We start from the raw sequence: 234,436 nt of genomic DNA, 5'->3' as shown, positions 1-234,436 counted from the left end.
GCAAAATGGCAAGGTATTAGGCTCTATAGCGGTCTTGATTTTACTTCATTGACACATTACTGTAGCCACCATCTAAAACAGTTTCAGGCTCCAGGTGCTGTTGGGATCAGGTAATCAAGGAACATCCCTACAGTTACTCCTTTTACTGTGTCAGGAGAGGAGGGCAAGCAGAGAAAACTGTAAGCTTCAGTGGCAAGGGGAGGAGACACATCCCAGTTCCCAGGCCCTGCCAGTGCTCCCTGATGAGTGCCATTTCTGACAGACTCGGCTGCTTCTACATCTTCCAGCCCAGTTGTTCCCCAGATGCCTGCATTCATCTACATACTCAGGAGCTGCTAGACAGACAACCCCATGAATATTTCTCAAGTCAGATGTTTCTATCTTCAAGACCTTTAATACTTTGTTTACCGTCTTTTTAGCCAGCTTTCACAAAACCAGAAATCCAGCCTCCTCCAGCCACCTGCGTGCCCCAGGTGTCCTATATCCCACCACATAGCCTCACATCCCTACGAACACGCATACCCTGGGTTTGTAACTGCCACCTAACTATTGTCTCATCCTGGCCCACATGCCAAAACTGCCACTATCTGCAACTCCACATCCTTCCTGGTCACAGCCGGAGGTGGAGTGTGTTAAACATAAGCCGAAGTTTGTGTTCATATACAAATTGTATGCAAATGTGCAGATTGTTTTCTTAAGTTATTTGCATATTTCTAATTTGTACAGAACAGCATATGTAGCTGCACAAACTTAGGATCTATATAATATTTTTTCATATAGTGCTAAGATTAAAATAGAATTGGAAACAAAGATTTCTAATTAATGCTGGTGTCCTGTGGACCTTTAGTGACCCAAATGTTCTCTACAGCAGAGGTTTGACAGAAGTTGTCAATCTCTTGATAAAGGTCGAAGACACACAAGTGAAGAATTGCTGTCATACTTTATGATTTAATATTATATGGCCAGGATGACAAAATTCTGAATTAAAAACCTGATTCCAGCACGTGCTATCTGAGCATTTAGTGAAGTAACTTAAGACACTGTAGCACTAGAACCCACACAGCATCCTGCCAGTCTTTACTTTGGAAGCCAATGGCTTTGCTTTGGAAATGGCACTTTTTCCAGCCTCCAAAATTACTTAGATCCCATTTTTCAAATGTTAAAAGCTCCAGTAAATCTTAATCATGTAAATTTAGCTTTTTTTTTTCTTTCAAATAGTGACATTTCTCATTTCACACCTAATCATCCTATTGCAAAAATGCTTCTTTTATCCTTCTTATTCATGCTTTTTACACAAATCAACAGCTGTTTGCCAAATAATAATTTCATGCTTAGTTTTACGTTCACCTCTGTTACGTTATTGCTCTTGATTTTCAGTGACCGTGACCTCCACAGATATGACCCACATTTTGTTTCTTGATAGTAAAATGTAAGATTGTTTTCAAGATTTCAAATTAGTGTTTAAAAAAAGAAAATAAATAATAGTTGTAAGAATGTAAAGATGATCTAAACCCAGTGGAAGAGATAATACACTATGTAGTCTTTCTGTGGCATTAACAGTGAACTCGGAAGGCTGCTGGTTTTCTTCATTTTAAGTGTAGTAGGTTATATCATGTGAAGACCTGAGGAAAAAATAACAACACAAGAACAACAATTTCTTACAGACTCACCATTACTTCATATTACAACAGTATTTTCAAACAGTCATAAATACACTGTGGTCATTCCTTGCCTTTCCTTAAGCCTGAGACCTGTGTCAATGTCTTCGGTAAAGGTGTTCAAGAAATAATAAGCTTTAGTCCTCAAGCCCTGACTATACCTCAGTGCTGTTTGTAAGTGAATGCAAGGTTCACGAAAGGTATTCATCTGATAGCAAAAAAGTCTATAACTAAACATTATTCCTTCAGCAGTAATTAAAGCACCATCAGAGAACCTCGTCAGTCTGGCTCCAGCAGCCCTGACAGAGGAATGACTAACCAGGTCACTTCTGGTAAACACTACAAGCATTCATTTCCTTCCTGTGCACTGGGATTATATATTACTTTAAGGCATGTGCATTAAGAAGTGAACTAAAACCACCAGTCTCAATCCAGGTGGCAGCATTACTGGTAATCCTGTTTTTTTCAGCAGTTTCCTGGGCACTTCCAGCCCCAGCACTACTAATTTTTTTTTGTAACAGTCCAAATAAATTAATAAAATATTTAATCATTACTTTTAGCTAAGCAAAAAGTCTTTCGAGTTATGTTACTACTTCTGAAAGTGAAGCTACCCAGCTTTTTAGTAGTTTTAAAGTTCTTAGTTAAAAAAATATTTAGTGTGTTTCAATATTCTTAAGCAAGACCTGATCCAGGGGAAAACCCAGCATAATTCCAGATCTTATTCCACACTATGTGATGCGGGTGCTAAGTTTTGGAATAGATATATTATCAATGTCACTAAGCACTTTTCCATATGTTAAATTATCTGACAAGATGAAAAGAACTGCAGCCAATAAATGCCTGTCTGTTTCAGGGGGGAGGCGGGGAGGGAGGGGGGGGTGGTAGTTGTTGGGGTTTTTTTAAGATGACACCATCTAGACTAGAAGCTGATTTAGGAGCCAGAAAGCGAAGAGTATTAATAAATGATAATTTTGTACATATGGTAAATAGAAAGTGTCTCAAATTTTTCACAGTATGAATGGACTTGTTAAATATATTATTATTTCTTTCAGGATGGATTAGTAAGCAGAACAACAAGTTTTGCATGTGAGTTCTTGATTTATGTTAGTCAAGACCTTATACAATTTCAACAGGATCTAGCTAAGTTATATGGCAAGTGATGTCAGATGGTAATGTAATGGCAATTTAATCTGGATACATTGCCTATCTGGATGGTTGAATATAGAATCATAGAATCATTTATGTTGGAAAAGACCTTTAAGATTATTGAGTCCAACCATACACCTAACACTGCCAAGTCCATCACATTTGTGTTCCTCACAGGTATATAAACTTACAATAAGGAATAAAATATTTCAGTGACATTAGTTATGTCTATACTGCCTGAAACACTTTAGGCTCAATCCCAAATTCCCCTGTCATCCTGCTGCCTCCCTGCTGGCTTTCAGACTGTTTCTCATCTGCAGTGACCCAAACGTCAGCCCAGAAGGGGAAGCTCAGTGTCTGCAAGGAGGGGAACTGCCTTGAACCTTGTGGATTCGAGAGCAGGAGTTCAAATTCAAGCATGGTTGCCAAGAGCATGGTAGCTACAGCCACTGTGAAGCACTCCCCGAAAACCCCGGATCAATTGTTTTTACTGCTGAATGCAAATAAAAAAATAAGATATGATTACAACAGAGAGTGGCATTCACTTCTAGTTGATCTATGAAGTGTATTGTTGATATAGAGTGAGATAAGTGATGAGAATCATCAGGGGCATGGGAAATTTCTTACATGAAGAAAGATTAAAAGGCTTAAGAATTTGTCTTGCAGAGGAGATGTATAAAATGGGACATGACCAAAGTCTATGCTAGGGAATGGCTTAGAAAAAGCCACTATTTTTTTCCCTCATAGTGAAAGAGGAAATTCCTTGAGATTGAAAAAAGGCAAATTTTAAACTGATCAAAGTAAACAATTTTCATTCAGCACAGAATTAGACTGTAAAATTCACTGCCAGAAGAAATGATCACAGCCAAAAGCTTAGCAGGATTCAAACGGCTTAGATACTTGTGTAGGTGGCAAGAATACTTAAACATGATCACAGTAAATATTTAAAATCTGTATAAAAGTTCTGCAAGGTATGAAAATCTTCATGTTAGTGATTCAGTCTTCTTTTAATTGCTGCAGGTGACTGACAGGATAAATTAATGGGAGCTACAGACATAAGGAAGAGAAAACAGAAGGCTGTAATTATGAATTGGTGGAATATGATGCACGTGTCTGTGCTAAAGCATGTTATAATGACTCACATATATATGTAGTGACAGCATTCTGTTGTATGTGATTGTACACATCAATTTAGCAAGCACTTTAAAAAGTTTGTCATGGATCCTGGCTACTACCATAAGCTCTGTCTTCACCAGTATGTCTGTTGCAAGGTATGTTTATTGAACACAGGGATGCAGACAAGCTTCCAGTAACACTAGTGGGATAATTTTCTGTTGCCTCAGTAGTAAAAAAGATCTTAGAGTCTGGAAAATATCTTTTAAAAAACATTACACAAGTACCCAGACGTGCAAATCAAAGCAGGGCGAATACAGTTTGAAAAGTCTCACTTTTCTGGTGAGATGTTCATGATATAAATCTGATGGGGACATTCCCCTACTGATCTCTTCATATAGACCTTAAATGAAAAACAAATGCTGACAGATGTATGCCTGTGGGAGGCATAATTATAGTTGGTTTGCTGGGAAGGTAGCTTGCTAAACTCTAAGTGTATCTTAGAATTATTCTGATTTTGTTTTCTGTGTTCTGCCCTTTTAAATTTTTGGGACCTGCCTTTGGCAAACCCAGCTATATATGCTGGGCAGAACAGACTGAATATGTTGTCAAGAAAACTCCAAATGCTAGGTTCTCAGAGACTTTTTTTTTTCCCCTTTCTGATTACTGACCTAAAAAAAAAAAAAAAAAAAAAAGCTGTCCTAGTGGGGAGTGGGGAGGAATTGCCTAAAACATGGGAAACCAACAAAGACTTGCAGCAGAAGAATAAATTCAGGCTTCCAGAAGACAACTAGAGGAATTGCTATTTGATATTCATGTATCAATTGAGGCTGTAACAGACTCACTGAGTATCTGTCCATTTTATTTGAAGTGCAAACTCAGATGTGGGATCTGGGCAAGTTGTGGGGTATCCTGAAAAAGAAATCTCAGCCACGTGGCGTTCATTAGGCTCATTTTGAGTACAGACATACCAGTGGTGTGCACAGTCTGCTGCCCTCTGAACCATGGAGTGTGGAGCATTGCCATGCATCCACATTGCAAGATTGTACAGCTGTCTGTGGTCTGTAGGCAGCCTGAGATTCGGTTACCTTTATGCGATGCAGAAGGGGCAAACTGTATGGCATGGCCACTGTGTCAGGGACACCCCTATACTCACCTCTCTTGTCAATCCGCTACCTTCAGGGGTTTCCTGAATCACATTCCTTTGCACATGAGACTCAGAACTTGTCCTGTAAAATTGGGATATGTCAAGCTGAAAGCAGATATACGGTATTATTGTGACAGCGAACATCATGAGATGAATAAGAAATGTGGCTTCATTCAGACTGATACTATACTTCAGTTTTTGGTTAAAGCCTTTGTTTTCTTCCCCCCAGAATTTTCATTTTAAAGGGGTAATTCTTCATGAAATTATCAAGTCCCTATTTATCTCTCAATCAATTCTCATGTACTGCAGACTGAAGAATCCCACAGCAGGTATTGCTAATTCATCCTGCAATCACAGGAAATAATGCACTTCAGTTGTTCTTTTCTTTTGCTTTTCTTGCTTTGTCATCTGCTTATATTTTGTGTATCATAGCATCAAATGTAGTCCTGGAGAATAAAGCAGTGACGCCAGCAGGGAGGGAATGGAAACTTGGCCTAATCTTGCACAATAATATCCTTTTAGTTCAGTTTTGTTTACTTTATCTGATAACCAGGAACTACTTAACAAGATGCTCATTTACTATCTACTTTGCTTCACATTTTTAAAGTATAAAATTCTATCACTCGCTATTAGCACAAATGTCCTATCTTCCATGAGCTAATCTTGTACAGCAGATGCACTGTCTTAAATGTATAAATCTATTAGAAAACCAATCTGATAAAATTTTATGCCTGCAAAATGATGATTCACTTATATCAATGTACTTGTCACTCAGACCTTCAAAAAATACATATAATACCACAGAGCTGGGTGGGTGCTGAAAATATGCAAGACCTTGATAATAGGAAAATATTAGCCACAAAGCATAAAGAAGAAACACCAATTAAAAAAAACAGTATCAGTCCTAAGTTCCCTAGTCTGTACATCATACATTATGAAAAGGAACATGGAAGCTTTCAGTCTTAGGGTGCTGCAGCAGCTGCCTCATGGGTGATGGCAAGATTTCAGTTTAACTGGAGATATCTTACTCATCTCCTCAGTTTTCATATCCACACTGTTTATAAAAACAAACATAACTTAGGCCTTATGAAACAATATTATAATACTGGTATCAAAAGCTTAACAGATTTAGCTATTCTATTTAAACATAATGCTACCTCCAAAGCATCCCCTTGTGAAAAGTTTATAGTCTCACTTTCTAAGCTTTCTCTGAGGACAGGTTAACTATATAAAATTTTGCTTAATATGCTTAAAATGATAATTGCTTTATGTGATTTTGTTGCTGATTGGTGGTGTGGTGAACTTTCATCTTTGCATTAAATTCATGTATTTCTTATTTTTATATCTATGCAATGAATTCCTTGAAAGATGTAACAATGGTGCAGTGTAAGCCAAATTCAGTTAGCATTAAAGTAATTTTTCCCAAATCATGCATGGACACAATGGCAAGAAATGGTTCTTTCTGTTCCTCTGCTATGGATAAAATAATTTCCCACAAGGCTTCATAGTGAATCAGGTGTAACTTGTACCAGTCATTCCTGCAGACAACCTCTGAAAAGGCTAACACATCTGACTTACATTAACAACTACATCATCTTTGGATGGAATGGATCCTTGCAGCAATGAAGTCTCTCTTTGCTCTGTGCTCATAGAGATCAAGAATTAAGTTCATTTTCCTTCTACATCAGTAACCTGGATGGGTTTTTTTTGAAAAATTCTATAGAAGCAAAGCTTATGGAAAAACAGTTTTCATATATTCCTTCAATCTTCATAAAATTCAGTGGTAAGAAACAGGGGGGCTCAAATTAGTGCTCCCTCAGATGGAAAAACATCTAAAATTGAACGGTTACATGTTCTGCATGTATGCAGTTTCACATTAGCCACGGTGTGGCCCTGATTATGGTCTCACAGAGATACAGAGACAGCTCTGGTTACTGCTGTAAAGGGTAGTTGGAGAACAACAGGTACAGTGCAGAAGAATCAGGGTTTCATCCCTTCACTGTTTGTGGAACAGCTTGTTTTCTTTGGCAGAAACTATTCCTGGAGTCTGAAGTATTTAATAGATATAGTCATAGTCTATCTACATTACTTAAGTTGCTGGTAGGATGTTCAGATTACTTCTGTTAGGTGTTTAATAATTGATACTGAAGAGTGGATTAATTAAGTCAGTATAATTTATTTGGCAAGGCACGTAAAAGTGACTTCAATGAAATTTAATGAGGAATTAATTTAACCCTATAGCAATAAATTTTAGTATCTACTTAGCATTCAGAAACCTTAGGCAAAACATTAGATAGATGCATCAGTGCTTTGCTGGATTTCATCCATTTGAGATCATAATTTACATCTATGATGCAATGCCAGCAGTGTGCATTGGTCTCTCAACTTTGTTAAAAGAAAGTTTAGAATGATTGGAAGTGTTACAAGCAGGATCAGTAAGAGCATTATTCACAGTAGAAACAAAAAATATTTCATTTTAATTCAGCTGTGCTTATGTGGAAATCCACATTTCATTCTCAATAAATGTTACAGCAGATTTCTACTAATACTCTCCAACTAAAAGATTCTGGTCATCTTGTAGAAATTAATTTGGGTCTGGTCCAAACCTCAAGTCAATAGACGTAACTGGATTTGCTTACATAAATCAATTTGACACTAACCAGACCAACAAAACATATAAAGGAGAAGATTTTGGTAGAACAAAACTGCAAAATTGTACATCGAGTTCCAGTGGAACAAATTGTTTTAGAGAGACACACTATTACTGCTAAGAGGAACCATGAACCGAGCAACAAAAGATAATAATAGGTATAGAAAATTTCTTATCTATGTTCTCAGGCAGTCATATCAATGGATGTTATCTATGAAAGCACAAGATTGAATTAAAAAAAAAAAAAAAAGTGAAACATATCAAAGAGCAGGTGAATAACCAAGGCTGCCCCTTTGAGCCTCAAGAAGTAACAGAGGAGCACTGGAACTAGCTGGTCCTGAGCCATTTTTTGACCAAAAGGGAAAGTATCAAGTGAGTCCTGCTAAGGATGAAGAAACTTAGCTGCATCCATCGACTCCTGGTTGGAGGGGCCCTTGGAGGCAGCTTTAGTCTGGGGAAATAACCTTGTGTTGTGCTGCTTGGTAAAGTTTGCATTTCAGGTCATAAACTGTGCCTGAGGGAAGGGCCTTAAAGAGGCTTGGGTGCGGTACTGGATTTTTTTCCCTGGCTGGGGAGGGAGCCTGCCAGTTTACAAAATCATAGGGGTTTAGCAAATACTGTGTGCTTGTATGAGACTTCCTTCACCTCGCAATAAAGATGTGACGCTTTCCAGTTTTTTAAAAGAGATTTTACATGCTATCTTTGAATGCACATCAAGAAAAATGATTGCCCTCAAAAAGAAGAGGAAAAAGAAATTGTGATCCATTGATTTGAATTTTTTAAGAAAACTTCTTGTATGTTGAAAAATTCCTTAGCCAGAAAAAAATGCTTGTCTCAGGTTATAAACTCTTTGTAAAAAGGATTGTCTTTATTTTTTCAGTATTTTTACCTTACTGAGTACAGCATGATTCTTCTCCAGGACTGGCACACAAAAGTAATAGCAGTAAAACATTGGCATCTCAAAGATGGATATAAACATATATATATATATTTATGACCAACCAAAAGACTGTCAATGTATTGCAAGTCCAGTTGTAATCTTACAGCAGTTATACGTTTGTATGAGTTATACGACTTCTGTAGGCTCCTGAAATATATTAACATTGTTCAAATGAGAATAATTTCTTAAATCTGCAGACGCCTTTAATGTGGCTGCAGATTTAATTTGCAGGATTTAAAACTTTCACTTCACAGCCTGGATGCAACTAACATATCTTTTTAAAGAAAAGTCTATTCAGGTATAGACCAAGAAGAACTGATTTTCCTGTCTTTCACTTCATGCGCTCATTCTGAGAAGAATTCCAAGTTATGTATGAAACAGTAGAAAACTTTATTACTTACCAATGCAAGTTAAAGATGCCTTAATTAGTCACACTGGTTCCCAGCTTCCAAGGCACAGAATGAGCTCTTGAAATCTTTTGCAGATGTTTTTTGTATTGTAAATAACCAGGGGAAAAACAAACAAATGAGAATGGAGGGCAAAATGTAGCCATGAGAAAGATCTATACATGAAGAAATGAAAATAATAATTGAGGAAAGTCAAAATGGTTACATATATTTCCTTCAGTAAGGGTAAAATCAGTAGGACTAGTTCTACATTCAGTTTTACCTAAGCAGATTGCTAGTCTTTACACTGTCCTGTCTCTCTGACTGGAAGCTAAAGATGTCTCTTACAGTGCTTTGTATCAGTAGCGAAAAGTAAAACAGACTTTCAATATAGTTTATATGTGATCTCTTTGCATCAGCAACATTGAGAAGGTTACACTGTTTTAGGTGGTGAATGGATGAACATATTGCTTTGATGTAACATGTTTTATTCCATGAGAATGTTCAAACAATCTGTTCAAGTTATAAGCAATGTGATTACTTAGTCTGAGCCTAATACAGACCTAACACACTTCACTGTGTGAACAGTAAATCCTTCGCAAAGGTGAGAAAGTGAAAAAAGTGCTGTTTGCAAGCAATGCCACATGGTGTACAGCATTTGCTGAGACTAATAATGCAACATCTCCTCCAGATCCTCACAGGATGTGTATTCTTGTTGTTTCAGGGTCTCTTCCAAATTTATTTGACATTATTGTAAGATTCACATTAAATTCAATGGATTTCGGTCCTTAGTTTGTCATGTAAAATACTGGCTCAATGCAGAGTTTATATTCAGAGAGGTGAAATAAAACCTGCCTATTCCCACACCCTGAATAAGCACTTTCACCTTGTTTAAGATCATTCCAAAAATAACAGGAAGCAGGCAGGTAATAGGTACTATCTGGCCTAACATTATAATTGCAGCCCCAGGGAAGGAGGGAATAATGGATTCTTCTATACCCATTTTCCCCATGACTGGGTCTTCAAGAAAAAAGGGACATTTGTAATAATAAAGATTCCAAATCTTTAAATAATCTCCTTTTAAAAGCCAACTGATTAAATCATTACTTAAAAATTAATCATTTCTACCAGTATTATGTAGTGCATATACAGCTGTTTACTATTTGCTCTGTTTCCCTTCTTATACTTGAGGAATAAATGTCTAATGCAGAACAAAGCATGGAGGGACTTGTATGACCACAGCTCAGCAGATGAGTAAAGAAAAGTAAGCACGTGCTTCAAAATGTAGATCTCAGTTAGAGCGTGCAAATATTAGCTTATAATTACTCTTTATTAGGCTTTCTGCTTGGTAGGAGTTAGGGGTCCTCCACAGGGGCTGGGAAAGCATGACCAGCAAGGGAAGCTGGATTGCTGTGCTTCTTCTGGGGAATGCATTGTACATCTGTCCATCCATCCATCCACCCATCCTGTGTGAGTATAACCAGCTACAGGTACATTCCCAAATGTTGCAGAGCTCTTACATTAATGGAGTTTGTACTGTGAGCCGGTGATTTCCTGCCATTTGTCAGTGACCTTGGCTTCACCCTTAACAACTGCAGTGAGCCCCAGCTCCATGTTACCTGTTTGTAGCTCAGCAGCCTCTCATGAACTAAACTTAACCCAGAAAACCAGGAAGTGCAGCCAGCACCCAGCCTTTCAAGTGGCGAGGTGGTTGGAGGTAGAATGACAATGTTGCCCTGACTCACTGGCAGGAGAGTCAGACGGGATCGCAGGAAGAAGCAAGGGTCAAACGCTGGCCTTCAATCATCTTGTCTGTCAGGGAGGGGGACAGCCGTGGGTGATCTGCAGGCACCTGCGTAAGACTGTCATCTTAATGGTGCAATGATGACTTATGACAGTCCCTTCTGATACAGGATTATAGCTAAGCCACCATCAATAAAAAAAAAAATAATTAGCTACATGCAAGAAACCTTTTCTTGGTAGTTTGATTCATGGACATGAGAATTCACGCAACAGTATTTCTGTCCCCATTCATTAGTGTAAGTTTGTTCTACTGAGTACCGATTGGTTGGTTATGCAATTTCAGTGTGACGATTCCTGGGGGATTTGTACACCATCAACAATAAGGGCTCTGTGCTCATCAAATACATGGCCTGCAGATGATCAGAAAATATGTTTCAGCCCTCACCTCACACTGTCTTGCTAAACTTGTCTGGGCTGAGGAAACTCTCTTTTGCTCTTCCCTGTGGGCCTCCCACTAGGAAACAAAAGTGAGATGTTTTCAGTATTCCCATCTTGGCTCTCACAACCCACCTGATTCTGAAAAATCAAAATATTTCCCCTCAAAAAATCGCAAAATGAAACAGCGATCTCTGCAAAAGCAAGAAAACAACTACAAAAAGACGAATGAAACCTCTGATCTGTGTGCAAAAGAGAAAAAAAAATCTGTCAAGAATAGTACATATGATTTGTTTAACTAGAAATATTGCACTTCATTATGCTTCATTCAACAGCCAGTGAAGACTGTGAGGCTTTTCCTGGTAACACCAAGTGAGAGCTGGAAGACAATACTTTATCTCCATTTATGACACACACAGGTTCCTGCTGACTTTCTGCTTAGCTCCCACATTCAGTAATAATGGAACTACCTTTAACCTTGAGGCAGCTATCATCTTCACATGAATCAAACTTACCTGCACATGGTTTCCCTGCAAGTTTATTGTTCCTTTCTGACAAACTTTCTTTTCTGTCTTGTCAGGAATACTGATCATTTTCCAGATTAAGAAGACACTAACGTTATCACATCATCTGGCCTTCTACATAAACTATCTGGGTCATTTCTTACTTGAATTGGTGCATGGCTTGTACATCTATTGTTTTATCCAAATCTCATGAGTAAATGCTTCAAAGCCAGAAAGAAAAAGATCAAAGCTTGCATCCAAAACACCCTCACCACTCTGTTCTGCCTCCCTTTCTGCGACAGGTTCCTTGGGCTACATTTATACTTTTAAGTAAAACAGACTGGAGAGTGTGCTTTGGCCCAGAATATGCATGACATGGCTTGAATCCAGGACTGAAAATCCCCACCATCCCATCCCAAACAGATTAATTTAATCCAGGCCTCCTAATGGGCAAGGTTCATGTAACATGCTGTCCACCTAGTGACACCCACACATTTTTCAGGGTAGCAGTGCTAGCTGATGAGGGCCAAAGTGTGCTAAAACCATGAAAGTATCAGCAACTGCAGAAGGGTGCACAAGTATGAGCTGTGACCCTGGTTTATTTGCAAGTGTAAGAAAAGCTCAGTGACCTTTATCTAAGCTTGCAGTCATTCTCTTAGGTTTCTCCATCTGCAATTTGCTGTCATGTATGCAACACTCCCTTTGTACATATTCCCTTCACTCCTCCCTTCCATTTGTCTCAACTACTGTGTATCTAATAAACTTATCTAGTACACCCTGCCAGAGTCTGGGGGCCTCAGGATCTCTGAGATGTGCGCTTTTACAGTTTCAACCTGCATCACAGTTCTTGTGTATTTTGTTTCCTATTTATTCCCCCAAGTAAACATATGTGATGTGGTAGCTATCCTTACAAGCAGGCTGACAGCTGAGTTCTTAGCTTAGTATATACTGAAGAAACAGACAGGTGTCCATCCTGACTGATGGTAGGTTGGTTTTACTCCAAATGAAAACCATGTGTGAGGACAGTCAGAGCTTTGGTGCATACGGTTGAGAGATCATGGTAAGTGTAACATGACAAAGTAGCATTTTGAGAATTGAAAATCCCGAGTATTTACAGGAAGATGAATGATTCTGAAGAAAACAAAGTGGTCACAACTCTATACAGTTGTTTTTGAAGTTGTGTTAAAATCGGCCTTATTTCTGGACTGTGAAGGGGGCACACCATGATTTACTATGTAGGTGACCTTTCAGTATGAAATTGAGTATAGTGTTAATTTTTGTGGCATTGAATTTTCTCCACAGGTTCAGGTGGACAGAGGGGACCATCCATTGTTCCCATTTATGTGAGGAGGATAATAGAAAGTATTTGAAATGTGTATTTAGTCATCCAAGCATCCTTTGGGTAATGTCAGTATTTGTCATGGTTTGGGGGGACTTTTTGGCACTACCTTTCAAAAAGCATCATAACCTCTAGCAAAAAGTAATGACATAAGAAGACTCAACCCTTCAAGCCAAGGTACCTGAACATCGCAAAACACCTACTGATACCATCCTGGTTTTATCTGGCTTTTGGGGGAGGAAGGAGGGAGTATTTGACTGTTGCTGCCCAATCATAATTCTGTCATGATGGTGGTGAGTTTTCTCAGGTAGTCAGGAGATGTCACTTCCTTCTCCGCTCAGTATGTCTGAAGGCAGGGAACGAAGTCTTAGGAACTAAGTTATTCACAGTACTGGAATGAGGGGCAGAGCCAAACAAAAAGACCTTCTGTGGCTACAGCTGCTAACTGGGATGCCAAAGTAGGATGGGAATGTTGTACAGAGTTGGGGGCTATAGTCTCTGGCAAAGAGCTAAGGAGTCACATTCATGGCATGTGAGAATATGGCTAGGGACTCAAATGACCTTAATGGAGGTAATTTACTTCAGTGCATAAAATGTGTTCCTTTTTGCTAGCTAGTAACTAACTTCCTTAAAGCCAGCTAATTTTCTTTTCAAGGTCCTAGTGGACCTCTGACACTCATATAAAGTCAGACATGATTCATGTTACTTTTCAGACTACTTCAAACATAGATGCAGGTGGCATCACGATAGTGTTGGATGTCACCCTCTGCAAATGTACCTTTCTCAAAACCACAGTCTGCCTTTGTGGTTGTTGTTTTAGAAGAAGCCCTTCAGCTGGTGTTATCACATGATGACACAAAGTGTGGGAAATGAGACAGTCAACAGGTGCTAAGAGACCTTGAATACTAGAAGCAAGAAAAAAAAAAAAAAAAAGAAAGAAAAGAAAGACTAAAGTTAGGTCAAGGAGATACAAAAGCAGTGAAAGTTTTGAAAAATATTTTCAAGGTAAAAAGAACCCAAGCCAAGAGAATTACAGGTCATTCTGGCTAGACCAGAAGAAACACTATGCAAGAACAATGTATTTATAGCGCATATCTTCATGTGGTTATGGGATTACCCTACTCTATTACATCAGACTTTCTCTAGAACTAAGTAGAAAAAAACTTTATTTACTGCTCTTTGTTTGGATGGTTTTGATTGCAACAGAAAAGCCATGCAACACTGTTGTTTTAGTTGTTTTTAGTGAAAACTTAGTTTCAAGGCATGGGTTCCAGGGCAATCGTAGGGTCTGAGGCAAACTCAGTCCTAGAGTCATTGAAAAGTTAGGGTAGGTACTGTAAGTCAAATGTCATAAAATTTGTCTTTATTTTAGCTTGATTTCCTAAGGAAATGAGGATTTGATTGTGTTATTTGTCCAGAGGTCTGTCTATCTCTTCCTTTGTATGTCTCCTGTCCCCTTTGTATGTCTTCTGATTTCACTGGCCATTTTCTAGAAGTTTCAAGTATAGCAAGTATCTCAGTGGTAATTATGATCCTAAGAGTTTCTTGGATTTCAGCTCCTAGGTGGAATACCATCCCACATTAATATTGCAGTAAAGCAAAGGGAAGGAGAACTCAACAGTTACAAAAAATATTTGCCCCATTGGCCAATGAACCTGCGTGTCGTGGCTGGCCACTGAGCACAGTAATACCTCCAGGTCAGCCACCATATCAGCATCTCCTTCGCACTGGAGCTGTTGAAGGGATTATTGTTGAACAGGGGCTATTGTGGTGGAAATGGTTAAGGAGCAAAGGATTGAAATCTGTAAGAAGCCAGCAATTCCTTTGCTTATGGAACTACCTATTAATTACGCATACAAAACTACTCTGCAATCAGAAATATTCAGTATGCAGTAGGCTATTTGATAAGCATATGCATGAAGAAGTACCCTAAATGCATCTTTAAATACAATTAAGTATGTGTACAGAATAGCTAAGGAATATGTTGATATGTTTATACATCAATTCTAAACATTCAAATGCTTACTTGCATATACAAATACAATGTACAATTACAGCACTTGTAATATAGGCACCCAGAAAATTTGATTATCATTTAATTTTGATTAGCATTACCAATTTTCTCCAGGCTACTGACAGATCTCAAGTCCAATTAAAAAAGAATAACAGTCCCAGAAGTATTTTAATATATTGTGTATATATATATACACCAAAGTAAAACTTTCAAAATAAGTACAAGACGAAAACTGAATGAAATTAATTGTAAGAATATATGTTTCAAAGCGAAGACTGATAATGAAAGGTATCTTCTGAAACAAACTTTCAGTCCAAGACACTGTTTTTTTCATTGCTATCACCAGTGGGGCACATGGTCCATCGTGGCTTCTCTGCCAACTCTTTTTTTTATGAGTCAGCTTGTCAAACAACAGAAAAGAGATAACACATCCATATACCACACTGTTTCATATGTGCCTCCACACTCTTATTCTAATGTGCCAGAAGAGGAGAATCAAAATGACTGCTTACTCAAGCCCAGCCACGTGCCACTCTGTGCAAGCCTTGGTGAGTCAGACAAAAGGGCAAAACTGTCTGTAAATGAGATTATCATTAACAAGGGCAGTAGAGAGTCATCTTGGTCACTGCTGCAGATTAGCCCATGTTCCTGACTGCTTTACCCAGCAGAGACTCCTGTGGTGCCCCAGGAGCCCTTCCCCAACATGTGCTTATTCCACCTACAGCAAAACCTTGGATTTCACTCCAAGAATGCCAGGAGGGAGAAGTGTGGGGGCAACCACTGGCAAAACTGCATGACAGCTTTAATCTTACTGATTTTAAATCAAATCTGTATAAAGGAACAGGCCCTCTATGTAAAAAACTGTATTGTACTGGTGAAGAATATTTCTACCCAGATCAACAAGCCAGCAATGAATTACTCTAAAATGAAGTCATTACTTTAAAATTCAACAATGATGAATTGCTTTAAAAATATCTACAGCAGCTTTTAAAAATGCTTTTAAAAATATTTTAATTCCTAAATAAATACTCAGAGAAACTATCTGGCCCTTTTGTTATGTATGTTCACATCTTCCAGCTGTGACTGCAGATACAAGGAATAACACTGACAGATCACATTTATTAGGTACAATTCTGCACAAATAGTTAAAATAATGAAAAATTCCAAAGATAAGCATGTCGCGTACAATACAGAAAAGAAGATTAAAACCCAAACCAAATGGAAAATGATCTTTCAAATCAGCAGCAAGACTCTTCCCCAGAGACTGAGTACAGTCAAAATAAAAAATTCTACCGAATAATTAACAGGTGTTATTGAAAGTGGGGTGGAGTGGTTTTAGGCTTATATCCTGAAGGAAGTAGCATGGTACCACACTAAATCATGCATTACAGGAAAATGAAAAGCTACCCACCTAGCTGCTGTTGAACCTCTAAGAACCGCCATTGCACAGGTGGTTAATAAGACAGGAGGTCTGGAGCACAACTGCATCCTTCTACTTAAGAGTTTTAGTATTGCTCCCGCAGAGAGATAAAATCATCCTGGCAATGTTATAGGCAGTAATGTCAACAAACAACAGTGCTGCTACATTCTGCCTAAAAATCCAAAGCTTAGTGAAGTCAAACATGAGTGGGCTTCAGTGGGCACTGGATTAGGTCTGGGTTGCATGAGGCAAAGAAGCTGCACTCAGGGCCTGGGAAGGGAAGAAGCCCACACAACCCATCCTATAGCAATCAGCAAGAGAGCGCTTCATGGGTACCTACACACAGATTTCTCTCTCAAAACACTGTAATCCAAAGGTGAGTTCAGCTCTTGTTGTTTTGAGTGTTCAAGGCTTGTAATAGCTAAACTGAAAGGGGTACAGAACATAATGTTGCACATGATTAGCCAGTCTGACAGACTGAACCTTATGTGCTCGTAGTATGAAATGCTATAGAAGATTAAACACAAAGTAATATCCTGAATAGCTGAAAGAAAAAAAAGAAACACCAGAAGGTATTCTTCGAGAAAAATACCTGTTTGACATATGAAAACTCTGACCACAGTATGAGTCACTAGAAGTGACTTCTGATGAATCACTGCCATTTTTGAAAACTCTGATAACAATCTCTAGATGTTTCCAAAAACTTTTTTTTTTTTTTTTTTTTTTTTTAAATGGCTTGGACAGCTTTTCATATGAAAAGCCTGCAATTTAGTTTTCTTCTTTTTAAGCCTCTAAACAGCTATATTAGTGGACTGTAGTTGTAGTAAATTAAGATTGCCTACATTTCTTGCTCCTTGTATCCTGGAAGGCCATTTCTAGTGCAGAGCATCAAGATCTGGACTGCTTCATCTCAGACTGTAAATTACCTGTAATTCTGGTGGTGATGATGGTCATCTCCCAGGAAGTGGACCAGAGGAAAAGAGCTTCTGCTAGTAGAGCACTGGAATGCCACCAGTTTACATCTCTTGGTTCCTACCTTTGAGTAGTGACTTGTGCCTTACTTACACAGGAATGTTTAGTCGCTTGGTTACACTGGTATCATTGCTCAGATAAAAATAGCTCAGTGGATGTTATGTCAGGTATGAGAACGTTTCTCCCAGTCAAGCATGAATCCCTTTCCAATTGACATAACATAAACTGAAAAAAAACCACGTTTTTCCGTATCAGAAAGAGACAGTTGTGGGTTGTTTGAGTCTAGCTAAATCAAAGTAATTTGACAGTGCCCATGTGGACAGAGTTTAGCAGTGAAAGACTGGGCACTATAGTTACTAGTTCTCTTGGCAGTTCCTACAGTCTTCTGTCCTCAACCTTTTCTTTCCTCCCTCAGTCTGAATTTAGGCATGGTAAAAAAATGCCCTGGCAGTCTCAAGGTATCCAGACAAATTTTGCAGGCAACACTTTTCAAAATTGACATTACACAGTTTGGGAATAACTTTGAATAGCTTTGGAAAGTCATTCAAGTTTAATCTACTTTGCAGATAAATTATTTGAATAAAATAAAGGATACACTTCCTACTTTAGACCACAGGAAGAATTCCTTCAGTCTGTTCATTCTGCATCTCATTACACATCAGTAATATGAAAATTTTGGATGGGGAACACCAATAGTCAGATAATTCTTCCAGTAATTCTGCTCTGAATTTTTATTCTACTCCAAGGCATACATCAGTGACTGCATCCACATGAAAGAAAAAAAATGGTCTTTGGTTATTTGTTGCTTGTATCGTTGCCATGATACTATGTGAACACTCCTAGTCCATTTCAGTGCAATATAGAAGAGGCTAACTACTAGCTAAACCACTCTGAGCCTGGTTTGAGCTAATCTGTTTGGCTTTTTAAAGGAATGCTTATATATTTAGCTACCAAGTCTTAGATGGGAATCACAGGTAAGAGTAAATTTTTCCTAAATTGTTAGAAAAATATGGCAGAAATTCAATCAGGTCATAGGAATGCAAGAGTAGACTGTAAAAACATTCATACTGTGTCAGACCTAAGACCGGTCTAGCTCAGTATTCAACATCTGCATTGGCCACTAGCAAAAATGTTAAGGGGAGGATTTAAGGAACAGGGCCAAGTACTAAGTGATGCTGGCAGTTTAGGGGTCTCTCAATCTGAAACCACCTGATGGACCCACCCTATGCTGATTTGACTGATCTCTTTTAATTAATCTGTATTTTGGCCTTCTTGCTATCCTATGGCACTGGTTTTGCCACAATACACTTGGGCATCACATGGAAAAAATATCCTCCTTCTCTTAAGTCTGCCATCGGTTATTTAATGGGGTGGCTCAAGCCCTGATGTAAGAAATCAATTAGAAGACAAGAAAAGCTTTTACTAAATGTAAAACCAGTTGACTGGGTCATATTTAATGTATTAGCCATTATTGCTTACTTATAAATCAATTTAATTGTGCAAGTGCTTACTGAATTTTCCATTTGTTTTTAATGCATGTAGACCTGGCAGTTTATGCCATTTCGGTTACGGTACAGAGATCAACGCTTTTCTGATTCCTATGGGGACATCTGTTCATTAGCACGCAGGGTGGCCAATATCACTTTAGGTAAAGATCAGCTAGTTCCGCTGTTCTACACACTTGGGAAGAATAGCGTTGCTTATAAAATGTAACAAATGTTTCCTGGACTATAGCCAATATATTTTTGATCCTTTCTTGATCTTCATTTTCACTAATCCTTTTCTTTTTGTATTCTTGCCTTTTGTTGACATGCCAAAATTCTGTCAGTCTTGTTTCCTCTTTCAAAAAATGTATTTTTGTTAAGTTGAATTAAGCATTCTGCCCTGATGCCAAGAGCAAATTAAGTTCCCCACACACTGAAATCAAATTTCGTAAAGTGTCCGGGCAATTAGCTCTAATATGTGGTTGCTGTAACTCTTAATTTTCCCCTTTCAAGGGTTTTCTTTTTTCTCTGTCTTTGTTTCTGAACAGAAGACGTGAGATTCCTTCTCTTCCCTTTGGTGTGGCCTTTTAGTTCCCCAGCATCCAGCAACCATCCACTGATATCTAGCCAAACCTCACTTTTAATCTATAACCCAAAGCTGTTTGAAGTAACAAATTGTTCATTCTTCAACCAGAAAGCTGAGCTGGTGGACCATCCTGCTGAAACTGGAACAAAACTTGAAGAACAAACTTCTGAAGAGCTCTCCAAAGCACCACATTTTAGCACATCATATGCACACTGAGAGATTTCCCATGACGACTGAAAACTGGCACAGCTCACCCACATAACTCAACAGCAGAAGTCTTTTACATCAGAAGTTATCTTCTATGTAGTCAGGAGCTTGATGCCAACATGTTCAAGGAGGATAAAACATGAGCACATAATTATTGCAAGTAGACAGCAAGGAAGGGCCCCATTTCAAAAGATCATGACAAATTCCTGCCTGGTATTGTATGGTGGAAGAGCCCAGCTCTAGCTTAGCCTTCTAGCAACACTTTAGCATTCTCAAACCTACATCAGCCTGTGGTAGGCTTTCCTCTCCAGCCTGTCTTCAGCAAAGAGGTTTTCCTTATCCCCATCTCCAAACCCTTTGTATTGATGCACAAGGCAGGATGTGTAAGACAAGGAATAAGACTTCTCCCTGCTAGCCATACCAAGCGCTCTGTGATGAGGAAGGATGTAATCAGAGCCAAGGAAGAAGTTGTTTCAGTTCCAATAAAAAGTCATCTTCTATAAAAAAAGAAATCCTGGATGGTTTCCCAATGTCAACTAGATTATGATCAGCTAATTTGTTCATAAGGAATTTGACAGTTTGAACATTACTCAGTCAGTCACTGTCCCTCTCTTTCCTCTACATTCCCATTTGTTTTGGCATACTTAAATAGTGCACATGATAAAGCTGTGTTATAGTAACAGACATGGTGATATTTTAAATGTAACACTAGAAGCTGGAGAAAAGCTGCTTGGACTCAAAAGGATATATATATATATGTATGTGTGTGTGTGTGTATATATAGATATATATACACACACAGATTGACCAACCACACTGCAAGTGCTCCAATAGTGGTTTTAATGCAGAAAACCTGCAATTACATGAAATAATCTTCTGTTTAAAAATAAATACTTCTATCTACAGATGCATGCAGAAGTGTTTTCCTGCCTCACATACCTCCCATTGCTGATTGCCAATCCTTGACAATGTTCTACTCATTCAAGCCCAAGATGTGGGTATGTTTTGCTGTTCCTGTCCTCCCCCTTTTTATTCCTATTCACATCTGCAATAGCCCTTAGTCTACCTCTTCCCTAATTTAATTTTATGTCAACCCTGTAAGTGAATCAGAAGGGAGGCGCAGCTGAGAGTCAGGTGTATAGCCCTCACTGACGCTCACTGGGGATTAGGCATTAACTGCCCTTCAGTGTATTGGAAATTGCCCTATGCAAGTAACATGCTAATAACTTAGTCTGTATTTCAAGTTAATGGGGTCACAACAGCATCCAGAAATTCATAGCTAGTCTTCGACCTGGCTTGGATGATACGCATCTATTGCAGCCAATTCTCGTGCTCCTTCAGGCCACTTAAAATAATTTGCATGTGGCCAAGGTCAAGAAGCTCAGTATGTATCTCCAGAGAACAGGCAGAGGGATCCTGGGGGAGGATGTGGCGATAGGCGGGAGGTGAAACATCTTGCCTTAAGCTGTCACACCACTGCCCCATGGAATGGGTGGGACAGAGCCTGGAGCTAGGTCATGAGGCAGCCTGTGTCTGAACCTCCTCTCTTCTTACTCTAGGCATCCTGGAGTACTTAGCAATTCAAACCCCAGCACAGACTTATATTGAGAGATCTCACCATAGCAGCCGCATGTGACCTGCTCCCAGTAACGACGTTAGCTACCTTTCTCTATCGTAATCAATATCAGAAGTGCAGTGCCTATACTCAGTGCCTCTAAGAAAAGGCTGGGATGTTTGAAGACAAGTCTGATAGCTGGTGAATTCCCACAAAGCCTGAAGTTTCACAGTAACACTCTGCTCCCCAATCTCATCTTCCTCCTCTATTTCATGAGCCACCCCCTACTCCTCTCTTTTCATCTTTCAATTTTCCATCTGGCAGACCTGATTCATGCTCTATTCTATTCCACATGCTTTAGCTTCTTAATCCTCCTTGATCCTCACCCCTGATAAGACTGACTTCTTTATTATTAATGTTATCAAAAGGATGAATTAAAATTAATGCAAGACTTGTAATTCAGCTGCATTGTTGAAGTGAGAAGTCAAGCCAGTCAAAACAGCAAATGAAACATGCTCAAAGGCATATCATGGCAGCTTTTAAAAGAAAACACAGTCTCTTTAGAAAAGTGTAGGCTTCTAAACAGAAGAGAGAAAAGTGTATGATCATACAAGGGACAATAAGTATTCACAGAAGCTATTTGTGAAGTACATATGATACTTTTCAAGCATTTTACATCAGTTACATGATCAGCACAACCAATCTCGTGAAACAGCTATGGTATTCCTATGTCAAACTATCTTCTATCTTCCATAGAAAATTTTTTTTAATGTTGTGATATTAACACAATTTTCCTAATAACATCAGTCACTATTTTTTCTATCATCTCCTTATATTAAAAGACAAAGACTAAAACCAGAAGTATTTTATTCAATACCTTTGTGTTAGTTCATAATGCCATATAACATACAGCTACTGGTTTTCAGCTTTCAGTGAGATGAAGTAATAACTTCCTTTTTGAACAATGATTGCAGTCTGTTTCCCATTCGATTTAATCCTCCTTGCTTCTGAAACTTTATTTTGCAAGTTAAGTAGTACTGAAACTTGTATTTCCTGGCCTTTAGGTTAGGATTTCCACTGCTATGTCAAGGGATATTATTTTATAAGCATTATTTCCAAGCATGATCAAGTGGGGAAAAATCAGAAAACCTCAGATGGAAATCAGATTTGAATTATCATGAGGCATAAAAGGCAAGAAAAGAAGTAGCTATGAATGTATTAGAAGAGGAAAACGATGTATAGATCCATTGCATATTGTAGAAAGCAAGCAAGCACGAATACACACACAGGCAAACATGAAAGACCGCTGGGAAGAAAATATATTTTAACAGGAACAGAAGATACCAGACAGAACACAGAAGTAAAGAACATATTTAGATAAGTGAGTTATGTTCTAGCTGGCAGAGCTAGGTGAAAATTACTTGACAAAACTAGCAAAACCTGGAAGTTGCCAAACTAGATTTTGGAACTAACCAAGATACTTTCCCAAAACTTACTGATTGACTGTGGGAACCTGGGGAGGACAAAGGAGGCTCCAGGAAACAAGAAAGGGCAGAAGCCTTTTAAAAAGTGAGAAAGGAAGATGTGAAGATGCCAAGTGTCATAAACTAATCAGTCTATAAAAATCCTGGAATGAATTACTGAACAATCCATGTCAAGTGCCTTAAAGATAACAAAGTGATAAAAACAGGCAGCGAGGGTGTGTCAAGAACAGCTCACTTTAAACCAAACTGGTTTATTTCTTTGATAGGTAATAGATGTAGCACAGAAGAAAGAAGCAGAAGGTCAGCTGTACTTGCAGTAAAGTTTTTCTTTGTCTACACAGAGTTCTCTGAGGGGAGCAGAATCTTGGTATAGTCATCATCAGGTAGATAAGGTTGGCTGAAAAATCAGTTTTAAATCTACTTATCAGTGATTCTCACCAAACAAAGAAAGCATCCCAAGGGGGTGGGATTCTACCATGGGTCTTCTGAATCCAGTTATATTTAACGTTTCCATAATGACTTGCACAGTACAATAGAAATCATACATTAAAAACTTGTGGGCAGCCACAAATACTTTGGTGAAAAGGATCAGAGTTCACACTAATCTTTTTAAATGCAAAGAATGGTCAAAATTTAGTGCACTGAAAATCAGAGAAGAAACCTGCACAATGCTGCACAGGAGCAGAACACCACAAACACAAAAGGAGGAATGATCTGGGCAGCGCAGCAGACCTACAGCTGGAGTGCCTCACAAACTGGGTGACAGACAAAAATATCACATGGCTAGGGTACTGGTTTATTCTGTGCTGGAGAGATTCCTGATGGTGCCCTCCCCATCTGTGCTGATAGTATAGGCCCCTAAAAGTATCCTAGTCACATTCATATTGCATACTAGGTGTATTTTGCTTCTCAAGCCCCTTGCAAACCCTGGGAGCCATCCTGGTTCTCCTGTTAAGTAAGAGGTTGAAGGATGTTGTTTCTGCTGGGGAGGTTTGAGGAGGCATATTGTATTGTTGATGAATGGATCTGTGGATCTGACTCAATGACCACTTCAGTTAAAACAAGTGATAACAATATGCAGATGGATGATAAAGTCTTTTGGACAGACCCTGGAAGACTTTACTCACTTCCCTAGCAGAGTGACTGAAGTATTTCATGAACAGGTTGGACAATAATCTGGCAATTATACTTTTTTTTACTTTGGTTGAAATAGTCTTTTGGGGATGGCTCTGCAATTCCATCATTAATTTGTACTCATGATTTAAAAACAGTAGTCCAGATGCTCAGAGAAAATTTGCTGTAGGTCTGCTTGGAAAAAATAAGTTTTCCTGATTTATAAGAGGTCATGGATCTGGCCCCAACTGTTGAAATATTAGTATGTCAGTCTGTACTATGTGAATGAATTGTTGCTATTTTATTTGGGAGTATTTCTGAGTTTTATAGACGTTGCTTAAAAAAAAAGTATATACATTTCTGGTTTATATGACGTCTTTTATTGAAAAAAAAAATAATCTATTAATCAACAGAGTTGGGTTTGCTTTTGTTTTTACCAAAAATTGGTACATATCACATACTTAGGCCTTTATATCATAGGCCAACAACTACTGAAGTCAAGCTTTGGGGCAGAATTTCCTTTAGTCACTGAATCATACCTATTCTTTTTGTTAACTTCAGAATCAAATCACTTGTAGTTCTCCATCTCTTACTATCACAGAGTGCACAAAGAAAAAACTAGGGTTATTCACAGACACCAAGGCACAAGAAGGCTTGATCAAACATAGTGAACTAAAATGGCAAGCACAGTTTCTGTATCAAAGACTCAAAGGCCTGCTCAGGCAAAACACCACCCCTACATCTCAGCTGAGCACAGGAGTTTCCCAGACAGCAAGATACTGGCTTTAAGTGCAAGGGCAGATCAGCTGAATCTTAAAAACTAGTCTCACGCTATTTGGCTCAAAGCCTGGACAACTGAACAAAATAAGGGAACCTATATTAATTTCCAGGTTAGCTTGCTGAGTGTTGTGGGACCCTGTCTCTGTGGATATCGCTTCAGAAAATGTCATTTATTTTTCATAGCAACCACAGCCTGTAGGTGCAAGAACAGGGTAAAAGGGAGGAAAAAGCAAGCAGTATTTACAGTTGATCTTTTTTTCACCTAGCACTCACACACAGAAGTGATTCATTTTTACCAATAGGAAAAGTAAGGGCATCCCTTTAATGAGTCAGATTCTTTTTTTCTTGTGTATTTCTCTGTTTTCAGTGTTTTGTTTCTTGATTTTGCCTTTAATTCCTTGTGACAGAGATAAGCTGAGCATTAAAAAGGTGACCGCCAAATGTGCTTTCTCCTCAGCCTACATTCCTTAGTATTTTTTAACTAAGTCGCAAGTCAGGACTTCTTGTTGCTAGTAACAATCTGGTGCACAGTTCAGGTCAGTCTTAAACTTAAGTGCTTAAAGTTATGGAAGCTAACATACACATCTTTTTCATCGTTGGTCAAAAGATACAAAACCTCATCAAAGCAGGCTGTATTTCATAGACAGATAGATGAGTAGATTGAGGACTGACTTTTAGTCCTTACAGTTTAAACATCTTGATCAACTTTTCTGGAAAAAAAAAAAAAGTACCCAAAAACCTCAGAAAATCCACCTCAACAAATTTTATACGTACAAACTTAAATTTCACAATGTAGCCCTGATGTAACTCATTTGGGCCTCCCAAATTACACCAGAAATTAATCAGCCATACAGAGGTGAGGCTGAAAGGGCTCAAAAGTATTCACTGACTTTGCATGCCTCTGTTTACGGTTGTCTGGCTTTAAAACTCTTACCAGCAGGTGTCTAAATTAGGCTATCTAAAAAAAGAAGAACCCAAAATGTGGGGGACTTTTTAGAAAAGATTTCCCCAAGTGACTTGTTCAAGGATTCTGAGTGAGCCAGTGCTCAATTTGGAAAAGGCAACCAAGGGCCTGATCCAAAACTGAGTGAAGGACAGAGTCAGCTTTTATGACTCTCACATCTATGGAAGTGGCAATCACCATGTACACCAAGATTGTATAGTATAACGCTTATACTGTTACAGGGTTCTGAGGCAGAGAGGTGGTCATTTTCATATTGAAACTATGTATTGCTTTTCTATGCACCTGATTAGATACTTGGCATACAGACCTTGTCTTCTGTAAAAGGGAAAAAGAAAAAAGAAGTGAGGGCTGGTTTTCATCCAGTTTGTTCATGGTCTATGTTACAACCCTGAAACCAAGGAAATAACAGCCTTTAATCTTTCTCAGCTAGTCAAGGAGTGCCCAAGGAACCTACCATAATGATTTTGACTGGCATTTGGAAAGCATATCTAGCTTTTTTTGAGTTTTCTTGGACTTTCTGGAGCTAAAAGCAGATCTGAAAAATCACTGTCACTTGGATACCCACCACTGAAGAATTCTGATGCCAGACTTCTACCTCAGTTTTCATCTCCCTCAAAGACTTATTGCATAAGATTAAAAAACTCAAACCATCTTAACCTTTTTTCATATTTATAGCTCTATTAAAATATTTAGCTCCCCCTCACTGGCTAACAGGGTTTAAAAACACCATTTGTCTTGTCTTCCTCAAGATTTTGTCAAAGATTAAGTCACATGGCTTAAAATGCATCCCTTTTCTTAATAGAAGAAAGGCTGTATTTATTTTTTTAAAAGTTACCACCAGGAGAGTCACGATATAAAAATAAAAGATCTTAACAATACAGACAGAAAGACAGTTTTGGAGAAGTTAGACTAACCACCTGGCAGTGGCAGGGTGCAAACAGAGGTGAGAAAGGAGGTCAAATGTACATCAGTTAAATACACTTGTGGGAAAGTAGGTGTGAAGAAGAGTTCACTTAAGAAAAAGCAGGAAAAAGTAAAAGTGCATAAGACACTGAGAACGAGATTGTTGATCTCCCATTCTTCCCCAGCCACCTCATTGGGAAAAACAGGACAGTATTTGCCTGCCTTTTAGTAAAGCAAATCAGGGCAGATTGACAGGTTTTCTCACTCTTTTAACAAAGGTTTCAGTAGAGGAAGAAAATTCCAGGATCTCTGTTATTGCATTTATTTAACTAAGCACAGAATTTGGCCTAACATTTATCTTTGTAAGAGATTTTCTTTTTTCTTTTCATGAGACCTTCACTGAAGCAAGATAATACACGACTCACAACCACATGGTGAAATCCAGTAACTACACATAGGACGGGTAGAAGAGCACTGACATCCCCATTCCTGGGTGGGGACCTGAGCAACAGAGCAATTGAAGATTCGGAACAGAAGGGACACAGCTGAGCATCTCCGCACTCAATTCCCGCTCTGTGTCTGCATTACCAAGTAGAGCAGCTCAACAGGCACAGATTCGCTGCATGACATGGTTGATCTTGAGGACCCCATGTCCACCCACTGAGCACTTCAGGAGGTTTTAATTGGGAGTAGCTGTAGTCTGGCACTAGGTACTGAAAGCAAATTAGCACAGGAGCACACTAGGTGTGCTCCTACCATGCTTTCTCAGCTTTCTTCCACCTGAGAGAACATCCATCCCCAGCCAGTCTTCAATGCAGACTGCTGCAGAGCAAACGGGCCAGGACAGTGAGGGAGTCATTTCAAAGGTGCAACCGTAATCTACAGTGAAGACACTGACTGTCCCCGTGCCTGGGACTCAGCCGGGTGGGCTGGCAGACCGTGAGCCTGCCAGCCAGGCCCCATCCCCGGTGGGAGGTAAGTGGAGAAGCGCCAAGGCTTTTTGGCTAGGCAAGCTCAGGCACGAGCCAGGCACTGAGCTGTTCAGTCATGTCCACACTGAAGCATTTCTCACACAGGCAGGTAGGAACCAAAGCTTAGGGGCCTGATGAATTTCAGACCATGACCAGCAGTGGTTTCAGGACTGTGTTTATTAATTATTTTGCTGCCTAAATAACATTTTAGGGACCTGTACAGCACTTTAATCAATTTGCTTGAAGCCACCACAGCCATTTGTGGCAGAACAGGGAAATACACCTTCATCCCCAGAGGCTCTGGCTAACACCATAACCGCACCAGCATCCTTCCTCTTTTCTCCTTCCTTCTGGCTGGTCAGAATCAGCTTAAATTCACCTAACAGGAACATATTCAATTTGATCACAGAGAGATAAGGCCTTGAGAGGCATTGCAATAAGACAGCTCTTCCCAAAAGGAAGACTCTTTGATCACAAAAGAAAAATCTACATGGCAGTTAACAAGCTGCGCAGAGCCCATGGTGGTCAGGTATGAAATGGTCACAGTGGTATGAAATGAGAGGTGGCTTGGAGATGTGAAAGGAAAGGAGGTGAAGAGGTAAAAGGAAAAGCTAAGAAAGATACGGATTTATTCAGAAGGAAATAAAGTTCCTAGCTATCACACTATTTCACTCAATGGCAAAATTTCCACCAAGTTCAACAAGATAACTGGCTGACAAACCATGTGCATGACTAAAGTGGGGCCACTGATGCACAACTTAGAACTGTCACTCCCTGTGAGACTCTGAGATGGCAACATCTTGTTTCGTCCCAAATCAACAGGAAAATGTAAATATTAGATTTATTATATTTTTTTTCAAATTAAAATATGCTGTGGGTATTTGTTTTGATTATGCCACAACATTTATTTTAGGCCTTGAGGTGTCGGCTAAAGCTACGATAGAAAAAGCTACAATAGGAAGTATACAATGCTCTGCATATTTAGTACATCGATATGTAGAATGTGAAAACTGAAATGATAGACCATTTTTGGCAATTTCTTGCAAAGGTGTTACAAAAATCAGTACATTCACATGATTATTATTTTTTTTTAATTGAACAAGCACTTCAAGATTTCCACCCAGCTTTCTGTTCTTCACTTTTTACAGACTGTACTTGCATGAACAGGAGTTTTAATCTCAAAATGTAAAGCTTCAGTTTTCAAAACTCAAGCAAGTTACCATGCTCAAAATCTTGCTCCTCCTCATGGAAGAGCCTTGCCGATTAGTTTTAATGAAACTGTGATAGAACCTGTTATCTTTCACAAGTTTTGGATCAGGCCTTTAGTGAAAAACCTTTAATTATATCTTTCATCACAGTAAATATCTAAAGAGATGGAAATTAATATCAAATAATTAATAGATTTTTTTCCTCAAGGCTTGTTCTAATTCATTTTAGTCAAATGTTTCATTTGTAATACCTTATTTATTGGGTGTAAAACCCAACAATAATTACAAATAAATTTAAATTAATGGAACATTTCTCTCTGTAGTTATAATAAGCTCTTCAACAATTCACATTTTCTAATTACAGTGCCAGAGGAGCATGCTGTATGTTTTCATTGCACATGCAGAAGTAGCAATGTATATGTGAATTGCTACCAAATATTCTGATGTATACATTTTCTGGTGGTATGTTTGCAAAATTAATACAAGGTCTCATTAAATTATTCATCTCCCATTCTGTCATTTATACTAATAAATCATGGAAAAAGACAGTATCTCACAAAAATTATACGGAATAAGATGTGGCCCTATTTGTTTCCAGCTGCCTAGGTTTTTTAATCAGGCTCCCAGAGTCTGAACTCCTACAGGAGGGGGAAAAGGTCTCAGCTATAGTCCCAGGTAGTTGGGTGAGTGCACAGGGAAGAGGACTAGTGTTCGTTTTATGGCTGTACCATTAGGACGGGAATGTGTAGGGTAAGAGCAATGAAAAAAAAACAGACAAGAAGAATGTCTGATCTCATACGCACCCCATGAAACCTGAGAAGAAAATGGTACTGATTATCAGCTTAATGCCAGGTAAGAAGAAATTGCATTTCCAAATTTTGGGGCAAAGAATCAAAATATTAAGATTTGCTTTATAAAACAAATTCCAAAATGTTTCCAGGTAAATATCAAAGCAACTGTATCAGAACACTAAATATTGGAGTGGTTCTGCTACATGTCAGTTTAAGCAATACAGTGTGTTGTTATCCTTTCTAATGTTAAACAGAATACAGATATCACATAATGTGAAGCTTTTTAAAAAATAAAAATATGAATCAAATAAAAATTAAATAGCACAAGAAAACTGAAATCACATATAGAAACTGATATTGCCAGTAAGACTCAAACTATTTAAAAATTAAATAAAATCATGTCAAATATTTGTATTTTGACAGCAGGATAGAATTTTCTGATTGTTTTCCAATATTTTGAAGGAATCTGATAATGAAGATTGTAAAGAAATTAAAGATTTGGGTCGAGTCATGCTCGTCTTTTTTTTTTTTTTTTTGTCATTTTGGTTTTTGGACAATAAAATGTGCAACTGGAGATATTTGTATCTAGGGTTTTTTGTATAATGGAGACAGGATATGATAGGATACGGTTTTAAAGGTCTTTTTCTCTGTGAATCATCTTTGTTCTAGAAATAATATCAAACAAATGCCCATCTGACTGATGACACATTTTAATTGCAACACCATGTAACATGGTTCTCACTTTAAGAGTAAAGCAAGCTTTCTTGAGAAGTGTGGGAGAAAGTTTGTGGAGGAAGACCAAGCCACAGCAAACAGCTTAAGTTGGCCCCTGCTCTGCTAAACGTCTCCTCAAGCAGGGCTGCTGATGCCCCTCCAGAACCCCGCTGCCAGTGATGCCCTGCAAGCTGATATAGTTTCATCCATGTGTCGTAACCTGCACGGTCTTAATTCCTGTCGCCTTGCTGTAGCTTGAAAGGCAGAGGAAAAGGACACCAGGTAGGAAGTTGCTTACAATCATCCTGCTACGTTTTATGAGATTAAATGAGGGGATTTCCCATCAAGGTGAAGGAGAAAGCACACCTGTAAAGGCTGAACATCAGCAGTAATTTGGCATAGCCTCCTTCCTGCTCTGAAACCTGATGGAACGTTTTCACTTTTTTCAAACTCTCTTTTGTGTTACAGCTGAAAAACAATACACAGTTTTAAAGTTGTGAAGCTGTACTTTCCCATCTGCTCACGTCTTAACATGACTGGACTATTTTTGGTTTAGAAAAACTGAAGAAGTGCTTTTATACCTCTTTATGTGCTTACCTTCCAGTCTTACCCTATGATTTATTTTCCCTCACTCTGTCCACATTCTCTCTCATGTGTCATTGTGTTGAGGCTCTTTAGAAAACCGCCACACCCTCTGTACTTCACCATTGGGACAGCCTGGGCTTTTCTCGTGTTTGGATTGCTCACTTGGATGTCGCCCTGCTGATAGAAGCCTGGAGTGCGGAAGGGAGATAAAACCCTTTTCTCCTATATGAAATAACGGTTGGACAAGAGTTAACCAAAATACGGCCTGAAAGGGCCTGATCTAATATCCCCTCAATCAATGGAAGGCCTTTAACTGACTTCAGCAGGTCTCAGATAAGGACCCACATTAATATTATTACCATTATCGTTCGTAACGGAGGCTCTGAGCATCACTGTATGGTATGTTTTGTAAGAACAAGAAACAAATGTGGGATGGGATGTTTTGCTGTTTCAAAAGAACATTAATTTCATGCACATTTTTACTTGCTTTGTTTTCTTTGCTGCTTCTATGTATCAGAAGTTCCCTTGTTGGAGGTCCTCCATGTGTTTTGAAATCTCTCAAGCCTCAACAGAAAGATAAGAATATTGAAAATCAACAAGGATGTTTTTTCTCAGAAATAGTTTGGGCATTTGAGGTGATTAAGTTTCAAAAGGAAAAAGACTTTGGAATAATTCATGTGAAAGATAAAGTCCCACCTTATTTAATCAGATCTCACTTGTATGGGTGATACTGTTACCATTAGCCTTCATGTTGCATTATGTTCCAGGAAGACAGACCTAAGTGTCTGATACAAAAACCCAAGCTGAACTTTCTCAGGCCGGAAACATTGAAGGCTTAAAAAAAGTCATTAAAACTGCGCCCCTTGTAGAAAATTGCCTAAATACTCCATAATAAAAATCTGTAGAGACCAGAAAAATTAATAGGGCTGTCTCTGCCCCTGTTGACCTCCACTGTGTGGAAAGAAGGAAGAGAAGCAGGAGAAACTGTTCTAAAAGAAAGTGCTCTCTCAGAGAGTTTTTTGCTTCGGTAACTTTCCATCTGATTTATATCACAATTGTTTCAGTGACTGTCCTGAATTTTAATGGATTAACTTTTGCGGTGTCCTCTAAGGAACAGAAATGTTGCTACCCCTTATAACAGTCCTTAAGCTGGACCTGCTGAAGTTAGATGATATGCTATGGGTCATGCAACAGATCAATGGCAGCATGCAGTCCTCAGCTCTCAGTCTGACAAGTGAGCTCAGCAACTCCAAGACAACACTTGAGCACTCGTGGAAGCTGTACCTGTGTGATTTGCTGCTGGCCATTGCTCTTGAAGTCATCACATCTAGGACTGAGTTTCATGTGTTATGATTTGAGCTTTGTCCTGCTCTCATTTAGGCGGTTAGAAAAATCCTTTTTGATTCCACTATAAACAGCAGCAGGTATAGGACATCATGCAAGGAACCTGTTCAAGAACTAACAACTAAATTCGGGGTTGCATCTGAGTCTGAATTCTGACTAAACTGACATATGTACTTACATATACGTGTATGTACATGTCTTTTTTCTATGGGTATCTAACAACCTGTTTCTTATACCACTTCACTCTTTTACCTCGTCTCCCTGTTTTGTTACATACTCTCACCTACCATCTCTGCCACTCTAAAGTCTAAGACAGCTTTTAAAATTGTAATTTGTGTGCCCAGATCTCAATACAGGAATGAGGCAACTAATCAATAAACACTTAAGTCAGACACTTCTGATATCTAGGAAGTATCTAGTAACTTCTGAAGTACTTTGGCTTGTAGGTTTTACTAACTCGGTACATTGAGAAGTGTATGTAGCTAGGGAGTTTAAATGAACGTAAATGGTATTACTTATATATTACCAGGGAAGTTAGAATTAAAAGGTATATAGGTTTAAAATTACATTTTCAGTTAAACTGGTGCAGTAAAATTAATTCAAATGGGTGATTCATATAAATTTTATCCCAAATGGAGAGTTAAAGCTAAATTAATACAAGTCAGGCTGAACAAAAAGAGTATCATGTAATACCATGTTTTGTACTGTTTTTACTAACTTGCTTTCCAGTGTGATTTCAAGCTAAAGAACTTTAACTTTGGTAAAGATGAAAACCTAGGTCTGGCCTTAGTACTCTGAAGCACTAAAGTGCTGATGAAGTTACAGAATACCCAGAATAGGAGGAATTCTCACAGGTGGCTACCAAGTTTTAATGGTAGTTGAAGGTAGAGGAGAGACTCCTCAGTTTGCAATAGGGTCGGAAGGGGAGAATGTTGGTTTGCCAATCACAGCTTTCCTAATCAAGGAGGGGAAAGAAAAAAAAAAGCAAAAAAAAAAAAAGCCTTGAAAGCCTGAGAAAACTTAACTATAACTTGATGTCCAAATAAAGCTTTATGAGATGGTAATACAGTGGAAGGGAGACTGTGAAGTATTTGCCAAGATGTGACTCTGTGAGAACAATTAAATTTGAGACAACCTGGTAATTGTTATTTCTGAGAAGGATTGATGGGTGGTTTTCTAGTCATATACCATGGACACTCTAAAGACCGCCATTGAGATGACCCTAAAGAAACAAAAGTCAGCCATTTAACAAAGTATTTGAGACAGATTTTATGAATGTGTTTCCAACTAATGAAAGGGTACAGAAAAGCATAGCAAGCATATGTGATCAAAGCAGTAGGCAGTACTTAAAGACTGATCTTGATCACATCCATGCTAGAAATGCAAAATGTAAGAAATGCCAGAGGGAGGATCAATTTTCAGTCATGTGCTGGACAAAAGGCACCCAAGAGGAACACGCAGAGCCACTCTTCTTAGGCCCTATTACCTGGGTCAGTAAGTCTGATGTACCCTGGAAAGTGGAATTCCTGCTTCATGGTAAGCATATGAGCTTTAGAACAGTCCTGGTGTTTCTGTTGTCAGAGCTAGTGTACAATGATCTTCATTACCAAGCCAAACTAAAATAAACCAGTGTCACCCTCGGTAGCTTAGTGGGAGAGCTGAACTTGAAAAGCAGAAGAGACAACACACAGTGGCTGGCTGTTGAGACCCAGTGTATAGGAAGGGTACAGCTTAGCAGCCTGTTGAGCTGTAGTGTCATACCAGTGCAGCTGATACAGAAGTTCAGAGAGTGTGTCTGAAGAATGTGGGTCCCTTGAAATGTGAGCCAAGTAGGGTGAAATGCTGGAGAGGCAATTCCCTTGTAGCAGTGATGCAAAGCATCAAATGTCACTTCTCAACAAGGTCTGGAAGATCTAGCCAAGAGATCCAAGTACCACAGTAACAGATCCTGCAGGGTGAAACACAGCATATGTCTAGACCAAAACCAAACTGACAAAATCCTGCTAGACAGCAATGTGTTCATTGTTCTCCCAAAAGAGAATGTTCTCCCAAAGCCATCAGGCAGGCAGATATGTTTCCCCAAGATATGGTATTTCACGTGGACTTGGGCAGAGCTTCCTTCTTGTAAACAGTGGGTTGTTGCAGATTTCTCCATTTGGCCATATCTTTTAATTTTGAAATTATTCTTTTGGTACTGGCAATATTTCCTCACTTTCAACACAAGAGGGTAATTGAGGAAGGTCTGAGCCTTTCGTACTTCTGTGCTCAGTACATGTGCTTAATCAAAAGGAGGTCAAGAAGGTTTGAGTGTTTCCTTAAGGTTCATAAGTGCACAAGTATTTCCCTGAATCAGGGTCTACATCACCGTTACTAATTCAGAGAGCACAGAGGATAACTGCAAGTGGAGAACATCTTCCTCACGCAAAGGGAAGTAGCTGGTGTGTTTTGTGCCATTCTCATGTGAAATGACACCAGTGGAAGACACTTATTCTACAGATGAATCTTTTGTGAGTTTCACTGTTGTTGACAGTAACCCAAGGTCATTCTCTGCAGTCAGCTCATCTGTATCAGAAAGGAAAGGAATACAGAATTATGGGGCCTTTCCAACACCCATAAAAAAAAATATTATGTAGTATACCAAATTGCCTGAAAGAGTTCCTTGTAAAACAAACAATATTCTTGGTATTGCTGCTTTCCACGTAAAACAGTTCTCTTTTTTCTCTGATATGAAGCCATGTAAAGCTTTCATGCATTTTTCCCTACACAAGATTTCTGCTAATAGAGTATTGAGGTAAATTACAGCCAGGCATGACCCTGTCCTATGGAAAGTTCTGATAACAATGGATACCCCAACCTGTCATCCAGTTACAGAAAGAAAAATCTCAATATATATATCCTGTGGAAAAAAGCACAGACACCACAGAGTCAGGGAGATCTACAGGCCACTGCTATTAGGGAAAGTGAAAACCAACAAAACCACATTTGCCTGACCAGAACGTTATGGAGCAGAGGAATTAGTCACAAAATACCCTCTACCTTTTCAAACAGTAGTGGATCCCTAGCTACAAGCAAAAAAAAGCATATTCTTTTGTAGGTTTAGGGTAATCCCTAAAACCTGGAGAGGAAACTGAAAATAGAAGACAGGATGGCCCTGAGGCTTTTAGAAACTGTTGAAAAAGCCCACTATTTCTAGAGTAGCCTACAGCATGTAAAAAAGCCAGAGAATCTCTGAATTCTGACACTTCAGTAAGGCAGTAAAAAAAAGGGGGTGATTTTCTAATAATACCATCTTTGTCTGAGGAAGACTAGAAAAGTGGGTATCAATCTTTGTGCACTAGAGGGAGAGAAATAGCCAGCTGGGCTAGAATATTAGCCAAAACACTTATGAACTGTGTTGCTGCCAAGTACAACTAAAATGTCACTGGGAAGGTTAAGAGTATGTTTTCTTAAAGGGGAATTCCAGAAGAATATTATGAAGAAGAAAAAAAAAAAAAAAAAAAAGGACCACGGTTTATAAGGCAAGGTTTCAAAGCTTTTTTGGCAACGATGTAATTTCTACTGCATTATCACCAGCCCTCAATATCCTCAAGCAAAGGCAGAGACTGGAAGAAATGTGCAGACAAGATGATCCTTCCTTGGCACAGTTATGTACAGATCAGCTCTTGTTATGTCAGCTAAATAAAACAGACTTCACAGAGAAGCACTTGCCATCTCGGTGACTGACACTAGAAGAAGTTCTGTCTATCTATCTACCTATCTACCTATTTACAGAAGATAGGGGTTGTACAGACTATATTATGACAACCTCCAGCTGTCTCTGAAACATTAAGATTTAGATGGGCATTTAGGTGAGCAGCAAAGGTGAACACTGTCTGCAAAATCACAGGAAAATTTGTCTCAACAAAATTGTGTGAGTACTTTTCTACAAAAGATGCTGAAGTATTATCAGGGATACATCTAAACAGCAAGATTGCCTCTATTGCTTGTGAAGCTGAGAGGTATCTGAGGTTAAAAAGTCACATGATTTGCCACAGAAGAAACCTCTGGTAGTGTGAAAATAGGTTTAATGCATATCTGCTTCAGTTGAATGCTTTTATCCCCTACAGTTGCATACTTAAAGGAACTTGTGCAGTATGAACTGGTACAGGATTTACACCCATGTCTAAAGCAGCCTGAAGAAGCAGCTCCTGTAACCAGCTCATTGCATTCATTTGGTTAAGTGTGAAAACTAGAGATGGACCATTTAGATGTTGTCATTGACTACTTCATTATTTATAATGGAAGCATTAAAAATGTTTCTCAGTTCTGTCCAGACTCCTCCAGAAATACCTTTCTTCTACTCCAGAATAAATGCTTTCAGCTTCATTCTTGACCTCTAGAAGGCACTGGCACCTCAGAGGAGAGAATGTGTGTGTGTGTGTCTCTGTGTGTGTGTGTGTGTCCCTTAGCTTACTACATTGAGATTTAGGGCATCTGAAGTTAATTTTAATGCCCCTTCCACTGGAATCAGATAGCTCCTATATGTCTGTCAAGAAGTCATTTGTCACAGCTCCATAATGGCACTTCGCTGGTGTGTTGCCACTGTTGACTTCTAGTACCTCACCCTAAGAGCCGAGTCCTGCTCTCCAGTTACATTTGGGCAGAAAGTGGGGGTATAAGCAGATACTGGCCTCCTCATCAAATTAAAACAACATCTGACAAGTGATAGATCAGCAAGGATGGATGCTTTACTTATTCATATGCACCCCACAGCAATTTAGCTGGTTCCCTAATTGTCTTGTTTAAGAAAAGAGAGTTGCCTCTACTTGTTTTATATTTCTACCCACAAAGCACTAAGGATCCACCTTGCTTTATCATTCTCAGAGCTACAAAAGGTACTTTTACCTACTTTCTTTTTCCTTTCCTTTTGCACAGCAATCACACCCCGTGCAAGACTACTGCTCTGCTAGTGACCAATTTAAAGAGTCAGACACTCAAGAAGATGGAATTGTTCTGCAGTTTTGCTTATGTAAAGTAGGTGTATTTAAAAAAATCACTCCCCAGAGGAACTATGATCATACCTGTATTTCTAATTGAGACAAGGGAATATCCCTGAAAATTGCAATTAAACTAAAATGGGAATAAAAATTTTTAATGAAAGTTCCATGTGAAAACATATGGAGAGGCAAGGCAATAAGAAATAATATGTGATTGCAAGTGAACAAAAACCGAACCAAGCAGAATGAAATTGTGAAACTCATGCTTTACTCTTAATGAACCAAGTAGTAAGTATTTTATTACAGGCTTAAGACTAATAGGTGACTAAGTAAAGGAATTTTTTTCCAATAATAATGTTGCATGACAAGTCCCTCAGCCAGTTTTGACAGGAAGGAAAGAAAGAAATATCCAACTTTGACCTAAAAGTACAGACCAGAAAAGCTGTCTTTGGCTGCATCTGATTCTAATCTAGCAATAATATCCCCATCAAACTGAAGTCCAAATATTTGCCCCCACAGCAAGTTCACGTCCGACAAGAGCTTTAGCAGTCTTAATGATCAGTTTCTGTAGCATCTCCGAAAATAATGGAGGAATCAGAACCCAACTGCTGACCTGGTGGTACAACCAGCAGATGATGGGCTAGCTCCCTTTTCATGGCTCTTTGTGTTTTACGGTGCTGACAACACTAGAGCTTGTTTTCATCAGTATACTATCCAGATATGACTCAGAAGACATATGGAGAATAGATATGTGTACTACCAAGATTCAATTTTTAAAGTCACTTTTCTGTTCATAACCACACTGCAAAAAAACAAAAAAACCCAACAAAAAACCAACCAAAAAACCAAACCAACAACCACCATAGAACAAAAATGTGCTAAACTGACAAAAACTGTCACTAAGAGCTGTCTGAATCTTGTTAGCTGGTCATCTCCTGCTCTCTAACTTCAGTGAGGGTGGGATAAAGGGGAAGGGTGCTTGATGTGTAACTAAGAAAAATGTCCATTTGGGGAAAAATCTTAGGTTAACAAACCTGAACACTACCATCTTTTTTAGAAAATTAAAAACTAAGTTTATGGCAGCTGAACACATGACCAAAATATATCAGTTACTATTCAAAAGGAGGAAAAACAGAAATAAGATTTCAGTTTGCTGTGGAGGCTTTTCCATCACAATATGTCTGCAAAATAAGAAGTGCCTATAAACAGGAGAATAGGCACCTGTGAAGTCCACCTTTGAACCTATATGCATAATATGGCCATGTGCTGGGCCATCTGTAATCCATACTAGAAAGCAACAGTAGATGGCCTACTTTTCACAAAAAGTGAGAGCCAGAGAAAACCGCATTGTGCCATAGGGAGGGGAAGCACAGGCATAGCCTTCATTATTATTTGGCATACAGAGAAAGAGCAAGCAGAAACAAGACTAGTAAAAGAAAGAAGGGAATTCTCCCCGGAAACATATGGGAAGCACAAAACAGAAGTAATAAAACATTAAAGAATAGGGATACAAACACCAGCATGTCCAGAAAGCACAATTATTAGTAATGAACGTAATGAAAGCACTGGAAGTGTGAATGCAAAAGTTAATGTCTTCTTTCACACATGTGAGGGTGTGCATGGCAAAAGACCAGGGTGTCTAAATAAGAAATGTATGAAAGAGTCTTCCAAGTATCATTTTCTATATAACTCACCAGCCTTTAGTAAAGGGAGAAGTAAAGGAAAGCACAGAAAATTCCACTTTGACACCTGTCTTTTAGAGCTGTTTTCATTTTCACAATGTATCTTTGTAGCTCCTGCACAGCAGAGCTCCAGAAGCCCAGCCCCGTCAGCAAGTCACTGGCCACAGAGCTGGCTTTCCGTTCACCTAATGCCACCAGCCCACTAAACCAACTCCTTTCCATAATTGGCCACCAGGGCTAATTTTCAAGCTAACCTTGCCATGGAAACCCAATACAGGCTCAAGTCCCTAAAGAAAACAAAGGACTCGGCCACTGTCGAGGTGCCCTTTGCTCAGGAAGCTGAGCATAAGCATTTACGCTACTTTTGACTGTCCTTTTCCTATCTGGTTGAGCTCTCAAACCACAAGTTTCTAAATGTTGTCAATTGACATTTACAAGATACTTTGGGAAATATTTTTGCAGCTCCCTAATACATTTCCGACCCTGGAAAACCAAGGTGTGTAGATGAAAGCAGATGCAACGTTACACAGAATTTGATGAGTTACTGCTAAAAAACATCTGATGAATGCATTTTCAAACAGGATACCCAAAGTCTGTTGGACGCAGATACTCGGTAATAACATAGTACTTGCTTCAGAGTTGTCTAAGCGACAGCAATCACCTATTTAACCACTTAGTCTTGCTTCTAGTTAGGGCCCAGCAAACTTCTTTCAAAAACAGTGGTGTGATGTAGGAGTAGCTTAACTGGACGAAATGGCCACACTTACGGGCACAAGGAAGAAAGGAAGGAGCACAGCCTTATTTGTATACACAGCATTACTGCAAACATAATTTGACTAGCTCTTGAGCAGCAGTGGGTAACAAGGGTTGCAAGGTATAAAAACTGAGGTGATTAATTCCGTCTCAGCCTGAAAAAAATTACTTTTCTTGCCAATCTTTTGACACCTCCTACTGACTAATACAGAAAGGAGTGACATAGGGCCTGAGGATGTAAAACAAATATAGCGAGAAATGACAAGTTTTACCATCTAGCCTACATTAGGCTATCACAGTGATAGGGTAAATGCGAAGGAAAGTGAAAAAAGAAGGGAGGGACTGATTCCACTTCACAATATTCAGTTAGTCCAATGCTGGGAGAAGGTTTGAGAGGGGGAAGGATATAAACATATGAAATATTGGATTTTAGTAAGATGACAATGGACTACTCAGGAAACAGAGGTTTATGTGTGAAGTGTAAGCGTCTGTGACAAATCTACAAAATGGGATTAAAAACACATTAACATAGGAAACACGTAAGAAAAGATTGCAACCGGTGATTTGGGACCACAGAAGGAGACACATCTCCTTTACATATCTTCCCGTACAAGGAGAAATTAATGAATTTTATAGACAGTGGGCTCAACAAGATGAGAATCTGCCCTTTATTTAAACTGGCGTAAATCAAATATATTTCCTTCCAATTACCAAGTCAGTAGAACAAGAGGGAGGAAAGACTGCTCTTAGGGGGAACCAGGCCTCTCCAGTAGTGTGACAATGAAAAAAGGGTAAAGCAGTTGGTGTCCACGAGACGTTGCTATGTTCTGCATCACACAAGTAAGCCGCTAAACATTTACACGTGTTTATCCTCAGCTACACTACTATGGTTTATAGATTGAGCTCTGCTTTCAGGTACAGCCAGGTATAACTGTAGCACCTCAAGAAACATCACTGGAGTCGCTTTGTATTTATGGGAGCAAAACTGAGAGAAGCAGCAGGCTGAATTCCCTGTTAAACTGGTGCAAAGGTGCAACTCCCTCAGAGGACACTTCTAAAAGCAGTACAAAAGCCTCTCTGCTTGCCAGCCGGGCATACATTATAGTAACCACACCCTTCTAGGTAAACATGTACATAGAGCAAATCACTTCTTTTGTGAATAGGGTTTACTTTATCATTTTGAAAGGCATATTGCTATTTCTTGACATATTAGTATGCTTAAATGAATCACTTAAAAAAATAAACTTATTTGCCTATGTTTACATTTATTTGTCCTCTCCTCTGTTATTAATCAAACTTGTCTAATATTTTTATCACATTGTGTTTTAAATAAATAAATAAACACTGATTTCCTTTGAAATACTGGTTGCTAGCAATAAAATAAAGGCAAGAAATCACATAGTCTCCTATGTGATGAAAGCTGGCAGAAAGGATGTATTGCTCCAGGTATGCTGATAACATACAATGTCAATACCCCACCATATTGCTAATTTTCTATTTGGATGTCAGTGCCCTGCTACAGGTTAAGATGGAGCTGCATATGCAATGGATGCTTCTTATTGTTAGTACTATGCTTTAAAAAGGAAAAAAAATTAAATCATTCTGTGTGATGATGTAGGTTTTTACATGGGAAGGGGTTATTTTTCACAGGGGGCACTGAACTCTGCGGTGCTGAGCCTGCTGCACTTGGGCAGCTGACTCGACATGTGGTTCTGCTGGTGTCCAAGGATCTGGTGCCACTTGCCCCAAGCCTCACTTTGCACCTACTATACCGTGCCATTTCAGAACAAATGAAGTAACAGCTTTCGTAGAACATATGTTCTGTTCCTATAGAACGCTATTTTTGCAGTTGGAAGGCCTCAGGCATTACTCTTCTTCCAAGCCATGCACAAACAAAGAGGGTTTACCACAAAAAAGAGCCTCTGCTGAAGAGTGCAAGGTTTACCTTTGCTCCCTCGCTCAAGATCTTAATTTCACGAAGTTATGTCCCTTCCTTTCATTCTACATTGTATAGCTATAACCCGAAGTTTTCTCCCAGCAGCAGCGCAGGTCCCTCTTGAATTTCCCTTAGCTTTTAAACCAAGAGGAACATCCAAGACTGTCATCAGGAAAACCTAGATGTTACAACAGAAAAGAAACAGACCTCTTATTCTGTTAGTAATCCCTTTCATATAAAATTTCAATTGATTCAGTCTAACCTTATCACTGAATTCTTATTGTTACCTGACCTGGGCAAAAATAAATTAAACAAAAATGAATTATGCAGTCAACTGATAAGTCTGAACTATTACTGTATTACTCCAGTTCTATGCCAGAACATGCTGCGGATTTTCAGTGTAGGTGCTCTGGTATAATCACTGAGTAACAGTGGTCTAGTGGGCTCTAAAACTGCATGTGCTGAAACCAGATGTCCAGATCTGAAGGTCTAGGCTATGCCATCTACACAGCTGGAGTAGGAGCCAGCAGAGTACCTCCTTCTTTCTCTAAGCACATGGATGCATAGCCTAGGGGCGGATCTTCTTCCCAGGAGCTGCAACAGTTCCTTCTCAGCTCACTACCCTTTCTCCAGCTTTTCAGCCTGGCTGCAAGAAAATGTAGGTATGATGGTGTGGAGATAGCCCCATCTCCTGCTGGCCCACAGCTTGCCATCTATTTTGGCCCTGTTCAGGTCCACACAATGTCTGTTTTCAGTAGGGCAGATGGTTGCCACTCACATCTACGTGTTCACTGCTCTGGGAGTCCTGGCTCACATGCAAATCTGGGTGGCAACACAAGCAGGTACCTTTGAAGCAGGTAGCCCTCAGGCAGCCAGCCATGTGGCCATCAGGCTGGCCCTCATGCACTGCACAGTTTACTGGAAAAGAAGTGTTAATACATATTGCTGGACATAATTTATATCCACGGGTAGGGGAATGTGGCTCAATATGTGGCTGAAGTGACTTGGTATGTGACACCAGGAACATTAAACCTCAGTCTCCTGCCTCCCTCCCCAGAGCTTTTAATCAACCTTCTTCTTCCATGAGGAACTTAGGTTAGAAAGTTTACATTAAAGGAAAACATACATTTGTGTTTTGCTTCAAATGTGTTAACAATATATATTGAAAATATTTCTGGCTAAAATATAAAAAACCTCTGATTTTCAATGATAACAATACCACAACTGTATTTGAAACTTTACAGTAACTAGTCTAAAAGTGAAACTAAAAAAGTGAAAGTTGCTTTTTGTTTTTCACTGCACAAGCTGAGAGAAATGCAGAAAATAAACAAAAAAGCACATATCAACATGCATTTATAAAAATGTTTCTTGCATTCTAAGGTGCCTTCAGACCAGAGGGAAAGGTGGCTTTTTATAACACTTGTGATAGAAAAAAAACACCATACGTGTGTGTGATCATGTGAGTAGTTAGACACTGATTTCACAGCATTCCTTGCAAATTCTGTGACAAATTCAGGAAAAGCAGGAACAGCACATAGGTAAAGATTGCTGCTGGGATTTTCCAAAGTCAAATAAGAATTTATGCAACTACCTCCTATCCATCTGGAAAATCCCAGGGTTCAGGCTTACTGTTCCTCTTCTCCCAGCTACATTTCCTTCATGATTCCTTTTTGATTTGATTATGCCTAGCTAGCTAATATTGGCAGTACTCAGCCCAAGTCACGGCAGCTAAACAGCAGATTGCAACAGGAAAACATTAAGGATGAAGACAACATGTCTTGGATTTGATGTTTAACTGGGATTCTTGAAACTTTCTTCACATGCTTTGAACTCCATTTTGAGGTTTGTGTTTGTAGTGGAGGTGCAGGAAATCAAGGAATTCACTGTGTATTTACCATTTATGTAATTACTTCTCTTAAATTACTTATGTAATTTGTGTAAGTAAAAGATCATCAGAACATGCAGTTACACTGTTTACAATTACTCTGTCAGTTGATGCAATTACTATAAATAGGCTCAGAGACATCACTAATTAATGAAGTTGGAAGGGTAATGCAAGAAGAAGTCTGCTACTGCACATCTTAGGGCATATGATCTCTAAGTTCAGATGTAGAAGGGTGATTTCTTTTTCTTTAGGGCTTTGGCAAAGATATATTATAAAGAACCCTTACACCCCAAATTGCCTCAGGCTACAGGTGTTTGGGAAAGGAAAGAAAACAAAACAGTAGGCTCGTGGCTCATTTTTAGCTAAATTTTAAACAATAACAATGAAGCAACACCAGTGGAGTGCATGTGCACACCTTAGTGGTTTTATTGGGGTTTATATATGCAGGGTTGGAGAATACTGATCTTTAAGCCTGGAGCAGAGGTGTCATTTCCTTCTTTATTTTGAACACAGTAAAAATATGTTTTATTTTCAATTTTTAGTATTCTTATAAACCAAATGTGGTCTTTGTTTGGTTGGTTGGGTTTTTTTCAATATGGGAAGAAAAAAGGGTATTCATTCAGAGTCACTGGAGAAGAAATGTAGTCTTACACAAAACCTTCAGAAGGAAATTGTGAATATTAACAGTTCTCTTGAGAACAATAATAGACATTCTTTGCATTTATTCAGCAAATTTACATCCAAATCGGGAAGATGTTGGATTTGTCTCAGTAACACTGAAATATTTGCAAAAACCAACAAGGGAAAATGTTTCCCGCAGAAGCAGGAAGAGATAACCTAGCACAGTTTTGTTTGTACCTCTGTGGGAAACTATAGGCAGCATGACCACACTGTTTCAGTGAAACGTACCTTTTCAGTCACAAAGTTACTAGTACCTCCCCTTAAGAGCAAATCCTGTGAATCCTGTCATAGCCTTACAGCTGCTTCGACTACAGGCCCAGCTTCAGGCCTCCTACCTACAGAAGCAACACTCACTGGCGGAGCAGTACTCAGAAGTGTCTCTAATAACTTTCTGTAAAGGATTCAGCATTAGGTTCTGACAGAACTGGGTAAGCATCACTGTGTTAAGTAAGGAAAGCAACATTTTACACACACAAAAAATCCCGATACTTTTGTGGATTAATATCAGCTTTGGTTCTGCAACAGTAACATCCCCAACACCCAGCAACAGTGGCTCGCTACAGTGCGGACACCAAGATGCCTTTCCGGGTTTCCTCGGGCCACCTGATTTCCCACTTTCCCCAAACACATCTTTACCAGAAAAAAAGCCTCAAAAATCTGATGGATCTGAGTAGCCTTGTTCTCTGCTGATGCCAGCACGCACTTTCATATAAAGGTCACCGGGTGTAGAACAGAGCTGAACTAGTCTTTAGTTTTCCAGTTCTCCCACTGCCACTAGCACTGAAGTCCCCCCTTCACAGCAGGGAAACGCTTCGCAAAGCTGTGACGAGGTGACTGCGCAGAGCGCCTCCAGCCTGCACGAACGCCGCCCCCCGGTGCAGCAGGTCCATTTCACAGGTAGGCGAGCGGAGGCCGGGCGGTGGGGCAGCGGCCGTCGGAGGCGTGGGTAATGCACAGCCGGGGTGACGTGCGCCCGTCGGCTAATGTGGGCCCGCGTGTAACCCCACGCAGCGATGCACCGGCGGGGCTCGGGGAGACAGCCCCGCTGCCCGTCCGTCCCCGGGCTGCCTGCGCCGGTGAATCCCGTTACCTGGGAGTCTAGGGGACCTCAGGGACACGACGGGGCGGGGGCTTGCCGCAGGCCGCGCAGTACCCCATGCCCGGCCTGCGGCTCGGCGGGACGGTCCGCCCCGGGAGGCGGCGGGCTCCCAGCCCTCCCGGAGCGGCGCCGCGGGCTGGGGAGCGGCCCCGCGGCCCCGCCCCCCCCGTCGGCGGCTCATTGATGAGCCGCGGGCCTTTGAGGAAAGGGCAAGTGCGCCGAAACCGCTGCAAAGCCCCGATTTTTCAAGCAGCAGCGCAGCCTGGGAACTTTGCATGTTTCGCCATTTTTCACATCCTGACTCATTTCTGTATCACAAAACGTGTTCTCTGGAGCTCGTCGGACACCCACCGCCCCTCCCGCCGCGGCGGCGGCGGGGACCATCCACCCCTGGCAGCTGCAAGGGGAACTATTGCAAAAATCCCCCGCGGCGCGGCAGCCGCTGTCAGGCACCGGGCAGCCCCGGCCCTCGGCCCCCCCCCGGAGACCCCCGCATCCCCCAGCGTCCCTTTTAGCGTATGTTTCCAGCGGGAAGGGGGTGGGGGTGGGGGTGGGGTTACTCGCCCCCCGAGGGTCGCTGCAGCCCGCACGCCAAGCAGGGAGCGCAGCAGGTGCACCCGCCCAGGCCCACCCCCCGTCGACGGGAGGCACCTAGGTGGCCCGGGGGTGGTCGCCGAGACCCCTCGGGGGTGGCAGCGCCGACCCACGGCGGGACGCACCTTCCCCACCTGCCGTGCACGGGGGTGGCGGGTGGGGGGGTGGCGGCGTCTGCCCCCCGCCCCGACGGCTTCGTCAATGAAAGCCTGATGCCGCGGGGACTGGGGGCTGCGACCGCGCCGTCGAGGGGCGGTGGCGCGGGAGGGGGAAGGGGGGGTCCCGCCGGGGCGGGGCGGGGCGGGGCGGCGCGGGAGGGCCCCGTCTGGCGCGCGGCCCCGGTCCGCCCGCCCCGCGCCCCGCCGCCGCGGCACGGGCCCGCCGCACGGCGCCAGGCGCCTGCGCACTGCAGGGGCGCCAGATTTGGCGGGAGGGGGAGTGTCCAAGGGCCCTTTGTTTGATGGCATCTCTGTTTACAGAGTTTACTCTTTAATCTCAACCTGTTTCCTCCTCCTCCTCCCGCGGCTCCTCGGCACTCCCGTGCGCGGCGGCGGAGCGCCTGGGCGCAGCCCGGCAGCAGGGCGCGGCGGCGGGCGCGGGCTCCCCCGTCCTCCTCCCCCAGCGGCCGGTGCGAGGATGGCCCGGAGACCCCGGCACAGGTAACTCGCTGTCCGCGGGCGGGGGGCGGCCGGCCCCGCTCCGCCCGGCCCCGTGCCTGTCAGACGGGGCGCGGAGCGGGGGAGCAGGAAGGCAGCAGCGGGAGAAGAGCTCGCCCGGCGGACGGGGCGGGCGGGCAGCCCCCCGTCCTCCGCGCACCTGGGCTACCCCGCCCCCGAGGCGCGGCGCGGAGCGGCCCCCTCCTCGGCAGGCGCCGGGGCAGCGGGACGAGCCGCAGAGCTGCCGCTGACGGGGCGCCCGGGCCCGGCGCCGCACGCCTGCCGGACGCCACGGGGGGCCGGGCTCGCTGCCCGCAGGGGCCAGCGCGGAGCCCGGCGGGGCTGCGCGCCCGCAGCTGCAGGGCAGGACAATGTCGGGCTGGCTCGGCGGCGGCAGGTAGCGCGTCCCGTCTCATTCATTCATTCATTCCCGGCGGGGTGGGCGGCCGGCGGGGGGCTGGGCTCGCTCCCTCGTCTGTTTTTTTTATTTATTCTTGAAGTGGCGGCCCTTTTGCCCTCGGGAGCGCGGCTCTGCCCCGCGGGGGTAGTTGCGTCCAGCGGCGCTCGCCTGTTCCCCGCACACGTCGTTCGGCACATGCCGGAGCGTGGCAGCGCGAGCGGGCAGCTGCGGGGGGCTGCGGGTCCGACGGGGCGCTCGGCCGGAGCTGTCACCCGTGCCCGCCCGCCCGCCGCGCTCTCGGGCGAGGTCGATCGCCGCCGCGCCGCGCCAGGGGCCGGCGGCGGCAGCGCCCCGGGGGCGCCGGGCCGGGCCGGAGCGGGCCGGGGAGGCAGCGCCGCGTGGCCGTGGCCGTGCCGCCGCTGCGGGGCGGGCGCCCAGAGCGGGGTTGTTGCCTAATTAGCCGGGGACGGCGGGTCGGACACGTGGAGGCTTTTTTTCTTTCTCTTTGCAGCTCGGCATCCTCCCCTCTTCCCCTCCCCTGCGGCTGGGCTGTGACAGAGGAGAAAGTGGCAGCCCTGCCTCTCCCTGCCCGGCTGCCGGCGGGACTGGGCGCTCGGGGGGCTCGTCTTACGGAAGAGGGGCTTGCGGTGCGGGAGGAGGCAGCGGGCCGCTGGGCGAGCGCCGGGCTGTACTTTCAGTGTCAGAGCGGGGGTGTCGCTGGGGCTGGCGGTGAATCACCCGGCCCCTCTCTCCCGAAAGAGGGACCGCCGCCGCCTGCCTCGTGGGCGCCTCCCGCCGGGACGCGGCGCTCCGCCGCCCCGGGCTCGGCTGGCAGCCCCGCCACGGCGGCAAGGGCTGGCGGGGAGGCGCGGCGCGGCGCGGGGCCGCCCCGGCGGGAGCGGGAACGGGCGCGGGAACGGGCTCTGCCCCGCGGGGCCGGTGCCCGAATTCCTTCAATCACGGTGGCAGCGGCGAGCCACTTCCTCCCCACCGCCTGCGTGTTTTTTCCCTCTCTCCTGTTTTTCCCCTTTCCCCCCGTGTCCTTGCACGAGCCGGTTGCCGGGCGCAAAGCGCAGCGCTGCTGCCGCGGGAGCGCTGGAGCGGCGCGGGGGGGCTCCCGCCCTCTGCCCCGGCCGGCCGGGCGGAGCGCCGGGGGCCGGGGGGGCGCGGGCTGCGGCCGGCGCTGCGAAATAAGAAGTTTTGGAGCAGCGCTGAGGGCCCGGTTGGCTAAAGCAGCTACCGAGCGTCCCGAAATCCCAGGGGCCTTTTCTCCTGCTGGAGAACACAGGTAATACAGCGGGGGCTCGGCTCTGCGGTGCCAGCAAGGCCCCGGTTATTTAAATAAACCGGTTACGGTGCTGCCACCGCACTTCAGTCATTCCGATCCGTTCGCCGCTGATGTGCCGTTGCGGGGTGGCGTCTCTGTGCCGTGCCTGAGACACGCCGCGGCGCAGGAAGCGTCACCGATGGATGCGTACCTGGTGTTTACTGCCTGCGAAACTCATTTTCAAAATGATACTTGGAAATGGAGCCACAAAACTTCCTTTGGCATATGGGCAGTCGCACAGCTGTCTCTCTGTGTCGCTTACTTAGAAAAAAAAGTGAACCTAAGCTGAGCGGCGGCAGGGGCAGGAGCCGCGGTGGCAGCGGCCGGAGCGTGTGACTTGCCCCCTGCGCGCTGCCGCGCTGCGCTGCGCCGCGGGCCGGGGGTCCGCGCTGCCCGGGGGGCGAGCTGGGCGGGCTGCAGGGCTTCGGCACCGTGGGGACGAGCTGAGGGCTGGGGGGGTGGTGGGGGGTGGGGAGCGAGGAGCCACTCGGCAGGGGCTCGGCGAAGGCCACACGCATCACGGCGGGCTGTGGAAAACTTGCTGCGTGTCGCGCAGCTTTCGCGGCGCATGCCGCAGGGCGGGAAGCGGGGCTGGAGGTGTGCGGTGTGATTAGCCCAGTGGGCTTGAAAAGAACGTGTGTTCAACAGCTTGCGTTTTGGAGGCGTTTGCATCCATCCCCTGTGCTGGGACTGACCGGCTCCGGGCTTCACTGCAGCTTAATTTAAAAAGGAATCTCCTGAAAACAGGCTAAAGGCATAAACAATGCCTGATACTTTTCTTACAAAATAACTTTATTTTAATGGCTTAGTCATACTTCTGACATACCCCAGCATACCACACCATCGGATGCATCACGGGTTTTAGCCTCGTAGCCTGACGTCTCCTTTCTAGCACTTGTGGTTATCATCTCTTAGCTGAAGTGTCAGAACTGCTGCTCATACCTTTAAAATTGGAAATAAAATACTGCCCACCAGGAAGATGACTGGTGTTGCAAAACACTCTTCTGGGTTTAGTTAACTGGGTAGAGCAAGCACTGTTTGTGAAAAGAGTAATAGAGTCCTTTTTACCTGTAGATAGCCTGTGGGGAAATCCCTTAGTCGTTAATTAGGTGAGAAGCAGTGTATTTCAAAAACAGAATGAGGGATTTAGGAATGGAATAGAGGCAGATAAAGTCTTAAGTTAGAGACATGGAGAGCATAAAAGGGTTCGATCATTCATTTGTTGGTTGCATGGTATTAAATGTACTTGTCCTCAGCCCTTGTCCAGACCCATAAATGGCAGGCACATTTTATATTACAGCTTATTGCATGTTAATGCTACCACTTACTGGCTTTAATTAATTAGAGGAACTTTTGTCTTCACATATAGGGTCCATAACCATATTCTCAAACGAGCTTATTGTTGGTTAACTTTTTGTATAGACTTTTATTTGGGAGCGAGAACTATCTGCTCTGTTAAACGTACAGAAACACTAATGTTTTTCAGAACGTATGGCACGAGTTAAAGATTTTGAACATGTGCTTGTGTAATGGACACAGCCTCTAGTTCTCTTTATTGTCCCAAACATTGTATTTTAATTTGAAACTTTCATTGGTTGAAAGTTTGCCAAATGTGTAATTCACCACTGATCTAACATTAGGAGCAGGTCTAAACATGCACAGTAATACGAAGGTTGCCAGCCCTTTGCTTGTATCTGTGGATACCAAAAACAGAAGAACCAGTTCGGAATACTAGAACAACAGAATGCAGAACAAAATCTTGTTGTGCAAGTTTTAGAACTTTTATCTGTGTAACCTTTGTAAGGATTGTAGTGGGTTTTTTGTGCTTTGTAATTAAGTAGCTCAAGTCTTCATGTTCCACTCTGTGTCTCACTGTTTCCTTCTGCAGTATATATAGTAGTGATGATGATGAAGAAGATGTTGAGATGTATGATCATGATTATGATGGTCTACTTCCTAAGACTGGAAAACGTCACTTAGGAAAAACCAGGTGGACCCGCGAAGAGGTAAATCTGAGTTCATTCATCTCCAGCATGTAAACAGACTGAGAAAGCATGGATGATGATCTTCTCCCTGGTTGCTTGTCTATGAACTGATTTCAGTGACAGTGACACACGTATGAATGAGGACAACGTTTTTAACCCATTAGCTATCTTCAGTGTTTTATTTAACTTCAAGGATCATTCTCATCTTTTAAAAAAATGTATAAACACCATTTATTTATTAATTTTTTATGTCCACCCAAGTCTGCGTTACAGGTATGTGAGCCTCTGTGTAATCTCTGTTGGAGAAACAGATTCAGAGTCACCTGCAGCAGTGCTTGACTGTTACTGCTGCCTCTTTTTGTTTGAAAATGGTTGCTATGTGAGAACTGACGTGTGTTCACTGTCCCACAGCAGAAAACAACTGTGGCAGAAACTGCTGCAGTCCTTTTGTGCCATTTGAAATTTGCACTTTAATTACAGCATTATGATTCTGAGTGGAAATAAATTAAAAGCTGCAAGAAAGAAAGTCAGCGGTACCAAAACTGAGCATTCTTTGCTTTTGAAGGTCAGAATGTATTTTAATCACAATACCCTTGTGCTGATTTTCCGGGTAAATTGTGGTATCAAACTCCTTTGCCAGATGGATATCCTGTGGCCATTTAACTGGTTTGAGTTTATTGTGAAATACATTAATATGGTTCTTAAGTTATGTTTTGACTTTCTCCTCTCTAACAATGTATATTGATGTATAAACAGTTGCAGGTCACCTCTTGCAAGCATTTATTGGTTTTGTTTTTTTTTTTTTATATTCATAATCTGCTCTTTCAGAAGTGGATGTTGTTGTGATGTGGCCTGGAAGGAAAGGATGGCCGTGGAGCCCGATGGCCACTTTACTGTCATATGAACTGGGAGCATACTGGGAGGCCCTAATCAGGGAACCGGGGGGGGGAGGGGAGGGGGGAGGGTTGCTCCCCTCCTCTTATCTCTTGGGGCAGTTCTCACTAGTTTTGCATTATCTCAATCTTTCCCAGTACATGAGATACTGGTTTCTTTTGTCTTTAGGGTCAGTATTTCTGGCCTTATCATTAAAAATATTGGGCCAAATTTCTTGCTGTTGGGAGTATCAAAACTCCCTCACAGTGATCAGGAGCAAAAAGGAGCCATTAGTTTTATTGCACATTCATTGTACATGGATAGGCAACAAGCAAATTACTGGAACTCCCATTACTTGCAAGACATACAGACCTTAAGGCTGTGATTTTCAGAGGTCTCCAGGCAGCTGGGTGTCTGTGTATTACTGAATTTCATTGTTATTCTGATGCTTGGCATCTAAACAGCCATGCCCTCCTGTAAATCCAGTACAAGAGTAACAGTTACATTGCTTTGAGATGTATAATGCAAGTCAAAGAACAGCACAGAAGTCAGTCATTCTCCTGCAGCACAGTAAAGAACCTACAAAAATCCACAGGAGTAGAAAAATCTTCTGATTTAGGCAATTAAAAGTATGAGAAGACTACAGACCACCTTCCCTTACACTCAGGAAGCAAAAATAAATGCATAAAAAGCCGGAAGGACACAGTTTAAAAAAAATACATTTCATTTCACCTCTCCTGTGAAGACAGGCTGAGAGAGTTAGGTTGCTCAGCCTGGAGAAGAGAAGGCTCTGGGGGGACCTTATAGCAGCCTGCCAGTGCCTAAAGGGGGGCTACCGCAAAGCTAAAGGGATTTTTTACAACAGTATGTGGTGATGGGACAAGGGGGAATGGCTTTAAACTGAAAGAGGGTAGATTTAGATTAGATATTAGGAAGAAATTCTTTACTGTGATGGTGGCGAGACACTGGAACAGGTTGCTCAGAGGAGCTGTGGGTGCCCCATCCCTGGAGGTGACCAAGGCCAGGCTGGATGGGGCTTTGAGCAACCTGGTCTAGTGGAAGGTGTCCCTGCCCATGGCGGGGGGTTGGAACTAGATGATCGTTAAGGTCCCTTCCAACCCAAACTATTCTGTGATTCTGTTGTTATTTGCATTATAAGAGATTGTGATATTAATGATGTCTGGGTTTTTTAATGATCTAGGATGAGAAACTGAAGAAGCTTGTGGAGCAGAATGGCACAGAAGACTGGAAAGTCATTGCCAATTTCCTTCCTGTAAGTTGATCTTGGTTTCTCTTTCCAGTTCTAGTGACAACTCTTTATCAGAGGTTTCCAAGTAAGAGGAAGGGGAGCGGTTGCTTTGTAGGTACATTTTTGCAGGAGATATAAAACCTCCACAGTTGGAGACCTCAGAAATTTTAGAATATTGTGGAAACCTTTACCTCTAATTTTCCTTTCACTTCTTCAAAAGGGTTGGAAAGAATCAAACCAGCAAAAATGGGGGGTGGCAGGGTGTTGCACAGTAGATGGTCAATGTGACACTGAAACAAAATGTCTCAGCACAGAGGAAAAATAGCTTTGGTGAATTGTAAGTATGGTTTAGAAGATAATTGCTTTGCAAACACTTTGTCTGTTATAGAAATACAGCATGTGAAAGCGTGACTGCTATTGTGCAGATGGTGAAGATTCAGTTTCTGTAGTTTTGGTGATGTCCTCACTGCACAAATTACAGAAATCTTCCCTAGTTCAGTGAGCAAATTAATAGTTGAGCACCCTCTTCTCAGACCTCCTGTATCACACCATGTTGTTTGGTAGCTGTAGTTGGCAGTGAAATGCAGCAGGAACAAGTGTACCTAGATAAGAGCATTATCACTCTACATTCATCTTGTCTAAAGAATCTATTTTGCATATTTTACATTTCACTAGAATCGGACAGATGTTCAGTGCCAGCACCGATGGCAGAAGGTACTAAACCCAGAACTTATTAAAGGTCCGTGGACTAAAGAGGAGGATCAAAGGGTAATCAGTTTTCTTTTCCGTCTGATTAATGCCTTACTAGCAGATTTCATGTGTTGGGGCAAAACTCCTAGAGACTTCGGTGGTCTCAACACCAAGATGGTCAGAGACAGACTGATCCTGTCAGTATCAGTGCTTATTATTTGTGTAGTGCTTTCTAAGTTTTCTACGCAAATTAATTAATGTTGCTTTACAGTACTATAATGTAAAACTGCAGTCTAGAAATGCCTTAACTATTACAAGGTTTTTCCTTTTGGGTAAAAGTATAAATGGGAAGTGGGGAACCTTAATTGTGTGTTAGTTTTACCATGGCAATTGTGAGAAATGTTGCTGAAAATATTGCTCCACCACAGAAATTTTTCATTGATTCATTATGCATCATTAAATACAGGCAGTTTTTATGTCCTTCTTTGAAGGTAATAGAACTCGTGCAGAAATATGGTCCAAAGCGCTGGTCTGTCATTGCTAAGCATTTGAAGGGAAGGATTGGAAAACAGTGCAGGGAGAGGTGGCACAACCATTTGAATCCAGAAGTGAAGAAAACCTCCTGGACAGAAGAGGAAGATAGAATTATTTACCAGGCACACAAGAGGCTGGGAAACAGATGGGCAGAAATTGCAAAGTTGCTGCCTGGACGGTAATGACATATACCTTTAGCTCTTAAATAGGAAAAAAAGGAAAAAAACTGCAGGTCTGATCAGTCCGTTTCAGTTGCCTCAGGCTGCACTTTATAAATCAAAAATTTTTGGAATCAAACCCTGGAAAGCCAGTGACATCAATGTGCATTTTTCTCAGTGGGGAACTGTGCTGTTTGGTCAGTACATGGAACAGTACGCTATTTTTACATGCTTTTAATGTTTGCCATAGGTAAAAAACCTCAGTAACTAGAGCAAGACCGTAACAGTTTCCTAAATGTCCTGTGCAATCTTAATTGAGCTTGCAATAACTGTCAAAATTTAAATGGATCTAACAGGGAAGGATTAGACTCTACAAGTGGAACATAATTTACATTCAGCTAAGGGTATTCCTTCAACATGAAATTCAGTCTGTTTATTCAAAAAGGTTTAGAAGAGGGCTGCTTCAAATTTTGTAATTGCTCCTGAATCATCCAGTTGATTTTGATCTGTTAAAAATACATGTATGGAACAGGGTAAACTGACTTCCTCAAACTCTGGTCCTGGAAATACTTGTCTCATTGGAAGGTGATGCCCAGCTTGCATATAATTTCAGAGATTCAGTGTCTATGTTGAGTCACTTTTACTACAGAGCAAGTAAAAGTGTAGTCAAGCAAATAATGTAAGCAAGGGAAAGGTTTCCCTTCCTATTTTTATTCCTGCTGTTCGGTGAAACATCTTGAAGACCTAAATATAATGCCTAAGATCATGATAGCCTTTTAAATGGACATTCCCTAGGCTGCTTTTCAGCTTCCAGAAGAAAACAAGAAAGGAATTACCCCTTGGAAAGTTTTGTTTTTGGTTTTTTTTATAGTTTCCACACATCACAGATACCGCTTTCAATGATACCATGTGGTGGTGATGTTTTTCAAATAGAGGAGCTGTTTCTAAGCATACTCTTAAAACTCACAGACTTGAGAAGTTTGCTGTTTCTGACTTATGTATGTGAGAATTTGAATCTCAGTTTTTCTGCAGCTAAGAAAAATACTCACAGCTTTGTTTACTGAATTTGTGTGTATAGCATGATGCTGTCGTTGTCTGGGTGGCCAGTTGGAAATTTGTTGGAAGTTAGTCTTTTCACAGCTGTTCTCCACAGTCTGTCTTTTCTGGCAATGAGATACAATAAAACTCCACTTTAATATTAGACTTAGGAAGAGACGTTGTCAGCCCTTTAGGGTAGCCTCAAAGGGGTGTTACCCTTTGCTGTCACCTCACCTCATGGGAATGAGGTGAAGCTGAAGTTAATTTCTTAAAGTTTGAGGACCTAAGGCTTAGAGATTGCTTTAAAAATTACGTGAACAACCCTAGCCCATTTGTCTTTTCTCCTGTCTTTCATACTGAGCGTCTTTCCTGAGAAGTTGAGAGCAGCATTTATAAAGGTGGGGGTAGGAGGAAGGTCAGAGAACAGCTTGAAGTTTAAACCAGAAATGCCAACAGCAGTTTCCTGCCTATTAATCTGTCTGAATTGGAAATGCTCATTTTTAAAACTCCTCAAACGTATGTATTTCTGTTGCAGAACTGATAATGCTATCAAGAACCACTGGAATTCCACCATGCGCCGCAAGGTTGAGCAGGAGGGCTACCTGCAGGAGTCCTCCAAAGCCTGTCACTCCTCAGCAGCTGCTGGCTTTCAGAAGAGCAACCACTTGATGGCCTTTGCTCACAACCCACCTTCTGCACAGCTGCCAGTAGCCAGCCAGCCCCCACTGAGCAGTGACTACCCTTACTACCACATCTCTGAGTCACAAAATGTAAGCACCTGGAAATGCTGGGGGTTTGTGCTTTGCTTCGTTAAATAGCTGGGTGCCTTTTTGCCACACCTGATTTCAGGAAGCATGAATGGTTTTCTCCCAGTCTTGGTGGGCTTGTATGTGTTTGATGTCAGGCAACTTTAATTGTGACTTCATTCAGCGATGCAAATACGTACATTTCCGATTGCTTGCTGACATTCAGGTGGTGGAGTTGAGTTCAGTGGCTTTAACATCTTGTAAGCAGTGAACGTGTTCCCAGTACTGTTTCTTGCAGTGGTGAATATTACATTTCTTGAAGATCGGTTGAATCCGGTTTATTCCGCGGTCTGTGTTAAAATCTCCTACATTCCCTTCAGTACTATTCTGTTTGTGAGTTGCCTGTCAGAACCAAGTAAACAACTGTTGTTTTTAATCTGATTCCTTTTCTATTAATGATTAATAATGAAACAGGCTGCTGCTTCAAACAGCTGCATTGTAGAGTTTTAGATGATAATAAATTGCATCTTTTGCATTTTCACTTCAATTTTGAAAAATCTTACAAATGCATCTATAAATTATTCATCTTTTCTCATTCAGGAAGGGTGGATACTTTGTGTATGAATTTTCTTTCTTCCTCTGTAATGCTCACTGTCATATTCCTAAAAGACTGTTTAATTTTTGGTTAAATGTTGGGGGGTTTGCTACTTAGTCTCCATAATTATAAATATATATCTATTTATATAAATATTAAGATTAAACCTAACACCAGTGTATGTTTAACACAAATTCACAATGCAGGCAGACAATACGATAGAAATAATAACTTTTAGTGTCTTTTGCTTTTTGGCCTAGGTCCCTGGTCAGATCCCATATCCAGTAGCACTGCATGTAAATATTGTCAATGTTCCTCAGCCAGCTGCTGCAGCTATTCAGGTAGATAACTTGAACCTCATTTCAAGAGTCAATTTGTTAAACATTTTATAAGTCAAAATGCAGACATTGTACATTAAAGAAACATTTTAATGTAATGAGTGCGGTGAAGAGAGAAAATGGGGAAGGTGGGGGAGTTCTAACATGGTTAATTGTTGCTTCTTCTGAAGTGGATTTAAAACACAGTAGTTGACATCTGGTGTGATAGCTTTCACTTTCTCCATTTCAAATGTCTATAACGAAATTCAGCAAGGACTTTGGTAGTGGAAAACACAATTGACGTTTGTTTCATCTTAGAGTCTAATTTGGCTATTATAACCACAGGACGGCAAGCCATAAGCATTTTAGTTGCTACATCCTATCAGACCTTTATCTTTTCTTTTCCCTTAACTCTTAATTTCAGAGACACTATAATGATGAAGACCCTGAGAAAGAAAAACGAATAAAGGAATTAGAGTTGCTACTAATGTCGACTGAGAATGAACTGAAAGGGCAGCAGGCATTACCAGTAAGATTGTCACTGTGTGCTTGGATGGAGGGATAGCAGCATTACCCCAGTGCTTGTCTTTTTAACTTTTTACTCCCCCTCTACCTTTGAGACTAATCAAGGCTCTATATTTCCGTTTTAAAAGGATGAAACATAGCACATATATAATCTGTATTTGCTTCTTAAATTCTTTTATTAAAAAACCCCAACAAATAATTTGCAGCTATTTTACTTCGCAAAGTGGGAGCAGGGCTGGGCTCTGTGATAGGATATTGGAAGCTTGGTGACTGTACAAAACCGAAAAATCCCACACATCTTAAATCAATGGGATCTGCATTTCTGAAAGTGTGCAATGGTTCATGTGATGAAAATGTAGTGCCTGTACATTAGATTTTTCTTCTCTGTTGTATTCTTTCCTTCAGCTGTGTTTTATATACTGTAAGCTTCAGACTTGGTGCATGTTTGACAGTTTGTTTTACTTCTCTGAATAATGTTAGATTCTTCATAACTGCATGTATGGAGTAAATGCTGGCTATTACTGAATTCTCACACTTCGTTGTATATGCCATTGGATGTTAATGTGTGAAAACCCTTACATAATTACTTAACACCATCACCAAAGCCAAGAATCCTGGAATCGTTTTTGAAGACAGGTGATAGCCAGCAGATTCTTTTTTTGGGTAATATTTAAATTAATAGTAAAACAACTGTGTGCATGATACGTTAGTTTGGCCACTTTTTAACTTTAGTTAATGTTTTGCAATTTCTTCTGTTGCATGATCACACTGGAAAGAAACTTCTGTTAATTTGTTCTTCTGCTTTCCTAACCACGTTGATTTGACAGCCTCTTCATTGCATTGGTGTAAGCTGTAGCATTAGACAGGGATAGGAGAAGAAAAGGAGATAAGCAAACAAAAGCAACTCTAACTCTTAAACCCTTTAGCCTTCTACAGTGCTGAGTGCTCAGTAGGGAAGTCCTGCCGTTTCTTGCTTCTCACAGAAAATGACTTGCAGACACTTTTTGAGCTTTTGGAGTAACACAGAATGAATTGATTATGTGTTAGTAATCATATATGCTCATAGTCCTGGAAGTAAATTATGAGGTAACTTTGGGATAACAAATACAATGCCGATATTACTTAAAACAACATCTTGCACTGATGAAAGGAAACATCTTGACAATTGTTTCATAGGCATAAGCTTTTAGATGATGATGCAACTACTTTTATCTTTCCTCCAGTGGCATCTGACACCTTGTGCAATTTCATTGCTAAGTTCCTTCTGCCTTTCCTCCCCCCCCCCTTTTCTTTTTTTTTTTTTTCCTTCTTCCTTTAGACACAGAATCACACATCAAACTACCCCGGCTGGCACAGCACCACGATTGCTGACAGCACCAGGACCAGTGGTGACAATGCACCTGTTTCCTGTTTGGGGGAACATCACCACTGTACTCCATCTCCACCAGTGGATCACGGTTGCTTACCTGAGGAAAGTGCCTCCCCTGCGCGGTGCATGATTGTTCACCAGAGCAACATCCTGGATAATGTTAAGAATCTCTTAGAATTTGCAGAAACACTCCAGTTAATAGACTCCGTAAGTAGACTTGCTGCCACAGGTGGATTCGTGTGTGGTCAACAAGTAAGGGGAGAGGAACTGGGACCGTCCTAAATGTGTTTCTGTTTTTTTTCTGAGTAACTTCCAATTGCTACAAGATCTGAAGCTTAGCTTCTGATATAACAAAACGCAGCTGCTCGTAAATGAAGCCCTCAAGTATGGATGTATGCTTTTTGTGGGTATCTCCCTTTCATGCTGCATCTTAGTATGGAAGTGTGATTTTTAGGAAACTGCACAACAGTAGTTTGAAATGATCTCTCCATATTAAGTCTCCATAAAATAAACTCAGAGACATCATGAAAGATTTTAAACAAGAAAATTATACTTACTTATGTTTGAAGTGACACATGCTGTAGGTTTATGTGTGGCTGCTCATGTATCTGCATCATTTTCTAAAAGTTTTTGTTGTAGCTTCAATAGCTGCCTTTCAAAGTTTAAGGAGCTTGCCCTGGAATATATGAAGGACCGGAAACATGCATTTTAAAGGCCAGGTAGCTAACTGGCATTGACGTGGGCCTTTTGTCATTGTGGTCTCTGGGGTACTACATGTAACAGAAGCGGCACATTGAAATACATTTGTTGGTGGCACCCTCCTTCAGCAGCAGTCTGCTTCATGCAGCGTCACATCCCATTCAGCATGTCCAGAGGCGTGCAGGTTTGCAGGAGACCGGTCTTGGTTTAGAGACAGGGCACACATTTTTTGGTAGCAAAAGGCACTGTCTTTGTACTCAGCAGAAAACCCTGGGCAAGTAGATATTAGAGTCATTGTTTCCTTAGGGACTCAGTTGCCAGCCACACTACTAGGTCATTAGACAGTTTGATGTGATCGAGGTATATATTTCAAACACAAGTAAGTGTTCACGGTGTTACTACTCAAACAGGGTCAAGATGAACTGAACTGGGAAAGACTTTGTTGTTGTTGGTTACGGGCATATCCTAGCGCTGTATTTTCATGAGGTGGCACTATACACTGTCTTATAGCTCCGTGCCTCCCACGTTGTTTCAGGATCCTTCATCATGGGGTGATCTCAGCAGTTTTGAATTCTTTGAAGACACAGACACTTCGGCTAGCAAAGCTCCCTCAGGCAAAGTCGCGCAGCTTCAGCAAAGAGGGGCCAGTGCTTGTAGACCTCAAGGACACCCCATCACAAACTTGAGCAAAATCATGTTGAGTCAGGGCTCTCCTGGCTCACCAAAGCCCTTATCGTCTGCCTCACAGGGCAGTGCAGCTCCATGGGTCCTTCTTCGCAAAAAGAGAGGGCACTGCAGCCCCTCAGCCAGTGGCCACGGTAGCACCTTGGTCCTAGCTGACGTCAGCAGCTCAACTCCTCCTAAGCGCTCCCCTGTCAAAAGCCTACCCTTCTCTCCCTCGCAGGTAGATCAAGACTTCTGCACAGATGTTACTAATTCTCAAAAGTCACCCCAGCCTTAACAATTTAGAAACTAATCCTTTGGAACAAATGACTAATTACCGTTGCGCTTGTTGATTTCACTCCGTGTTTGAATCTCCTCACTGCTCTTAAGTCTTCACCACTGAATTTAGATCATCAGCAAGCTAACTGTTGATTCTCTTTTAAATTCATCTGTGGGGCTTGGGGTGTTTGGTTTGGGTTTTTTTTTATTTAGATCAATTTTTGTAGGGGAATAAGATTGCTTGCTTTGCTCTTGCTGTTAACTCCTTCAACTACTAGAGTTTAACATTTCTGAGCATTTGTAATACTTTCCATCTCTGTCCACTTACAGTATGATTCATTGACCTAGAAAACCTCAAACTGCATTTAAATAGCATTCAGGTTGTGAGACAAACTGACAACAACCAGAAAATTCAAATCATGGCTCGCCATCCTCAACCTGGGCCATGTGGGGTAGAGTGGAATAGGAATGAGGAGAAAAATGGCCTGTTAAAATGGCCTGGCATGCACTTCCAAATTCCTGTTGATGGTTGCTTTGTTTCACAGCTGTAGCACTATTTAAAAGTGTTTTGGTTTTTTTTGTTTGTTTGTGTTGGTTTTGCCTTGGTTTGGCTTTAGTTCTTGAAGTCAGAGAAATGCTATTTCATGAATGATAGTAAAAGATCACTTATAATGATCTCCCACTGTATCTCCCATTACTTATTAGGTATTTTAATCATGTATCATTCATCCAGTGCAGTCCATATTTTCTTACATGCCCTATTTTAATATCTTAATGTGATGCAATTTGAGTCTAGAAGGTAATAGGGTGAATCATTGTCAGAATAAAGGATACCACTAGGCTCACAGATATGTAGAAAAAAGAAATGGAAACAACATTTTAGGTTACTAGGTAAAGCTCATGCAAAAGCAGTTTTCTCCAAACTAATACTGCCACCTCCTTTTCAGTCAGCTGTTCCCATTCCAAAGCACTCCGTGCGCCCATCAGGGGTGGTGGTTTTCATTTTATGCTGTGAAAACACAGCACTTTGTTTTGAGAGAGATGATAGGAAATTTATTTTCCTGTCATAAACACTTTATTTACTGCCTTAAAAGCGCTTAGATTCCCCATATAAATCTTTGTGGAGTTTAACACCGTTTCCTATGGGGCTATACCTGAAACATCCCTTACTCATTTCACCCAGTTCTTATTTGGACACGCTGCTCTTAATATTAATGAAAATTTATTTGCAGAAAATCCAAACCAGGCTTTTAAGCTTTGGCTCTTACAGTGGTGGAGAGTGTTTCTCATTGTAATGGGGGTGTCATTTTCTTTGTAGCTTCTTTCTCCATTAATGCTCGTTTTGGCTTCCTGAGTGCTGCAGCCAAACCGTTGCATGTTGTTTTGCCATGTAGTCAGGTACCCCCCATACACCTACCCACATCGTAGGGTCAGGAGAATCACTTATGTCAATCAAAAGGAAGTAATTTCATACGCTTTTGTTCAATAACATCAAATTTAAGAGGTCAAGATTGTAATCTGGATGTTCTGGTTGATTCTTCCTTTCCCTGCCTGCAGTTCTTGAACACCTCATCCAGTCATGAAAACCTGAACCTGGACAACCCTGCATTAACTTCCACACCGGTGTGTGGCCATAAGATGGCTGTTACCGCACCATTCCACAGGGACCAGACTTTCAAAGCTCAGAAGGAAAATCACATGTAAGTCTGTTATCGTGTTGTCTTGTTGGATTCACGAGGGTTCATTTCTTCAGGTTTGCAGGCAAGTGCTGGGTCACTGTATGCTGTATGCAGAGTTGCTTGCTAACAAATACAGATTTTTCTTAATTTGGAGTAAAGCTTCCACTTTATAGCTCTGGTATAGGTTATTAATACAGAACAATCATGCATATGGACTCGATGAGTTTTTTAAATAAAGCCATTCTACCTTATCACCATTAAAGAGGTGTTCTGCCAGAAAAGCAAAATGGATTATAGGATTGCAGGAAGATATTTGTCCAAGTCTTACAGCAGCCACTGCCTGTATGCATGTATTTCTGTAAAGAGGTAATATTTCCAAGCATGTTCTTTTAAAGTTTTTCTCCCTCTTTTTCAAGTTTCAGAACTCCAGCAATCAAGAGGTCGATATTAGAGAGCTCTCCAAGAACACCCACTCCATTCAAAAACGCACTTGCAGCTCAGGAAATCAAATATGGTCCTTTGAAGATGCTGGTAAGAAGGAAACAATGATAAAAGTTGCTTTGATATTAGTGCAGAGGGATGTTCTGGGACTTGGATGTAACGTTTCTTCCTTTCAGCCTCAAACTCCGACTCATCTTGTAGAAGATCTGCAGGACGTTATCAAGCAGGAGTCGGAGGAATCTGCAATAGTGGCTGGGATACATGAAAGTGGACCCCCTTTACTGAAGAAAATCAAACAAGAGGTAAATCTCAAGCTTACCTGAGGCAATTTAATTCAGCACTCTTTGCTGAGAAACTTATACCAATACCTTTTCTGTTAAATAGCTGTGTCTGTTTTTCTTTCATGTGAGCCCCAAGATCTTAGTGTCGGTTCTATATAGTGTACTAGGCATGCCTAATTCATCTCCCATTGATTTCCATAGAAGCCTTTCTGCTGTTTTCAGCAGGGGTTTGCTTAGGCTGTTCTAATGCAGTTTTCGTTTGAAACTTAAAAAGAAAGAAAAAAATTAGACAGGAATTTGGATTGAATCTTTCTAATATTGGTGAAGACTATAGAAGAACCCCACAGGGACCAAGCTCCATGGAGTGACTTAGAAACCTGAACATTTGAGGACATTGCATTATATTACTTTGTCACTAAAGTTCTAAAAATACGTATATTCTCAGTCCTTTCTAGGGGATTAAACTCCTGAATACTTACAGAGCGCTGAGTGCAAGTATTCAAAGTTTTATTAGGTGGGGATTTCTTTGAGAACCTTGAACTTTTTTCTTCTGTAAAGAGCAAGGGTGCGGTAAAAGACAGTACTGTAAACATGCATTATGTGTGGCTGTGAAGAATATTTATTCAATGTATTAAGCAACTGACAGCCTCCTGGTCATTTTTTTATCATGGTGCCTCTCCTGTTTTCAGGTGGAGTCTCCAACAGATAAAGCTGGAAATTTTTTTTGCTCAAATCACTGGGAAGGAGAAAACCTGAACACTCAGCTCTTTACACATACGTCTGCTATGGAAGATGTACCAGTAAGTGCAAGTTTTCACACCACCAAATGATTTTTCTGTTTTATATCCCTGTTCTGTTCTTAAATGCAACACAGAAAATATTTTGTCTGACCTTCCTTATAAGTAGGCACTATTCATTATTTCTGTGTCGTTTTCCTGTATTAAGCATAAGAAGGAAAACCCTGCCTTTAAGTAGATCACTGTAATGCCTGTAGAAGGTAGCAGAAGTTGCAGTCATTGTGCAGCCCACAGTCTTTGTAAAGAGCCTGCACTTGGAAGACATCTGCACCTGCATATAGAAATGACTAGGTCACAGAGTTAAAGCTGGTAAAACAAAAAGTTTTGTTTTGCTTTGTTTTGTTTTGTGCAAAGGAGAGCTTGCATGAGTACAGTTTCCTTTGCTTTGCTGGGGCTATTCAACGTTACTGTTGTTCTTGCACTTGGGAGTTCCACTGGATGAAAAATCTTTGCACGTGACCAATGCTGCTGCAAAGCCAAGTCCCAGGGACCCCAGGCTGAGGTCTGCTCCAAGGCTGAGCACTCGTCTGTGACTGTGCCCAGTGTTGCATGTTCTGCAGTCAGGCTGAGCTTGCATTTAATGCATTCAAATTCAGGTTGTTCTTCTGGGTTACTGAAAACTGTTTGTTGTTTTGGTTTTTCCTGTTCAGAATCTTCTTACCAGCTCCATTTTAAAGATGCCTGTGTCTGAAGGGGATAGCAGTTTTCAGAAAACAGTTGCGGTACCTAGGAACAGGCCACTAGCTAGTCCTCTGCAGGTAACTATTCTTTGGTAAAAATACTTTTTGTATATAAAGATACATACATAAACTTATGTATATATATATATAGCTTTCTCATAGACTGGTTTTAAGTTTGGGGAATGGAAGAATAAAATGTTCAGAGGAATGTGGCTGACAATCTCACTTTACCTGTGGAGTGTAAGGATACAGTGGCTGCAGCTGTGCCAGGAAGCTGAACAGGGCAAAGCCCTGTGCGTGGGGCATTGTACCTCAGCTGCCTCCGGTGTGACATTGGTAGGACTGAGGATTAACGCGGGCCAGACGCTTTTTCCTGTAAGCCTTTTGTAGGTGGCTTTGCTGTTTTGAAGAGCAGGAGAGTTGAGTGGTATGCTGGTGGCCAGAACTTGTCACTGGATGTGGGGGAGAGGAGAGACTGGCACTGCCCATCTGCCCAGCATTGCCCATCCAGCTGAGCACCAGGATGGCCTTTCCCTGGGTGCGGGCTGAGGCCGCAACAGGAATGTGGTTGTAACTGGTGAGCTGAAGAGGCCTCATAACCCTTATGGCCAGTTGAATGTCTTGTGATCTCTGAAAGGAATTAAATGTGCAATTGTTGTAATGTAAGCCAGATGGGAAGCTGTTTTTTATGTATTTATGCCTTTTCCAAGTGTTAACAAGCATATACATTTGCTATACTTTAAAATGCAGCTGTTATGCAGGGCCTGATCCAAAGCCCACCAAAGTCTTTAGCAACCTCTTTGTCAACTCTTGTGGACTTTAGATCAGGTCCACAGCAAGCGATTCAGAGAACGAAATGCAGTGTACATAGTGATTAATTATCTTTCCACCACAACTCATATTTTTGATGTAGATGAATAAGTGATTTTATAGCTCTTCACATGGGAGAATGGAGGGAAAGTGTTTCATTCCCCAGGGTGAGTCACTGTCAGAAAGGAAATTATAACTCCATAGTTCCTGACTTGCAGACAGATAGTCCACATGGCTAATCTTTTTTTAACTCCCTCTTTCCAGAATTTACATTAGGGGTTGTTTACAGTAGGAAGGAATGAACAAAGCCTGGTTTTGATTAAGCATCTCTAACCAGGCATTATAAAGTGAGATACTAAAATTTCACACATGTCCCTGTTTGGCATAGTTTGCCATGGAGTATGTCTGTATTTTGCACTGCAGAATCAGCTGATGAAAAGCAGCTTTGAAGAACAGGGACTGTGTCCCCACTCTGCACGGGGGTGTCCGCAGGGGCCGGACTCGCACTCCCTGTTGCTTATTTGATTTTTTCTCACCAACTGTGTTTCTTAGCTGCACTGTGATAGATGGCTAAGAGGAGGGGGTTTGAAGATCCACTGCCTCTGGGTTAGGGCAGTTATTTAGAAGCTGAATTCAGACTGTCTCATGGCAAAGGAGCCCTGGGCTCCAGCTTTGCAGGGGTCACTGGAGCTCCCCAGCTGGCATGTGGGAGGAGGCTGCTGGTCCCCAGGTGCTCAGCCTCGCTGCCTTGCCAGCGTGCCAACACTTGGCCATGTCTCCTGGCCAAACTCTGGGCTTCTCTGTAGGTTTAGGGCAACGTTTTTGGGTAGCTAAACAGAGTATATTGTGGGTTGTCCCGTCAGTGGTAGTTGCCTTCATTCTGCCTGTAATAAAAGTGAAGTGTCTGAGGTGCCTGTAAAATAGGATCTTTTGATCTTTGGCATAACAGTGTTATGTTTCCTGCTATCTAAAAATAATTTCTTTACAAGCCGCTGTCAGTGAAAGGGCTTGTTTAACCTTCTCTCCTCAGTCATGCTGATTTTTGTTCAGGAAGTTTACACGAGTCAGTCTGTGGGCCGTTCTGGATCCCATTCTTCAGTCGTTGCTCAGGAAAAGCATGTTAGAAGTCAGGTATTCTCATTGTTTGGATAAAGAGGACTTTTCCTTAAGTAGGAACTGAGTTAAAAAGGACTCCCTAGCTCATCTCAGTGTTTAAAACATGTTGAACTGAAAGAAAAAGCAGTTGTAAAAAGCCCCAAAGTGAATACTTAGCATGCAGCTTCTTGGTGTACCACTATGAATGTAAAATTATTCTCTTGACCAATGAAAGAAACATTGAGTGTTTCAGCTGAAATGTAATCCTACATGAAGAATGAGCCATTCTGTTATGGTGGCACAGACAGTTTTTTCAGAATGAAATACAGGCGTTTTATAACAATGCGGTATTGTCTACCTATCCCTGCACACTCTGATTTGGACTTAGTGTCATGGCTAAAAAGGAGAATCTTCATCCCTGGCAAGGCTGCTTGGCTTCATGTCAGAGGGGACTGTGGCCCCGTACAGCTCAGAAGGGACACGCAGTGTAGCTCTGTTTCACACCAGAAGCTGCTGCTGCTCTGTCCTTACTGCTTCTCCCTCTCCATCCCAGTGGAAATGGATGTGTGTGATGAGGACACAGCATGTCTAAAGGTGCAAAGCAATTGGAAACATTAGTGTTTGTGCTTGACTTTGAGTGGTAGCATTTTGTACATGACCAGTTTTTAGCATGTTCTTGTTCTATGCTTTCTACACCTCCTAGTTTTGGTATATTGCCCTCATATATGTACACACACATGGATGCACATAGGAACACTGGACTAAATCTATTCATTCCGTGCAGGTAGGTGTTAAACACCAGGGAACCCATCAGGGTGAAATTTAATTGTGTCTGCATATGTTTACATTGCTGTTGTTAATATTTTGGGCCTGGTCCAACTGTTCTTACTTAGGCAAATTCTCATTGACTTCAGTCCAAGTAAGCATTATAGCGCACTCTGCACCTTGGGATGCATGCATGGAGAGGGAAGAGAGAAAGAGAGCACGAAAGTTACTTTTAATATGCTTGGTTCTTAAAATTCCATTTTCTCTTAAATTTGAACTTATGTAAGAGGGAAGTAGTATGTTTACCAGCCCACAGTATTTTTCATTGCTTTAATAGTTTGCACTGCATTTGCATAAAGAAAATTATATTTGGCTAGCAATAAACTCACCAAAATGCCTGGTTACTTACTGTTTTGCTGTAATTTCAAAGAAGGCAAGAGTAATGAATGTTCAAAACAATCTTTAAGGATATTTTTTACTGCATTTTGGGTATATGTCTGATCATATGCAACTTAGTAAATAATAGTTGATAGCCATATCAGATAGCACGATACGATTGTCATAGTGAATGAGGAGGAACAGCATGTTGCATCATTTGGCATGTGAGATCAGCTGTGTATAACTGTACTGGGAGTATGGTGGTATCAGTGTTGCACTAGAGCAATGTGGGGAGAAAAAGTTTTCTTAGACCCAAGAAGAGTTTGGGCTTCATCCTCATTTGATACCCTGTAAAACATGGGATGTAAAAGCAGCTGTGTGTAGGATTTTTCCAAAAAGGTGTGAAGGTTCAGCCAGCTTCTTTGTCGTGCATGACACATCTCATGGTAGGGCATTGAGCATTCCTTCACTGGCAGGAATAGGAGATGTCTCACCAAACCCACATTATGCCTTGGGGTGGAATTACTCCTACACTCCATTGCATGGATCCCAAATACTTACGCTTTATATTGGTGGAGTTAGTTACAACCTATATTTTTGCACCCTATGTTTTTGTCGCTCAAGCAATACTCAGTTGCATGGCAAGGAGGTTTTGGCCTCACTAGCAACTTTTCCAAGGGTTAAGATTTTGAAATAACATACTCCCTTATTGAGGTAAGCTGGTGGTCTGCACTGAGCATTTGCTTGAATAGTGCCTCGTAAGTGGTTACATAAAACCCTCTGTTTCTCACCCTTCCTATGTAAAAGTTATGTTTTATTTCACATTATGATCTTTAGCAGTAACAGTACATAATACAAACTATCCTAACACAGACATTTTAACAGATGGAAAAGTAGGCTAAATCATAGACCACCTAACCCTGCAGGCTATCAAAAGACACCGTGAAATGGAACCTTTTAAGAAAATAGCACTGCTTTGATATCTTCTTCTCCCAGTAACAAAGGAAACAACACAAGGTAGAAGCCCTGCAAGCTAAAGAGAATGTTCTTCAGCCCCTAGCTCCTGTCACTTTCCATTTTTTAACCACAGACTGACACGTTTCAGCTCGAATTTCCTGACTTTCAGCGGTTTATGTAACCATTTTCTTTAAAGAGTAAGTTTAAAGGATTTTAAAAGTTACTTGGTTAACCTTTTCAAGAGTGCGAGCTGTCATTAAGCTTAATTTTCTCCATTTAAAAAGTCAAAAGTGGAATTTTCATTTGCAGCTGGTTGTAAGACACAGTGTATAGGTGAGGCAGCATGCTCTCCTGCAGCAGCAGACTTTCTCTGGTTTTCCTCCATGGCTTTTTGGGAGCAAGATGATCCTGAAGTCTCATACTCTTCTTTGTTTAATCAAGGGAGAGGGGGAAGAACACTGTGCTCAAGCCCTAGGAATTTTTAAGATTTGCACAGCAAGGGAAGGTAGCCCTGCAGGTTTCCCTTACTTGTGTTGTCCCTTCTCTCGTCAGTGCCTGATGTGTGCAGGAGCTGTGCTTGGCACAGCTCAGGGAGCAAAAGGACATTTGAAGTTACGAGTCAGTCATCGTATGTTTTCCTCCCAGGGCAGCAGAATTTGGGTTGCAAACAGATCAGGAGTTACAGCTGCCCTGAGCAGGCAGTGGTCTCTCAGAAGGAAGAAAAGTGACAGACTATCAGCCATTTGCAGCAATGTGTTCTGATCCGTGAATAAAAAAAATTAGTTAAGGGCGAAACTAGAAAGGAACTGAATATCCTAACGTGGGTTGCAGGTGCTCAACCCATTTCCATATCTCTTACATTAATCTTACTTGGAAAGCTCATACATCTCAAACAGGAGTTTTGTCTTGAGTAAGGTCTTCAGGGTTAAGCTCTTAAAAGCACCACCAAATAGCTCTTTCTGGCTCTCGTAGCAGGGTTATAATAGAAGCTGAAAAGTTGGACCATCTTACTTTCTCACATTTAGCAAGCTGTATTTCTGAGCAACTGGGGAAGCCCCAGAGTTTAGAAAGCTGTCCCATGCCCCAGAGGAGAGCTAGCAACAAGAGCAGAAATAGCGCTCTGCCTTAGCAAATGAAGTAGAATTCATTTATGGTCACTTGAGTATTTTAGTTAGTCTTTACTGTCTGGTCTGGATAAGGAAAAGGGCTTCTCTTGGTTCTGCCTTCTTACAGAATAGAAAGCCATACTATTCTACACGGTGTGAATTGTATTCTGCTAGGAAATTGCCTTGTTTGGGGCATTGATTACTGTTTCAGGAGGAGTGCTGCAGTTCTGTTGCAAGCCTCCTTTTTAGCAGCATGTTCTTCAAAGTACCCATACTGTGTAATCTAAGGGAAAACTGGCAAGAAATCCAGCTTTTTGAGGTCGAGAAACATGGTAAGATACCTTCTAATAGTCTGAGCCTTCTAAATATTTTAAACATTTTGGCTTTTTTTTTGGTTTTAAATGGCAGCACAACTTGGCTAAACAAATGGGAATGTATGTAACACCAGTAACTTTGCTGAAGATACCAGCCAGTGTAGTGGAGCTTTAAAATCTGTCTTCTAACACAGTTCTTTGCCCAAAGATTTTTACTAGACTTCCATCAGCTTGGGAGCTTGATACTGCAGGACTGCAGCAGTGTTTGGATTTTGACATCCACTGCTAACACACAAGGTGGTGTAACACAGAAGCTCTCGTGAGCTGTGCAGACAGCACATGGAAAGGCGGTCGAGGCTCCGAGTGCAGAAGGACCAGTTCTGTTAGAAAGGCACCTTTCCACAGGGGTTTTATTTCCTTACTCTGGTCTGTTTTCTCTAGATGGTCCAAGTTTTTATTTAAAGTGCTTTAACTGGATATCCCAGTTACAGCTTTGACCGTTTGTTTACAGTTTGCATCTGCCTGAGGGCAGTTGAAGGCACATTACAGGATAAGTGAGGTAGTTTTACTGCCAGAAGAAGGATGTGCTGGTAGGATTACTGAGAGGAAAAAAAAAAAAAAAAAAAAAGAGCCAGGGAGAATGATATAGCTGGAATTGTACCATGGGTCTGTAATTTTATCCTATGGGAATTCATAGTAGTACACCACCTTCTCCCTGCCACTCCCTGTTTTAACTTTAAAAGAGAAAACTGCTGCGTGTGGAAGAGAAAAATACAGCTGGAAGTACTGGCTGAAAAGCTTAAATTCTTTTAATTGACAGCAAAACTAAGAGCAGTTTCCTGCTCTTTGAGTCAATTAAAAAAATACATACATAGAATGAATTGTACTGCAGAAATCCCTTTCTTTCCCCACTGGCTAGGAATTTAGGTGCCAAAACGAACACCTCACTCTTAAATGGCTGAATATAAGTAGAATGAATCCCCTGAATTAATGAAAACATGCCTGTCAATTTTGGCGGGTTTGGGGTCAGGCCTTTTGGCTTCTCGTTACAAAACTTTTGTGCGTCTGTCACTGATTTGCAGAGTTGGACCTTTAAATGTGGCAGGGGACATGCAGCAAGCATTCTGCGAAAGGAATGATCTGAGGGGTTTCTGTGCTGTTTTCCTGCATGTCTCTAGCTCTCTGCCTGGGTCTTGTCTCTTCTGATGGATTTGCTAAGCACTGCTTTTGTGGGGCGCTGCTGCCGTCCTGCAACAGAGCCCAGTCAATGCTTGCTGCGATGCTGGCATGGAAGGAGGCGTTGTGCTTTTCCCTTTTTACCGAGGGATCTTGTAGTTGTGTGTGCCCAGACCTGGCAAGGCGTTCTGCCTGGGTCGTGGGACCCAGCGCTCCCTGCCAAGGAGGGAAGTAAAACTTCTCGCGTCGGGATGACTTTCACATGTGCCTCCGGCGCTGCGGGGCTGGCAAGGCAAAGGCATTGTGCTTTGTTTTGTGTCGGCTGCCAAGAGCCAAGGCTTCAGACAGAAAATGTTTATTAAAAATACCCACTTTAAATGTTGTCATCTGAGTTCCCCAGGACAGAATTGAAAACTGTCTTAGTAAATATACTACTTCAGAAAATACACTCCTTTGGGTCAAATTCTGCTTGCTTACTAGAGAGAAGCTCTCACCACTGTCAGTGAGACTGCAAATTCATAAATTTGTCATAAGAGGAGAGAAAATAGTGTTGTGTATTTCTGGGAAAATAATACAAGGGTCAAAACTCTGTGGGGAGATTCTCCCCCGCTGTCTCTACGGCAGAACTTGACTCAGTTGTTTCGAGCAGGCTCAGGTCAGGGTCTGGCTGATCCCCCTGCGGCTTGCTGTGCCTGCTGCCCAGCGCTGCCCGGGGCAGCTGAGCACGGAGCCGGGGCAGGGGGTTACTGCCTGCCTGAGCAGCTTCTGCTGCACTGACATCGGGTTAAACGAAGACCAGGCTTTCACTGGAATGAGTGACATGTAGCAGCATGCTGAGATGTTGGAGATACCAGCATACAGATTTATTTTTTTTTTCTTCTCTAAGCACACGGCTGTTAATACAAAGAGCTCAGTGTAGATAGTAATGATTAAGCCTAATTTATGAAATAGGGACACTCCTTGCCTGAAGTTACTTCTGTTTTTTAAAAATGGACGTAATGTGACAGATGGACTTTTCCTTGCATGTTTTCAGTTATTTAAGGGACTGCTGATCTCTCATTCCTAGACCAGTGCATTGAAGCTTTGGGGGATCACAGGGAAATAATGGTGCGACGCATATTTTTGTCCTTTGAAACGATGGATATTCTGGAACTACCAACTGCTTTTGAGGTGTACAGACCAAATCTGACTTCTGAGTAAAACCAGTAGCATTGTACCTGGCATTAATTTGGTCCCTGATGCAAATACCTGTAAAACAATAGGGTAAAGTACTCACAGGTGCAAGTCCTGCTGTGGATCAATAGGAGGCTGTAGGTTCCCAGCTGATGTAGGTGCCTTTGAAAAAGTTACCCTGGAAGCTGTTTAACCAAAACATAAAAGAAGCAGTGGCGTGTCGCATGCATGTCTGCGGCATGCAGAAAGTATGTCACACCTGCTTTTTGGCTGTGGAGTGTGCCCTAGGGCTGAGCCACAGCACGAGGTGTACAGCCAGCCCAGGTAGAACCACTCTAGAAAAGAGGTGTGTGGCATGTTTGTTCACTTCACAGATGCAGCTTTCCTGCAAAAAGCTGCAGAAATGTAATGATTTGAGGCCTGACCTGGTTCTCCTTCACACGAGGAACTCCCACTGAAGCTTAGCAAGAGTTCTGCCTGCAAAAAGGCATCAGGAGCAGAGACCATATCCAGAACTCATCTACAGAGTGGAGAAAGCTGTCTCCAGAGAAGCCCAGCTAAAGTTTCCAGAGGATTAACGTGCTTGCCCTCATCTTGGCTGTGCTGCTTACTTAATCATTGGTTTCGTCCCTTTTAGACTGTAAGCACTCCAAGGCAGGGAACCTCGGTCCCTGTGTTTGTACCAGTGCCCTGATTAGGGCGTGTTATGAGAAATTATCTTTATTTCATATGTTGCCTAGCCTTTTACTATCCATATGTCTTCGATAACACTGTTTACAGTCAGAAGAGCATTCTCTAAACATTTAGGCCAGAGAATTAATTTAAGGATCCTCTTGTAAAGCTAGCAACTACAAGGAGCAACATGAGGAGCCACGGGCACATCAGGACAGTTCTCCTCCTGGCAGGTGGTTTGCAGTCCACTAATTTCGCTTCACACAGAGTCCCAGATGTTGGGAAGGTTTTGGCCATCTCGCTACACAATGTAGATCTTTGTCCTTGTTGAAAGCAGAGGAAAATAGAGAAGGATTTCTCCTGACTTGTCTTTGGTGGATCTTGGGCATAGACCTCCATATTCAGCAGTAGTGGGATCCCCTTGCTGGCAGGCAGCTTTCCGTTGAGCACAGCTGTGTGCATTTTTGTAATGCAGGGCATTAGTACAGCTAGCTCTATATGGTAATAGAGGTTTTATTCATGGCTTTGGGAATATCTCGTTGTGGAAAAGCAGACACACAGAGTAAGTGAAAAAGTTCAGTGGGGAAAAAAAAGGAAAGTGTGTTTAAATGTGTGTGTATACTGGTAAATTGCAGAAGCTTTGAAATTTCATTACTGTTTGTAGCTCAAGGCAATGAGAAACATCTCACATGTATAGTGAGTAAATAAATACAGTGCGCACAGCCCTCTGCAGATATGTTTATCTCATTTTAACATTATACTAAATGGTGTCTGTAACCTCCATAAATACCACAAGAAGTGAAATGGCTTTCATGATAATTAAAATGCTGTTTCTGCTGAGAGTAGCGGACCAGCCCCCCCCCCCCCCCCCCCCCCGCCCCTTTGCCGGAGGAGCTCTGCTAATGGGCATGTGCTAATCGCTGCGCACAGGTGAAAGCAGCTCTAAGCGCAGGAGGTTTTGTTAGCTGTGGTCAGGCTGTCAAGATTGTCGGGTTTGTTTAGGGAACACAGGGGCAGAGCAGCTGTATTTCTAGAACGGAGGTTCAACAGGAATTTGTGCGTGGTCATAGCACTGAACATTGCAACTCTGGGCTTTAGCCTGCCTGGGCCCTGTTGACTGTAAAGTCCACCTGCGAGTAAATTCTCTTTTTGGACCTTTCACGGAAAGGAGGGATTAAAGGCAAAGCTAAGGTATGGCCCTGTAGAGAAGGCACTTTGAGAGAGAAGTGGGGAGGTTTGGGTCCTGACTCTTGTGGCATGCCCCTCTGCAGGGCACCTGATCTGCCCACCCTGCTGCTGCTACCTGAGAAGTGGGGGTGATTTTTTTTTTTTGCCTGTTGTGTTGAGATTCCAGTTTCTCTGGAGATGGGACAACATCCTGCTGCCTGTTCATGTGACACTTAAGAGCACCGGGCCCAGCTACGGCAGGGTCTACGAACAGATCACATAACATTCACCCCAAATCTCTCTGCCTGCTTCTAATTTAGCATCTGAACAGCACGTGGGAGTCGGCATCCTGCGGGAAGATCGAGGATCAGATGGCCCTGACGGATCAGGCGCGCAAGTACATGGCCGCCTTCCCCACCCGGACTCTGGTTATGTGAAAGGGTCACAGACAGCGAAGCATTATGGTTTTGAGAACACTTCACCTCCACTGGGAAATTCCTGTTCCTCTGCGTGAAAACCTCATGAATGGGAGAAGAGCCTATCTTTGTTGTGGTACAACAGTTGGGAGCAGCACAAAGTGCATTTAGTCACTCAGCATATATATTCTTGTTGGATTTCACCCAACTTAAGAGGATTTTTTTTTTTAATGATACTTGCCTAAATTATTAGGTATTAAGTTTGAATCAGTAATTAATGATCTTAAGTGCAGGCTTATAATAAAATAATTTTTCTTGTACTTTTTGAGATCAGGCAGACCTAATACACCAGTATTGTTATTTCAGTGATGTGCTAGCCAGGGGTGGGGTTTTGTTTGTGTCTTTTTTAAAATTTTTTTATAATAAAAGAGCAGGTACTCAAACAGATATATTTTAAATCACTGAACAAAATGCATTGGTGTAAAATACTGAAGCAAAAAGCATTACTACAAACACCAGTCTGTGCAAAGGGGAAAAACTGATCAAGATTATGAATGCTCAAACATCCATGCCTGTTGAAATACTCTTTTTGTTATGGTTATAGACCATTATACATTGTGTGTTTCTGTTTGGGGGGGTAATTAGCTTGCTTTAAAAAATATTACTGTATGAAACATAGATTTATGAGAAAAATTATATTTTTATTCAGTAATTTAATTTTGTAAATGCCAAATGAATACTGTGTTTTGCTGCTACAGACCTTAGTGTGTAGACATGCTGCTAGTGTAAAAGGAGCAGTAGAGCTTTATATGGAAAGAAAAATGTTGATGTTAGCTAATTGACTATGCACTAGCATTTCAGACCTTTTTATTTTTTTTTACATCATTTATACTTTTTCCCCTTTTTTTATAAGCCATATTTTTGAACACTGTTCCTGGGAGATTTCTTTTTTGTCTGGATGTGTTGTTTTGTTTCTCATTGGTTTGTAACAGCATGCATTGCACCTTCATATGTTTGGGAGAACACTGTCTTGTTCATGTTGTCTGTTTTGTTCCACGTCTAGCTAATTGTTCCCTAACTTGGGTCTTGTACTAAATCAGGTTCTTAAAAATACATGGTTCTTCATACTGCCGTACCAAATCTTTATCGATATGGCAAAACACTGATTTTATTTTATTTTTTTATTGTTTGGGTTTTTTTATAACAGCCTCTGACTTTGCTGCCTTAATAGCATTCGGTGCAGCTTCATCTGCACTTAATTTTTTATACGACAATGTACTGCCTTGTAGATAAATAAAGTGTGTTCTTTTTTACTTAAACCCACACGGCCTCTTAATCTTGTTTTAGTGTTTTGACAGTGGTGTTACAGGCAACAGTCAAGCCAAGAAGGTTTTTTTCCAGCCCATTCAGATAAGTAAGGAATACTGTTTTGCACACCATAGGCAGCTTCAGCATCCTCGGTTCTCACTGATTGTTAAGGAAGTGGAAGGAGCACAGCACAGAACAGTAAGTACTGAGCATGTTGTAGACTCGAGGCACATCTCTGGTGACACCAAAGTCCAGGTCAGCGTCAGCCGGCAGGAGGCTTATTGCTCCTTTTGTGCAAAACTGCTGTTCTCCCATAATGCTGGCTAGTGCATTTTTCATCTGAGACCGTCAGATCAGGCGTCAATTGAATAAGAGCAAAATATTCTGGAGTCCCTACACTGTAGAACAGATTTTTTCATGCTTGTCTTAGGAAACCAGAGGTGAGAATGTACTTTGAAACCCTGGTGCGTTACACTGCACAGCAAATAATTGGGCAGAGCTGCAAAGCCTCATGCAGTGTAAATGTTGAGGATGTTCAGCCCTGGGTAGGCTAGACAGTAAAAGCAACTGCCAAAAAGAAAAAAAAGATGCAACCTGCCAGGAAAAAAATTGCATTTTATTTAATAGCTTGAAAATAAATTGTTTGCTAAAATTTAAGTTAATGCAAGCAGTTCAAAGTCAGACCTCTTGAAAGCAAAATTCCACTCCATGAAGGAAGGAATGCCTATTTCCAAGTGTATGTAGCCACATATGGGCTGAGAGCCCCGAAGGGTACCTGGGTACCTTTTACTCCTTTTTACCCCTTCCCCAGCAGCCTGCCTAGTCCTCCAAGCTGAAGGCACATGCTATCCCTTGCCCCATGCAGTGCACAGAAAAGGAGGAGCAAAAAGGCCTTTGTGCTTTTCTCTTTCAGCGTGAGAAGGGACAGGTGCTTGCAGCAGCCCCCTCCACGTTTGCCTGTTTCCCATCACCCCCACAGGCAGTTCAGGCTCTCACCAAATGCTGGGGGGCCGGGGGAGAGTCAGCCCGGAGGTGGTTTTGCAGCAGTTACCGCAGGCAGGACCCCAGCGCTGGGTATGGATTGCAGAGAAGGGGAAGTCTGCGGGAGCGCTTGCCTGTGCAAAAGCTGCGGGCTCACACCATGAAAACGCTTGTGCAAGATGCAAGAGAGGACTGCGGGATTCGGTGTGCAACTTGGGAAGAGGGAAATTGCTTAAGCAATGCCTTATGGCTTAGAAAGGAAAAAAAAAAAGGGGAAAAAGAAACACCAAGCTTACGACAGGTCTTCAAAGCAAAGCTCTTGCCTTGTAGGGCTCCAGCTGTAACTGCACCTAGCGTGGCTGAGTTTAAACAGATCGTTATCTAGCGCCTGGTGCGGATCAGTGCCGGGAACCGTGGAGGCTCACCCTGCAGGTGCCTAGCGTGAGGACTGGGGTTTTCTCTCCTATACCTTCAATTGCTTTAAAACCTATTTTTAACATACAAAACCATTGCAATAATTGTCTTGTGGATGGGCACACTTAGAGCTAATAGAGAGGAAAATGTTTCTTTTTCCTCTTTCTCATTCATTGAAAATGCAAAACACTCAGTAGATTAAGGCTGATTTGCATATGTTTCTGCATGCATGTGGTGCTCAGCGTGAGTGAAGGAAGAGGCTTTGTTTGAACACTGTAGCCCAGGAACCTGATTATTCTCCGCCCCCCCCCCCCCAATACTAAGTTTCCTTCGCAACAAAGTGCCACCTCCTGCATGTGTTTCTCATGCAAATATCGCCATGTGACCACGCTCTGCTTACTGTCTGAAATACACATCTTTCTTTCAGAGGTCCAGACCAAGTCCTATGCGTTGGTCAGGCAAGACCTATCCCAAGGCAGGTCCACGTAGTGGCCTATTTGGCCTTGCAGTGGCCCTTTGCACAGGTGTATAAGCCATCCCAGACCGGTTTAAAACTAGAGTAACCTACCAAAACGAAGGGAAAACAGGTTCAGTCAAGTTCTCATTTAATGGAGAGTAGATATTTGGCTCAAATTCCTATTAACTTTTTTCTTCACTGTAATTATAACTTAATAATGTTGTCAGTGGGAATTCTTTTGATTTCTGAAAAGAATTTAAATTATCATTTCAGCATGTGCCACTAATTAAAAATGAAGAGGCAAAGGAGCCAGGGCAAAAATAAAGGAAAATACCAGAATGTGAGGTATTTCCCAGCTAGACCCTGTAATTCTCCAGCTCTCTATGCCAGAAAGTCCCAGTGGTTCAACTCCCACAGGTCTGACCTATGTGACAGCTGTAAGCCTAAACTGAAAAAGTGCCAGAGCTTGTACTGGTTTGGGAAAAAACATTATAACTTGAATGAAAGAGATGGACTTTTGAGTTAGGAGCCAAAATAACAAGTCTGCTGAGGGTAAAGCACAGAGCACAGCATTAAATATCTTGTAGCACAGTGACCCTTCAAAAAAGCCAGAAGAAAAGTTTTTTTTCTTAGTATTTGCAATCTTGATCCTTATCCAGGTCAGCTAAGGCAACAGCAATCTGCCCTCCCTCAAGCCCACACAGTCAGGCACGTAAGCAAAGGGTGTTTCTGTAGGGTTGTGACTGGAGCATCATAATCATCACCTCCTGTTACTTCTGCCACATTTAATTGTATTTCTGTCTCAGCCCTGATTTGAAACAGGGGTGGTGGCAAAGGACAGAAACCCCCTTTGTTCCTAGAAATCTATTTAAAATGTTTTGGGTTGGTTTGGTGTTTTTTTTTTTGTTTGTTTTTTTTTTTTTTAAAAGAGCATGTTAAAAATATTTCTGTTCAGGAAAGAACGATTTTGAGGCACTGGTCTGCATGTTGCTTGTCTACTTCTTAGCGTGGGCAGAGTCCATCGATAGCCCAGACATTACTCAGAGGCAATAAAGGGGTTTTGCCTGGGTGGCAAAGGAAAGACACTGGCCACATCTTTCAATCACCAGGCTAATGTCTTAATTCAAAAAGAAGTCGTATTTCCTGACCAAATGCAGTTGTCCCCTTTGTTTGCCTCTTAGCTTTGAACTTGACTTCGATGTCTCAGCAGTCTTCACTGAAGACCCTGGTACCAGCATAAACTGGTTTGTAACTTTTTTTGCTCTCAGTGAAGGATGCAGGTGAGATAATGATGATAGACCATAAGGGTCCAAATTCTGCCTTCAGCCGTGTTAGCAAGCTGGCAGTGGTTAGACAGCTCATTGCTAAGGGCTGTAAAATGCTATTATTTTTCCACAGATTATTTGTGATCAGTTTATTGGGGTTTTCATAATCCTCTTGATACATGATATTTCTAAAAGGCATTTTTCCAATCCATTTGAGTATCAGAACAGTTGCTGATTTTTATTTTTTTTTGTTGTTAAAAAAGCCTCCGCTTCTCAGACTGCATAGATCCGCATTTACAGACTAGCTTGACTCACACCCGAGGAAATTTCATTTCATGGGGAAACAACTTTTACTACTTGATTAAATTACCACTCATCGCTACGGCTCCAAGATGCGCCCTGTACACACATCTGTCAGAGAAACCCTTGCAAACGGCGAAGAAGAAAGTTTCAGGAAGCTCTCCCCAGACAGGTTTCTACACTAACCATAGAGACCACCTCTGCATCTCCCGGTTCCTGCCGGGCCAGCTGCGAGCCTGCTGTCACCCTCCCGATAAAGTCAGCCCCAAGAGAGTCTTGAAAGGGTGCCTGCAGGTGTGCTTTCCTGCCCGCACTGCCTCTAATGCTTCATTAACTCTCTCATCAGCGTACATCAGCACAGGAGTTATCTGAAGGCGAAGGGAGGCCGTGACTATTTAAGTGATGGGGTTTTGGTATCTGTGTTTCCTATGAGCTCAAGGCGGAGACCTCAGAGGTGCCGTCTCAGCCTTCCTGTGTAGATAAAGGCGCTGCCAGCCTGTGCTGCCGGCAGGGAAATGGAAATCTGCAGGGGGTTACGGCTCCTACCTGCCCAGCCAAGCCCCGCTGCACCTCAGAATTAAACAGAGAAACAGCCATGGTTTGCTGCAGTCAAAGGTCTGAAATACCTTTCAGTGAAGTAATAAAGAGATGACACTTGGCTTTTCTTTCGCTCTCTGCTCACCCTTTTGGCCATCCCCTCTGCCCTTATAGCTGCTTCTGCAGGTTCAGCTCCATTTCACCAAAGCAAGCACCCCTGATGGGGTCTGGCCCAAACCCTGCTGAAAATTGATTGGAAAAAGCCACTGGTCTCAACGAGATCAGTGAACCCAAGCCCATGCTTCCTCAGGGCTCAGGACATGGACCATTTCCCTGCCCATGGCTGATGGGCCCCTGCCACTCAGGAGAGGCCCCCGCACACTCACAAGGGTGCTTGTTACCCCCCAGCTTCAGGATCACCTTCACTGAAAAGCAAGCTCTCATTGTGTCGCGAGTAACATCCTCCAGGCAAGCCCCATCCATGCACAAAAGCCTTCCACCGGAGGTGGTTTGCCCCAGGCTGGGAGGCCCACCAGGAACGGGCAGAATGGGCCATGTTACATTCCGCTTCAGCAGCCTCTTGGCAGCTGCCCGCCTGCCCAGCATGGGGACGAGTTCTGCTGCCCTGTGAAGGTCCCATGGTGCCGCCCCAGGAGCAGCAACTCAAGGGGACACCTCTTGTGCTAGCACCGACACACAGGCACACTTTTAACTTTCTCTAATCAAAGAGGTTAGAGTAATCCTTTCCTCACCAACCTCTGATTTATGGCCACATCCTCTAACAGAAAACCCATAACAAATACAAACGCGGTTCATACGGTGATAAGCTACAGAATCGATGTGATAGTCACCCCTCCATCACCACTCTGAAAACCATCACTTCCTAGTGCAGACTCATTGCATCCAGTTGGCAGAGGTGCTCTTTGGATCTCAGAAAAAGCCCCACTGCCACCAAAGAGGAGTGAACCTGCCCCACAACTTTGCCACAGGCATTGCTAAGCGGCCAACTCTCTTATATGAAGATTAAAATAAGCTCCTGGGCATCCCACCACACCTTGTTGTTACTTCTGAGGTTTGCTGTGCTGTCTGTCTGCCATCCAGAAAATTCCCGTTACCATCCATTGATCAATGGAGCAACTAGGGTTTTATGTGACAGCTTGAATGGATTGGATGTGAAATTTTAAATGATACCTTGGTTTGCCTTCCTGTCAGAGTGGTACAAGCTCTTCTTCCTTCCTCTTTAACACCCATAACTGACTTTTTTCAAAGGATTTCCAATAACAGAAATCCGCTTTTGTCTAGAGCCCAGGAAGCTGTCCAGAAGGCTCACTGTCCCAAACATGTTCCTGTACTCTCTTGAAGCTGATACTGAGTGTGCCACAGCTCCAGCATGCTATGCCAAAGCAGGTTTTCATATCCCAATCCAAACTTCCCCGTAGAACCAGGCTTTGTGTAAGAAAGAGAGCCCAGCTGCTACATGGGTAGGTTTGGACTCGACAGGTTTCTGTTGGCTGTGCACACAGGCTGGCAAAGGTCACCCGAGTTCTGCAGTAACATTCAGGTGCTACAGTGATGAGGAAGTTATGAGAAGTTGCATGTGGAATAACACAACCAAGCAACACAGTGTGTTGCCCTTGCAGTTTCCGAGTCCTTCAGCCTCCTGAAGAAGTTTGCGTTCATTAGAGAGCTGCTGCAAGTCAGCAAAGGAGAAGCATTGACTTCTCTGGGAGGTGATTTTCCTTTACGTTTACTCATGTTAAGTGCATACAAATATATCCATGTATCTCTATAAATATACACTTACTTATTCTATTAAAAATAAAGGAAGGATGTTTTACTGAGAGGGACCAAATCCCACAAGCAGTCTGAATCTGTCACAGGCTGTATGTCGTGCTTGGGTCATGGAGACTCTTGGCTACAAGAAAAAAATCATAAAGGACAGAATTCAGACAAACGTAGACTCTGTGCTCAGAAAAAAGATCCAAACAAGAGGTTGCTGTGAGAACATCTCTGTGATGAGAACTGAAACTGCAAGTCACTGGTTTTCATTGAAAGCAATGCAACCAAGAGTCTGAAATCAGTCATGTCCACCAACTGATGAGTCGTCTGAAATCTGCCACCTTCCAGAACACATGGATCCTGAGATCTCTCAGCTTCCTCATTTGTGATCGCAGATTTCTGTAAAAGGGTATTTAATGATTAAAATCAAATAAATAAATAAATAATGATGATGATGATGATAAAAACAACAACAACAATAATATAAACCAACACTATGGAGAAAAACATACTCTGAAGTTGTCCAAGGCATTTTCCTTTCCCCAATGAATAATGGATTTTTGAATTTGTGTTGCGAGTGATTTCACACACAGCCACTTATCTTAGAAGTTAGGTTGTCAGAAGTTTGTCCAGATACACTGCAGTTTAGAGTAGACTGGACTTTATTTCACAACCCTGTTTTAACCTAATTCTTCCATGCCTGATGAAAGGGTTTCCAGCCAAGTCAATGGGAGTAATCATGTGAATAACACACGCAGGTTTCGGCCTGAAAATCCCTACCACCCTCATTTGTGGGTCAAGGTTGGTCTGCCTGGGGAAAAGCACAATGCAGTGCCAACAGTGAATGGCCTTTACATGGTCCATTTCCAAGAGATACAATGATACCACCAAACCACCAGGACTGTATGCACATAATGAAAAGTGACAATGCAGTCATTTGTGAAGGATATAAGACAGCCACGGTAGTTAGGGCAACATTTGCATAATCACATTAACTTTAAGGACCTACTTTAAAATTGACCTAACAATGGCTGTCATTGTTTAAAGCCACAGCTGTCCTTGCTGATCGGACAACATGCTTGGTCAACTTGTGTCGCAGCCATCTTCTTCAGGAGGATTTAGAAAGTTTGGCTGAAAGAATCATGGGCTCCAGGACATCCTGTGAATGTTTGGCTTCCTATCATGGTTTGGGTATCTGGGAATCCATGGCTTTCAGAGCTGCACAATTGATACATTTTTGCTGGGGCTGATGTAATTTATTATACATCTTTATTTTTCACAATTTTTCATCAAGGTTGTGTGAAAAAGCACACACAGATTACTTACTAGCTGCTAAGAATATTACAAAACATGGATAGTCTGAGCCCTGGTTATTTTAGGCTTGTGTGAGTTACTGGTAAGATTTGAAAAAAATCAGAACTTGTACTCCAGGCATGATGTTTCAGCCACATGTTCCTTCTACACACAGGGAAAAGTGGACAATTTTCATCTTCATATGTGCCTTGCACAATCATTCTCCACAGCAAAACTGCTGACATTCAGCAAAAAATGTATGGCGAATGTTCTTCAGTAGAAAAATATTTACTTAAATTATCAACACACTTCAGGGTAGTTGGCCATATGCAAATTTCTGATGAAGAACTAGACTCTTAGGTAAGATTTCTTTTTCTTGTTCTCATTTGTTTTAGAAAGGCAGCCCTGTCCACCTTGAAAAACATGTTTATTTTAAGTATTTTCAGGATTCTCAGACAAGCGAGGTGGTACTGGATTAGTTGCAGGGAACTCAAAGTTTCAGTTAGAGTGTGTCTTCTTTGAATAACACTAACCACAGGTAGGAGAATGACTAGAGCACACACTCTAGACTGGAAAGCAAATAAAGAGAAACATCGAAGAAAAAAAAAAAAAAAAGTTGTAGCAAAAACGGTTCAGCCCTTTCTGAGAAGGCTGAGGAAAACCAGTTTCTCCTTGCCCTGGTAGGCCTAGTTGGCATAGCTGCCAGCATGATGCCGTGAACTTTAACTGACTTTTTGTTTTGCATTGCATATACCTGTGATTAAAAATCCATTTAGGCTCCCCACCGTCATTTGGTCTTAAGTCATGATACCCAGTTAAAAGATTTTCACATTGCTTTCAATTAAAAAACTGTCCTGCCTCCACACTGTGGATCACGGACTTGAAATGTGAAGTGGGAGCGTTGTTGTGACTCTCATCCCTATGAAGATCCACATTAATCTGACCAAGTCAAGCCCTCAGCCTTTAATTTGGCACAGGAGTACCAGAGGTGCACTCCAGCTTGGCAGCTCCACTCCTTCCAGACCCCCGGGCAGCACACAGCACCCATTTGAGGCACAGAGGCTGCAGCTGGCCATCTGTGACCCTGCTGCTCGCCATCAGGGCCAGCATGGTGTCAGTACATCGGCTCAGCTGCCTCTGCCTCAGAGGGGGGCTCTCCTGCCCCTTGCCGAGCCTACATGGGAGGAAGGTTACCCAACACAAACGCAGAGGGATATAGAGCAAGATGGGTGTAAAGGCAAGGTGGAAGCAATGGGAACTACTGGCTAGGAGCCAGATGTAAATGTGCGTATGAGTGTGCGCACACACATAAATGTGACTCTGTAATTAAGATTAGTATTATACTGCATATATAGAAAAGTGGGGAGTGAGGGGAGGGTGAGTTAATTGCATGGAGAACCTCAATTCTGACTCCTTTAACTTTGAAGTACTGCGCTCCCAAGCCTTAATGATCATTTAATTTATACTTTAAATGATAATTTACCTTTTGATTATTCAAAAGATGGGCAATATTTTACACCAACACTTTACATTCAAGCAGAGTAATTGAAAAGATGCAAATGCCCTTACTGAACAGATATGCAGAATGCCCTTCTGAGTTAAGCACAGGTAAAGTGAACAAGCATATTAATATAGGCAAAGCTTCACTAACCACACTGTTACTTATATTTTAGGCACTTAGTTCATCATGAGGATCAGCATTCTTTCCTCATACTCATATCTAAACATATTAAGGCTACTGGAATAGTTCAATAGCACTACAAGAGAACTACAGATAGAGCAAAGATAAGGATGAGATCTGTGAAACTTCTTCAGAAACCACCTATGCTCTTTCAGCCCTTCTATACTCTTTCAATACTGCAGAAACCCCTATACTTTGGGACTGAAAGAAAATACAGCTTCATGTCACTTAGACTCACATACATTTCCCACACCAAGGAAAGCCTCAGAGGTGAGTACTGCTGAAAGAAAAAAATGCAATAGTTGTTCAGTACTGTCTTCTGACAGTCAAAATCAACCTCTGGCAGGGAAAATAGTGCAACACCTTTGCTTGATCTCATTTTAGGTATTGCAAGAACTATGGCAGTCCCTTCATCTTAAGTCAATGTCAGGATTCATTACGTATTTTTTACTTTTGGAACTCAGCATTGTGCTAGTCATACGCTCCCATGGATTTGTTTATTACTGAACACTTTTTTATTTATTGCAATGAGTTAACTAGATAGTCCATTATACAAAATAGGTCTTGGAAAAGTTTGTGCAGGGATCCAGGACTGAATGGATATTTTTCATTTCTCAACATGGCAAGGATGACATTAGTAGCCCCGGGATTTTTGTCTAGAAAAAATCTTAATATTTCATAGGAGAGACCAAAATGTGCAGAGCACAAAGGGATGAACTAGGGAATCCATTAACGAGCTCAGTAAGTGGAGTACCAAACCCCTTATCACCATCAGACATGTCTGATACCACCTGTCTATCAAGAGTATTTCTGCATTTGCACTACAAAACACATGCCATTTGACGCCATTCCCAGCGCACCCTCATGTACAAGCCCTGCAAATTCAATGCAGGCTAAAACCAAAGGTTTAACAAGTGAAAGGCAAAACAGCAAAATAGCATGGCATTTAGCTCAGGCCTTCTCAACTAATTTGGCCCCTCCAAACTTTGTACATCTAAAAAGGACGTTTTCTCCAGAAAAATCACACTTACCTTTCAGGTTCAGCCCCTTGGAAGTAAAAACTTGTTCATTTGTACAAGCTATCAGCATTCACTTCCCTCAGTTACCACTGTTTTTCTGACAGATTAAAGTATTTCAGGTTTCAGCTCCACCATTTTACACAGACTATGCCACTTCCACTAAATGTATGTCTGCGCTGCAGAACAATTTGAAATTATGCCAAATAATGTGCTCACAACAACATAAAATTGCCTATTTACAAATAGCACCTACGGTAAAAAGCACAGACTGTAAACGTTACATTAAATTCAACCTGTCTGCAAGACAACAATTAGCTATTACTAATACATCTGGATGTAACGAGGCATACAAACAGCATTGTAACTGCTTCATGTAATTCTCCAAACCAAAGAGAAATAGTGAGTCATTTATCTTAATGATGTCAATATTCTGCCAAAGATAAAATTGCAGAGTGTGGACAGAAAGTTCAGAAACCTATTCAAGCACCATGCAACATGCAAGTTCTCATCAGCTATTCCACAAAGTGACTCATTTACAACAGAGAAGACAAGGTTTATAGGGAGAGCAATATTTTTATTAGACTACCTAATACGGCTTCTTAGACCAATAGGTGAACTAATGCAAAGAAATTACAGACTTTGATTATCTCCGTAGCAGAAAACAAAATCTCACTTGCACCCTTATGCAATCACAGCTACAAGTGCATTCATTAATTACACGACACACAGGACAAAATGATGTCTCATGACTCCATGTGAAACTAGCGGTGCAAAATGAGTATTGGCAAGACCTTTCTACACAAAGTTAAATGTGGCATTAACACTACACGTTAGAAAGTCTAAATGGCACAGACGCATAGGAGCACACCGTATGGATACTAAACCAGGCAACATCCTCAGTCCAACTATTACCATATTTTGCCTTACACAGCAGATCACGGTATCTGTTGCTGTAGAGACAGGTAAGATCTATCTGTGAAGCAGCTAAGTATTTTCTGCAGTGGTGATGAAGAGGGAAAGCCATCCTTTTTGGGCTACTGCATGCCTTTACACGTGAGATTTTGTTAATTCTCCTTAATACCAAATGTTGTGTTGCAGCCAGCTACCTGTGTTATGCACATATTTATGTGCAATATACACTGCTTAAAGACAGATTAGCATTAGAAGGTCATAGGCAGCTCAAAATAAAATTAAAAAACCAAACCAAAACAGCTACCTCCTCCAAAGCCCCCACATACTTCATTGCAATGTGCATGCAGGTTACTTTCAGCTGCTCCAGTTCACTAATCTCCATTTAGTAACGTCTGTATTTTTTCCTCTTTTTATGGCACTTTGAAGGCGTGGGTTTGTAGAGCAGTGATGTAAAACAACCACCTTAGAAAACAACCTAAATTAAGCATCTGTTCGTATCATTGAAAAAAGATGGAAAAAATCAGATGTCTTTTGCTTCTGACAGTATTTTCAAAGCCCACACAAACAGTGCACAGCTCTTTAACTTTGCTGTTGGATATTTTGGTTTTTTTCCCCTGCTAAAAGTCCTTTCATGGAGACTGTAATCCTACAAGTCTTATGTTCCACTAAAATAACTTAAATATCTCAGCTCTTAACACTGCCATTAAACTATTGTTTATTTCTATCACAACAGCAGTCAAAAATGTCAAGGAGAGCCTTATTGTATGACAGTGTAACACAAGCCCAGGAAGTTCCCATTGTGTCAGGCAGAATTTGCTGGTACGAGGTTTATTAATAGTATTATATTGTAGTGAGAATAGATCTTGCCCCTTCAAAGAGTCCGTGTTCTATCTGCTGCTCCGTGATGGGCAATGAAGGTACTGTCACGGGCAGGTGGGACTATTTATTTTCATCATACACTAGCACATTATGACATAAATCTATAGGGTCTCTGTGAGAACTTCTTTTGTGAGCATACATCAAGCTGTACCATTAGAGCTCCCGAGCAATCCTTTGCCTTGCATTGGATTATTGGAAGAGCTACAACTCCTCTGTCCGGGAACTACACTAATGATATTGGATGGTATGTGTTATACAGTGGTGGCTTGTCCCTTCTGCCTATGGTCACTCAGTTTGGGATTCCTTCCATGCATTCATTATCTCTTTCAAAAGAAAAAAAAAAAAAAAAAAAAGCCAGGGGGAATTAAAGCAAAGAAAGAAGGGAGGGAAAAATCTCAATCCATTTCTTTGGAGGCGAGCCCTCCATGCGGTGGCAAGGCACAGGCTGCCTGTTCCGTGCTCTGCCATGTTGTGTGGCAATGCAATAACTTCGATCCCCGGGGACGTGAGGCGGAAGTTGGTCTTCACCATTAAATTTTTTTATAGATAGCAAAGTCCATTCTTCCACCTGCATCCAAAGCACCGAGGCAGCTGGTAGAACAAAGTGCTAGAGGAAAATAGTTGACCAGGATCTATCTGAAATTGCCAGCATACAGGTGCAGTCTTGTTTTTCATCTCAGTCGAAGCTGTCCCTAGTGACTGTCAATGTTTTACTGAGACTAATTAACCCTTTTCTTGCCTAGAAGGGATCAGAGAAAAAAACACCAAAAACCTCACCACCCTGGCACCCAAGCATAAAATTACACCTGTACAGAGATGCAATAATCATGTCTAGTCCAGAACTGTGCCACAAATTTCAAACATAAAAAAGAAACAGCAGAGGTGTGGGGACACTTTGCATCCTAGGATTATTGAGACTGGTCCAAGGTTAGCATGTTACTTGTAACACCTGAATGAGCTGGTGAAGATAAACAAAGAAATCACCCACGGCTGAAGCACTGCCAACTTCTGAGTGTAAAGGAGCAGTTGTTAAACAAGGAATAGTAAAACTGAACAATAAACTTGGATAAGCACTGTAGACAGGAAGTCAGGAAATATAAACAACTGAAACTAAAGATAAGAATTTGAGGATAGATAAGAACTCCCAAAGCTGCAGCTCGGCTGAGCTGTCAACACTAAACATTCCTTCAGATCCTCAAGGAGAAGTGGTGGCCAAAGAGCCTTATGACTTTTAACTTTCATCCTCAAAGCAGCCAGGTGAAATCCAAATCGTCCGTGCAAAAGGCAGGACTGTTCTCTGCAACGTGGTGCCTCGTGCTCCTTCTCTGTCTGGTTGTTCAAGTCCTAGTCTATGGGCTTCCACTACTGCCCTGAGGAGATGATCCCACAATCCCAATGTTAGGGTTTTTCCATTTACATGTAGCCTAGTTTTGCTTCTCATTTTCATCTCATTCCTGCTATTTATACCTCTTCCATTAAAAAGAAAATTCTATTGTTATTATTTGTGCGTTCTGAATATTTAGCTCATTGTCATGTCCTTTCTAGCTAAACGGCTGTCATTAACCAAGGTATATTTAGTTCTCTGACAGCCTCCATGGCAGTCTCCCGTTGGCAGAGCTGTTCCAAATGCCTCCAGCCCTCCAGGGACAGGCTCACCGTGGCCGCAGAGGGGGAAAGGTCCTTGCCTCTTGCCCCAGTCACCTGATAGCTCAGCATGGCTCACACAAAATGCACCGGCCTTTTTTCCCCTCTCCAATCACATGATGAGCACATGTGTAACCTCACTAGCACAAAAGTTTCTTCCCTTGCAGAAAGTGTATTTGGTCCAAGTTACTTTCCCCCGCAGCATCAGTTTTTCCATAGCAACTTCAATTACTTAAGCAGGTCTCTGATTTGTCACGAACACAGACGGCTTCCTACCTACCAATCACTAAAAGCCATGTGATGGCAGGACAGAAGGATAAAGGTCAAACAGGCAACACCTGGGCTTGTTCTTACCCTCATTATTTGGCATGACTATGTTAGGAGGAGAGACAGGATTATAAAATAAAAATAAGGGAGATGCTCGCTGCCTTTCTCTGCTACTCTTCCAAGCTTTCCGCTTTCATTCTTTCTGTGCCTCAGTTTCCATGGTGGAGAGTTTGGAAGGATGCTGTGCAGCTGCTTTGCAGCTGTGACAAAACCTAAACTCAGAACCACCAAAGCCTCTGCAGCTGCAAATAAGGCAGTTTTGGTAAACAAAGAGTAATGAGTAAGTCTGGGACAAAAAGGACAGGGTAGGCTGCAAGGGGGGAAATGCTCAGTTGTGCTGGTACAGCAGGAGTTCAGCACTGATGTCAGAGCTGCTAAGCCCTACCTGATTCACTTCAAACAAGCCAGCTCAGAACACCTTGCCAGCCTGGAGTTGGGGATTCTTGAGCTGCAGTCACATTCCTGGCCTTCAGCGAAACCGCCCACTCTGCTTCTCAGGATCAGCATCAAGGAAAGCAATGCCTCCAGACCCGAGCGGTGGAAGCCTGCCCACAGGCTGGAACTGCTGGAAAGCTGGGCCATGATGCAATGCTTTGGCAATCCTCGGCTGTGCTGCAGTTCAGCTTGCATGGCTGCGCCAGTTGTGCCTTCCGTATCCTTTGCTTTGAAGGATGCCACGTGCAGACTCAGTGAAAGGGAAAGCATTTCCCTTGCCAAGACACTTCAACAGCAAGTCTTGGACATTTTGTTGCTATAAAAATAGAAAATACACTTGGAAGGCATCTCAAGAGGTCATTATGTTCATCCTCATGCTTTTAGGCAGCATCGAGCCTAGGAAGCATTCCTGCAATTGATTTGTTTAACCTCTTCTTGAACACCCACAGTGGTTGAGATGCCCAGTTTCTTCAGGCCTCTCTGTTCTTAATGTGATGCTTTCTCAAAGTCTTACCTGAATCTTCCTTATAAGTGGTTCAAGTTTGGTTTTTTTGATCAGCAAAATCATGGAGAGTAGTTTATTTCCCTCTTTTGCATGTTAAATGTTAATATTTAGTATTAACAAATAATCACCCTCTAACAAAATGGAATGAGATTTAAAAATATCAGTCATTAGGGGCCTTCAGCTGAAACGCAGTACAGCTTGGTGATGTAGTACGACAAAACCTGCTCTCTGGCTGTAAAGAGCTCTTAAGTTTACTATTTCAGGATTTAGCTGGATTCACACTGTTAAATTGAAATTCCACAGCAAATGGCATTCTAGGTTTGCAAAACAACTTCCTCCCATTCATCCATCATATCACTTTGCATATATTTGAATGGTCAAACATCTATTTAGTCCCTGGCATGATTTGTTCTTTCATTAATGGAGACTAGATGAAAGTCACAGATAACAGCTCAGAGTGATTGAACATAAAGTAAAACCCCATTATTGTACCGCCCGAGCTGTGCAGCCCGAGCACCATGGCAATAATCTAATGATGCCAAAACTTGGATGCCCTTCAATTGCTTCAGAACAATAGGCGCTGTCAACATGACCTTATGCGAGGTACCAGCAGCTGAGAAGCCAGAGCCTGGAGTTACTCCTTCCCCCTGCCACCCTGGGCAGCAGGTAAGGGCAGTGCCCCAGGGGCACCCAGGAAGCACCGTGCATGCACAAAGCTGGGCAAGCAGCCGGCAACACTCGGGGCCAGCCTGTTTGGCTCCTTTCTTATTTAGACCCTCTAAAATCTGGCTGCCGCTGCAGCCGCAGCTAAAACTCAGGCAGAGGTGAAGCAGAGTCCTTGTTAAGATATTCCAGAGCAGTCAGCCCAGCAGCTCCCACTGACTTCAGCGAGGCTTGCTTAGCAATGAAGCATGTAAATATTTATACTTGCAGAATTTCCACATTTTAAAGTTAATAGGGGCTCAGCCTGGGTAAGGAGTGTGGGATGGAAGTTGTCTCTAAAGCTGCTCCAGCACTTTGGGGCAGGCAGCAGAGGAGCCCTCTCAGGGCCGAGCCTGCAACACACTACGGACAACAAAAGACGCTGAATGCATCCAGCTGTACATCAGCAGCCCCTCTAGAAGGAATGCCCACCTTCTGTCATTTCAAACCAAACCCCAAACTATTTTAATGGCTAGCGGGATTATTCCACGTATATGCCACAAACCCCATATGTACTCTATGCAGCACAAAACTGAAATACAGCTGCAGCAAATACATTTTACTTGGAAGCAAAAAGTGATTTCTCAGACTGCTTGGAGTAGTTTTGGTGCTTTGAGAGGGTTTGCGGGAATGGGAAAGGTTGGGGAAAATAACCCAACCAAAACATGGTGTAGTTAATTTCCTGACTATTATTTCCCTCCCTTCCGCCAAATGGTTGCATTCACTGACTACATTATTTCCTGAACAGGAATAGTGTTAATTCTGAGTGGTGGAGAGAGATTCTCCCCTTGAGAAAAAATGTGAGATCATTACAAACCATTCACTGACTGAGGTCACAAAAGAAGAAAAATGGACAGGAAAAAAGGCCAAGTTCTCCAGCAATGAGACATCTCCAGTTGGACTGCGGTGTTTATTTCAGTTTAAACATATTGCTCACTGAATTAATGAACTGAAGGTGCGTAGGTCAGGACCCACCAGGAATACTCTTTTCTCCTATCATAGTATCAGGCCACACATTTTTTAAAAGCCGAAGTGGCTACAGCCTTTATTAATCCTATTTCAATCTAAAGATATTTCCACTCCTTAATGAGGATGTGTTTACAATTGAAATGTACTGAAATTGCAGCACGACCCCCTGATCTTTTGATACAGCATTATTATCTCACGTACTGTAACATAAGCACAGCCTCCTCAACTACTTCTTAATGCATTTCTGTTTTGTTATCAAATCAGCACACCATCCTATATGCTAGGCAGGCATTCCTGTTTGTGGGGGACAGCAACTTGGGTCCTTTCCTTGCCAGCTTATCCTGCATTTATCTTCTCTCTCTGTTTTGATGGTAATTATCACTTATGAATGCAGGAAACCTGAGGGGAAAAGTAACCTCTCTTTCCTTGCCATGGAACATACTTCAAGGCTTTGAGTTTTTCTGGCCAGACTCCCATCCCAGATTTTTGGAGCTCCAGTGGGGCTTGCTCTACAGTCTATTATAGCTGCCAGGGGAGAGTGTATTGTAATGAGTTATAGTCTCCAACTACGGCTAAATAATCCACCCTTACAAACAAAGGCCTTTTTCAGAGATTTTTCATCTCATGCCTGATATTGCCAGTCCCAAAATTAAGAAAATCAAAATCACCCATCCAAGCCATAAGACTGAAAAACCAAGTTTACAAAAGTACTTTAAAAAAAGCCCTCAAAACTTAGTCCCACCATAAATATGGACTATTTTCCAACTACTTACTGAGTCATATAGGTATGTGACAGCTAATTTTTTAAGATTCTGCTAGACAAGGACTTGAGGACTGTACATTGTCAAGCCAGTCTTACACTGATCAGGTCTCAGGCTGTCTGCAGGAGAAATATTAGTATCTCCAGCTAATGACAGGGAAATTGAGGTGGAGTTCAATTCACCCAAGGCTATGCTGTAAATCATTGGAACAGCATGTTTAAAACTGGATAGCCATGGGCTCATGAGTTCTGCAGAAAGATTCAGGGTCAGGATTTTTGCTCCAGTTAGAGATTTATGACAGAGGAGATAATGAATAAAACATTTTCACTGTCATTTTTTTCTCCAAGAACGGTTGTTAAGCACCAACACTGATCTAGTGGGTCTTGCAGATGCTATTTTAGAGGAAGAAAAAGGCAACTAATAATAGTACTCATAACACAGAGCAAGAAAGGAAATATATGACCATCTAATATAAATGGCCACAGAAATAATTATTTTTGCTCTGTCACACTGCTGTCAGATAAAACTAAGCCTGTCCACAAGAGAGAGGAAAAAATAGTAGACATTTTTTTGTAACAAAATCACGTGGACATAGATCATACCAAACAGGACTGCCTAAACTCTTGCTTTCTGTAAAAAACTATGCGTGGTTAAGCACTCCTACCGTGTCTCCCATTCCTTATCTCTTTCCTGCACTAGCAAATCCAATTCCTTGCACATTCCTCATAGGTTTTTAAATCTCTTGTTACCCCCACTGCTATTCCCTGGACCCTCTTCAGTTTGTTTACAGGTTTCAGTATGCAGTGCCCAAAACTAAAGCAAAGTATTCCTGCTGACGCTTCACCGGTGTAACTTGGAAAGAAATAATCATCTTCTGTTCATACACATTTCATCCCTGCTGACATCAACACTCATGACCTTTTTTTCAAACAGACATAGTGTGTTTGTGATTCACTTAGTTTGTGTTTGAACCTACCACCTTTAACATTTTTCTGCAACAAAACTTAAAAGGCATTTTATATTTTTGCCTTTGGTTCCTTGTTCACCTGCTTCACTGAAATCTTACTGGCTGCTGTTTTACTGATTTGCACCATTACTTCAATTTTCCTAAATGATTTTTAACTCTGATCACGTCCTGCAAAGAGCCTGCAAATTCCTGGTGTCACGCACAAGTTTTATAAATACTACTACATCGTCCAGCTCATTAATGGAAATAGTGAATAGAAGTGACAGAGAACTGACCTCAGGGACCTCACTTGCAATACCTCCCTAGTATGATAACTCAACTTGGGTAACCCTTTTCTGAATGCAGCTTTTCTTTTTTAATTAGTTATTCATCAACTCCCTTTTCATAGTTTCATCTAGACCATACTTCCCCCCTTTTCTTATAAAAAATAATATGAGACTATAAAAAATATCACTGAAATAAAAATTTATCACACTTATTATGCAGTCTTATTCACTTACAGCAGTTATACTGCCAAAGCAGCAAATTAATTCGAGTATTCAACATCAGTGTTTTACATACAAAATTTTTTTCTAAAAAATGGTCTTTAAATGAACACAGAAGTTCTCTGTGAAAAACTGTCAACATTGTCAACATTTCCTGTGACAATGTAATTACTATTTTTTTCAAAATTATTGTAAGATCACTGCTGGTATTTTCTAGTAAATACTGATAAAAAGTAACTTAGGCTCATGAATTAGGTCTTTGAGTATTTATACAGCACTTTCAGATTAAAGTTAAGTAATCTGATTTTACTTAAAAGTCACAAAACCAGCTGTAAATTAAACCCAACAAAACAAACAAATAATCATTTCAACATCTTTTGATAAGTTATTTTCTTGGTTTTCAGACAACACCAAGATTTCACATCACAACTGTAAATTTAACTTCCCAAAGCATTTTCAAACACTTTTCATCCTAGAGCAGATACTTCAGCACCTTAGGACAGAAGCAGCAAAACCCAGTTCTACTCACACCTTTCTGGCCAAAGGAAGTTAGAATGATAGTGGCAAATACCCAGCCAACCAACCTAAACAAAGCAGCCAACCTTCAAAAGGGCCGATACACAACAAGGCAGCTATATCAGTATTTGCACAAATTTGTCCAGCAGTGAGTAATTTTTTTGAGTTACACGAGGCATGAGCGCATGAAGAAGCGAGTCACGCCGGGGATGGATGGCAGGGTGTCCGTCAGCGAGATAAGTGGTGTTTGATGCCGGGCATCTGGCATGCTGCCACCCATCCCATTTCTCCATTTCAGCTGGAGTTTTACAGAGGAGGCGGGAGGCCAGCGGGGAACCAAGGGTGGCTGGGAGGGAGAATGGGAGCAGCACCACAAATTGCGTGTCCTTCCAGGAGCCCTTAATCCTGTGTGACATTTGCCACTGCTTACAAATCTGCATATAGCAGGGCCTGTTTTCCACACTGCTGCACCGTGCAGCGGAGAGACTACCGGTGCGCTGCTCGAGCCCTTCACTGGTTTTGCGCAGGTTCAAATGACAAGCAAATCCTCTTTTTCTTTTTCTTTTTTTTTTTTTTTCCTTTTCTTTCTTACTACACTAAACTCTTACTGAACTTGTAAGATTCAACCTGACCCTGCAAGATGTACTCCTGCCAAAAAACTCCAAGTCACAAAGGAACTCTGCAAGTGAGGTTAACCACTGTTCAGCTACAGTTTCAGGCACAAATACATGCATCTTCAAATCTGGAAGCTGTGTTGGTCCATTGTCAGGTCCTAAAAAAGCAGGTACCTAAACTTAGCTGATTCTAGCTCTAGGAAAAGATGGCAGTGTTCCAGAAAAAGATACTAACAGTTCAAACAAATTAGGAACAGGTTTCTTCAATGATACAGAGATAAGTTCCCAATACCACACATTCAAAAAAGGAACAAAACCAGAAAAAAAAAGAAAAAGATACCCTCAAACATTCACAGATGTTACAGTGCTGCTCTCAGTGTGGGAAACTGGTAGAGTTCAAATGACTCAGTGAAGCAACCTCAGCTTACAAGAAGGCCAAACCTTGAAGTGTTTGACCAGTGTGTCGACCTCAATGTGCTGAACCAGTCACTCTTTCCTCTCTGTACAAAACTTCTTCTTAGAATAAGCAACCTGAGCTAAACATTAGGTTTATCATCTTTGGTGGCAGGCCCAGTAAGTACCTTTAGGCTGAAAGGGATCCTTAGTTTTTCATGGCTCAGGAGACACCTTTGTCGGTGAACTGTGTGACCTGACCATCAGCATTACTAGCCCTGTATTGCCTCCTGTTTTGCTGGCATGAAAAAATTCCAGTGAATGCTAAGCATTGTCAAAAATATTAGTCCTCCTGATAAAGCAAACAGAATCAAACTGTTGCTAGATGATAGCACAAGCCCATCAGGAATTTGTACCTCAGACCATGTCTACATGGGTCACCGTCCTTCAACACAGAACCTGACCAACAACCAGAACCTGGGAACGTCTTTTTTCCCTATGAATTCAAGCTACTCAGGGACCTAATTGGAGGCAACCAAGTCTGTACCCTGGGCCTATGAACCTGTCAAAACCACGGCTTCAAGTGCGTCTCAGCAAGAGCCAGGCACCCAGGTTTCCAAGCGTGACTCGAACACCTATACTGTTGCCAAAAAGTATAAAGGGCAAAATACCAGAGATGCTGAACTGGTATACCTGCTATCAAGGGCTTTTTCTGCTTTCAGAAAAAAACCCACCTAATCCTGACTGAAAGAACGGCAAGAAAAAAGCAGCTGTAGCTATCACTCCAAGCAAGCATGTAGCACACAGGGCTGTCCAGAGCTTCCAGCCTCCTTGGCTGTGACTGCAGCACCCCTGGGAGCCCGAGCCCTGGCCCTGCTCAGCACCACCCTGCAGCACCCTCCCCCTCAGAAGCGAGTGTGTCCTGCTGCCCACCAGGCAGCCCACCTGGTTCTCATCCAAACCTTTGGATGCAGGCAACAAATTAGGAGCTTTGAGGTCTAACCTGGGAGTCCTGATTCCGGGATGTTTGCTTTGGCGAACAGGACCTGCCAGGCTGTGCCCTGTGCTGGGCAGCAAGCCAGCAGAGGGCCACGTGCTGCTGCACACCTCCTGTCTGCCTGCACATGTCCATGCTGCATCACCCAAGAAAGTTGCCCCAAGATATTTATCGCACTGTAGCATTCTGCCTCAGTTAACAGAAAAGCCATTTTCAGTTGTCCTCAGTTGTAACCCAGGCCCGATGGCTCCAGCCATGGCGTTGGTTAAGCAGGAGGGATGGCAGGAGCCCTCGGCCACACGGCACACTGCATTTACTGCCCTTTCTGCCCTTTCCCTGATGTCACTTTCTCGTGATGACATTATACCAAATCACATAAGCTTATTATGGGTTTACGTAGGCTGCTAGAGCTTGGCTTTAGATGGCGTTTATCTTAATGAGCCTGGGGCTGATGTCACTACTACACTCTTGACTGTATATCCCCATTAAGTGCCAACATCAATGTGGAACATAAAATTAAGTTGGTTTACACAGTGTCTGGTATACAAAGGTATCAAAATCCTGATGACATACACTGAAAAAAAATGGCTGATGATGCAATGGCAAAATAAAAATGTCGAAGTGGAACCAAGAGTAAAATTACAGTCCATAATAAAAAAGCACTGCCAAGTGAGTAACGCTTGGTAATAACAACTACTTACATTTACTCTGTACCGCTGACCTGCTGCAGTGGATATGCAAAGACTGAACTTGTGCACATTAAAACACGCAGTGCACACAAGGAAGCAAAACTATCTATCCTACTTATCAAAATCTGGGAGGATTTGTCTTCAGATTATACAGTTGTGCAGTGCTGAATTGGCTATATTTAGTTATGGATTATTCAAGATGAAAGGTATCCTCAGAAAAAGAAGAAATTAAGTATATCTTCATTTTAACTGACAGCTGAGGCAATGAATGTAGGATAAACAGCTGAATGCAGGGAGGACTTACTCTAGTTACCTTTGCAAGAACTAGAGCAGTAAGAAATATTAAAAAATGGATTTATCAGAAATTTATATTAATTTTCTTTTCAACTCACAATTTCATGGAACTCTCTCACTACAGTATTAAACAAAACCAAGTAACTTTAACACGGTCAAGAAGAAAGTTAAACCAGCACGGAGTGTCTCAGCTCCACTTAATTTCATCAACAAAACACATGGCTAGGGCCTGCACTGACTCACAGAATGTGTGAAAAAAGGGTCCTCAGTTGAACGTGCCCACAGAACTACATTAGCTCTCCTTCAGGCTCCCAGAAGAGTAGGATCTAAGCCAACATATTCTGCACAATTTCCTTTCCAGCTAGTATCTCTGCCTGCACTGACTTCGCCACGGCCACTCCATGATGTTGGTGAATGTAAGTCTGGGAAAAAGATTCAGAGAAATAATGTTAATATGGGGCTGTCTCCACCCCCACCCCCCTCCCAGCTATACCTGCATTTTACGTGACTGCAGAGTTTTCAAACAGCTATATCATAACAGTCTGTCGCAAGTGTATTGGGTGTTTCAGTTTGCCAGTCCTGTCATAATAAATTAATTACAGGATGTTGCAGAAATGGCTGAGTTCCAGCAGCATCTTGCACAGTTTAATATAGCCCTGTTTCCCCATTTCGATGTATTTGTGGTTAGATAAATCCTCAGAAAATTTACAGCTGCTACACACTAGTATATTATACTCCCTGCCTGTGCAGGCGATAGAAGTGCAACAAAAATTTGATGTCTGCTCACAGTATAGATTTTACTGATATTGCTTTACCGGTGTGGAAACATTTTTCCGCTAAAAGTGGCATCTGCAGTTTCTGCCAAGTATTTGCATTTGAGCATTAGATAGGACTTGCAAACTTGCTTGCCTCAGCCAAACACAGTGCAAATTCATTTGGCCCGACAAAGACTTCACGACTTCACAAAAGAATCAGATGGCTGGAGTTTTAGGTGAAACGCAGAGCTACCATTTCCATTTATGAGTGCAAGGTGAAGTATTTTTCCAGTCTTTAACGTTAGTGTACACTAACGTATAAACTACAGCCATGATGTTGCTGCTGGAAGCCTAATCCTTGCTGATTTTGCTGGAGCTTTGAATATAGGGGTCTATCTACTCCAAGCAGCTTGCAGGACCGGGACTGTACATATACATGCCACTGCTGGAAAACCCACCCTTCTGAAGGGGAAGGCAGCAAGCAACTGGCATACCACATACTGAACAAAGGACAAGACTCTTGCCAAAATCACCGTGAGTAGAACACATCTGTGCGTAAGAACAGGGACAGTTAATGTTCAAAATAGCGACTCGATGGTTGGTGTGAAATTCTCATCACGGCTCTAGCTGTTTTGCACTGTATGAAGAGGCTGGACCGGACTGAATCAAGGCAGAGGTGCATATTGCAACAGACAACTATAAAGGTGTCCTCTGAAGACCTGTGCCAGAAATCAGAGAACCAAAGCTTCATTTGTCCCAACAGTACTGCAAGCCATAGATGATATGGACCTTTTCTGGCTGTAGCTCAGTTAGGACAGTACCAAGTTACTGGAGAGAGACAGAAGAATATTCCTCATGGTTCTAAGAGCTGAGCCAAAAAGCTTCTTAAATGACACAAAAATGTCTTAAGAAGTGGTTAAATATCTTGATTTCTAAAGTCCAGAAAACATGACTGAAGCCACCAAAGCTCTGCTATAACAACACGCCTTCTCACTGTCTTCTGTTCCTTCTTCTTAAGTTCCAATTTCTAATTGCCACATTCTTGCAAGTCTCCCCCAGACAGCAGTTTTCTTCTCAAGTTGCTTATTTCCCTCTCTCAGACCTCCTCTCGTTTCTATTCCTTAGGTGCAGCAGTTTTGTTCCTAATGTACATATTTTATACTCCAAGCAATAAAACTCCTTCAACTAACACAATATGTTTTTACAAGTGCAGGTGCACATCCATAAATTAATTTCTCCAAAACATTCTGAATAGTCATTGGACTTCTAGAATGCTCAGGGAAAACCCCCACAGTACAAACCTGTACACGAATCTTTCTAACCTCCCTCCACTCTTCACAAAATTCTATCCCCTCCCAATTTCCATGAAATAGGCTGCATTGCATACATACTAATTTCATACGTGCTAGAAAAGGATCATTAAAAAAACCCATCACTCTTTGTGTTTACCAAACAAGTGTTTTTGCTTTAGTCTGTTCCCGCCTTAAATGAAGTATTTCCTATTCACCTTAGTAATTAGAGCAGAAGGATGTAGTGAATGAAGTGCCTCATTATCAAGTTTGTATCCACGGTCTCTGCAGAATGGCTACCATGCCGGCTATTTTTCATAGCTGTCTGCTTTTGCTTGTAATGGGCCATTGTTAACCCTAAATGATCCTGACATTCAATTCTCCATCAGACAATCGGGTCCAGCCGGCAGATTTAGTTCACTAGTCAACAGAGACTTTCAGTTGTCATGTTCCTCTGTGTTCTCATTAGCCCTTGTTTGACTGTGATCCATCCCCTACTGCCTTCTGAATTAAGTGATGCTACAAATACACTTATTGTGTTTTATGAAGTCTGTTCCTCAAATTATTTTAAGGAAAAAACCTAAATGCAGTCTGATGGCTATTGGGAAACACAGGAAAAATATGCCATCCATTCTTTTCTATTTTGTCGATTTATGCATGGTTCTTGATGTCTCTGCCATATCATAAAAATGTAATAGGAACTGTATGTTGTAACCACACTAACAAATCCTAAAAACACAGAACAATGAAAGACGTACTATGTTGTTATCACCGGGCAGTTATAAATATCTAATATTTACCTTTTTTTAAACAAGGTTTTATCTGCTTTGTTCCTGCAGTGAACTTGTATCACCCTCTAAAAACTCCTCAAATAGACTTTTATAACTCTTGTATTTTAATTCTTGGCTCAGGGAGCAATTTTGCAGGGCACTCATATTTTAGGATATTTAATGTGGTTCTCCAAGGAAAAAAAAAAGTAGTAAAATTTTCAGTAGGGAATCTGAATACTTCTGGAATTCTTTTGTTCCACTGAAATTTAAGTCCTTTAAATACTTGGACAATTTTTAGCAATGTTAATTTTAAAGTGATTTTAAGAGATACGCAGGCTGCATTAACACAGAAACAAAAAGCATTACATACAGTTTAAAACCTTATTTTTTTAAAACCATTACCCTAATCCCAACTGTTTAGAAGTTTTATCCTTTCTTGTAAATTTAAAATCCCAAAAGCAATGTCTGAAGAATAAAGAACCTACTAACACTGAAGAGAAAAGCTATTTTTCTTAAAATAAGTATCAGCCATATTTCTGAACAAAAGGTAAGAACTGTCTTTGCCATTATGCTACGTTTATAATTTACGAGATTTTTGGACTGAACGTTCCAATTTTAATACTGAAAAATCATGTAGACTTTTTTTTTTTAAATTTCAGATCTTTTTGTTCATTTTATGTTACATGAATGCAGAAAACTCTAGTACCACAGTGACACAGTATAAAGGAATACAAGTTTCCAACCAACCATGGTTATGGGTAGTGAGGGAAAAAAAATTATAAAACCAAAACAAAAGTTATTGCAATTACAAGAAAACATTATGAAAAGTTTATTTTCAACTCCCTGCATTTTCATGTTTGGCTCTTATCTGATTCCTTCTGCTTAATTGTTATTTGGAACTGTGCCTTGGAAGACACTACTGCTGCCGCTCCTCTCAATTTGGAAAGTGTGGCAAAGCAGCTCTATTCAGCTTCAGAGCAGTGAACATAATTGGAGCCCTAGTTCGCAAGCATGAAAAGAGGTGCTGTGCCTTTGATTAGAACTACCATCTCTCTGTGGTGTTTATCTGAAGTGTTATTTCTGTCTTCAGTGTCCACAATGCCAAATTAACATTTTACAATGCTTTCCAATGAGCTCCCACATCTTGGATACTACTCAGCTCTCCCTGACGTGGAGCCTGATGTCATGGTCTGCCCTTATTTTAAATGTGACCCAGGACACTTTAAGAAATGGAAGATTATAAGAAATTGAGATCTTTTTCTTATAAAAATCTTTAAATCCCACATGTCACACAGTGATGAGTTGGAATATATTGCAAAAGCAGAGAGATAAGAGGCTAGGAGCCTTGCTTAGAATCAGGCAGTCCCAGGACAAAGATAATTTTACACCACCTCTGACTGGGGAAAGAGACATTAATAAGTTTCCAGTATGCATATGCAAGCAACATTTGGGGGGAAGACCCCATACACACGCTCTATGCAAAGCAAAGCTAGGACTGTTAGCAAAGAACAATTACCAATGGGGCCAAGAAAGAGTATTTGCTGCTGTGTTTTACTCAAAAGAAACAAGTTCACAGATTTTTCTGGCTTTAAAACATGTGCAGGGAAGATATTACAATATATAGTAACCAGTCCTCTGCATCTGGGTGCATTTCACACATCAGTGCCCAACATTGTTATTCTCACTTCTTTTTTTAATGGAATCAAGTGCCCTGTCTACTAAATAAGGGCTTTCTAATTTTATGTTATTTATTGCTTCAGAGGGGGAGGAGGAAGAATTTCCTAGCAGAGTAAAAATAAACTGGGCATCATCAGCCAGAAAAAATACCAACACTAACTGATAGAAAGCACTGTAGATAATTAGTGAGGTCATTAGTAAAAGTTCACAACATAATACTAATTTTAAAAAAATAGGTTAATGACACTTAAAATGGATAAAGACTACAAGTAAAACAAACAACAGACTGATATGAAATATTTCATTCAGACAAAAGAAAGTATATTTGGCAAAACTGTTGCCAAAGGACGCAGAAACTCTGTCAAAATTGCGATGCATCTTTATTATGTGCAAACCCCCTCATTTGAAAAATATAACTGCCTGGAATTTGCAACACTTACTTACATTGGTAAGCATGAGTAGTCCCACTGAAGACAGTGTAGTTGCATAGCTGGTTACTCAACAATTTGCTTCAGAGCTGCAAAATGCAGTCCAAGTGAATATCTGATGCCAGGAAAATATTTTTTAAAAGCTTATGTTTTCAGCTACCCTGTAATGTCAGCATTCCTTTGGAATTTTACCATTCTGAACACTCCTCTATTTATGCTAATCTAGTAACTTAAGTAGTGGTTGAGCTTGTTTTGCTCTGGATCAGCCGTGGTCACTTGAGTCTCTGCTCCCAATGGATTGATCTACAGTCTACAGAAATGCCTGATACAGTGTAATCAGATATTAAATTGGTTAACATTGTATTTGATGGTTTCAGATGATACCAGTCCAGCGAGGAGCCGATCAGTCAAGTTCTATTGATTTCAAGCAACTCAGGGCAAAAGTCTCCCAAAACATGTTTACACCACTGGGGAGTCCACACTGGTGCCATTTTGCATATTTGAATATTTTAATTTCTCTTTTTCTTGTTACTCCTAGAAGTGAGATTGTAGCGCAGTCTTCAATGTGTATGCTGAATATCACACCGATATCTGGAATTAAATTATGATTATACATCATAACATTCAGGCTCAAAGGCAATATTTGTCTTTCCGTTTCTGCTTAAGTTTGAGCCTCTCACTGCCTTTTTCTTCTTCAGTTCCACCCCATGGGCTGTAGATTTTTTTTCAACACCATTAGCTGTAACTGATGATACAAGAGTATCGAGACCCATTAAGTTGTGCTGATTTTCTCTTTCATTCCTCTGTATCTTTTTCTTCTTTTTCTTTGCACCTCTAGAGAAAAGTAGATATAAAAAGAGTAAAAGAAACACAAAGTTAGCCCAAATTTAGAGCTTTTTCCACCCACAGCTGATCTGTTAGAGCAATTGTCTGCCTGTCCCTCTTGAGTACAATGCTGGAACAGCTACAAAAACTATGTTTCACAGCAGAACAAAGACAGAAAAACCATGAAGACAAAATATGAGACCACTCCACTTGTCTACTTTTTATCATAGCATTGCTTTGGAAAGAACTGCTCATGATCTTAAAAAAAAAAAAATCAGCCAGTCTTGATCAATAGTCAACAGATATAGTTAAAAAATACAAATTACCACTCTCCTCCTCTCATAAAAGTCATTGCAATTTTTTTCCCCCTTTCCTAAGCTCAGACACCTAGTTTATTTATTCAACAAGACTAAGATAGGCAGGCAAACTGTATGAGATTAAGTTTTCCATTTTAATTTACCTGAACTATGACAGATTTACAGAATCAGAAATCACTATAATGTCTATTTATGCTTATCCAGACTTCATACAATGCCAAAACCATCACTCAAGCTCCTGTATCTTTCCCAGTTAGTGCCTTTAACAAGAGAATTAGACTGGTCTTGCAGATGATGCCAGGGTTTATGCAGATGTTACACCACTTCAACCATGAATTCCCGTTCTTGGCAGAAGTGTAACTTTATTAAACTATAAATGCGTAATAATACTTCAGCTGTAACCTTTCAAGGGCAGGTACTGTCTTTGTTCAAAATTTTTATTGTGTGTAGCACAAAGAGGTCTTGGTTTGTGACCAGAACTGTTACACTGAATGCTGCTGAAACACATAAGCGAGTGGATGAATCAAGACTAAAGAATGTAATGAGATGTACGCAGTTCCCCCAAAAAGGGTGCTGCAAGAGCGCTACTGTTGATGATACTGTCATAATGTACTAATATTTTATAGATGGAAATGTTTACACACCAGCCTTACTAATGGACTGATAAGTATCTGCTTATAGTTTTGGGTGGGTTTTTTTAAGCTAAATTGTGTATTCATGAAAAATGAATTGCTGCAGCTCTAATACTGGAACATTCTAAGGAAAAGGCACTGGAGTTTAAGACCTTCTGCATTAGGATTCCTGAAACAATTTGAGAAGTACTGCTGCATGAGGAAACAGGAGTACAAAATCATAATTACTCAGCAGTATAAGTACCAATCTACCAAACTGAGTGTTCAGCTGGGTCTCATGTGTAAACATTTGTAAATTTACGCAGACAGCACTACCTAGTGTAGCTCAACAAAACCGTACAATAGGAATATATCTGAGGAGAAAATGTCTGTCCTGACAAATAGTTTCATTAATATTCAAAGGGTGAGGTTGCTATGCGGATTTTCAGTATAAAGCTACTCAGATTTTGAGAAGCTTTCATCTCTTTATTATTTGAACACCAGATGTGATGATGCATCAAACCTTTGAGATACCTAGATAAAAACCTTGGTTCACTTAGCATCTATTATGTGGCCGTTTCTCTGTTTCTTTTAAAGTCTGCAGAAGATAGGTTAACTGCTTGGCTAAGATAAAAATCTACTACCATCTTGGATAAAATTTATTTTCCTATTGCAAAACTGTACTTTCCATCCAGAAATTCTGAAAGATAGACATGCCATAAGGGCTTGCCATTCACTTTCTTTTACAGCAGGTATTGTGGCCCTAATGAATACTGTTCATAGGCCAAACAGCAATCATTCATCTGGAGGAGGCTCAAATAAAGGTATAGCGAGTTGTGCAGGTGCTGTCAGTTTCACTTCTCCATAGTGGAAGTGTGTACTTAGCAATTACATCTCACTTCATTCTTACAAAGTTTATTTACTGCATAATTCCTATAATATACTAGCATTTGACATGGATATTAAGTGTATTTTCACAGAAAACAGGAAAATAGCAGAATGTTCTAAGTGGAGCAACTATTTAAGAACAGATTGGACTGGATCACGAGTCATGTTGATAGTGCTTTTAGATGATAAAGTAGAAAACTTTTCCAGTTAAGATCACAACACTTGCATGAGTGTCATTTTTTAAGGATATTTTAAGACATATCAACTACAATGAACAAGAAACCTACAGATCTGTCACAGCCCCTGTGGGTCACTGTTTCAGGTACAAAGAAGTGAGAGTTTTCATTAAAAATACGCTACCATGTTTCTGAAACATTTTGTTATCTACTCTGTGCTATATAGACAGCCTATAAACACAAATATGGAACAGTCTTTCTAACTAGTGGCATCAGAAATGCCAGAAGATCCTTCTCTCTTATAGCTCTCAAAATAAGGCAAAACTCTGTAGTCTTCAAAAAAAACCAACCCTCAAACCAACGTGGTACGTGGAATCGCTGTTATAATTACAAAGACAAGTTAATCACATTCCATTATGTTGTAGTTCATGGAAGAGCCTGCAATGTACATACTTTCAGATTCAAGCTTTAGATCAGGAGTAGACATTACTCAGATTTGCATTCTTATCTTAAAACATGCAGTGAAAACTGCCCTCTCCACATCAGACAAAACACAAGCACTAGGAAAAAATACAGCAAAACCATAATAAAACCTAGAATGTCCTGTACATGGAAGGAAAATACTGCACTGTAGGACTGGCATGCTTATCTACCTCCCTTTCAAATTAGTTTAAAATATAGCATCAAACACTACCTCATGGCATCTTCCATTCACCCTCACCAGTGATCAGGTATAAATGGTTCAGTACCCTGAAAGCTTGTGAAAGAGGTTCTGCCATAGTGCTCTTTGCCCAGATGGGACAGCAATGACATGAAGCATAACTTCAGACTGGCATCTCCATGATGCTTCTGCTTCTTATAGTTCAGGAGGAGGGAGCACATTCAAGTGACTCAGGCATGTAGGTGTCTTCTCTCACCTTTCTGAAATGTAACTGAAGCAGTTTGGGGGCTCTGTGTCTTCAGCATCACACTGAAGTGTGACCTCTTCTCAGGACAGCCTTAATTTCCATTAAAATGAGTATTACATGTTTGACGTAACTAAAAATTCTTGAATTTGATTAAATCATTTGTGATTCTAAATTTTAAATCTGTGGTCCCACATTCTTCAGTGGATGACCTGGAAAGGTCACGCAAAGTGTTTCCTGAAGTTCTACTAATGGAGTTGAGTCATACCACGTTTTTGATACTCACTTCTAACAGACTGTATCAATTGTCACAGTAACTGTGCTTTTAAGGCATTTCCTTCCTTAATGTACATCCTATCAGAATAGTTATGCCCAAAATTCAACACTGAATTCTGTCAAAGCCCATTCCCCATCATACCTGAGGGTTAAACTTTCTACTCATAATTTTCTATTTTCAAATCTAGATACAGGTGGAGATAGAAAATTGAGATTTAAAGGTAAATTAAAATTAGATATGTATCTGCATCTACACCATATATGCACAGATTATTTACATGAGGAGGGGGCCAGTCTGGAAAACAATAGTGAAATAACTTTGCTTTAGATAACAGATACCTGTATTGGCAAACACGGGATGTATTTTCAGATGTATTTTTTCAAGTATAAATGGTTGCAATAGCTAAAGATACTGTGGAAGCTCTTGTTTAAAATGTTGAGATCTTATCTACCTACAGCTTTCACATGACAAATACATATAATTTCCTAAAAATGCAAGTGTCACAAAGATGTTAGCTTGCATCATCTCAGTATGTGACAACCTTTCACAATCTACACTAATTTTTAGAAGGTGCAAAAATAGTTGGCAGTTTGTAGCAATAAAGCCTAATACATAGCTAAGGGATGCCACAGGGCAGTCCCATATCCCTGAGTTTCGATTCTTACATACATTATAGTCCTTGCTCTTTTGGGCGAGGAAGGGTGTCTGTGTACACACATACAAACTGTTATTTCTTTCATGTTTCAATTGTGAAGCGCTTTTTGAATTGTTGCCCTAGTACTGTTTTTCTTGCTAAAACAAAATTACCCTTGCAACATTTCTCAGTTTTCTAACAACAGTTGTAGAAGTAACACTACAAATTGTTTTAAGTATTTCCTGCTTACCGTGTTGCAGGTGAGTCTCTATCTGTGTCAGATTCTGAGCTAAATTTTAGGTCCCCTGATTTACTGATGACTGGTGATGTCTGTAAAAGAAAAAAAAAGAAGCAGGAAGGTAAAATGACAGACAACGGGGCCAACACATGCACAAAAACCCACCAGCTTCCTGAATAAGGAGAGAATATACCTCGTTTGAAAAAGAATGTCTATCAGCCATAAAATGTTAACTCCTATGTGGTTACAAACAAGGAAACACTACCCTGCTTTAAAAGGAAAAAAAAAAAGTTACTTGCAAATAAAGAGTTTTCAGGTATGTGTAGAAACCAAAGTTTACGAATCTGCTTGAAGTCAGCTTAAAACATACATGGTCTGTAAAGAATTAAGAGTTATTTCTCCTACTACATAAGTAAAGACAGAATACTAAAAAGCCATCTTATTGCATAGTTTTAACAAGAGAAACCTGTCTATTTTTTAAGACTGCAAGTTTCAGTCAAAAGCAGTTCAAATCGTTCCAGGTTACTTTATAATTCAGAGCTAAAAAACCCCCAACAAAACCCAAATAAAAAAAAAAACAAACCCAAGCCTGGAAGAGTTGAAGGAAATTCTCTGATTTCTAATGAAATTAGTGGAGTATGCAACTCAGTCTCTCTATAAACAAACCTATTCTCATTCTAACAGGTCGTACCTACTGCAAGAATTCCCATAAAGAAATGTGACTGCCCTTCCTGAGTTTACTGTCTCCAGGGTCAGATTATTTTCTCTACCTTCTTCCACGCAGGCTGTTCACAAGTATCTGGTAATGACCCATGTACTTTCATTTTCACGGAGGGCAGAAGCCAACACAACTGATAGGCCTTATGTCTCTTTCAAAATTTGCCTTTCTGGAACCAAGCATAAACCACACATTCAACCATGAACTTCAGGCCTATGGAGCACCACGAAAGCAGTGCAGCACACTGTAGGTTCAGACCTAGTATCACAACGCTGTCAGTGAAAAACCATTGTGGACCTCTGCTTCAGGTTGACAGGACAGCTAGGCTCTGTCAGTGTCCGTTTGGTATGGCGTGCATGAAAGAACAAGTTATATCCAGGCAGGCATTGTAAGAGCAGGGACTGGTTCCTATGAAGACCTTGGAAAGCAGGTGAAAGTCTGGAGCCCTAGGCCAGAGAAGATAGGGAGAAATTAGATTCTAGTACTTCCCCCAAAATAAGATTTTTTTCAGGGAGTAAAGGAGAACAGGCTTGAAACTAAACCCTCAAACCTTGGCCCTTGTTTATGATTTTAAGACTGTTAGTTGAACTTCAGATTCATGGTCAGCCTAAAGCAAAACCTACTACATTGTTTCTGAATTTCTCAAATAGCCTTAGTGTTAAAAGCATCAGACTATCCAGTTCTGCCAAGCACAGAGGTACTCATCTGCTTGTAAGAAAGATGTTTAATGTTCTGCTATAAGCCTGAATTGGTTCAAAAAACAGCCAGTTAGTGACATTACTGTCTCTAAAACCCCAGTTAAAAATGAGCAGTATTAGGAAGCTCACACAGCATCATTCAGCAGCTCTGGAGAGTAACCACAAAGTCAACAAGGGCTTTCTACAAGCAACAGAGAAAAAAACTCATTACAGTTCTTGATGCTCTAGCTTGCCAATTGTTTGTTTCATTTTGTGTGAGCTCACAGGCAAAGCATACTGTGGTCCCTCCATATTTAATGCTTAAAGAGAGAAAACAGAGGGCTGCTTCACAGCAGTTCTTTTTATCACTTAAGCATTAGTTTCAGCATTTTAAAATGGAACAAAAATACTTTGTTTCCAGACACTAAACTAATCCATCACAGATTTCAAAGCCCTGATGAATAAAACTTAACATTTCCTCATCAAGTACTATTGTCCAATTTTAATTTGGAGTAAAGTGAGGCACAGAGTAAAATTTTCTTGGCACACACAAATGAAGACTGTATTGGAATCACGATCTATATCTCCCAAACCTTAGTTTTTATGCCTTGAACAGTTCAATTACTTTCTTAAACTAAACGGAATTAATTAAAAAAAATCTAGTCAATGTTAGTAGTTGAATTAGATTTGAACTTTTTTGTCTCTGTCCCATTCCCTAGTATTATTTTGTTAGTTTAATAGTATTGTTCTGTTGACTTAGAAGAAACAGGATCAAGCTCCCATTCACTTACTGAGTTTACTGAATTCATATAAGCACACTGCCCACAACCACCATGTTCAAGCATTAGTCATTAGAATTAGTCTGCTCAAAAAACACTTTGGATTTGAAAAATTGAAAAAACAATTTTTGGATTGCTGGATTATTTTAGACACACTCAAGACTACTTAGAATATAATGATGTAGCATTGGCGGGACTACGAAAAAAATCTACTTCACACACAAAATCCTTGTTAATAAACTTGAGACTAAGTCAATGGTAAAAGTAAACACAAAAGAAAGAAACATGGTCCCACTAATATGAAGTATAATACAGGAGAGTGCTGTAAAGGGAACGACTCTAAGCAGTTAACATTTCCTTCAGCATTTGTAAACTTGTGGTTCCTTGCCATATACAATCATGAATTTACTTCACTTGCAGTCAAAACGAAATCTTTTTGAAAATCCTCTGTGAATGATGTTGAAGTAGGCTTTTTACCTTCCCTTTTAAGTAAATATTACAGAATCTCTACATTTTACTAATACTATAATCAAATGTGGACCTTTCCAGAGAACAGTCTAGTAGAATTCTCTTAAGTGCCACTACAGAAGACTGACTTATCTTATAAAAAATGGACTAAGTTTTTTACACTTTCAGACACCAAAACACAGGAAATTATCCTTGTTTTACAGTTAGAAGATTAAAGTATCCACTATAATTAAGCTGTCTAACTGAAGGTTCTTATGATCTGTTTTAAAAACAACTCATCACATAGGCTTTCATATGCTCAAGCACAGCATTTCAGCATGAATACCAAAGGAAAAAAAGCACACAATTAGAGACATTCAAATAGCTGTGTTCACCTGACGTGGCAACTAATGAGAATTCCTAGGGTCTGTAGGGACAGACTCCCAATTCCCAAGAGTACTGTTCGAGCATGATAGCTTTCTTACCTTATTCTTACAAACTTTCAAGCATATAATGAGGTAGGAACTAGACACTAGATCTTTTTGAAGCAGATGTGTCTGCCACTATCCTCTCTTGTCCAGCCCACATACCTTTGCGACCTTCTTACCCCACTCCTTGAACTACTTTTCCCAGCCCAGTGATGGGAGGAACAAGCAGGGCCAGCAGCAGATGCAAGGTGGCAGTGCAAGAGCTGCTGCAACATGGAGATGAAGTAGCAGCAGGAGCACTGCGAATGAGTGAGTGGAGGCTGGGAAAACGGGCAGGAGCTATTTGGCTAAGGAGGTAGTGGTTACACTTAGACACTGAGAATGCATCAGGGACATGCTGATGTAAGGAGCAAGCCACGTTAAGTCTAGAGTATGGAGGGCTGAAGAGGCTGGCGATCTTTTCTTTCCCCATTTCCAAACCTGCTGACCACTTGTTATGCATGGGCAGATCTCCCAGGAAGCTCCGAAGAGCTCTGTGCTATTGTCACTGTGTCTGTACTAAGATTTAGCAAATCTAGTGTTGTAACAGATATGGTGTTAGTTATTAAATTCATCCAGATTGCAAGGCTTAAATATGAATACAGAATTATTAGGGCTCTGTTTAAAGAAATAATTAATGTTTCAGATACTATAATTATCTTGAGCTTTTCTGTTCACAAGAACAAATACTGAACCTTGTACAAAACACGAGCTCCTTTGTACAGTGTGCCACTAATGGTGTTCAATTTTGTTGCCGCATTCTAATTCTCCACCCTTTGAAAGATACAGCTCACCAGAAGGAGAGAACATAAGTTCATATCAACTGTAGAAGCTTAGATTTTCTGAAGTTTCTTTTGCTTTGTTTACAATCGTAAAAATAAAAAGAGTAATAAAATATATGCCTTCCTTTTCTAGAAGGCTTGGCTTGCTTTACAGCTCCTTTTTTGATACTTAATATTGTCTCAGTGTTGCCACGTGAGGAACAACCAAGGCAAAAAAAATTAAAGGCTAAATACACAAAAGCATATTAGTTCCTGACCCCTGCTGTAGAATCCACAGCAGTAAGTCAAGTACTAAACTCTCCCTGTGCAACTTCTGGAAACAATCATATGAATCAGAACACACTTCCTAGCAAAACCCGAAGCAGAGGGCATCTAAAAGAAGTATCTGGGACAAAGTCTCATCCCAAGTCTTCACCTTTGGTAGTGCTTTCTTCTAGGCTGTGCAGAGTTGACTCTAAGACTAATGGTCTGCAGAGGTTCTCTGACAGACTAAGAGACAGACTGACAGAACAAAGAGGTGCAGACAGTCTGTTTAGGTTTTAAAGCCATGAAAGTAAATGCACTTCCTCTACAGCCTGCTCACTCTGCACAGGGGAACCCTCCCACAGAAGCTGTTTCTACAGAACTTGATCTAATTAAAGACTCGTTAGATCACAGATGGCAAGAACAAATACGTGTCTGTGTCTTTTCAGACTAGGCTTTAGAATGTTAAACTCAGTATTAAGTTTGTATTTTGTTTTTATTACATTGTCCATGGGTAAAAGATTTATAGCAATTTACTTTACTCCCGAGAACCATGTTGATGCCACCTGCCAAAACTGTTCTGAGTCACGTTTGGGAGAAATGCTGTGACACCACACACAACTCATCATTTTCTTTGCTGCTATTCTGTACTCTTGCAAACATTTCCCCATTAAATGAACAACTGACAGGGAGCTCTGCTAGCAGAATTACATATTTTCCTTTTGCCATGACCTTCCTATTTAAAATGCAATTTATTTGTAATTGCTTTCCCCCCTTTCTAGTGTTGTTAAAGAACAAGCCTAGCTAATTCAGATTAACCATATTGTAACCCTTACGTCTAACAGTATTAACATAGTTGTATCTAGCAGAACCACATACAACAGAGACATTGGCATGAAATTCTGTCTTTCCCATAAAAAACAGCTAAACCACTGAAGTGTTTAGGATTAAGCCAACACATACTAGGTTCTCCATCTACGAATCCTAGAGCCACATGCAGAGAGGACTTTGCCTGGTTTTGGCTTTGAAACAACAAAATCCCAGACCTGTTCAGGGCTAGGAGAGACCAGCAGGATATATGGTGGGTGAAAACTGTAGTTGTAGCTCAACATTGACAAATACTGCACCTCAGAATTCAAACAACTATTTGAGGGACAACAAAAGAAAGAGGAGGAAGAGTGGAGACAAGATATTTCAGACTGAAGCACTACGGTTTAGAACAGCAGTTTTCCCTCTTGAAGTCTTGGCCTCTGGGAATTTATCTGTGGTTACAGCTTTGCATTAAAATTTACATTTTAAAAGTTCAGTCCTGTTCAGAAAGAGGCGATGAGGACCCAAGGAGAAAACCACAGGAAAGAGAGAAGCTACCTTGCTCCTGAAAGCTACCTTAATGTAAGTGTTCTCAATAGTATTTTTGGTTCTGCTTGACCAGTTCAGTGCCTCAGCCTGATTCTACCTATATTTAAACAGACGAGTCACAGTGAATGACGATGGATGTAATTTCATCTTTTCTTTTTTCCCCAACAGGTATTAATTTGATTATAAACCAGATACTTTTTCTTCCAATGACTTAATACTATAGACACAGATGTAAACAATTTTTGAGACAGAACTCATTAGGAACCACAGAGGTGGTTCTGGAGTTGGAAAAGAAGAGCTACCAGCTTACAAATAAAGTAGCCCCACATATGCTTAAGACAGTAATTAAACTTGAACAGTACAAACTACATTTTAAAGGGAAAACAGAATATCTAAAAATAGGAAACTACAGAACTAAAAAGATGAAATATGTTAACGTCGGGCAACATTTAAGGAAAATGGTCCATTCCTCATGGATGGTAGCATAGTAACATTTCCTTCAGAAGAAGGATTTCTTCAAGAACAATCAAAGTAATTACTACTTCAAAAGTAGGATTTGCAAAGATGCATCTATTTTATAATGTCTATTCAACAGTTTATGTGGAAGACCACAGAGCAGCTTTGCAGACTGATTCTAGAAAAGCATAGTTTCTTTCAGCCCTGATGTCAGTGCCTTTAGAAAGACAGATCTGTAATCATCTTAGGCACGAATGAAGCCCAGAATTATAAACTGTACTATAATACATTCTAATTCAATTCAATATCACATCTTTTTGGGCCTGCAACCTCTCTGAACCTTGAAAATGAGCACACTTCATGATGTGTTGTAAGTGTTCAGCTCTATTCTCTGTAAGAGTTCCATCACACCAATCCTTTACTGTTTCCGTCGTTAGCATTATCATATCTTCCTAGTCCCTCCTCTTCCTAAAAGATAACCAGTCACTGAAGTGTTCCCCAGTAATGTGAAGAAAGGTGCCACTAAAGGAGAAAACAGAAACTGCACAAACCATAAAATGAACATTTTTGATGAAACTAATAGAAAAAAATTCTAGCTAGTATTTTTGGAAATATTTTTGAGCATGTTTTCTATGCTTTTGTAATTTTTAGATCTAATAAATTTTCAGCCCACGAAAACACTCACATCGAATCAGCTCAAGCCCACGGGAAAAGTATCAATTACTTGGCAGGTTAGTTTCAGACACACTAAGCTAAGTATGCAGAAAGTTTGACAACAACCTGCTCTAGGGCAAGAAGAATGAGAACATGAATTATTTATGTGAAGAGTGATAACTCCAAACTTTGTTTAAACATACGTGGAATCAAGTTTTGATGATCTCTGTGTAGATTATCCAAATTGTGCAGTTGTGCAATGATGTAGTTCCTCAAGGTAACCCTTTTCTTATCATGCTTTTTATTTCACATTTGCATTATTTTACACCTTAACATAATTTTTCAAAGATAAATACATCAGAAAGAATATTTTCTTACACTTTAAATGGAAATTTTAAATTACTGTTTTGTTTTTGTCTATTACTACTTCCCAGTATTCTCACATAATGTAGAACTGAATACTTAACATTCATAATCTAATTAGATGCATTTTATGTAGAGAGTGGTAGGCCACCTTGAATTATAAAACGTATTTGTAAGATTTTATAGGCAGCAGAACATTTCTGACCGCCACCCCCCTCCCCCCCAAGACACTCCATCGCTTTTGAAACATTTCTGATTTACCAAAATTTTGCAAAACCTGAATTCTGGTTTCTGACACAACCCTATGTGAATCCCTGTCTTTTCTGCTTTCCTCTTAAGGAACCTGAAACCAGTACATTCACTGGAGCAGCCAGATGACAGGTCCATCTCTGTTTCCTGGGATTCTTCACCAGTGCAGTGAGAACTTCACTCCATGAAATTTCTATTGGCAGTTTAGATGTATGTAGTAATTAAAGATGATTATGACCTAATTTTGTGGCTCAGGAGTTAAGTAACTCATAAGGCAGGAAAACAAGGTTTGCATAAACTTATTATGTTATGAACGCAAAGCTGATGGCAGAAAGCATTTTGAAAGCAGGTTCTTTGAACTACAACTTTCTTTTATTATTTGCAAAGATTAATATTGGATCTTGAGTATTACACCTTCTTCTAATGTTAATGACTCCATTTCATTCACTCATAAAATTTTGACAATTAGCTAAATATGCATTTATACTATATGCAGTTGGAAAACTATTTTTAAATCGACATCTGGTATTCTCAGTAATTAAAATGTGGAATACTTCTATGGTTTTAAGTGCTCTATTTAGTCTTGTAGCAAATCTCACAAGTAACTGCTACAATGATTTTCACAGTAACTGTGTTTTGCAGTCTTAACAAAGCTAAGTATTTAACTACTCCTCAAAAAATACAGAAAGAACAATAGATATTGCAGACCTGGATATAAATAAATATTTTTGAAAACATGCTTGTGGCCAAAACCCAAACACAACCAAAAAAATCAATTATATTTTCTTCTGGTGGTAACAACTTAATTATTCAATAAATATTTTTTTGATTAAAAAAAAAGCTTCATTTTCTGCCAAATTAAGAAAAACACCATAGGGTATTACAAAATTATGATTTTTCTTCTTTCCCGTATAAAAGAAATTGGCATTTCCTTCCATCAGCTCTTATACTGAAAAAAAAATGAAAGGAATAGGAAGAAAAGTTGCTGTGTCACTGCTGCAACACAGGAACTGCCATAACTGATCAGCCCCTTCAGTAGTCGTCTTAGCAGTTTTGTCTTAGAAGTATCTGGTATTGCCCAAAGCCAAAGCAGTGTAGGACTTTCCTTCATTATTACAAACAGCAGAATGACAATTTGTTTCTTCTATGCAGCACTCTGCAGCTTTTGTAAAACCGCCACACTTCAAGGCATTGCAAGTATTACACAGAGATGATTCATCATTTGATTCAACCCAGTATCTTCTTGGTGATTTATTTGGTGGTTATGTAACTTGAAATAAAAAAAAATAAAAATCAGGCAGATTTGTGTTTCCCAGTCATTTAGATGCATTTGGAATCTCACCCTAAACTGTTATTAAAAAAATTAATCTCTGAGTGCATAGGTTTAGTAGTGTCTTGTAGTAGCTAGGTTCACCAGGTTAACTAAGCACAACATAAACAAAAATTTTCTTCTACCAATATTAGCGCTGTTCCATTCCAGCTTAATGTTCCCTGATCTTGTTAACAGCAGAAGGGAAAAAAAAAAAAGAAAAAAGGAGTGCATCCAATTTACCTCTCTACATCATGTACTATTTTATGCACTCTCTTTGCTGCTCATTCTTGGCTAGTTTAATCTTCTAAGTATATCCTCTAACATCACTTTTTCCAGGCCTTGTGAATGTTTCAATGCTTTTCTCTGAACTCCATGATTTTGTAGTGAACTTCGATGCCGTGCCAGATAAAAAGCAACATATTTGTTTAGTTTTGGACTGTTATTGTACACTTTTTTCATTATGTCTTTTGAATATCTGTATGTACTATACAGACTACACAATTCTAACTAATCATTAAATATGCATCCATTTTAATTCAAAGTGCTACTTCTCACAGAGTTGAATAATAAATACTTGTTATAAAAGTCAGTAACATTAGTTAGTATACATAAAACTATTATTTTGATATAATAATTTTAATATTTTAAACTATTATTTTGATCCAGTAAGTCAACTAGATTCCTATTAAAGCAGAAAAAAAGATGTGGATAAAAATGATCAAGTCTTTAATGACTAGAAGTATCTCAGCTCTTCTCCCTTTTTTAATCTAGGTATAAGCGAAACTGGGTGAGTACAACAACATATTCCCTCTGGGATACCTTCCTTGCCTCCAGCAATGCAGATAATATAAGAAAGAAATCTTCATGCTTTCCAGTAATTTGTATTTTTTCCCATAATTGTTCCAATCTGCCTTTACAGAAGTATCTGGAAGTAATGCACCCTTGTCTTTCTTGGACAGAGGTTTTGCTATGAGTTTCTCAGCTACAAAGAGGTAAAAGATACTTCAGATTAATTACTACTTATTGTAGTGATTAATTTCGTTTTTCAAATATAGTCAGAAAGAAAACACTTAGCATTTCGATTTATAGCAGTTGGCTTCAACAAGACCGCTGGCTTTAACAAGACCGCAATGTGAGTAATCCGTACTCAGTAATTTATTAAATGCTATGTCTCTCTAGTCACCTAAGAAAAACAAAAGTTACAGAAAAAACGTTAATAGAAGTAGCTTTGAGTGTTTCAACCTTGAACACTGCAATATATATTATGTAAAGATTAGATAAATCCTCTGAAAAAAAGAAAAAATTTACCTTAGAACACAGCATATGCTTTGAGTCTTGCAAATCAGATGCAAAATACAGATTAAATTTTAGAAAAGTACATGGTACATTGAAAAGTCAAGCCATTTGAAAGAAATCTGAATAAAAGTAACTTTTGAAGTAAGTTATGTTCCTGTTACTTTTTTTTTTTTTTGCTTACAAAGTATCCCATATTTTAAGACAATCATCAATCTTACTTCACAGAAGGGGAAAGTGAGCTATGCAAAGTTTCTAAACTCTGTCTGGAGATGTGACAGTCACTTGGCCTGCTTTGTACATAGCAGTATCTCTAAACATCTGAAAAAAATAAAATAAAACCCCAACCCCATCTTTTTCCTTGACTAAAAAATGACCATTTCTTCTTTGTTGTTCTGTACATACTGTATTCTGACTGCTAACTAAAAATCACAGAAACAGGAATGCTTCTGTGCACAGTATAGTATGTGATAATGTTAACAACAAAACGACATATGCAATTGCGATCCAATGTAAGAATCCGGTGGGAGTGGAGAGATATTTAATATAGTCAAGAAAAAGCATTCCTTTCCTTTGTTCCTCCAAACTATGAACTCTCTATATTCTACCCTCCTGAGCAACCTACAGGATGGGTGAAGTCATTCATGTCAGAGAACAATCAGAAACATCCATTGACAAATAAGTGCATTAAGATGCAGCATATCTCCTGGTCTGATAATAAGGCTTTCTTATAACACTGTATATCTTTAATTAGGATGTCATTACATGGATGAAAAACCCTTGAGAGAAAAACATCACAGCTGTCTCCTAAGCAACCTGATAGATAAGGAAACTGCAGGGCTGAAAATTTCAAGTCTGTGGGCAGTGCATATTCTAAAAATGACAGTCAAGTGCATGAAATTATGTCAGGTTTTGAAAAATCCACGTTCTTTCTTCAACCGTAATTTACATAAAGTATCCATGAGAGATACCGTGGTAAACCTTGGAGTCAATAGGTGGTTTGCCACTCACTACAATGGTGCAAAAGTAGGCAAAATATTTAATTGCTATGTGATGGAACATGTGGATTCACACAAGACAAAGTTAGACTTCTGCTGAAAATCTACGTGCTTACCTGGAACGAGGTCTACACAGGAGAAATTTTTCCAAAAAGGATCGAAAATTTAATACAGTCCACTTGGAACACAAAAGACATAGTCCACCACTAGTTAAAGAATCGTTCCTTCTCACATTATTACCTTATGTAGCACTGGAGAGCCTTCCTCTGCTTCTGTTGGTCCTTCAGGTAGGAGAGGAGCGGAATTTGGTACCAATCCTGAAGGTTGTTCTTCATATTCTTCTGAAAACAGGATCCATAATTCACCATTATGAGTCATGAAAGAATTATGAAAGTACATATTTCATATGAACAATTGTGACATTACAATCTAACCAAAAAAGGGGTGTCAGTTGGAACAGGTGAAACTAAAGCCAAACTTTGTATAAGAATTTATCAAAATTTGCCTATTAACTTTATATTAGTAAGCTTAGATTTAAATGTTATTTATATAAATGTAATTTATATAGATAATTATATAAAATAGAAACAATCAAACATTTACATGACTAAGAACAAAGTCCATACTGACAGCAATGCAGTTGATACTTGATAAATATATGACATGCATTTCTTTTGGTTCATTAATAAGATGGTCATCAACTGAAATAAAGAATTATATACCAGAGGTTTTTTGCACAGTTGGACCACTGCTTCAAAAATTTTCTTCTGTGTTTTTAAGAACAGGCCATCACTGAAGAATCTTCCTACAGACTGATCTCTTGTTTATTTTGCAAGAAAGTAAGGAAGAAGAAAATGCATAAGATGTGCAAGGGGAGGACAAAGGGGAAAGACAGTAGTTAAGCTAACTTTAATTACCATCATCAAGTCAGCAGTGTTATGCCTGAGTGTTTTTTAGGGAAGAGGCATAAATACTAGACTTCACTTGAAGGACAGAGGGAGGAACTAGAAAATGGAGGAAAAGATCTTGAGAAATGTTGAGTTAAGAGATTTCTAAACACCAGTATAACTGATAGTTTGATAGTTTAGGAAGGCAAATGAATTTTTCGTAGCATGCAACCACAGACTATGTCCGTAAGCTGAATACCAACAACAGTCAGGACACTAAGCATCTTTACATCAGTTGACTCAGTAGGATGATTCTTATATTATTTGTTCAGATTCATTTAGGTTTGTCTGTAGTAGTTTAATCAAAATGTTTTTAACAACAGGGACCTGGTAGCAAGTTCAGTGCTCAGATATGAGATTTAACCATTACTGTTTTTTAAAACTTCATACTGAAATTCAGTTATTTGGGAACTGAGCATTCTCCATTAGAGTAGGGGGAAAATCAAGAGTTTTTACAAATGTAACTGCTTAGATCTAACAGATTGCCTAAGAAAAATGTAAGATGTCTGTGAAATGCTTTGATGTATCCTAAAACATTGCCAAGGTAGGGCATGAACCAGGTGGCTATTTCCAAGAAAAGACAAGGAATCAATCCATTTGAGTGATAATTAAGCCAGCACTATATAAGATGGAATGTTTAACTAAGTGCCAATGCCTTCCTAAGTCAGGTATGTCAACTTGCTAAGTGGTTAGCTAACTTTATACAATTCCTGCATCACGCTAAGTCATCATTATGCCATCTGTGTGCTACATATATTCATATCTTCAGAACAATAAGCAGTACAGCATGGTAACATCTTGGACCATCAGTTAAACCCACACCGGTATACCAGGAAGATAGCAGTAAACTTACTTTCACCAGCCACATAATTAGCTGGAAAATAGCCTTGCTGTCCATTTGCTAGGCTGCCAAACCACCAGTTATCATTATCTTTGTATAACACTTGGATAATGTCACTGCGATGGATGGTTAGCTCATCTGATCGATGCGCTGTGTAGTCATAAAGAGCCACTACCTAAAAGAGAGATAAGAGCACCACAGCTTTATCACAACCATGCCACAGAGAAGAAAGCGTAACATTCACTTCCTCTTGCAGAAAAGCAGCTGAAACCAAAGCTGCACTTTGGTAAAAGCTGAGGCTGTCTCAAGTTTTGCTAATGGGATCAAGGGTGGTGGGAAAGCAGCAGGAGAGGCAAGATAAAGGACTGTGGGATTGTAGAAATGGTTAAGAACATTCAATTCACTAAGATTAGCTTCAAAACAGCAGCTGTTAGTTTTATAAGCAATTTACTTGTGAAGCAAAAAGAAAAAAAAAAACACTTCAGACATTCACTTTCTTAGAACTGTTACACCACCTTCAGATCCCATTCCGTGTGCTCATGAAGCATATGTGTTCGAATAAATACTTCCACAGTACGACAGTTTCACTGATGGAAAAATTTAGTACAAAATATCATTGCAAGTTTTGCTCTGATCGCCCCACTTTTTCTTTTTCTTTTTCCTTTACAAATAAGGGCTTGCATATACAACTTTATAAATATCTGCCAAAAATAAATTTATATTCCATTTCACATAATAAAATGATTTGCCAGTGAAATACTTCTATACTTTTCTGGGGAAGAGTACTAACAGTGGTCAACACCATGCATACTACATAGAATACATTACCAGAAGCCTGCTTTCTACCCCAAATATGAAAATATCAAGTATAATTCTTATTTATTTCCCATGCTCTGTGAACAAAAAATCTGTCCTGATGAATTCAGAGCAGAAAAGACTGAAAAGAAAACAAGTGAACTGAAAGAATAAGGGAATTGCTCACTTCCCTCATAAGTGAAGAGTAAAATTATGACCTATTTTATGCAAAGACCATTGCTTCCCTACATATAATCTTCACCTCTGATTCCTCTATGAAATTGTAAGAGATCATAAACGGGGATGGTTAGGAGTGATAGGAGGTTATAAGGGATAGAAGAAGACAGCAAAGTTATTATAAAGATAGGGATTTGGAGAAAAAACTTTCTTTTTTATTACTCAGGCATGCATTTAAATCCTAAGACTGATTAACTGCACAGTGCTTTTTATCACCTGTGAGGTCTAAGTGTAAATATATAGCCATTGTCACTTGTATTTTCATAATTCCATGTCACCCATTAAACAGATTAAATCAGTTACAAATGAGAAAAGATGGAAATGATTCTATCATTGTAAATTCTATGTGGTAATTTGTGAGGTGGACAGCATCAAAGAATTAGCATCAGCACAGTTCTCAGTAGATGGGAAGTTTATCTAAATATACATTCAGTAATCCTGCACTTACATAAAGAAGCTAAACAATGTAATATTTTTTATTATAACGCTCCCCTCTGCATTAGGAAAGCTAATATAGTAATTACAGCTGATATTGATGATATAGACATATGAGCCATAGAATAGAACAAACTAAAACACACTGATGAGCATCTTGGAGAAACAGTACAGAACTGGAAGCTTGCATGGTCATGTCCAGTAAGAGGTGCTCTAACAGTGCTCAATTCAGGTAAGTGACAACGGTTGCCTTAGTACGATGAAAATCATGAGGTCACTTAAGGTTTAAAAAAAAAAGAAAGGAATACAACCCTAATTACTTGGCAGCATGAAAAACAGTGAAAGGCAGAGCAACAAACATTTCTTTTTGCAGTATCTTTTGTAAGACAATTCTGGTGTAAATGTTCTGGGTTTTGGAAAAAATTACAAAAATTCAGTAACATGGAAACACTGCCAACAAATAGCTCAAACTAATCAAGCAAGTCCCATTGTGTGTGTCCCCCCAGAAATAAAAAAAAATAAAATACAAATATGTCCTGTAATACAACTGGTTTAGCAAGCCTGACAATTTAGACGAAATGTGGAAATTGCCATTATATTCTCTGGAGACATATGATCACAAAATGACCATAAAGGGATACGGGAAATGCACCTCAGGACTCAAGAAAAATGTAGAACACTCACAATTATGCCCAGAGCAATTGAATTTCTTCTGTTGTGACATTCAAACATTTGTTAAGTTCTGTCTGGGTCCAAGTTCAAGAGAACAACAACAAAAAAAGTATCTATATTAATTAAAATTTGACAAAATTATTTTTTAAGAGTGATACAAAAATGGCAATAATGTGGATATGCTGGTTATGAACACGTCTGTAAGAATTACAAAATCTAGGGTAGCAAAAGAAATCCTTGGGATCATTCTAAAAAAAACCAGTGTGCTTTGAAAAGCTCAGATACAATGTAACAGGTATAGAAGATACTGTAAAAATTACATAATACTTACTGTTTCTTGCTCCAGTGGACAACTCCTTCCTCCTCTCACCCCCAGTGCAGTCAGGCAGTCATCACTCTAGAAGAAGAAATTATTTTAAAACTTTAATATGAAGTACTTTGATAAACTACATTTATGCATATTTTCATGTCTACTGTAAATGAATAAGAATTATCTGTAATAAAATGCTTTTTTAAACATGAAAAAGCAGAAGTGATGTTAAGCTACACTGACTAATATCAGCTATGTAGATCTTTTGAAAAAGATGTTAAGTTTTTCACATATGTACACTATACTAAAGATCACATGGGGGAAGACAGAGGATTGATGACTATGCTGTTTAAGTCTGTTTGCATTGCAAACACTACAGGTAGATGTTTGAGAAGTTGTTGCAGTGAATTTTACCTCTGAACCAGTATGCCAAAGTTGTCACTTTCATATAATGGAGAATTTCAGGTTGGCCTGAATAACCAATACTTCCCATTTAATTCTAATCGTTCTATCTTTACCACTTACTCTTCAGACTTCCAATGAAGTCAAAGGAATAGCAGGTTTCTAATGCAACCATTAGGATGGCCTTACACCTACAAAACTTGATTTCTGTCAATCAGTAGAATTCTTCAGTTGGATAAAGATTTAAAAGAGAAAAATTATGGAAATAGCAGACAAACAGCACAACAGAACAAAGGAAGCGATGGAAGTCCTTTGCTGGTGTTACTCAATTATTTTTCAATGGCCTATTTTTACAAAGGGGAAACCAGTTTCCCCGAGATTTTGTATGTGTGAAAGGATGCAAACTACAATACAGAATACAAATATTACACAGCAATTAAAATATTTTAGAGGAGAACCACCAAATGTGAGCTTTGTGAAGTAAACATTTCCACCTGTAACAGATGGTACCACTTTATAAACTACATTTAAATTTGAGAATTTATATCCAACATACTTCACCATTTTCCTGTTTTACAGCCCTTCCTTTAACTGCCTTTCGCATGAACTTCCTTCTCATCTCTTGCTTTTTTAAAACATATATCTAAAATGTACTGCTCCTTTTATTTTCTGGGTTTTTACTTTATTAGGATGATCCAAGGAACATCATTGCTGCAACCCTCAGCAGAATAAATGGCATTCTCTAGAACAGAGATTCTTGTCCTCAAATTGTCTTCCTGACTGAGCTAGGCTTATCCCATATGGGAAAGAAACCGCTGACTATCTTGAACACAAAGATTCTATCCAAGTCTCAAGACTGTGTTGATATTGCCGCAGTAGTTACAGACACATGCAGGTACATAAAGATGAACACAGTACAAAAGCAAACAGTTGCACTCGGTTCTTATCATCTACCAGAACATCTAAGCCTACCACCTAAAGAGTTCTGAATAATTATGTATGTACACAGGGAGGGGGAAGTGTAACTGCCTGATTTGATAAACAAATTTTGAACAAAGACCGGTGAAGCTGCAGCTCAGAGTATGTGGCTTGTTCAATGGTCTACTGGTAGTTCATACTGCCTTACAGGTTTCAGCTAATTCTCATTTTCCATTCTCAAGGTTAAGAGAACTATGCAGGCAACGTGCTTAGCCTGTGGGATGGGAGTGCCTCCTGTTGCCCAAATATGATTCATCAGAATTATTAGCAGTATTATTTAGGTATCTAGTTCAGGTACTCATATTGCCCCATTATTGTGTCTCAATCTGTCTCTCTTTTTAATAAAGCATTTATGTGCTCTCAAACACTCAATGTAAGAAGAGCTTGGAGAGAAGGAACTGTTTGGAAATAACAAGCTAAATTCCATGAGTCATCATGAGACTATGTTGAATGTTCTCAGACACTGTGTTAAAACTTTTCAGGCAGCAACAATCCAAAGGAGTTTCATCTCAGAGATACTCCAAGCATGTCACAGGCTGCACACACACACACTACCTCCAGCAGGACAGGGGAATTGCCACCGCTGACTACCACAAACACAGCTACTGCGAAGCAGCAGAGCTGCCTCTGGCATGCCACACCATTTCTCAAATAGTACCAACTACCAATTAGACTGCAAGTAACTACTGGCCTTTCAGTTTAGAAACACCTTTTGTCTTTTTTTATGTTGTGTCCAAGATTAAGCCACATTTTCAGGATTCCAAAAAAAGCAACAGACATACTGAAGTGTATGAATACATCATTCTTAATGCAATATTAACGTCTCCTTTTTTGAAATGCAAAATGGAAACTAGTTAATCTTTTTCTTGCATCAGAATAGATGTGGGGCTATAGTTACGTTCTGAGGAGTTGGTCTTTTTGGGAGGCAGGCCATCTGCGAGAAACAGGAACAAAATGCTTGCTGAAAAAGGCCACTGTGTCACACTGATTTTGGCTGAAGAAAGCTGTTAGGAGCTTTCAGGGTAAGAAACATTCCCAGAAGATGATAAATAGATCTAGCAGCTGATGCAGAGTTCTAAACCATGGAGTATTATACTGGTTATCTATGACTAACCCACTTACATAGCCTTGACATTTCTAACACAAAAACAAAAATGGTTTTAAGACACTAATACAAAAGACAGCATTGCAGGTAAAAGTAAACTGCTAAGTTGCTGTATCAGGTAGCACTGATTTCTGGTAAAGCACTAATTAAAATGTTTACGGCATCTTTTTAATTGGACAGTTTCAGTGATTGTGGTAATGGAGTTTTGCTCTTTATTCATGCAGCCACACAGGATTTGGGCATTAGATAGCATTCATTCCCTTAGAAAAAGCTGCACTAAGTAAGAACAAGTGATACAGTATTACTGCCTTTTCTGTAAAAAATTCAGCATTGCATTTCAACTACTGAACAAATAGATTTTAAATACCACAAAATCAAAGTTTTAAAAAAATATGCAAAACCATAAAGCCTACTGGTGGTTTCATATGCTTCCTCCTTATATGTAAACACATTCTTCATTGTAACAGAATAAACATACAGATTAACTCCCACTACTAATCAGTCATTAACTTGGAAAAATTAACTAAACTTGGAAAATAAGCTTTTCCAAGATTAACCTTAGGCAGACACTACATACACTGGTGTGAACCCCAATGACTGTGCATACCAGGCCAAAGCCACCCTCCCTCTTCTTCCCATCAGTGTCGGATTCAGCGACAGGAAGAACAACAAACATCTAGTTCTTGGATGCTGCACAGTGCCACTGCTTCTCTCCACTCTACCTCCCTGTACCTGCTATCTGCCAAAATGGAAGAGAAGCACAAGTGTTACATGTGCAAATACTCCAGTAAAGACACAAGGAATGAGTGTTAAAGCTCCTCTTGTCTATTCAGTAAATCTGTGCCTCAGTCTGCTATAGCCTAGGTTTTCAGACTGTCACTTTCTAGGGTTTTTTTGTTGTCGTGTTGTTTATTGGTATTTAGTTGTTTGGATGGTTGGTTTTTTTAAGGAGACAAACTAAGAAATGAACTTACAGTGCTCAAAAAATACATGACAGGCTTAAACGTGAGATATTTAAAACTCTTAAAAATTTTGCAGAATCAATCTGAGCTTTTACAGTTGCTCCACTATTTTAATTTTTCTTTATGAACCCAAGGGTTAGAAATTTACTTAATCCTCTCTCTCCTCAAGCATATCATGCAACCTCTCTACCCAACAATTGAATTTTTAAATGAAATGCTGAATAAGCTCAGACTTAGCATAAAATAACTGAATATTGTTAGCACCGTCATATTTCTGTTCTTGTTGTCTGGTCCAATTAATTGTTAACACAGTCCTAGCTCAGGACACCTAACTGTACAAATTGAGTCTATGGGAAACAGAAGTACAAGGATAGTATTAATACCTAAATTAAAATGATTCTAAAAGTATTTATTACTAAGAATAATGTACTCTTCTTTGGTCTTAATTAATCTGTCTGTAGACACTGTAAAGTTACTTCCTTAGGCTTCAGATGACTACAATCCTTATTTGATTACAGCCGTTCAATATTTAATGAGCATGGGAATCTATAAGCTGCCTAGAGCAAAAAACCCAAAACTGTGCCAGGCTGCACTTTATTGAAACTTGTAATGTACAAACAGAAAACAGAAATGCAAACACAGCTGCTGCAGTAAAGCCTACAGGGATAAAAAAGGAAAGAAAGGAAAAAAAGGGAAAAAGATCAATTTAGAAGCATGTGAAATACTCCAGTTCCTGAAATTATTCAGAACCTCTTCAACTATTTCATAATTTCTAAATATGCCTCTTTTTTGATATGTTTACCTGCACTTATATATATTACTGCATTTATAACAAAAAAGTAACAAAAATCTTCAAAATCTTAATTTAACCTTCTCAGAACAAAATACTCTAAATTAGGTGCTATTTAGTGTTTTCCAAAACAGTTGATCCTGTAAATGTTTATTGAGCTTGCTGTGATGGAGAACACTAAAATGCTAACTGAAAAATTTATATTTTTCCCTGAAAATTTTACATTGATGGCTAAAAAAAATGAAGATGTGAAAACAAGAACCATTTAGCCACTAACAAAACAGCAATGTAAACCTGTACTTTCAAAATTTCTTGATGTATCTTATGAGCCTTCCAGAACTCTATTATCAGAATCTATTAAATAAGGTAGGTCAAAAAACCCCAAACCTAAACCAACCGAAAACTGCAAATCCAAACTCTAAAACAGCTATAAATGATCCAAGTTAATTTATGCCCAATTTAACATTTTTCTGAAAAATTACAATTAGCATACAATTAAGACAGATTATTATATCATGGCATTCTGTCCCTGGGTGCAGGAGGATTAATCTCCAGTACAACTGGCCCAGCTTTCTAGAGCCACGCATACGTTCAATATTCAGAAGCACTGCTCATTCTTCCATCACTAGTTTCCCCATAAACCTCTGTGCTTAATCCAGGTTTATCAAGTGCATAGTTGGAATGAACGGCATTTACAGATTCTGTTGGATTTTTATTACAGCGTTCAGAAAATAAAGAAATAAAGAAAGGAACAAATGTCATTACTAGGCATTTCCAATCAATATTTAACAGATAAGCAATTAAATAAAGGATAGCTGTGATTTCACTTGTTACAAAAAGGTGAGGTGTGAGTAAACAATGAAAACATGGTGCTGCAAATGGGATTCGATTGCAAATTACTGTTCCAGCTTTCTCTCCCTACTTATCAATGCCTGTATTCTTAGCAGTACTCAGAAAAACAGGACTGTGATTTTAGCTTATTTTTAAACAACAAAAAGTAAATCATGAAAAAATAAAAAGCTTTTAATTTGCAGATATCTGATCTTGCTACCAGCTGGCTGCAGCAAAAGCTTATTTGCCCATGTAGACAATTTGCTTGAAGATACCTCTTTTGTGAATAAAGACAGGATAAAAAAAACACAACCACCTTTCTCTACAGTGAGAACTTGTGAATAATGACATTTTATAGTTAAACATCAATTTAAAAAAAAATGCAAAGACAGAATTCCTTACCGTCTGTAGTCTACCCAATAGTGTTCGGCTAAGAGGATTTCCTACTGGGCTGAAACACCCTGTGAAAAGAAAAGGCTGTGAATTTTCTGCTTGTTATCCTTTTCCATCGAATAAACCATTTTATTTTAAAATCATTATGTTAGCAGGATATGTTTGACAAAATTCTAATGAAAAGCAGCAGCATCTTTCAGTCACAACTATGCATCCTTCAGTCAGGAACAGTTGGAGGGTTTATTTAACTAACAGACCTGACACAAGGTTAACTAATCCAATATTTCCATTCAAATGATTTGGAGAAATAGCTCAAGCTATGTCCACATGCCACCTCGTGCTCAAAGCTGACACTATTATCTAGGCTGTATTGCTTTTCTCTTCATTGAATTTCTGAGTAATGCATCCAAAGTTTTCCAACAGAAATGATCCTTCCTTATTTTATCTGAAAGAATAACTATGCCTATTCAGTAGTTCCCTTTGATCATCTAAGTTCCTATCACAACACATCTTGCTGTTTATTTTATTCACTCTCTACACAGTGCATTTGAACAAGTACTTGTAAATTCTTTTCTTTTTAAACTATTATGTTAACTACTAAGCTCAGGAAAATCCTTTCATCATCTATGGATTTATCTTTTTGTTATTGGTCTCCTCAGCTGTATACTTAAGAAAAAGTCCTAAAAAGAAAAGATACAAAAAAATCTGAAAATTGTTGAATATGACAGTGAAAAATGCTACTGCTTCATTGGAGAACAGTTTCTCAAGTATAGAGATGCCAGACAACACAGAGTTAAGCTCACTGGATTTTCTCTGTGAGATACTACATCTGAAACAAGTTTTGTTTTCAAAGAGTAAGTTCTGAAAACTCATTTTCATTTGCTACTCCAAATGCCTACTCTTGAGGAGTCCAGTATCTGACTAAAGAGGACTTTTCGGGTTCAGATTCCCATGTACTGGCACAGCTCCACAAGGAAGCTTGCAGAACTCCACCTACAGTATACTTTGTAAAGCCTAGTGGTTTTCACTTTCACAGGAGATTTATTAATAAATGTTTAATCATTAAGATATTTAGATATTTCTAAATATAATAAAAGCTGCAAGCTCAAATAATCATAGTTAAACAATGCTTCTGCAGATCTACATGTGAATAATTTTGTACTTGTGAGAAATCCTAAGAGCAATAATGGATTTTTCAATTTTGTGATTCTTAATTTCAAAGAAGCTTGTACAAATTCGGAAATACTTCATTTTCAAAGCTTTACTTCAATTTTTATTATTTTTCCATCTCTTCATCTCTTTTCAGAAAAGGAAAGAGACAAGAATAGAAACAGTTTCTGAATTCAACCCATAGTTAAACATGGTAGACTTACCTTTTTTCAAGTAAGCTATTTGCTAAAACATTTGTTAAGCACTGACACCAAAAGTCAGTGGGGATATTACTCCTATTAATACTGTTACGTACATAATCATACAAAACAAGTTACAAAACAAGCTGCTACAGAGATGATACTACATATGGATGTACTATTGCATACAGTATCATATAATTTCTTTGATAAAAATACCCCAAACTTAAAACCAATAAAATGTCTGCATGATAAAAAAATTTCTTTAGACAGCTCAATATTCTACCATAGGATTTTCAATTTGAGCCTTTTAGTGTTTTAGCCACTTCACACAAACCCATTCTAAGACAGAAATCATATAAAATATATGATAAAAACAATTGCTTTTTTGGAAAAATATTCAGACTTTAATTTTAATAAACAAAATCTGTATTTCTGTCAGTAATATCACTGACTTTTCTTGTTCTCCTATGGAAAAGACGTATTACCTCCAAGTACTTCTGGACTGTATGTTTATGTATGTGAGTATTCCTGTGCAGTCTATAATTTAGCTGCTTGTCAGATGATAACTTTATTGTTAGACTGATAGCACCAATTAAGCTTCAATACAAGGTAGTGTAGACCTGTTCTGCTGCAAGCATAGGAAAGACACAGATGTGTAACTCAAAGATACAAGGTGTAATGGACTGAATTCTAGCAACTGGCAATGGTTTTGAGAGAGGTTTCCATGACTCGAGCCTTCTTCCAAAACACGCAGGAAATTCCTGTTACCTCACTTGAGGGGTAAACACCAAATAGACCACAGCCCACGGGTCCAAATATTCTGTACTCCACAGAATCAATACCATTTGTTCATATTAATCATGCCTATTGGTTACCCTAAGCCAGTCTTTAGTTAACTGTTAGTTGTTTTCAGTTATCAAGCACTCTTTTAGTAGCTCCTACATTCAGAACACAGCATTAAAAACCAAAAAACTGTTCAGATCTTCCTCATTCACAAAACAAGGTCCATTCAGTAAGCAAGGAAATATCTATCCCTTCTTTCTCAAATGAAGCAATAAACTTTTAAAGCAATTTTACACCGCTATTGGCTTGACGTGGTTCCATGCTTGATGAAGCATGTAAACAACGCTGAGCAGGTGTGACTAACAGCTTCAGCAGTGCTTGCTTTGGTTATCTCTGACACAGGCTGTGCAAACTTTTCAACTACTGCAGTGAGGTACTGAAATTGAGGTCAAGATTGCAGAAGGGCATTTTCCACTTGATCCAAAACCGAAGTTTACAGGACACTGTGACCTGTTAGGACTCTCACTTAGCCTGCACTTATATAATAAAGGTCATTAAAGCCCTTGTAAGGTCAAACCTGAAAAGAAAACCCCACTGAATGCCCCGGTTAACCTAGACTGTCTTATCTCAAGGATGCTTCCAAATCACTAATGGAGAAGCATTTTTATTGATTTACAGAGTTTACCTTAACTCTCTAACAACCTTCTTAACAGCATTTGCTGTCTTCACCTTCAAAACCCTCTATGTCCTGAGTTTACCTTCTCTATGAAAGCATTAACATTTGGATTACTGTATTTCCTATTACTCTGCATTGATTATTCAGCGGTCTCCTTTATATGGAATTTTACATGAAAAGAATACATTATTTCTAGAAGAACCTACTGCTAATGTCTAAATGCCATGTTAGATGGTCTCAAAATGATAGATGCTATCGCTTTTTTGTCAAATAATCAAGAATTTTCACATTGACACAATTTAACAGCAGGAGAGCTCTTCTTTATGGTCCACATAATCCTCTAGCTACAATTATCTTGGGAGCCCATGCATGTGCTGACTTTAGGTAAATGCCTACCACAGAACTAGTATCTTTTGAAAACAAGTGTAGCTGCCTGCCTTGAGAGAGAGTCTGAAACTGTATTATTTTCCTGTACAATTTGAGCAGTGAACTGAAAGTCTATCCTTTCTGGGTCAATTCTGGCAATATATTCTCTGTCAGTAGAACAGCAACTAAAGACAGAAACCAAGTAGTTGTCCTCCTGTCCAAAATATGTTTGTAATACCAAGTTCCCAGTTTTGTTGCATGCTTTCACTGAAAAACTGCCCCCTGCTTCAGATAAGCACGTTAGTGCGATCTGATCAAACTCTAAATAGTGGCGCTGAAATACACAGGAAGTAGATGAGTTCACTTCCAAGCAGATTAGACTTATACAGAAATTTATACAACAGCAGCAACAATGCTCCAAAATAGCACTTAAGAACACTTCCTTTTAAATAGCAGCATCTTAACTATTATATTTTTTAAAATTAACAGCAAAAGATACAGAAAAGGGAAAGAAGTCCTTGTAGGGAGTCGCATAATTCCACTAATACCCTGCTGGAGCGTCCACGATGACCTAATATTAAATGTTTATATGAAAAATTCTTCTTTTAATAGAGGCTGAGAAAACATTTCTTAAAGAATTTATGTTTAAATCTTCAAAGAAGGCTTTTTCTCCCTTCATGAAATTGACAATTTATTTTGACATTTTTTGACAAATTAATTCTTTGACAATTTTTGACAATATAATTCTTTAATTAATAAATGTATTTGTGCTTTCTAACTCTCCCAAGGATTCCAGTCTCACAGAATCTACAGTTAATGAAATAATCCAAAAGTTCATCCTGGAAAATCCTCAGAAAAATCACAGAACACCAAACAAACAAATACATAACTAAGAAAATTGCAAGAAGTTCATATTCAGACATTTCTGTGATGAACCCCTCTAAAGCAAGCAGAAAGGAAAATTAAATCTTACTTATTCCAGTTCCACATTATTCTATTTTTAATTGAGTTTTACTTTAAGTTTACACTAATTATTGATGTCTAAAACCCCCACAAACAAATCCTGAAATATATGAAAATAAACTATGCCTCTAGGAAATGCTATTTCTTATTGCAGACATTCTTCTTATAATTCATATTGTGGCCTCTTGGAACTGGGCATAGTTAAAATACACCCAAACAAACAACAAACACTGGGGAAAAAAGTCAACTGATAAATGAATATGTGTATAGGAGCTCAGTGCTTTTCCTACTCATCTTCTGTGGCTCTAAAACTGTTCCTGTAAACAGAATTGTTTTCAGCACAGTCACTTATTAAAAAGTATGACCTTTGAGACCAAAAGAACTTTTAGTACGCAGTATAATCTCCTCTTTAGGCTTCAAAGGAAAGTTTTGAGTTTTTTTTTAAATTAAAAGCTTTCAGAGCAGTATTACTCAATTCTTTCTGCAATTTTATTTTTCAAGCTAGCTATAATATAAAAGAAAGAAGATAATTTTATAATGATATATTAATCTTTTCTCAAAGGCTTTCTCCTTATAACAATTATGCTTTAAGAGATCAAACAGAATTCATTAAAAAGATTGTTTATATACTGGGTAAGAACCTGTTTTCCTTTACTTAAACACTGGATCACAAATACTTTCAAAACCCACCACAAACATTTTCAGATGCAGTTCACATAAAATTAAAGGAATGGATGCATCCACTTAAAACAAGTGTATCTTTTTATTTTACCAGCCAAACAGATGTGTTACTAATATCCAATGCTGCAGGTAAAAATTCACTTCAGATTCTGCTCTACATAACTTAAAATAGCACCTAGGATTCTGAACAAATTCCAAATCGAACAGGAGAATGGATAGGACCAATGTGTACTGAAAACTGTTTCAGTGAAGTTTAATCTGTATCACAGCTTTACAACTACTTTGGAACACAGTTATCTGAAGGCAGAGCAAGAAAACTACATTCAAAAGCAGTTCAAAGTGAGACAAGGAACAGAGTATTTTTAGCATTCTTTATAAAATAGGGTTCTCTTTGCAACTAATACGCCACCAAAGGAAATGGTTCTCTTGAGAGCCTGTATCTTGCAAGACACTTAAAATGTATATTCTCAAAATAGATGGTTCTCACATGCTATGTTTAAATGTATATACAAGAGTGCTGTGATGGCATCACTACTGAATGCAAAGGACTTCCACAAACACCCATAAGACTCTTGCAATATAATCTGCACTGATAAAGGTCTACTCAGCATCTGGTGAGCCCATGCTGTTACCAGCCTTCTCCTTGTCTTTTCTCCACTTTTTTCTTCTATCAGAGCAACTGGAAAAGACTGAACTATCTCCTCAATGTTGTTCTGATTTTCTAAGTGGGATTCCAATTTGTTAACCTAAATCAAAACACAAAATGTACACGACAAATAAAATCCCTCTCTGTTTACTGTCTTAATTTCTGTAAGTTATATACAGAAACTTCTGTCAATTTATTTTACCAGTTGGATATGGAAGCTGTTTTCATGCTATATACACTTTAAAAAATGAGAGGAAGGGAGCAGATGGAAGGAGTAGAGGGCTTAGCTCTACTGCTGCCAGATGTCACTCCTCCAGTTAGTGCAGCGAGTGATCTAGATGGCAATGACAAACCAAGCCAAAAATACCCCCACCCCCCAATTAAGCCAAAACAGAACTGTGCTGATAAGTGAAAGAGTGTAACTTCTTTGTTTCCCTTCCCCATCCCCATTAATATAATGAAAACTTGTAAACTAACAAAATGAAGAACTTATGTCAATAGATCAGGCTGTGATTGCAATTCAAAATACTATTCTATACAGAAAAGTCTGCACAGAAGAGTAAGATTTCCATAAAAAGAGTATACAATATTTACCTTTTTAACCAATTGTTTACTAAATGTTGGTATTAAAAAGCTATCTAGAAAAGTAACTCTGGGGAGTTACGAAATTCAGTACCATGCAGTTCCACACATAGCGCTGCTGCTTCTTTCACACCAGCATGTAATTTTCCAGTAGGTGCCCCAACTCCAGGTATTAGGAAAACTCTGGCTTCTCAAACTGTGATTCAGTCACAGTTTTCCTAAACTGAGAAAGACAACTGATCTATCACGCTTAAACATACTAACTTTCTTATCCAAGGACTGGTACAGTTGTCCCTAGCTACCGCATCTGGCTGTCTCCAATTCTCCAGCCCAAATGACCCACGTACACCCTTGCTGCAGAGCTAAGTGAACACTAGAGCAGTGGAATGGAGCAAGGCTTGAATTCACACCTGTAGGTCCACAGTAAGATACCTTCACTGTAACAGCAGCTAATACCAAGCCTCATACATGAGACCTCAGAATCAGACAGCACTAACACAAAAAACCCCACTATGCTTCTGGCAGTGCTATTATCCCACAACATAATTATATCTACCATCAGCCAAAAGAATGCATAGAGTTATTCATTCAATGTTGGCCATTATTTTCATTCCTCGCTCAAGGTGTACAAAGGCACAAACATGTATTTGCTCTGAATCTTAGAATAATGTTCCACAAGGAACTATGGGCATAGTCTGTCACTGTGTTTTAAGAGAATACTGTTTCACACAAATACATTTATCCTGTACTCAGGCACAATGAACAGGCAGAATTTGGCCCCTATTTACAAAAGGTATAATGAAGTAAAAACTATTGCATCACAAAAACAATTAAAAAATCCAACTTTTTAATTAGAGATTAAAATCAAATACATTTAGCAGCCTACACACCCACCTAATTATTTCTGAGTAATCTTATCAAATCATCATCTTACATTTTTCTTGCAAATGTTAAGTTTCTACAGTACCATACATAAACAATGCAAGTAGTAGCACATGTCCCAAGCATTCTTTTGAAGTAAAGAACATTTATTGAATTCATGCTAATCAGGAATGTGTTAATTTATGACAACCTCTAACATTACATCATAATGGCTGTAGATACAACTGAAAACAAGCAGGGGTTATAGCATCCAGTTGTTTCTTTCTACAGTGTAAATAGTACCTCTACAGCAAACATCAATAAGCCTGCATATATATCATCAGCATTCTGAAGTAACATTGGCAATATTATTTACAAGTTCTATATAGCAGATAAAAAAAGATGTAAGGCAAATGCAGACTATGATGCATACTTTGTATTAATAAGAGGTATTTTTATTCTAGTGCTGTAGATATCCTGAGAAAGTCATTATTAGTTTTGCTAAGCTCACCACAACTATTTAAAAGCAAGCAAACAAAATTAAATTTAAAAAAAAACATATTTTGTATTATATTAAATATAGTTTGTGGTGTTACTCTATCAAAAAATACTTCATGAAACATAGAAACTGCAGTCTCTTAGAGTTGTGGATGACCAGCACTGAAGTAGCAACCTTCACTTTTGGGTTTGGTAATATTTGTGCTTCTGCATGAACCTACCCTCCCTGAATGAGAGGAAACAGAGCTCTTAAGCAGCAGTTATGCTTATCTGTTTCCTAAAAATACGTAGTACAGGTAAATTCTGTTTAGTAATACAGTTAACTGCTATGTAATACAGTTACATAGAATTCAACTCTGTAACTCTTGAAGTCAAGTATCTACTGACTTCAGGAGGTCTACTCACGTCTTCAAAAAAACATACTCAACTAGGGATAAAAGTCAAAGAACGAAAATTATCAAGGAAGGAAAACAGTAATTTACTCCCACAAGTGAAATTCAGCAATGGCTAGATACCCACAGTTACTTAAACCAAATTAGCCTATTACTCTACAAATGGAAACTTGTAAGTAAGAAACTATGTTTAGTATACCACAAATACTTTCCAAAATCAGCCATTAACATTTTTGCAATGCAAAGTTGTCTCAGCTAAGAAAAACCAGTCAGTTACTGCATGAACACTGATTTTCTATATTACCCAGTAGCCTTAGAATGTCTTGACCAGAAAAAAAAAAATAGTAAAAAAAAAAAATTTGTAACTGCTTGAAGAACATAGGTAGCTTCTTCTAACATTTGCATTCAATGAAAAATAGTATCAGCAACATCATATGCAATCTGCTGGAAAAAATACGTCAGCTTGATATTTCAGGTCTTTACCATGACCAGAATAGTCACTAGTTTGTACCTAACCTATCGTCTCCATTAAATCAGCACTTTCAGCCAGTACTGAATATTAATTTTAAGAATGTATTACCAGAAAATTCCATGACATTGCCAAACTATTCATATGTTATTAAACCTGAAAAATGCAGGACCATTGGTAGACACTAAATCAGGAAAGCTTTGTAAGAATTTTAATATAGTCTAAAATCAAAAGAGTAAGAAAAAAATTCATAGCAGATACATTTATTGAATTTTCAGAAATACAGGTCTATGTCTAAAATACATTCCCAAGTTTACTTTCCATTTTGTAGTTCTGAAACTAGATTGGTTAGATATTTCATGACAATGTTTGTGTGATGAAACCAACCTACCACATGTGAGTTTTTGTGCATGCACACTTCTGGGTTTTCAGATGATGAACAAACTATTCTAAGAAGAGTTTTCTACATATCAGTGATCAGAACATGTATGAATAAGTAAGTCCTTTCTAATTTGTTTCCAACTGCATATGAAAATAAAATAATGGCCTGTAGCTACTTTGGTAACAAAATATGAACACACTTCCTTGTAAATAATATATAACACAGCACTTGAGACTAATATTGGTATCACCCATTAGAGCGGAAAACGCACTGAAAAGTCAAGCCCAACATTAAAGCAACACATTGCAGATCCAGTTCGGTACAGATTTCACTGATGTTGATTTTTCACTGATGTTGATTTTTCGATTTCCTTCACCTACAAGGTTCACAAAGTTTTCTGGAATGCAATAGCATCCTGCTACTACTTTTATGGCAGTGGATTTTTAGAATGCTTTTTAGAAAGTATCACTATTCCTATGCTCTTACCCTTTAGCCACCAGTCAAGCACAGTAGCAGAAGTGACACTAGTTATACAAATATGTACATACCAAATGTTATGCTACTTTGGAGAAAGTAAAAAAGATGAATTGGCCATTAAGGGGGCTGCCTTCTAGTACAGGAGACGCTAATAGAAAGCTTGAATTCTCACTCGATAAAGACCTGAAAAGCAATCTGTTTTAGATGGACTTTTCCTTGGGTCTTAGGTGGAGGTTATGCAAAAAATAAGCATAGAAAGGAAACTGTTTGCAAAGAACACCATTAGGAGGCAATACTCCCTTTAATTTACAAAGTGGCACCTTATCTGAGGAGAGGTAAAAGACAGAAAACAAAAGACAGGCAGGTTCATAAAGAGAGACTGTGCCCAGCTTTGGGCTAAGACCACATTTTCAGAACTCTGGATACCCTGGAGAGGACAGACTTCTCTCCAAGGTTCAACCAGCAACACAAATCACTGCAACTAGTATTAGAATAAAGCAAGACTTTACACTTTCTCAGCATCAAGGCGGCAAGTAGAAGTTACAGCCCTAATCAGTGAATTTTTGCCTTAATTGTACAGAGATTTTATAAACAAGAATATTTGCACAGTAAGTCTAAAGATGTAAACAAACACATTAATGAAAATTAAATTCAAAATGAATAAACAAATACCATTTGACTAAATATTTTCTATAGTATCATGAAACACAATTTGGCTAAGTACTTACTGTACAACACAAGAGCTTTTTTCACATAATCACACAGGTAGTGCCAAACTGATAACTGTAGTATTTTAACATATAAGCTTAGTTACACCATCCATCCTATCTGGTTTGACTAACAGCACTCGCTAAAAACGCTACTAACTATGCTCATACTGCATCTCCAATGACCCAAAACCCACAAGAAAACAGCAACTGCTAAGTTTTCATACCCATCAGTAAGATAAAAAGGATTACTGAGTTCTGAATATTCAAGGACAAGAAACTCTTCCTCATAGCTTATTATGAAAGCAACACATTTCTATACATTATGCATTGTGAAAGACATCTAGGTTTCTTTAAAACTGACTTAATTGCTAACTGGTACAAAAACATTTGCTTCTTCAAAAGGACCAAACAACTGTACAAAACACAGAAAACTGTCTAGTAACACTCTCAAAGTTTGGAACTCTCAAAGCATATGCCTTAACAGCCTTGTTCACATAAAAGCACAGAGCTGTTAAATCTTCCTAGATGGCTTCTGCACATTTCCATGAGCCAAATTATTAACTCAAGAACAAGTGATACACACAACCCTTGACACACCTTGTTATCTTTGCAGGATTCCTGGAACTTACCCTGAAAATTATTTGTTTTGGTAAGAAAAGCTGATTTGCAGGAAGATTCTTAATTCAAACCACAATTTCAGTTGCTGAAGATCCTTTACACATGAGTAGACAAAAAAGGATGGAAGTGTCCTTTATGCTTTTTAGCAAAAGGAAAACAACTTTCCAATAAAGTACTGTTATCAAGGTACACGTGATGTGGCATACTATATACGTGTATTAATAGGGCACTACACTCCTGATTTTCCGAACAACAGTAGCACAATTACCTTTCTTCTGTTGGTTCTGCTTTTTATAGATAAGCAGCCAAATCTGAAGCAAATTGAACTTGTGGACACAAAAGGTGAAAAGCTACCATTAACTAATCAACATATAGTTCAAAATACAAGTTCTGAATATGTTTCCAAAATGAAAAGTTTCAACAGGACGACTCAGAGTCCTTAAAGGAGATAAATACCACCTCAATTTTAGCTTGTACCTGGCTCACAAAAGAAGTTCTTCAACTAGGAACGTGCACAATTCGGAAGTTATCAAGAGCTCAGCTACAACAGATTCTCCTAAACAGGCAGATGAGGCAACAGACCTCACTGATATGTACTGTGAATTGAGACAGCCTGAAAAAAAAACCTTCAAGGACAAGACCATCCTTTTTTATTAGAATGAACACTGCTTAAATATGCTTATCTACAAATGAAAATTCAAAGATGCAAGGAGCCAGAAAACAAAGCCTGAAAATAGCAGAAAGCACGACATCTTACGAAGTGGATCTTAGCAGTTACAGTCCTCACTAGAAAATAAATTTAAAAAAAAGCTAGTGGAATTGCTTCTTATGCTCTACTGGTAGATAATGACAACCAGAAGTTTGGTGAAAGAATTTTTGAAACAATTTATCACACCAAAAGACGCTCAACATAGATTAAGTAAATTCCATTTTTCTATATTCTATTCCTTGGCATATTAGCTGCATAAGTTTGCTTCCTCTGACCAGCCAGGCTCTGAATGGATTCCAGAAAGATCTGTATCAACATGTCACTGCAACACCCTTGAGTTATCTTGAAAAAAACCCAATCAGTAAGACACCAGAAGCTAGCATAGATGGCTGAAGTAGAGTCAGTGGCCCTCTATTCAAAACAGAAGATACTGACAGGATAGGAAAAGGGGATACCTAGAAACATATGGGGTGCAATAAGTTAGAATAAATCTTCAGATGATGTAATACAGTTTCAAATACTATCTGTTACACAGTCTGAGTAAAAGTCTTCTGCAGAAGGACTGCCTAGTACGCCAAAGCAAAGCCTAGAGTCAAGTGAGCAGGAAAAACTAACAAGTTTTTTTGAATTTGCCTGTGTGTCATTCAGGTCTTTTTTCTCTGGCCAAAGTAGCAAAAACTGAAGAAACTAAGACCTATTTGTGAGGAGAAAAGATGAGGAAGGAATCTGTGCAATCTGTTCCTTCACTGGAACATGCCATAAGGTTGCAGAAAACATCCAAACACAAGTTTTCAGGAGCAGAGTTTTAAGGCAATTCTACCACCTCATCTGAAGCCAACAAGCAATGAGTCACAGTTCTTTACAACCTCCAGTGAGCAAGAAAGCAAGCTAATAGAGAGAAGAAAGGCTCCAGTGAAGCTCTCATTTCATCTGGATCAAAGCAGCACATTGAGGCCAGCTCTGTAAATAATACCAAGTCACTAGGCTGTGTGACAATAGCAGTGTGTAAGTTACACACCCACAGAGGCCTTCACTTCTCTGTATGCGCTTCCTGATTTCTTAATGCTTTCCCAAGCCACCATCCTCTATCATTAGTTTCTACGTGACCAACATCATCACTATCAAGCTACACTGATACCACAGTCTATTGCAGCGCATACTGTGGACCATAGATACCAAAAGTTAATTTAAAACATGTTATATTAATAGAATGAATCATGTGAGGGAAGCTTGCTTTCACTGAACTTTGTGCTTCAGCAACATGGGTAACAACTGTTGCTTAGGAATCCACAAAAGTTTAGTTGCTTAACACAGATAAAAATCTATCTACAAAATTTGTAAAGGTTTTTTTAAATAGTTGAAAAAGTACGTATGTATGTATACGAAAAAAGGAAGGATAATGCCTTTTAAAAATACAGATTTTTTTAAATGTACTTGGGGTTTTGGTCACTTGTCAAAACAGGAATGAAGTGAAAGGACCTAGGTCTCCTCTTGGGAGAGGGAGATGCCTCCCTCCTGTGCACCATGGCCTCTACTAGGCCTTTTGCACAGTCCTCCCAGCTCCTCTGGAAATGACAGGAAAAGAAGAATCTGAACAATACGATGCATTATTTTCTCATCTTGTTCACTCATGTTGATTGCTTTACAGACATCATCCTTGCTGACCTGATGCTTCACTGCACAGGCCTTGGGCAGAAGAACTATTTCCACTTCTGAAACCAGCTAGAATTTCATTTAAGCATGCACTTTGTCAACACTTGCTGCCTTGTGGCTCAATAGCTCAAAAATTACAGACAAGCTCAGGCTGAAAACAGTTAACAGGACCTCTCCACTTAGGAATTAGGTTGGTTTAGGATCCACACAATTGAGAAAGTAAGGGCACACTCAGGCCAAATCACTTTTGGCAGAGTCTTTCCACAGTACTACGTCACACCCTGATTTTGCAATCCATATCCACTGCTGCCAAACAGAGAGTAACGCTTCACTTAACCCACACCCTTGTATAATTTGGTCGAGAGTACTTCCTTTAGCCTGAAGGCACAGCAGTAATTACCCTAGCATACACCAATTTCAAGTAAATATAAATGGTGTTTCTTCTGATAAAGTTTTTGGAATCTTCAAAGATTGCCGTTATTGTGTTCTCTATTTAGTGTAATTTTTAGTGAAATATTTTAATTAACTTGCCTAGAAGAAACATGAAAAGGAACATATAATAAAGGGACATGTGTATCTTTGATCTCAGTATAAACAAATCTAGCAAGTTTAACTAGAAAATACAAACTCTTCTGACATTTACAACATCTTATCAATCACGTAGAGGAAACTGGATAACCACCTTTCAAAATAGAAGAACTAGATTGTCATGAATGTTAATGATTTTGTCTCTTATGTCTTTCCTACTGTGTTGGAACATTTTTGCGGTTAGATGAATCTCTACAGCTTTTGTTTTCAATTTAAAAAAAATAATTTTTACTATTCATTTTATGAATGTAAACACTTGCCTCTTCTACCTTAAAACAAGGTCCTGTATTTGTGCCTTGAGCCAAAACTCTGACATCGGCAACTGATGTTGGTGGCACAGTAAGGCCACAGAGCTCTGCCTGAAAGGAGGCTGTAGGCAGGTGGGTGTTGATGTCATCTCCCAGACAACAAGCGATAGAACAAGAGGAAACAGCCTCTAGTTGAGCCAAGGGAGGTTTAGATTGGACATTAGGAAAAATTTCTTCACTGAAAGGTTGTTCAAGCATTGGAACAGGCCACCCAGGGAAGTGGTGGAATCACCATCCATGGAAACGTTTAAAAAACATGTAGATGTGTTAGAGGCATGGTTTAGTGGTAGGCTTAGAAGTTCTGGGTTAATGGTTGGACTTGATGATCTTAAAGGTCTTTTCCAACCTAAACTATCCTATGATTCTACGACTCCTTCCCCTGAAGAACAGCCCCAGCTGCATGTAAGTCGTGGTAAGGGCATTGCTGTGTCCTGGTACTCTGAACTTATATTTACTGCTGAAGTCAGCTGCAAGGTGGAACAGCTCAGAGATGGCTCTCATGACTGAGCAGACGGAATAAGATCAGGGAAGTTCATGCAAAGGTTGGCCGCAGGTGACAACTGAGCCGCTGTAATTTATCTTCACTGAAGATACTGAGACACAGTTTCTTTAAAATGTAAATGGTATAGCAAAATAGCTTATAAAAGAACCAGAAAGGCATTAAAAAAAGCAGTACCTTGAAGGATGTTTCTGTTGTTTTAAAAGAAAATTAACTCTTGAGAAAAATATTTTTAAAGTTGATTTTTCAGTTCTTCCATTCTGCTATGAGCAAATAATAACTACAACAAGGTTTTATTTTCTTTCTCCTTTCTCTTACACTTTTCCCCTAAGTAAAAGTGAAGAGATACGGATATCTTAAAATGAATGACCATTTTCCCCAAGGGAGGTTCCCATTCAAATTAGCACACAGACATATATATGAAAAAAATTAGATGTAATATTCTTCTGCTTTTGTTAAGAATATTTTTACCTAAATACAGTGTAGTTAAGTAAGTTCACACTTGCTGAAGAGCTGATTAATGCTGTTTAGCTGGTACTTTGTCTCTGGTCAGTTCTCTTACCCTTTTTTTGAAAAATAAAGAGAAACCCTGGTAATTGGATCTGAAACTTAATCTGTTATCATAATTTCTTTGTGACTATGCAGTGCTTTATATTTAAAGTAAAGCCTTGTAAAGAATGGAAAAAAATTATCTTTGGTTAATAGGAGAAAACACAAAACCAGAATAATATACTTAAAAAACTAGGGACTAAAATCAGCCAAGTTTATTAACTTCAAAAGTACTAGTCTTCTGCACTTTCTCATAACAATTTTCAAACATTATTATCTAAACTGGGAGGTTGTGTTTAAGTAATCCAGCTTCCAAAAGAAGGAAAACATACATACTTGATTCAATCAAAGAGTTAGAAGCAGTTGAGTTCTACAAATTATAGCAACAATGAGAATTCTGCAGTTGTATTTAGAAGCTTGTTATCAGAACAAAAAGCAATTCATATGTCTACATTTAGGAATGCAAAAGAAAATTATAGGCAAAATTCTCCATTTCTTAGAACCACTGTCCCACTAAATGAAAAGGCCACATGTAAAAAAAATAATTCCATCCCCATAATGTGAGAAGAATTCTCTTAAAAATTTTTTAAGGGTTAAATTTCTGAAAATTGTGTCAAGCAACACCAGTTCTTCAAATACGTATCAGAGCAGGAAAACGCCAAATTGCATGAAAGCATAGAAACATAAATGAGAGGTGAGAGAAGTATTAAGCACATATTTCTTTCATCTTAATGCATGTTCAACCTTTTCAAACACATGATAATGTACTGTAAGTAGACTGTAGGCTTGCAGGAACCTAACCATTCTGGAAGTGTTTCTTCTCATGTATTCTTAGGCTACTTTGTATTTTGGCAGCACCTCTACAGGATATACTAATAACGTTCTATATTTCTGTACAGTGTAGAACTTACAGACAACTGGCAGTAGAGTACTAATCAAAGATATATCCCCTGCTGGACTCCCTGATCATATTGACGTCATTACAACTATCCCGTAGTGAACAGACTTGCATTTCTCCCTCTGTAGTAGTAAGTATAAATAGGAAAAGATAAACATATCAGGCCACCAGGGAAAAAAATGACTAAAACCCTTTTTCAGGGGCTGCATAATGTCACATCATCATTTTTTTAATCAATACCACAGAAAAATAAAGCTCAGTAGACTCACAGATAATAATGAAATTGAGAGACTGTCTTTGTGAGATTGTTAAACATCACCTACTTCCCTTTTGTAAGCATCTCATATAAAAGTAAGGAAAATTAATTTCCGTCACCACCTATTCCTCCCAGCAGCTGGTATTACACTCAAACCACTTTCAACAAACAGTGTGGGTACTGAACCACTTTTTGGTATGTATTTGGTACTCTTCACCACAATATGCTCCTGCCCCAGTTTTAAGATGTGGGACTAAAAAGAAGTATCCCAAAGTGACTTAGACATTACGGTAAATTACTACACCATTTCCATGGCTCTGATCTGGGCAGACCTACGCTTAATTCGCTTAATTGCTTTCCCCATCAGAACAAATCTAAATGAAGCTGTTGGGTGAGCTAATGAGGCAGCACACATTACAGTTTAACAGGGAACTAACATACCCAGATTCTTTCAAGCCAAAATTGAGAGTTCTCTTCTTATGTTTAAATTCTCCACATTCAATCCATTTCTCTTAAAAATTAAAGATTTCACTCCTACTTTAAAATTTGACAAAATACAGTATTTACAGTAATACAGTAGGGTAAAAAAAAAAAAGGAAAGAACATATTCAGTGATCTCTGTGCCATTCAATTTGCCTGCATGGATTGGATCCCAGTAAACAAATTTCTTCAACTGGCACTCCTACTGGCACTCCCACTAAACAAAAATGGTCCCCGCAAGGTCAGCATTATCTAATTTCAGCACAGTAGTATGGGAAAGCCAGCAATTCTGCTGGCTGTACTGCATGCTTTTCTTAGTCATCTTCTGTCTGTCAATCATTTTTTCAATCTTCTTTGAAAATGCCACCAACTTGTATCCAAACAAAAAGATATACTACAAATTCATATTCATGTTATACTTGGACTATACAGTACACATACACGCTACCTTCAATTAATACCTACCCTGTAATGTTTTTTAATGTCTCTTCAGGATATTTTATTACTGTTTATTCTCAAATTAGAAAGCTATACTATTCTAATAGTAAAAGTGAATTCAGTTGTTCATTTGATACATTTTCAATGACAGTTTGCGTAAGTCATTTTTCCCCTAACAGTTTCTTAGAAAGAGATGAAAAGAATAAGGCCATACTGAACTAGCTTTCTACAGACATTCTTCCTTGAGTGGCACAAAATTATGTCCAAAGCAACATAAATATCCCCAACAAACAAACAAAAACATTAAAGATCTCCAGGACTGTGGTAGTACTGAAGACAGATGTTATAGAGTTGGGGCGAAAGTATAAAATACTGGAAAAAAGTAATTAATGATACCAACATACATAGGAGGATGTAACTTTTGACAGTGCTTCTGCAGCATCTCTGCAAAAATGTGAATTTTCCTACTTGATGTACCTCCTTTTTCTGCTCCTCAAAAAGCAAGAATCAATTTAAAAACATTTAGCTGGTGCATAAATTTTTTTGATATCTTTCATAGAAACCTATTTCACTGTTTGCTTAAGACTGGAAAAAGAAGTTTAAGTAGTCTATCAAATATAACATAGGACTTAAATACAAAGTTAGTTTTGTTAATATCTTCAGAGTGTGAGAAAGAGTGTTTTCAAGCTTTCACTTTACATAGGTGAAAAACACCTTTGACTGTCAGTTGTGTTAATGGAGAGAAAATTTCTAATTATTCTCAACCCTGCCCAAGCATTGTGTTGTTTCTGATATTTTTTTAAAGATACAAGAACCATCACGTTTCTAGAACATATGTAATTAATTTTTAAGAGCAAGTTTAATTAACTGGTTTTATTGAAGTAGAAATTTTAGTAAAAACATCTGTGCAGTATTTATAGTCCAGCTTCAGTCTCCCACATAGTTAACAATTAGTGTCACTGCTAATTACCATTACTTGAAACCTAAAACTTATTTTAGAAAACATGCCCTGAACACAATGGGAGTTACTGACAAGTCACTGTCGAATAAAGCCTGAAAATGCAGGGCGATTTCTTTCATGGCATGCCACAGATCTGCAAAACTGTGTCTGAGAGTAGAGGAAGGTGATTTCACCGTCCGAAGATGCTCCGTCTTAAGGAGGGAAGGTGAAAAAAAACAGAGGGTATTTTAATGCCTCTCAGAGAACAGGTGATTGAAAGCTGAAGGTTTTGCTGTTTTTTTATCTGTTTAAAAAAATGTAACTAGCAAATGGATTAACCTGGAAAAAAGTACAAAGATGAGAACATGACAAGGAAAAGATAGGAAGTTCTCAGACAAGGTCCTGGATACAGTGCAGTGTTGCACGGTAGTAGTACAGGACAAGGCATGATAAAATCAGCACTGAAGCATGAGCATAAGCAGAACTATACAGCACAAGGAAGGTAAAGCCTCAATTCTGACTATCAAAGATGAGTTTTAGACAAATTTTAAACATTACATACTTTTAGGGACAGATTCCTTAAAGTATACTAAAGAATAATCCAGTAAGAATAAAGTAAGCTGCTATATATACAACATGGAGAAATCTGAGTAGAGTGAAAAACAGGACCAACCATCAGACTTTTGTAAGCACTTGCATGAAATCTTAACTGGAGACCAGTTACTAGGAGTGCACTCCAGGGGTTGATACTGGATAACTAATATCTCCATTAATGGCCTTGATGATGGGACTGAGTGCACACTCAGCAAGTTTGCAAATGATGAACAACTGAGAGGTGTGGCTGACACACCAGGGGGACATACTGTCATTCAGAGGGTCCTTGACAGGCTGCAGAAATGGGCCAACAAGAATGTCACAAAGTGCAACAAAGGGAAATGCAAAGTCCTGCATTTAGGCAGGAATAATCCCATGCACCAATGCAGACTGAAATACACAAAATACTATTTAAACATCAGAAAAAAACCTTTAGCATGAGGATGGTCAAAATTGTAATAGGTTATCCAGAAATGTTGTGGAGTTTCCATCCCTGGAAATATTGAAAACCCAACTGGACACGGCCCTGAGCATCCTGCTCTAGGTGAACCTTCTTTGAGCAGGAGAGCTGGGCTACATGGCCTCCAGAGGTGCCTTCCCACCTCAATGCTACCACAATCTTTTCTTCACTCATCTCCTCTAAAGAATGTTCTGTGCTTGAGAAAGGTGCTGAAGCTCTCTATTTGACAATTAAACATCACATTATTTGATTTAGAACAAAGTTAGGATATCTAAGCATCACATGTAAAACTCCTGATCAGGGATTAAACCACTCTTTAAAGAGACAAGGAAGGATCTGGTATTGGTTTATAATTAGAAGTTACAGCAGTTAAGCATGCAGAAAACCAATCACTAGCAGATTTTTTCACTCTATATGGAATCACTTCATAAAGATAACAATTCACCTTTTTTATTTAATTAACTAATAATCAGAAAGAGGTGCTCTGTGTAAGTCTATAAAACATTATACAACAGAGGGAAGACTGAAATAAGAGGAGGCATCTTTGCTAGCACCCTATGAAATATTCAAGGATGCATGAACCCAAGCAGTTTTGAAGTAACTCAAGTTTGCTTTCACAAAGTAGCATTGCTGAGGGAAGGGGTTATATTAGAACGATAAATGGCATCGAACCGTATTTTCAGTGTTTCATGAATTCCTCCTTCACATAAAATATTTATGTTTCTTACTGTTTGACTGAAGTGTTGTAAGAGCCTGCGGCTCTTAGGAAGGACTGACAGGGAAGACGAGAATGGCGAGCGCTGTAGGGAAGGGAGGAGAGGCATAAGTGTGCAGAGCTGTAGAGTAGGTGACAGGTTTATCAAGAGCATATGGGTCAGAACTGGAAAAGCAAGCAAAAATATGGACATTGTGGGGGGCACCTGCTACAGACTGCCTCATCAAGAAGAGGAAGTGGGTAAAACCTTCTTTAAACAGAGCAAGAAGTCTTACAAATACAGGCCCTGTCATGGAGGTTTTTAACAACCCCAGTAACTGCTTGAGGCACAAAAACACAGGCTAGAGGCAATTCAGACTTCTGGAATGTGCTGGGGACAACTTCTTTATGCAGATGATGGACAGATGCTGTCCATTTTGATAGAAAAGGTAAGGGGCTGCACCCGGTAGCTAATAATGAATAAGGCAGAACTTGTTGGAGATAAAGGCAGTCCTGCCTCATTGACTATGAGATAACTGATCTTGAGGGAAGGAAGGTAAATAGCAGAACAAGGACTGGGGCTTTATAAAAGCCTATATACATGTGAAAGTATGTGCTTGAAGAAAGCCAAAACATACTATATGTTTGAGAGTATACAGAACCCATCTGTTAAAATGAACAGGCATGTTTAAAAAGCATAGTAGCGAGTATTATTTTTATTAGAAGTATTCCAAAACCACTTACAGCTATTTCTGCAAATATATCTGGATATATAAAAATCTAAAATTCAGGAAAGATCTGCAGTACTACTGCTACTGCCCACAAACCAAAAAGGTGGATACCCTGTTTTCCCACTGCTTCCTACTAATGCAAGACCTTGATAATCATCATCTTAAAAGAAGAAAGTGCGATATGTATCCAGGCTGCTACTCTGTCCATACCACAACACATAAGCTACCACCTTATCAAGTTAATACAGCATGCACATACACCAGTTACATAGTTAAAAGGATTGCCAACAGAGCTTTACAGATGCTGCTTATAGGGAATTCACTATAATGGGAACTCTGCATTTTGATTTAAGAAGCATTAAATACACAGCAAAAGGTGACAGAGAAAGTGTGAGAATGAGAAGACTGAATCACTGCCAACATAACCCTCAGGAATACATAACCATCTGCTGGACAAAAATGAAGGATCTTTGTATTACAGGCAGTTATTAAGAATGCAACATCCCAATAACATAGGTACAGAGAAGCATATATATTGTGTATATGAAACCAAGACAGAAAAGAAAGGTTTTGTGGTTCCAGCACAATCTGCAAATTAATAGATCTGTTCAGGTACAGACTTTCTGTTATTCAAAACAAAGATTAAACTGGCAGTTAGGAGCTATGAACATAAGCACCTATCTTCACACTTTATAACCAACAGGAAAGATGAAATAGATGAGTAGATCTCATATGTTTCACCAAAAACAACTCTATCACAGTAGAACAACTTGGAGGTCCTCAAAATGACAGAGAAGTAATACAGAATTTTAAAAGATTTTCTTCAAGGAAAAAAAATTATTTCAGTTGTGGTTCAACAGCATTTTAATGGTCTTTTTCCCCTAAAAAAATCTTCATTTTCTCACTGTTTTCATTCACTGTTGAAAGACCATTAAAGTATACCTCTTTTTTATTTTACTTCCCTTGCACAAATAATATCCTGTACCTGTGTATTGTCTTGATGTATTAGTCAGTTTTGGAAACAACTACATTGGGAGTGCACATGAACAGCTCTAACATATACCTATGTTTGTTGATACTGTTTAAGTAGTTTCCATCAACACATTTATCTGTGCTTCTGCATAAAGTAAAATTCAAGACAATAAAATGCACTGGTTTCAGCAATATTAGGTATAGCCATTTTAACAAAAGTATATGTTAATGTTCTTTAGAAAGTTAGTCCACTTATCTGAAATATTCACAATATGTAGGACAGCATATGTATTGTACTGTTACTGTATGATTTCATGCTCTGGAAACAATAAGCATCTGTTATGTGACAGATTAATATTACTATGGCTCTAAAATCTTTTGTTAAGGTAGAAAATGGAAATACAGAAGCTAATTGGTGTATGGCTGTTTGCATTGTGAATTAGTGACTAAAAGCGATTCTGAGAGTAGTGGTCAATCTTCTAAAGTCCATGCTAAGGACTCTTTCCCCTGCTGCTCATAAAAATTAATCATAACTTGATTTGCAAATAGAATTGTCTGCCTTTAGGAGACTATTCTATATAATTGTAGAGGCTATTCCTATCTTTACTATCTACGTTTTAAATCTCCATTACCTGTTTTTAGTTCATTATATATTCCACTCTCCCCTGGACTACTTTTTACTCTTCTCAAAGACACAAAACAAAACCACTTCAAAACTAAGGTTCTGATTTTCTATTTTATTTTACAGGTGCCCAAAGAAGAGAAAAAAAGGCAAGAAATTATCAATTTTGTTTTTAAATATTGTGATCAGCAATACAACAGATATTAGCAAAGTAAGTATAAAAAAATGCGTATCTCATTGCTGACCTTTTTCTCAAAATCTTTAACACTTAATCAAACACAAACAAAACACAAAATCAAACACTTAACAAATTTAGAAAGAAATCCCTAAAAACAGATTACAGACAACTGCAAATAGACTACCAAGCACTATGGCTCTTCAGTAGTAAGAAAAGCAGCTTACCTTTTTCTTTTATCAGTACATATGCTCTTAAAAATAAGATTTTTATTGTGTTTCAGTGTCTGTGTTTAAGATACTTTAGTATTAAAATATCAAAATACTAAACTAAGAAAAGCTGGCAATCTCATGCTGCTCTTGGAAATTACAGCACTAATATAAGTGTAAAGCTTTTTACTTTAAGCTGTATAAGGGAACATGTATCAGTATTGGACTGTATCACACTGCACTTTATAAACAATATCACATATAACACTAACCAGGACACTCCCTGAAAGAGTTTCACAGCAAAATTTTTAAGGGCAGAAAAAAGTCCTTGTGCAAGTTATTACCCATTCCCTACAGAGAGAAGAAATAAAGACAGAAACTTACCACTTTTAGCAGTGTAAGAATACAGAGGATTCAGTGGAGTGCTCAGAGTACCTGGCAGTTTTAGTTTGGAGTGTGGTGACAGTGATGATGATGCAGGAAGCAAGAGATTTGAGCTCGCCTGTAATAGGAAAGACAAATCAGAAAGTGAAGTGTAATTTCCTGGGTTACTTACTGATGCAATAGCTATAAGAGAAATATTTGCTTACTGTAAATAAATATTAAATTCCAGGAAAAAAATTAAGACTCAAGTTGATGATAAATAACAATTCCAATGATAGGTTGTTTTTGTTTGTTTGGGGCTTTTTTTTCCTTTGGTTTATTTTGTGTTTGTTTTTGTAAGACTATTTAGAGACACAGACTTGATACTGACACAGCTATGAATTGAATTGCGTGTTCACATTTGGATACAAACTCTCAAGCAGTACAAACAATGGAACAGAACTGTTTGAACTGGCATTTCATTGTGTCTTCACGTATAAAAATAAGGTGGCATTTATATATGGTTATAAACTTATAAATGTAAAGTAACTTCTCATTTTTGAGTATTCAAACTACACTACATCTACAAAGAGGTTACTCAATATTAGAATGAAAGGAAAATATAAATCTTAACCCAGACTTAACACAAAACTGCAATTTCTGCATATCAATAAAGCATACTTTGACCAAAACACCAGACAATTCCTTTATGTAAGCAACACAAAAAATATTTGCAGTCCTTATTCCCATAGCAACAAAGATACTGTAGTTAAAATTTGGTTTGCTGTGGAGTTTCTTGATATACATGCAGCTATCACAAAGCAAAAACCTTTCTCAAACTTTATTATTATTATCCAATACAGTCTATGTAAAAAATATATTATGACAATCTTAGGGTTTTTATCACGTGATCCCATGGAGAGTTTTACAGTTTGTAAAACACATTTTCACTGGCTGCCTTGATAATACAGCCAAAAGGGATGGAAAATAGGCCTTAAATAAAATATATGTAACTTTCTTCAAACGAAATAGATTCATATGCTAAATTTATTGAGTTAGTTACATAAAACAACATAATACTTGACCTTTCCAAAGTCAAGCCTACTTCACAATCTAGAATAAATACATATAGTCACTTAATCCAACTAAAATCCCACACTCAGTGGAGCACTTTCTTTGGCCTCAGTAAACTCTAGATCAGACCCTCAAACTTCAGTTGTAAGCCAAAACAGAAAAATGACATTTTGCAAACTTTCAATCTACTGGCTTGTAAATTCTGTTTAAGTAAAGGAGACAGCTATAACAAAGTGAACCAGTGGCTTATTTCCAGAAGTGATATAATTTATATAACTACTGTTTCTGTCATTTAACAAATATGAAACAATTCAACAGATTTCAACAATGCAGAATATCTGGTCATTGGCAGGTGTACTGGGATGCAGGTAATACAGCACTAAAAACATGGATTGATGGGGCCATATAGGATATCTGCTATCATCTCCTCTGTATTACTACACTAGATCTTCATCTTAATGTATCTGGGTTTTGTGTAGCAATATGGATTTAACTCTACTGAAAGAAGTTCATAATAAAAACTGTCTTCTACTAGTCAAGTACTCTCTCAGCAACTGTGTACAACTGTAATTACTATACTCCAAAACTGACCAGAAAGACAGAAAATCGGATCAACCATTGAACATGACTTTAAAAAAGCATTAAACCAGCTAAATTTTACTGCAGTATACAAATTTAACAGAGTATTAATAAACAGTAGTTGTGAAATGAAAGCAGAATGGAGAAGCCTATTTTCCTGAACAACAAAATCCATCTGCTTTTCGTACCTTTAGGCATGCAAGTGACTAAGTTTCATTAATCCAAAGTTTTCTCTGATACACACACACAGTGGAAAGCCACTACCTGATGTGTTCACTCAAATACAGAAAAATAATCTGTTCTGCAAATGCACTGAGCTCAGCTTCCACTGTTATCCACCGTCAGATCTAGGGAGAGCCTTTCTGCAGGAAGACAAATGAGACCATCTCCCCCCTGCGTGAATTTCTTGCTGAGTGCACACTACACCATGAGTGATACAAAGGTGTGTTATCCATTCAAGTATTCTCATGAAATTCTCTTTCAAATTTGCTATCAAAAAGTTGGTTTCAGACACTACCATGGAATGAAGAGTGGTTGAATATGTCAGCATTTCAAAATCAGACTAAACACAGCAGAGCAAACTATTCAAAACTAGTACTTAACAGACATTCCTGGTTCTCCTGGAGGGAAAAAAACATCAGGAAAAATTTGCCTTGATTGTGGTGCTTGAATTATGTAAGAGATATGGAACCTTGCATGTAAGTTATTAATGTACAGCATTTAATTCACTTATTTTCCAGCTGTATTACCCAAATACTCTCATTATACACCAAACAGCATGCTTTGAAATCAAATGCAATAGACACACATTAGAAGACTGAATGTATGGTCCTGAAGATTTAAGAAAATTGGCCTTTGTAAAATGCAAAACAAGTTCTTACAACTCTTCCTTCTCTCAAAGTCCTTAAAACCAAAATAAAAACCATTTTTATAAAAGAGATATTAAAAAGAAAATTTTAAATTTAAGCAGTCTTACAGGAGTGATTCATTCCTCCCTTAATGGTAATGAAGCTCAGCACAGGTGAGCCAAAAAAGATTGCCCATTCAAAGTAAACATAAAATCAGAGTTTTAATGACCTTTCTGCTACTAGGTCTTAGGTATTATTTAAATCTCTAAAAACCCCATAGAGGAAAAAAAAAACCCCACAACATTATAAGAGAAGAAGGAACCACTCAGCTAATAAGTGAGCACTAATTATTCAGCAGAACCGTTTGCAGGTGAAGTATACTGTCCTAAAAATAATAATTAACTCTCCTACAACAGACAGACATAAGACTACCTACAGAACAGAGTGAAGCAATTTTTTTTTTTGAAATGCATGCTGTGGGAAGGCATTGCTAAATACCTTTACAACAACGAGTAAAGCTGGCTAAGATAGCCAACCACCAATCTACTTAATTTTCACAACAGGCTCTGCTTGCTTCATGCACAAACCACAGCTTTATCAAAGACACAGTTTACTACTATCCCAAATTGAGTAAAACCAAGAGTTATAACATTCATGTAGGTTTTGTAGCACAAAAGGATACCTACATAATTCTTGCCAAGTTTAAACAAAGCTGATTTGCATTTTCTTTTTTGTGTTAGGGCTGCTCTATGCAAATTATGCAAATATACATTTTCAGTGGAACTAGTTTTTACATTAAAAGTGCATTGCATGACACAGAAAACAATACTGCAAGACTTGACAAGCTGACAATAACAATTTCTCTTTTTCCCTGAGAATGCAATTTTCTGACCTTTGCAACCAATATAATGTATATTTCCATATATACTTGCAAGTCAAATCAAGGTGGCCAGCTCTATGCTCTCTCTTATTATTTTAGTTTTAGGCTTCCCTTTTGAAACTTCAGGCCTCTAGGATGCTGTTTCTAAAAACAATTTAAATAAAGTTATTAAACCATGATTACACAGACTTTAAAAGTTGACAATTGAATTGGAAATAAAAAAAGAACACAAATTCTGCTGGTTTTCTCAATGCTAGACAGAAAATACATAGGCGATAACGCTTAAAGGAGCAGTACAGTACTACAGCTATCAAATTTGGAATGTTAGTTTGAATCAAGTTTACATCTTTGTAAAAATGCAATCATTTCTCTGACAATAGTGTTAGGAGGACTCCAACGAAGGCTGGGATTCTAAAGGTATTCTGCAATCACTTAAGAGATCAATCTGTTCTGTTCTTAAGTAATTTCTAGACTAACCCATCCAGATGGCAACACAGTTCCCTCGTAACTTGGGTGCTCCATTGTTTTTCCCCACAGAAGCCCAGAAGTGACCAGGGCATACATATGAAAATTGATGCTAGAAAATGCTTGATCCTACAGTTTAGATGCAGCCATTGTCTATAGATACGTTTCATCACACAGTAATTAATATGCATTCAATTCCTCAGTTCTGCCAGAGAGTTCTGGTATTTCAATGACAGGCCTACCACAAAAGTTTTCCCCTTTTTTTGTTTTTCTTTGGCCGGGATGGTGTGGTGTGGAATCTTAAGAAATTAAGATTACTATGAACATTTGGAATAGTGAGCCTCTTACTTTTAGTCACAAGGAAAACCAAATTCTTCATATGAGACACAAAACTGTTAAATACAGGCTCAGTTATACACAGCTTGTACAAACTCACTCAGCCATTAAACACAGAGTGTACGACCTTTCCTGGATTGGATAAAACTGGCATTTCTGCTTAAGAACATGCCTGGATACACACATTTGAGCAGAACTGGGCAATGTCAGCACCAATACTAGCAAAAATTAGGTTTGTCTTGCTTAGTAAGAACCAAAAGATTGCTGTGTATACTGTAACCTCTTCTGCAGTTGGTTATGACTCTTTATTATCAAAGAACCTAAGACCAGGCAAATAAAAATCCATTACTTCAGTGGTTAAATTTTAAAAATGTCGTATTTTGTGCAAATGAAAAATTGATGAAATTGTGTCATATACAAAACACACCCATAGATACTTGTCTTGCAATTTAATTTCTCTTCCTACTAAGGAAAATAGACACCTGAAGTTCTTGTGACCCAAATCTTATCAAATACATACAGAATCCTATTCCTCTGTACCTGCTGGTAAAAGACATTAGGACATGAGTCTAAACACTGTATACAGTTTCAGGTAATCATGTAACTACTCAGACATTTGTAATCCTGTCCCCCTCCCCATCCCGACTGCTCCCCAAGTATTTGGTTAGACTAAGCTTTTCTCATCATATATAAAGTCCTTCTTTGGCAGATTAAAAAAACCACATTTTTTTCCCCACAGAGATAGATATATAAAAAGATAACATTCTGAGAATTTCATTATCATTCCTATTATTAAAAAAAGTATAACCAGGGTTGCACTTCACTAAATTGTTTTTAAATTTAAGCACATAAACAAAAAGTGTAATCTAATTTCTTAGGCTGACAAGGCCTCATTTGCTTATTCCAGCAATTAACTGTAATGTAACCATAGAGAAAGGTAAAAAACAAATCCTGACTGGATTTCCCCAGAATACGCAGCACTTTTGGATGCAAAGACATAAACTTATTTTCTGTATCATTGACTTGAATTAAAAACAAATTGCTTTCCTCAGCTAACAAAAAATAAAAGGAATATGTGAAATTTTATTTAAAAAAATATTAGTGGTTTAATCTTGTATGGCCTTCTTTAATTCTCAACTTACAGTATCTCAGTATTTGAGCCATGATTAATGTTCCTTTCTGCACCCAACATGTTGCAAGAAGCACATGCACCAGTGTTCAAAAAAACAATTGTCAACAACGTTATTAGTTGACTCAGTGCACATTTACAGTATTTTCTGACATAAAAAGTTCTTAATAAAAGCTGCTTTCTCCATGCTTTGGTGACAATAAGCCAGAAGGAGATATCATTTGCTGGGTTTTACCAGCATGAGTGAATCTAGCTTTCTCTGCTCTAAAATATGTTTTGCATAAACGTACTATTACTCAGATGTCCCTGTTTAATTTGTTTAGCAGGGAGAAAACATACAGTGCAACTTTTCCTTAATACTGTAACAAACATTTATGGTGAGAAAACTACGATGGTAAAAAACTGGAAATGTAAGTAAAGGACCACCAGTAAAAGCTGCACACTTTAAAAAATGCTTACCACCATCTTATTTTACCCTCTGATAAAATTATGATGGATATAGTTTTATGTTAAAAAAAGAATACAATTAATTTCTTGTGTCTGACGTACCTTTTATATAAACATAAGCCACTGAGAGAAATACAATGCTGAAAAAGACGAGTAGTGGAACAAAATCTCCTGCCACAGTTCACTGCAGCTTACTATTGCTACTTTAGACCTCTATTCAAATGGTAATGTTAGCAAATATTAAGCAAGAATTAAAGACAATCATCTGTGCTGTAAGCACAGGAAATAAGACCACTGATGTATAAATATTACTGTGCTGATACTCTAACTAGATTCATAGAGGTCACACTTCATTGGAGTAAAAGGCTGAGAGCATGCAGATTTAAATTCCATATTCACAGTAAAATTTGTAGTGACTCCCTATAAGAAACTGTGTATCCAACAAAAGATGCACACAATTCCTCATTGACTTTTGTAATTAAAAGTATAAGAAATAGTAGAGGAAAAAGTAGAGGAGAGAGGAAAAAGACCTTAATACATTTAAATTACATATTCAGGGAATTCAGTAAATATTCCCACGACCAGATATTTGAAAGTACAGTCTTGCCATAAAGAGCCATTTCAGTCTCTTTATGCTCCATGTTAGCTACCACGCTAGTGGAGAATTTCAGAGTTCTGGTACCAGATCTTACTCTGGAGGAGGTTCAGGCTGCATTGCTGCCAAGCTGGAAGGCATGTTTATAACACACTACTTATTTCTAAGGTAACTACCTAGACAATGATCTTACCTAACAGTATAAGCAAGATAAGCTACCTATTTTATTTCATTCACTAGGTAAGTGTGGGAAAACTAGCAATTACTGTAGAGTAACTACTTGCAGTAAATCCATCCAGATCAGTATGAGAATAGTTTGTGAAACTACTCATGTTACATCTGTGCCAAAACTTATTCATCTACAAAAGAGACAAGCTCCTTTTTTCCTTTCCTTTCCCTGTTTTGACTGTGTTGTTTTAAAATCCATCTGATGCTTGCTAGAAAGAATGCCTAGAAAAATTTCTTACTACGTAAAGAATATTATAACATAGGAAAACAGAAGAGATTTTAAGGATCTGACTTGCTTTGTAAGATTTTCACAAAGGAGAAAAAAACCAACCAAACCAACAAGCCACAGAAAAAAGAATAGCTGTTTGTTCAACTTTTTCTAACACAGGCAACTTAATTAAAACTGGTGAATTTAATGAAATGAGAAGCAAAATTCATTAAAATTTCCAAAACCTTACCTTATAACAAACTACTTCTTCAAGACATATGAAGTAAAATTTTGGCAAAGCTTTCATATGGTATTAAGCATTTTACCTATATAAAGCTTCTAGTAATACTTCAACCATTTCATATCAACAATCATTTCAGGCAATCATAACAACTCACAGTATCTGCTTGGTAAACGGAAAAAAGTTTGTAAGAAGTTTTTTTATCCAGTAAATGAAGTGTGTAGGGTTATATGATTTCAGATCCAAAAGTGGTTCCACCATGGCTTATAAAAAACATCCTTCTAAGTCTGCAACTGGGAGTAGCTACGTTTAAAGTAATAATTGCAACAGAACTTCCTGGAGTAAGAAAAGCATTTCCTAGAATTCTGAAGAGGAATACTGGAAAAGGAATAGGAAATCGTACACAGCACTATTCAAAAGCACCTATTTAATTTAAAGACCCTCATTCCAGTGGAATGTATTGCGCAAGTCATCAGAAAAATGACTGCCTATGTTACAGGATCATGTTACCTGCTAATATGATAATTAATGAACTAAACCCCAAATCTATCATGCAGAGTGCCATATGGATCTGACTTGAAATTGCTATAAAAGCAAAACTGGAAGAAATATAACTTCATTTACATTTTAAAATTCAACTGAACTTTAATGATTTTTTAAATTATTTACTAATCTGATGTAATGAAAAGAACATTAGTAACTCTTATGGAGAATTACAACACAACCTACTAATAAGTAACACAATAATGCCATGCACCTGTCATATAACTTTTACCTATATCATATATATACTCCATAATGTAAGAGTAATTATAATGTGTTAGATCAAAGATCCATCCTTACATTTTTCAACAGTAAAGTGTAGCAGGTAAGGCACATAAGTTTAGAGTGATCTTTCTCCTGTAGGCCATTTCACTTTCATCACTCAGCAGTTCAGGAACCTCTTGAGCATCAGCTGGCAGTAACACTGGTTCATTGGACCAACAGCTTTTGCTTAATCTCTTCTTCATGAATTTGCCCAAAATCTCTGTGAACCCACGTACACTCCTGACCTTCACAGCACTCTGTGTATTTAATTTCAGCCCATGTCTCTACTTCAGCTGTAAGAAACAATATTTTTTTTCCAATACTGTACCTGATTTCATGTATTTATGGCACAACTTTCCTCTCACTCATCTCCACCTGCACCACCCTGCAAAGCTGAGGAGCTCTAGTCAATCTCATTACATGCAAGCTCTTCAACAGCTCTTGGCATTTGTGTTTCTCCTATTTGAACTACTTCTCATTTTACTATGTTATTGTTCAGAAGGGATGTCCAGAACCAATTACAGTGTTGAATACATGGGCTCATCCTGGATTTCCCAAGTTGAAACACACAAGCATCCCTCTCATATTCAGTTGGAGCAGATCTTATTTATGGTTTTCTGAAAACTATTCAGCTACATTTTTGGTTTTAATAAGAAATAAAATTAAGTGCTTTTGTGCCTTTTTTTTTTCCTCCAACTATGGCATACACAGTATAAAAAAAAAGGTTTCCTATTCATTTGCAAGTTTTCTTTGGGAAAAGCTTATAAGAAATTTAAGACAATTCTATGAACTTACTGAAACGAGGGTTTAAAAATACTGCAAATTTCTTGCATGGGTGATAGATAAGATTACAGTATTCTGTACCTCCTCTGACAGTTTGCAGATAAAAATTTTTTATTGTAGGCACGATCAAGTGAAAAAGGTCTTTCAGACTGCTGAGACATTGCAGCATTGCCTTGTACTTGGCCAAAAATGTTCACAGAATTGGCAACGTTTTAACAAGAGTCCTCAGTTCGTACCTCTGGTTTTCTACCTTCAGGTAGAAGTTATAGTAAGTTACTATAGAACTCCTATGTTCCTGATTTGCACTAAAACCCAGAAGCCAAGCATGGTGTTTCAGATTCTACCAAAACCAAGATGACCTGGAAGACAGATTCTTACAAGACTGACAATGGTAGCATAAAAAATACACACCCCTTCAGCATTCATCTCTGCCTCTAGGTCTTTGCTGCAGACAAAAGGATGAGTTACCATCTTCTTCCACCTCATGGCTTAGACAGTATCAGTATCATGTTCATGTGCTCATTAAAAAGGTTGCATATTTTTTCTGAAAAGCAGTGGCTTTAAATTGTTCTGTTTTCACACAACAAGATACATTTGCATCTCAACTAAATTCTAAAAGGAGACCATCTGGAATGACTACACAGTACAGTATTTGATGTATACTATACCAAAGCATCATATATGACCATACTTTACAGTCCTAGATTTAATGATGAAAGCTCAGTAGATTTGATGCAATCTGAGGTATAAGCTTCTGGATTCTCTCACAGTACCTACTCCCTTAATGACTTCTGGCATGGTAATAAATGCACTCAAAGGACAATAAAAAAATTAAAACAGTTTTAAGTGTTTCTGTATACAGGAAAGAATATTTCCACATTCTACTTGAATAATACTGCACCAAGTACCAGAATTTTGGTAACCACTGATAACCTTTTAATAACACTTTTCACAAATACATTGTGAAGTATAGACCAGAAAAGCCAATCATACTTCTTACTAATTTAGAATTATTCACATGTTAAGAGATGAGGCAGCCAATATAACTGATTCCAGGACTAGTACTACAGAGATGCTGTCCTTAAGTGCTACAAGTTTTTTCTCTCCTTCAAATTTTAGCATTAAAGTTTTGACATCTGAAAAAAAAACAACCACCCCACAATTTCAGAGCTAGGATATTATTTATACCTTTAATGGAAGCCCTTCTCCCCATATCTACAGAACATGCATCAATCCCTTGTCATGCAAAGTTACAAACAGGTATTGTGACTGCTAGATGGAAGTGAAATTTTAAATACATAAATACTAACACTGGATGAAAAGAACTTATGAGTTCTTTAAATGAGTAGAGATGGGTTAAGTGTTTTCCTATCAAAAACTTCTGTGAATAGAAACATATATTAGCATTAGTTCCTTGAGACAGAGATAAATAATAATTGCTGCAAAGATTCACTATACTGTAATTTCTCTATGTGGCAAAAGGCAATTCTGCATTCCAGTTTCATAGAGAAATTAATTTTTACCTTTTGTAACAAAATGTCCTAGCCTTTGTGAATTGCTAAAGCTTTAGCCCAATATTCAACTCTTGGTTTTAATTACACATGTTCTGGGCAAACAAGAATGGTAATGTTACAGAGGAGAAGAAAAGAAACTTCCTCTATCATTCATTAAGGTTCCTGTTTAGGCAGCAAAGAAGAAAAACAAAAAAAAGGGAAAAAGAACCCCAAAACATTGATTCTAAAAGGACCTGAAGACACTGGTCACAACACAAAAAAAACCCGTCATACAGGATCAGAATATTCTCTATTTCTATCTAGCTTAAACCAAATTTTAATGTATTTACATTACATTCAAATCATCTATCTAAGCCGCAGACCTCTGAACTGCACTTATAAGTTATTTTTACATCCATTAGCTGCTGCTGTTAAGTTCACACATTTCAAACCCAGAATACCCTGTGTTGGCAGATCTGCTGTTCGGAGGTTCCAGCACCTTTGTCTCATAAAACATGACCCCAGGCATGACCTCAGGCCTGGTTTACTGTCTACAAAGTATGCTGCTTGTCCCAGAACGGTAAACCCAAATGCAGTTCTGTCATTATGAACAGTAGTTATAACTGAACAGCGCTATTCAGGAATATACTGCACTCTTGTCGCATGCAAAATTGTCTGAAGTTGGTGAATTTAACTTAATTAAATTTATTGCCAATTACAAAATGTTTTAATTACTGACTTGGGTATTGAGAAATAAGACAAACAGTCAAACACCCAAAGAAAACACTTTACCTCCCTCTTTGTCTGTCTCAGCTTCGCTTCAGACCCCCTCTCTCTCTCCTTCCTTCTAGTCCCCAGTCTCCTTGCTTTTGTCATTATGTTACACTCAGTCCATTTGGTAAGGCAATAGATGGGCCAAGAGAGTGGGATCAGTGCAGAGCGGTTTGCTCTTTTTGTCTCTCCTTGTTTCTTACTCCTTTCAACTGCTTTGGTGCTGGTCCTCCACCAGCTGAAGTCCTCCTCTTGGAGACTGTACCTGTACAGCATGGACTCCTCCATGGGTTGTAGTCCCTTCCAAGGTTTACCTCCTCCCACGTCTTCTTTTGTGTCCTTGCACATCTCCCATCTTTCCCTTCATGCCTACTGCGTTATCTCCCCTGTATCTCCATTTGTGCATCATTTTGGGTCTCCTGCATCACCTCTGTGCTTCTTTCTGTGTCTTCTTTTCTGCGTCCTCACAACCCTCCTCCTGTATCTCCACTTGTGCCTCCTGACATGTTTCCCCTTTGTGTTTCCTCCTCTACTTTGGTGTCTCCCATCCCTCGTAGCTACTGATATTTATTAAATATGTTTTTGCAGAGATGCCACATGCTCTACTGTTTGGTTGTCATCAGTACTAGGTAAATAAAACCCACTAAGTTTTAGACAATCTCTTTGAAAGAGCTACTTACAGGTGCATAAATATTAGTGAGAGACGTCTTCATTTCTGAAGAACAGATCGCAAGATTACATACATATGTTCTGTTACATGTATCAATCCCAAAATATGTAGTCTTGTCAGCCAAAGTTCATATTTCTGGAAATTAATCAAATTTGACTTACCAAAACAGAATCAAGTTTTTGTTTCACCTTCTGCATTCTCATTGATGCTCTTGCAACACTGACAAACTGATCTGCTGGAGACATCACTGAACTATTTTGTACAGGAATTTCAGAGAAACTGCTAAAGAACTGTGGCCCTCTTGGTGCAGCTGTGGTAAGTGATGAACCGAGATCTTTTACAAGTTCAGCTTCCTGTTGTGCAACTGTGGAAATAACCAATATTAATGTGTCAGGTGAAGCCTTACGTTGCCACGGGAAAAAAACCCAATTGAATGATAGCTGTTGTTTCGCCAGCCGTATCTTCAGTCAAACACCATCAGAATCTGTACTAACAGTGCTATATGGAAAACATGAAAATGACATAAAATTTTCCCCACAGTACCTCATTTCCCCCTAACTCTTCCTGATCACAGTGCCTCCCCCTTCTGTTATCTGTGTTCACTAACCTCTCACACAGAAGTGATATTTTTGTATTGCTTATAAACAAGTGTTCTCCATGCAGATATATCGAGGGGTGGGGAAGAGAAAGGAATTTTTCAAAGGCAAGAAAGTTACAGAGCTTGCACTGAGTTCAAGCCAGCTATTTTACTAGGTACGTTTCACATTTTTTTCGGCCTAGTTCAAGTGAGCTATTATACTCAAGTAAAATTTCAGAAGTTTCTACAGGCATAGCAGACATTCTTAGGAAGTAGCCTGTTCTAGAATAGGATACTTTTGATGAAAGTTGTGCTTGCTGTAATTTAAACAATTTGTTTGACTTTTTCAAATTTTGTACTGTGGTCTCAAGGAACAAAGTTTAAAAAAATTCATGAAAGTTTTGTCTAGGATATTCATGAAACTGTTGGTGTATGTAAAACACATACTGTTGGAATCTTAAAAACTGTGTCAATGACTGAAATTAGTATTACTATATGATTAACTCTTTCAACACTAAGACAGTAAGACTACCTTCTGAAAGCAAAGCGTGTGCTTTTAACCAAAAAAGGAACAAAAAATTTAGTAACAGACAATATAGAAAAGACCACAACCTATGCAAAAACTTACTGTCACCAGTGACTTAGTTAAGCAGTCAGATGATACAACCAACTACCAGTGTGATATCTGAATGATCTCTAAATACACACACGCATATATATAACTACCCTATGCTTTTTAAAAGCTCACTGTCTGCTGAACAGTCAAAAAATTTTGAAGTTCTCCACCTGAAAAATTGTTCATTGCACTCTAGAATGCAGATATCTTACTGGGTTGAAGTTTAGCACTGACTATTGAATGTAAAGTCATTCCACTTTATTTTCCTGTAAAAGTCAACCAGTTCACCAGACAAACTGTGAGATTTGATATGAGTAATCTCATTACTACGTGTTATTTAAAAAAACAAATATAAAAAGACAGGATAAGCTTTAGAAATCTATGTTCACTGCAAATATAATTCAAACAAAAATCTGTTACAGATATGCAAAATATATTGCATAATCTGTATCAACATTATTTACTATCTAGATGCAACAGGACCTCTGAAACTAAGTCCTTAATTGAAACAATGACATTGCTCAAGCTAAGCACAAACACATAAATATCAGAAAAGCCTGCAAAAGACAGTCTGATTTTTATTTTGTATATCAAAACCCGAAAGTTAATCTTGAGTTGTCTCTTTAATCTAAAACAGGGAATAAACGTATCTCTCTCATAATGACACCACAGACGTAACACCTGTTTATTAGAGCAATCTGTACTCTCTCATCCATTTCTAGACAGCTTCTGAACATTATTTTGCAAAAGCCAGCACAAAATACTGAGATTTCTATTAAATTATACATGAATTTTCAGAATAGGTGTATTTTCTGGCTCCATAATCCATCTTGATATTGAAAAGCGGCTTTTAAATATCATATATAGGCAGCATCCTACAAATAAAGTGCAATAAAAATCACACAGCATGACATACAATAACATTTAAACTTAAGATTACAAGGGACCTCTGGTGATTGGCTGGGTCAAAGCCCCTGCTCAAAGCCGGGTCACCTACAGTAGACTGCTCAGGGTCATGTCCAGTTTGGTTTTGGTATCTCCCAGGATAAAGATATGTATTATCATCAAATAACTGTTTCCTCTTTCCTTCAAAAGAAGTATAAATATTAGCAAATCACTTCTGAAAATAAAATATTTATGGGCGTGTAACAAGAAAATGTGTACTGTACCTTTATAATCATAAATGTATGCAAGAATTGGCTGGTTTTGACCAAAGGCACAAAATAACACCATGTGTTCATGTGGGTGAAAGGCGACATCACGAAGTGGAGATGTGAAGGGGAGTTCAGAATATATGGCCACCTGATCTCCTATAGAAGTGAAATATGATTAATTTGGAAATTAACCATGGAAATATATTTGATACAGCAAAACAACAGTTGGTTAGAGCTTGTATTACTACAGGGCAGTGACTGCCACTGTAAATACCCTTCAGTCAATTTCATTCTTGAAAGTTAGTATTTTGTATAAGACAAAAAATATTGCATGCTTTTAAGTTAGTGAGAAAAGTTAGTGCTGTTCCAATAGTTGCAGGAAACCCCAGAGGATGCATCAGGTTAGCAGAGTTCTTGTTCTGATAAGCACATTCTGGAAAGGTGGCGTTCCACAGTACTTGTGCTTGCATTTTGCCAGATAGCTATCTTAGCTGTGGATTTCAATTATATAGCACTGACAATAGCAGTGAAAGTTGAGCAGAAAATAAATAAAAATAGCTCTTCAGCTGATGGCGTTATGAATGTAAGTACAGTGTGTAAGCAAGTCAAAGTATGATGAAAACATACTATTAACAAAGTTCCTCCTCCCTCCTTTTATTCTTTTTTAAAGTTTTCAGATTAACTGTGTAGTGGCATAGATGTTTCCAACTATATTAGCTTACATGGAAAGAAATTAAAACCAGAACTGTTTGTTAGCTGCCAGTTTTAAAATATTTACTTCTTCCTTTTTAAAAATTATTTAGATCATAATTGGAGAAAGAATATAATGTCATCTAAATCAAGGACTGTATCCTGCTTTCTACTGTTATTTTTGTCCTTTTTACCTCACTGCACAATAAAGATGACAAACTATTATCTTACATTTACTTAATATTTTTCCAGAAAGATTTTGGTAGCTATTTTGAAATTACTACATTTGGGGAATAATTCATGAAGAAACCTTATATTATTCCTAAGGCCAAAAGCACTCAGTCTCTGACCACCCTTGGGAAACAGATGAAGTGTTCCTCCACAAAAGCCTAACTCCCAAATCCAAAAACCACAACAGATAGACTGAGTTGAGTTAAAACATTTTTCTGCATTCTGTTTTAAGACCTTCATCCACATGTAAAGAATTGTAGAACACAAAACGCTGAGCCTCAGGTGCTCTGTTCCTGCTGGATATTCCAAATGCTACATCTGCCTATTCATTTCCTCTAGAGAACTAAATCTTAGAGATTAATAATAGCTATTTAAAAGGTGGAGATAAGGCTTCAGGATTAAAGAACATCTATCCTGAAGTTTTATTCCATATAAAAAATGTTTCAATAAAACTTACAAAACCCTTTCCCCCCTCCACCTTGACAACCTGGCTTAAGACCAAAAATAATCAATTACCTGTTTCTGGATTCCAAACATAAGCCTTTCCATCTTCACTTCCAGAAAATAGGAACGTACCACATGGTGTTAAGGTGCTGTGAATCTTTTCTCTGTAATTTGTGGCACCTATGTATTTCTTTGTAGCCAAGCTAAAAATAAAGAATAGTTTGCAAATGTAGCAGATACTTTCAGAATAGACAATCTAACTTTTTATGTGTCAGTGCTCAGAAAAATCAATACACCTTGCATCCCAAACAGACATCTAAGCACCCACCTTTTGCAGAGTGCAATGTTTACCCTTTCTTTTCCCTGGCTTTCCTAATGCACCTTAAATTATACATGAAAGTATGCATTCTTGTTTTTCAGCAGGAAATGGAAATACCCAGATCTAGATGTAGTAATTTGCATTTTCTTAATCCTTGGCTTTGCAAAAAATGGGGAAATTGGCACTATTATATCAAGTTCTGCCAAAAAAAGTTTTCATTATGCTACCTTGATTACATCCCAGTAGTGTTTAAATTTATCCAACAGCTCTCTTTAGCTCTTCAGACTAATATCTCCTTGGTTAGGAAACCAGCAGTAGAATCAACAAATTTTAGACATCAATGTTTATTTACTACTAATATTAGTATTTTTAATATGATTTTGCAACATCGGTATCCTATTCATTTTTTTCAGTGAAACACTATTGGTCAGTACAGTAATAAAGACCTACTAATGAACTACTGCCAGTTTATAGGCATCAAGCTGGGGAGAAACTACAAAAGGATTTAAAGAAGCCCCTTACAAGCTGGGTTATGCTATCTTAAACATGGGGCACAGCTTGGAAAGAGATATGAAAGTTCAAAATGAAGACTAATACAGCAGTAATACTACTATGCAGAATTTGAGGCAAGAAGAATGGCAACAGGCCATGATAGCCCTCAAAGACAAGTAATTTTGAAACATGTTACTGCAGAAACAGTGGACGTACACTGGGAAAAGTGCAGTGCAGTTAATATGACAGGAATATTATTTCTAACAATATTCTGAATAAATATACCCTAGATATAATTGTATTTGGCAAGCAAGAGAAAAAGATGCTTTAATGATCACAGTGCAAGACCATATTAGCCCAAATATGAGTTTCAGCTGCGTGAGTAAGAAAGATAGTATCTCTGAGATGTCATGTAGAAGAGCTCTGCAAGATGTAAAACTAACCTGCACATGAAACCCTAAGGAGAGGTCTGAACCAAAACCAAACCTCTGATCACATACCTGAGTGACAGGACAGCAGCATTATCCAAAAAGATCAAAAAAGTAAGTAGAAGGAGGAAAGTTAAGAACACCTAGCTGTCAATACAAGTGAATTGTGTTGATCTGTGACCTCCACCCCCTCTTTTCTCATGCAGGGAATGAACAGTTAATGCTGACGCGTAAAATTATCACTGCTGGGTATCTGACCCTGTGGTTTATTGACAGACTTAAGCCAATGTAACTGTGGGATGCGGTCAAAGCAGCAGTCCTGCTACTGTCCTCTCCACCCTTATTTTCCCAGGCTCTCCCTCATTTCTTCTCTAGTGTTTGGGCAGCTATCAGATGAGATTGATCTGATAGTTGATTAAAATGAAAATTAATCTTTTGTATTTGTAGGCTGATTTTTAGTTGGATCAGTTCACTGATCTGACTTAGCCCGCATCAAAAGATCTCTACAGCTGATAAAAAGGAAATGCTAGGAATACATGGCCATGGGTGTGGGAGATAGGAGGAGATGGTGTGTCCTATGGATAAAATGGCCTAAAGAAATTGTGAAACTGCACACTATATTAACCCTTTCTGGGAGATTAGTATGCATGTCATTTTTTTTTCTCTCAAAGTAAAACACTCTGCCCTTTCTAGGAATGGTAGTGATAGAAAAACACTATCTGCCTCAAAAACTACAGGTTTCCTCTGTTAATTCACCAATTTCAAGCTTCGATTGAGTGGATAGTTTAGCCTTCTAACATGGTCATTATAATTTATCATTTACAATAAAAGATGAAGAGTGCACTATAAGACTGGAAAGTCTTCAGCTAGTTCAAACATCCAATCCAAAAGAATCATAGAACCATTTAGGATGGAAAAGACCTTTACATAGAGTCCAACTGTTAACCTAGGACTGCCCAGTCGACCACTAAACCATGTCCCTAAGTGCCACATCCACACGTTTTTTAAATACCTCCAGGTGGTGATTCAACCACTTCCTTGGGCAGCCTGTTCCAAAGCCTGACAACCCTTTCGGTGAAAGAGTATTTCCTAATACCCAACCTAAACCCCCTTGGTGCAAATTAAGGCCATTTCCTCTTGTTCTATCACTTGTTACTTTGGAGAAGAGACTGACCCCCCCTTGCTACCTCTCCTGAGAGACAGTGTGTGTGTATGTGTATATATATATGTGTGTGTGTACCACACATAAAAGTATATTCTAAAAGAATATAGTTTCTCATGCTATGAGAGTGGAAAGGTATTTTCCACAGGTTATTTCATGAAGAAAACTAGGGACCCTTAATCTTCTGCGTGGCAAGGGGATGAAGGGAACCCATGAAATTAAGAATGAACCCTATAAAATAAGCATTCATATATTTAATGTGACTTTCCAGAAGAGAATGTTCAGGTGCATCTTATCAATGGGTGTAACTGATAGGACTGAGACTCTTCACAGTTTCACCCAGTGAAAGGACAAGAGGGAACAGACAAAAATTGAAATATATGAAATTCCATTTGAAATTAAGAAAAAAAGATCTCTTATTTTGAGAACAATCACTAGAGCATGTTGCTCACAGAAGTTGTAAACTGTAAGGATATCCAAAAAACAACTGGACAAAACTCTTGAGTAACAGGCTTTCATACTTTGATTGTTGGGGCTGGACTGGACACTCTCCAACCTCAATGACTCGAGTGATTCTGCAATCCCCTTGTTTTTTTATTGTAGTTTATTACAAAAGAATCAAGCTCATAATTTTTATTTTCATTTTAATAGTTAAGTTAAAAATATTTCACGGCCTGCTTAATATACCATATATCACTGCATTTTTCAGTATTTATGATGACAAGCTTCATTCCATTTTATCATTAAAACACTCTTCCCCAGTCTTAACAATGAGAAAATAACACACAAACACATGTCATAATTTCAAAGTTATTATCAAGCCCAGAATGCATTTTTAAAAGTTAATTCAATCTTCAGGAGACTAGTGCCTTTTCCTTCATGCCACCTTAAACTCCCAAGTAATCTAGTAATTTTTGGATATTCTATTCTAAAAGACTTACCCAATATCACACAAAAGGTCTGTAATACAGCAGTATTTTGAAATCATTTCCTAACCCTAATATTGCTATCCTTGATTATTAGGACATCTTCTCCAGAACTATACATTTAATAGTTTTATGTACTTTATTTGCCCAAGTAAATTTTAAACCAAAAAGGAAATACACACTTCTCGCCAAAAGTCTACTTACATTCTGAGATCCATGATTCTCACAGTACTGTCTCTGGCATGGATTAATAAACGCCTTCCATTTGGATGCACCTCCAAATGATTTATTGGTGTTCCTTTAATATCATTTTCTTTTATTTCCTACAGAAAGAAGGAAAATAAAGTAAAAAACAAACAACTTTGTTTTAAAACTCATGTTTTTACAAATCATTACTCATTTTTCTCTTGCATTACTCTTTTTCTGCCTACTTCATTCTATTTGGTTAAGGAAAACGTTTCTTCCTTTATTAAGGCATTACATCCTAAGCAATCAACTTTTCAGAACCACAAGGCAGATTCTGCTGTGACTCTGAACTCTTGAGACACAGTTGATGAGAGAAGTGCTGACTCAACATTAAGCCTTTCAGGTATGAACAGGTGATTTGTAAAGCCTGTGGTCTATTTTATTGTTGCCTCTAGAGAAAAAAAATATTGCAATAGTATTTATCTGTTAATACAATGCTATTAAAGCTCAAGCATTTTCATATTTTACATACAAAAAATTGAAGTTGTAAAACAACTCAAAAGTTTTAAGTCAATGAATCACAGCATATACTATCAGCACTTTTGTGCTGTTATTTAAAGGAAATACACCTTTTCAGTTAAACAAAACAATTATAAAAAATTTGAACTCAAATCAAATTACTAGATTTGGAACATTTCACATAAAAATGATGACACTAGTTTAAGAAACCTATATACCTTATCAATCCTCCATTGTTGAAACAGGTGTTGAGAACTTCCTTTGACAGATGTATCCCAAACTATTATCAGTCCTGAACTATCTCCTGAGAACATGTGGAGCCCTGTGAAATAATGTCTTATCAGCAGAATACCACACAAAAGAACTAACACAGAAAAGGACGCATGAACAAGAAAACCTTTTTCTGTTATTTTTGTGAATAGGCAAACACCAATTCTTTCTTCTCTTTTGCTACGATACACTCATTGTAAATATGTTTTGCTCAAAATGCGTGATGTAAGTTGATACCATAAATTTGGATTCAGCATGCAAGTCAGATACTGGAGTGCAGAATATTCTTTTTTTCATTTTTACTCATATTCTGAAACCAACAAAAAGTGAGCATTTATAGCTCAATGAGCTTCACATGATACTCAGATTCTTGACCTATACGTTCACTGAGCATCTTGCACAAGAACAAATACTGTTTTCCAACAGTTGTTCTTAAATTAAGCACAAATATTTGTTCTTTATAAAAATGCAACTCTTTCCTCTTTGTAGTACCTGCTCCAGTGAATACCTCCAAAAATGAACCACCTAATTACTAATGATGCCACCAATACCAGAAAGTCAAACACAAGTAATTTATTCATTCACCAGTCTTCCACTTCCCACTCTCCACTAGTACGTGTCAGTACCTCTCAATCACTTTTCTGCTGTTAATCTCCAGCTAACATTAGTCACAATAGTCAAATCTGTCCTTTTCTGTCAGTTTTTCACATTCTCTGTCAATGTTGAGAAGTTCACCACCTTCCCACTTCTTCAGTCTAGCATTAAAAGTCTCACAATCTAACTACTGCTGCTCACTATCTTCATATTGACAACTTTGAATGACAACATAGTGGAGCTCTTTGCTACTGTTCTGATCATGCGATCATGAATCATACTGTTCTGAAGTCTGTTCTGAGAATTCTCTAGATTTCCTGCTTCTGTTTTTAAGTCAGTACATAATTCTTCCACCTGGAAAAATTCTAGCCAAACCTGCTTTTTTTCCAGCTTACCTCTCTACGCTAACTGCTAGGCTTTCCACCTGCATCCTCATGCATTTGTCTCCTCCGAACAGGAGCATCTGTGCTTTACATTCTGCAGACTTTTGCTGCAATACATACAAAACATTAACTAACTAATAACAGCTAGTTGTAGGGACAACAAAAACTAAACCATGACCAAAATTTGCCCAGTCATCATTGCCTGATCACTACACATTTGTTTGCCTGTCCTTTCTACACTTACTTTTTGTGATTACTCTCCATCTGTATCAGGGATTGTGTGTCCCTTTGTGGTCATCCAAATAAGGCATCAAACTAACGTATTAATTACAAACACAGCTAAAAATATTGTAATCTATTACACCATTTTACCTTGCCTCTATGAAATAAAGCAAACTAGGAATGCTCAAGTTGGTCTTCAAGTGAAGACTATTTGAAAAAGTAATACTAAGCACGTACCTTCTGCATCAAAACAAAGCGTGTTGATGAAACTTTTGTGACCATCAAGCTCCTGCAGCAGTTGCCCATGGATTTCTTTCACATTTGCATTCCAGATTCTAATCACTGCGTCATAACATCCTGTCACAACCAAGGAGTCAGCAACTGGGTGGTACTTTGCAGTGTAAACAAATGAAGGATGAGGGAAAACTCTCACTGCAGAGGCTGCCTGCATGTCTATTTTCCACATTCTAAAAGGAAAGAATGTGAGGATATCTACTGTAGAAAGCAATCACACACAGCTATAACTGAATACCGTATTTTGTGATAGTGGTTCTAGAGGCAAATGCTAGCAAACACTTGCCAACACCTATTTATCCTACCAATTTGTTCCACCTATATTTAATATGGTACTTTCTAACAAGACTTAAGATACAGTTACATAGTACTCTGTCTTCAGAGTACATTCGTGACTACTTACTCATTTAATGGACATTTTAAAATACTGAAAAAATTCCATGGAATGGATCAGTTTCTTTCTTTCCAAAGTTATAACCAAATTATTAAGACCTTCTGGGGAATCACTCATTTAAATAAATAAATGGTAGAACAAAAAACCTGCAAAAGGAACATTTAGGACCACTAAATATAAATAAAATCCACCAAAAGTTTTTAAAATAACCATTACCTCCCACATATGATTGTGATCTCAAGGATGTTTTCTTCACATAAATTCAGTTCTTACAATTAATTTATTTCCTATCCTTCACCACCCATAGCTGTAAGATCAGATTTTTCTTAGGAAGTGTTTTTTGTTTGATGCTATATGTTTTATTATTGAGCCTTCCCCAAACATGAGTCCATAAAGAATGGAATGGTACCTGCATCATGAAATACAGGTGGGCACATTTCAGGGTGCTCAGTTACAGTATGCAATTTAATTGTTTGACTGCCACCCCTCCAGGTGGGGTAACTACTTCTGGTGGCTAATGAAGAATTCTAAGCTTACTCTGAGGTGAGTTCATTACAAAATTGCAATTTCTTAGAGTATTGCAACTAACTTGCAACTTAAGGTGCAAAGTTCACAAGGAGCCTACCTATCTTTTAGAATGATTTTGCTCTAACAACATAAAAGTTAATTTATTGTTCACAAATAACATGGGACTAAAGCTTGGGAAGGCTCAAGGGTAACGTAAAACACTATATAAAAAAGAATTCACATAAGTTCCCAAATTTCCCTCCAAATTGCTTTAGAATTTAGCCTGAGAGATGATCCAAGTAATAAACAGATAATGACTTTAATTTTGGTCCTCATCCTTCAGTTCTACCATAATTCAAGAGCAAAGTGCTCCCAAAGTGAAAGGGAAAAAGAAGAAACTCCTTGCCTAAAAAATTAAGGCTTTTTAAAGGAGCTTAAGGCAACGGACAATAAATACAGGAACTAATAACTCGTACAGTGACTATGCATAGTACACAGAAGAAGAGGCAGACCACTACAGTTTCAATTTGCTGCCAAAAATTCAAGAATTGAGGAACAGCTAGGCCTTCTTATAGGCAACAAATGACTGAATCCGGTGTTTACTTCAATATTAAAAAAAAAATCTTCATTTAATCTGCTTCCAAATAAAAAAAATGGGCTAAGCTCTTAAAATACTCTTTTTCATGCCTAAATATAAACAGCAAAAAACAAAACAGTTCCACACATACAATACATCATTTAACAATTCTTCTGGCATTTCAATTATGCAACTGCCCATAGCATTACTGCATTGCATAACAGAAACAACAGATAGGGATCTGAAGAGCTAAAAAACAAAACAAAAAAACCAAAACCCCTCCACCCTACAAAAAATTATGAAGTTTCTCAAAATAAAATTGTGCAGTATCACAGCTGTATTTTCTTGTATTTCTACAGTTTTGAGGGTTTTGCTTTAAAATATTAACTTGTTCAAGGTTTAAACATTAACACTGCATTGAAGTACACTTTTTAATTGTAGAGGAAAAAGTGTACATATTCAAGTCTCAGAAATAATACTATCAAATTTCATTTACACCAATTTACATTGAATTATTTAAGCATCCAAAAACTAGGGGAAAAAAATTTAAAATTACATACATATGTACAATGTGGCAAATTTATATGCATAACTTGAATCTTAATCTTTCAGCTTCCTGTCTCATGTTTAAATTTGAAAACTTAATATTACATTCATAATATGGCAATTTCTCCAAGGACAGAGTATGCCAGCTGTCTCAGTGACTTCCTGAAATCTAAACTTTTTGGTCATTTGCTGCACTGTACCACAATGTGACAGTTTTTGGAAAAGCTTTGTTTTCAAATACATATACATTAGAAATCAATGTATAATCATGGCGTGATTAACTCCATCACAATTTTTATATTTACACTGTATCAAATCTTTAATTAAAACATTGTAGCAGTTTGTAGTAAGACATGAAATTGGACCACTTTCTTTTCTGCTTCTGATGCTGCCAGAACACCTTCATCATACTCACCTGACAGTGCCATCAGAGGATGCAGTAAGAAGGTATTGATTGTCTTTTGACCAACAAAGATCATACACTATGTTAAGGTGACCATAAACTTCTCTCAGGAGCCGTCCAGAAGGAATATCATACACTAGTGAAGTTTAAATACAAAAACATTTTTTTTAAGTATTTACAATAAATTATATGCAATTATTAGTACAAAGTTTAGTTTAATCTTAGGCAGAGTTTTTGCTAGCACAAGTTAAGTTTATTTATCTTCTCATTTTCAAAGAACAAGATCAAATAGTTGCTGGATATGCATGGATGGCATGCATATACTTCCATCTAGTGGTTCATGGATGTCACAGATGTCTTAGCCCCTAAGAAACCCTTAAGAAACAGCCTACTTGCTTTAAATTATTAGAACCAGATTAAGATTATAATTTCTATTTCTTTTTTAAAAAAATGTTGACAGGTACACGACAAATCTTTGAAATAGATTAATACTGAGATCATTTTCTGGGGCTGTTCCTTGCATTTAAACATTTAAATAATTTTTGTATACTTAAAATACTGTTCTCTCTAAATCTCAATGTTCTTATGCAGGATTTAAGAACTGTGAAGAAGCAGTCCCAAGTATGAGTAATAAGGAATATTTGTAGTTCCAACAGAAATGGACCATGGAAGACAGATGCTGCCAGTAGTCTTTCTGGAGATGACAATATTGTGGGTATCTTAACTTTTCATGACAAAAAGTATGCATGTGCAGTGGGGGCTGGAAAAGTTATTTTACTTTAAAACTTATTATCAGAAAACATGTTCTTTAGGCAAACTGATTTAGTATTTCCATTAGACCTCTGCACAGAAACAGTGGGATTTCATACCGTTAAACTGTGTATACACTACCACATAAGAAAAGCTAATTCTGGCCCTGGTAACACAGAAAGAGCATTTTCCTCAATGCTTTTCGGTGCACACAACAATTTACAAAACATGCTTTAAAACTCCACAATTTAAAATTACATCTCTTGCCCTTTAATGTCAAAACTACATGAGTTATAAGAGAAAAAACGCCAAACATTTTAAACTTACAAGCAATGGGATAGCCATTCCTTCCTGCACATGCTGCTGCCAGTGTTCTCCCATCATGAGAGAAGCGAATACAGAAACAGCCCATATCTCCACCTCGCAGTGAAAACAGATGCTTGTTCGGTATGCGGCAAGCCTAGCTTTTCAGGCAAGAATTGGGATAACACAGTTATGAATATTAACTACCCAATGCTTAAAACATTCTGGGTTGCTGTCACGCAACAAGTTTTAAAAAGCTACTAACATCTTAAGGGAATTTAAAAGAAAAATTCAACCTTATAAACAAAGACAGTTCTGCTGCATAACTTGGGCCACATCTAGTTTGCCCCATTTTTACAGACAACTAGCAAGTTTTAAAAACCTAACTAAATGTAAGATTGAATTAAAATTTCTTAATCTTAAGAAGTTCTTAAAGATTACTATCGCCAATAATAGAAGCTGTAGAGTTAAGACTGTAAGTCAAGCTTCTTTAAGGAGTCTAAGCACAACTTTTATAAACTTAATGATTGCAGAGTGAACTCAAGACGACTAAGTACAGGCACTCAAACTTTCGGTCTACCAAATCACCTTTAGCATTCCTCATCTGTATTTCAATTCCTGATTTTTTTAAGCATAACTGGAGATGAAACATTTTTAAAAACTGCACAGGTATAATAGTCCCCCTTCCTCTCTCCTGAAGTATTTCCTCTTTTTCACCCAAGGGCTTTTTGTCCAGAACTAAATTCAAAGGGCAATTCAAATATGCAGAGTAGTTATATGATTATTTAACCTAAACCCGATTTACCTTTACAAATGAAACATGAGTATTAACAGATTCATATGCATTTCATATTTAATTAATATATCAAATAATTCATAATTCTATAAAACATTTTGGAAAAATAACTTCATCCATCTATCTATATGTATGGAAACATACAACTGTCTTGTGGTTCTTTAAAAAGATAACTTAGATTCAAAGGCAAAAATTAAATGCATAAAAAGGAAATAATAATTCTGAATGACTATTCATTTTTAAGCAAGCACATCTGCTTTAATATTCTTTGGCTAACAGGCATGCCAAATCACACTATCCTTACTGACACTTTTTCACAAGACAGTGCATCACAAAATACATCACTGTTGCTACTAAAGCTCTCCAACATTTACATGGACTGCTTTAAGTATAAGTGAGCTGTCAAATGTAATTTCTATGATGGCAGGTAAATATTCTTAGGATCATATTTCTCTTAGTTTCAATTACACACTTATATTCAGAATGGCAACCTTCTGAAAAGTAACAAACATTAACATAAATATAGGTATCCTGCCATTTTTGGTAAGAAAATTTCCATTGTAAAAACAGACTCATCAATTCTTTGCAATTTTATTACTGTTAGCAAACATTACTGGCAAATAAAATTAAGTCCACGTACATTTATGTGTTCTTTTTAAAAAGATCTGTACAAGGAGTACAGTATGGAATCAAAATAAAGTTCAACATTCTTCGGTAACAAGTCTTTATGTTATATTATTCAGTTTTTGATAGAACCATGAACTCATGCTAATGCCACTCTACAGAGTAATATGAAATCACTGCATGGACATTCTATATATAGTTGCAAAAATATTCCCGTTTTATGGTTGCTTATTTCCATTAGCCAGAGTGACCTAGGAGTTAGGATGAAGTCAGCAAGAACCTTCTTAAGAAGGTTCCTCAATTAAAGTTCCTTCTGTTATGCTGTAAAAATAACTTTAACGGAGGGAATTAAAACAAAACAAACAAAAAAAATAAAAAAAAGAAAAAAGCCCAATCACAAAACAAACAAAAAAATATATTTCCAATCAAGCTGAAATCTGAGATTTGCTATCTTAATTCCACTGCCTGAACAGCCCTACACTTTCAAATTCCTAGACAAATCTGTCGAGAAAAATATGTGACTGTTCCAGGAAAAAATGGTTAAATCGGTCACATTTGGTAAAGAAGATAAGCATCCACTACTACGTTTGAGAGTTCTTTATGTTTTTTATTTTGTTTATTTTTTTAAAAAAATTGATTTAATTAATTACTTGCTTCATAATACCTATATGATAAAAATAAAGTTATAAAAAGACAGTCGATCTTTAAATTATTTTCCTTTAAAAAACAAAGAAAAACATTTCACCTGTCCAGGCAATCTTGTCCATTTAAATGGTTCCTTTTTCTCCTCTGTAAAAGGTTCATGTGATTTTTTAGATCCATCTCTCTGAAGCTCACACAGTGCTGCACTACTTTGTTCCTGCTGAACAGCTATCATAGAGCGGAAAGAAGGAGCAACCTTAAGGGAAACAAAAGTAACTATCAGGAAAAAGTAGTTTTAAAGTTTTAATTTCTGAAAAGATTAAAAGGTACTTTTTTAACTTCAAATGTATTGCATTATTACATCTGAAAAGTAGAGACTGGAAAAAGCTTAATACACATAGACTGCATAGCCAACACTAACCAGCAAGTCAGAAATTAATCTGAGCTTTCAAAGTTGTCAGTCAGATGGTATTAAAGATTTTTCAAATAATGGATACTTTTCTATTTTTATTAACTATCCAGGCCAGTGAAAATCAGTAATACTCTACTACCTGGTGAAGGTGTTGTGTTAAAATAAAAATAAAAAAAAAGAAAAAAAGAAAAAGAAAAAAAAAAGCATTTCAGCACGTACATAGTTCCAGTGACATTAATCTACCACCTTCACATCAAAATACTGCTTTGGCAACAAAACCCATTCATGATACCAAAAGATATTACCAGCGTTATGTATCGAACAAACCATGTTCAACTACTGCAAAGCAAAAAGGACTGACATTTGTGATGTTAATCCTGGGTCAAACATATATACTTTCCAAACTTCTGCATTTACTGAACTTTACCTACAAGTTACACCAAGCCTGAAAACACAGTAAGCCTTAATGCTGTGAAGCAGCCTGGCAGCCCCATGACTGAGGGGGACAGAGGCCATTAAGAGGCAGCTGCAGTTCTGATCAGTATCACTAAGACAAGTTCAGAAACACATCTGAATACCAGGCAAAATTAGTTCTCGTCCCAGCTGACAGTTGCTAGGTTCCATTTCAGGGTGAATAAATGTCTAGGTTCCTGTGACTAAAAAGGGAGGCTGGACACCTACTATGCTAGTAGAAACCAATTTAGGAGCTTGAATCAGTTGTTGACACATAGATGTCTACTTCCATGCAAGACGCTGTTTTATCTGAGACATCTATTTTCGTATCTACCGGCCCATGCAAGAAGTATGGGATATCTGGGCCCTTCTAGAGAACCAGGAGACAAGGCAGGATCTGTAAGAGATCTTGAATAGAAGCACAAATCTATGCATAGAAAAACGTATCATGCCATGGCTCTTATCTGGAGCTCAATCCCAGCCTTGGCAAGTCTGGCGTTTATCAGAACAAGAATGAAATTGTATCAGTAGCCAACAGATTCAAGTCAAGCACAGCTCAGAAAGTTGCCCATTCATCACATCACTTGAACTGCACAGACAACTGTAAAGTAGGGGCAGCTGTAAACCAGTGATAGCACCTAAACATAGCAGGAAAACACTTAGACCATGGAGAAGACAGGCTCAGAAAACTTCCAAAAAGATGAAGCACAGCTGCTCAAGGAAAGCGCACAGAATTCTTAAACTACCTCAGCAGCTGACTGAGCAAGAGATGTGCAGATATTCCAGTACACAATTAGAAAAATGTCCCAAAACCATAAGAACTAATCCCACAGATTAGTTTGGGTTTGTAACACATCTCAGAAGGCTTCCACAGATGAAGAAAGACTTAAAACAGCTGCAAATACACATGGAAAATTATGTAATAGAACAATGTTGTACTCACATTGTAGAACAATAAATGCTGTATTTATTTTGAATACACATCTCTGCGCATTCCAATGTAACCCTGTCTCTAAAGAAGTTTTCATTTGAGAAAAAAAAATAACTCATTATAACTTGAGGGTGCAGGGAATCAGAGTTAAGTGACCTACAACTTATCTCACTTACAGAATTTACGCACCTGCATGAGTCCAGTGACTTAAAATGCCATTTCTCTAATGAGAAGGAATATCAAACTTCAAGAAAGAACCCTGAAAGTTTTCTGTAATTGGCAAAATATGAAAAATTGCAGATGTGAAAGTACACCTATTTTTCAAATATAGCTATGAAGGGCTGAGTTTGGAACACAACTTAAGATGCGAAGTTACTATACCTAGTTATATATTAGTTATTTTATATACTGCATTTAAGTGCAGCTTTTCTATACGTGCATACAAATACACACACTCACATGCTCTAGCTAGCTACTAGTTCCTACAGAAAAGTCTGCATATTTGTAAATATATTTATACATTATATATTTCACTTACATGATCTGGCAGTTTTATGCCTCTTACAGTTACATATAATGTTGATGGGTAACGCTTTCTAGGACATTTTACCCACCAGTCATAAATCTCAACAACATTCGAATGCGACTTGGTCCTTGGAGGAGGGTAATACAACTGCAGGCGGAGTTTTCCATCAATGTTTAGAACTCCATTTGCACCTACAAGCTGGAAGGGTGATCAAAAAGAGGAAAAAAATGTGTTACATTAACATAAAAGTAGCAACAGTAATTATTTCTATTACCTTAAACAACTACAGTATACACTCTTGAAATCCACTTCCCATTGGGAAAATACACTATCCCTAAAAGTGGTAATGAAATAAACACCCTCAGGATCAAATCACTAAGATTAAGCTTAGATGGCAGCCTAGTTTTGAAACATGCTTTATATGCACAAAAGAAATATCCTGTCTGTGGGAAGACCGCTGCAGTACCACTTTCTTGGTAATTACTACTTGCTGGAATCACCTAAATCTCAAAGGACTCTTCAGATCTGCCCCTTTTGAACTCTGCAGCAAAGGGCATTGGTAAGGCTTTGACTCAGAGCAGAAGATACAGCAAAACATCACTCTTTCTAATTCAGACTTTCAATCTTTCCAATCTTTCTTACTCAGAGAAACTAAGAATTCTCCCTACTGAATGAAAGAACTAGTGTACTTACTGTGATTAATACTGACTACTGTTCATCAGGACATTTCTACTTTCACTGGTACAAATGAAAGAATAATGCAGACAGATGCAGTAGGAATGAAGAACAGGTGACAATTTCATTTGTATTTATTTACGAGTTGGAAATGAATCCTTCCCTTTGTTCTGGAGTAGGGTTTACTGGATGCCTGGATGCACAGTTCCCACCAGCTATACAGCCCAGACATGGAACAGAGGTCTGGTATCCCAGTTGATTCATCCTGGGCAGAGCTGAGGAGAGACTTTGTATGGAATGATATGGGGGTCCCTCTCTCTTCCCCTAAACATGCATTCCATTATCTTCTCCTCTGTTTCTTATGTTGGGGACTGCTCAATGGCTGTCAAGATCTACCATTCACAGGGGTAGGTGTAAATCCTTCGGCAGATTAAAGGTTGTCAGCTCTCAAAGGCCAAATTGGCACATTCAAGTCTCTCCTAAAAGGGTTAAAAGGTTCATGACATGCTGGCAAAATTATCTGTACCTCATCGCTGCAGCACTTTCATGCAACTAAAAATGACAAGCATTTTATAATTAGACTTGGGACTCTTTTTCAAAGACTGGCCAACTGAAAATGTCACCAGAATACAGAATAGCTGAGGTACAGAAATTAGTGGATTTGTCATTTTCTTTGTGGACACAATCTCACGAACACACAGAAAACCCTCAAAGAAGACCTCCTCCTGTAGTTTATGAAAAAAAAAAAAATCATGCATGTTTTATACTTTCTTGAAAAATACTTAATCTTTACTGTCAAGCTTGTTACTGTGAATTTTATCAGGTGAAGGAAGAGGTAAAGGAGAGAACAGCCAAGCAAGTGAGGATTTGTTTTTCCATCTCTGTTGCCTGGAAATATTCAAAAAATGTTTTCCCACTTAGTACGGTTAGTATCTTTTAGACAACTGAATAAAAAGATTTATAAATTTTGTTTCATTTACACATTTGCAATACCTTTAGAAATGCCCAACAGATTTTTCGGAAACCACATTCCCGAACTTGCACATCAGAGTTGGCTCTCACTTCATCCATACTTAGAAAATCAAGGATCTGAAAATATTGGTAGGAATATAAATATATTTTTAATTAATATATACCTCATGATAATTAAAAAAATACTGCTTTAAATATGCTAGATGTGATTCACTAAATTAAGCAGATTTCAGTTTTAAGCAATTACAACAACAGACTTCTTCCACACAAGTACACAATCAGAAAGAACACATCCTTATGCATTTACCTGATGATTATTAATTGCTTTAAAAAAAGAGAACTTAAGCCTGGTCTTAAAAAAGTATTCTTGCTTTCCTTCTGTCTCAATGTGTAAAATTTCATAAATTCTATATAGTTCACAAATCTGAGAGCCAAAAGCAGCTGCATGTTAATGTAGCTGGAAAATGGCAGTCAAAGAGTTAGTTTTCATTTCCTAGCTTTATCACCTATGTCATAGAAAGGTTTGGGTTGAAAAGACCTTCAAAGACCATCTAGTCCAACCCCCGCTACCATAGGCAAAGACATTTTCACTAGATCAGGCTGCTCAAAGCCCTGTCCCATCTGACTTCAAACACTTCCAATGATGTCCAAAACATTCTTCATTTTTCTAGTCAGTGACCAGAATCTTCTTATATTTAGGCACTCCTGGAAGTTTATTTGGCATACAAAAAAAAATCCTTGGAACCATGCTTTTTTCAAACTGCTATTTCATAAACCATGCTGAAGTCAAATGCATATTTTCAGGATAGTCATGCTTTTGGTCCCAACATTAACATGATTTCCATGAAGAATCTTTACATACCATTGCAATTACTTTTGTGCTAAGCAACTAAGGACTCCTATTTCTATAAATGTGTGTTTATGAATATCACAGAACATATAGAAACATACAGCGATATCATATATACAATCTATTTGAAATATAAAAACCAAGGAATGAAAAATATTTCCTGTATTAGGTTTCCATTTTCAGGTTACTATAGAACAGGGGTCCTCAAACTGTTTAACCAGGGGCCGGCGCGCGGATGCAGTGTCAGGCAGCCATCTGCGGCTGCTTGGTTCCCCCCCCCAGCCCCCGGCGGGGGGGGCGGCAGGGGGGTTCTGTAAATACCGGGGGCCGGATTGAGGACCCTGGGGGCCGTATCCAGCCCGTGGGCCGTAGTTTGAGGACCCCTGCTATAGAATCTCTCTTTACAAATACTGAAATACTAAAATCATGTTGAATACGTATCTTACAAATTTTCTTTTAAAGAAAAAAATGTATTGGAGGACACATTAATAACTACTTTGTGAAGAACAGGAGAGGAGTAGATGTCTAAAATGTTAGTGGACAACAAAGCAAATAGCTTGCTCGTCGGTACAAGGGAAAAGAGGTGTTGCTGCAAGCAGGCAAACTCCATCTTTAAGTTTCTGGTACTTAAGCTTCTTCTCAGATTTCAAGAATGTGAAAAAGTAAGAAGTTATATCCTTTGTACATGGTGCCATCGCTCCTGATCTGGAGCAACGTTACCAGCCTTTCCCAGATGTCTGACAGTGATTTAATAAGAAATCCTCCTTACTACTAGCAAAGCAGTTTGCGTTTGTTTGGGGGTTTTGGTTTTTGTTGGTTTGGGGTTTTTTTTGCTATTAAAAAATGTTTGCTAGTATTAGCAACTACCAATACCACATTTTGGTATGTCCATTGAATTCTTTATCTTAAGACTATGCTATTAACCCAATATAACTGAACAAAAACATCCAAACCAGTCAAATATATGCTGTTGAAGAAACAAACAGAAAATCATAACATGCATAAATTGGATGAAAAATATTTAACCTCACCTCAAAAAACAGGATTACCAGAGGGCTTTCTTCCGTGTTTTGAATAAAATAACTAAAACGCTCATTAAATATGACTTGCTCCTCCCACTCTGGAACCGTTGATTTACACTGTCTGAAGTCATATGGTTGGGTCATAATAGGAAGAATGTGCTCTATTTGTTCTTGCTCATAATAAGATGAGACTTTCCTCTTGCTGTTTGAAAATTTCCAAACAGTTACAATTGCTATAGTGCCTTAAAAAAACCACAACTCAAACAAAACAGTATTATTCAATTACTCAAAGCAAAGAGACAAACAAGATACCATTTGTTTGATTTTAGAAAAACATTTCTAAAACCACCCAAAATTTAAGACAGTTTGCAATATATATAGATGCTACAGTTCAAAGAAATGCTAAAGTTCAAAATCCTAACTATCAAGTTACTATTACCAAATTTATACATAATGATCACGGCAGAGTCTACTGCATAAACACTGTTAAAATTTGTTTTTCAGGAAAATTACGCATAAAGACAGTAAAAGCAAGTAAGTGAATTGATTAGAAATATGAACAACTAAACCTCATTTCAGGATTTTAAAAGTTCTTTTATAAAAAAGAAAAGGCAGAAACTATGCTACAGGGTTTTGCTTACTTATTCTAATCTTAGCTTCTACATATTTATGAGATGTAGGAAGCTTTCTCTCTGGGAACAATACAGAATGAACTTTGCTGTAAATACGGGGATTTGAGAGCAATACAGCAGCATAGAGCATTTAAAAGTGCTCAAAAGAAAAATATCACCCTTATTTACTGTAGGCGTATATATGCATTATCATAGATGTAGAAACTAATGAATGACCTCTAAAGCTTAAAATGTAGCATTATTTTCATTGTCATATTTAATTTTTTAGGGAAGAATCTATGTATTTACAGTAATCACTGATAATAGAAATAAGTTTTTTAAAAGTTACCTGTGGTCTTTCTTGACATATAAGCCACTTCTCTGATCAACAATGTGGATTTTAACCATGGGATGAAATACCAGGAGATCAGTTTTAAGTTGATCAGATCGATGGATATAAACTCCTAACACAAGTTCCTCATCAAAACCAAATTTAGACTGAGTTTCCGAATTCTTCATTTCCTCGTCATTTTCTGCAGCAATTTCTGTGTTTTCTTCTGGAAATAGGAACAAAGTAAACAGAGTTTACTGTGTTCCACTAGTCACAGTTTAAAGAGGTAAAAATGCTCGGTATTGTCTTGGCAATCAATAGTAAAGTAATAATATTTAACATGTTCTTTATGTAATAGATTAAAATAAAATTATCAAATTTGCAGCATTTTCAACATGTATGAACATACAAATGGATATCTATTAAAATAATCCATTCCTATTTACATTTTTGCTTAAAATCAGAGGTGTTCCTCCTCTTGATTGACAGATTCTTCTGTGCCACAATGACTTAAAATCCATAGTTCAATATCCTGTTCTGGACTACAGCCTGTAGTAGGTTTTGTCCATTTTGTGTTTTTTTTTAAGGAAAATTTAAAAACCAAGATAAGCAGAAACTGATGCTTTCTCCTTGTTCATTTTCCCTGAATTTACCAAATAGTTTTCAGAACTTCCTCATTTACAAGTTACAGTGAGACCATCATACTTAATAGATATCAAAAGACTTACTCCTCTTCAATTTCTGTGATCTCAGTTTTTTAAACTAATTTCTTATTTTGGCCTCCACAATATAAATAAAATATAAAAAGACAATATGCATCTAAGGAATATAAAGGTGGTATATAGTATTATATTATGCTTAAAAAAACCCATTTTTTTAAAACTATTTATCAATCTCAAAACTATTTACAGTAAATGAACTCTCAAGATTTTAGATTGATACGTCAAATAAGTTTCCTTACAAATTAGCCTCAGAACTGGAAGAACAAAAATACAATTAAGTAACTACAGAAACCTAAGTCAACAGCTCAATCATTTGTTACTGTGTTACTACTACGAACAAATATTTCTGTAGCAGTAAAAAAAAAAAAAAAAGAAAAGAAAAAAGAAAAAAGCTTGCATAAAGCAGCAAAGCAGCAAATAATTCAAACATTTTGTTGGCAGACCTTTTCTGGCTTTCTTTTTACCCTTCTTTGCTTTAGGTTTCTGTTTTTCCATGCTTTCCTCAAGTTTTTGTCCTGATGTAGATAGTCTTTTCAGTGACTGATTTTCATTGCAATTTTCTGCTGGATGATGCTGTAGCTCAGAAAGGGACATTGCACTGCAATGTAATGCATTACTGTCAGCAGTTGCATTCTACTGCATATATGGATACAACAGCTCATTACCATTATTAATCCACTTGAAATTTCCTCTTTAGTTCTGCAACTCATCATCTCGAAAAATTAACATACACCCTTTAAATTAGTGTCTTGCCTTTTTCATTTCTCTCCCCTCCCTTCATTTCCCCCTGATTTCCAGATAATTGCAGAACCATTCATGTGAACAGAGCTAAGCTAATACTCTTCTGTTGGATCAGGGCCACCGCTCATCACTAAAAAAACACGCACAAAATTACCTTAAGTTAGTTAAGAGTGAGCTCCACACAAAATAAACATCAGATAGTAATGCAGGATATATTACTTTTAAAGTTAAAAAGAATCTGTGAGTTAAATATTAATCTTAACAGCATTTTTGAAAAAGTATTTGGTAATATTTTTTCATAACAGAATCATCCAGTTCATCACTTAGAAAATATGTACAGTTTATCAGAAAGCTTCTGCCTATCTTAAAACCAAATTAAACATTTAGCTTAAGATTCACAGACACATGGTATATACTTTATAATGGTACCTTGTTTCAGCTTCACTTAAAACTGCTATTTCTTTCTTCTTTTTCTTCTTTTTGCCCACTTCATTGTTCAACACAACTTCATGGCTTTGAACAGTGGACGTAAATTCAGACATCTGTTCTTTAAGTTTCATTCTTATTTTCTTTTTAATTGCATTTGCTTCATCCTCAGCCACATGCAGCTGATAGGCTCGAATTAGCTCTTCTTCCTCTTCTAATTCAGTTACGTTTCTCACTTCAGTCAAGGATTTTTTAATCTTTCTATCACATTCTTGATGAGGTACATCTGTTTGTGATTTACTTTTTGTTTTCTTCTTTGGAAAATCATTAATCTTTTTCTCAAAACTCTCCAATTTAGCTTCATGTAAATTTTCCTCCTCATTAAATTGTTCTTGTAACAGTGGTTTCTTTTTCTTCTTGTTAGACTTTGGTTGCTTGTTCTCCTCTCCACTAACAATATCATTATTTATTTTTTCTGCAATTGAGGCTTTCTCTCTCAGTTTATTTTTTGTAAATCGGGGACTCTCTTCCTCGGGATGATATGTGTTGTTTATAATTGCTTCATCATTCACACTTTCCTTAGCTAGATCAATATTACTTTTAAAGGTGTCAAGCTATAAATGAGAAGAACATAAAACATACTTGTACTAAACATTATGTTAAGGATAAACATAGCAATTTCTGTCATTTCTTCAGCATTTCACAAAGTAAAATGAAATCAAAGATCTAGTTATTTAATTGTTTAAAAGTAACAAGTGACAGATTGAAAGGGAACAGAAAATTCATACTGAAAAAAAACAACCAACATATTGAGTTTGGGCACTTAATTTTTTAAATTTTTTAAATAAAAGTTTTTAAATTACTTTCTTGTACATCCAGTAAAAAAAGAAATCAACAAGTCTACTCCATAAAGATATGCCAATGCTTTAGATTATGGAAGACTTGAAGATTACATGCAGCACAAAATCAAGCATTTCCATCCATTTAAAATGCAAATTAGAGACAGACTTCAAGTTCAGTTGTTTGTAGTCTCCGTTACTGAAAGTTCCTTGCTAAAGTTTGGCAATGAAATTATACCAAAAAGTGCTAAAACTGAAAACCAGATTTCCATTAAGACTTTTCTTAAGAAAAAATAAATTAAAAACATGAAGTTGAAAAAAAATACCTCACCACATTATTCTTAGTAGAATGACAAAGAGTTAATCTAAAGACCAGTCTAGCAGAAAAAACAAAGATAAACTGCAGCTAATGCACTCCTCCCATCAATTTTTGCTGGTTTTTTATAAAATGCATTGTAAACTTTTCCCTCTCCTTCAGATTTCTATTCGTGATTACTACAAGTCATAAAGCCCCATTCCTGGAAACATTCAAGGTGATGTTGGACGAGGCTCTGAGCAACCTGATCTAGCTGAAGATGTCCCTCTTCATTGCAAGGGGTTGGACTAGACGACCTTTAAAGGTCCCTTCCAACCCAAACTATTCTATGATTATATGATAACTCCAAACACCACAGCAAGTAACTAAAACCTAATTCTGTAAGGAACTCAACACACAGATCTCTTTCTTAACAGAACTTCTATAAAGTCGCTGAGGTCCATTTACTCCATTGTCTTAAATAAAACCCTCCAGAGTTGCCACATGATACATTAGAAAAAACTTTAAAACACAAAGAAAGCAAATAAAACGCTGGAGAAAATATAGACATCCGCATACAATCTTTTTGCCAAGACTGTCTTCTTCTGTCAATAAACACAGACACCTTCCCCTTCTAGCTGGTATACTTCTCCCATTTATAGAAACGTATTTGTCTCAAACATTTTTCAAAAGGGACAATATGTTTAATAAATGATCACCTTTACAAGCTTACAGGAAGAAAAAACAGAGGATGAAAGGTGCAACGGCATCATGCTTTGGAGGATGTAGCCTGACTTAAAAATGCCCACCTGCAAAAATAATATTCCATGACTAGAAATAAGAGAACACACAATGTACAAGTCATCTGCCTCTCTACTGTATGGCCTCATTTATGTGAGCCTGCAAACTTTCATCACTACCTTGTTTTATTCACATCTGAAGAGAGAACATGGAGAGCAAGGGAAGAATTACAGGTATTGAACAAGGAGAAGTGGGGAAAAACAAAGTTTGAAGTATATGAGAAAAAAAAAAAGAGAAAAAAATCAAGCTAGTTTCCTATTTTTAAAGGAAAATGGTCAAATAAAAGCAGTGGGACAAGAAAAATACACCAAGACAGTTCAACACAGAAATAAAAGCTGACACCTGAAACTAGAGACAAAGCTTAAAAATGCACTAGACTTATTAATACTACATATTAAACACTGCTCTAATAAAGTATGAGTTAAAAAAGTGTCTAGAAATTTATGCAAGTATGGTTATCTAATACATCAGAAAAAAATCTAAAGCCATTCATACATCTTTTCAGTAGGTATTTTTATTTTTAGCATCCTATGTCTAAACATAGTTTAAATTATCTCAGTATCAAATAATGAAAAAAACCTGTCTCTGTACCTTCAACCATTGACTTGCTTAAATAGACCAGTAACATCCCCTTTATTCATAAGTCAACGACTTAAGAGGATGTGGAAGATTTCATATAAGTAACTTGAAATACAGCATCAAGTAAGGGACATAAAAAAGATAAAGCAATAAGCTTTGATAAAAAAACCACAAAATAATGCTTTCTAATAGATTGTCCACTTCCTTATCTGCATTTCTACTAATAGCTTTTAACTGCAGATTATAAGGAACGAAGGTTAAAACACTGGCAATTAAGACTGAACAGTGACAAACAGTTAAGGTCATGCTGATTTTTGCCTTTGATAGAACATTAATGGATTAAGGCCATGAAGCAGAATTATTTGAGAAATCCTAAACAAAAAGCCCTGAACTTTGACCTGTTAAGGAGTTTCTAAAATAACTCTGATACTCAAGAATCATTTCCTCAAAGAAACCTAGCTGTTGCAAAAACTTGCTTGAAATATTTACTAGAACTTGTTACTTATTATGTCCATAAACCAAAACATAAGTCCACAAATATGTGCCATGAATAGTAGTAGCACACAGTCACTTAATTATAGCAGATTTACTTATAGGAAAACAATACAGAATATCCTCATAATGAAATAAAACACAATCTCAAACTACAGCACATTCCAGGAACATTAATAGCTACTGCAGGCAGCATAAAATTGCTTCAGCAATTCAAACAAATTCCTCAGATACACAGCCTGTATGATCTTAACTCAGGCTGCTTTTTCTACGTGTTGTAATTACATGATGTAATTAAACTGAGGGAGAAGTGGGAGGGAGTCACAAAATGATAAAGTAAAAGCCAAGAGGCTCATAAAACCCATCAGACTAGGTCTCAGGCAGTGGCAAGGATACCAGTATAGATTCTCTGTCTGAAAAGCAGGACTGAGAGATATCAACAAAGAACAATTGTCTATATATAAACACACCTGAACTTAGAAAAAGCGGTTAGGCTGGAAAAGCAGCTCAGAGGATAGGCCTGTCTCTGGAGTAACTCCAGGCACAGGGTTGCTGACCTGAACCTGACCCTCCTCTGCTTGAAACAGGGAACAAAGAGGAAGGCTTCTTTTTTCAAAACAGCTCCGTGGCCACATTACAACACCAGGGCAGATGAAGCACTCCACCATGACAACAAACCAGCACTACTGGCTTGATAGGAGCCAGAGATGTGTGCCTGCCAAGATGCACACAGGTGGGCTAACACACAGGGCTTGTAGCACAATGAGCCAACCCCAAGTCACGTCATTTGCCATTTGTGTTCCCAAGCTGGCAGCAAGGACAACGCCTAATAATCTTTTTTAAAAAGGCTTCTCAAATATGCATGAGTGGAACCTGGAAATACATCAAGTGATTTTGCCCAGAGTTTCTTGAAACTCAGATAACCAGATTTACAGATGTACCTGAACTTCTTCCCATAATACAGGCAGACATTGAAATATCAGAATGGACGCTCCAGCCCACTGAAAGGATGATATATACTGGTTGTAAAAGATGACTTATAACTGAACTGAAAACGAATGTAATTGTGATACTGGCTCGTTGGGTGTGACGTTTAATAAAATTTTAATGCACTAGGGAACCAATTTTACTGCCATTGCGCATATAAGACTACAAAATGTAGATGCTCAAAGCTAGAAGAACTTTAATGTACAGATAGCACAAGCTTGGAGAAGTTTCACCAAATTTTAAAAGAAAGCATTGAGAAAATGTTTAGGTCAAGTATATAGTCAACTATTAGCAGTTCTCCTATTTGAAATGTAAGAAATAAAGGGCTAAACCCCAGTAGAAATCTCAACAATTATCCAATGCCTGTCAGCTTATAGAAAAAAAGGGGCTACAAAAGAGACCCCGGGAAAATTCTACAACCTCAAATCTCCATAGGCTGTATTTTACATTTAAGATAGAAGCTGAAGTACTGAATTAGTCAGAAGAAACCTGTAAAACTTCTATCTTACTCCAAAGAATATGTGAATTCTTGAGCCTTGAGATTGACTCCTATTACCTGTACCCTAATAAAACTCCAGCCCCCAACTTGTCATCCAGGGCCTTATGAAGAGAGGGAAGGGGTGGACTCGGTGAGGTAGGAAGTAAAAAACTTCAAATGGATAAATCTGTTGCAGTCTTGCCTTGAATACAAAACCTTAGCTATGAATGCATGGCCATCCCCATATTGTAACCTGGTCAGACTACAGCCCAGGGAAGAAATTCTTGCCTCCATGAAGGGATCTTACTTTTCACCTGGTAGAAAAATTCACTGACATGTTCTGAGTTAAGCATCCTCTTTTCTACAATGAAATTTAGATTGAGCCAAATAAACTCAATCATCTTCATGCTGACTTTAGACACATTAATCTATCTGGGCAAAATAGCCTCGGCATTGCACAGTCTGAGACTTGCCCCATTCTAACAACTTGGAATATGAGGCACAACTGGCAAAAAATAAATATAGTGACCCTTAGTCCTGGGAGGGATACTAGCAAATTCACTTTCTCTGTCTCAATTGCTTGGTTTTTCAGCCATGCCTTCAGGCCTCATACTCAATGCACCTGTGGCTACTGACCAACACAGCAGACCTTTCCCTGCCCACAGCTGATGTCCACCCCCATTACAATCCCCTCATTCCTATCAGCTGTGACTTCAGACACATCCTGCCCTACTGACCAGCCTTTCCTCTTCCAGTCAGGCTCTTCCCTCCTCTCCAGGTAATGAGTACACAGGGTGGAGCAGGCAAACAGGCACGAAACTTCCTCACCCTCAGTTCCCTCATTTAAAGTCACAGTAACCTCCTGCAGCTCCAGAATTCAGGTTTCAATGAAACAGTGGACTATGAGGGAAAAGGTTTTATTAATCTGAGAAAGGATTAGTTCAGTAAAGACAAAAGGAAGAAGCAGACTGAAACATTACCAGTGGAAATATGCTCTCAACCATTACCAGGTTTCTGATCAAACCTGGGAGATCATTTATGACACGTACGTGACACAAAGACAACCACCAGTGATAAATTTCACCTTGTATCAAGATATGTTCATAATCTATATAGTTAACTTATCTAAAGTGAAGAAAACTGGAATAAAATCAGCCAACCTGCTCCATCTACCTCCTCCTCCTCCCCTCCCACACATTTATTTCTTACAAAGAAATTACTGGTTATTTACTGAAGCTTTTACAGAAATTTCTACTTGAATGCAACCAGCATGGAAAACACCAGCCTGAGCTCTTGCAACTTTGCCACACTTTAAGGAAGTGACCATTCAAAACCATCAGTATGAAGTTTCAATACATGTTCTCCTCGAGTCCTTAATTTTTTGGTGCTTTGATTGGTAAAAATGTATAGTTTCAACAAAACCAGAACGTTAGACTTCCACACTGATTCCAAAAACATTTCTTAATTTGCGTGCATACCACTAACTTTTGATTCAGTTCATTGTGATTTTAAGCATTTCTAGGTAATTCCAAAACACTAGCTTTTTCCATCAGAGACTTCTGGAATGGAAAACAAATTTAAAACCAAAACAAGCTTAAAATATTTATTAGTAAGATATAGTTGCATGTCAGCATACAACGATGTGCTCAGAAATACTTATAAAAGTATAGGTTTAAAAGCTCACATTTTGTCAAAAAAGTAAACCTAACCAAGGAAGAATTTAGTCTTGCACTTACACATATGCCAGCAAAAAAAGAAAACACCCTCTAAGTTTTCTATGCTATATTTTAGACATCACATTGATTCTTTGTATAGACTATTGACTAAATACCATATACTTCAAAGAATGCAAAATCAAAAAAACACCACAAAAATATCAACTTCAAATTGTCAATCTAAAGACAAAATTATTCAGCATAACCATATTAGTTTAATATAACCATTCCAAACATACTTATATATAATACATGTAGCATTCTGATACTATATGAAATAAAACTCCTCTGTCTTAAATGAATGTTAAAGAATGAACATTCACTTCCAGCATCTGGTACAGATGCAACTGTAAGAAAAAAAAGACTGCAAATACAAAAGCTAACAGGAGGAAAATAAAAAAACAGAACATTTGTCTTTTAAGGAGATTGCTTTCTTTTGACATTCCAAACATTGTAAGTCAGTAATTGGTATACATAGGATTCAAGCATTTATTCTTCTGTTCAGAAAAAAAAGCTACAATATGAACCATGACTCACAGACTCTTTAAATGAGATATGCCACAAACAAAAACGTCATCTAACCATAAGGTCAGGTGATAGAATCATTTCTAACCTGCAAGACACAAGCTAAGGCAAAAATCTTTAAAACATATCTTTATACATGTGTACAGACTAAGCAGACATATAAACACAGGACCAACCACTCAGACACAAAGCTCAGCACATGCAGAAATATGCTGATTACTGAGATCAAATTGAAAAAAAAACGTTTCAAACATTGTTTAATAATGTTTGTAAATTCTTATTCTTACACCAGATTCTTACGCCAGTAATTTTTAGGAAATGGAATAGTGTTAATGATTATCTCTAATGCTATTATACATTCTCTACAGTTCTCTATTTACAGATGTATTACACAGATCTATTACTCTCAAAATTAAATACTTTTACAGCCATAATTGTACTAGCCCATCACTCAAACTCCTACTAAAGTCAATAATGCATTTGAAAATCTTAAAACTTCTGAAAAATGTGAATGAAAAAAAAAAATATTGGCAGGCTTTAAATAGAGTGCATGCCTGCATGTACCACTTTCTTTGTACCAGTATTAAATTCTATGTAATTTTGGCATATCTCCAAATAACAAAGATGCATTGCTGGTACACAAACAACAAATAAAAGCTACATCAAACCCAAAGAATATGTATAGAAATACATGGTACATTTTTTTTTTTTTTAATCCTTACATCTCCTTTCTACAGTACATTTTCCTGATCTTTTTTCCATTAAGGAAGGCAACCAAAGCTTGCATGTGTTCAAACTCACCACAATGCTCTCTTCAGAGTGAAACTTCTTTTTCTTTGATTTCTTTGCGTCTGTTAGGCCAGCATGACGTCTGAAGATTTCCTCAAAGCGGACTTTGGTTTTTGCCTTTGCCTCACTTTCAACTGCAAATAGAGTATGATTCACTAGCTCAGTAATCACCATTGCTAAAGAAGTGCCTATTCATGCCCTAAAATTGCAAAGGACAAGAACTATTTCATCAGGGTAAATTTACCAAGAAATTTGCTTAGCACTCAGTTAAGAATTTCCACTGACAAAGTAAACTACACAACGATAACTCAGCAGCATTGTACAAACACACCAGGCTATTTTGTTGCTGAAGTCACCATCATCCACTGTTTCCTAAAGAAAGCATGTTTCAAAGAGCACACTATACAGGATCAGCATAAAACTGGGACTAGCCAAAGCAGAGGACAAATTATTGCCCTTACTGTTAATGAACAGTAGCACACTGATGTGACACACTGTCTTCAGGAGAAGGAGCAGCTCTGAGTTCCTGCCTAGTCTGGAACCCAACGGAGCAACACTCCCAGAAAGATCTGTAAGAGGCAGGAGCATGCATGGATCCAAAATCAGCTGGAGCTGAGAGTCTCTGCCTTTTTGTGAATCATGATACTGCTATCAGCAGCATTTTAACCCTTGAAGCATTAGGTATCCTAGCCCCCCATGAGGTAATGCTAAATTTGTAGCTAAAGAATTAAAAACACAATCTGGCACACCACAGAAAAAGGCTGTTGAATCCTCATCTATGGCATCTTTTCCATCGTCATTACAATTTTTACAAAAGCCCCCAGATTTAAAATAAAATAAAAAGACCCAACACTTCGTAAATCAGGTATAAACATGGACTTAAAACAGACCCAATGCAGCATTAAAAATGTATAGACAGAAGTGACTCCTATCATTTGCATGTAGTTCTGACTATGAAATATGTATTGGAAATCAAACACGAAGTATTCTTACCTGCTGGCATTTTCAGCCCTCAGTTAGAAGTAGCTCAATACACCAGCTGCTTCTTCCTCAGAATCCACCATTCTATTTAAAGTAATTAACAACTTTAATTAACATAACGGGTACATAGACTTGACACTAACAATTGAATGCATGCTAATTAATATCAAGGATGAGTACAGCTCTTTTAGGGAAATATTTATTTCTAGACTATTTGTCTGAAGTATTAGAAGTTCTCTGCCATCGAATCTCAGCTCAGGATTCTTAGCGTCTATCTGATACTTGTTATTTGAGAGTAAATAAAACCCAGCACTACAGCAGTTTAATTAGCTACAGATTTCTGGGCAATAGCCAAATACTTCAGTACTGTAGTCCTCTGGTCTTCTAAAAAACCCTACAGTTTATTTAAACATGAAGCCATTTATACTGAAGCCTTTCTAATCAGGTTCCTATCCTGACAGCATCATCAAGGAAGTCAAATTGTAGCTGCTGATAGCTTTCAATGCAAAGGTTAATACCTGCCAGCAAATCTAACTTTATCTCTAAATATTTATGTTTACATAAAGCGTTTGTATTTTATATAAAGCAGACAAGCAATTACATGAAACTCATTTCTCAAAAAAAAAAAAAAAAAAAGTTAGGCCCTTCCGGCTGTGGAGAAAAGCCGACAAATGCAATCCAAACAAAGCTTGAAGGCAAATAAAAATATTACACAACTTTATCTTCTCATCAAGAAAATTCAGAATGTCTTACAAAAAACTTTAATACAAAAAGCTGTTTTGTAAACAGTGGAACTAATGAAACCCAGCCTTCTATGAATGTGTTATGTTCCCCTTAGCCTTCAATGCAATGAGCTATGGTACCCATCTCCCCAGCAGCCCATCGGGCAATAGCTCCAAGGTCTCCCTAGGTAACACCTCCTGTTAAGACACCATTAACTCTCACATTCACAGGGCATCCTGACTACATCTATCCTAAAAAATTAAGACATAGCATTAAATACTGCCAGGCTATATGGTTGTATTATCCTTGGCACCATTTTGGTCCAAGCCATCCAACACTCACCCAAGCAATTCCTGGGTACAGTTTAGGAGTTAGTATGGATTATAATTAATAGGCAGTTTTCATGTGGCCATTCTGATTTGGGGCTAAGAAAGTTTAGTAACATTAAAGTGGGCCAAACATACCACTTGGCCTCTGAACACTAAAAATCACTCCTGGGCACACACATCTTAGCAGTACAGGAAAGAGCCAGGGCTATGCTTATATTCCCAATCATCTGCGCTACTATACCCTCAGATCTCCATCATCTTTCTTTCACAGTATTACTTGCTGCTTGTCTGTCCCCTACAGGCTACATCCTTTCAGGTCTTTTCACATTTGTTACAGTAGTTTGGCCTGCTGACTAGCCAAACCAAACCAAGAAAAAACCAAAAGGCAAAGCATCAGGGTTGGTTTGGGATTATAGAAGTGTTTAGTCAATTGCCAGGTGTGGTTTGTTTGTTTATTTCATGTGTTAAGCCAACCATTTATATTAAGTATCTGACAATTTCAGGATGTTTGAAATGAGCAAGGATGACCAGAAGGGACTGCACAGGAACAAAAAAATGTTTTGTTTTGTAATATGCTTCATCATGTCACTGACAAGGTAGCAGTATTTTCACTAAAATATGTTTTGACTCATAAAGCAAAGCTTTACTGTCAGAACTAAAGCAGTAACAGTTAAAAATAATAGTTCTTACAAGAAATTTAAACAGAAAATATTAATGAAAAATAAATCTGCTTTTGGAATTTAAAGTTATACCAAAAGGCTGTTTTAAAAGTGCTACAGTTAAGTGCTGCTTTTCAAGTAGCTGATTCACAGCTGGCTAGAAAATACTTATAATTTGAAAGAGTAGAAAACTATAGTTATAAAATGCAGCAGATTCTATCACTTTAATAATTCACTGAGGCTTGCAGGAACATGGAAAAGTCTGTTATGATTAGTTGACTGATTTCAACCACCCTTCAGAAAAACTAATTACAAACAACAAATGAAAGGCTGAAGTGCTCTTGAATTTCAAACAAAAAAATATGAGACAATACAGAACACAAAAGCAACATAAGTAAAAGTGCATACCTGTTCCAAGTATGGAAACAATTTTATGGTCAAAGGTTAAATAAATCACACAACAAAACAAACTATAACTAAATTAGTTTTGCAGATACTTTTGCTATAATGGAACAAACACCCTTCCAAAGCAAAAGCTTGGTTCACGTCATGTCTACCAGCACTCTGTAAAATGCATAATTTGCCAAATTTACAAGTGCATACTTTTCTGTTTACCTCTATTTACGCAGCAAAAGTCTGTCCTCTTGTAGCAATAAAATTAAGATATAAAACACTCTGATGATGGTGCTATTATTCTATATACATTTCCAATTTTGAATTACATGACCTTTGACACGATACATTAAAGCAACTATTAGACTTGTGTAAATATAGATCATTAATCAACAAGAATAAGAACAAGGCTGTTTACTCAGTGTAATCTCACCTTAAAATAGAAGAGATTTAATTGTATATTAGAATTCACCAACCACAGTGCCCCAGTCTGAATAAACTCAGTTATCACTAAGATTAATCTTGGAAGACTCATTTTTGCCCGATCAGACTTGATCTCTTCCATGTTAACTAAAGCAATCCAGGAATGACAAAAATACTGGGAACAGTGGCATATTTCAGCCATCAGGAATAACCACAAAAACAAAATCATGAAGCCCAGACTTCCAAGAATTACTATGTACCTTCCTGAAAATAATCTAATTTGCTCTTATCTAATATCGCAACTATATTTATAAATGTGATTCTAAATTAAATTCTTGCTCTTTTCACAATATTTTACAATAGTTAGTTGCTATATTCTGTGTCCATAAAACGGGAATCCTCTGTGCAAAACATACCACAAAGCCCACTAGTCACAAAAAACACTCCTATTGATCACAACACCAACACCAGTGCCACCGAAAAAAAACTGTTTTCAAAAAAATCAAACCTATACTATAATGAAGCAGAACATCCAGAATCTGTACTACAGAATGTGAAGTGACAAATTTCCCACCTAACTAGGATCATTTAGGAAAACAAGTTGACAAAATATAATTGCACACTTCAGGATTTTCATAAACTAAATTCCTCATTTTGATTTTATCACAGTGAATATAAATCTTCAGTGGCTCCAAACAAGTATAACGTCAGGCCTTGTTCCCATCTCTCAGATGAGATCCATCATCATAGTGGAAAATCTTGGGTTTTACTAGGTTTGTAATTCAGCTATCTGCAGGTATCATGACTTTGAGATCTCAAAAAGCTTTCACTCAGAATTATACAGCAAAATAACACTGAGTCAAACCTGTTCCTCTTCACTAATGATAAATGTGACATCAAAACCCAATCTGGTTTTATTCATGAAAATTCAGTATTTAAGCCCAGAAAACTGACAGACAGCGTTATCGTTACTGTGCAAATACCTATATACTTGCTTACCAAACACACACTGCCATAAGTGCAGTGGCTTTCTACCAGTTTAGATGGGCCTGTAAAAACCTGGCGTTTGCATTAATTTAAAAGGATGTTAAAAAAGCACTACCCATCTCAGTTTCCTAATTGTAAGGTATCAGAAAGAGTAACTGCTGGGGTTTTTTCCCCAAAGATTTTGCACCCTTCGCTGGTCAGAAGGTCAAGAAAGTCTCTAGTCTGCCCTCACGACAAAGTTATGGACTTTATTTCTGTATAAGGAAATACAGCCAACTTTCAGTGTTTACGACTTTTTAAGTATCTGCCTTATCTTAGATCATACTGGGTTCTCATCAAGAGACCACCCCAACTATTTTAATTTCCAAAGCGGCATTTTACTTTGCATAGAGGAATGATGATGAGCAGCAAAGATACAAAGCAACGTTCCCAGCACACGCTGCAACTGGACTAACCGAAGAGATTAATTGCATTTAATGTGCAGATGCACGTTCCGCACGCAAGGGAGGCATCGCTGCTCTGGGGCTTGACACGTCAGGCACGGAGAAGGGCTGTACCTTCCCGTGCCGCGGGCACGAACTGACCGTGCAGCCTCGCCGGAGGAAACTACAACACAGCTTGTACCGAGCGAGGGGGGGGCGGCAGGAACTCAGCAAGGGATCGCGGCTTCACGCGGCGCTGCTCCGTGCCACGGCGGGGCGCCGAGACCAGGAGACGGCAGGCGCCTCCCCGGGCCGGCCGCCCTACCCCCGGGGTTACTCTGAGCAGCCCCGCGAGGTGCGGGGCCCGATCCCGCTGCTCCCCGGCGCGTCCCCGCGCTCCCGGCGCCCCGGCAGAGCCGCCCCCCCCCCCGCCCCGCGCGCCACAGGCCGGTCCCCGGGCGCTGCCCCGCGCCAACGGCCGCGCCACCGCGCGCTCTGCGTAACGGCCACCGAGCCCCCGGCTGCGCCCCCCGCCCCGGGCGGCGGAAAGAGCCGCCGGCGGGAAAGGGGCGGGTGGGCACGGGGGAAGGGGGGCCGGGGGAGGGAGCAGAGGCGCGGAGGCGTGCCCCAGCCTGCCCGCCCCCGGGGCCGCGCGGCGGGACGAGCGGCGGCAGCGGCCGGCGGGACCCCGGCCGTACGCGGCCTCCCCGCCCGAGGCGCGGGCGCAGCCTGACGCGGCCCCGCACCCTCCCGCCTGCCGCGCCTCCGCAGAGCGAGGGCATCACTCACGTCGGCCCCGTCCGGCCTCCGTGGCAGCGACGCGAACAGCCGGCTGCCGCCGCCCCGCCTCCCCCCGCCAGTGGTCTCGCCCCGCGCGCCCCCCCCCGCCGCGCCGCGCAGGTGGTTTTGCCGAAAACAATCGCGGCTGCCAAGGAAACAGCGCACGTGGCGCATGCGCGTGGGGGACGGCGTGAGGCGGGGCGGGAGCGAAGAGCCCGCTGCAGGCCGGGGGGCCCGGGCGGTGCCACCCGCGCGTTTTCCCGCCGGACGGCCGCCGTGGCAGGGATGCGCCGTCGGGGAGAGCGCCTGCGCGCGGGGGCAGCCCGGCGGGGGTGAGGCAGGCGGGCAGGCGCGGCGGCGGTCCGCCGTCCTTGTGCGCATGCGCGGCCCGGCCTTTCCGCACGCCGGCTTCCCGCCCTTAGTGGGGCCGGGTGGTGGTTCTGTTCGCCCTTGGCCGCGGCGGCGTTGGACTATGGCAAGAGGGACGCTGGCTGCGAGTGTCCCGGGCCGCCTGCCCGGGTGCTCCCTGCCGCGGGCCTGGCGGGCTGGCTGCGCCGCTGCCCGGGGGAGGCGCCCTCCCCTGGCGGGGGCCCGTGAGGGGCGGCCGGAGGCGCGGCCCGGAGGCGCGGGTGCTTGCCGCCGCCGGGCCCGCGACAGCGTGCAGGCCGGCGGTGTCTGGCGGAGCTGGGGTGGGCAGGAGCCAAGAAGCAGCTCCTCGCGGTAACCATCGCCGCAGAGCGGGTTTGCTGGCGCTGAAAGGGGCAAGTTGTGGTCGCCTTGTCCCGCTGCCCCGACGTGACTGCGTGGAGGAAACGGGAGGGGCCTGCTGGTATACAAGCTGCACGCGTTGCAGATGTCATTGTTAGGCTTTGGGCAACGTGTGCTACAAAACAAAAAGCTCTCAGTCCTTAGCAGTACTTCTTCCTGTGTTCCAGGTCTGTTTGTAGTGTTGCTTTGCACTCATGGATGATGAGCTGATCAGAAAAAACTTACTGAAAACATGAAACTGGAATTTAGTGAAAAAAGAGGGATTGAAAAGCTTTAGAAACAGGGGAGCCCTTCAGGAGTACTTCTATCATCCATCTAAAAAGATGTCAAAAGTACAAATAGCTTTCTCATGTTCAGATTAACAGCATTGCTTGCAGAAGAGTAAAGTCTCTGGGTAATGGCCTCGGTTGGAGCCAGGGAGATGTCTAATCAAATGTTTGGGATGGACATCGGCTTTTTGTAAATGGCAGCAAAAATTGATGTCCTGAAGCTATGCAGATACTGCAGAAACTTAATTTCCCATCTTATTTAGCTGCTAATTTAAGCAGTGGTGTTTTTTTCTCTAGGAATAGTAACTCATCGTTGCTGCCATGGAAAAACTGTTTGTTTATTTCTTCTGTGTAAAAATGAATAAATAAAAGTTGTAGATGCCCAAGTTCCTTCAAACACTAAAAGGCTTGAGAAATTAATGCAGGTTTTGGATGAACATGGCTGTACCTTTTCAAAAGCGATGATGGGCAAAATTAGCCTTCAGTTGACTCCAATATATTTGTACAGCCTAGAGGTGAGCTAATGCTTGTGATACTGTGGTTGTGACCCTGTGCCCAAGCATGGTGTCTTTCAAGTTCTCTGAAAGTTACACAGATGCCAGAAGAATACATACTCTGAATCCTTGTTCCCTTGTTGCTCAAGCTTTATTAGTAACATATCCTATTATCTCTGGTACCTCCCTGTCCTTTGCTTTCTCAAATGCTTACACGCACTCAACAGATGGGTAGGGGGTTTTCTTTTTTCATAAGGCAGGTGTTCTGGATAAAAAGGCCTTGGCATAACACGATTAAACAAAAAAAGATGTCTCCTGAGCATTTCTTTTGCTGCTTTAAATCCTTTAGTATATCTCTGTCCTTGGTAGAACCCCAAAATCAATTAAATATTAGCCTTGAACAACCTGATCTCACTTTTAATTAGGCCTTGCATTGAACTGATGATTGGACCAGCTAAACTGAAATCCAGTTGTCCCTTCCTAAGTTGCATGATTATGATATTATTTGTTATATATGACGGGTTTAGTGCTAGCTTTTACAGTAGTCAAGACACGTAAAATGGTCTTGGGGCTAGTCATAAGGTAGACAGTCAAAGGCCACCTTTATTTTAGTGGTGTGGTCCCAGCAAGTTGCAGCAAAGGATTGAAGCTTTATCCGAATTTTCAGTATAGGTAGGACAACTATAATGGATTCTGATATAATCATTAACAGGGACACCATTCCTGATTATAGCCCACTCTATGCCTGTAGCCTGGCAGCGTTCAGAAAAAAACCCAACAAACCCCCCAAAACAAACCATAGTAGGTGTGTGGGGGGGTTGTACACCATAACTCTCATTCAAATTCTAGCCCCAGTTTTCAATGTAGAGAATATGACAAAATGGTTCTCCAAGGGAATACTGATTTTTGATTATTGTGATGTCATCTCTGTTTGACTAGGCTTATTATCTCCACGAGTTGTGTAGGATGCAGTAGAAGAGCTGCTTCTTCAGTACCTTTCTTTATAAATGTCAATGGCAATCCTAACAATTCCAGTACAGTCAAGAAACAAATAGGTCCATGTGTAGCTTGTCAGCTGTGATCTGACAAACTGTACTGAAAACTAGAAATTTTCTTGAGAACCCATTATAGGACAGTGACTGGTGAAGACAGACTCCCAAAAGCTTTCCACATGCCACCTTGCACAGTAACATGAGAGCTCCCTTGCACAGTTCTGCATTTACCTGGTACAGCGCTGCATAAGCACTGTCCTCAGTAAACACAAGCCTACATGTTGTGCACATACACAGATATTCCAGCACAGTCTGCAGTGCCACCAGAGATGTCTCTCTGGAGGGGATGTTTTTTTATGGCTCAGCATGTTTAGCCCTCCAGAAAATTGTCATAGTAGAAAGAAAAAAAAAGAAAAAAAAAAAGGAATTACACTGTTGGACCCTCCTATGGCCACACTGCTAGGGAGAGGGCTGTAGTGACAGGGTTTGAGGGTGTGTAGTAGTATATCTTCCATATATCTTCCATACAATAGAATACTATTCACAGGTGAGGGAAGAGCCTAGAATTAGCTTTGGGCTTTTGGAGAATAAGGGCTGAAGAGGTAGTCCTGTATCCTCTGAGGCTAGTGCAGGTAATGTAATAACTGAAACAAGGAGAATTTGAGGCAGGATTTTTGGAAGCAGAGTCACTCATTTTTGTTCATGTTGTGGGTAGTGTACAGTTGAGATGGAAGGGACTGTAAAGCTAATGGTATTGCTAGACCCTGTATGCCAATAATTTAGGAAGAAGGCTTTCTGGTGCAGACTCGTAGCTAAAGGAGAGGTGGAGTTCCCTTCACTGGGGTGAGGCTTTCAGATTATGATTAGATTTCTTCTAATAGTTGAAACAGCAGGCACCATAAGAATATATTTCTGGATGTGGCAAACCAACAGGCTTGTGGAAAGTGAGGCAGGCTGAACTGAAAAGTGATTAATCTTTTATGCTAAATTCTGAAGAGTGCTGTCAGTCTTGAAATTATGCTTCCAGTGAGGATTAGGATTGGGGTTAAATGAGAATCTCGAAAGACTAAAATGTGCATTCGTGCCCACCGTATAAAATCTCAGGATAGGTAGGGTTGTAATTCTTGGAAAGGTAAATGGTGAGGCTATTGTCAGAAAGCTTTTCTGATAGCAAGACTGAAGAAAGATCTTTCTTTTCAAATCTGTTAAAAGGTAAGATCATGTAAATCCTCCAGGGCTTGGATGAAAGCAGCCTGTCAGAGTGAGTGGCATATGGCAGCTGGGAGGCTGTTATGTCAGCAGCAGTAATGGGCTATAAGGCCTTCTAAATAAACTGGCACTAGACATCAAGTTTTCCTATTACTAGTACAAACTTGTGTCAAGTTTCCAGGATTACTTGTTTTATGAGACCTTCTGTGACCATTACACCTATGAAAGATCTGAAGGATTTTTGCAAGCTGTAAGTTCTGTAAGCAAGTAATGATCAGGTCCATTTTCAATGCTGGAGGAGAATTCCATCTCTCCTCTTCATCTGACTTGTTTAGTTGGATTTTTGGGGGGAATAGGCAGAAGGAAACACTGCCTCTCTTAGTCATAGAGACTAGATTCTGTGATAAAACCAAGAATATAAGTGTATATTAAATTTGGTACCTGCAGCCTGGGATAGGTAAAACTCGCTATTCGGGAGTTAAGAATATTTCAGATACAGAGCTACTGTAAGCCAAGATTTTACATGCTGATGTGAAGATTCACACCACACACACACACCCCCTTCCTTTGAGGTCCTATGTCTTGCAGTTCTTCTTATGTACTTTGCGTAGTGCATACCATGATATTAAGCCGTTCTTAAGGTTACTAATCACACTTTCATTACAGCTAAAAACGTTGCGATATGTATTCCAACATCAGCGTCACAAATATCTTTTGTTTCATTTCCTGGCAGTGAAATATGTTTTTTAAAGATTTAGGCCTTGCTCATTATTACAATGGCAATGGAAGTCAGGAGCAGCATCTAAGAAATCCAGCCTGGGAAGTTTGACAGCCCCAAAAATAGCAGAATGAGTTTTGTCTGTACTGATGGCCAGTGGAACAGACTAAAGAAAAGAAAGCAGATTCCAAATGAAAAACATCCTGCCCGAAAGCATAGACAAGTGTTCAAATCCTGTTCTGCTGGAAGCAGAAAACAAAGACTTTTGAAAAACATAGAACAACTATTATGGATGCATGGAGTTTTTCAATAGATTGAAAAGCATGCGCTCACCTGATTTTTCAGTTCCAAGGGCTTGTATATAGAAGGCTTCCCATTACTTACCTTGTATTTGCTATGTGTGGGAAGTAGAAAGGGACATGCAGAATGACGACATATTGTAGCGTACAGGTAGAAAGTTTGTAGATAGCAGATGTATTCTGCAAATCTCGCAGGAATTCCAGGATGATGAAAAATGGATCAAGCTTCTTGTCGGAGCCTAACTTTGAACAAACGGGTAAGTGTATCACATGCGGGGAACAACCTCTAGGTGTCACTTGAGTGTACAAAATAGAAACAGGATTTGGGGCTGGGCAACTGAGCTGTAAAGACGTGATGCTATTTTGGCAGAAGTTAATTATGTAGCTGTTCAGGGGTTACTTTCTCTTCACAGTCAAATATAATTCAGTTTCTGTTATTGGGTATTCTCAGCAAATTATCTGACTGACATAAGCTGAAGCTTGGGTAATTGATGGGTCAACTCATAGGAGAATTTTCATGATAGTGATAAGAGAAAGAACTGTCACAAAAATTAATTTAAAGTCAATCACCAGCTTCTTTAATAAACTTTGAGCCCTATTGTGCAAGGTGTTCTGCATCCTGAGATTATTGTATCTTGCATACCAAATTTGTGGTACTTTGAAAGTAAGTCATAATGTCTAACTATTTTGTAAAGCTGGTATTTCCTAAATATGCAGATATTGGCACTATCAATGTCTGTACGTGCTTCCTTGGCATTTCTGTGCATTTCTGTGGCCTTCTCTCTGAGAACTTCAACAATTTGAGCTGAAAAGATATCCATGTTAGTTCAATCCTTGACTTGCCTCCTATTCCTAAAGAGAGTGCTGTTAGTTCAGGGGGATACATAAGCATGTAATGTGCTCAGTCCTTTCCCAGAAGAGAGCTTTTGCATGTGTTTAAGAACGTTCTTTATCCTCATTGACTTTGTTGAGCCATAGTTACCATCTTAAAGTGTTTTTCTGAGTAGGTGCAAGAAACAATTATTGCCATGTGGGGTTTTTTTTGTTTGTTTTATAACCTTATTTTGGGTGACAGTTCTCTCAGGCCCAAAATTCTATAATGCAGAGAACTTATTTCACAGTTCACTACAGTTTTTACTTGTAGGCCAAGAGTAAAAAATTCTTGTATTCAGCAAAATATATGAAGAAACCTACGTTTTTTTTCTATTTGAAGATGTTTCCAGTTTAGGATTTTGAAATGTTTTAGGGAACTTAAGCCATAGTTGTGATAATGCAGAGAGACTTGGAGCAAGGCTGGAACTACGAAGCAGCAGATCCTAGGATCTGGTATTAATAGGAAATGTAAGATTCCTAAATTTCTAATTTTATTTTTCATTTTAAATGGGCTGGTTAAATAGGAGGGTCACAGCAACACTCCCTCGTATTCAACATACTAGATAATCTATTTATAATAATGTGTTATATTTTTACAACACGAGGAAAAGAATAAGATAAACTCATTCTGCTTAACTGCCAGAAAACAAGGTTTCAGAAGTCATGGATTCAAAATGTTCTTCCAGACAATAAGGTCATGAGCCCTCTGAAGCGAAATTTTGATTGAGATTTCAGTAGAGTTAGTGTTCCTTGAGCAATAACTCCTGAGGTATCGCTAAGTCTGTTTTCGTGTCTTCAGAACAAGAATGCTAAGTCTTGTCTTTCTGAAAGTGTGTTATCATCTGGAAAATTGTATTATGTTTACAGAAAGCTGCAGGTACCTTGCCACACGATGGCAGTGTAATAGCACATGTAATTAAGTCTGATTTTTCTGAAGTGTTTGGAAACTGGCTGTTGGAGCTAGAATTTGCCTGCAACTAAGTGCAGCATTATTGCTTCTTAACTTTTCAAAATTCCGTTGTACCCCTTGTATGGTTAGTGCATCTTTGCATACATTTTAATTACATTGTTTTCCTTTTGTGCTGTTTATTAACTATACTATAAGCTTCAATAAAAAATGATGTATCTCCTGAATTTCCTTATTGTGTCCTATGATATGTCTTTTATTTGTGGACTACTTGCCACAATAGTTTTGTTAAAAAGCCATTTATTCTTTAAAATGTACTTGTGATGTGTTTCAGCTGGTATCCTTTCTCTCTTTTAAAGGGTTTTATGTATTTTTAGCAGGTCAGTTTGGAGACTTGAGTTCATAGTCCTGTGGCAGGTTCTCATAACTCTTATTTACAAAGCCTTCAAGCCTATCTTTTTAATCATTATTGTTTATCTCACTGAGATATTTTGTCCTTTAGTATTTTATTAAGGTTCATCTCTTTCCATGCTTCCAGTGATTTCTTGAGTAAGAATCACTGTTTTTGTCAGCAAAAGAGTTGCTGTTTTTTAACTTGGGAAATACTTTAATAGTTCATTGCAAATGTGCTGTTGTGTGTCCCTGTTATCTGTTTCTAATCAATCTGTTGTGGGGTCTTACTAGAGCTTTACTGAAGATATCTGAGAGGTAAATGAAATAATATGAATCTCTTTGTCTTCATGGCAATTTTGCAAGCCATATTTATCAAAAACATTACTGTTTTCAGCAGTTTATATTTTTATATCAAAGCCATTGATTTTTTCATCCTTTTGTGATTAACAAAGGATAATAAAACTTTGGACTGATACCGAAGTACAAGAGTCTGCCTTTCTAGGTGGACTCTGGGTGATCCAGTTGAATGTGTTGTGCTTGGCCAATGAGTATGAAGGATTTAGTTTTTGTAGAGAGCAGCTTGGCTTGACTGTTTCTAAATAGCAAAATGTATTCAAACTCCAAGAAAGATGGGATATGGTTTTTTTCTGGGTTTCATTTTGTTGTGACACAATCTGGGAACAAATAACATGAGAAGTCTCATCTTCGTTTTGAACTGAAATTCTGCATTCCACATTAACATGCACTTAATTTCTGCAGTGATGGGCACTGTGTTACTTGGTAATTCTGCCTTTATCAAGAGTGATGTGCTGGTACTGTGGTATAATTAGTTTTTGATATCTGTCCAGCAAAAATAAAAACTTCAGCTTTAACTTTTCTGTCTTAAATGCACTATTTCGTCAAAATTACATGAGGTTTATAAAGATGTTTCAGAAGTCAGTGTAGGTTGACATTTCAGATCCATTTCTGTGTAAAGTGAACTCAGAATGAAACTTAGTGAAGAAAATGACTAATTAAGCATCCAAATGGTTTGATGATTGAGAGCAAAAAGAACAAACACATTATTTTTTATAAAATGTTCCTCAAGAATTGTGCAAAGCAAGAACACAAATGACTTTTAAAGGTGCTTATAATTAAAAAAAATAAATCCTGCAACTGAGATATTCAACATAGACAAGATCTAAGTCTGTTCTCCCATTTCTGCCTGTTGTGTTGAGCAAGAAGCCAGGAACTGAAGATACTTTCCTACCTGTTCAGTTTTCAGTGTTGGCTCACTTTACAACTTTCTCTCCCCATCTCTAGATATCTTTAAGAATCCCCTCTTGGCAGGTGTTTTCATATATCTTTACCCTGTCACAATGCATAATTGCTATCTATTTTAGCCATTGTTTCTATGCACATTTTATCAAGTCTACATTTTCTAACTCCTACTTACATGTCTGTCTTGATTCTGTTACCTGCTCAGTACACACATTACTTCATTTAGAAAGAAATTATTGGCAAAAAGTTTTTCTTTTCCCAGTTTCTGATTCTTTTGTTTCTGAGACCAGAAATCTAGGAATTGTCCTTGATCCCTCCCTCTTTTCCTTCTGCACTCTGGTTTTCTCTCAGGCTTTCTCTGTCTACTCTGGGAATGCACTCAGTATTTTTACTTAATGTGGTATTGCCTCCTTTTTCTGTGCTTGCACCATTTTTTTTCCTTGCTTGATACAGCTTCTTCTTATGGTCTTTCAGTATCCTCTTTCTGTTAAGCTAGGTAATCTAAAGGCAGCTACTCTTTCTTGTTGCTGCAAAAGAATAGAGATAAGTCTTTTGCTTCAGGACGTAGAAATTAATACCCATGTGTTTTGCCACTGGTTTCCTGTCACTGCAAAAAAGTCTTGTAAAACAAGAACATAGCAACCTGACCACATCAGGGCAAAGATACCACATTCAGGTACGTAAAGCAGTCAAAAAACCTACTTTGCATAGTGCAAATATACTGGGAAAATAACAGTATCAATGTTAATTGATTTGCTCCTGAAATACTTACTAGATACTATTGTTACTTTCATCTCTTTGGTATTTTGATGGGCAAGGTTTCTTGCTAGGTGTTTTTATGCTTTTACAAACTGTTCCTTGTCTGTAGTCTGTATTATTAGCCATCTTTCCCAAGATCATAGCTAGTCAGGTTCTACCTATCAGATACAGTAATTTTCCATCATTCTCCATTTCAACGTTATAGTGCTTGGTTCAATTATTCTACTTGTACATGTCTCTGGGCCTGGAGAACCTTAGGGGATTAAAAGGTTATTTTTGTGTAACCACAACTCTCAGAAGCTTTCTTACACTGCTTATTGAATCACCTTGTCTTGTCTAAATGGTTTTGGTTTTCCATTTCCACACTGCAGCCCACTTCTCTGCATTACTGCATAAAGCCAGAGAACAGTTACTAATGAATGGATATGAAATCACTTTAATTTCTCACTATCATTTTTTGTGTATTATACATAACTATGCAATTTTGATGTTTCATAGCTCTCAACTTTTGTTTGCATTGACCAAACTTAAACTTTTTAATGACCTGATAGAGCCTGCCTATCTCATCCTAGCTCATTGAATTAATTCTACTTACCACTTTTAGTAGTTGCAGCAGCTGGCTCTAATGAAATGAGCTGTGGAGAGAATTTGATATACTTGCCCTAGAATCATAGAACACAGGACTGTGAAGTGGCCTGAGGTTTATTTGCTCCTTTTTAAGGCAAGGGGCCTTATTATACTTGTATCATTGCAGACAGTTCTTAAAAAATCTTCCAGAGCTGGAGTTTCCACAGCCTCTTCACACACTGCGTCATGCTGTGTTGTTACCCTTACACTTACAAAGTTCACAAAACCATAGAACAGCCCATGTCGGAAAAGACCTCAAAAGATCATCTGGGCTGATTTCTCATGTGAAAGGGAGCATATCTAGATGGGCTTATATAGCAGCCTGTCCAGTCACGTCTTGACAACCTCCAGTTGTGGGAACTCTACCATGTCCCTGGGGAGGTTGTTCCAGTGATTGATTTTCACAATTTCTTTCTTATACCAAGATGAAACCTCTCTCAGTGCAACCTGTACCCATTGCCCCTTCCCTTCTCCTTGTGAGGACAGAGCCTCTTGTCCTCCTTGTAGCCACCCTTTAAGTACTGGAATATTGTGTTGAGATCCCACCTAAGCCTTCTTTTCTCTAGGGAGGAAAGACCTACCTCCTTCAGTCTTTCCTCATGGGGCAGGATTTCCTGCCCTGTAATCGTCTTCATGGCCCTTCTTTGGACCCTCTCCAGGCTGTCAGCATCTTCCTTGAGTTGTGGGGACCAGAACTGTACACAGTACTGCAGGTGTGGCTTGGCAAGCGCTGAGTAGGATGGGACAATCACGTCTCTGTTTCTCCTAACAATGCCCCTTTTGCTGCCATTTGGACTTACTACTCCTGTTCTCTGCAGGGAGAGTAAATTATTGTCTTCCTTTTTGTATCAGTCAAGAGAAGCGTTCTTCAGAATTTGAACAGTTAACAATTTCCCCCCCTTAGTCTTTTCTCCAGCCTGAAAAATCTTAGTGCTTTCAGTCTGTCCTCATAGATGGTGTTTTAGAGACCTTCAGCCATGTCTGTTGCTCTTTGTTATGCTCTGGATTTGGTCCAAATATCTTTTAAAGTGTGCCTGAATTAAATGAGGTGTTGCAGGTAAGGCCTTAGTGTTGAAAAAGGTAAAATAATGGCTTTGCCAGTCTTCTGGAGGATAGTAATGTATGCTTTTTCCCTAACGACATTGATATTGTTGACTCACATACAGCTTGTCAACCTTGTAGTTTCAGATCCTTTTCAGCAGAGATGCCAGCTAAACATTCCTCAACCTGTAAGCATGCTTGTTGCTGTGCATCTAAGTCTTGCACATGTCCTTACTGCATTGCAGTCTCCTTTTTCAGATTTATTTCGTGTTTATCAGGATCATGTTGAATTACAGCCCTCCTGTCCAAAACACTTGCAGTTCCTCACAGACTGGTGTAACTGCCAGTTTAAAAAGCTTCCTCTTCATTGTAAACCCCAGTTCAATAAATAATGCATGAAGTAGTATCAGGGCCAGCGCAGACTCCTGCAAATGTCACATTGATACAGCCTTCCTTATTGATAGTGAATTAATGATAGCTACTTCTAAATAGGTTTTCCACCGGTTTTATACCATCGATGTGCTTATTTTCCTTGGAGTAGGTAACATTTGCATAAGCAAGCTAGAGATATGTAAGACAGTTTCAAAAACTCTACAAAAGATGGATATATGACATCTGTTGTCTCTTCCTTATGCACAAAGCTTGTTACCCTAAGTCTTACTCTCTCACAGGAAGAAACTGACTAACACAATTTATTTTCAACACAACTATGATGAATGTTACTTCAGTTGTGCAGTAGTTTGATTATTCATTCCCTGATTTTGTATATTCTTTTTAATAAGAATTGCTGCTAAAGTGATTGTTGGATAATTTCCAGGAAACACTTTTAATCTTTCCCTTACCCTTTCATATTTGCCCTTGTCCAACCTCGGAAATTCCTAGAGACAGTTGAAAGAAGGATCAGAAAAACAGAACTGCAGAGGAGTTACAATGTAGGACTAATACTGTTTATTAGAAAAGAAGTTAAGGTGATGCAAGTGCCTGTGCTGAGGTACTTCCAAGGCTGAGGTGGTTACTAGGCTCATACTAATCCTTACCTTTAGAACTGGGAGGGAGTTTTTTGTCTGGCATGTGTTGACAAGAACTTTTTGCTTCCTTCAGTAGTTACTGGCATGCTTTGACTGCCGACATCTTTCATCTTGGCTTGGCCAGCGTCTGTCACTACTGAGAGCCAAAGCCTTGTTTTTGCATGGGACATAACAGCTTAATCTGTGGAGAATGGAAACATTTTACTGAAGTCTAAGATTTATGTGCAGGTATGTGGATAAAATCTAATGGCCTCTTACCTTCATATGTTGATTTGATCATAGAATCATGGAATGGTTTGGGTTGGAAGGGACCTTGAACAGCTAAAACTGTGATGCCTGTTCCACTGTCTTCCTGCGCTGCTTGAAAGAGCATCTGTGGCCCTGGCCACGCTTCTGGACATCTCTGTGGTAGTAGCACTGCCTTGGGAGACAAGCCATGCTCTCTCCTTACCACTTCAGGACCCTGGATTGGTTTCAAAGCCAGAAAGGGAGAAGCAGAAAGTCCAGCTGCTTGAGGGAGTTCTGCTTATTTTCTTAACCTGTGGCTGATAGCATTGTTTTCTTAATTTTTCTTTTTCCTCTTGGTGTAGGAGTTGGAAGTGCTCTATGTTGATAGCTTAGAGAAAGCAGAGGGGAGACAGAGAAGAGTAGAATGAACTTGGGGACAAGTTTGGTTTGGGGCCCATATGTTTGGCATATACAGAATTGTGAACTCTTGTAGAAGAAGCCAAAATTTTCTTCTTTGCTAAGCTGTCATATTTCAAATAAAACTAGCTGTGATTTAGATGCACCTAATACAAGCATATAGTTACCCCCATCATTTTCTCCTTCATGATCACATGTGGTTGTTAAAGCCAATAGAAAAGTGCATTCTCAATTATCATGCAATTATTATACAATAACTAGTCCTTAAAGGTATATAATACAGAAAAATTATGTCGTGAAATGAGCTTGTGTGCACAAGTTCTAAAAAATTACCTGTCATGCTCATTTCACACAGAAGAGCCACTATAAGAATGTGTTTCTTTGTTGATTAATGAAGTATTGAGTCTTTCTAGAACTATCCATCAACAGGCTGCTTTTTAGCAACAAACTGCATCTCATAGCAGAGAAGTTGAAATTTATGTCTATTAAAATAACTACCAAGATTAAAAATTACAGGAGGTATGTATTCAGGTGGGATTTCTTACTCCTCTTTCAGATAGCAGTTCTTCCTTAGGAAGGCCATGCCTGGGGGTGCAGCTCTTCTAAGAACTGGTTCACAATTTCAACCACTGCAGAAGCTGTCCACTAGTTTCAAGTCTTGGTTCTGCCAACTAAGCAGAGCAGAGACATTCCAAACCGTGCATCCAAAGGACATGGTGTAATTTTTCATTTCTCTTTCTATTTTTCTCCAAACGTAATAATATATTCTTTGTAATGTAATCTAGGGAGAGACGATCTGATATTCAGGGATTGCCTTAGACTGTCCTGTTGATACTCTGCGCAAAGCTGGCAAGTTGATGAACTATTACGGACATTCATTCTTCAGGGACAAGGGAACTTAGGCAAAAAAAAAACCCAACAAAACAACCTAATCAAAAGACAGATCTCCAAAATCAGAACACAGTAAGTGTTCATTTTTTAAAAAAATAAATATTTTTGGTCTTGTACTATTGGACTACTTCCACTGTCTATGAGCTTTCAAAAATGTTCTTGGTTAAAAGAATGTTTATGGTGGAATCAAGATAAGGACCATTTATGTATTTGGATAACGTATACAAAAAAGTTTGAGATTACATACTTCATAGGAGGAATATGCTCACTTTTCCTTGGGAAGAATGGCATTGTACAGACTAGAGAACACAAACTTTCCTCAGCAAGCAGGGAAGGAGTGATTGCTTTCCAAAAGGAGAAATTGGGGTATTCACGTAGATTTCTCTGAGGCTAGGAAAGGTCTAGATATTAGCAGAGTGGGTGTTGTTGCTGTATGAATATTGTTTATGAGAAGCTCAGGACCTCACTGAGGAGTGGAAAGGTCTAAGAGTGGACTAACAGAAGGAAGAAAAATTTTCATTTGGTCCTGGTTCTAAGGTAACTAAGACATGTTCACCTGGTGTTGGGGAGACTAAGGGAGTTTTCACCTGAACCATTGTAACATCTCCTTAGTTAAGATGCCCTTGGCAGTAGAGAGGGAACATTTTGCTGGTAGTTCACTGTCTCTCCATACATAAGGAACACACAAACTGTGTCCCTTGCAGTTCTGTTGCAGAAACCTCGCCTTTCAGATTTGGCATGCAACACAAACAGGGGTGTGAACTGAGCTACATGTTCACAAAAATATTAAACCGTAAAGATACCAAGTTTCCTCTTGGGTGAGGAGTATGCAAAGCCAATATTTCTTATGTGGTCTCTGTTCAAAACTGTAGCAGTTTTGAACAGAAACAGAGTAAAATATGCTTAAATTTACTGTTTGTAGAGCTTTGTTCTCATCTTGGGTCTTGTACACATTCCTTTTCTCGAGGGAATGAGGCCAAGGATTTTATTTTGACTTTGACAACTTTGTACAGCTCTATCTAGTACTGAAATGCATAACGCACTGGTAAAAGAAAACTAAACAATTTTTCTTTTAAAGCAAACAGATTTTATCTGAATGTCATGTTCTGAATGGAAACAAAAAAAATCTTAAAAGAAATGCTCCTTTTCAAAAGGAGTAGGCAAATAATCTACATTAAGAAAACATCATTGTGTCTCTTGTGTACCTAGAGTTCTGTATGAGCAATAATTAAAAGTATAATGTCTTTCTGTTTAAAAATATATTTCCAACTTCCATGTGTGGCAATCAAACAAAAAGGATTACCACCTTTTTACAAATTTAAAAAGTTGCTTCATATGCATCCAGTTTTTGTTTCAATGACAACCCTTCTCACTGAGTGCTAAATTATTATTTTCTGAACAAAAGTGTGTTGATCAGTTTAGTAAGTTCCTGAATAAATTTGTGTCCCATTTTCTCATGTTTATTGTATTTCCACTTATCAGCTTTCCAAAGAATAGAAAAGTTGGAAAGAAGTTTAAGTGAAACTTTGTTCTTACCTTTAAAGTGCCTTATGATATGATGGACTTCTACACAGAAAAACAGAAAGTAAAATACTGTATAGAGAATTTACAAGGTGATGAAAGCTGGCTGATTTTCTGTGGGATTTTTTGGGGTCTTGGGCTGTTTGTTTCTGTGGGTTTTTTTTCCCCTCCTTTTTTTCTGGGGCAACCCAAGGAAACCTAGCAGCCTGGGGAAAGCACTGCACATTTAACACAAAGATAAGTATTTTCAGCTTTTAAATAGTCATAATGACTTTGTTTCTACACACTTTGAATATGAGGTGGGACTGGGTCTTAATTGATACTGACAACTAATGAGCAGTAGTGAATCAATCCAATACAATCCTGCCTGCTGCAGTTATGCATTACATTTGCCATATCAGTTTTGTCACCTTGCACTTTTTTTTTTTTTTTTTTTAATGGGTTACAAGCAAGGTCTTGACTTACAAGAAACTGCTGCACATTTTTAACTTTTTGTAGACTTAATTATTTGACATTAAAGTAGCTGACTATAATACAACTAATATTTGAAATCTGCAATACCTGTTGGGTACTTTGTATAGTGTTATTTAAAAAAGCTTTAATTTCATGCTGAAAATTTTACTTTACATTGTGAAACATTGACTCTTGACACACTTTAATAAATTCATTATTTATTAAAGTCTTGCTGTATAACTAAGTGTTCAATTTAAATATGTGGTGGATCATTAAAAAGGAAGTCATATTCCACATTTGAGGCCATACTTGCTTAAACAAGGCAAAAAAGAATCATTATTTTCCTGGTTTTCTTTTTTTTTTTTTTTCTCTTCAGTTAAAAATTGCTTCTGAGCTACCAGTTTGCAACAAATCAAAACACAAAGGACTTTATTACCATGCTTATGTAATGAAATGATGTACCTATTTAAATATTAATAAATCACCTGTTTGTAAGTATTTCAGTAGACTTCCTTGCTTGAGATACTTGTGGGCATAGTACTTACTAGTTGACAGTATTATTATTACTGTCAATTACCTATCATAAAACTGTTCAGCTGCTTAAATCTTTGAGTTTCATTATACTGCTTGAAGAGTAAATTAAGCAGGTGCAAGCTCATCTATTGTTTGATTTTACAAAAATGTTATAAACAGATTCTCTGTCTCCTGAGATGCACTAGTGAGGTATTTGCTCCCATGGTTTTTGTATTTGGACAACTTTGCCGTTCTAGTGATTTAAAGGCAAAGATTAACTTTCAGTTTTGTTATTAAAAGAAAATGGGAAAACCGCTACAGAGACTTATAAAATCCTTTTTTGACCAAGACATAAAATATGATCAGCATTTGCACAGATGCATGTGATAGCTGTAGTATTATCTGTCTTCTGAAACACCCTCATGCAATGAGCACAGTCAGATGTTCTGAAATGACAAAAATGGGGATAAGCCAGTTGTCTGGCTTCATCAGGCGCATTTTTTTAAGGCAGTGCTAGATACTACAAGAGCAAAGGCATTGTTAAATTAGATGAAGATGTTAATAGCTGGACACACTGAGTGGAGATATGAAAAAATCTACATAAGTAACATGTCATTTTGCCACTCAGAACTCCCTAGCATAGAAAAATTGTGCCTTCTTGTATTCACTTACGGATGTTAATATACTGGCATCATGAAGCCAAACAGTTTTTCTAAGATGAAGGCAGGAAGATGACGATTATGACAGTGATGGCAAAGCTATTGAGTGTTTTTTAACAAATGTAAAAGACTTGTAACTTGTTGTCATTGCCAGTCCAAGTATTTGTGTGAATTGTGACCCCTATGCAAATGATTTAACTGTTTTTTCCTAGATTTAATAATAGCAAAGCAGCCCATAATTGCCCTATGATAAGGCATTGTTTCTCCCAGCATTAGCTATTTTCTACTGCTGTAGGTCTTGCAGAATTAAGTACTGTTTACACTGTAAGACCCACTAATACTTCCCAACCCAAGCGCAGGCAAATGCTGTCTCCCAGCAAGGCAGGGTTGAGATTCTAGTACACAATGCTGTTGAAATGTCAGCTCACTCCAGTATGAGAATTGACCGTAACCACAGGATCTACACTGCCCTAGAACTTCTGTAAGCAGCTCAGCATTTCCCATGTTCCCAGCGTCAGATATCACCCTAGGCTGTAAAGGATCCATTGTAAAAACTAACTTCCAGCCCTTACTCTACCAAATCGTAACCTTAAAATTAATTCAAACCAGTGACAATCCTTGCCATCCAATGCTAAGCTGGGCCCAGTCACCCTTGCCTCAGCAAGTTCTTACACTACTTCTCTTAGCCTTACAGAGTGCAAAGCAAACTCCTACAGCTCTGCCGCCTTAAATCCTAAACATAACACTCATTTTAGCTAACTACAGCCCAGTGACCACCAGATGCCCAATAATCTGCTGTGAATCTTTCATCGCTGCTGCTTGCGTCAGCACCAGAGTCCCTGCAATTTCCAGGATAAACATAGGTCTTCAGTCCCTGCTGTCCTCAGCTCCAAACCTGACACGATCAGACCTGAGCCCTGGCCCTAACTGGGCCAGCAGCCCATGTGCTATGCCAGATGAGCTGTGCCCACTTGCCAGCTCCAGTCTCCTGCCCAGTCTTCCAGCATCTGCCAGCAGGCCCAGCTTTTCAGCCCTGCGCTTCACTGGGAAGAACGTTTTCAGCTGCATTCTAAATCTGACTTTTAGAAAAAAATTTCATGTAGTGTTTGGGATTTGTTGTTCTTAAGAAACTGTGTACTGATCTGCGTGAGTAAAGGTAGACTAACTCTTGGCATTTGTGTAATACAATAGAACTCTTACTTCAAATACTGCAAATAAAGCAAAATTACTTCATACCACAATAGGTTAGCTGGAATACATTTTTGTTAACTGAACTATATCATTGCCCATTTAAAGTAAACAGAAGCAGCTAAGGATGCATGCTGTTAATACTTACCCCCTATTTTGTTGTCATAAGTTGCAAAGTGGCTTTTCTGCAAAATTTCATTCTCAAATTTGACAAGCAGGTGCTAAATTTTATCTATGTACAGCTAGAACTAGATTTTACAGCTTGAAGCTATATCCCTTGCTCTGAGTTGCTAATGTGAAAAATAACTGATGCAGAAGGAAAATTGGAGGTTATCTTTTGTGCCAAGTGATACTTGCAAGTCGAGCTTCAGAACCGTGAGATTAGTCACGACTTTCTATCCATAGCAATTATACAATTGTAACTTAGGAACTGAAGAAGAAAAAGGTACACTGATACTTGAATTGGGATTTTTAGTTATTAGTACTACTTATTTTCAGTGCTTTTGGTGGAGGGGGGGAATTGACAGCAATGAAGTATTTTGCCTCCTGCACATAAGCTGTTCTGCTCCATTCTCAGGACCCCAAATAGATCAGGTTACTTTAAAAACATGACTAATGTTACTTTTTAATAAAAAGAGTAAGTTTTGTCATCTTCTAAGTAGTGCTATGTGCAGAAGAAGTTTCACTAGGTGAATGAAAATGTTGGCCATTAATATTTTGTAATGTGCTTTTAATAGCCAGACATGATAGCAGTATCAAATGACCTCTTGCAGTACTAATGCTAACATGCTGACTTACTAAGAAACTTTACATGTCACAAACTAGGAAAACTTGGTGGATGGCACTGAAATCTCATGGTGCTGTGTTACTCAATTTATGTCTCTGTTAACATCCTGACCTTTATCAGCACTAATGTATTACTGCATACATAACTTGCTTCTTGACAAAATCATCCTAAAAGGCTGATAGAGTGTGATGCATTACAAGGCTGCTATTTTCTAGGGGGTTTTCTTTTGTAGTTTAACAGTGAATTATTTCAGGTTGACTTAATAAGCAACTCTAACAGTAAATATACAAAATATAGGGTACTATGCAGTTAAAACACTTACCATCTGACACCTTCAGGGAGGGAAGAAGGGAGAGGGTTAGCCAGAGACAGCCCAGGTCACCTGCTGCAGCCTGAGCTTAAATGGGGCTCCTGATCCGATGGGCAGAGGGTGTGGGTGGCATCCGCAGGAAGGCCAACCAAGGTCCTATTAGGGCACGTGGGGTCCTGACAAAGGCATTGCCTCATTCTCCTGAGCCAAAGCTGTGTGTTGGCGTGTGAGCTAGCTTGATGAAGGTGTACTGCAGGAGACAGAAAGTATGTAACTGCTGTGGTGCTGACAGGCTCAAAAGAGTTGATGCAGTTGCTAAGTAGAAACATTTCTAACAGCTGCGTGTGGCATTGCCCCAAGAATCTCCCTAAATGCAACAAGCAGCTCAGCTGCCATAGAAAAATGGGTCTTACCCACTGGGGTTTTGAGAAACCTCTTGTATGCTGCAGGGCAAAGGTTTTTGCTTTATGTGGTAGTGACGTTAGAGATGTAAGATGTCACAGGCATTCACAGAGCTCCTTCCTTCCTTCCCTTGAGCAATGAACCTACAAGCAGGAGTGATTCCAAGCACTGCATCAGGGTGCACTTCTGAGCTCTGTACGTGCAAACAGTGTCCAGCCCCCCCGGGCTTACTCCCTGTGACTACGGAAATATTTGTTTGTTGTTAAAAACAACAGCTTAAATTTACTTTGGCCCTTTGTGTCCTAAAATATGTGTTCTCATCCATACTTACAGTAAATAGTTGCATTTTCCTTTGAAATGGCTGTAGTGCTAACTAGTGCAAGCTGGCAAACCTAATTTCAGTTCTGTGAAAAATTTCAAGATTTGGAAATATTTTTCATCACACATTGGGACAAAATGTCAAGAATGTACCCATTTCTGAAAGAACTGAAACCCCACTAAAATCCCCAAATGCTTTGCTTTGGACATAATATGTCAGAATGCTGTGTTCAAAACCGTTGGGTGTTTAAGTTGAAGTTTATAATCCTTTACTGGCAAGAAGTAGATAGCAGATACTCACAGCTTCTGTTGTCTGGGAGACCCCTCCTTGTTTTAAGAAAGTACGCTTTATGCAAATCCTTCAATTAATTCTGAAACCCGAGAGGACGTGATGGCAATAGTTTTATCTGTCATGGGCAGTTCATGATACCCAACCTGCCTCCTGGTGGTATGCAAAGAATATGAGTGCACTCATCACACAGATCTTCAGTCCCATGTCAACTGGATAAGGCAGTGCCTACCAGTGAAGTCAGAGGGCTGAAGGAATGATAATGGTAAATCATCGCTCCTCATTTTTCTGGAGCTTTTCTCATTATTTGTGAATTCTGCTATATACAATGAACTGCATTGTCTCTGATATATGCGTACAAATTCTATCAATAGCAATGAGAACTGCACATGCCCCTGTCAAAGACTGTTCTTCCTTCACAGTCTTTTCATAACCTTTCACATGGCATGGTTTAGTTAATCTTAGGCCTTGCTTTATTATTAAATGTCCGTTTATTATTCTACTTTATTTTAAAGCACATTCTTCTTGTATTTAAACTCTTCTTTCCTCATAGCCATCTGTGAGAGTCTATTTGGTATTCTGGATTAGAAATATTTTTCTTACCAATATTTTCTCCATCTCATAGTAGTTTGTTACAACTTATGAGTTTTGGCATTTATTTTATTTTATTAGCCTATGAAGAGCTTTGAAATGTTGAGTTTTATTTTGTTTTGACCCTTCTGCCCAGAGAATTACGTGGATACTGTAAAAAGATACAAGAAAAATATTTGGTCACATTTTTACCCTATCACTGTCTTAGTCTAAACAGGATATCAGTCTTTTAACCTAAAGCCTGCCCTTCAGTGTGCATGCAACCTTTTCGTTTCAGTGGGAGCAGTATGTGCAATTGAAGGACGTGGCGTGACCTTATATGTGTAACTTCTCTGCTTTTATAACATAGTTTTTTGTTTGGTGGCTGAGATTTTTTTAAGTCCAGACAAAGGAAAAATGACATTTAAGGGACTGTCTTTCCACTTTTCATTTAAGTAAGATAAAACGTTCATCCATGAGTGAGGCATCCAAAATTAAGCACTGGAATAAAGCAATTATTAATTATTTTATTAAAACATCATTTTATTAATTATTAATAAGTATTAATTATGAATGTCGGCAATGTCTAAACCCTTATACTCTCCACCCAAAGGGTCTGAGGAGTTTAAGAATGAAATGCCTGAGATGCTAAGAAAACCACGTAGCCTCTTTAAAACCAACTGCTGTTGGAAAGTAGAAAATATGAATCTGTCTTAAAAATTAAGTGATGACTTCTCCAGGAATCGTATTGACTTTTGGATGTTACAAGGGTGATGCCAGTGGCAGGCATATGTGACAGCAGCCGCAGTGATGAGCTGAGTGACACCTGCTCAGAAGGTGTTCGAACACTCTTAGAGTCTCATGAGAAGATTCTTGGAGGTACAGAAGATGTGCCTGTGGTGGGTTTTCAGTTGCTGTGGAGTGATGCAGCTGAGTGGTGATGGCTTCCGCAACTGGCCAGTGCTTTAGGGATGCTCTGGCAGCCTTGTCTTGCAAGAAGGAGCACAGGCAGGGGGTGTGTGGGGAGAGTCTCATCCTGGAGCGGCTATCTCCTGTGTCGGGCTCCTAACTGCTGTGAGGGCAATGCACGCAGTGGGATTGAGTTCACAAGCACACTGAATTGGTGTCAGGACATGTTCAAGTGGCCTCCTAGCCTCATGCGAAGGGACCTCACAGTGGAGCCACCCTAATCCTGGAGCAGCAGCGTTCTTTAGGGAACACGGTGACTAGGAGCAGCAAAGAGGGACAAGTAGCAATTCATGGGTTTGGGCACATGCTGGGGAGCTGGGGTGCTTCTCTGTCTCCTGTTCTCTGCCAGTGCTCACTGCTTGCTGAGTAGCTCTGGGACTTGTTTCTGGATCTTCTGAGACTTTTTTTTCTGGCGTCCTCAGATCCATGCTGTACTGCTGGGGAAGGCTGATCCTGATGAGGGAGGGTCAAGTACCCATTCAGCTAGTATTAACAGTCCCAGGGCACAGCTCTCAGAAGCAGCAGTTTGCTCAGAAAGGCCCATGGAAGGGGGCCAGAAATCTGCTGAAGGCCATGTGGGACTCATCAACAGTAGTGTTGCACCACAGAGCACAGTTCCCAGCGCCAAATGGAGCAACTACCCCTGGCACAGCAGGGGCTGCTATTCAAGTCACATCTCCAGTGAGAGGATACACCTTTCCAGATCTCAGGCTGCAGAGAGTATCTGGTGCGTTTCCCAAAGGCAGGAGCAGGAGAAGACGGTGTCCTTGCTTGCAGGAGGTGTACGCTAGACGAGCAGATATTTTGCCAGGATAAGGAGCTGTGGGCGAAAGGGTGCAAACTGCACAGGATGAGGGAACCTAAAAACTGTGTTGTCAGCATCTTCATAGAGATCCTGCAGAGGCAAAAGCTTGAACCTGTAACTGCACAGAGGGAGGGCAGCCAGAGACCATGGTCAGTTGTGGGGCAAATGGAGAGTCCCAAACAGGGAGAGACAGGTGGCTTATGACTCCTGGCAAGAGGAGGATGGCAGATCTGCAGCTGCAGAACTGGTTCAGTGTGCTGGTAGCAGGTAAGGGAGAGAAAGCCATCCCTGGGGAGGCAACAGAGCCACCTGATGAGCCATGCATTAGCACCAAAAGGAAGTCACAAGTGGTAGTTGTGTGGGACTCACATCTGGGGGTACAGAAGGCCAGATTTCCTGATCTTACTTGCTGTTTAGGGAGGTCTGGGACTTGCTGGGGACTCAGACCCAGTGTGTTGCAAAGAAACTGCCAAGGCTTGTCTGACCTTTGCACTATTTCTCTTGCTGCTTAATTACATTGGTAGTATTAATACATCTGGGGCAGGAACCTTAAGCTTATCAGGAGTGACTGGATGGCTTTGGGAATGAGGGTCAAAGGCATGGAGGCTCAGGTGGTGTTCCATTGAGTCCTGCCAGTGCAGAGGAAAGGCCTGGGGAGGAGCAGACAGATTCCACAGGTCAAAGTCTGGTTACACAGCTGATGTCGTTGACAGGAATTTGGCTTTTATGAGCATAAGACTTGCTTTGGACAGTAGGAACTGCTAGACAGAAATGGTGAAAGGGCTCTGCAAAAAAGGGCATGGGAGTCCTGTCAGACTGCAAGCTGAACGTGAGCCAGCAGCATACTCTGGCAATAAAAAAAACCAACAGCTTCCTGAGCTATACTAACAGGATCAAAAGTAACTGTTCCCCTTTGCTCAGTACTCACGAGGTCTCTACTCAGGAGGCAACTGGAAGGCTGTGTCCAGTTTCAAGCTCCTCCATTTTAGGAAAGATACTGATAAACTAGAGTGAGCTCAGCAGAGGGCAACCAAGATGGTCAAGAGACTAGAGCACCTGATTTGCAAGGGGAGACTGGGGGAACTGGGCTTGTTCAGTCTACAAGAGAGAAAGCTTTGGGGAGACCTAACAACAGCCTTGCCCTAGCCACGACTACGTTATCGAGAAAATGGAGCCAGCCTGTTTCACAGTGCTGCATGGTGAAGGGCAGAAGACAGCAAGCATAAACTGAAGCAAGAGTGGTTCAGACTGGATGTAAGGAAAAAAAATTTTACCATGAGGACAATCAAACATTGTAACAATTTGCCCAGTGGGGCTGTGCATTCTCCATAGCCAGAACACATAAAGCCCTGAGAAACCTTGTCTGATCTCATAGCTGATCCTGTTTTGAGCAGCAAGTTGGATCAGAAATCTCCTGAGGTCCATTCCAGCCTGTTATCCTGTCATAATACAAATATCCTATGATCAAATGAATTTAGAGAATAGTGAGCCAGTAAACTCACTGATGAACTCCAGAGTATTAACATGTTGTGCCTTAGCTTTCCCTTAACATCTTGTTGCAGAGTTAACAGAACAAGGCACGAAGGTATTAGCTATGCAGATTCAGCCTGGAGTCCTGGCTTTAACAGCAGGGAGGGGGAATTTGCTCTGAGTTGATGAATTGTGCACAGCAATAGTTGAAAAGTGTATGTCTGTTCCAATTTACCAAGTCTTCCAGCAGGGATGTGAGAGGGATGGGTGAAAGGGCATCTTCTAACTACACCAGTATTTGTCGGTTAAAACCCTTTCCTCTGTTTTAGGGAAACTAGTGTAAATGAAGATTAAATTGAGAAATACAGATTGTTTGAAAAACAGTGATGGGGGAGAGCAGCCCTGCTTTGCATCATCCAGGAGTTTCAAAAAGTTGTCAGAAAGACAACTGTGGTGTAACTTACATGAGTGTATTCATTAAATTTACAATTGGGTGAAAGCACATATGTGTTTACACAGAAATAATGGGCTTAATAATATTAACATGCCAAGTGGTGTATTCAAATAAACATGAACAAGTAATGGCACTTGAACAGTTCCTAGAACTTTGATTCAGTTGCTTTGAAAGTACTTTGCTAAGAATCACAAGCATTGTCTTTTATTTAATTTGTAGGGAAATTGTGGCACACTGAGGTGATTTGTTGAAGGTCAGCTTGGCAGACTGAGGAAAAGAATTACGCTCTTCTGAGCTTCAAACCTGTGTTCTGCTAAACTGCAGGGGGAAAGCAGACTGAATCTTTGACCTGAAGTGGTCACCAAGCCAGTAGTTGGATATTGTACTGTATTAAACTGTGTTTTCATTCTTTGATACTGGCACCAGTTAAACCCAGAAATTGAGCAATAACTGCATTACAGCTTTTGACTCTGTCTTAAAATGAGTTATCCATTCATACGATGAGTGTCATACTGACCTGTTTACATATTTGTCACAAAACTGTGTTCTTTCTGATTTGCAACAGCTTAAAAACATGAAATTTTGGACAAATATTCCTACAGAAAGCCGGGTCTTTGGCAGGCTGTTTAGCAAAACCGTATTTCCCTTCATATTCCCCCTCTCTCATCTACATTCACAGTGTCCCTGTACATATTGCCAAACATTTGCTGTGAGAGAACTTTTTGTTTGATAAGGCATGCCCACAAGCTCTTCCCCACTTTCCACTCTTTGGAAAGGCGGAGCAAATACTCCATATTTTTTAATCTCCTCAGCCTTTTAAATATGACCATTTAAATTTCTATCATTCATTTTTTGGGGGGTGAAAGTTTTGTTAGTTCCCTCCAAAGCTATCTGATTCTACTTGCAGTGTTTAGCCTCAGGAGTCTCTTCTGAACAATGCCTAATATTCCTTCTTATGGACAGTCCATGTGCCTGCAACCACTGAAGTGGGCTTTCAGGTATCATCACAGCAGCTTTCACTGGTGCCAGGCAGTGACCCTATTGGGCCAAGAATGACTTTCTCTTACATTGCTGTAACTGTGTCTGTCATGGTAGAGCAAAACTCCATGGACTGTACATCCTGAGCCTGAAGTACGCTTACTTGAGAATGATTTACATTACAGAAATATCACCAGAGAAGTCAGGATTGGCAATGCACATGTTGGCATCAGTCTAATGCTCTTGATTCTTTTTGTTGGTGTTGGTGTAGTTATGCATATTGAAAGACTTCACCCTTTTTGCCATGTAAGGTGCTTTATTATCTGGCATTGTTTACAGGATGCAACTGCACAAATGTCATCAAGATGTTATTTTGCTGTTGGCAAAGGCTGTCCTCCTCAACACTTCAAACTTCATTGAACACTGTAGTACATGTCCTGCTATTTGAAGTGGTGTTTGGAAGTGTCTCTTGGCTTCAACCTTTGGGCAGGCCCAATGTGATACCATAAAGCTTCAGCATGAGAGGAGAGACCTCACTGTGAGAGCAGTTACGTAATCTTTCTTTCATCTGCTGATGAATGCAGCTTCCCAAGGCCTTAATAAGAAATGCTGTTCGTCATGCAGATCTCTATTATGTATTTTTCAGGACAAATACACAGTTCAGACCCACTCTGAGCTTCTTCCTGAGGTCGTCTTCAATGTCACTTGAGTCAGAAGATTGATCAGATGAATATATAATTATTTTCTAAGTTACAGCCCGTCATGACCAAGCTTTCCCTCTGTAACTTTGTTGGTAGGCAAGCTTTCAACTTTTTATGTTGATAGGTCAAGATGTTTAAAAAGTATCTCCCCTTTTCACAGTAGCGGCAGAAAGATGGGATAGCTACATCAACATAAAAAAGTTACTTATATTTTAGTATGCCTGTAATAACCATCAAGGCCTTTTCTATTAGCCTTGAAGTGACCGTGACTGACCTCTCTGCAAAATATCTCCATCCCTGAGGTCTGTCTTCACAAGACATCCTATTCAGCTTCAAAGTCCAGGATCATTCTTGAAGTCAATGATTATTTTTTTAGGTGTCTTTCATAGGCATACACTGTGTAAAAATACTTATAAACAGGTACTCATGGGAGAAAGATGGCCATCTATGGTTCTTCTTTAAGATATTTTGTCTATATGTACATTCAGAACCATCCTTCTAACTCTCTCCCAGGGATTATATGACAGTTTTCTAGTTCTGAGACTGAGAAGCACAGTGGGTGTGGGATGTCTCTCTTCCTTTTAAACCAGCTGGTGCAGCATGCAGGGAAAGTCAGTGCACTGGATTTGGCTCAGGTAGAGTTAATTTTCTTCATAGTAGCTGGTATGGGGCTGTGTTTTGGGTTTTTGCTGGAAACAGCATTGATAATGCAGAAATGTTTTCAGTTATTGCTGAGCAGTGCTTACTCAGCCAGGGCCTTTTCTGCTCCTCAGCCCCCCCCACCAGCGAGGAGGCTGGGGGTGCACAAGAGGTGGGGAGGGGGCACAGCCGGGACAGCCGGCCCCAGCTGACCAAGGGGGTATCCCATACCGTATGGCGTCATGCTCAGCATATAAAGCTGGAGGAATAAGGAGGAAGGGGAGGGGGGGAATGGACGACATTCAGAGTGATGGCATTTGTCCTCCCAAGTAACACTGACGGAGCCCTGCTGTCCTGGGGATGGCTGAACACCTGCCTGCCCATGGGAACTGGTGAATCAATTCCTTGTTTCGCTTTGCTTGTGTGCACGGCTTTGGCTTTACCTATTAAACTGTCTTTATCTCAGCCCATGAATTTTCTCACTTTTGCCTTTCTGATGCCATGAGGAGGGAGTGAGCGAGCGGCTGGGGCTGAGCTCCCCAGCAGGGGTTAAACCATGACAGTCAGGTTGTCTGTACACCTTATAAATAGTGTTGGGTGGGTGGGGGGAATGACCTTGGGAACAAATGGGTCTATTTATTGGTATATAAATCTGTAGCTAAGCATAGCATTTTTAAAGGAAATAGTTGCAATTCAATACCATGTCTATCACGTTATCTAACTCTGCTAACTCTGCCTCAACCTTGGCATCATTCTTATCATGTCAGTTATATAAAATCAAGTAGGAGTGTGAAAAACTAGGTGAAAAGACTCAAACAATATTATGTACACTTTTAAATTCACAGTTGTTTATTTCAGAAGTGGTTACTTGTCTATTTTCTTAAAAAAAATCATATACACCTTCTTTCTACAATAAAATATTTCCCTCCTGAAACTGAAATGGCTGAAGAAATAAAATGTAAGTATTACAGCCAAAATTGCGTATTCTTATGATCTCAGCTAGAGAGTATTGTTGGACTAAAGGCCTGACTTAGCTTCTGATTTTCCAACTTTGCTACATCAAAGTAAATGGCTAACAGTCAGAACTGACAATAAGCAGTTAGTCAAACCTCTCAACTAAACAGTAGTATAAGCTGTCAGCAAAACACCCGAAAGTCCTCTTCCTGTGTTTCTTATTCAATTAGTACACACAAAAACTGGAAAACATGACTGTAAAGCTATAAAGACAGTGAAGACTTGTGCTTTTGACATAGCTTTTCAGTTGTCATTTCAGGGCATGTTGATTTTCTATTTAATTGTGGGTTCAGTTAGGAGCTTTGGTTTCAAATTTCCCCCTTGGTCACTTAGTTCAGTTCCTATGAAGACAGGCAGAAGGGAGTTCACATAGTAAATATTTTTGCAAACTCTCATTTCCAAGTTTCTCTGACTGTCATAATGGCATACTTCAGGGCCCTTCTGCTATTTTTAAGGAGGCCTGAAAGGACAGAATTTAGGAACCAGTGAAACTCTCTGGGATGGCTGAATGAGAAGCGAAAGAGAACTGAGAACATGGGGAAGGCAAAACTCCTGACTTATTGTAGTGGTGGAGCAGAGAAGCCCTCAAGGGAAGTTGCTCCCACATGGACAAGGTGATGGTGCTCTTTGGTGTACAGACCCAGTGACATTGCCACCAGAGACCATTGCTGATCCCTTCTGTGTTCTTCTTCCCATCCTCCCCATGCTGGAGTTGGGCATCCAGGGAGTGCTGGTATCCTCAGTATGGTCTTCATGCTCTAGGCTATGGGCAAACTGCTCCTTATTATTCCTTTGTAGCTGGGTCCTTCCCTCCTTAGCTGGAGCCAGCAGGACCAGAGTACCTTAACGCCCTGAAACCACAGAGCTACTCCAGCTCAGTTTTCTGGCTCACACATACTCACCAGATCCTCAGTGTGCCTCTTCCAGCTGGTGTGGTGGACTCCACCAGCTGTGTTAACACTTCACAATGTTTTTGGAAGCTCCCAGTTCCAGAGCTGAGGAGTCCTGATATAGACAGGGATGTGGAAATGTTTACAAAACGTGTTGAACGATATCAAACCTCCTTTGCTTCTCCAACTGTGTTTTAACAGGAATTAGTAATAAAAAGACCCAATGAAAATTGTCTCTACTATTTGCTTTTTCATTATACTGCTGAAAGTAAATAACAACCCTGCACAGAATCTGCTATTTACTTCAAAACGCAGGTCAAACACAGCAAACCAAGCTGCCAATGATACGTTTCTCTGACACCATACGTTCTGGCTCCTCTTGAAGCTCTCAGTATCCATTGAGAGTGATGATTGTAGGTTAATACCTTTCAGCTGGGATGCCATATGGTGCTTGCTTTTAATATTAACACATAGGAGAGGGGGAAAAGAGGGAAGATCCTTAGGATGGGAATGAGAATGTGTTTTTGGACAGATCCGGAGGTCAGCTTTTATACTTCAGGGGCAACACTGCACACCTCCCCCATGAAATTATAATTACTAGTAAAGGAGTTACTCCTGCATTGTAGACTCTTTTGGGAAGTGTAAAGCTGCTATAGCATCTCTTGTGACCTCCACTTCCATTTTCTGTGCAGGCAACAGCACCATTTCTGTTTCTCCTGATAAGGACCAAGAAAAAGAAGATGCAGGTAAGCTGTTACCATGTTCTGCTGAAATGAAACATATACTTCTGAAAACCAGCTATAGACTATGCAGACTAGGGATGTGCTTTTTCCTGGATTATTCCTGGACCCATTGCTTATAAATTGGATTATTTTTCTTTCTAAGCTTTTTTGCTTTGGTGGACCTTCCTGGACTCATTGTTTAATCTTTAGCATGTCAACTCCTCCGTCTAAAATAACGGTGTATTATCAGAACAACTTAGGGGATAATCATTCTTCTTTACTTAAGAATTTGTAACTTCAAAATCTGACTTCATTTCAAATTGGGCAGCAGCCAAATATTTTGAAATTCTCAGAAAGAAAAAGAGAAGTAAACTGGATTGATCAAAACAGTTCAACTGTAATGTTTATCTTGAAAGACATTTTAATATCTCAACACAAATTTGATCAAATTTGTAATTTTAAAAAAGAAAATCCATGTTTTATTTCAGGAACATGTTCATGGAATGTATTGAGGCTCTTAGAACTCCTTTCAGTGTTTCTTAAAGGAAGTTTGCATAAAGCAAACATGGTTTTGTGAACATTTTATTTTCTCTTATGAAATATCTCTGTTAAGACTGTAGACATGTATTCTCTCCATTTATTCACTAGGCCTTCTATGAACTGTTACAAAACAGGAAAGGATTGTAAGGTTTAGTTTTGGAAGCTTGGACAGAAAATTGAAGCTTTATTGAAGTCTGTTTTCAGAAGTGTGGTTGTTTCTGCCTGGTATTTTCAGCTATATACATCTAGAAAAGCAAGAAGGCATCACACAAGACCTTTTACTCCTTTCTGAAGTGCCTACTTAGACAGGCTTTTTCGTTAGGCATTTCTGTATGTTGAACATGTGTCATCTTATCATGGGCACAAAGCTTAAAATGTAACGTTGATTTCTGTATGGGCACACTATATACTGTAAATATGTTATAAAAATACATGTGTTTTAAGCAAAGCATCTAAGTTATGTTGTGCTCAGTATCCCGAATGATCACATCAAATATTGAAATGTAAATATTCAGGATTTGTTTTAATTTCCAAGAAGCTAATTAAAGCCATATCTAAAATAATGTTTTACATCTCGCAGTGAAAAATTTCCCTGCACAACACAAGGAAGATGCTTGTACTAAAAACTTAGAGGAAGTGAAGAGGTGTAAGGCATCTTGATTCCTAGAAATACAAACCCTTTTAAAAATATATGTACAACTTTTTGGTACCCTTAAAAATATTTGCCATGCACTTTTTTGGTGCTAGATGGACATTTTTCTCATTATCTGAATTTAAACCTGGTTTCCATCAAACCTATAGTCTGTCTCTCTTAGCTGCCTCCAGTAATTTTTTTAGTAGGTTTGTGTGTGGTTGTGTGTGCTTAAGAAAACAACATTAGGTTGTGCTATCTGATCTTAACATGCTGTACTGTTGTGGTGAATTTCTTAATGCACTAGGGTGTCCGTCAGGCCCCAGATACAACCACAAAGCCAAGCCAGTGACGCAAATCAGCAGCTGATACAAACAAGTTGACACAAACCAGAAACTAAGCTAGCAGTGAACCTCCAGAGATGCTTCTTTTTTTCTCTTCTTTTTTTGTCTTCTATTTTTTTTTTCTTTTAATAAAGGGAAACATTTCTCAGCAACAGAAATGCTTTTGCATTTGCCTCCAACTTCACAATTAACCTAAATTTGGCTCTGTTAATGTGCACATTTATGAGAAAGAATGTGATACAGCCTGCTTGTAATTAGTGTTATAGACAGTGTGTCCTTGACTTAGCATGTTTGTTGATTTTTAAAAGTTCCCTGATGACCTTTTTTCCTATTTATATGCCATTTAATAATCCATAAGAATATTCACAGAAGAGACCATAGTGCTCTATTGAAGTCCTGTAATTTTTTCTTAATTTCTTTACCATTAGGTGATTAAATGCATATAATCACTTTCTTTACAGCTAGAAATCTCTCCGTTTCCTTCTTTCCACACTGTATCCTTCTTTTAAGGGTATATGTGGCACTTTACTGTCACTATTTAGTTCACACTTCTAAGCACAAGCATGATCTCATCCAGGTTCATACTGGGCACGCTTAGCTAGTGTACTTACTGCAGCTACATGCCATGATGGTAGCGCTATGTGTGAATACAGCTTATAGTAGCAGAAGTGCTTTGTTCCACACAGTGCCCTGTCCTGCTTTCCTCCTCCTTCCAGGCAAATATGATCTTCTAGCCCAGGTCCAGGTTTGTCTGCGTGTCTGCATCTGGGGCAGCTGTAGCATTGCAAACTGCTCACTTGACAGATACAGCCAGGCCAGAAGGAGTGCAGCAGAGACGTGGTCAGAACTATCCACCTCCTCTCTTTTCTCAGAATAGTTACCGTTTATTCTGTGTGTGTTTTTACTAAGTCGTTCAAGTACCTTATTCTGTTTAAATAAATCTTTATTAAATGTGAATATAACACTGTTTTCAACCAGCTTATCTCTTGTACTAAGTTCCCTCCTGGAAGGCTGTGTTTTTTCTTCAACATACTTAAGTCTGAAAGCATAATACTGTGAACTTACTTTATTTTATTCAAGTCCAGTTTTTGGTTTCTTTTAAAGACTATAGCACAAGGAAAACAGCAGACACAACCTGATCCTAAAGGGTGACAGTATTTAAAGTTATGGAAGCATGAAATATATCAAGATTCCCCAGTCTATTTCTGACTGACACTCTGCTTTAAATAAACTCAGTTTAATTGATTAACCTTTGTTGGAAACTGGAGTAATTGTATTTGCAAAACTTAAAGACTGTACACATATTAAGTACAGTCATTCATTAACAAAAAAAAATGTTAAGAATAAAAATATTGGCTGTTACATATGTAGTTGCAGTGGAAAAAAATGTTTATCTCCTGCTAGAGAAATGCATGTATGACCATGCTGATATGTGTCATGCTACAAATCTTTTCCTATTAAAGGGATAATAAAAAGGACATAAAAGCTCTGTTCTGCAGAGCTTTCATATCGTGTATCCAGGCTGGAAAACACAAGAAAGGTTGTCAGTCAGGCCTCCTGGAAGTGAATGTCCTCTTTTTCATAGTCCAGATAATACTGTAACAGGAAATTACTTCCATATGTGGCATACACATGTGTTAGGAAGAGTAGAACATTTTTTGTATCTATTAATAGAGAGATGTCGTCTACTGGATATTATAATTTACTGAAGAGTCCCCAAGGTTAGTTAGGAAATGCTAGCTGTTGTTGCAGTTATGACCTTTTGCAAAATTGCTTTTAATGCACTTTCCACAAAATTTAGCCTTCCGACAGAAAGTGGGTTGAGGTACAAAAGATAAGGAAACTGCAGTTCATATGTCTTTTTTCTGATTATCTTTTATCCACCAAATAAATTACAGATAATATTGCCTGCATTTTTCTGTCATTATCATCCCCTGATCTCAATGTAATATAGAAGATGATGATAAATAGGTATTCTCAGAGGCAAACGTGGAGTGTTGAGAGGGTCTGTAGACAGAGACATTTTTTCTTTGCTGTCCAACTTTTACTGTTATATTATCAACTTTAAACAAAACAAAACAAAACAAAAACAAGCCAACAGACAAAAATACAGGAGAACAAAACATGGAGCCACTGTGCTTAGCTTTGTTCAGCTTCTAGGATAGGGTTCCAGGGATTAAAATTTCAGATATAAAGATTATTTTCGTACCCAAACCTACTCTTTTCTGCCTAAGCGCATATTTTGCCTACTGCTCAGTTCATTGCAGTATTAATAATGCACAGTATAGTACCATTTGTATACTGTATAAAATAACCAAAACCATCCTCACTCTCTTGCTGCTTTTAGCTCTGGATTTTTACATTTTATCTGTTGTAAGAAGTACTGTTGCAATTTGGGGAACTACTGTTCATGAGTCACTGTGTAATGGAACATTTCAATGCGTGTGGAGTCAGCCAGATGCTGTCAGGCTCCTGTGTCAGGTGTAGACAAGCTTCAGTCCCTCAAGCGCACATGGGAGGACGTTGAAACTCTGGGTGGGTATAGCATGGTCAAGATAGAGCTGGTGTCTGCAGAGATAGACTAAGAGGAGGGGCCAAATCATGTCCTTAAATAAAAAACTGAGAGGGATTCTCATCTTGGGTTGCAGTTGCAGTTCAGTTCTGAAACCGTGTTACTTTCAAGTGGTATTAACAGCAGCAGAACGGTTCTCATAGACAAGGTTCTCACTCAGCAGCTCAAGCAAAAAACACATTAATGGGTGCTGGTAGCCCTGCAACGTGCCTGCTCAGCCCCATTCTGCCTGGTCCCTGTCACCACCCTCTTGCAGCTGAAAAGAGGGGCTGGAGGTGTTGTGCTGCTAGTGGACTAGTAGATTGGTGACAGGCTGGGGTATGGAGCCTAGGGTGTTGCTCTGCCTCCTCTGTGTTCAGTTCTGCCTACAGTGATGAAAAAACTTGAGTTGTCCTGACATAACAATGAGATAGCCACATCCTTCATGAAGTCAGTCTCCTCCAAGAGCTCTGTTGGGGATGGTAGTTTGCATGTGGAAATCCCCCAGAAAGGAAGACAAAGAAATGAGTCTAATGCTGAGTCTTAAAAACTGCACTGCTGGCAGGCTGCAATGGATGGGTGGAGGGGAGGCTGAAAGGTTTTATCTATATAGTCTTTTGGTAGTTGCCCTCAGGACAGTATGTTTCGTCATTAAGGACAGTGGACCTCCAAATGCAATTCTAAAGTCAGTGAAGGTGCAGCAGGCTGTTAGATACCTCCCTGTATGAACTGGCACAGACAACAGACCACCTGCAAACAACTGCGTACGTAGAAGGTGGACAAGCTGCAGAGGGTGTCATGCTTAAGGCCATAACTGCAGAAGCCTGTCACAGCTTGTGTTGATATATTCAGTGAAGGTCTCAGGCACAAAGCTTGGGAAAGGCAGAAAACCAGAGATGACTTTTTTTTTTTATAATAGGGACTCACTGAGGAAGCAACCAAGCAAGAGGAAAGCATGCTGCATGGAAGACAGATCCCATGATTTGGAGGAGAAACCCTTGGCAGAATCCGGGATGGGTTTGGATTGGATTTCTTGTCTCCTGAGAGTCCTATGACCTCACCTGGAAGCATGCCCAAAATTTATTTTAAAATTATCTACAAGGAGGAGATGCATGCAGATAATGCCTCGACCTCGCATGTTCTTGAAGGATGAATTGTAGCACCAGAGTCCCTAGAGGGTGAAGGGAAGATGGGTACACAGTCAGCCCTTGTCTGGAAGGCCTGGGAAGACTGGCCTGGGGGACGCAGAGAAAAACTGTATGCAGGAAATATTCTAGAGCAGGCAGGGGAAGCCTGCCTGCAGCCCCACAGCCTGCAGGGGCCAGGGGAAAACTGAGAGTGTGCAGGCCTGATGTGACTGTGTCCAAATACAGTCTGAGTAGTCTCCAGCTGAAAGGACCTTATCAGGACTGTCTGACAGGATTTGTTACAGGCTGCACTATGCGCTGCTGCGGTCTTGCACCAGGGACATTACAAAGATGACAGATGATGCTGATAAAATGGCAATCTGTAACAGTGTTATAAACAGGTCTTCAGAGTTGTATTTTTGCCTAGGACTTTAATAAGTGACAGAAAAACAGTAGGTTGTAAAAATCTGAATGCATGCTTCTGGAGCAAAAAGAATGTCAAATGTGAACATGAACAAGACAGAAATGAAGGAAATGGACTAGTGGAAGAGTAGAGAGAAGGGAAAGGTGCTACACGGAAGCAGAGCGGTATACATTTCAGAAATCTAATTTGAAAATCATAATCCAGATCCCACACTTCTAAATCTGGCTCAAAATATCTGAAACTGTGGACCCTAAAACCTTGAGGTAGAAATTTTTAGAGGCTTTCTTATTTATACTCATTAATATCTCTGGGGAATACAAGTTGCTATAGAACAAAATTTCTGCGGTATTGACATGTGTCATTCTGACCAGAGCTAAGAAAATATGAGCTGAGTGCAATTAAAATCATATGAAATATATAATAACTGATTGAAATTTAGCATGCAAGCTCATCAGTTTGAAAACATTTTAGACAGAAGTGGTGAGATATATGTGTATCTTCTCTCATGATACAAACCCCAGAATATGCTAATGGAATTTTAAGGTAGAACGTTTAAAATAGATTAAAAATAATCACAAAATTGAAATTTAATATATCAATTTCCACAAGGCAGAAGAGTCTAGAAATAATGAGGATTCAAGACAGCATAAAATGAGAATATAAAAAACCAAACCTAGATGACATTTAGAAAGTTAAGAAGAGATATAATTTTTGCACTTTGCTGTGATTGTTTACTTTGAATCTATAGCAGATCTACCGACCACTACTGCAAAAAGGATAATAATCATAGTTGCTAGTCTGACCCCTTCTCTGATCTGGCATCTTGGTTCCTATGTTCTATGTTTCTCCTGATAAACCTCTTTATGGCTGACAAAAATGTGTATCAAATTGTTTGAAAATCAGCCACAGTGACAAAGCTCTTAAGAATTTTAAGGAGCTGCCTTTAAAACTGTTAATCTGGTAGTGCTGTCTATCCTTAGCAGTTCTTTCACTTACAGTGGCGTGAGGACAGAATAGAAACCTTTGCCTGTACTTGCTGCTTTACTGCAGTACTGCACAACTTGTGCTAGCTTCTTTAGTCAGTGATTTAAGCTCAGCTGAGTCTTTTTCTTAAAGACACATAGTTCTCTTAACACCTAGCCTAGCTGCTTTTCTGAGAGATTTCATGTTCACATTTTACAGTCTCAGAAAACAGTTTTACTAAGCTACCCATACCAAATCCAGTCCCTAGCTTGGATGCCATCAAGAAGCCATGGAAATATGCAGTTCTGTAGAATAATAGTACAGGCATCTGTAGGATTACATAGGAAACCTGCAGAATATATTCCTTCATTTTTTATGCCGATTTGTCACAGTATTTAAAAAAATATTAAAATATTTTGTTGAATAACGAGTAAGAATAATCAGATTACCAGAGCCACCCTGCAGTTTCAAAAGAGCTCAGCTATGAAAACAGTGAACTAAGAACTGTGCGTAACACGTCTGTTGTAGCAGTCGCTGTATTTGAGGAGCTGAAGGAGGTAAATGTGGTATCAAACTTTAGAAGTCCATGGGTGCTCTGGAAACCTACAGAATATAAGTCTGACTCCATTACAATCCAAATATTTAAATTATAATAATGAATTGAACTAACAGCCAAATACATAGATTAAAAGTTAATTTGGTTTTTGTAGAGGGAAGCCACTCTCACTCATGTATTGAGGTTCTTAGAAAGAGTCAACAGCATGTGGATGAGGGTGGTCTAGGGAG

The 234,436-nt window shown here is 39.2% G+C and overlaps 2 protein-coding genes across 9 annotated transcripts; one reads left to right on the top strand and one right to left on the bottom strand.

The window, feature by feature from the left end:
• Nucleotides 1-37,669: 37,669 nt before the first annotated feature.
• On the top strand, nucleotides 37,670-81,296 carry MYB (MYB proto-oncogene, transcription factor). 7 transcript variants are annotated; one of them, XM_080390125.1, is made up of 16 exons: nucleotides 37,670-46,420; nucleotides 50,033-50,150; nucleotides 52,204-52,275; nucleotides 52,927-53,019; nucleotides 53,433-53,653; nucleotides 55,207-55,441; nucleotides 56,273-56,353; nucleotides 56,754-56,858; nucleotides 58,173-58,430; nucleotides 59,458-59,826; nucleotides 61,422-61,564; nucleotides 61,960-62,074; nucleotides 62,161-62,286; nucleotides 62,955-63,065; nucleotides 63,713-63,820; nucleotides 73,676-81,296. In XM_080390125.1, exons 1-16 carry the CDS (start codon nucleotides 46,398-46,400, stop codon nucleotides 73,790-73,792), a joined length of 2,295 nt encoding a protein of 764 aa, XP_080246251.1. In that variant the 5' UTR covers nucleotides 37,670-46,397; the 3' UTR covers nucleotides 73,793-81,296. The 7 variants fall into 7 exon arrangements, with proteins under 7 accessions (XP_080246251.1, XP_080246252.1, XP_080246253.1 ...); XM_080390124.1 differs by lacking the exon at nucleotides 37,670-46,420 and adding an exon at nucleotides 46,437-46,814; XM_080390126.1 differs by lacking the exon at nucleotides 59,458-59,826.
• Nucleotides 81,297-101,741: 20,445 nt separating this feature from the next.
• AHI1 (Abelson helper integration site 1) lies at nucleotides 101,742-205,766 on the bottom strand. 2 transcript variants are annotated; one of them, XM_080390105.1, is made up of 25 exons: nucleotides 198,255-205,766; nucleotides 193,542-193,613; nucleotides 192,561-192,682; nucleotides 185,052-185,662; nucleotides 184,325-184,479; nucleotides 183,178-183,385; nucleotides 182,227-182,419; nucleotides 180,367-180,462; nucleotides 178,711-178,896; nucleotides 176,480-176,632; nucleotides 174,339-174,471; nucleotides 173,274-173,397; nucleotides 170,778-171,007; nucleotides 169,290-169,393; nucleotides 168,571-168,689; nucleotides 165,112-165,242; nucleotides 163,690-163,830; nucleotides 161,489-161,691; nucleotides 149,795-149,912; nucleotides 127,189-127,247; nucleotides 121,740-121,805; nucleotides 119,282-119,444; nucleotides 117,722-117,822; nucleotides 106,697-106,776; nucleotides 101,742-102,647 (listed from the first exon to the last, which is right to left on the bottom strand). In XM_080390105.1, exons 2-25 carry the CDS (start codon nucleotides 193,549-193,551, stop codon nucleotides 102,422-102,424), a joined length of 3,732 nt encoding a protein of 1,243 aa, XP_080246231.1. In that variant the 5' UTR covers nucleotides 193,552-193,613; nucleotides 198,255-205,766; the 3' UTR covers nucleotides 101,742-102,421. The 2 variants fall into 2 exon arrangements, with proteins under 2 accessions (XP_080246231.1, XP_080246232.1); XM_080390106.1 differs by lacking the exon at nucleotides 198,255-205,766 and adding an exon at nucleotides 197,499-198,247.
• Nucleotides 205,767-234,436: the final 28,670 nt, after the last annotated feature.

The sequence above is a fragment of the Falco punctatus genome (assembly GCF_963210335.1).
Source record: "Falco punctatus genome assembly, chromosome: 5".
NCBI lineage: Eukaryota > Metazoa > Chordata > Aves > Falconiformes > Falconidae > Falco > Falco punctatus.
Note: the sequence above shows the minus strand (reverse complement) of the source record. Positions and strands in the feature narration are given on the sequence as shown.

Bases quoted from the DNA above. Each gene is read 5' to 3' on its own strand.
- MYB (XM_080390124.1), top strand. From the start codon at position 46,789: ATGTCGGGCTGGCTCGGCGGCGGCAG. The intron at 50,151-52,203 runs GTAAATCTGAGT...TTAATGATCTAG, and splicing joins CCAGGTGGACCCGCGAAGAG to GATGAGAAACTGAAGAAGCT. The intron at 63,066-63,712 runs GTAAGTGCAAGT...TTTCCTGTTCAG, and splicing joins CTGCTATGGAAGATGTACCA to AATCTTCTTACCAGCTCCAT.
- AHI1 (XM_080390105.1), bottom strand. The intron at 184,480-185,051 runs GTACCATTATAA...ATTACATTGCAG, and splicing joins TTAAGTGAAGCTGAAACAAG to TGCAATGTCCCTTTCTGAGC. The intron at 165,243-168,570 runs GTAAGTAGACTT...CTTTATTTTTAG, and splicing joins AGAATCATGGATCTCAGAAT to CTTGGCTACAAAGAAATACA.